The sequence below is a fragment of the Macrotis lagotis genome, chromosome X, assembly GCF_037893015.1.
Source record: "Macrotis lagotis isolate mMagLag1 chromosome X, bilby.v1.9.chrom.fasta, whole genome shotgun sequence".
NCBI lineage: Eukaryota > Metazoa > Chordata > Mammalia > Peramelemorphia > Peramelidae > Macrotis > Macrotis lagotis.
Genome location: NC_133666.1, coordinates 382574482 through 382862839, shown reverse-complemented (window position 1 = coordinate 382862839; position 288358 = coordinate 382574482). Strand labels below are relative to the sequence as shown.

Here is a 288358-nt window from a genome sequence, read left to right as displayed (position 1 = left end):
ATGCCACCAAAAAAATTAAGAATTCCTGCTCATGTTGAAGGCATTGGAAAGCAACGGAAACAGAACATGCCTGGCTCAGTTTGTTGAGCACAAGCCTGGTTGACCTTAGGTCTGCTTACCCTGATGTCTCCAGTTGAAATGATGTCAAGGGCTATGGAATGCAGATCCTCCAATAGCTTGCTGATAGGGAGAAAACTAAGGCCAAACACTGAAAACAGCACAGTAGAAGTGGATTTTAAAATATGTATTGGGTCAAATAGAATTGTTCCACTGAATGTACACAACAAATCCCTCAGGTCCCAAGCAGAGGCAGCCAACAGCTGCTTCTATTTAAAGTTTCAACTTTATCTCCCCCTTTCAACTCACATTGGTGGAAGGGAATGCCGCAATACTTCATTTACAAAAGTTTCTTTTTTCCCAGAAAGAAGGGAGAAACATAAGGAGAATCTTTTTTTATTCACTTGCTATCCCCTCAACTCTACAGACAAGTCAACCTACAAGGTCCCTGAACCCTACTGCTTACCTCAGCTGGCAGGAACGCTGAATCTGGTGAACACTCAAAGAACTTTAGAGTTGTAAGGGAGCTTGGAGGTCATCTCATTCAATCCCCTCATTTTACAGAAAAGCTGAAGTGACTTGCCAAAGGTCACACAAGTTGTCAATGGTAAAACTGGATGTCCCAGAGGAGTCTCATGCTCAGTACATCTAAAACTGAGGTCATTATATTTCCTCAAAGCAAATCTTCTTTGGGATTATATTTCTTTCTTAAGGATCATACCTTAAATCCAAATCACTATGGCTTTCATTGATTGACCAACAATAGGTCCCAGGTTAAGCCCTATTGGTCATTATTTGGATCCTGTTTGACCCAAAATGAATATAAATAGCAATTGTTTCTGTTTTGGCCAGAAACCATGAAGGACTACCCTTTCCAGATTGATTTTTTTTTGACTAGGTAAAAGAAGTCATTTTCTGTCTCATTTCTTACCTAGTCTTAAACATGGGTGCTACTTCGTCATACTGTGACTTTTTAAAGACCTTAACTTAAAAGGACCAAGGGCTCCCATTGCATCCCAGACCCAGATGGCTCTGGAGAAGAAAGTGAGGCAGATGACTTTGCACAATCCTCCCACATTTATATCCAGTTTACTTGGAAATCATGGCATCACCCCCCTGATATGTTATGGTCCTCTTCAAGAACAAAGGACAAGAAGAACAATACCCCTTTTCTAAACTTGCTTCTTTCTGTTGAAGATACCACTATTCTCCTGGTCTTCCAGATTCATAATCTTGGTATTAATCTCCTCTTCTCATTCTTCTGCCCACATAGCCAACCAGGTGCCAAATTGTTTCTGCCTGCGAAATGGGGCTCCCATCTGACTCCTTCTCTCCATTCACATAGCTTCCATCTTGGGTCAGGTCACATTCACCTCTATTCTAGATGATTGCATCAGTTTTGTACCTGGTCTTCCTGACTCATTTCAGTCTATCTTAAACACTGATGCAAAACTAATTTTCCTCTAAGAGCAGATCTGGCTATGTGACTCTACCACATCAACTCCAGTGGCTTCTTTTGCCTCAAGGATAAAACCTAAACTCTTTTTAACTTAAAGCCATACAACTTGTCTTGAACCTACCCATCAGGTTTTGTTAGACATGATTCCCTCTCCTGAACTCTGAGATTCTCCCTCTGCTACCTTCATGCCTTTTTATCAGCTGTCTCCCATGCTTGGAGCACAGTTATTTGCTTCTTCCACCTCTCAGAATTCCTCCTTTCCTTCAAGATTCAACCCATGAACTATTTTCTACAAGAAGCCTTTCCTGATTCCCCCACCTTTTAGTGGCTTCCTTTCTAAACTATCTTGTAAACATATTTTTATTTGTTCATTTTGTATTATGCTGTATATGTTTTTCATGTTCTTCACTCTCCGATTAGAAGGTAAGCACCTTGTGAGCAGGGATTGTTTGATTCTCTGTACTGTATACCCGTTCCTAGTTTAGTTAAATGCTTGTCGATTGACTATTCGATTGACATGGTCCCAGAAGGTATAGCAGGGGAGAGAAGAACCCTAAACAAGGAAAAATAACATAATATATTCTGTGAAAAGATGAGAAATTTTTTTCCTGATTCTTCTTTCACAACATGATTAATATGGAAATGTGTTTAAAATAGTTATACATATAACCTATATTAGATTACTCTCTGACAAGGGGATGAAGGAGGAAGGGAGAAAAAATGTAGAACTCAAAACCTTACAAAAATGATTATTGAAAACTATTTTTATGTGTAGTTGAAAAAAATAAGTAAATTTATTTAAGAAAAAATATGAGATATATATGTATATATATATATATATAAAGTGTTTCAGTATTCAAAGGCAAGATTCAATTTACTCTATCTAATCATTATATCTCTATATCTGTCTATAAAATATATGTTGAACTATAAAAATAATATTTTGCTTCCTGTTACAGGGTGACAGCATGGGGAAAATACATATAAAGATGATATGGGAACAGTTTGTTATATTGAAAAGCTTATTAGTGTGTGATTCAAGAGAGTCAGTTTATTCACTCATTTATTCATTCAACAAACATTGGTGAGGTGTCCACTATGTGTAGAGCAGTATGTTAGGTGCTAAGATATACAAAATTTCTATAAGACACTGTTTCTTCCCTCATGGAACACAGTCTAGTAGGGAAATTGTGAAATAAACTCATACTACGCAATGTTCCATAATAAATGCTTTAAAGAGTTGCAAAACAAAGAATTAAAATTGATTCTACCTATTTAATTTTCCCTCTAATTAGCTGTGTGACTTTGGCAAGTCATTCAGTCTATAAGATCTTTCTATCTCTAAAAGTGTAGTATTATAACTTTGTGGCCTGGTAGAAAGACTAGTGAAAGTTAGGAAACCAGGGTGTTTTGATCATGACTGACACTTAGGTAGTCATATAACCTTGGGTTTGACTGTGTAGGTAGTCATCTCATTGATAAAATGAATGGATTGTATTGGATGACTTCAAAATTCCTTTCTCTCTCTGAAATTCTGTTTCACAATTTTGCACAATCTTTAGATTGCATGCATAATTGAATTCTCCAGTGAATCCTTAACCCCAGTCTCACTTTTCCCTCAATCCTTCTGCCCCATCAGTCATTATCCCTTATCTCTCCTTTCCTTCTCCCCTTCCATAGAAAAGCTTTCAGCATTTTTTAAGACTATTTGATTCCTCTTAACTTTCCTCATTAACTTTCCTCATCACCCACTTTCCCTTGACCCCTTCCACCTCTGCTAATACTGTGATCTCAAAAATCCTCAATAACCCTCAAAAGCACCAATTCCAGTGATCTTTTATGAAAAATACTCATTACCTTCATCTTGTCCAGGCTGAAAGTTCAGGGACGACTAGGGGCCCTAACTGACCATTGACTGGTGGAAGAGTTTTGACCAACTTTGTTCCCTCCTTGGGTTGACCTACTCCTCTTTGAGCAATTTTATGGTTTACCATATTGATACCAAACTTAGTGTGGACATTTGATAGTCTATAACTTATTGAACTCAGAACTACTGAATTCAAAAGACATACCAGCCTCAGTCTTCCTGGTAGCTAGACTGCAGACCAGCACCATTACTCTGCGCCCAATGATCTTTATTCAGATCTTATCCTTCTGGACTATCAACTACTGACTTTTTCTGGCTATTGCCTCATTTCTTGGAGTGGGCTTCAGCAAATAACTGCCTAACCCATTAACTTTATAGAAAAGGATACTGATGCCCATAGAATTTATGTGACTTTGCCATTTGTATCTGAGTCAGTAGCAGAACCCAAAACCCAATTTTTCCCCAATATTTATTGTTCAGTCACTTTTTAGTCATGCTCAACTCTATGACCCCATTTGGGGTTTCTTGGCAATGTAGTTTGCCATTTTCTTCTTCAGTCCATTTTACAGATGAGGAAACTGAGGCAAATAGGTGACTTGCCCAGGGTCCCACAGCTACTAAGTGTCTGAGACTGATTTTGACTCCTAACTCAATACTCTATGCACTGTGCCAACTAACTTCCCCTATCTTTCTAATAATATACAAGGTATTAAAGTTTTCCTTGATACTACAACCTCTTCTTTCTTTTCCTATTCTTTCAAGCTTCCTGAATGTTTTTATTTTTAATCACAATTAATGAAGACATCTGATGAACTCATTCACACCAGAGAAAATATGGTATAATGGAATATATATTGAATGTGGAATCAAGGGATATGAGGAAGAGAGTGCAGGCACTGGAAAGAATACTGGATGTAACCAGAAAGCTTGGGTTTTCTGATTATCTCACTAATACCTGTGCATCCTTGGGTCAGTCATTTTATCTCACTGTCTTTAGTTTCCTTATTTGTAAAATGAATAAAATGAAAGGGTTGGACAAGATGACCTCTCCATTCCCCTTTTAGCTTTAAATCTATGATCATATGGCCCTGATTTGTAGCCTGGCAGCTAGGTGGCCCAGTGGGCCTGAAGTCAGGAAGATGAGTTCAAATCTGGTCTCAGACACTCAGTGGCTGTGAAACCCTGAATGTCACTTAACCTGTCCAGTGGCTGAGGCCAGATTTGAAGTCAAGTCCTCTTGACTTTAAGGCTGGGGCTCTATCTATTGCACCACCTAGTTGCCTGGCTTAATTTTTCTCCAAAAAAATTATAGAAGAGATTCTAACTTCATTCTTAGAGATACTTCCTTACCTGGGAATTACCTATAACAAGGAAATCATGGGTCTAATCTTTATCCATAATAATGAGAACTATAATGGCTAATGTTCATAAAGCCTTTCACACACACACGCACACACACACACACACACACACACACACACACACACATTATCTCATTTGGCACTTAAATGTTTTTTGAGTTGACTTTGCTAAATTATCTGCATTTGAAAATGATCCTTAGCTCCTAAAACTCTTGATACCTGTTATCAGTTGAGCAATATTTTATGCCATTTTTATATTGTAATTATGTTGTTCTTCAGTGGTATTTAACTCTTCATGACTCCATTTAGAATTTTCTTGGTAAAGATACTAGTGTGGTTTGCCATTTCTTTCTCCAGATCATTTTATAGATGAGACTACTGGGGCAAACAGGATTTGACTTGCCCAGGGTTCCATACCTACTAAGGGTCTGAGGCTGGAGTTGAAGTCAGGTCTTCCTGACTCCTGGCCCAGCACTCTATCTACTTTGCCACCTAGTTGCTCTGTATAATTATGTGTAGTCTTTTATTAGAGCATATATATGTCATCTCCCTAGCTATATTATAAATTCCTGGAAAGTAAAGAATCATGAATTATAACTTATTTCCATGTTTAACATTGTACCTTGCACATGGCAAATATTTAATAGATATTTATTGAATGAATCCATTAACATCAAACACTAGTAGTGGACTTTCACATATCAGTGATTCAGATATTTGGGGGCAAAATGTCATCAGAAAACCCTTACCCCAGGATTCTTAGTTTACTTTTTGGCACAGCTGGACTTGCTTCTGACTACAAGATGGTTTTAGTCCTCAGCTAATTAAAATGATAGGTTATTCACTTGCACTAACTTTCAATTTGAATCCACAAATAGAACCCATTGTTTGAGTATATGTTTTTAACATTTAGGTTTCAATTGAACAGTGATGGCTTTAGGTAAATGCAGCATTTTTTTATAAGTTTAAATTAAATATTCTTTTAAACCTAGGGTATTGTCATAGCGCATTCATTCATATTGTAAAAAAATCAATGTGTTTCATTTGTTCAACTAATGAGAGCTGAGCAATTTTCTTCCAGAGCTTTGTAAATTGGTGAATAGAATCTGCAATACTGTCTTAGTAATGCTATGAAGATGTAGAAATTGCATTTCCTTCTTTTTTCACCTTTGACACATGCTGTAATTTTAGACAGTCTGATGATAATTAAAAAACTAATAATTTGAGATAAAATGCTTTATCTCAGGTAAATGGGAACAAAGTGAAATTCCAGTTTCAACGAAATGAAATTTATTCATTATTTAGTACATCACTATCCTGGAAATGTTATGTACTGCTGGATTTTACACATTGATATGGGAAAAAGAAAAGACTTCTTTAAAATACCATTACTTAGAGAACGAATAACAGAATTTATATTAAATACTTCTGAGGAGGGGTGAATTGTTTTCTGTTGAGAAAAATTCAATGAATGTTCCCACAAAATATTACCCTAATAGTACTCCTTCAAATGTTAGGCATTGATCTTGCATAACTTATACTTCTCTGGCAGATTGCCTGGCTCAGGAATTTTGCCTTCTTTATATTTTATATAGAACTTCTTTGATTTTTAGAACAGGTTTCCTTGTCCACTAAAATCCTATCTGAGGCCTCATACACAATGTCATGGAAGTCATCTCAGATTCCTAGAGGCCCAGGTTCTTGCACAACTAGATAGAAAGCTGAGCTTGGAATCAAAAAGATGAGTTAAAATCTTCCTTCAGTCACTTACCAATGTGACACCCTGGGCAAATGACATAACATCTCCATGCCTCAGTTTTCTTCTCTGTAGAAGGAGAATGATAATTCATAGAATTTGTTGTGAGGATCAAAGGGGATAACCTATGCCACATGTTTTGTCATTCTGCCAACTTGGAATAGCTTTGAGAACAGTCCTTTTTACAGACTATGCCTACTGCCAAAGGACTATCCTAGTGAAATGTGAAGAGGTTCATCACCAATAGATTTTCTCTCAGTTCTACAGTCATGGTGATTCTGTTACCACAAAGGAAGCTAAGAATAATACAGCTTTAGACCAAATACAGGTATAATTTTAACTGTCATTGCTCTAACTGTACTGACTTTGACAAAATCTAATCACATTCATGTCAATAAATGTCAAACTATAAAACAAATAAATTGCCAGGGAAATGTCAGGGCGATTTAAAGATTTCCCTAAACAAAGAGGATAAAGGAATTGATAGAGTTGGTTTCATCATGAACTCAAACTCATTGCATTAGACATTTGGTCCTCTTATCCTACAGCGATCATGATGATCAGAATCAGTATAAGGAAGATACTTTAGTATATATACCAGCATCTTTTGCGGAGAACAAAATGGCAAATTCTCCATAGAATTTTTTCTATCATCTTCCAAGTAAATCAACATTTATATTGGTGCTCAATAATTTCAATTCTAATATGAAAACAGAAGAGGACATTAAATGTTTTTTTGTTTGAAAAATATGATTATAATCAAGATAAGGCAGAGGCCAAAGGCTTGTAGACTTTTCAGAAATCTCATACCTACATATTATAAATACTTTTAAAGTACTAGAATGGAAAGCAACAAACAATATTTTAAAATAAAATGAATGCTATCTTAACATGTAGGAAATGACTGACTACATGAGTATTCTGACTCACCATCCCAGAGTTAAGCTGGCTACATCTGCTCCTGAGTGTTTCTAGGTATACTCTGAGGTTGTAGCAATATATCCTCTCAAATGTCATTGGTTTAATCCATCACTGGATGAGTCTAAAAACTAGTGCATCAGTTCTATTTACCCTCTTAATATCAATCATATTTTACAAAGGGACATTTACTTCAAAGACATGGTAGAACAATTCCACTTCAACCCTCAACCCTCAGATCACACTTTCCCTATATCATTATGGTTTCTTAGGAGAGATGATTCAGACTGAGCATAGTTTCTATATAGCACTGGTCCAACAGAATCCATATCCAAATGTGGCATCATTGACAAGTGAGTCCTTGACTCAGTCATAGCTAAAGGTGGAGAAGTTCATCATCCATAGGTTATTTCAGAAATATCCAACAATAAATATTTGATTTTCTTACTCAACAGAAATATGGGGCAGAAAAGTGGTGGGGGAGGAGATCAGAAAACAGGCAGCAGAGCAGCATCTCATAAACCACAGCAGGAGACAGAGCCAGTCTAGTATTCCCTGGGTCAGGGTCCAGTCAAGCACTCAAGAAGCCCAAATCTGAGCCACAGCAGGACCCACCTCAAGAGAAGAGGGACCAGGTGGGTGACATCTAGATAACAAAACACCTGGAATTATGCAAGAAGTCTGCTACTAACATAATTGACAACATCTATAGACAGGAAAATGCAAGGAGACCGAGAAAGGATTGAGACCCAATCCTACATCTGATTACCAGAAGTCATGGACAAAACTTGGGAATTTTTAAAGCACTCCATTCAAGTATGAGAGTAAAGTCTAACCCAAACATGAAGTCCCAATACCAAAAGTGAGGTTGGAGACATAAACAAAAATAATAAAATATTGAACAAATGTTGAACAAAATGAAATGCATTAAATGCATTAAGAAAAGCTGGAAGAAGAGAATAACTAAAAAATAAATTACAAACAGAATCTCAGTGAAGAAAAAGGCTTGTCCACAAGGACTGCAAAAGTACTTATTAGAAACAAAATAGGATATTATAAATGAATTGAAAACTATGGAGGAATGACTTAGAAGAAGAATTAATAAGGGGAAGGAAAGAAAAAAATTTACATGATAATTTTGTTTATTTAAAAGGAATAACAAATTATGTAGATTCATAGTTTCATGTATAGTCATCTTTTTTTATTGTACCATGTTACAGAAATGTTTTTTTAATTACATAAATTAAAAGTAAAATTAAAAAAATCATTGGATTACCTGAAACCCATAAGGAGGTAAAAAATTCTAAGTACTATTATTTCAAGAATAAATTCACAAATTAAAACTTTCCAGATCAATCAGGGATCAAAAGGGAAAATGAAAATATGTAGAACCCTACAATCATCTCATATTGAAAACTCTGTGGAACTTCATAGCCTAAATCTAGAACATACACATAAAATATATTTTAAGCATCCAGAAAGAATTCAAGTATCAAGGAACCATAAGTAGGATCACACAGAATTTAGTAGCTACCACCAAAAAAGGAGAGCTTGGAATATGATATTCCAAAAAATACAAGATAAAGGTTTATAATCAGGATCACCTTGTGCTACAAATATGAATATAATCATATTTGGGGAAATTGCATCTTTAATGGAATAGCATTTTCAGGTATTCCTGATGAAAATGAGGGAACTGATTAGAAACTGTGTAGTATAAACCCAGAAATCGAGAGAATATTAGAAAGGTAAATACATTTGAACAACTGGAAAAGGCTTATACTCTAGATAAAGATGGAGAGATGAAACAAGTGTCCTTTCAAAACCCGGATATTATCAATGGTATAGAGGGAGTTGTATTAATGATCTTAAGAAAAGAAATAAAATGAAGGGAAAATGGAATATGCAAGGGAAGGGAGGATATATGAAGGCATGTGTGAAATTATAGCACATGATTGCAGTGAGTGATATGAAAAGTATATAAATGGAGGAAAAAGTGGAGAAAATGTTCATTATAATTGTAAGTGGAGTAAATTCCCACATAAATGGAAGATGATAGCAAAATGGATGAGAAAGTAGAATCCATCAATAGGATGTTTACAAGAAATACAATTGAAACAAAAGAGTAGAAAGAGTACTGGGGTGTACTCCAGTTGAACTTAAAAACAAAACAAAACAACAACCAACCAGGGAAAGCAATCATGATTTCAGACTAGACAATAATAATTACAAACATGCTAAAAAAAGAGTTAACAGAGATTATGAAAGCAGCATAGATAATGAATCAGTATCAAGACTTTATAGGCACCAAGTGGCAAAATATTTAAAAATTTTGTAAAAATTAATTATAAGGAGAAATAGACAAAAAAGTAATAGTCAAATACCTCAATGAACTTTTTTCAGACTTAGAAAAATCTAAAAAAATAAACAAGAAGTTAAAGATCTGCATAAAATCTTAGAAAGTTAGATATGATTAATCTCTAGAAATTATTTAATGAGATCAGAAAAGAATATACAACCATAACCAGTGATCTTGTGAGACTTAAATGAGATAATTGATGAAAAGTGCTTTGTAAATATGAAAGTGTTTTATAAATGACAGTTATTGTTGTTATTGTTGTTGTTAGCCTTTAGTCACCAGACAAGACCTTCAGTCTGGTAAATACTTCAATCCCCCAACACATTCTTGTTGAGCTGAAACAATGTTTAATAAAGGAATAAAAGAGTGTTCTGTTAAGTGTTTAACAAGTGGACTGTGTGAAAAATATGTACACAAACCCCAATATGAACATTTTATTAGTCTAGACAATCAACAAAACAATAAATCATTCAGATAGTGATTTTTGAGGTGTAAATTCTCACACTAAAAATTTAACAATGGATTCTTAACAGAGATGACTTCAGCAGAATGCTGTATATTATTCAGTGGTACATATTTTTAGAAAACTGAACAGCTATATTAAGGCATAAAATCAAATATAGGAAAGTATAAATATTAAGTACATTCTTTATTATCATATAATAAATTATTATAAATGATAAATTATTATAACAAAGGATCTTTGAAGAATGGATTAAAATTAATTAGTGACAAAATAATTTAAACCTAAAGAATTTATAGGTCAGAGAAGATAGCAGAGAAATAGTATATCTTTTAATAAAGAAAATGACAATGAAATAACATATCAAAAGCTTTGACATTCAGCTAAAGATCCCTTAATTTTATCTATAAATCCTTTAATGAACAAAAAAAAGGACAAATCAGCGAATTGGGTATACATCTTAGAAAAATAGCAGAAAAAATTAATTTCAACTAAACACCTTTAGACATTCTAAGATAAAAGAAGAAATCAACAAAATTAAATGGAAAAGAAATTGAATTGACTAATAGAACTATTTATTTTAAAATTTAATAAAATAGATACATCATTATCTAAGTGATTTTAAAAATCAACCTTAAAAATGAAAGATAAAAATTTACAAAAATTGAAGAAAAACTATCAGAAATGATTTTGCCAAATTATATACCTCAAACTGATTATCTTCTATTCTATTGGATGAAATGAATGAATTTGTAAAACAATATTAAATAGCCAGATCACTAGTGCAATGGAGTATTTAAGTAATTTGATTTCATTAAAAGCAATTGAACGACCTATAAATGAACTACAACTTTCCCTTCTCTCCAGAATCCCTTTAATTCTAACTCTCATCCTCTCTACCAAAAATAATCTTATCACCAGATAGATTTACAGGGGAATTCTATCAATATTCAAAGAACAATTAATTCCAAAATTACATTAACTATTTCTCCATCTATAAAACAAATAAGATGTGGTTACTTAAACCAGGAAGAAAGAAGAAAAAATAAGCATCTGTCACTTTTCCTAACGAACATCAGAGCTAAATATTAATGTAACTAAATTAACTACAACAATGCATTAAAAAGATACACTATAACCAGTTTGGATTTAATTTAGTGTTGTTACAATATAAGAAAAATCATAAAAAACTAAAGTAATTATAACAATGCATTAAAAAGATACAATATAACCAGTTTGGATTTAATTTAGAGTTGGTACAACATAAGAAAAATCACAAGTATAATAAATTATATCAATTACAAAAATATTATTTTAGTAGCTTCTAAAAAAGTTTTGGATAGAATTCAATGATTCTGTTTTAAAATTGACTAAAAAGTGTTAGAATATATGGACCTTTCCTTAATATGATAAATTGAATCTATCTAAATGTTATTAAATGTCATAGAAAGGCTGAATACTTTTCTTATAAGATTAATGGTAAAGCAAAAATGTCCATTATTATTGCTATTATTTGATATAGTTCTAGCAATGGTAACTATAGCAGTTAAGATAAGAAAAATAGGCAGAAGAAATAAAACTTCTTTTTGAAGATATAAATAATCTGTTTAAAACATAAAGATTCAAGCAAAACTTGATTGAAATAACTTCAACAAAGATGCAAGATATAAAATAAATTCATCACAATATAAAAATCCATCATAAACTCATAAAATCATGAGTATTTCTGATGATTTGTTACAAACAAAATGAAATAGGAAAATATAGAAAGAGAAATTTTTTCAAAGCAATCGCAGGAGGTACAAAATATTTGGGAGTTTAATTACTAAGAAATCCAAAAGAACTATATGACTATAACTAAAAATACTCTTTACAGAAATATAGGCAGCCTAAAACAAAGAATATCTAGAGCATATAATAAAAATGACAATATTAACTGTTACTTTAGTTATTCAGTACAATGCCAAACATATTACTGAAATATTAGTTTAAATCATTGGAAAAAATACAAATAATAAATTTCATATGGAGAAATAATTAAGAATTTCAAGGAAAATAATGAAAAATGAGAAGAAACCTAGTATTACTATATCTCAAAGTATACTTAAAAGAAGAAATCATTAACACTACTTGATACTGTTTAAAAAAATTAAAAATCTAGCTGTGGAAAAAATTAGATACATAACATATAGAAGCAAATGAATAGAGTAAGAGAGTGGTAAACTTAAAAATCCTACTATTCTACAAAAAATGGCAACTAAAAAGCAATCAGGTAGCGATTAATTTTAGCAGTATCTCACAGCACATGCTATAGTAAACTCCAAATAAATAAAAGATAAAGATATAAATGTTCATGATATAAACAATATTTAGGTGTTAATTTTTTTTTTAGGTTTTTGCAAGGCAAATTGGATTAAGTGGCTTGCCCAAGGCCACACAGCTAGGTAATTATTAAGTGTCTGAGACCGGATTTGAACCCAGGTACTCTGGACTTCAGGGCCACTGCTTTATCCACTGCGCCACCTAGCCGCCCCTTTTAGGTGTTAATTTGATGAAGATTGTTTTCACAACTATGCATAAGAGTAAAGATTATTCTTCACCAAGCAAGAGATAGAAAGGATAATAAGAGATAAAATTGCAATTTTGTTTATATAAACAAGCTTCTGCACAAACAAAATCAATGTAATAAAAATGAACAAGGAGACAATTGGAGAAAAATCTTTTAGGAAATTTCTCTGATAAAGGTCTGATATCAGAAGTGTGTAGGGAATTGATTTAAGTATACTTGAACAAGAACCATTTCCCTGTAGATAAATTTCAAAGGATATGAAACAGGCAGGTCCAAAGAGACGAAATTTAAGCTATCAACAATTATATGAAAAAATACTTTAAATCACTAATAATTATAGAAATGTCAACTCATAATGGAAAGGGTGACTGACAAAAAAAGCAAAAATGCTAATTGTGAGCGAGGCTGCATGGAAACAGGCACAATGATGTACTGCTGTGAATTGTTCCAGCCTTTCTGGAAGGCAACTTGGAGCTATATCCAAAAAGTTACTAATCTGTACAAATTTATTGACTCACAGTTAAGCTTATACCTCAAAGAGATCAAAGGAAGAGGAAAAGGGCCCATAAATACAAAAATATATGTAGCAGTTCTTGGTGGTGTGATAAACATTGGGTAACAAAAGACATGTACATCCATTAGGAAATGATTGTACAAATTATGACATGTGAATTTGATAGAATATTCTTGTAAGATAAGATGAAAGTGACAGTTTTGAGGAAACCTGGGAAGACCTATATTTATTGACACAGAGTGAAGTGAGAAGAACTGGAGAAAACTTACATGATAACTAAAACATTGTATTAGCAAACAACTTTGAAAGACTTTAAGAACTCCAATCAATGTGATAATCAGTCAAGACTGTACAGAATTTATGATAAATTATATTACCCAACTCCCAATAAAGTGGTGATGGACTCAAAGTACACATTCAAAGTGAGAATTTGTTTTACTTGACTTTGTATATTTATTAGAATTTATATTTATATTTCTTATTCTTTCTCTCTCTCTCTTTGAAGTAATGCAGGAGGTTAAGGAAGGCTAGTAATAACTGCCAAAAGAAAAGAAAAAAGAAAAAGAAAAAATTAAAAAAAGATCATTAAAGCATTTTTAATGCACAAAAAAGAGAATAGAAGGAGTTCTAGAAGGAACTATTGTTTTACTTTGCATATGGAATCACTCATTTTATTTGGTGTCTATTATGTTTGGAATAAAAAACCCAAACAACAGAAACAACAATAACAAAAACAAAAGAATAGATATATTAGGGACTCTCTGAAGGCAATAATACACATTCTACATGATGGGGAAAAATACCCAGTATATATATTGAAAGAAATCTGGAGAATGAATGAATAAGCAAGGGCCTAAAACATGGATAAAACCAGTGTTGAACACATAGTGAACTCATCTAAAAATGGCTGACTGGATTAAAAATTGAAGAAAATGGATATGAAAGAAATACAAATAGAGTTGTTCCCAACAGAGAACATTTCAAAAGTTAGGTGACATGAGACAGAACATGTATGTAGTGTTGAAGTCCTTTCCCATTCATTCAAAGATTGAAGGCAGAAAATATACTCATAGTTCCATAACTGTATTTGGTCATTTTTTTTCCATTCTCTTTGTATACACTTAACTGGTTTTTCTAGATATTGATGTTTTGAACTCTTTTAAAATATTAAGTTTTTTCATAAAAGGGAAATATAGAAATATAGAAAAATAAAATAGTATAAGTTCCCTAATGATTAGAGAAATGAAAATGGGAACAACTGAGATAGCATTTCTTATCTATTAAATTGGCAAAAATGATAAAAGTGAAAAAAAAAACAATGTTGGAAGAGTCATGGGAATGCAGTAAAATGAGTGAGAAGAGTTATACTTCGATTTGTAATGAGGTTAAATTTGTTTTTTGTTTTTGATAAGCTATTCCTAAACTTTGACCAATTATCCCTGGGAATTGGACATTGATTATATTAAGATTTATAGCATTTTCTGTAGATTTGTAATGTTTTCATTTGATCTGCTATATTTGTATTATATTCTGTCATTTTAAAAGTCAACTGTTTGTTTACTATTCAGTATTATTGTTGCTGTTCAGCTGTTTTTAGTTTTGTCCAACTCTTCATGATGTCATTTGGTATTTTCTCAACAAAGATATTGGAATAGTTTGTCATATCTGTCTTTAGCTAATTTTGCAGAAGATGAAACTGAGGTAAACAGGGTTAAGTGATTTGCCCAGGATCACAGAATGTTTAATGGTAGATTTGAATTCAGGATAATGAGTCTCCTGACTCCAGGCCTGGCACTCTATCCACTGTACCATCTAATTGCACATCCAATATTTATAATTCAGTCATCAGATTTCTCTTGAATTATGGGTTATGGATAATGCCATTGCCAGCAACCTCCTTACCTCTATAAATTTTTATTTGAATGATTTACACATACATCAAGGCAATGGATCCTTGTTGGAAACTATGGGGTGAGATCAGGTAGATTTTCACAGATGCCTTTTTACTGTAGACTACAATTCATTGAGAAGTATAAAGGACCCTGAGTAGTCCCAGCTTACTGATCACAAAAAAGAAAGTGATTTCTCAAAGAAAGCTATAGCCTTGAAGACTCTCCTCAAACATAAGTTCTGCTATAATATGTTAAGATCCTAGAAGATTCTTTGACAACATGACAGATGTGATCAGAGACATGACTTTGTTCAGTGATCCGCTAAGCCTCAAAATAAAATGAAGCCTCAAACAGGGAGACATATGCTCACTAAAGATTCTTTGCCAATGTCATGAAGGATATCCTGTACATAATCCAAGCAGAAGTAAGAATTCTCTATTCAGAGAAAAGTTCTACTGATGCTGCTGTTTATGGATGACATCGTGCTGACTACAGCAAACCCTGGAACAACTCAGAAGAAAGAGATATAACAACAACAGAAAAAACATTGTAAAAGTGATAATATTAACTGCCATTTAGAGCACTTTAAGTTTGCAAAATGTTTAACTCATTTGATTATCATTACATCTTTGAGGTATTAGTAGTAGTAGTAGTAGTAGTAGTAGTAGTAGTAGTAGTAGTAGTAGTAGTATTCTCATTTTATAGATAAGGAAACTAAGGCAGACAGAAGTGACTTGACCAGAGTCACACAGTAAGTTGTCTGAGACCAGAATTGAACTCATCTTCATTTTCAGGTCTAGTGCTTTGTCCACGGAACCTAGCAGACTTAAAGGAAAAAGAAGACAAAAAACGCAAACTGCCTAGATAATGGCTGATGAGATGGATCTAGAACTGGATTGAATATGAATAGATAAAACACTGATTAAGTGTTTACTATGTGCAAAGGACTGTGCTGAGCATTGGTGATATAAATACAAATATAAGACATAGCCCTTGTTATCAAGAACAAGAGGTGACATATATGGAATATTTCAGCTTTAAGTCAGATGGAAAGGTCTAATGACTCTTAGCTGCCACAGTAAAGTCATTTCCTTTGATGAAATCCTATAGGGTTTTTTTTTTTAGGTTTTTGCAAGGCAAACGGGGTTAAGTGGCTTGCCCAAGGCCACACAGCTAGGTAATTATTAAGTGTCTGAGACTGGATTTGAACCCAGGTACTCTTGACTCCAAGGCTGGCACTTTATCCACTATGCCACCTAGCTGCCCTCCTATAGGTTTTTAATATTGAAATTTTTGATAGTGTCAAGGACTTTGGTGACCAGAACTTTCTTTTTTAGGTCTTCAGCTTGCAGTAGCAGTTGCTTGGCTACATCTCCACTGGGACTGCTTTGCAGAATAATGATTGGTGATACTAGGCTCAAAACATTTTTTATTTCCAAGACTCTTGAATTCAGGGTCTAAAAATGTCTGCATCAATATCTGAGGGAAGATGGTGTTTGAGATGGTAGTGGTACTCCTGACTCTTCCCAAGGGTGCCTTCACATATTAATGACTTGTCTGCCCTATGGATAGAAGTTGGTTGGTAGCTGATGGGGATGACTGGAAACAGAAACAACACTTTTGGGGGGAAGGGCTGCAACCACCAAAGCTCCTATGTGTATATTACTGTTGGTAGTAATTGGTCTACAGTTGTTGCTGATGGTAATGAAGAAGATGGACTCCCTCTCCTTTCAGACAACTGTGGCAGCTAGGTTGGATGTAGTTCTGATGGTTTGAAAGGGTTCTACTATTCTCAAGATTCTTGGGCTTAGGATCCTTGATATCCCATTTGTGAAACCATCTTGCAATTTTTAATTATGCCTAGATGCTCAATGACATTTTTGAATACCAATATAATCTTAATGATACATGTGTGATTACAAGACATTGAACCCCATGATCTCAGGTAGCCCAACATTCAAAGTAAAGATGAATGAAATGTTTAAGTGTATTTCTAATAATGTCTTTCACATGAGAAGTAGCATAAAAGAGATTGGCAAAGATATGACTTCAAAAGGAGGTGAAATCATATTAAACAGGGTGAGAAATAGATAGTCCAAGTATTGCACTGATACTCATGAAACATTAAAAGAACCAAAGAAAAGACTACAGTGCATTTCATGTATTATTTATAAAGTGTTTACAGAAAAACATAAATGATAATCAAAAAGAATGGGAAAGCAAAGATGTGGAAGGTATTTTAGTCTGTGTCATTTATGGGAAGTGTTTGTATTCACACCAATAAGATCCCAGACATTGGAGTAATTCCCATTGTCCCAGAAGGAAATCAGTATTTCATTGGTATCCCATTTAACTATGAAATTGTTATTTTTTGGGGTAACTTTTTAAATTTAATTAATTAATTTAGTTTGAATTTTACAGTTTTCCCCCTAATCTTGCTTCCCTCCCTCCCCCCATCCCACAGAAGGCAGTCTGTTAGTCTTTACATTTTTTCCATGGTATATATTGACAAATCATAAGGGGAAAAAATAAAGCATAAGAGATAGCAAAGATAAGATAATTTTTTTTTAAATTAAAGGTAATAGTCTTTGGTCTTTGTTCACACTCCACAATTCTTTCTCTGGATACAGAAAGATGCCTCAGATATCTCAAAATTTTGTCTGGTTGTTGCACTAATGGAATGAGTAAGTTCATTAAGGTTGATCATCACCCCTATGTTGCTGTTAGGGTGTACAATGTTCTTCTGGTTCTGCTCATCTCGCTCAGCACCAGTTCATGCAAATCCCTCCAGGCTTCCCTGAATTCCCAACCCTCTTGGTTTCTAATAGAACAATAATGTTCCATAACATTCATATACCACAATTTGTTCAGCCATTCCCCAATTGAAGGACATTCACTCAACTTCCAATTCTTTGCTACCACAAACAGAGCTGCTGTGAATATTTTTGTACAAGTGATGCTTTTACCCTTTTTCATAATCTCTTCAGTGTATAGACCCAGTACTGGTATTGCTGGATCAAAGGGTAATTGCCCTTTGGGTATAATTCCAGATTACTCTCCAGAAAAATTGGATAAGTTCACAGCTTCAATGACAATGTATTAGTGTCCCACATTTCCCACATCCCTTCTAACATGAAATTATTATTTTTTAAAAATTTTATTTTTATTTATGGCAATAGGGTTAAATGATTTACCCAAGGTCATACAAATAGACAGTTATTAAGTGTCTGAGGTCAGATTTGACCTCAGGTCCTCCTGACTCCAGGGCTGGTGCTCTGACCATTGTACCATCTAGTTGCCCTCAACTATGAAATTAAATGTGCTTTGGAGCAGGACAGAATACATCTCAGGACATCAACTAATTTCTGCTCTCTGAATAGACCAAGCAAGAATGAGAAATTAAATAGCAAAGTATTTTATTGAAATAGAATTATAAAATAAATTGTAAATGGCAGGGGAAAATGTAGCATTAAAATAATTTTCAAAGTAAATAAATACAATCTCTATGCATATGGTTGTGGAGAAGTCAACTAACTCCTGAAAACATTTTCCAAGGTGAGGAAGGATTTAAATTTCAGAGCTGAAAATACTCTCTTGCCTGAATTATCAGGATTATTTCCTTTTAATTGAGTCTAGGTGCTGCTGTTGACTCACCTCCCAAATCTCATTGGCAGGATCCTAGGGCTTTCATATTGTTTCTTTTTCCACCTTGCCTCCTCATCAGTTATCCACTCAAATTCTACCTCACTCTGACTGTCATATAGATTTTTAGCAGCCATATTCTGAAGTTCCCTTCAGCTGCTGCTTCTCATCACTGTTGCTGTTGCCTCTGCTGCTTCTTCATGGAAGTGTCTTTGCTCTCTAAAAATGAGACTGACAGGTCTAAATGTCACAGAACTAGTTGACACATTTTCAGTTTTGAGGAAAATTCATTTTAATGCTATATCATTTGATTATTAATATTAATTTGTAATATTCCTTTCTCTGTCCAAAATTCCATTTTTTTTTTCATTTAGCCCACATAGAAAAATTGCTTCTAGGAACTGCCTGAAGAATGTGATCGACATTCCATTTCTTCCTATGGCCTGGTCTGGGTGTCTGTTTATCCCATAAACAAAAGCAAACTTAGCAAGTTCACATTACTTAGAAATAATGTTTGTTTGTGTCTTTGATTTCTAATCAAAGTTGGGGTGACCTAGCTCACAAAGGAGAAAAAAAAGCCAGAGAGGTCAGGGTCAGATGGCTTCCCCTTCCCTGATTGCTGGATGTCACTAAAATCTCATGATTATTCTCAGCAGTAGGGGCTGAGAACTTGTAGCCCACTGCCTCATAAAATTTCTATAATCAAGTTGCTTTTCTCTTGTCAGAGGAAGTCCCAGTAATTGGCTGTTGGAAAGACAGATCTGGATTTATATTGGCCTGATTGGTCCTTTGAGGTCTTCGATCATTCAGAGAGATCACTGACCATCAATATATTGATTATTAGCTGGTTTAATTAGCAAATTGATTTGTTAAAAATTTTTTTGCAAGGCAAAATGGGGTTAAGTGACTTGCCCAAGGTCACACAGCTAGGCAATTAGTAAGTGTCTGAGGTCAGATTTGAACTTAGGACCTCCTGACTCCAGGGCCAGTGTTCTATTCCCTGAGTCACTTAGCTGCCCCTAGCAAATTGATTTTTAATACCTAGAACTTTATCTTTCAGAGTTTTACATGCCATAGTTCTATCTTTAAATCTGTTTCCTGAATCTACCTCATTGGAACAAAAAGCAATTATGCAACTCCCCCCCCCCCCCCGCCACCAGAATAATTACTTTTATTAGAGAGTTCATGAATTCTTTTTCACCTCTTCCCTGTCTCAGGACACAAGTAGTATGTTACTCATACTTTGATTAGGTCTTTCTGAGGTAAGACATAAGCATAGCTACCTATTATTTTTGATTCTTATTCTCCTAGTAGCTAATATGCAGCTGCACAAATTGTCAATAGACTTCTGGAAAGTTGATTGGTTGGTTCTTGTCCTTTGTTATCAAAGAAGATCAAAATGATATCACTATGTTTAGACAAATGACAGTATGTCCAACAGTGATTAATCAGACCAATATGAACTCCGAATGCTCTACCACAGGTTGGGTATGAATAGTCCATGTGAACACCTGGGATAGGTACTCTAAACATGAATGTCATGTTTCCTTTGAGCTACTTCAATTCTGCCTTCCTCATAGAGTGCAGCACCTTGCTGGGTATATGTGTGCCAATGACTCCCATGCTGTACCATCAATTCTAAAGTTCTTAAGAGAGACCTTCAGGGTATCCCAGTGTTGCTTCTTTTGACTCCCTTGTGAATACTTGCTCATGTGAGTTCTCCATAAAATAGTCTTTTTGGCAAGCATACGTCTGACATTCTAACACTGTGTCCATTGTAGTTGTGTTTTCTGTAATAATGTTGAAATGCTAATCAGTTTAGCTTGAGAAAGGATGTCATTGTCTGGTATCTTCTTCCAGGTGATCTTCAGAATCTTCCTAAGACAATTCAAATAGAAATGATTAAGTTTCTTGACATGGTGCTAGTAGATTGTCAGGTTTCACAGGCATAAAGCAATTCGGTCAGCACAACAGTTCTTCATTTTCGTGGTTAGTCTTATATCTCTTCTCTTCCATACTTTCTTTTGGAGCCTCCCAAATACTAGCTCTGGCAATGTGAGTGTCAACCTCATTGTTAATGTATACCTCCCTAGAAAGGACACTGCTAAGGTAAGTGAACCTGTCCACTGTACTCAAAACTTCTCTATTTGCTGTAATTGATGGTTCCACATTTGTATGGTGTGGTGCTGGCTCATGGAACACATATGTTTTCTTGGTGTTAATTATTAGACCAAAATTAGCACAAGCAGCAGAGAATCTATCCACACTTTGTTGCATCTCAGCTTCAAAAGTTGCTTTGAATACAGTCATCTGCAAACAGAAGATCATGCACCAACAATCCCTCAACTTTCATCTTGGCTTGTAGCCTTTTCAAGTTGAAAAATTTGCCATCAGTGCTGTAGCTGACCTTGATGCCATGTTCAAGCTCAGTGAAAGTTTTTGATAACATGGCTGAAAGCATCATGCTAAAAAGCATGGGAGTAAGGACACATCCTTGTTTCCCTCCATTGGTGACCAGGAAATCTTGCAAGCATCATCTACCATCAAGAACCCAGGCAAGCATATTGTCATGAAATTGACACTCAATACTAGGAAAACCAAATTTTGACATAATTGTCCATAAATCTTCATGACTGATGGTATCAAAGACCTTGGTCAGATCTACAGACATTTATGGACATCTGTTCTGTTCCTGGCATTTTTTCCTGGAGTTGTCAGACAATAAACACCATATTGACTGTTTCTCAATCCTTTTGAAGCTACTCTGGCTCTCAGGGAGATGACTATCTTCCAGGTGAAGGATCAGCCTTTTGAGAAGGACTCTGGCAAGAATCTTACCAGAAATGTAATTTGATGAAAATGATGGGGAAATCTAACATCTAACATATGTGCAATTGGTTGACTGTAAGGGACCATAGAGATCATTGGATCAAATTCCTTCATTTTACCAGTGAGGGAAATGAAAACCAGGGAGATTATGGAATTATCTTGCTGAAGATCACATAGGTAATAACTGCTAGAACTGGGATTTAAATCTAGCTCTGCTGACTTTGATTCTAACAATCTTTCCTCTATATAACATATAGTTATTTGTGACACCCACCTATTTAAATTTTAAGATTCTTAAGGAAAGAGATAACCTTGCTCTTCATCCTTGTAACCCCAATACCAGAGGAGTTACTCAATAAATGTAGGAATTATTAAAAAAATAAAAACAGGACAAGAACCACTGGGAGAGACTTTTGAATCTATTCTAAGGAAGATTTCTTTTAAATTAATTTTTTTCAATTAAAAGGCACTTATCTCAAAAACAACCTTCTACCTACCACCCATGTTGAGAAAGAAAAACAATTAGAACAAATATTCATTAACCTTGTCTTAAAATGGTTTCATTCTGTATATTCTTCTACCATTGTCAGGTGGAATATAGTGGCATTCCTCATCATCAGTAAGGAGAGAGTTTTTAGCATGAAAAGATGTGTGGGGGGGCATTGGAAAAGAATGACAAGGGCAGAACAATATGTAGAAAAGAAAATTACTAAGACTATGATTGATTACTACTACTACTACTACTACTACTACCACACAATTTGGGAAACAAGTGATATTATTTTTTTCATTTTACAGATCAAGAAACTGAAGCAGTTGGAAATTAAATGACTTATTCAGAGTCACATGGGAAATAAGAATCTAAAATCTGACTTAAACTCAAATTTTTCTACTCCTGTTCTAACTACCACCTAGTTGCCTCAAATAGTCAAGACACCTTCTGCTCACTCTCTGATGGGTTTTCAGCTCCCAAGAGGGGGTATGTAGTCTCCCTTATTCAGAGTACTTCTCTGGATAGGATTCCTCATGGGGAAAAATATTCAAGGATGCTAGAATATTATTTACCCTAACCAAATCTACCAAAGAAATATTCTCTAGACTAATAGAGTTTCCTCCCTACCCCATCCCTTCACACAATGTCAAAAGAAAGTGTGCCCTTGATCCTCTGAATGTTCATAGAAAATGTAACTCAAATATCAGTAAAGGATAAGGTCTGGTTTTTATATTGCCCAGTCTCCTCTCTATCCCTTTCTCTTACCTATCTTTGATTTCCTGAAGATCTGGTGGATGAAGAATTTAGGAATCATCATTTATCATTAATGTGATGTTAAGCTGACTTTATACTTTGGCAAAGAGTTAATTTTGTCAAAGGTGTGTCCTGGATGAAGTTTGATCTGTCCCAGAAGGCAGAATTAGAAGCAGTGGGTTGATTGAAGGCTTGATGCTTTGTATCAATTAGAATTATTCAATCCTTTGAATATCATAGTTTCCTGATAGTTCTGGTGTGTGTCCAAACATTTGATGAGAATCAGGTCGAATAGAGACATACATGTAAGGTAGTGATACAAACTCTATTACCTTTATTCTTTGATACTCAAGACCTTTATAACAAAACTTATCTGAGACATGACAGGTTAGATGAAACCCTTCTGCATTGCTTCCTGGATATAATCTACAATTTTTATCCTTTGAAGTCTGTAGACTTCCTTATCAGAAAGTTTCCCCATGCACCTCTAGCTCCACAGATATTTAGGTCAGGGTTCACTGGTGAGCCAACACATCCATTTAATGAGCAAGAATACATGCATATCTCTGATGGCCAAGTTCACCAAAAATATGTATATTTTACTCTCAGGAGCTGGCACTTGACATATTTCATAATTTGTTAAGGAAATCTCATTAATGGAAGAACGAAGTCCTCATTGGCTGGGGGTAGTGGGGAGGAGAGGGTCATAGATGTGATACATAATGAGGACTTTATACTTTGTGTAGAGAGACATTGTCAGTGGCAGAACAAAGACCTGAAGAGTGAGGAAATAAAGCTCTAGGACAATGCCTGGCATATTCACTGCAATTAAAAGTGTAGAAATCATTGCTTAGATGAGATATCCTTATACTTTTTCAAACCAATATGTTGTTTTTGTGACTTCTTTTCTCCTTAAATACTGCCCTTGATCATTTTAATCTGATTTCACCTGAATAAAAATGTAGAAGGGTGGACAAGTTCTTGGTCAGACAAGCCCTTAAAGAGAATTCCATTAGGAACAGTTTCTGGTAATGGAAAGAGAGAATAAGGGGTAGAGTTGGGAAAGGTAAAGGGTTAATTTGATGACATTTAGCAGAGTGAAGAATAAGTTTAAAGATTAGGATGTTTTACTTATGAGAGACAAGAGACATGGAAACCCTTAAATATATGAATGAGTAATTGAATATATTATCCCAACCTCTACTCAAAATATAAAGACTAGTGGTTACTTAGTACTCTTGTAAGAAATATTTGGAAAGAAAGATGACAATAATGAGGTGCTCATAGTTTGATTTTCTTTCTCCACTTTTGGAATCACTATCCCATTTCTAATAAGGAAAAATTCAGAGTTCAAATTTCCTTGGTTTTGAACCTCCACGTGCTAATGTGTTGCTTTACTAGGCTTTAGCATCATAGTTCTAATACAGCTGAAAATCATGATAGCAAATGCCACTATTAGGAGGGCAGTAGGAAAAAGAGGGATTCTAGAGGTTTGGGCATTTTTATAGTAATCACTTTCAGCAGGATCAGGCTTATTTATACATCCATCAGCTGAGAGATTGGCTAGCCATACATCCCTACCAGATGCAGACCCTCAGGACTGACCTTTTACAAATGCCCTTGGTTTCATTGCCCTCGTACCTGTAAAATGGATCATGTAAGGAATAAAAAAAATCAGTTATCCAGATGGTTACACCGAGTCCTCAGTTAGTTTTGAGTAATCCATAATTTGTTTCAGCTTGGAGAGCAATGACATGCCTACAAAACACCCACCTAATTCCTCTGATTCATCAGATTTCTTTGGAGGCAGGCTTTTTTTCAGCCAACTCTCAAAAACATTGCTTTATTTTGCAATGTAACCTGTGTTTATTGGACTCCATTTTAATATCAGCTCAACAGTCTCCAAGTATCCAGGAAGTTGATGCTTTATCTCTTTTCTGTTCCATTCTTCATTTCCCACATGAATGTTCCCTGAATGCTAACTTTGAATAGAATGCAAAACAAGAGGTCAAGTGGGCAATTGACTATTCCTTTGAGTGTTTTTCCAATTTAGGAGTCTTTGATCCCTTCTATTTAATAAACAACATACGCATTTTTATCCCCTTGTGGCCACAATCCTTTTTTCCATGCCTACTGCCCCCATTCATGTCCTGTTGAAACAAATCCTTTGAAAATTCAACTTTAGTTCTAAAGTAAAAGAAGGCAAGGCCACAAAGGGGAAATGAATTATGAACATTTGGAAGTGGTTTTGTTTGGAAGCATTATCAGCATTCTTTGCAAGCAAGTTGCTACCATATGTAGCAGTCTGGGCATTGAAGGATTTAATTTTTAATATGATTGATAAAATGTGATGAATAATAGTAATCAGAAAGTTATAGAAGGTGAGATAGGGTGTCTCATTGTTCCTTTCCCTAAAGCCCTTCTTTCCTGTTTCGAGTCACCACACTGAGCTTTGTCTCCATCTCTCCTCATAAGGAATTATTGGTCAAAGGAGGGTGTGTAATTACAAAGGATTCCTTGATTTGGAGCTGTAGCAATCAAGGAGATGGAGGACATCAAAGAATAAACTGTCTAATCCTTCTGGGAGCTACGGCTTTGCCCTGTCTATATATTAATCTGGCAGGAGGGTAACAGTATTGATATTTTTAAATTAACACTCCTTTTCTTGCTAAAGCAAATTACTTCCAACATGTTACAGTTCATCAGCTCAAACTAGTTTTTTTAGAAAAGTCAGCCTAAGACAGAAAATCTATGACAAGTTGATCAGTATGTGATGCCATTTGCTATTTGTGGCCCAGCCCACATTTTAATTTTTCATCATTCCTTTTTCTCTCAACTCAAATGGTACACAAATTAACACTGTTATCAGAAGACAAGGAGATAAATAGTATGTAGGTTGTGGATGACATGCTGGTCAAAGTCAACTTCTGAAGGGCTTTGCTCACTGATATATGTCCCATGTTATCTTTTTTGTTCTAACCCTTACTGTGGCTTCAAAATTTACAAAGGTCTTCCCTAAGACATTCATGACATACTTTATTTTATCCAGGACTTGGTACCCCATCGACAATGGCATTGGTATTCATGCATTCATTTGCAAGTGACACAGTGGAGCAAGCTAACACATTGGTTGACTAAGCAGAATTCCAGTACCTTGACAGACTAGAATTTGGAGTTGAATCAAATAAGATTAAATTTATTAGGGATAAATATAAAGCCTTATATTTGGCAGCATAACTAGATAACTCTAAGTATAGAAATGATCCAGGGCTTTAAGCAAGCTCCTTATGAGTCAATACTATGATATGAGAACCAAGAAAGTAGATAGAGCATAGGACCTGGAGTTAGGAATACCTGAATTCAAATCCATGCTCAAACACTTATTAGCTGTGTGACCTCAGGCAAATCACTTAACCTCTGTTTACCTCAGTTATCTGCCCCACAGTAAAATGGTGACAATAATAGCATCTATCTCTCAGGATTTTTATATGGATAAATGAAATAATTTTTCCTGAAACAAATTGAAAATCTTAAAGTGATATAGGAATGCTCCCTATTATTATTTAATAATCTTTCATTTTTTCCCCAATTACCTATAAAACAATCTTTAACATTCATTTAAAATTTTTTTTTAGTTCCAAAATCTCTCCCTTCCCTCCTCTCTGTGATGGTAAACAATTTGATGTGTTATATATGTGTAGTCATGTAACACATATTTCTATATTAGTCATGTTATGAATGAAAACACAGACAAAAAAGCTCATGGAAAGAAGTGAAAAACAGTATGCTTTGATATGATTCAAACTCCATCAGGCATTTTCCTGGAGGGGATAGCATTTTTTCATCATAAATCCTTTGGAATTGTCTTAGAAAATTGTATTGCTGATAATAGCTAAGCCATTCATGGTTGATCATTATTATAATACTGTTATTACTGTGAACAATGTTCTCTTGGTTATACCCATTTTATTCTGTATCGGTTCATGCAAATCTTTCCAGGTTTTCCTGAAATCATTCTGCTTATAGAGCAGGATAATAAATTCTTATAACATAATGATATTCCATCATAATCATAAACCACAAATTATTCTAGTTATTAAATTATTATTATAGGAATTATCTCATCTAGGAATAATGGAATGATAACCTCATTACAACCTGTCCAATCAAGCTCTTTCTGTAATATTGCTTTCCATTTTGAATGTCACATTGGAAACACCATTGAAAGACTGGAGAGTTCCTAGAAATTGGTGAAACATCTTGCTTTAGTTCATGTCACATGAGGATAAATTAAAGGAATTGGGGTTGTTCAGTCTGGATAAGAGAAGATTTAAGGGAGACCCAACAGTAGTCTTCTAGTATTTGAAGGGCTATAATATATAATTAATCAATAAACACTTTTGAATGTGTCATGGATGAAGTTTGATCTGCCCCAGAAGGCAGAATTAGAAGCAGTGGGTTGATTGAAGGCTTGATGCTTTGTGTCAATTAGAATTATTGAATCCTTTGGCCATCATAGTTTCCTCTACATTGGAGGGCTCCAAGTAATGGTTGAATGGCACTTGTCAGGTGTCATACAGAAGAATATCTTTTTCAGATAAATGTTATCCAAGTTGGCTGCTGAGGGGCACAAATTCCATAATTCAATGAGTTATGGTAGAGTCTTCATGGAAATCTGAATAGAAGTTTATTGACTTTAGGGTTGAGTTTTCCACTAACAAGAAGCTCCTCCATTCTTTCTTTGTTATCTTTCCCATGCCAATTCAACAAATTCAATAAACATGTATTAAATGTCATTAAAATGTGTAAAAGAAGGAAAGATACTACATGCAATCTTCCTTCCTGCAGCTTATAATTACAAAAACATACAACTCTTAATGAACAACATAAGAGAACTCCAAATGAAATGTTAAATGAGGTCAAAGAAAGAAAAGATAATTTCCAATAAGGAAGATCATAGGAGGTGTCTTGAAAGATGGATTATGAAGGTAGGAAAAGTCATATTTATATCCATATATCTATTTAGACAGAGGTTAAGTGACTTGTCCAGTGTCACATAGATAGTCTGAGGTTGGATTTGAATTCAGTTTTATGATGTTATATAGTAATCACATATATTATGCTAAACACTCTAGTTTGGCTGCAGCATAGAAAGTAGTGTTAGAAGAAAGTTATACATCTGTAAATAAAGGTGAAACAGAATCAAATGTAAAAAAAATATTTTTTTAAAAAAAATCCAGAGAGAATCTCTAGACCATTGTGAAAAACACAAACCAATCATGGTACCTCCATAGCCTCAACATAAAACTAATACCTTAACTATAAAAGCTAGTACCAAGTGAAATCTGGAAATGAGTGAAAACATTGAGTTATAAAAACACAGTGAAAATTTCATGGCTATTTCTCCCTGTAATAGGTAGCAAACAAGAGCCTGAGTTGCTATTGGATCCACTTTTAATCCTACATTTTTTAACCTAAAAATTATCAAATGTTCTTATGTCTGCACAAAAATTAAAATGATGATTTTGAGATAGAGGAGAATATTGAGTGCCTTATTTGGCCTATCTCCCTCTTTCCATCATCTTCTAAGATACCAGACTGGCTATGACCCAAGTCCCTGAAGAGACAGCATATGCTTCACTCTAATGATGGTCTTGACTCAACTGGATGATCTGATGCAAAATGAGAGGTGACAGATGAACTGTGTGTGAAGGTTCCCTTAGCAGCAGGGAGTCCCAGAACTTTGGGTATTCCCATGTGAATGGGAATTTTCCTGGGAAGAATTTACTAGGGAAATCTCATTACTAAGGAATGATAAATAATAAGAGTCATTATCATTGTTGTCAACTTCCATTTGGCAAATATCCTGAAGGGAAAAAAATGAAATGCCTGGAGGAGATGAAGCCTGGTTTATTGGAAAACCTAGTGAGAAAGTCACAATTGTCTGGGGTTAAACTTAAAAAAAACGTTCAAAATATTGAAGTCAAAGTTCCCATGGGTGAGTCTGTTGCTACTGTCACCATGCGTTAGACTCTTCTCCCTCCTTCAATTGGTCTTGTTTGGAAATTGCTTTTGAGCAAAAGTGAATCATGGAAAGAAGATCTGGAAAGGATCTCAGAGGCCAGGGTAACTCTTGGCTGAATGGGAATTTCTTGTACAGCATAGTGAATCACAGATCATTCAACCTTCCCACCCACTCCATACTGACTCTGCTCATTAGATTTGTGGACATCTCTAATAGGAACTTTGGTTGTATATTAAGCCAAAATTTGCAACTTCTCAAGATTTCTCTAAGTTTGACAAAGGTAACTTTGAGTACTTTTTGCTGTGAAAATAGTTTTCATAAATGTAAGAAGCATTTTCTGTGATGAGTAGTTAAGATTTGCAAAGCATTTTACAAATATAATTTTATCCTCAAAATAACTCCCGGAGGTAGTTTCTATTATTTCCCCCATTTTACAGATGGAAAACTCTTAGGTACTTGTAGTACTTCACAGTTTTTAAAAGGTTTTGACTACATTACCTTTTTTGATCATTCAATGAGATGGGGCAGAGTAAATAAATTTATTCCCATTTTGCAGATGAGACAATACAAGTGATTTGCCTGAGATCAGATGTTGAGTACAGGGCAGTCAGAAATAGAACTCAGGTCTTTTGTCTCCTAGTCCAAAGACTTTTTCGTCTTTGGAGAAATTTGTCATTATTTTGCTATTAGATCAGTTGTACCATTCAACCACCTCCTTTTGGAAGTTCTTTTTATTTTATGTCTTCCTGATTGCATCATTTTGTTGCTGCCAGGGCCACCAGAGACCACTATTTACCATTGCTCATCACACATTACTTGGAAATCTGGTATGGAAAATTGACAGTGAGATTTGATCCGTGTACATTTAGGGATGGTAGACCTGCACTTTTTTTCAAGCTAAGTGAGATGAGGGTCAAATTATTGAACTGCCTGGTAAGGTCCAGGCCTCATTTCTCTCCTCCATAAGCCTGATAACACCTTCCAATCTTCACAGGCTGAGACTACAGCAACAATACAATTTATTCTCTTTCCTTTTTCTTTTACAGGACTTTCAAACATAATAAAGAACACTGTCTTTCACATGAAGAAAAACATTCTCTTTCCTAGTTTTGGGCATTTTACATTCTTTCCATGTAACTCAGCATTTCTAAACATATGACTTTCTTTTCATTTTAGACAGGAAATAACCCCTATGAAATGCTGAGGATGGGAGAATAATTCCACCAAATCATGGACAGCATAACTCACAACCAATTCATCCCTGCTCAAAACTCAATTGTCTCCTCCATTAGATTGTAGTTTCAAATTTGAAACCAGGTACACCTGGATATTTAAGATCATTTGAATTTTCAAGGAATATCTTTGAGAAGCAACATGGTGTAAAATGTGTAGAGTCGACCTTAGAGTCAGTCCTTGTCCTTGTCACATACAGCTATGTGATCCTGGGCAAATCATAGCCTTTCTTTGCTTTAGACCACTCTCCAAAAATATAAGACAATCAATAAACAGACACTTTTAAAGTGTCCACCATATGCTAGATATGCTTAAGTTCCAGTCCATAACTAACTAGCCAGTATGAGTGTGTATGTGTGTATGTGTATGTTGTGTGTATGAAGGAGAGAGTGTATGTGTGTTGTATGTATGAAAGAGAGAGAGTGTGTATGTTGTGTGTATGAGAGGGTGTGTTGTATATATATATGAGAGTGTGTGTATGTGAATGTGTGTTGTATGTATGAGAGAGTGTGTGTGTGTTGTGTGTGTATGAGAGAGTGTGTCTATGTGTGTATGTGTATATGTGTATGTGTTTGTGAGTGTGTGTTGTATGTAAAAGAAAGACAAAGAGAGAGGAAGAGAGAGAGCTCTTTTTCTTTCTCTCCCTATGTGTCTCTCTTTATATAAAAAAACCTAAAAAAATTTTTCAAGAGTTTAAATTTCACATGTTTACTCATCACCAATTATGTTTCTACATTGATTATGATTGGGGGTAGGGTAGGGGTTAGGCAGAAGTAATAGTAGGTAGAAATCCATTTCTCAAGACATCTTTTGCTTTCCCCAAAGAAATTCAAAAAAACTTAGAAAGATCCGAAGCTCACAAATGGCCCCTATTTTCTTCCCCAATACACAAATATTCCCCCTTGGCATTACCTCTCCTGTCTAGCTGTGTTCCAGAAGGGAGGTGGGGCCTCTCCCAGTAGTGACCCCTGACTGGGTTCTCCAATCCCCACTCTGGCCCTGACAGCCCTCAATGAAGATGAAGGGGCTATACCTGTAAAAACTACACTCCATCCTCCAGGCACTCTTTCTTTCTCACTCTACCTCTCTATGTTCTCCTGTGACATAAGGGGACCTGGGGAGGAGAGAGGAAAGAATGAGAAAGAACAGGAAATAGAAAATAAAGACCACTAACATTTGGAAAGTACTATACACTCAGAATCTCACTAAATATTTTTTTAGAATCAAAGAGAAAGAGTAAGGAAAAGAGCAAATCTGGGACAATAAAAAGTCATGACTGTACTATAGTGGGGGGTGGGGAGGATAAGTTAGGAAATATAAATTCTACTTTTTATTTTTATATGTAAAATCTTAGGTCTGGGAGGAACCTTAAAGATCATTTAATTCCAGAGTCAGGAAGATATGAATTCAAATATGGCTTAATAGCTGTGTAACCTTGGGCAACTTAATCCTCTGTTTGCCTCAGTTGCCTCATTTGTTAAATGGTCCTAATATTAACACTTATCTTACACTGTTGTTATGAAGGTCAAATGAGATGTTATATACATAGCACAAATAAATTATAGTTCCCTCCCCACCCCACATCTTCATTTTACAGATAAGAAAATTGAGCACTTATGTGATTTGCTTGGTCAACTCTTCTATCACATTGATTTCCCCTTTTCCTTTACATGGAGGACATTTAGTATAGATATTTTATAACTAAAGGGCATAATTTATGTGAGTTCACTTTAGAAAATCATTTTTTTTCTAGCCATGGTCATGAATCAGAGTAGCAATCATCATCCATCAATAGCATCATCTCTGAATATGAAGGACTATTATATATTAGTCAAAGAGGAGAAGGTGTCCCTTTTCCTTGGAAGAAATGATCATTTCTTTATCATCACTCTAGAATGTAAACTACATAAGGAATATGGGAAAGGTACTTGTGGAATGATGGGAATTTTTAGTAGAAAATTACATGATCAAAAGTTCTTACAATTCTCTAAAGAATTATAATCTATAAATGGCCGTGTGAAATAATGCTCCAAGTCATAATATCATAAGAGAAATGCAAATCAAAACAATATTGAGGTTATTATCTCATATCCTGCAAACCAGCAAAGATAACAAAGGATGAGAAAATCAAGGCTGGGGGGGTTTGAAAAGATAAGTGCACTAGTGTATTGTTGGTGGAATTGTAAATGGGTTTTGAAGCAATTTGGAATTATGAAGGAAAAAAGTGATTAAAATGTTCATACCCTTTTACTGAGAGATACCATTATTAGGCTTTAATCCCAAGGAGGTTATTGATAGAAAGACACACACTAAAATATTTCTTACAGCACTTTTTTTGGTGATAACAAAAAATTGGAAACAAAGTAAATGTCTTTCAGTTGGGGAATAGCTAAACAAATTATTGTACTGGAATGTAATGGAATATTGCTGAACCATAGGAAAAGCTGAATGTGATGATTACAAAGTATAGAACTGATGCAGACTGAAGTAAGCAGAATCAAAGTAACAATATACACAATGATTGCAATAATGTAAATGGAAAGAACAACCTCCATACACATAATAAAAAGTGAATGTTGTAAAATTATAAAGTCCAAACCTGACTTTAAATAAAAGATGTGGGAAATATCCCCACCTCTTTGCAGAGAGGAGAGAGCCCTTCAAGTATTTTACATTGCACATACTTTCAGACTTTTTTCCATGTATTGATCAGTTATGCTGATTTTTTTCTCTTCCTTTTCTTTTTTTCCTGTCTTTAATAAAATACTATTTGTTATATGAAATTGTTCCCTGGAAGAGAAGGAATACTAGGATAAAATGTAGTGATGTGAATGAAAAAGATAAAATATAATAATAAAAATACAAAATATAAATATTATATAAATGTGTTGATGTAATTATATGCAATATTAAAACATATAAATTTTTTTTTATGTAAAATAAGCCTTCTCAATTCTCAAAACTGCCTCTTAGCTCACAAGACCCTTGTTATATCTCCTAACAGGTCTCTCTAACCTCTAGTATTTCTTCCTTTTAATTCATTTCATGACTAATAAGCCTTCATTGACTTCCTATTACCTACCAGTAAAGTTTTAACTCCTTGGACAACCATCTACTATATCCTCTTTATCTCCTACTATGTTCCTATACACATTATTGTGTCCCTGTCAAACTAGACTATTCTTTTTATGGTTTTTTTTTAGCAAGGCAAATGGGGTTAAGTGGCTTGCCCAAGGCCACACAGCTAGGTAATTATTAAGTGTCTGAGACCGGATTTGAACCCAGGTACTCCTGACTCCAAGGCCGGTGCTTTAGCCACTACACCACCTAGCCACCCCTAGACTATTCTTTTTGTTTGAAAAGGCCCTATGCCTTCTTGCTTTTGATTGATGCCATCCTCTTCATCTGGCCTATTTTCTCACTATCTCTGCTTGTCAAAACTACTCCTCCTTAAATATCCAACTCTCCTGTTGCCTTCTTTCAGAAACTTGTCTTGATTCCCACAAACTCACATAAGCATTCTCTCTCTCTCTCTCTCTCTCTCTCTCTCTCTCTCTCTCTCTCTCTCTCTCTCTCTCTCTCTCACACACACACACACACACACACACACACACACACACACACACCCCTTTAGTGCCTGCTTTTCTCTCTCTTTTTCTCTCTCTTTAGTATCTCTTTTGATGGCATTCCTGGCCCCTCTCATATTAGAGCTGCTTATGTAGTAATATCAACTCTTCTTTCCTTAACTGTCAGTTTCTTGAGAACAGGGAGTGTCTTACCCATCTTTATGCCCCCCATAGTGACTAGCACATAGCAGGCATTAAATACATGCATATTGAATAGAAATGAAAGAGGGGAGGAAGAGAGATGTGAGAGTGGGATAACGAACTTCAATCAAGGAATGAAAGATAGGGAAAACCTACCCTGCTTTTCATTTCTATCCTTACCAATGACAATGCAAATATGAAGGGGAGAAAAATGAATCTTCAGTGAGTTCTTTGACGCTTTTGTTTCAGGCAATTAGATTTTTTCAGATATAAGTCAAAAGGGACTATGAGATTGTTTTGGGGGATCTCCTCTTGGACAGTCCCAAAGCATTTTTCCAAGTTATTTTTAAAAGAATATTTATTTAGCATTTGTGATTATCTCTATTTTCCCAGCATTTTTGGGTACATTTGCAACTATTTTTTTGGTACATGTTCATCTGATAAACATTTATGTTCAAAGCAACAGGCTAGGTGTTGTGGGGGGTTGAAAAGATGAATAATATAGAATTTGTCCATATCTGCAGGTTAGTTAATCAATCAACAAGTATTTGCAAGTGTTTACAATGAGCCAGGTACAGAACTAAACCCTCAGGATTACTCCCCTCTAACTGGGGTGAAGGGAAAAATACAAAAACAGTCTTAGTTTTCAAGGAGCTCCTGGTATAATGGTTGAGTCAACATTCAAACAGCTAAATACAAACAAGTTATATTCAGTATATACTTTGGAGAGAAGCATCAGAGGGAGGTCACTAATATTAAAGGAGATAAGGAGATGTTTCTTATAGAAGGAATTTTAGCTGAAATCTTATGATCAAGTAATAGTTGTTCCACAAGTTGGTATGATGTGCAGTCGGTCTCTAGAAGTGATAGAGACATAAATAACAAATCCTTATTTCATATTTGTTGACTGTTTATACTATTTTCATTTATTTTAATCCTTCAAGGATTCATGGTTTATATCTGCATAAATAATAATTTCCTTTGCCCTCTCAGACAACAATCCTCCATCTTGTTGGAGGAAATAGTGAGCTTCTATGGTCAAACATTTAGTCATTTGGTAGCCAGACTTTTAGGGGCAACTAGATAGCGAAATAGATAAAACATGGAGTAAGGAAGAATGAAGTTCAAATTTGACCTCACACATTTATTAGCTGGGTGATCCTAGACAAGCCACATAACTCTGTTTTACCTCAATTTCTTCATCTGTAAAATGAGCTGGAAAAGGAAATGGAAAACCTCTCCATTATCTTTGCTAAGAAAACCCCAAATGGGGTCACAAAGAGTCAGATATGACTGAAACAAATGAACAACAAGCCAGCCTTTTTGTGATGAGCTTTTCCAAATTTAGCTAGGCTGGCTTTTCAACTATAAACACACAATCTGTCACAGGGACCCATATGTGAAGTTTTTCAAGCTTGGGAGGACATACTAGAGCTTGTCCTTTACTGACAGAATTTTGGAAAACCCAGAGTCAATCACCTCATACCATAATGAGGCATTGGATGACATCTCGTATTTCAGAGTTACTTGATCGGGTATCTAAGAAATCCCATCTAAGATCTTGAGTATCTATAATATGCCCCAAGCCCTCTCCTTTCTTCCTTTCCCTTCTTTTAAATTGAATCTGCCATTTTCAACTGCAGTTACTTTATGAGTCAGAATTAATGGTATTTGAACCTCTGGTTACAGGGAATCTAAATATTCTAAACCATTACTTCAGGCAAATAATGTTGCAATCCAGAAGATATATTAACACATCAGGGTGAGGGGAAAGAGGCGGGAAGGGAAAATTTTACACTATCTGCTGTTTCCTGAGAAAGTATTGTTGAAGGAACAAAAAAAGACTACAGAAATGCAGAATCTCAGAGGTGAAGGTGCCAGTTGGGGTGTCTATTTTTTGAAGCTGAATCACTTAATGGGCACATAAATCATGCACAACACAAGAACCAACCTCTAAATACAAATGAACCCATTTGGGGAAATTTCCTTTTAAAAATGAAAGGAGATTATTGCTGTCTATAATTAAATTACTTCTTATGTCAAGCCCCACAATCAGAGTTTCTCCATCAGTACAGAATTTGACAGGAAAAACAGACTATCAATTTGGGGGCATAGTTCCACATTTTCAGCCCCCAAATAAGATTTCAAGTCAAGTCAGGGTTATAGCAGAGTTGGATAGAGGTCTCAGAAAAGGCAAAACATTTCATCAGGAAGTGCAGATTATCAATTTGAGGGAATGGTTCCTCATTTCTAGTTTCAGGATATGATTTCAAAGTCAAGTCAGGGTTGTGGAAAAGTTGGATAAAAGTCTCAGAAAAAAGGATATGGGTTTAGGCAGCAATGGAGTTAGAAGTTAAATTCATACTTCAATGCAATTTGAATGATCCCAAGGGAGTTCTAGAGAATCAAGAGAGACTAGAATAAAGTGAGCTGTTTTTCTTTGCTCAATTTGATTGGGGAGTAGTACAACAGATGACTAGGTAAATTTGATGGTCTTGCAATCTGGGTCAGCAGTTTTGATTAAGATGAATTCTTCCTGCTTAGTGCTTATTTTTCTATAGGAAGGGTAATTTTCATCTACTATCAGTGCAGCAAGATAGAACAATGACCAGAACACTAGAATGAGGCAGGAAGACCTCCATATCCTGCCTTGGGTAAGATTCATTAATAGTGGGCAGGTCACTTAACCTTTGGAAACCTCAGTTTCCTCATCAGTAAAAATGGGTAAAATGATAGTCCCTATCTCATGGTATTATGATGAGAAAACATGAGAACATGTAAAGTGTTTTGCAAAACCTTTAATCACTGTATTAATACTGGTTATACTAATGCAAAGTCTTCTTGATACCTCAGTAAGAACCTTATAAATATTAGCTATATGAATGCAAACAAATTTAGCACCTCAAATTCAACAGATCAAAACCAGCCTACCCATCTCTCCCCTCAAAAAAACTGTGCTTTTTCATACTCCCCTTTTCTGTTGTTTTTAAACACCACTGTCCTTGAAAACTTTGAACCCTTTGACTTAATCTTCATCTTATCTCCCATCAATTGCTAAATCCTACCCATTTTCTATCCTTAGTGTGTCATATACATTCTTATGATCTCCACTTCCTAGTTGAGTGCCTCAGCATTTATCCTCTGGAATATTGTAATAGGCTCTCAAATGCATCTCCTTATCTTACATTTTCCCAACTGTAATACATCAAAGATCCTAGCTTAATTTTCTTAAGGCATAGTCTTCACCATAGTTAAAATTCCTCAGTGCTCACTTTGACTTCTTGAAAAAAAAGAAAGAAAGATCTTATTTTAAGGTCCTCTAAGATTTGACGCCAACCTATTTTTCATAGAATTTTAACAGTATCTGAGACTAGATTTCAACTCAGATTCTTCTGACTTCAGGGCTAGTGCTCAATCCACTGTGCCACATAGCTTCCCCCTTCCCTTTAATTTTAATTTTTTTACTTTTTTTTTTTCAATCATGATGGCTGCTCTTCTCTGGATGTTTGCCAGTTTAGGAATGCCCTTCCCAAAATGTAGCATCAAGAATAGAACACAATTCTCCAAATATGGTTTGTCCACAGCAGGGGTATAGTGGGATCATCACTTTCTTTTGTCATTACCTCCCCACCTCCACACACAAATTATCAGGATGTGCTGGAGTCAGCTCAAACAAACTCATGAGAGTAGGTTGTTAAATTTTCACTGTGAGCTTTTATACCTCAGAAGTTGTCAAATACTATAAATTATTTGTATGTGTGTGTGTGTGTGTGTAGTGTGTGTGTGTGTGTGTGTGTGTATTAGTGACTGTATATTTATGAAAGTGATGGAGATAATGTTAATAATGCAATTTAAACTTAAAAATGTTCTATGTATAAGTGTTTTTCAGTCAATTGATAACATTTGATGCTTTTCTTTTATTCTCAAAGAAAGCCATGACATCAGGGAGATGATGTATGTTAAATGGATTTGAGTAAAGGGATGCTGTGCTAAGTTACCAGCCTCATTTTCTCTTCCAGAGCCATCTGAGTCTGGTAACCAGCTATGAATAAGGATGACTGGAGATGGCCCTGGATTCTAGGTACTCAGAATTAAGTGACTTGCTCAAGGTCACAATAGCTTAGTAAATAACTGAGGTCAGATTCAAACTGCTTTCTCCTGACTCCAAGGCCAGTGTTCTATCTATTGTAACACTTGGTATACACATATATTTGCTATGTGTATGTGTATATATGTATATAAACACTTGTTTTTTATATACACATGTATATTTTTACTGTGAGCTTTTATACTTCTGAAATGTGTATGTGGGATATGTGTATATATATATACATATAAGTGCATATGGGGGGGATTGTGTGTGAGTGATAAGATAGAAGTAAGGGGAAAATCTGTATCATTTTTGTCTTTCTATCCACAGTTCCTGGTACTTAGTTGATGTTTACTAAATGCATATCATTTGAGGACCAAAAATCACCAGTGTAAAAGTGGACTTGGTTAAAAGACTGGTTAAAGATTGTATTTATTTTTGCTTGTACTTGTATGTCCAGAAGTGCTTGGTACATAGTTAAGTTCTTGATACATGCTTATTTCCTCCCTCCTCCCTTATTTCTTTCTTTACTTCCTTACATCTTCCTTCCTTTTTCTTCCTTCCTTTTTCTTCCTTCCTTCCTTCCTTCCTTCCTTCCTTCCTTCCTTCCTTCCTTCCTTCCTTCCTTCCTTCCTTCCTTCCTTCTTTCCTTCCCTCCCTCCTTTCTTTCTTCTTCCTTGGATTCTCTCACACAATTTCTGGTAGTGCCTAGAATACATTTTTTTAAATCACACCTATGATTTCGTTGGCAGAGATATGAGGGGTTGGAAACTTTCCAGCAATTTATAGACTTAAAGAATTTTCTGATCCACCGATATAGATGTTAATGACTGGCTCAAGCTCATTTGGCCAATATGTATCAGATATCAGAACTCAGGCCTTCCTGACTCCTGACGTAATTCTGACTCTTTATCCACTATTCTGTTTGCCTTTCTATGCTTCCATATTTCTCCAAAAATAAGACTTAATTGGAAAATAAGCCCTAATATGAGTTTTTCAGGATGTTCATAATATAAGCCCTACCCCCAAAATAAGCCCCAGTTAAGATCATCAGCAAGATAGATATATTTACTACGTCCATTGCAACACACGATGGATGTATTAATTATAAAATAATAGTATTAAAATATAATTAAATAATAATTAATAATTTTATTGGCATTAATACAAGTGCCTTTGGACAAGTTGAAAACACCAATGTAAACAGATGACCTCAAACTTATTACCAAATGACTAATCAGAGTACAGATACAACACAAGAATCATAAAAGTTCCTGATAATGACAAGAAAGATAAGATTGAACAAGTTTCAGTCATTTATGTTCTTGAAACTGAAAAAGCCCGATGCACACAAGCAGTTCTAAGAAAGTGGGTAATGCTGTCACTTGTTTTGTGAAGTGACTAAAGAGGTCTGTTAGTCTGGAATTCAGCCAGCACTCTCTGCCCTAAAGACATGAAGAACTTCCTTGCAGGGAGAATAGATCAAATAATGATTCTTATAGGAATGACTCTCTCCAGACATCCCCTGGAAATAAGTTCTAGTGTAACTTTTGAAGCAAAAATTAATATAAGACCTGGTCTTAATTTTGAGGAAATACAGTAAGTGTCTGAGACTGAACTTCTTCTGACTCCAGGGCTAGTGCTCTATCCATTGTGCCACCTAGCTGCACTCCCTCCATTCCATTTTTATTTTTATGTTATTACTATTTTATTACCTTTTTTTTTAAACTGGTTGCTCTTTTCTGGATATTCTCAAAGTTTATGAATGCTCTCCCCAAAATACGGCATCAAGAACAGAGCATAAAGTCTCCAAATGTGATTTGACCAATAGAGGAACAATGAGATCATCACCTTTTTCCTGGAAACTGTTTCTGTTTTAACATAGCCCATTTTTGCATTATTGATTTTTTTAATTATTGACAGGAAGTAATTTTTTTGTTACTGTATTCTAATTTTTATTTTTCTTTAATTTATTTGCATATTATTAAAATATTCTCATTTAAGAGTAAACATAATACTCCCCTCCCCCACAAAAATATAAAACTTCATGAGAAATAAAGTAAAAGAAAGAGAAAAAAAATGTGTTTCAGTCTGTCCTCTGATACCATCAGCTCTGTCTTGGGTTGATCACTTTCTTCATCATAAGTCCATCATAAAAGTTACTTCCACATTTTTCCACAGCTGCTGTTGCTGATTGTATTTCCCTCCATCCATTCCTCCCTACTATCACATTATATTTTCTCTCCTTTGACTCTGTCCCTCTTCAAAAATATACTATGGGGCAGCAAAAAGAGCACTGGCCCTGGGGCCAGGAGGTTCCCAAGCCTACATCCCACCTTAGAGAGACCCAGCAACCACCCAGCCCTGTGGTCTGGACAAACCACACAATCCTAGCATCTTGCAAAAAGTAAAAAAAAGAAAATGTGTTATATCTGACTCCCTCCTATGATCTACCCTCTCCCCTATCACCCACATCCCCCTCTCCTCCCCTTGTCCCCCTTCTCTCCTTTTTCTTCTAGATGTCTATACCCTATTGAGTGTGTATGCTGTTTCTTCTTGAACCATTTCCAATGAGAATGGAGGTTCCCTCATTCCCCCCTCACCTTCCCCCCTTCTATACCATTGCAAAAGCTACATGAAATATCTTTTATATAAAATATCTTAGCCTATTCTACCTCTCCTTTCTCTTACTCCCAGTACATTTCCCTTTCACCCATTGACTCCATTTTTATAATATATCTTCAAATTCAACTCTTTTCTGTACCTTATCTATAAAAGCTCCTTCTACCTGCTCCATTAAATGAGAACGTTCATATGAGTATTATCAGTGTCATCTTTCCATGAAGGAATACATGCAGTTCAAGTCCCTCATAATTTACCCTTCTTGTCTACCCTCTCTATGTTTCACCTGAGTCCTGTACTTGAAGGTCAAACTTTCTGTCCAGCTCTGGTCATTTCAACAGGAACATGTGAAAGTTCCCTGTTTTTTTGAAAGTCGATATTTTCCCCTGGAAGAGGATGTTCAGTTTTGCTGGGTAGTTGATTCTCAATTGCATTCCAAGCTCTTTTGCCTTCTAGAATATTGTATTCCAAGCCCTATGAGCCCTTACTGTAGTTGCTGCCAAGTCCTGTGTGATCCTGACTGCAGCTCCTTGATATTTGAGTTGTGTTCTGGATGTTTGTAATATTTTTTCAATGATTTGGGAGTTATGGAAATTGGCTATAATATTCCTGGGGGGTTGTTTTTTTTGGATCTCTTTCTGGGGGAGATCAGTGGATTCTCTCAATTTCCATTTTACCCTCTGCTTCTAAGATATCAGGACAATTTTCCTGTAGAAATTCTCTAAAAATGAGGTCAAGGCTCTTTCCTGATCATGACATTCAGGGAGCCCAATAATTTTTAAATTATCTTTTCTGGATCTGTTTTCCAGATCAATTTTTTTTCAATGAGATAATTCATATTTTCTTCTAATTTTTCATTCTTTTGGTGTTGAACTATTGTATCTTGATTTCTTGCAAAGTCAGTAGCTTCCTTTAGCTCCATTCTTTGTTTTCCTCAGAGAGCTTTCTTATCTCCTTTTCTATCTGGCCAAATCTGCTTTTTAAAGCATTCTTCTCCCCAATAACTTTTTGAACTGTTCTATCCACTTGACCTAAGCTGTTATTTTCATGTTATTTTCTTCAGCATTTTTTTTACTTGACTTGTCACTGACTTCATTTTCATATTTTTCCTGTATCGCTCTCATTTCTTTCCCCAATTTTTCTTCTATATCCATTACTTGATTTTTTTTGCAAGGCAAATGGGGTTAAGTGGCTTTCCCAAGGCCACAAGGCTAGGTAATTATTAAGTGTCTGAGACCAGATTTGAACCCAGGTACTCCTGACTCCAGGGCCGGTGCTTTATCCTCTACACCACCTAGCTTCCCCTTCTTACTTGATTTTCAAAATCTTTTTTGAACTCTGTCATAGCCTAAGCTCAACTTTTATATTTCTTGAAGTATTTAGATGCAGAAGCTTGAACTTTCTCTTCTTTAGATTGAGTATTTTGGTGCTCCATAGGACAAAAGTAGTTGTCTATGGTCAGGTTCCTTTTTTTTTCTGTTTACTCATATCCCCAGCCTGTGCCTGAGCTTTATTGGGACACCCCCCACAAGGTCCTCAGTATGTGAGGCTCTGACTGCTCTCCTGGTCTGTGAATGACCACAAGAGCACCCCTTTGCCCTGGGACTGTGAGGGGGCCCCTGCTCTACTGGGGGCCTAGACTGCAACCAGGGTCTGAATGTGGTTAAAGCCCCAGAGTCCTGTTCCAGGGACAGAGGACAGACTTTGGCAGTTTCCCTCTACTCCCTTACCTTCAGTAAAGCTGAGCACTCAGGGTGCAGCTGCCTGGAGGCTCCTGCTGGGCAGCTCCACCAGTCTGCTTCTGTTTCCTAGGATCTGGGCTGCTGCAGTGCAGTGGCCATGCTAAGGGCCTGGGCTTCATGCTTGCTCTGGCAGAGGTCTCCCTGCTGATCTTCCAAGTGTGCTTGGTGCTCCCTGGGGTGTATGGAAGCCGGTACTCTCAGTTGGGAGGCTGAAATTCCTTTAATCTGGCCTCCAACCCTGGGGAACAGAGCTTTCCCCCTATTTTCCAGGTTACCTTGGACTGGAGAATTGCCTCACTAGATCTTTCTGTGGATTCTCTCCCTCAAAAATTAAAAGTCATAATTTTAAGGGTTTTGAAATATTTTGGAGAGAGCACCTAAGAGAGGCTCTTCTCTTGCTGCCATCTTGGCTCTGTCCCACTATTATTGATTTTTGACCACCATATCACATTGGTACCCAAGTGAAATGCATTTGGTAAACCCCTCTAAATTCCAGGAACTCTGAATAGAAAGACAAAAATGAAACAGATTCTTCCCTTGAGGGACTTATTTCTTATCAAGGGAAATACCCTACACACACACACACACACTCTCTCTCTCTCTCTCTCTCTCTCTCTCTCTCTCTCTCTTCACACATGCATTTATAGTTATGCTAATATACATACACACACACCTATGTGCTTATAGATGAAAATGTTTAACAATTGACTCTGGAAAACATTTATAATGCACTTTTAAGTTTAATCTGCATTATTAACATTTTCTCTATCATGTTCTTAATATATAATTATACACACGCACATACATGAAAATCAAGTCCTGAATTGTAATATTTGGCAATTTCTGAAGTATAAATGCCCACAGTGAAAATTTAACAACCGACTCTCATGAACCGGTTTAAGGTGATTCCAGTACATCCTGGTAATTTGTGTGTGGAGGCTGGGAGGTAATAACAGTTATAAACACCTAGAAAGACTGCACATAGGTCCCTAGAGCTGAGCTTTGAAGGAGGTTAGTTAAGGGATGCTAAGAAGCAGAGCTGAAGAGACTGTGTATTACTGGACTGAAGGTTAGTCAGTACAAAGATAGAGATGAGAGGTAGAATTTCAAGGTGTGAGAACAGCAGGAAAAGTACTGTTGATTCTTATTGAGCTTGCCGTCCAATAAAGCCCTAAGATATTTTTTTTTGGACAAACTTCTATGTAACTATGGCTTCTCCACCTTGTACTTGCGAAATTGATTTTCTGCACCATGTCTAAGACCATGATTATTTCTATTCAAGTCCATCTTATTAGAATCAACCCAATGTTTTTGCCTGTCAAGGCTGTTTTGGAACCTTATTTTGTCATCCAATGTATTAGCCTCCCAACCTTAAGTCATCTGCAAATTTGTTATGCTTGTCATCTATGCCTTTATCTAATTCATTAATAAAAATATTTTCAACAGCACAAGATGAAGCACCAATCCTGGGGTACTCCTTTGGAGACCTTATTGTGGATAATACACCAATTCTGAAATAGCTAATTGTGCTCCTTTCTAACCTACAAATTTACATATTTTCTATAAGAATAGCAAGAAACTTTATCAGTTGATTTGCTAAAATCTAAGAAAGTTTTAACCTTTCCCATATCTTCTTTTTCAGTGTCACTGTGAAAGAAAAATAAATAAGGCTATCCTGGCATGACCTATTATTGCTTAAATTTTAATGCCTTTTTGGTAGTCATTGATTTCTTTTCTCACAGATTTTGTTCCCTGGCATTCTCTTTACCAACCACTTTTCTACCCAGACTTGAGACCATACCCTGGAAGATTTAACCCTTTCAGCTCCAGAACTTTCACCCAGAATTCTTTCTGTTCTGAGTGGTGACTGTCTGCCTCACAAATGATCCTCTATAACTAGACTGTCTAGTGAGACTTTATTTTACTCTCTAGGCTATATCCTGGCCAACTGCTACCCAACGTACTTTTGACTCCCTCACTGCTCACTTCTAGTTCTGGAACTATAATGAAATTACTGAAATTACTGCCATTACTGTTGGAAAGGGAGGGTGTCTCAGTCTATTCACATATGGTTCCACTCACCATCTCTGGATATAAAATAATCTTCCCTGACTACTCCTCCCCAATATGAGTTGTGTCTCATATTAGCATATGAATTCATTGAAGATATTTAAAATGTTATTCCCAGACCTTAGTACAGAGTAAACACTTATTACTTTTTTGTTCAATCAACAAACATTTATTAAGCGTCTATTTACTTTGTCATTCATTCTAGAAGTTCATCCCATTATCTCTTTTTTTACTATTAATAGTATTTTTCCCAATTACATGTAAAGATAGTTTTAACATTCAGTTTTGTAAGATTTTGAGTTCCAAATTTTTCTCCTTTCCTCATTTCCTTTCCCCTCTCCCATTATCTCTTTAATAATGTTCTATTCTAGACTATTGCTAGGAATTGAAGTCCAGTGCACTGACCTCTTCCCCTCTTTTTTATTTTCCATTTAAAAGTTATCCTCCAGTCCTACAATATTTCACATATTCTGCATGATCTTCCCCATCTGCCATGTGACCACTATTTATCATAGTTGGATAAGTGTTCTCTTATATACTCACTATCGACTTTATATTTATCATTTTTGTTCCAATTCTTTCCAGTCTAACCTTTTTACTTTTGACAGAAAGAAATGGAAACAAAATAAGAATTAAGCAGCATCTGTTTCAATCATCATCATCCCATGCATTCCAAACAGCAGTTGTATCTCCTCTTTGATCCTCTTTTCCCCAATGTGGCTTTAAAAATCCTGTTTTGTTATCTTTCAGCATTCTTACTGGAAGCTTGCTGAATTTAGCTCATTCTGAGCTGTGGCACCCTTGACACTTTTCTAATAGAACCCTACCACACTTTTGTATTCATCCTATGTTACCCACACTTGCTTCCATCTTCTATGTCTTAAAAAAAAATTATACTGAACTTAATCCCCAAATAAAATAAGCATTTCAATCGACATAGAAGAACATAAAGAGGTTTACATATGAAACTTTGAATTGCTTTTCCTTTTAAGTATATCATAAATTTAACGTGTTCATGTCCTTTTAAAATCAAATTGATTGGTGAGTCTTTATGAGTCCATACTGATCTTGTTAGAGAACTACCACATTTCCTCCTTATCAGTTTTGCTACTTTTGTGTGTGTGTGTGTGTTTTCAGAGTTGCATTCTTGAGTTTTCTATCCCTCTTGGACTGTAGAATTTTAGTCGATAAGATCTTCTATAGCCTTCTGAATACTTTGAAATCTGCCCTCATAAAATTCTAGTATACACATCTCACTAGGTCTGATTTTCTTTCTCAAATCTGAAGATGAAGTAGTCACTTCTCAATTATCACATTATTTTCACCTCAGCTATCAGTTCCTTCCTATAGTGAAAAGATCAAGAATAGAATTTCCCCTTCCTCCACATTTTAAAGGGTAAAATGATCATTAAAGCAAGCTGAGAAGTTAAGTCAATGCTCTGTTTATAGAGGAGTGAGAGCTCCAACAGATGACTAGATAGGTTCTTCATCACTACTGTAATTTCTCATTCCTTTGTGCTAGGCTTGTGTTTTGTACCCTGATTTTATCTATTCTTTTCTGCTGTCTAGATTGTCTGTTGTAAACTCTAGTGACAAAATACAGTATGAAACCATAGGCCAGTGAGCAAGATTCAAATTCTTAGCAAAATTCTAGGACATGTTATTAAATAGATGATAGATAAACATCAAAAAATGAATGATATGAATAAATTAATTGCTTTCAGTCCCTTCAATTAGAGGAGTGATCCCTCCTGCCTTTGAGTTACCATAAAATTATTCCTCTTTATTTTTTTTTTTGTATTTTCACATTTTATTTTATGTTTTCACCTGGTAGCTCTACTTCTGGTAATGAGATTGTACAGACATACTTAGGATCCTCTTATCTTCTTTATCAGAATGTAAGTCACATTAGGGCAGGGACTATATATCAGTCATATTTGTAGCTCTCCTTCCTCCCACATATCTAATACAGTACCTGGAGCATAGTAGATATTCTGTGAAAATTTGTTGAATGAATAAAGTGGGTTCATCCTCTATCAAATTATGGTTTGTCTTCTTTGAGCGCCCTTCTTTATCTTTTCCTTGTCCCATACTCTTTATCTTAATATCCTTTTCCTCATCAAAATCAAAATCTCATGTTGGAAAGGATAACAAAGGTCAGTATAAGCCAAAGTACAAATGACCAATAGCAATTTGTACTTTTGCTTTATACTGACCTTTGAATGTGTTATCTTTTCCAGAGACATTTGCTTTTAAACAGAGGATAATCCTTTGATCCAGAAAGATAAATCTCTGATGACAGAATTTATAGGCATTAGGTAAAAGTGACTTCAGGGGTAGAGGAAGAAGAGACCTTTGCTTAGTAATAAAACTTGACTTGGAAAGGAGATGTCCCAGAGGTCTGTTTTAATAGCATTTGAGAATGCAACCTTAGGAATAGGAGCTGGGTTCAATAAGAGGCTCTTGTGGTATTAATTCAGAGATAAGCTGTACATTTGCAACTGTGTCAGTTTTAGGTTAGGGACTTGGAGTGGTTTGGAGTATAGTTTTCCAATTACAAAGCACAGACAGACCTCAGAGATTCTCTCATTGATAGCAAGGCATAGAGGGCAGTATCCTGGACTTGCATCATAGAATAATAGTTTGAAAACTGGATGGAATACAAGGAGTCATTAAATCCAATCTCTTCAATTTATGAATGAAGAAAAACTGACAGTCAGATGTAAAGTGACTTGTCTAAGGTCACATAACTAGTAAATGGCAGAGGTGGGAGTTAGAAAGACCTGGGTTTGAATCCCACCTCAGACATTTATATTACTGAGCAAATCATTTAACCTGATTAGTCTGAGTAGCTTGAGGGCAGGAATTGTTTTTTGCCTTTCTTTGTAACCCTAACATTTAATCCAGTGCTTAGTGAGTATCTAATAAATGTTTATTGACTACGTATTGACAAACAGCCTCTTTCAGCTTCTTTCTCATCTATAAAATGGAAGCACTCATATCAGCTGTTTTTGTTATGAGGATAAAATAAAATAATATTTGTTGAGTGTGTTGAAAATCTTATATCACTGTAAATGTGAGCCTGACTGGTTTAGATTTCAAGAAGCTAGGATCACCTCTAATACTAAAGAGGCACTAGAGGAGAGAGATGTTAGTGGAGGACATGTGTTTGTGTGTGTGTGTGTGTGTGTGTGTGTGTGTGTGTGTGTGTGTGTATGTGTGTTTGCTTTCCAAACACTCAAAAACAATTCAAGAAACTTAGAAACGCCAAACATGGTGAGGTCACTCCATTTTTAGTGACATTTTGTACAGGGAGTCAGTCACCCAATTCTTCTTTGACAAGGCGGAACATAAAAAGTATTGGTCCATGAGTGCAACTGTGATGAGTCTGGGAGGTGTGGGAACATATCTCCAAATCTGAATGGCATTTTATTTCTATCAGTCCCTTTTAGGGCAGAGCTGTCCTTGTAGTCATTTAAAAAAAACAAACACATGGATTTTAGAAAAAACCTCTGTCAAGGTATTTATTATAGCAAATAGAATAAAGTAACTTCCAATATATACTCCATGTATTATGGGGGAATGAATTACCTCAGTGCTATCTTTAGAGATTCAAGTTAAATCTTTTTTTTCTTCAGGGAGGAAAGAAGTTATCCAGTTGCTAAGGCTGACTACTTGGTGATGAGGGGTTGATTCCCAGGAAGCCAATGGAAATGAAATTGCTTTTCCTTGTTTTAGTCTAAATGAGCCTCTTAGAAAGAAATGTTTCTGGTTTTGAGGCTTACAGTTCACAATTTACAAATGGGTTATATTGCAAAAGTTACTTTATAAATTGGTTGTTTATATCTCAGAACCTAACAGAAATACACAAGACTTAGACTCCCAAGTCAACCACAAAAGCCTATTTAACTCATAATGTATTTGTAGTATAGTACTGTACCAAGAATACTAAAGAAGTCAACAGATATTTGATATTCAACAGCTATTTCTAAAGAATCTCAGTAATCTATTGTTTTTGCCTGCTGCCTATATGCCATTCATTTGGCACTTACAACATATTGCCTTGTATTATTAGTCATCTAACAGAGCTCTGTGTGGGGAATTGAGGAAAATAAAGAAGTTTGATGGGAAAATATCCCTGTGCTTAGGAAATTTCCAGTTTACTAGGGGAGGTGGGTAACAAACTAGGGGAGGACAGTGCTTTCCCTTCTCATATAAATTTCTCTTCCTTCTATCTCATTCCCTATTTGATGCCCAGTGAAAAGAAGGCATGGAAATTCCACTGGGGAGAACACAATAGGATTTTATTTACCTGTTTGGCTTCCCCTTCATCCTTAGCCCTAAAAATTTTAGGAGGATCTAGAAGATAATCTGGAATGGAGATATGAATTGGGGTGATGCGAGAAGAGAGATCAGCATGGGATTTTCTCTCCCTTTCCCCTGGCTCCAGGGAGTATAACTACGGCCAATGGGTAGTATGACAATTTATGTAAAACAGAGCTAATAAGCTTGATATGAATCCACATTGTGGCATGGCAGTCCAAAAAGTCAATGAAATTTTTTCTTCTTTTCAAAATATCTTAGACTATTGATAAAAATACGATGTTTATGACCAGACTTGGAGATATAGTAGAAGGAGGACTTGGAATGAAATAGAGGGATTCATGGAGGAGAGGAAGAAGAGGAAAAATACTTGAGAAGGATTGGAGCTTTTGGAAGAAAAGGACTAGGGTTAAAAAGGGAGGGATGTGAACTGGAGACAAAGAAATCAAACTGTAGAAGAGAGATAAGAAGGTAAGCAGAAGACTAATGTATAGGAACCCTGAAGGTAAAAAGGAACTCAGTTGAAACTTGAGTTCAAATACCAACCCAGACACTTAATACTTACTTAGTTGTTTGACGTTGGGCAAGTCACAACCCATTGCCTTGCAAAATGTCAAAAAAAAGTAAAAAAAATAAAAAGCAAAGGAATCAAGATGAAGGAGAGAAGTTAAGGAAGGAGGCAGAGACAGACTTAAGCAGAAGGAGAAAATAAAGACATGAGTGGAGGGAGGAGAGCGAAAGGGATATGAAGGAGAATGAGAAGAAGGACTAAAGGAGAAGGTGGTTGATAAAAGTTAAATTAGAAATGAGAAGAGGGGAGGAAGGAAAGGAAAAGAAGGTTGGTAGTGATTGTGAAGGTGCTATTGAGTTAAGGAAGAGAATGATAACTCCATAGTTTGCATATAGCTGTTGAGTAAGAAAACTTCAAATCAGATTAAGTACCTATTTGAAATAAATATAGAGAATAGGAGAATTTTCCAGTGACTTTTTCTAGAATGTATGGAGTTTATCTTTGTAACTGATATTTTTGCTCAAAGGACAGACCTGCTTCCCTGTTAGAGAAAAATGTAAAAGGTCTCAAAAATGCTTGTCCACTTCTCAGGTTATTAGGGATGTGTGGGATCAGAATTGTGTGTTACAGCACAGAGTTGGTTCTCCTTAAAAACAGAACAATTGAAGACCCGACTGGAGAACAAAAAGTTTAGTTTGCTTCTCTCAAGAAGAGGGCACAACCTCCATGTAACATGAGTTATAGCTCTAGAAGGAGTGCAAAGTGCCAGGGAGTGCAAGCCCCTTTTATCCTAGTCCCTAACAGTACCAACCCTCTGGCCACACCTACTTCTTGGCCTGCTAGCTGGACTCACAGTCTTTCCTCAAGTATCTAGCCAATTGGCACAAAGCATTTTCAAGCCCTATTTGCATAATTATTCAATTCAGTTTTACCCCATTAGAGATAATCCATTTTACCCTATCAGAGAGATAATTCTGTCTCCTTCCATATATGGGGGTCAATTAGCACAGTGCTGTATAATCTTTGCTACTACCTAACCTTGGGGAAGTGGAAACTTTACAACTCCTGCTGACATGGCTTTGGGAAAAAGGAAGACTTATTGAAACCATGAGGGAGGCTTCACTCAGTTATAGTCCCACTCAGGGAGAATGAAATATCCCATGCTTGAAAAATGGAAGCACTCCAAAATGAAATCAAACAATAAAATGGATCTAAAGTTAGAGTCAGAGAGGAATTCTGATCATAGTCAAGAATGTTGGAGAGAAATATATCAACTTGTTTACTAACTCAGGGAGGGGAAGGGGAAGAGAAAATTTTAAAATTGAAAATTTTAAAATAAATGTTAATTTTTTTACACTACTGGGGAAAATAAACTATTACTTAAAAAATGGTAAAAATAAATAATCTGTCTCTTAGGACTAACAATTTTCAACACTGTATTTTCAACACTGTCTGTGATGTGAATTATAGGACAGTGATGTATTTATGTGAAAAAAATAGGCTGGAGGGTAAAAGAATATGATACAGAGCAAAAAAAGGAAAAAGGACCACTGAACTCATGAAGTTAAGAAACAGATGACCTATATCAGATTGCTTGCTGTCTTGAGGAGGGAAGGGAGAAAAATTTGGAACTCAAAATCTTTTAAAAATGAATATTGGATGATTGTATATGTGAAACTTATATTGTTTGCTGCCATGGGGAGTGGGGAGGGAAGGGAAGGTAGTAGAAAAATATGGAACTCAAAAGCTCAAAAGATAAATGTTGAAAACTTCCTTTGCATGTAATTGGAAAAAATAAAATACCATTAAAATAAAACAGACATGAGAATTATCCCAAGGAGGAGGAAGCTGAATATTTTGGAGAGTAAGTGAACTGTTTGTCATGCAAGAAATGATACAGAGAATTCACAGGTGCTATCAGATGAGAGATATTTGAGTTAATGTGGAAAGAAGAGTGACATGTTATGTTGGTTGGTGATATAAGCTACTGAGGAATTTCCAAAAAGTTTTCTGTGTCCTTTAAGTATGGATCTAAGATACAACAGAGAATCTCCAAAGATGGAGTACTGCATACTTTTGATGATTCATGTGGGCACAAATGATTTAGTAGAAGGAATCCAAAAAGTCCTATTAAAGATTATAAAATTGTGGGAAAGAAATGGAAGACATGAGAAACACAGATGGTATCTTTGTCACTGTTCCCTATTGAAGTAAAGGGCTTCAGAAAAGCAAGATCCAATAGGAAAGTGAACAATTTGTAAAAGCATGATACTCTATTTCCTCCGAGAATTTCAATAGAGATTGGAAGAAACCTGGGGTTTTCTTTGAGATTTTGCTTATAGATGATATAACACTATTTTCTTCTTAGTTTCTGATTTGAGAGTCCTTAGTTTCATAATATTTCATTATCTTCAGAGTTTTTTTCTATTTGATCATTTTTTTAGCTTTATTTCCTGAATTGAGACTTTGGGTTATGTTGCATTGTTGGAAGGAATTATGGGATGGGGAGGAGAGCACATTCTTTGGTTCTGATTTTTATATATATATATAATTTTGCATTTGTAAAAAGTGTTAAAAGTGTTATTATCGGACTCCAGGAGTGATTTCAGCAAATATACTGTTCCTAGAGTGGTCTACTTAGGTCACTCTGCTCCAGGGCACACTCTGATCATTGCTTTTGTGGTATAAGACTCATGGGCTCCCAAGCTGAGTTCTAGAATTATCGGAATGCAGCTATAGTTGCTCATCCTTGGTTAGAACCTAGTCTCAGCTTTCATCTTCCTGGATCAGACATGTAGCTTTATGCTCTTGGTTTCTCTTAGTCCTGGTACCTATGCTGGAAGTCTTTAAGACTTGCTTTTGTGCCTCAACCCCTTCCCCAGTGACTTTAAGCTCACTGACAAAATGTGTTTACTATAGTTTCTGTTTGGACATCTTGATCCATTATTGAGTCCGATGCTATTTTTTCATCTTCACTAAAGTAGTTGTGAGAGACTTAGTTTGTTCTGCTTTTTACCATAATAAGAAGAGACCTTAAAAGAGCTTTAAACTGAAAAGTAAAAGAAGAGGAGAAAATTGCAGATAGATAGATAGATATAGATGTATTTATATACAGATATTCATACATACAAATATATTTGAATACATGCATATGGATATATATCCAACATAGAGAGCAGCTAAAGTACAGGAAATTAAACAGAAATAGACAGTCACAAGGTCACAGGAGATAATATCCAAGCAAGATGCCAGTAGTAAAATTCAGTATCCACAAATAAACATGTGAAATATGGTTACAAGGAAGCAAATTTTACCTCATTGATATCATTGACAGGTAGATGAGACTCATGACTGTACAGGCTTGACTTTTTCCAAAGAAACAATAGAGAAAAGGAGTTTGGAGGGAAATGAATAGTAACATATACTAAAAAATGTACATATGTGAGGAAAACCAGGAGTCAGAGAAGGTCAGGGGAAGCATGGTGCACAGCTTTTAGGTAAAGAAACAATATTGTTATCAGAGACAGAGAGGAAATATATGAAAAGTTTTAAAAAATCATAAGCCTGATAGAATATTGATGGGAAACTTTCATTTTCCAGAGATCTGTTAGAATTTACTCTCTAGAAAAAGCAATGCTGGCAAAATTTACTTGATTTGTCTTAAAGATAATTTTCTTTTTCAAAAGAAGAATCAACAAGGAGAAATTCTAATCTGGTTCTAATTCTCACTAAGAAGACCTAATTACTGAAATAGGAATCATGAGACCTTCTGAGGAAAATGACTATTTCAACTTAGGATCTGGAATACAAAACAAGAGGAAAACCATCAGAATTTGATATGCATTCTGGATTTTGTCAGGATACATTTCAAGAGATTCTGAAAAAGGACAAGTAAGATCCTATAGATTCAAATTCTATAGAGATGATTGACCAAGAGAATGGGAGGCCTTTTCAAAATTGAAATACTGCAGACACAAAAAGAAACAATCTCACTGAAAAAGAAAACAGGGAGTTGTCTAACACATCTCATAGGGAACTTATCAACCAAGATTTTAAAGATAGGTATAAGGGATCAAGAGGTGGATAGATAACATCAGATTTAGTTGGGTCTAAGATCTCTTTCCTTCAGTCTTCCTTTCTGCCAGAGAAATGACTCAGGAAAAATCCCGGTGGTAAGGAGAGGAAGGATTTTACTCAGACACTGAGACCATAGTTACTACATTCCAGGGGCCACATCAAGTCCCAAACCTAACAAAATGCTAAGCTTTCTTATATCTACCATTTTTCCTGGTCCTCGGGGACCACTCTTATTCTCTACCTAGCCCCCAAATTCAAAAACTAATGAAGCTGGGGGGCACCTGCATCCCTCGATGCTGATTCTCACTCATCTACCTCTGAGGATGAGCTATCTTTAGCTGAAAGCATGTACTTTATATTATTAAAATGGTTATTTGGCAAATGTATAAAAAAGGAAATGGTACAGCATAGTTTCTGCAAGGACAGATTAATCTCATTAGCTTTTTTAGGCAAGGTTACAACCTGTTAAATCAGGAGAATGCTACATATAGAGTAGATTGATATTTTCACAAAGCATTTAATAAAGGCTCTCATGCTATTATTGTAGAAAAGATGGGGTAATGAGAGAAATGATTTCTCTCATGTTAATAACCAATTATCAAATTAGTATCAAGGTTTTCCACCCTACTATTTCCTCTTTCCCTATAGTCTATTCAGTCAACCTTTGATGGATAAGGATTAAAAAGAGATGAAATCACAGGCAGACACACCCCACTGGGAAAACTCACCTCTGTTCAAAAGGTAAAGAAATTTTAATTTAGGTGAATTGATGAATTCGTGCCTATTGTATTTTTGTCTGACTGGTTTGGATAAAAGTAGATTCCCTTTTTGTTTAGATTACCCTCAACAAGGTGGTGTGATAAATCTCTTTGACCAAGACTAAGTGATCAGCATCAAATCCCCCAGACCCTCATTAGAATAAGCCCACCTCACATTATAAGAGGAAACTATGGAACTGGAAAATTAAATTACTTGTCCAAGGTAGAATTTGTACCTTAGGTCCTCTGATATCAGAGATACTTATTTCTACTGAAACATGTTTCTTCTCCTTTTAAAAATACTGGGAAGCATATGACATCTCAAAAAAAAGTTATCTATCTATAAATTATAGATGCCTAAAAAAGGGAATAGGTTGCCTCATGAGTTCAAGTAATTCAAATTAGCAAATATTTATCAAGCATCTTATGGCACAAAATGACACTTTGATAGACACTGAGATCATCTAAATGTCATAAGACCATATCTCAGTTCTTGGAGATTATATTAAAATAAAAACAAGTAGATGAGACAGCCTTGTGCTATCAGTTCAGGACTTTATAGTACACATGACTTCACTAGATTACTAAACTCTTGAAAACAAGTGGAAGATTATATGAAGATATACCTTGCCAGTGGTTGGACAGATATTACCTGGAATCCAGAGCAGGAGGGGAAAGTGGCTGCTGGCCAAGTCTAGACTAGAACCAAGAGTATTGTAACTGAGGAATGTGCACAAGAAGGGTATCAAGCTAGAATTGTATCTATTACTGCCTCTCAAATATTTAGAGTCTAAGGATGGTCTCTAAAGTGTTCAGAACAAAAGCTACTTCTCTGATAGATCTCCAGGGAGAGGGAGGCCTTCAGCTCATACTGGTCAGTTTAGCTCCTTCCAACCACATGCTGATTAGAAAAACAGGCCATCAAGAATAGCAAACCAACCCATTTATCCTGGCAAAACTGTAAACAAAAGTCAGGGAAATTCTGCAGACTGGAATCAGCCAAAGAAAACACAAAAGTAAAATAGCTTTTTGGTTGGGAGGCTGGTGTCTGATGATTCAGGAACTCCCATTAATAATAACAACAATAATAATAGCAATCATTTATATAACATTTTTCTATTTGGGAAGTGCTTTATAAGAATTGCCTCATTCCTGCCTCATGACAACCCTAGGAGGTAGGTGCTATTGTCCTCTTTATTTTTTAGATGAGGAAACTGAAACTGGGAAGAAGTTATTTGCTCAGGGTCACTTAGCTAGTAAGGGTCTGAGGTAGTATTTGAACTCAGGTCTTTCTGGCTGCAACTCTAACATTTTGTTCACTGTATCCCCTAGCTACAATTATCTGTTCAGAACTTCCCACTTTTGTTTCATCTCTTAACCCATCTCTCTCTTGAGGTCATCTCTCAAATTGTGCAACAAACTCACAAAAATATGAGGAAGAATGATGCCTCAGCATTCTTTCAGCTAATCAGGAATCACAATTCTCTCTTCCCACTCAGTATTCAGATCACAGGGCAGTCCCTTAGAAAAAACTGGGTAGAAGCAGGGTTGTTCAAGATTCCTTTCAGTTATCAAATGGACAATTGATTTTTTTTTTTGTCAATCACCATCTCTAGAAATGCTGAAGCCAAGCTACTTGACAACCATCTGTCAGGGATGTTGAAGAGGGTATTTCTGCATGGGATAGCAGATTGGACTAGGTTGACCCCAAAAACTCTTTTTAAAAGTAAAATTCTAAAGTTCTTATTGTCCACCTGTCCTGCCACTAACTAGTGCTGAGGCAAGCTAAGAAGGGTGGACAGAGGAAGAGAGGTGAAGACTAGCTAATAAGATCGATGGTGTTGGCATGACAGGATCCTAGCAGGACTGATGAACCAATTAAGAAATGAAAAGAAAGAAAAATCCTCAGCAGAGCAAGGAAGGAATAGGAATTGCTATGGAAACCATGTCTAATATTTACAGGGGAAAGCAGAAGGTTCATCAGCAGCTGGGGAGATCAAGCAATAGCAATAAGAACATATCTATCTACATTTACCTGCAGTCACTTAGAGTCTATTACCCAAGAGAATAACATGGGTTGCAAGGATAGATCTCCATCTGATGGAAATTTCAAGGAAGATGGAAGTCAGGGTCGGTTATGAACATACTCAGCCATAGACCAACAGAGATCAGAGTCCCACAAATTAGAAGAACTCTTTGTCAAGCTTAATAGCTTGTTGCTTACTTGTCAATTATCTATTAAATTCTACTGATCTGAAGCCTGGCCTTGAAGAAACAGTGCTGTCCTGATGTCTCCTTGTAGTTTGGAAGTGACCTGAGATTCTTGAAGGCTATGAGAGTAGATTACAGTATCAATCACTGTATATTCACAATAAGAGATTCACCTAGGAACCAATCTGGCTAAATATGAAGAGGCCTCTCGCCAGAAACCTGTCACCTAGCAGATTTAAAAATGGCAACCCACCTAGAGTCTCTATCTATTAAGCCCTAGGGGCAGCTGGTGATATAGTGGATAGAGCACTAACCTTGGAGTCAGGAGGAGAGGGGTTCAAATCCAGCCTCAGACACCTTACACTGTGAGCTTGGACAAGTCACTTAACCCTGATTGTCTTATATCCTGGGTGATCTCCAGTTGTCTTGATTCATATCTAGTCACTGGATCCAGATGGCTCTGGAAAAGAAAGTGAAGCTGCTGACTTAGTATAACATTCCCTCACTCATATCCAATTCACGTCCTTGTCATGGCATCATCACCTCCCTGACCTCATGGTCTTCTTCAAGAATGAAAGACAAACATCATCACTAAGGCCCAGAAGAACAGAATAAAATAGAATCCCAAATAAAATTATGATCACTTAAAATTTTTAGCCACAGGAAGTTTTTTCATTGTAGTTACTATCCCACTATATATATATATATATATATATATATATATATATATATATATATATATGTATGTATATATATATATATATGTTTGTGTATATGCATACATTCATAAATGTGTATATATATACATACAGACATGCACACACACAGCTTCATCTTCCCTCTGTGTTCTTTTGGGGTGTTTCGTTACCCTTAACACTAAAAGAAGTATGGATTGCCTTGCCAGTAGCTATATCCAAAGCTGATGATGATGCCTTGTCCATTGTTCTCAAAGAAGATCATGACATTAGGGAGGTGATGCCATGACAAGCAAGTGGATTGGATTTGAATGTGGAGGTGCTGTTCTTAGTCACCAGCCTTTCTTTCTCCTCCAGAGTCATCTGGGTCCAGTAATCAGATATGGATCAGGACAACTGGAGATAGCCCTGGATGTGAGGTAGTCAGGGTTTAAGTGATTTGTCCAAGGTTACACAGCTAGTCAGTATCTAGTGTCTGAGGCTGGATTTGAACTCAAGTCTTCCTTACTCCAAGGCTGGTGATCTATCCACTGTATCACTTAACTGCCTAAACCTGTGCTACCTTCTCGTGATGGTGGCCTCTATTACTCTCTTTCCCATGTGTGTTTACATCCTATTCAGAGTTAGGCCACTGACTTTAAGAATTGTCAAGTCAATGTTCTCTGGGAGTACAGAATTCACTCTGATTCAGGATTCATATTTTTTGGGTTATAGACTTTTTTTGGCAGCCTAGGGGCACCCATGGACCCCTCAGAATAATGTTCTTAATTGCATAGAATAAAATACATAGGATCACAAAGGAAACTATAGGTTAGACAAAATAAAAATGAAATATATTCTTGGATACTCTGGGGGTCCATGAAGCCATGTTAAGAACCCTTTCTCTATAATCTTTTATCTATCATGTGCAAGCAATTGATGCAGCCCATGGGAGAGCAGACCAGTTGGCAAAGGTATCTGTGGTGATAATACTGGTCTCTGACATGAACAGTAAAATTCTAGAAACAGTGGCTCCTGACTGCAGCCACTCCCCAAACCCAAGTGGAGACTAAGGAGTGGTTCCATTAGCACCTATATGGTTCACTGTGAAACCATAGTTAGAGTGTTCAATATATTATGTCTAATATTTTTATGTGTGAATTAAGGAAAACGGGGGAAAAACTGTCCAGATCTAGAGGAAGGCAGCTTAGAAATATGCAGTGGATAGGGATTTGGGTAGTGAGGGAGGAACATTTACATGATGTATCTGACTCATTTGATAAATGTGGAGTCTTCTACTCAGAAGATAAGGAATGAATATCATTAGCCCTAGGTGGCATCAAGAACATATTTCCCAATTCAAGTGTCTAAGGAACTTGGCTTTCTTCCTTCACTTTTCTTTCAATTATTTTCTCCAGAAAAAGAAAGACCTTTTAACATGACAAACTTCTATGATTTTGTGAAAAATTCAATTGAAATGCTGTAAACCTTTCTTTCTCTTCTTGAGCTTTCTCTCAGAGTTATAAAATTTAGATAAGTTTGCAGAAAATGTCAAATGCCTTTTGATTATAGAATGTGGTATTGAATTAACCATTTCCTTACTTTAAGAAGCCCTTATTTTATTGCTTTGGTGACTCCTTCCTACTAATGTAAGAACCTCATGCTTGAAGAAATAGTCTTTATGAGTTGCTATAACCCAATAACAATAATAATTTCATAGCAGACAATATTCTAATGCTGAACCTTTCTGAGCTTAACTAGAGTAGGTTCCTAGACAACACATATAGAAGGATATTAGAATGCAATGGCAATCATCCCATTGGAAGAAAATACATATGATCATGCAAATATATGAAGTCTTTGGAGCTTGGAAAAACTTTTTAAAGTTTATACTCTGCTGGCAGAGCCACCAAGGCACCAAGGTTACTTTCATGACATCCTAGACTTTCACATATAGAATATGTCAATATGGCAATTAGGTGGCATAGTAGATAGAGCACTGAAGTCAGGAAGACTAAAATTCAAATTCAGCTTCATATGCTTTACTAGTTGTGTGACCCTGAGCAAGTCACTGAACATCCCTCTCAGTTTTTGCATCTGTAAAATGGAATAATAATAGCCACATTATATATATGTATATATATATACACATATATATGTGTGTATGTATATATGTATCATAAATACACATATATATGTATCACATAAAATTATCCAAATTAAAGTTATTTTGAAGTATTTATTAATATTGCAAACTTTAAAGAAACTCTATGGAAATGCAAGCTACCATTACTATAGAACATATAAGGAGGATAACACACTGAATGTAGTCAAATTGTCTGACAAAAACACAAGTTTAGGTGAAACAATGTTTCAGACAACAGTCTCTCAGCAAAAATTTAGAAATAGGAGATGTTCCTTGGCATCAATAATTCAAAATCTATAAACTAAAAAGCTGTTCTTCAGAGACTGATGCACTAATAAAACTTGAATGATTTGAATGAGGCTTCTGGAATGGGATAGTAGACTTAAAATGTGAATTCCTAATAGACCAACTTAAAATATGAATTCTCAATAGACCAACTTGTCAGGAAGAACTCTGAAACTGGCTTAAGGATCTCCTACAAAGGATCCTTAATTTTGCAGGGGTGTGAGTACTTCTCTCCACTCATGTAAATTGCAAACCCTCTAAAAGAAAGATTTTCCTGAGTTATAGAGACCAGAAAAATTGATCACCCTTTCATGATCTACTGAAAATGGAGGTTAGAAACAAAAAAATCCAATAATTTTCTGGAATCCAGATAAGAAAGGAGACTTATTCTTCCTCAGAAATTCCCTTATCTCTACTTTATAATCCAGCTAATGACACATCAAACAAACAAAAACTGTCTTGTAAAACCTCACATCTGGGGGTGTGAGGGAACCAGGTCTCCAGAAGAAAAAAAAGTAAAAGAAACTCTGAGCTACCATTCAGTGTATGGGAAGGTAGATCAAAAACTGAATCTGAAGATTTTAAGACTCAATTATTACTACCTCTTTTATTCAAGTGACACTAATAGTAATCAATATAACAATAATTTTCAATTTACAGAAGTTAAGGTAAGAGTTGAAAATTTTCAAGATTTTGTCTTTCTTCTTGTTATAAAAGCAATTTGGTGGAATGATTAAATTGATCCCTCTTTTTTGTGAATTGGTATTTTTCCAATAAGGGAAGGGTGCTTATAAATAAATTGTTTTACATAGCTTTTAACATTCCCTGTGATATTTAGAACCCAAGTAAAAAACAGAAATACCCAAACTTGGTATCATGGCTAAGCTGTCCTAGATTGGACATTACAGTACTACTTTTAGTGTTGGGCTTAGAGATATTAACAAAAATTTCAAAATAATTTTAGCTTAGATAACTTTATATGGTATATGCCTATGTATAACTGCATATGGCAAATATGTGATAATTTTATGCTACAGTATCTCAATTGGCTAAGGTCCATCAATTACTTAATAGATATTGCCTATTTTGACACTTCTGTTCCCAACCTATGGGTTTATTATATAATAGTCCTCATTAGAGATTGTTAGCAGATCAAAAACTGTTCATAAAAAAAGTACCCTTGGCATTGGGAACAAAGGAACTTGAAAAAATACAGTTGATTATTTTTCAGCTTTTACAAACAGTCCACAATCAAGACATCACTCCTCAGAAAAAATAAACAAAACATTATGTGGAAGACTGAAGCATCAACACAGGAACAATCTATTAATTGTCTGCCATTGGTGGGAATGAGTTGACAGAGAGACTCCCACTGGGATTTAATTCTTTTCTTATGGATGCTTCACCCATTTGGAACTTGGCACAAAATTTGCCTTATGTGAACCCCAAAATCTTTCCATGGAATTTGCAATAGTAATGACTCATCTTTCTCTAGCATTTGGAGAAACATGAAGCACCTTTTCCCCTCACAATAACGTTCTGAGGTAAGTAGTATGACTGTTAATAGCTTTAGTTTATAGATGAGGAAAGTGAGAAGAGAAATTAAGTGACTGTCCAAGATCACATGAAAGCAAGTGGTAGATCTGGACAGGAGGTCTTTGCACTATGCCTTTACTTCATGGAATTCTTCTCTTCCTTTACCTGTATGATGGAGAAAGGCTCCAGAAATAATATTTGAGGGAGTTGATGATGACCTACTCTACTCAAAGTACCATGGAGAGACTGATTAAAATCTCTCTGATGGCCACTCTGGAGGCTGCTTTATTTCTTTAATATTATCCTGGAGATTAGAACTTTTAAATGTCTTAACAGGCTAGTACACTATTTGTAGCCAATTCTTCACCAGATATATAAATGTATCACATTAAAATAAATGATTAACATTTATATAATGTTTTAAGGTTTGCAAAGCAGTTTATAAATATTATTTCATTTTATCCTTTCTACAACCCTGGAAAGTACTTGCTATTATTATACTCATTTTCCAAATAAGGAAACTAAGGCAGACAGAAATTAAAAGACTTGTTCAGGGTCACAATCCTATAAATATACAAAAAAGCTTATCAATAGATTTTGATATTCACAAAATAAATTGCATATAATGATGGAGGAAAATGTGTATGAGGCTAGCTAGATTTGAACTGAATCCAGTGTTCTAACTGCTATGTCATCTAGTTACCCAAGAGATGTAAAGCATATTTGTGATCTAATCCTACCTTCTTACTTAATAGCTGGGACAAAGGGAAGGAGCTCCAGGGAATTTAAATGGCTTGCCCAAGCAACAGGGACATGATTTGAAAGGTTTTTCCACAGTACCACACCAGTTAGTCAACTAGCATGTCTTAAGTGTCCAGGGCAGCTAAGTGGTATAGTGACTACAGGACCAGCCCTGAAGTGAGGAGGATCTGAGTTCAAATCCAGCCTTGAATACTTTACACTTACTAGTTGTATGACCTTGGACAGTCACTTAACCTTGATTGCCTCATATCGAGGGTCATCTCCAGTCATCCAGATTCATATCTGGCCACTGGACCCAGATGACTCCAGAGGAGAAAGTGAGACAGGTGAGACAGGTGATTTTTTTCACAGCCCTCCCTCCCTCAAATCCAATTCACTTGCATGTCATGGCATCACTTCCCTGATATCATGGACTTCTCTGAGAATGAAGGACAAACAACAATAATATGTGTCCATTCTGTACCAGACTCATTCCAATGTAGTTGAGATAGAAAGATAAGAAACAATACCTGCTCTCAAGGAGTTCAGAATCTATTGGTAGAAACACCATGCAAACACCTCTGGACAAAAAAAAGATATATACATAATAAATTGGAGCTAATTAATAGGCAGAAGCCTCTGAGATTAAACAAGACTGGAAAAGATTTTTTGTTGAAGGTAGAACTTTAATTCATACTTGAAGGAAGCCAAGATGAAGATGAGGAGAGAGAGCATATCAGGCATGGGGGACAGTCAAGAAAATGCCCAGTCCTTCATGAGGGAAAAATACCTTCCACATCCAGAGAAAGAAGTGTTGGAACCTGAAGGCAGATCAAAGTATACTATTTTCACTTTATTTATATGTGGTTTTTTTCCTATTGATGTTTCATCTCTTACAACATGACTAATATGCAAATGTTTAACACTATTGCACATACATAACCTACTGTATTTCCCCATGTATAAGATGCACCCTTTTCTGAAAAATTTGGGATCTAAAAACTGGGAACATCTTATACAGTGGTTGTAGATTTTTTTACTTGCATTTTCTGCTTTTTCCATGCTTGTTGTCTTTGCATTCATTATTTCTCATTTGTTATCAGTTTATTAGGTTCTGTTTTGCCATGTTCTGCTCAGAAATGACTCAGAAAAGATTTTGAATTCATATACTGAATTCAAGTTAAAAGTGATCCAATTTAGGGAGCGGCTAGGTGCCACAGTGGATAGAATACTGGCCCTGGAGTCAAGAGTACCTGAGTTCAAATCTGGCCTCAGACACTTAATAATTACCTAGCTGTGTAGCCTTGGGCAAGCCACTTAACCCCATTGCCTTACAAAAAAAAAAAATGATCCAATTTGCAAAAGTGAATGGGAATTGTGCTACTGAACATCAGTTTGGTTCTTCTCCAACTGAGAAAATAACTTGAGACTGTCTATGGGAAGAAAAAACCCTACTGAAAATGCCCTGGCAGAAGAAGGCCATGAGAGGCAAGTCAGCAAAGTGGTCTGATTTAGGGAGGGAATTGAAGATATGGACTGAAGAGCAAATGGTCATTGGAATTCCTGTATCCACAAATTTGGTTCAGCATGAGGCAAGAAGAATTACTGATGGAAAAACTGACCAATTTCAAAGGAAGACATGACTGGTGCTTCAGGTTCATGAAATGGAATGGACTAAGCATGTGTCCATATTCCAGACTTTCCCAGGGAGTACTGGTGGTCAACCACAGACTAGAGCACAGGTAGGAGAGCTGTCAGAGCCTCTCCTGAGTCAGTGATTCATTATCAAACACAGATGAGGACCAGCTAATGGATGGGAGTTTTGACAGTGATGAGAGGTTGTATGAATTTTATGATGAATAAAACTTTATGTAATACATTTTTTTTCAAATTTCAGGCCCCCAAATTAAGGTGCATCTTATACATGGGGAAATATGGTATATTAAATTGCTTACCATCTTGGGGGAGAGAAAGAGAGAAAAATTTGAATATTAGATTTAAAAATGAATGTTAAAAATTATCTTTATGTAAAATTGGAAAAAATAAAATGCTAAGTAAGAAAAAGAAAAAAAAAAGGCCAAGTCCCACCTATGGGAGAGCCTCTCTGGGGTTATGGAATTCTTTTCCTCATCCTTCAGGAAATCCTTCATAGAGAACTCATCCATTGTATAGAAGGTATTCAGCTAACTCTTCTATAGTCCATGGATATTAACCAGAGCAATACCTGAACTGACTAGCTGTTTTCTGCACTTCTACTCCATAACCAACCCATCTCCTGCCATGGGCATAAATTTCCTTGATGATGTCATTTATACCATTTCTCCAGCATCACTTCTCATGTGGAAGTTTTTTTTTAATTTAAGGAAATAGGGTTAAGTGATTTGCCCAAGGTCACACAGCTAGGCAATTATTAAGTGTCTGAGGCTGGATTTGAACTCAGGTCCTCTTGACTTCAGTGCTGGTACTCCATCCACTGTGCCACCTAGCTGCCCAGCATTGCTTATCTTGGACAATAAAGTTCAGCCTTACTGATAGTACAACTTCTTCTTTTCTCTTTGAGTCTGGGTTCTTTCTTAACTTTGGGGGCTTCTTTAAGGGCTCTGAATTAGAAATATGTCAGAAGTGATTATTTTTAGGTCATATAAGAAATAGCCAACACATCTTTAAAAACATAATTACTCTGATTATGGGCAAGAAGAACATTTCACAGTACTGGAATGGGGTTGCAGGCATTGCATCTGATTTAATCGCTGATTACTCTGATGTGATTTCACTGGTGACTCAGATCTCAGATGATGCTAAATCAGACCAGGACTCCCATTTAAATGTAGCCATCTTAAGTGTCCTAGTCTCCTTGGCATTCAGGCTGTCTCTCTCTCTTTGATACATGAACAGAAGAATGTCTCAAAACAAAGTGGAGGGGTAAACTGAAAAAGGGAAAAGCAATAACAAACATCTTTTTTCCCCAGATAATTAATAATTTTATTAATCATACTGGCAATAATTAATAAAAGAAGTTAGTGGTGCTCTTAAATACCAAAGACCCCTCCTAAAACCAGTCAATGCTTAAATGCTCTTGGGAGAATAGGTTGCCTTGAAAGATGTTTTCAAAAAATTGTTGCTGCCTCCTTATTCCTCCTGATTACAGAGTATTTTATATGCTATAAGATACAGTAGTTTTGTTGGTTTTTTAAAATTGCTTTTCTTTGTTGCAATGGAAGATTTGATGGGGGTGGGCATTTATTGGAAAATGATCGAATTTAAAAACAAAAGGCACAACTTTTTAAAAAGTTGTTGAATTTGCTTTGATCTTGCAGATTTTCCTATATCACAGAGGGTCGGTGCTCTGTACTCTCACTGTCCTTATGCTACAAAGGATTGTGATTTCAACAGATTGATTTTTTCTAGATATCTAGTGCTCTGCTAGACAGTAGACAACTGGTTTGTACCTCTTTCTCTATTTATCTTCTTTGCACTGATAATTAAAGAACAACCATGCAAGTTATGTTTCTAGATGTCTCCCTTACTTCAGAGAAAACTGGTTTGCTCTTCTTTAGGTACTTTTTAAAATGGAAAATAAAATTAAAGGAATCATTCCAGTCTTGGGAACAGGTGGTTGGTCATTAATATACCTGAAAATTTCCTTCAAAGGGAAAATAAATACCCCAAAGAATAAAGAACACAGACAACTAGATTATTTCTTTGCTTACATTTTCTTGAAATCCTTTTTTGATATCCTGTTCTCCCTCTGAAAGACTATCTTAGGATTCAAATAGGTCTAAACTGATATTCTTTTATGAAAATGTCTAGCCTAATAATACTCAGTGTAACCTGCAGAACTCATCTCCTATTGTCTGTTTAAACCACCAGTTGTTTTAGATTCTGTATTTCTCCTAAGGGAAGAAGAAACCAAAGCATTAGACAACTTTTAGATAGCTTTCTAAATGTTTCAGAGAGAAATTCCACAGGGTTCCGCTGGGCAGAGCAATGACTGTGTCTCCATTTAGTGTTCTCCATTTAGTACTCCATTTTGGTTGCATCTGCTACACACAGGAGTTTCTAGTTAATTGTTCTGTTATAGTCTTCCTCTTGCCTTTGTTCTTTCCTGGAAAAGCCAGTTTCCCTGGTCTTATCTTCTGATTCACAATCCACTTCTTTCAAACCTTTCATAAAATCTCTCAGAAACAGGCTCACAAGAATGAATAGCATCTAATTTCAGAACAAAAGAAAAATATAGAAGAGAAAAAATGAGGGGAATCTTCCAGAAGAGAGAGAGAGAAGAGGAAGGGGAAAAGAAAGCAGGAAAGCAGTCTTCCAGACATCCTCTCCAATCCTCCTGCTCTTAGACCTTATTAACTTCACATCCGATCCTGTTACCTTCCTTTACAATTCTACATTTTACATATTAGCCAGGTCCCTAAGGAACTGACCTCTAAATTTTGTCAAATGTACTATCAAACAATACAAATCAAAATAAAATAAATAATTCTAATAACAATAGGAATAGAAAAATGACATTGGTAAAGTCACCTTGTGAGTCAGGAATGGATCTGGGAAAAGATCCCAAGGAGCATTACCTCTTGGGCTCTTCTAAATTCTGTTGATATCTTTCCATGTCCCTGAAACTCCTGACAAAATTGAAGATGAATCTGAATCTGGGTGATGTCATCATAATTGTAGGAAGAAATGCACAGCAGAGCCTTGAACATAGGTCACAGATCTTTATGTCTTCAGATTCTATAGCATAATGGACCAGCTAGTTCTAGATGGAAAACTGATGATTTGTCTTCCTGACACATCCCTCCCCTTTGTAGAAGTGGATGGTCTAGGAGAGTATTACATTGCACATATTTTCTCTGATTTATAATTAGTTTTTCTGATTTTTTTCTCTTTAAAAATATTATTTGTTATAGAGGATAGCTATTTGGAGGAGTTACTGGGGAAAATTTTGGTAATGTAACAAAGTCAAAATAAATTAAAAAACCAAAATAAAATAAAAATAATTCCCTTTCCAAGATTTTTATTCCCCTCCCTTCTCAAATTCCACACTTGCCTTTCCTATCCTTCCCTCCTTTTCCTTCCTTTACTTTTCATTTCTTTTTTCCTCCCTTCCCTTTCCTTTTACTGTTTTTTCTTTTCCCCTTCTCCCCCTTCCTCTCATCTCATTCTCCTTCTTCTTCCCTTCTTTTTAGCTCTCTCCCTCCTTTCTCTTTTCATCCTTTCCTCTCTCCCTCCCTTTTCTGGTTCTTCCTTTGCTCTTCTCCTCTCTCTCCTTCACTCTTCTAAAGATTTAATATCAGTCAATTATAATTTAAAGTGAATTCACATAGGGTTAGGGTTTGAAGCCTATGTCTACTTTCTCTACTTTTATGAATTGAGACAAATATTTTCACCCCTCTGACCTAGAATTTCCTCATGAGGAGATTGTACTAATTTGGTCTCTAAGGTTCCTTCTAGCTCTAACAATGTATGATTCTGTAAACATGTCACATAAATATCATCGGCTTGTATTTTTCCATTTTTTTTTCATATCCAGAAAACTGAAATCTATTCATCAATACAAGTCCATAGCTTCTGAATATGCTTTGTGTTCAGTATAGATGTGAACACTAACTTGATAAACTATATGTGATCTTCCTCTTCAGGAAGGGTGCAAGCCAGAGAAATGACCTTCAGATAATTTGGAAGCAGTTTCCAGTAATAGGTAGCTTGGCGGCCCAGTGGATAGAGTCCTGGACTGTTTACATAATTTTCAAGTTTATGTTTTAGTTATAAGTAGGAAATAGAGACTTTGAACCATGGAAAAATAAAGTAGAAATACATGAATTTGAGAGATTAACAAATCCAAATTAAACTGAAATTAAATAGTCATGGTGTTTGGCAGTATCACTAGACTGGGGTGAGAAGGTGGGCACAACATTTGAAACTGTAGTAGATAGTTCACAAAAAGGATAGAAATGATTAAATCTTAGCATTTGCTTTGACTCAATGAAATTAATGTATAGTCAGTTGGAAAGGAAAAGGACCTAGTTTTAACTCCCTCACTTAACAAGTCATGAAACTATTCTAGGGAGGAGAAGGAAATTGTTCAATACCATGCAAGTTGTCAATGGTAGAGACCCCACTGGTTTTTATCTTTGTACACCCACCTAAAAGTTTTCAACTCACTTAGTATCTAACCTGCTCACCACTCTCATTTGGACCTTCTTCACCTCTTGCCTGGAATACTACAATAATCTTCCTGCAATTTGTTTTGGGGCTTCCATTTCTAATCCAACCTGCTTCACTTCGGCTGTGATATTCCTAAAACACAGAGCTGACTATGTGGCTCCCTAATGCTTTCAGGATTAAACCAGACCCCTCCATTTTACATTTAAAGCACTTACCAGTCAGATCCAACCTACCATTGCAGAATCATCATGTATTCCTCCATGTATTCTATGAAGAAGTTAATCTGGCCTTCTGTCTGTTCCTTTATAAGGACTGAACTTCCTCAAGCCAGCAATTCATTTCCTCCTCACTTGGGACTCAGAATTTCTCCCTTCTTTCAGATGCAGCTCAAGCACCACCCACTACAGAAAACAATCACCTGGTCCTGTCATTGCTAGTATTTCCTCCTCCTCACCTTTTCCAGAAAGTATCTTATTTCAATATCTTTTGTACTTTTATAAACATATGTCTCTTCCTTTATAATGTACCCTCCTTGAGGGCAGAAAATTTGTTTTTTTGGCCTTTTCCTTGTTTTCCTCTGAGCTTGGAAATGGTAATTAAAGCTTATTGATTCTATTGCCTTCTGCCAGAGAAAATGGTCATTTTTTCCCTCACTAGGAAAAGACTGCAAAGACATAGTGGGGAGACAAAGTTGAAAATGCAGGGGGACAGGAATTGGGTTAGATGTTCTGACTGATCATTGCCTGCTAGACTGGCTTCATTTGTTTCAAACCCTTCATTTTAGGAGCCCGTTGAGCTCTGGACTACTGAGGAAGGCCAGCCCTCTTGTCATGTACAGCTTCTACAACCCTCCAAAAGCTAACAAATGTTCCAAACCCAAGTCAGGGTAGATGCCATTTCCCAGTTTGTTTATCTCCACTGCAAACCTGGGGGATCACAAATTCTTCTATAACACACTGTTATTGTTGTCAGTTGATCCTCGGTCTGTTTGTAGTTGTGAGCTGCCCTAATCTGCATGACTTACAAACTCAATTGTCCCTTATACCTTTTTGCCAGGATGTAATTTCATGCAAATAAATGAAAGCCTGGGTCTTTGGCATGAAGAGATATCAGTTTTCTGAGTAAGGAAGAAAAGAAATTTTTAGGCCTTACCAAAAAAGAAAAAGTATAGAAGTGTGTTGCTGGCTTTATATCACAGGCACATGTGGTAGAGTTGCTTTGCAGTCGCATCTTCATGACTCCTTGTGAAGTTTCTTGTCAAAGATGCTGAAGTGGTTTGTTATTTCCTTCTCTAGCTCATTTTACAGATCAAGAAATTGAGGCAGATAAAGTTAAGTAACTTGACCAGGGTCACACAGCTAATAAGGGTCCAGGACTCTATCCACTGGGCCACCAAGCTACCTATTACAGGAAATTGCTTCCAATCAAAGATCTTTTTCAATGGCTAACCAAAAATATCAGGGACCCTCCCAATATTTCCTTGTCAAAATTTTTTTCCACCTTCTTTGTCATGTTCCTTTGATGAATTGTCCTTTTTAATTTGAATTAATGCATATTACAGTTTTTTCTTATTTTGAAAACCAACAAACAAATAAAAATTTTCCCCTTGTCAATTTACTGATTTCAATTTAGAGTACAGGCCCTATCTTTTTGGGAAATCACCTCTGGGGTTGATGCCAAAATCCTGTGTGACTTTGTAGTCAAGTTAGAACTAGACTGATCCCAGACATTAAAACACTTTTCCCTAATTGTTGGTACATTCCAGAGCCCCCAGGCAAGTTGAGGAATTATTTGGAATTTGATCATAATGAATGTACCCAATGATATTGCCAAAAATGAAGTGATCATGAATTTAATTATTCCAGGACACAAACATTTCAAAATCAGGCCCCAGTTTTCTGACTAGGATAAGATAAAGAAAATAGGAAACACAAGCAGTTTTAAGTCCGAATATCATAATACGTTTTTAGAGGAAAATTTGAGAAGTGACCCACTCAGTTGTAATGGATCACTAGATTACTCTTAGGGAGCTGGTCTAATGCCATCCATCAGATGCTGCTAGAGTCTGGGTTTGTTTAGGGGAAAGGGAGTGTATGTGTTTGTATGTAGGTGGAGGGTAGGAAGGAGATTACTGGATCAAGTTCCCAAGATTCTTTTTTGTGAATATGGAAGAAAGCAAAAGTCTTTAAAGATGGTTTTGCTTACAGCAGGGAAGATTAACTCCATGAGCCCTTATTCTCTGGCATGAACACACCTATAAGATGGAAGGTGATTTATTATCATTTTGCTTCTCATACTCAGCTTGTAGAATAGGTTGACTGATATTACCTCTTGCCTAGATGCTTCCCCTCCCCTGCCCACCCCTTCACACACAATTACTCCCCAAACACACTGTCATTCAGTGAGGGGGAGGCTTATACCTTTGAGTTCACTATGGAGCTCTCCCTGAGGTTTATCTTTCTTTATCTTTAATCATAGATATTTGTCAATTACTTTGCAAACCTTAAAGCACTATTTAAATCTAGATATTATTCAAACAATTAATCAAGAAGCAGTTATTAAACTTTCATCCCTTGACAATTTTGGTGCCCTTGCTTTGAATAAAGGGAAGGTAAGTAATGGAACACATAAGCTCCTTGGATACAGAAAAGGGGGGTGAAGACCTTAAATAATTGAAAAATATTCCCTACTTCATAATATCTTTCTAAGGTAGGGCCAGCTTCCTTCTGCACTAAGGATGTTGATATCTTAGGTCACTCTTCAAGGATGGAGGTAAAAAACTTCATTCGTACCTTCCTGGCTCCAGTCTTCCCTTGGTCTTGACCTTGAGCCCCTGACCAATGATATTTGCTGTGATGGGTCATTGGCCTCCTTGTCCCATGGTTACTTCTGTATGAAAAAGAATAAGAAAAAAAATAATTAGGAGCATAAAATGACTTGTCAACATTTCAGATTTCAAAGGCAAATGATCTTTTATTTCTCTTGAATTGAACTTTTACTTTTTAGTAAAGTTAGGAATAGCATGTCATGAGTCCCTTCCTTTAGTTAAAGGATATAGAGTTATTTTTAAGGCTATTTCTTTTCCCACAGTCTATATTTATATCTGTAATTGTTAGGATAGCACAAAGAACTGAAATTAACTATCTTTAGTATAACCCCCACCTATTATTAGGACTTTCTGTCATTGTCTCTCTGCAATTCCCATTTGGGCTAAGGGCATAGGAGTTAGGAAAGTAGTGTTGCAGGCAAGACAATGTAAGAGTGGATGATTTGGACCAGAAATTCATTGAACCCATTACCCTAAGAATACCTAAGCCTATAACTTATTTTCAAAATGTTATTTTGCTGGAGCTTTTCCATATCTTTGGAAGCAGGCCAGGGGCATCCCCCCCCCCTCCCACAAAGTTCAGAAAACTGATTTGAAATAGTGCAATTGTATCACTTTGGGCTCTTTTGGCAAAACCACTTGAAAAATGTAAGTACTTGAAGATTTCAGACTATTGGCAGTAACAGAATCTTCTGTTTCCAGGAACACTGTCAGGAATTCAGTCTTGCTCCTCTGCTCAGATTATATATACTAGCTACCAGCAATTATTTCCAAGACTGCATTCCCTAAAGGGGTGCTTGGAAATCCTTAGTACTGGTAGGGAGAAGGGTATAGTCAGCCATAGCATATAGAGGTATTCTTAGGGGAAGAAGAAGATGCCACAAGCAGAGGAATAAGGGACTATGAGGAAAGAAACTTTGGGGAAAAGAATTTGGATTATTTGTCAGAGAAAGAATTGCCAAGGCTGCAGGCTATTGAGGAGACAGGGAAGAAAGAGACTTGGTCTAGAATTTTAAGAGAGTAATGAACATTGACAGGGGACAAAGAAAAGGAAACTTCATTATATTTAAAATAAAAGAGGTCCCAGAAAATGTAATTAGTTGTCTAGTCCTTGAAAACAAAATTGAAAAACATGCTAACTACTCCCAGACCTGGCAGTCTGACTTCAGGTACATTTGACTCTCAGGGTACAGTTGTCTTTTCTAAAATATTGCTTCCTGATACATAGTAAGGACTTTGTCGCTCCTTCAAATATCCTTTCTAATATTGTCTGCATTTTGTTCACTTAACTTTATTGTACCACCTCAAATTACACTAACTAGAAATTCATTCATGTTAACTTTGCCAAGAATCTGTGATTTCATCTCTCCTTTTACATCAAGGTAGGAAGTCTGAATTGTCCTGGGGTTGTCTCAGGCTGGTCTCATGGTTTAGGTTTAGGTCTGAAATTGGAATGAGATGAGATGCTAGTAATCCACCTAACCTTCAGCAAAATGAAGTTTGCTTGCCAATAGCAGGGAAAGGATATTCAGAGCAAAGAACTAGTATTGAGCACTATTAATTTAATTGAGCAAAGTATTCCAATATTGTTCTCACTGTTGGTCCATGATCTGAAGCCTCAAAGTGTCCTAACTCTTTCTGGACCAGGAGACCAGAAGCTTTGAGAATGGTGCAAGCCTTAGTCCTTGAACCAATCAAATCTCAAGGACAGTTCCAATATGTTTTAAGGAAAAATAGACTAATTTCTATGGAGAATGGGGGGGTTGAATGGGATAGTGTTCGTTCCTATCATATAGCACTCAGCATTATTGTCATTGGGGGGTAGGGGTGAGGAGATATTTAAGGAATTCTATGGTGATTTTTTTTTAATCTGTTAATAAAACTTCTTGGTAATCAATAGTCTTCCAATAACAGCTATAATCCTTTGATTGGCTAGTGCTAAGCCTCTCTAGTTTAGTAGGAACTGCCAAATGTTATATTTCACATGAGAATACAAGGTTTATGTCTTGATCAGGATGAGGCATTGGAAGGAGTCTTCATTAAAATAGGACCTTCAAATACCTTCTTTTAAAAATAGAAGTACTTTTGGACAAATTAAAGGGACATGATTTAACCATAAAGAATGTGACTCTTCTATTTAACCAGCTCTTAAATGACTTCCTATTTCCTTTAGGACAATTCTCATCATTGTCATCACTGTTTAGAAAACATTTTAAGGTTTTCAAAGCAATTTTACATTTGTGATCCCATTTGGCTCTCACAAATGAGGTGAGGTTGGTACTATTTTTGTCCTCAAGGTACAGATGAGGAAAATGAGGCTGAGGCTAAGTGACTTGTTTAGCATCACATGGCTAGTGAGCATCTGAAGGTCTAATTCAAATGCAGGTCTTCTTAAATCAGGTCCAGAGTTCTGTTCACTGTGCTACCTAGATGGTCAGTAATAAAATATAAAATATCATCTCCCCTGTTTAGCTTTTAGAATCCACCACAATCTGGCTAGGGGAAAAAACTCCATCCCCCTCATCCCACTCCTGTCCTTTCATTCAACCAAGTTGACCTTTCTCTCCTTTCCTCAGACACAATACAATATCCCCATCTCTGTGACCTTGCACTGCCCATTCATAGCAGGTCCAATTCTCTTTACCTTTACCTCCTGGAATTTCTCCCTTTAAGAGGCTTCCCAGGTCCCATCTTCTGGCTGAAATCCTTCCTGGTTTTCCACTGTTAGTGGTCTCCCTCCCCAACTACCTTGTTTGGGTATGTTTTTATCTATTCATTTTATAGTTATGGTATAAATATGTATTTTATGTGACCTTGTCTCCTCCATTAGAATGTAAACTCATTGCTAATAGGGATTAAGTGGATAGAGCATTGGGCTTGGAAACAAAAAGTTCAAATCTGGCCTCAGATACTTACTAACTGTGTGATCCTGGGTAAGTCACTTCATCTTATTTACTTCAGTTTCTTCATCTATAAAATGAACCAGAAAAAGAAATGACAAATCACTTCAGTATCTTTGCCAAGAAAATCCCAAATGGGGTCATGAAGAGTCAGAGATGACTGAATCCAGTAAATGCTTGCTGATCCACTGATTATAAAATAAATTTGGAATCACAAGGATCTTGGTATAAATGCTGACTACTATTTTATTTTATATAATTTTCTTTCTCTGAATCAATTTTTCCAGTGAAAAGAAGAGGTTGCTCTAGAATACTAGTTCTCAAACTTGAGACACTTTCAGGAGGTCCATGAGGTCAAAACTATTTTCATAATAATACTAAGAAGTTTTAATATCAATGGCATAGTAGATAGAATGCTAGATCAGGAGCCAGGAAGAACTGAGTTCAAATCAGATCTTAGATAGTTACAAGTTGTATGTCACTGGGTGGGCAAGCCACTTAATTTCTATCTCCCTGTTTCTTCACCTTTAAAAAGGAGATAACAATATTATCTACCTTCCAGGGTTTTGTGAGGATATAATGAGATAATATTTTAAAAAGAATTTTGCAAGCTTTAGAGTGCTAAATAAGTGCTAGTCTTATTGATATCACATATATATATATGATTTGAATAAACACATACATATATGATTTGAATAACCCACATAAATGAAAGTTCTTTGGAGAGTTCTCAATAATTTTTAAGAGTGTAAAGTGGTCATGAGAAGATCTCTAAGGGAACTTCCAAATCTAACTAAGTCTATGTTCCTATGATTAATATTTAACACATCAATGCATATTAATTCTTCTCTACTGAGGGAATAAATGGTTTGATGGAGGCAAGGAGGAAGCAGGTTGGGAACATGGAACATTTTTCAGGGATGGCAAGCCTTTGTGAGTTGTTAACATGGATAGGAAAGCTTATGGAAGGCTGGGGATACTAGGCACTTGGCAAGTAGGGACAAAGAGCAGTAAAAAATAGTTCAGAAAGGAAGGTGGAAAGCAGTTCCCAGTTTATAAATGGTTTATTTTCCAAAAGTTAACTGATTTTATATGAACTTAATAGGCTGGTTGTCCAAACCATTAAAAATCAGGTCAGTCCACAAAAACCAATTGAATTCAAAATGTAGTTGAATTTAGTCCGAATAGATTGCTATCTAGAACTGTGATTTAATCCCTTTGGGAATCTTCTAATACAGAAACTCCCTCTGCCAATGCAAATCAACAACTGTTCTACAGTTAATGAGTTTAGAAATTTGCTTTGGGGCCCTAAGAGGTTGTGACTTGTCCAGAATTTCTGATCAAGTATGCGTCAGAGGTCCAACAAAAATCTTCTGGCTCTGAAACTGGGGGTCAGGGAGGACTAGATCAGAAAAGGTGTGCCCAAGTCTCAAAACATTCTTAGAGCCAAACTTTACCACCCATTCAAAACTTCTACTCCTTTGTCTACATAATCTCAGCTTCAGGCAATACAGTTAACCTAAGTCAGTATAAATGATTCTTTTTTAAAAAAATTATTTATTTAAGGTAATGGGGTTAAGTGACTCGCCCAAGGTCACACAGCTAGGCAATTATTAAGTGTCTGTGATCAAATTTGAACTCAGGTCCTCTTGACTCCAGGGCCAGTGCTCTATCTACTGCCATACCTGGCTGCCCCTAAATGATTCTAACCTTCTAAAAGTCTTATTAATTTTAAGAGATATTCGAATAAAGATTCAATTTGGTAGAATTTCAGGTAGTATAACATTGTATAGGAAGGTATTTTGAAAGGAAGGTGTGACAATTAATGTTATAGGAGATTAAATCCTACCTGGGAGTCCTTTAGGTCAGCTAACTTAATTATTCCCACTTTTCACAGATTCTTTCATATCTTTACCCACAAATTCTCTAAAAGCTCCATTTTTCTTTTCTTTAATAGAAGCAATGGCCAAGCATCAAGATTCAAGTCCTGATTTTCTCCACTCAATAAAAGTATGACCTTGTCAAAGCACTTTAGCCCTCTGATCCTCAATTTGTTCATCTGTAATTATAAAACTAATAATACTTGTACCACCTACCTATCAGTTTGGAGGCTACTTCTTAGTTCCAATAGGAAGAAAGCAAGAAAATAGATGTCTGAGAGACACATCTAGAAAAGACCTGACCTGAGAGTGATTAAATGGAATATAGGGGTGAGAGTGAGGAGAGGGTTTGAGGAAAAGGAAGATAGCAAAGTTCTGAGGTTAGATGACTGGAAAAATGGTGGTATCATAGAAGATAATTATTCTGATATAAGAATTATAGGCCAATGCCACTGTTTGACCAGTTATTCATTCACTCCATCTGGGTTTACTGGGCCAGAAAAACCACTAGCACTAATGTCTTTCTCTCTTTCCCTTCCTTGTTGCTTTACCCAACCCAAAGGCCTTCAGTTTTTTCTGGAAAGGAAGATTAATATGACTATAAACACCACTTAGATGAGCTGGGAGCAACCAATTATAAGTCTTTTAGTGATATGGGGGGAACATACCCATAAATCCTTCCATCCTTGCTGTTACTAAGTCCTATAGATACCAAGTACTATTAGAACTACTAATGGTAACTTAAGGATCCCTAGACCTTCTTATTCCTCTTGTTCCCCACTGTACCTTTAAAATTTCAAGACCTTTCCATCCCTGTCCTCTCCCATTTGTGTAACCTACCTACCACCCATGTCAATTAGGGTATAAGCTCCTTGAAATCAATAATTGTCTCATTTTTTTCTATTTGTATCTTAGCACATGGTGCTCAATAAATGTTTTTTAATTCATTCGTTCATTAAAAAATACAGAATGCATTCCAAATGCACACCTTTTTGTCAGACATTTCATGGACAGAGATCATAATGTAGGAGAGGATATTTTAGGATATTAGAAAAAGTTGGTTATTTAAAAATCATTAGATATTAATGAAAATGACCTGGAAAATGTAAACCACATAATTGTAGGTCTTGGGGAAGAAAGAAAAGGTGTTTGACATAAGGCTAGGGAAGGTAGAAAGAATAGGAGTTTGATCTATGATTAAGGATAGAATTTTAGGGAAGAAGATCTGAAGTGAGACAACTTTGATCAGGTTGCATATATAGCTTTTTAAAAATTTCATGATACTGTAAATTTTGGGGTTTTTTTGGGGGGTTGTTATTTAATAATTTTCAGTCATATTTGACCCTTTGTGAGCCCCTTGGAGGGCCCATTTGATGTAAAAAACTTGTGTTGTCCAGTCCTTTCAGTCATATCTGATTCTCTATGATCCCTTTTGGAGTGTTCTTGGCAAAAACACTGGAAAACTTCTGTCATTTTTTTCTTCACTTCATTTGAAAGATGAGGAAATTTAGGTAAACAAAGTTAAGTGACTTGCCCAGGATCCCTCAGATAATAATTGTGTGAGGTCAGATTTGAACTTCAGTTTTCCTGACTCCAGGTCCAATACTTTATTCACAGTACCACTTAACTTTATTTCATAGGGGGGGAAAGCATATTCCCAAGGGATTTAATAATTGAGGTGTCTTTGTATGTTACTTCTGTCTTCTCAGCTAGATTCTAAACTTCCTGAGAGAATAAATATTGTCTAATAATTCTTTTCTCTTATTCATAGTGGTCACAATAGCACTTGCAAAATTTGGGAGTGATGCAATGTACCAAGACTGAACTCTGCCTCTTACTACCTGTGTGACTTTGGGCAACGTCAATTAGTTCTCCTGGGCTTCAGTTTCCTCCTTTGAAAAGTGAGCTATTTAGACTAGATGACTGCTAAGATTCCTTCAAACTGTGTTCCAGATCTAAGATCCTGTAAACAAATGTAATTTTTATTCACCAATTAAATTTTCTAGATTATTTCTCTGGAACAAGTAAATATGGATTATATCTCATTGGCTTACAGGGGAGTGACACCCATGAACTTCTGTGAATAACTGATTCTATGTATCAGTAGTGATTCAAAAGTGATAGAAATTGGGACACCTTAGGGATCTAATCTTGAACAACTTCTTGTCTCTTTTTATTACGGTTCTCAAATTGATTTAGCTACACCTCATTTGTGAAAAAATGATAGTATTTTTTTTTTGACAAATCAAATCCCAAAGGTTAGAGTGTAGTATACTAATGATCATTTGGCCAAGATATATGCTGCAGGTTAGAAAGAAAAAAATATCATGGAAATTCTTCACTACAATGAGAGAGAAGAAATGAAATGAGTCTCAGGGGAGCATAGATTTTAAAGAAATGTTTTTATACTTGCAAATAAATGTCAGAAGCTTTTTTCCATCTTAAAAAACTTCTAATTTCAAGTCTTCTCCCCTCTGTTGGATGCAGGTGCTGATGATTCAGAGGTGCATGAATTAAAAATCCTCTCTGCTCTATCCATCCCATATCTGCAGGATGGTTCTCATCAGTAGATTTCTGGTTAAGGGTTGGGAAAATCCCAGTAGGATCTGAGAAGATGCAAATTAAGTTCTTTTGCCATGTATTAACTTTGCCCTAGGTTATAAGCAGTCTACATTCTGATTTTAATAAGTTCAAAGATTGGTATTTCTTGGTAATGAACAGACTTTAAAGGAAATGTTAACCAAGCCATGAGTTTTAGTTCATTTATTGTGAAGAACAAAATGGCTGATTAGCGATTGGAATAGCAGCAGGTAATGTCTTGGAACACACTGGTAAGTTAAAAAATATTTTGGAGTCATTATTTCCTTTGCTTGCTTTTTAGCAGACAATCAGATAGCACTTGTTATTTACATAATGAACCAGTCCACTGATGCACACAAATATACAATGTTCAACAAACACTTACTAGGTCCCTACTATGTGTAAGCTAGGTGAGCTAGGTAAGGTAAGTCAAATCTGGCCTCAGACACTTATAAACTCTGAGACCCTGGGTATGTCACTTAACCTTCAGGCATGACTGAAAATGCTGAGCAATAAGAGTATGTGTAAAATTCCCATTCTGATTAGTTGTATGACCTTGTGAAAAATCATTCAACTTCTCTGAATTTCAACTTCCTTGTCTGGAAATTGGAAATAATTATGTTTATGTTACTGACCTCACAAGGTTGCTGTGAAAAAAATTCTCTGTAAACCTTGAAGTACAATAATAATAATACAACAAATGAGAATATTTAAAATTTGGAATATTTAAAAAGGAAAAAATATTGTTGGGGGTGATTGAGAAATGGAAGCTCAAGTGCTCAGTCTACAACCTGTGCATCATGACTGCTTTTTTTTTTTTGGTGGAAATTGTAGTACATGAATATAATGGAATTTTACTGTGATGTAAAAAAAGAATGAAAGGGATGATTACAGGGAGTCCTGGGAAGACTTATCTGAACTCAAATAGACTGAAGTGATTAGAATCAGGAAGATACTATACTGTGTACAATTTTGTAAATGGAAAAACAAAGAAAAAAAATTCAAACTAAGCATTGTGTAATTATAATGAAAAAGCGTTGCCCAAAGGATTGATGAGAAAAGGGATCTTTTTTTTTCCTTTTTTTGGGAAGTAATGAAGGGCTCTACAGAGGCTGAACATTAAATATTTTGTTAAACTAGTTTGATGCCTTGGCAGGTTTTGCTGAACTATTTTTTCCCCTTTTTTCTTTTTTTTTTTTTTATTCTTTGTTACAGAGGATGACTCTCTTAGTTTCTGTTGTTATTTTGTCTTTTTCAGTAGGATACAACTCTTTGTGAACCTTTTTAGAGTCTTCTTGGCAAAGATACTGGAATGATTTTTCATTTCCTTCTCAAGCTCATTTTAAAACCCTGAGGCAAATAGGGTTAAGGGACTTGCCCAAGATCACTCAGCTAAGCAAGTATCTGAAGTCAGATTTTAATTTGAATCTTCCTAACTCTAGACCTGGCACTCTATCCACTGTTCCATCCAGCTGTCCTGACTCTCTAAGTAGGAAAAGGATATACCTGGAAATGAAGTTGTTGCAAAAAGAAAAAGTATAAATAAAAAATTTAAATTTAACTAAAGAGTCTAAAGGTGCCAGGCATGAGAGATCTCAAACAAAATCAACAAGAAATAATATTGAATGTATTATTTTTAAAAAAGCAACTGTTATTAATTTCTGAATTCTCTGTCTTTAGTCAGACCATCAACTAGTAAGAGTAAAGGTATAAACAAATATTATAAGGATAGAGATGAGTGATTATTATTTCTGAACATTAAAAATGGGAAATGGAAAGGAGAAAAGACACTGATATTGATAATCATCACTTCTTATATAGCTGGGTGTCCTAGCCTCCTTATGAGTATTATTTAGTTCTCAACTAACTTCATCTCCCTAATTTGCTTTCTGAGATTCATAGAACAGGAGGGATGGGAGAAAGAGGAGGATGATGTTGAATTGGAACAGAGAGGGACCATTCTAGTCCCTCTGACTCTGTGGATGACAGACTTACAGCAGTACATAAACAAATACAACATAAAAACATTGAAAACTAAGTTGATTAGACAAGGTTTTATCTGATTTGAGCCATGAAGGATAACAAGAGTTAGGACTGAAAGTGTTCATTCTAGGCCTTGGGTGAGTTCTGTGAGAATGTAAAGGAGCTAGAAATGTAGAGTTTAGTTTAGAGAAAGATTAGTTTTTTTCTTTAAAAATAAACATTTGTTAAAAAACAACAAAATAACAAAAATAATAAAATCACAAAAGAGGAGAGGTAAGCAGATTGCAGAGGACCTTAAAAGTCAAACTGAAGAATTTATATTTTATCCTAGAGGTGATAAAATGACTGCCATTGAAGGACTTTGAACAAGGAAATTACCTAGTGAGACTTGGGTAATTATATAGATTATGGATTAGAGAGGGGAGAGAATGGAAACAGAAAGATCAATTAGGAGACTAATGCAATAGTCAAGTAAAGAAACAATGAGAACTTAAATTAGAGGGGCAAGTATGTGAGTAGAGAGAAGGGAGTAAAATATAAGAGAATGTGGAGTAAGACTTAATAAAACTTGGCAGGTGATAGAATGTGACAATTGCTGAGAATGACATTCAGTTACAAACCTGGATAAATGAGAAGATTGTGAATGGAAATGTGGAAATTTGTAGGAGGGATATGTGTACTGAGGAAGACCATGAGTTCCAAATTATATTGATTTTGACAGGTGATGAATCACTCAGATCATCCATAGAAATCTGGTTATATGGGACTGCAAAACAACTGGGCCTAGACAGTACTTAATAAATATATTAAAAACTATAAAAGTCACATCTGAGGGTTGAGGGGAAAGATTGACTAGAGCTTGGGAAGGCTGTCTGGAGGAGGTGGCATTTGTTTTGAATTCTAAAGAATTCTAAAGTAATTCAATATGCAAAGGAATGAAAGAAGAATAGAAGTATAATGTGAGCAAGGCATGGAGATAACTTTTTTTCAGAGAAATTAAAATGCTGCAATTTGGCTAAAATATAGAATTCATAAAAGAGAATTCTATGAAAAAAAGATTGACAAAAGATAGAGTGCCAACAAATTTTGTAAGGCTTTAATCAACAAACAGAGGAGTTTGAACTTTACCAAGAAGACAATAGCATGCCATTGAATATTTTTGAGCACAGGAATGATATGATCAGATCTATTTATTATTTTAGTGAAGTTAGGTATCACAGTGGATAGAAGGTCAGAACTGGAGTTAGGAAGCCTCAACTTTCTGAGTTCCAGTCTGGCCTCAAATACTTATGAGCTGTGTGACCCTGGGAAAATCACTCAACCGTGTTTAACTCTGTTTACTAAAATGTAAAATGAGTTGGAGAAGGAAATGACAAACTACCCTTCTATTCTTGCCAAAAAAATCCAAATTAGGTCACAAAGAGTGAGGCGCAATTGAAATAGCTAAAGAACAACAGTGTTCATTATTCAGACAATGTTGAGAAGGTAGGGGGCAGGGTGGGAAAAAAGTGGAGACACGGAAACTTTTGAAGAAAATATTACAAAGATGAAGATGATGTTTGTCCTTTGTTCTCAAAGAAGACCACGACATCAAGGAGATGATGTCATGACAAGCACACGAACTGAATTTTAGTGAGAGGTACTGTGCTAAGACACCAACATCACTTTCTCCTCCAGAGTCATCTGGGTCCAGTTGCCAGATATGAATCAAGATGACTTGGAGATGACCACGGATGACACTCAATCAGGGATAAGTGACTTGCCCAAAATCATATAATTAGTAAAGGTCAAGTATCTGAGATACATAGGATATGAACCCTGTTCCCAAATCAAAGTTGTAGAATATTAACTGATGAAGAAAAAGTCTGATGAGATTTATAAATAAGGAAATTGTTGAGACAAATGACATCACAGAATATTTGTTAAATGCCTTCTTCATTAGCAAGACTTTGGCATATCTAAATACACTGGGAATAACACTGAGCCTGGACACAATATTTATATATTAATACTAATGTCTGCATTTTTGCACATATGTATGGAGGTATGTGGGAGTTCAAAAGATATGCCATAAAGTCAAAATATCTTGTCAAGTCTCTGTGAACACAAGGGGTCTTGAATTTGGACACTGATGACTCGAGTTCAAATTTGAATTCAGATCCTTAGTGACCGGGGCAAGTGACTTAATCTCTCAGAGCTTCCCTTTTCTCTCTAGTAAAATGGAAATAATAATACTTGTAGCACTGTATAAATCTGTACAAATTCCTTAATGTTACTGTGTTCCCTTTCTCATCTGTCAGATGGGGATAATAATAATAATAATAATAATAATAATAATAATAATAATAATCAGGTAAATTATGAGAATTAAATGAGATGTTTGTAATGTACTTCACAAACCCTAAAATATGATATAAATGTGAGTTATTCTTATTGTTGTGCCCATTATATTTCAACAAGCTCTGCTTTGCCACCATTCAAGCTGTGTTCTCTTTTATTCAATTAAAGCCATCGATGTAAGTGATGAACACACTTTGGGCAATAAGGAAATAGCATCTGTAATGTTCTAGTTTCACAGAAGAATTTAGAAGCACACATTCTTTCCTTAATTCTTTGTAAGCAATGTGTATGAAATCATTGGTAATAGGATTGATTAAAGGTTGTTAAAATTTTACTTAGCTGCTTCAGTGTATGACATGTTCTTTGAGGCCTCCAGGAGCATTGGCATTTTGAGTCCTTACTAAGATGACAACTCCTCTGAGAATCAATGAAGCGAGAGTCTCCAGAATTTCTGGGCATGTTCTGAAAATAGGTTTACTTATAGCTTTGTAAATGATTGATATAAAAGCTGTTGGCATGAAACTAAACTACCCATTTATTCAGTAAATATATTTATCTAATACCTACTATGTAGGGCAATGCCAGAGATTAAAATAGGAAAGAGAAAACTTCTGTGCCCTCAGGGAGCTTACACTCTAATGGAGGAAAATCATGTCATGAGTACCACTATCTTCGAGACAATGTATTGTAGCAGAAGTCTTGGAAAGTAAACTTGAGATTTAGGTTCAAATTGTTATACTATGAAAATCATTTAACTTCTCTGAAATAAAGTTTTTTAATTAATAAAATCAGGATATTATTATTTGTCCTTCTTAGCTTATATGATTGTTATGAGGGAACTGCTTCCCAAATCTTGAAATTTTATATAAATTAAAGACTTAGTTGGTGTAGTGGTAGAATAAGAGGGAAGATCTGAACTCAAATCTAACCTCATATACTTATTAGCTCTGTGAACCTGATCAAGTCATTTAACCTCTGTCTTCATTTTCCTCAACTGTAAAGTGGGAATAATAACAGCACCAATCTCACAAGGTTGATGCAATAATAGACATAAAATATGTTGCAACATCCAAAGGACATATGTAGCTATTAAATTTGAATTGCTATTATTATCATAATACAAGAAGGAATATAATAGCTTATATCAAAGGTGCCAAACATAGCCCAAGTGTCTCCTGACAAGATTAAAATTCACTTGGGAAAATTTAACAGAATAAATGAAAATACAATAGAACATAGATAATGTTAATATATGCTTTCCTAAATCAATATACACTCCTCAGGGATCATTATGTATAGATTAATAACTCCATTTCTATTTAAGTTTGATAGCATGGGTACATAGGACAGATGTAAATAAAAGTTCCAGAATTCTGTGATGTAAGAAATCGCTTCTGACTTGGAGAATCAGGGCAGTCATCATGGATAAGATAGCATTTAAATAGAAATTTGAAGAATAGGGAAGATTTCAACAAGCACATATGGATGGTTATTCTAGGTATAGGTAGTGTCAAAGTGAAAAGTATGAAGGTTGGTCAGAGAATGAGTAAGTAATCTAATTTTGTTGAGTCAAGTGTTTCATTGAAAGGAAGATATGTGAGATAAGGCAGAAAAGCTAGGCTGAAACCAGATTGTAGAGGGCCCTGAATGTCTGGCTAAAGAATCTGAAATTTTTCCACTAGGCAAAGGACAGTCATTGAAAGTGAAAGAGTAAGGAGTGATGTGATGATGATGATGATGATGATGATGATGATGATGATGATGATAACAGCTCACATTTTTATAGCATTTTAAGAGTTACAAAACACTTCCTCACAATTATCCTGCAAGTTAGTGTTACTATCCCCATCTTTTAGATGAGGAAATTTAGGCATGAAGAGGTTAAGTGATCTGTGCATGAGACTATGGCAGTGCATTCAAAAAAAAAAGTTAAAAATGCAGTGTAGTACAGTTGATTAAGGAATGGATTATAAATTCCAACCTCACTTTCTAATGTCCTTTCTCAGACACTAGGTTGTTGCATACTCATGGGCAAGTTACTGAATCTTCGTTTAATTTGTTCATCTATAAGATGGGGATCATAGAATATTCTCCAACCTCTCAGGGTTACTGCAAAAACTAATGAATGATTCTATTTAGAAAGTACTTTGTAAATAGAAAAATCCTATATAAATGCTAAATAATAACAACATAATGGACTGAAACCGTGTATTGAATTAATAAGGAGGCAGAAACTTGTAACACCCAAATGAATTTAAATAGAGAACATTTTTCTTATATTTTCTTTTTTGTTTGGGCTTTAATTTAAACCTGAGACTTTAATGAGAGAGAATACCTGACAGAGCATAGACAAGGAAAATTTTCAGAGAGAAATAAAAAAATAAATTTGAGAATTATCCCTGTGTCCTGACTGTACAATCTGGTAAGCAGAATCTGGTCTCTTTGGTGCAAGAAAAGAGAGCAAAAGTCACAGGATGATGTTCATATATAGTACAGAGGCAGAAATAACAAAATGATAATCACAATATTCAAAATTTCAGATTATTGCAAAAGGAGTTACAAATTTATTGAAAATGGACAGGAAAAAATATAACCCTATTTAAAATGTTTACTGTAATAAAATTACCTATAGATCTTACCTCAATAACAAAGTGTTACCACATATTAGCAAAGTAAATCTTCTAATTGTCCCTATTTTCTGTCTCATGCTTTATTATTCTCATACCTAAAAGCTACTACCAACATCATTGCTTCTCTGCCCTGATGAGTATACAGACTGAAACTCAATAACAGAAAACCCAAATCAGATTTGGGAGCATGAGTCACTAGATTCACAGGAAGGAGAAAGAGGGAGATGAGCACGCGGCTGTACAACATGCTCCAAATATTCTTTGAGATCTTCAGCCTGAGAACATGGCTTAAGGGTTTTTCATTTCAAGTCAGCTTCAAGTCAAATCACATTCAGTGAATCATAGAGCACAAATGAGTACACAAATCTGGTGATTAACAAAGAAAATTGAATTGAGCAAAACAGACAGCAAAGTAGGTGGGGATATTCCCCTGAGATACTGCAGAGATTCCTAAAAGCTAGGTGAGAAGAAGGTTAAGCCACCAAGACTTGCATGGTAAAATTATCAAGTTGTATAGCCAGGCTACCACAAGCCAAATCATCAGTCAACCAATCAACAGATATTTATTGAGTACTTACTAAATGCCAGACTCTGTATTAATCCCCGAAGATACAAAGACAGGAAATAATAGACTAATGATGGACCCAGCATGTAATAAACAATAAATATATACAAATATAAGTTATAAACAGAGTAGATGAGAGGAACCTTAGAGAGGAAGATGCTAGCAGCCAGGGAACTGGGAAAGGCCATTGGTACAAGGTGGCATTAAAGCAGGATCTTGAAGTAGGCTATGCATTTTGAGAGAAGAAGGGCCTGGGAGAAAGCCTTTGTAAAAGCAAGGTGATTGTGTGAGTAAAGTGGAATTCTAGTAGTTCAAAAGAAATGAGAGATGCACAAATTCAGTAAAGTTACCTCAAATGTTCACATGGACTATTTGTGCCCAACTTGAGGTAGAGGATCCTGAGAACATCTTGGGTTGCTTGGCCACAGTTGGACACAGTGTAGCTTAACTCTAACATAGGGATGACATTTTTGTTCTCTTTAAGATCTTCCAACACTGTGGTAAGTTCATTGTCTAAGTAGGTTCTTTATGTGCAATTTTATCTAGCCTCTCTGTTCAGTCATTTCAATCTTGTCTGATTCTCTCTGACCCTATTTTAGAGTTTTCATAGCAAAGATCCTGGAGTGTTTGCTATTTCCTTCTCCAAATCATTTTCTAGATGAGAATCTGAAGCAAACTTGTCTAGGGTCACATTGCTAGTAAATATTTAAGGTCAGATTTGAACTCATGAAGATAAATATTCCTGCACCTACCCTCACCATCTAGCTGCCCGGAATCAGAGGACCTGTCTTCAAATTCTGCCTCTGAACCAGTACCTATGTGACCTGAGGTAAGTTTCTTAACATCTTTGGGCCTCAGTTTTCTCATCTGTAAAATGAGGGATTTGGAAGAGAAGTCCCTTCAAGATTTTGATTTGTTGCAAGAGATTATGGCTTCAATTTTATTCAGAAAGTTGGTGGCAACATATCTCAATATAATACAGTAGTTGCAAATGAAAAATTCAAATGGAATTATTGTCTCCTTGATGTGGATATTCCCTCCAATAATGCAGAAGACCACCCCATACATACCTTTTCTTTCTGTATACTTTAAAGAAAAATGTGCTTTTGTTTCAAGGAATAGGTTGGGATCATTGAAGAACTTTGAAATTTCCTAAAGGCAACCAGTTCATACACTTCCTCCCATTCAATTATGGGCTCTTCATTATATTCAGTATTATTCATATATTAATATAGGAACTCTATAAGTTGCTCATCTAATTGAATATCATAGTCTGGACAATAGACATTTTTCATCCACTTGGTTTTTCTTGTGTCAATAGTTTAGCAAATTATCTTGAAAGATTATAAATCTAATTTATGAGACTTTGACTAGTTCTAGGTCTCAGTGAAGCTCTACAATATCACAAATGGAAACACCTAGAAGATGTCTTCATCTTTAGGGAATCTGGTTAAATTGGACTTTGTGATGAATTCTCACCTTTAGTGAGTATACATTTACCTTTTCTGGTTTGTCCATTAGTAGTGATCAGATGGACATCAAATAAGATTATCTCTCATTTTTCAAAGAATTTTGATTAACTTTTATATCCTTTTGGAGGAAATACTTTAAATCAAATACTTTTTAAAAAGTCAACAAAAAAAAAATAAACACAATAGATTCTTGTATTTGCAAAGGCAATCATGAACACCAGTAATTGCAACATTCAACTTATCATCCATATTTACAAATCATACTCAACTTACATTCTATTGACATGGAAACACAAATCCATGTGTACAAAAATACAGCAACTCTTTTTGTGGTCTCAAAGAATTAAAAACCGAGATGATACTTATAAAACTGGAGAATGACTGAACAAGTTATAGTATATAGTTGTGATGGAGTTCTATTATGCTTTAAGAAGGGATGATAGTTTCAGAAAAATATGGGGAAAGTTATATGAGCTGCTGCAAAGTGAAGTGAAAAAACTAGAACATCCTACACAGTAATAGCAATATTGTAATAATAATCAATTGTGAAAGACATAGCTGCTCTACTCTAATCATTATAGTGCCCCATGACAATTCCAAAGGACTCATGATAAAAAATACTATCAATTTCCAGAGAGAGGGGGAGAGAACTGATGTGAAAATATTTTTCACTTCAGGTTTTGCATGACAGTATATATATAATATATATAATATATATAATATATATTTATATACATATTTAATTTTTTGTCTTCTCAGTGTATGGGAGAGGGAACAGAAAATAAAAAAAAACTTTTAAAAGGGAAACATAACTGTTATATACAATATTACATGGTAACTGCATTATAAAATTGCAAGATACAGTACTATTTAAGATTATGAAATGATAGGTCAGTGTTTACCAGAAAGATCAGAGAAAGTTTCATGGAGGTGTTGACAATGAATTTGGTAAAGCATACCTTTATCCAAATTACCCACTGAAATACTGAGATCTAAAGGGCAATATATATATATATATATATATATATATATATATATATATATATATATATATACCTTCAAAGAAAAGCTTCCCTTAATCAATGCAAGGGGAGGAAAGAATAAGAGAGAACAAAGACTTCTTGAAATGGATTTCCACCACTAGAAATCAGTTTCCAAAGTGTATGTACCATTAAAATAGCCAGTTGACAAGGATGTTCTCTGAGGAAATGGGAGCTGATGTCATTCCTTCAGAGTCCAGCCATTACACCAATTCACTTAAAAGCTAGACATGTACCTTTTACAAGAAGGACGGACCTTGTGCAGTGAATCAAATGAGATGTCCTCAAATTAGTTACATGTACCCTGAGGGCTATACTAATGATGTAGTGATGCCTAATGATCAGTTGAGGCTGCTGGAGACTACAAATGTATTTAAAGCACTTAAGGAGCCCCTATATCCAGCCTTTAGTCAATCAACTCCTTTTGGATCTTGCTGAAGGGGGGGGGCGGTCCCAGGAAGGAGGGTCTTTATAAAACTTGACCTTGCCAAAGTTTATCAACTGTCAATGTTATGGCAGGTACATAAATAAGCATTAGTTATCAAGGGGAATTCCTAATTAATGCTTCAGAATTTCTGTTGCCTCTGGAATTTTCCAGTGTGATATGGAGACCCTGCTTTCTAGGACTTCAGGGTGGCAGTCACGTATTCAATGATGTACTGACCATGCAATCAGCAAAGAAGGGACAGGCAAAAATGGTCACAGAAAGTATTTTTTCTTCCATTAAATGTTGCTTTGATGAGATAAAAGTCCTTCATAATGGACAATCTGTTAAATCAAAATTAAAGTACAGAAGTAGCTAATCAACTAATTCATTGGGTAAAAGGATCATTTTCATAAATCAAGTTCACTCCCTTTGCAGATTCCAAAGTCAGTGTATAAACATTTGCATTGGCCCTATACATTTATTTTTTTAAATTTTGAACTTGACAAGCATGAACATTTCCATATATTAAAGAAACAGGAAAAAATAATTGTATATGAAATCATGACTGTTATGTAGTTTTTAGAAAGTCTATATTTAACATGATAATAACAACACTGCTTAGCTTATTGTCTCTGAACTTCTTTTTGCTACCTTTTTTATATTTTTAAATGTTTCATCAATGCTACCTTTCTTTTTTACTATTATTATGTACTACTAATGTAGGAAGTCAAATAAAATAAATTCCTACATTAGTTATATATGAAAAATATGTGTCTAGTCTGTTATATACCTATACACTGAGTATTCAAATGATAGAAGAGAAATGTGAATTTGGAAACTAGTTCATTTGCGTAGGTCATGGCATCAATACTGTCAGCATTCACTTCACCTGAGTTAATAATGCACACACATTTCATGATGGATTGGTCCCTGAAACAGCAGGACCTTCAAAGCTTCCTGTCCCTACTCAATTTCATGTTTTCCTTTCTCAAAAATCAACCATTGCTGAACCCACTTTTTTGTTGCTTCCTGGAAAAAGACATCTGGTGTCACTAGATATATTTGGAATGTCCAACAGTTTTTGACTTCTTGTTCTACATTCCTCCATTATGATAAAAGTAATCCTTTGCTTGTCCCCTCCTCTGCTTTCCTTTGTAGGATGGAGGCTGTGTAGTTGCAGAATGCCAGATGGTGGTAAGGCACCTTTTGTTAAATACAGTATTAGCTTCAGAATAGAGATGGACAGGGATGTCCCTTCTGGATTCCAGAGGCTAATGGTGACAGTAGAGGTGGACAGCACCTTTTAAAAATTTTTTTATTTATTTCAGGCATTGGGGTTAAGTGACTTGCCCAAGGTCACACAGCTAGGTCATTATTAAGTGTCTGAGGCCGCATTCAAACTCAGGTCCTCCTAACTCCAGGACCAGTGCTTTATTCTCTATGTGCCACTTAGCTGACCCTGGACAGCACCTTTTAAGAAAAGAATAATAAAACTGTGTCAATAGTTATATGGGTATCAGTGTCTTCCTTTAGCTTGCTGATAACATAACCCCAAGTGAGCTGTTTGGACTGTGACTTTCACAGCCCATAATGAGACATCATGGAGAGACAATATAGTAGAGTAGAAAGAACAATAGCTCTGGGGTCAGAGGTATTGAGTTTGACTTCTGCCTCTGACACTAGTAACTGTGACCTTGGGAAATCACATTTAACTTTACTGGTCCCCTATTTCCTTTTTAATAAGATAAGGTTGAATTACATGATTTGAGGGTATTTCTGATTTTAGCTATGATCTTATAAAATAGGACTGAGAGGCAGTATGGAGTAGTGAACAGATTATGGAATCTCAGGACAGAAAGATTTACTTGAGAGTCTTATTAGCCAGATGAGCCTGGCAAGTCACTTGACCTATATGAGTCTCAGTCTCTTAATGGGGGGAAAATAAGAGCACCTGTCTCAAAAAAGATTATTTGAAGAATCAGATGAGATAATGGGTGGATTGGAAAACTTAAATGCCAGTTAGTATCATCTAGTCCTTTTTATTCCTGAAATATTTTGCAGCAAGGAGGGGAATAGTTGAAGAGATAATGATGTGTGCAGACTGGATGGGATATGTGACTCAGATCTTTGGGAAGCAGGGATCCAACTGAAAATGAAAAGGGGGTTCAGCCAGTCAATAAACATTTATTAAGTACCTACTATGGCCAGGCACTCTAGGGATGCAAAGAATGGTGAGAGAAAGTCCCTGCTCCCTTATGCAGATAGGCAGATAGCGATGGACAAACAACTATGTCCAGGAATTAATCAGCAGAAGGAAGACCCTGGCATTAAGAGGGATAGGGAAAGGCTTCTGGTAGAAGGTGAGATTTTAGCTGGGACTTGAAGGAAGCCAGGCTACCAAAGCTGAGATAAGGGTCCAGGTCAGTAGTAAGTCAAAAGCAATCATAAAACAGTGTCCAGGACATCAGGGCAGGAGGCTCAGAAACAATTGATGCTGATGACCCCAGGCAGCTCTGCAGGCCTGACCCTTCTGACTCTTAATTAGGCTTAGCCAGGCTTCTGATACCAGCTGGGCCCTGATATTCTTGCTGTTATCACCAGCCAAAGAGTTCCATGGTGACCTCGAGGGTCAAAGCTTGTTCTGATCACAAAGTTCCTCAAGAGAACTGAAATAAAAAAAATGCTGATATCTTTAATTATGTAACCATAAAGGGACATTTTGTTCTATGCTCTTCTTCAGGCTGCAAGTCTACAACCTAGCAGTACTGGCTTCTGTTGTCTTCAGCTGGTGTTCTGACATGGTGGGACCTAGTTTGGGTTGGGTTCTCACCAGAGACATCCCCGAGCCAGCATCATACAGTTAAATGTCCAAGATCTCCATGTTGTTCATTGTAATTCTCAGTGTAAAACATCAGTATCGTGTGCCCTTGACTAAGTCCACACTCATATCTGGGTGGGTCCTTGGGGACTTATAGGGAGGGGCAAGACCAGGGGACTGTGTTGTGACTCAACCTTTAAAAGTATCAGGTTTGTATGTGGGAGGGGGTCTCATTATGGTGGTGAACCAGATAAGTGATTTATATAAATAAGATATTACACATTTATCTTTTCCTGGTTGTCTGTAATAGGGAATCTTAATGTAGGAGCATAAATGCTCTATTCCAGGATCCAGAAACATTGAAGACATAAAAAAAATGGACCAGGAATGCTGCCCATTGTGAATATGCCCCCTGAAATAAATCTTGCTTACTTGCATTGCTGTTTAATCATTTTACAGCTGTATCCAGCTCTTCATGACCTCTTGGGGGGGGATTATTGGCAAAGATGCTGGAATTGTTGTTTAGTCCTTTCAATTTTGTCTATTTGTGTCCCCATTTTGGGGAGTTTTCTTGGCAAAGATACTGGAATTTTTGTTGTTCTTCAGTCCTTTCAGTCTAGTCTATTTTTGTGTCCCCATTTTGGGGGAATTTTCCTGGAGTTTTCCTCTAGATCATTTTACAGATGAGGAAACTGAGGCAAACTGGATTAAGTGACTTGCTGTCATTCAGCTAATAAATTTCTGAGGTCAGACTTGAACCCAGAAAAACTCTAAGTCTGGCACTCTATCCACTCTTCTACCCAGCTGTCCCTCTAGGTTGGTCTCTTTGTCTCATTTCAATCAATCAGTAAGTATTAAGCATCTGTTTTGTGCCAGGGATTCTGTTAGATTACAGGGTACAAGTAAAAGATTCTGTTAGATTATGGGGTACAAGTAAAAACAATCTCTACTCAAAAGGAACTTATATCTAGTAGGAGAGAGAAGCAAGTGCATATATAATTATATACATGTATGTTTATATATACACATATGTGAGTGTATATTTATATAAGTAGAGGTGCCTTGGTATCACAATGAATTGAGTTAAAATCTGACCTCTGAAACTTCCTGACTGTGTGATTCTAGGGCAAATCAGTTTCCTCAACTGTTAAATGAGAATACTAACAGCACTTACTTTCCAGTTTTGTTGTGAGAATAAAATGAGATAATATTTGTAAGATAAAGGGGAAGTAGCTGGAATAGAGGATTCTCAGAAGGTTGCAGTGGTGTAGGTGTCTAGGGTCTTTCCTTTTGTTTCCCTGGTGTGGTATTTGTAGTTCTGCATGCTGCACTTCTGGAGACAAGAAGTCTGTGACAAGAGCTCTTGTCACATATTTGTCTTTTCCTGTTTGCTATAATAGGGTCCTCCACTGCTTGAGAATCAAGACGCACATAGGATGCATCCAAGAGGGGATAGTCAGGGATGAGTACATGTCCTACAGATTTAGCCTCTGAGGCATATTATCTGATTCTTTACCACTGAGCTCATTTCCCCATAACCTGGGAGGGTTGCCCAGAGATGGGCATCTTAATGATAAACCACAACAAACATGTACCTCCACATTTAATAACAGGAGTTTCTATTGAATTACCAATGGGATGATGCCTCAAGACATGTTTAAACCCTCTATCCAATTAAATTGATGAGAACACTTGCAAATAAAAGGAGGCTATTGTTTAAACACAGTGTCTGATACATAGTAGGTTTGCAATGAATGTTTATGGATTAATAGGTTATATTCTGGATGCTACTTTGTACCTGTCTTTCCCTATTTTGTACTATAAAATCTAATCTTTGTTAAAAAAAAATGAAGCTTAACCAAGGTGGATTTCTGCCAGTAGAACTAAAGTTATAGGGATGATATCATCCAAGACCCAAATGGGCTTGTGTAGCACGGCTATATCAATTAATATTTTTTTAAAAGTACCTCCTAGAATGATTCAACAAATACAGAACTTTAAACATCCTTTCCTTCAGTTATTTGGTATTGACATTTTTGTCTTGTTCAATTGTGTCCAACTCTTTGTGACCCCATAGACCATAGCACACCAATATAGTCTATGGTTTGGTTTTTTTTGGTTGGTTTTTTTTTGGCAAAGATACTGGAGTGGTTTACCTTTTCCTTCTTCCACTGATTACAGCAAACAGAGATTGAGTAACCTGCCTAGAGTTACAGGACCAGTAAGTTTCTGGGACCAGTAAGTTTCTGGGATCAGATTTGAACTCAGGTCTTTCTGAGGCCAGGTCTACCATTCTATTACTGAGTCCTCTAGTTGTCCATGACTTTTCTGCTAGACCTTTGGAATACTCAGCAGAGATACCAGAAAGCAATTCTTCTCTGAGCACTGTAGCTACTGATACAGTCATCTGATATCTCCATATTCATTAATATAACATAGACTCAGTTTTGCAAAAGAATTAATCTAGTAGTGAGCAAAGAGTATATGTGGGTTAATGGACAGAGGGGAACAAAGGATGTAACCTTATTTAGGTGTTATAAGGACACACTCATATAAAACCTTCTATCCTCTATTCGAGGTGTCCCAAAACTCTTAGTGTATTTTCAAGTTTCACTTGCTTCTCTGTTTTATTATATGTGTATGTATACTTTCTATATATACTATATATATGTTTTCTATAGGTAAATATATTCATTTGCTCAGACAGGTCTTACTTTTTAATCCTTTGCTAGGTTAATCCTTTGGCAAGACTGCCTTTCAGTAAGTATGCATGTGTCTGTACCAGGAAGACTGTGAATAAGGTAATCTTTAATTGCCTTTGGGTTCTCCCTGGACTTTTGCTCATTTTGGGCTTGCTCCCATATGTGCTGCAGTGATTTTTAGAGTAGGGTTAGGCTGGAGCAGTTTTACAGGAATAAAAGATTACTCATGCCCATCGGTTTCCTCCTTTTCCATATAGTCTTTATTTCACTTCCTCCCCCCCCCCGCCCCCACCAATTTTATCTAACATAGGTAGAAAGTCTTTTTTGAGTAGCAGATTTTCTCCATCAGGTGGTTATTTTGTTTTTTTTTACTGAGGCCAAAATTAAGTCTAAATCAGAGCAGGTGTTACAAGATGGGAATTCTCCTCCTACCTTGCAAATCAATTGTAATACTTGGTGTAAAATGCATGACGAACTGATATGAATGCTATCCCAGGTTATCACAGGGCAGTAATGTACCACACTCCCTCACTAAATAAAGAGTCTTTATTGTTACATAAAGCTTTTATTGTGTGTGCGTCCCCTCCTGTCTATTTGCTATTTGCATTTAATGCCAATCCATAAGAAAGTGGCCTTCTGTTTCAAAGGAACCCAGTACAAGTGATGTAGGTGCAGCTCTGGAAAGAAACGCCATCATTAGAATTCTGGTGACAGAGGTCAGTGTCATATGAGCCTGCATCGAGAAGGTAAACAGATTCAATAAAGTCCACTCTTCCAGCATCATTTCTAGGGAAGGTGTTTGTTTTCACAGGACTTTGCTATTGTTGATCAATGACATTAAACTTTCAGAGTTGTGAAAACATTACTTTTACAATAAACAGCAGCGTTCTAAAAGGACATTCTGGTGTCTAATTTTCATGAATTTCATAAAGGTGAGACTAGAACTCCTCAAAAGAATACCAACCAATCAAAATTGTATATTTTGATCTCTTTACCTTAAAAACAATCCAGAGAATAAGAGGTCTTATGCACTAAATGGATTGGGTACCTCATCTAGTGGATATGTAAAAAAACCAAGAAGGCTTACCAGGGGCAATTGAAAGGGCAGTGGATAGAGTATTAGGATAAGGAAGATTCAAGTTCAAAATTAGCCTCTATGTGACCCAGGACAAATCATTTTATTTATTTTTTCTTCAGTTTCTTCATCTTTAAAAATGGGCCTAATAGCACCTATTTCCCAGGGTGAGGTTCAAATGCAGTAATATTTGTAAAGGCCTTAATACAGCCTGAGAAATAGCAAGTGCTATATAAATGTTATTTTTAAAGTAGTTATTATAAGCAGAAAATATAGAACTCTGGGATACTAAGCAAAAATGTTGTACCAAAATTACTTGATCTGCAAAACATATCTCTTTGAGAGGACTTTCCTTTATTATTTTCCTTTTCGTCACTGATGGTCAACTAGGGTCAAATTTATGCTTGCAGAGAAAGAAAAAGGAAGCAAACTCTCTTTGAATGGACTAACTTACCTGCTCTGATTTTAACAAGGCCACTTTACCTTTTTTATATTCTTTCTGCAGACCAGAGCTCAGAGGTCACTTAGTTCAACAATCTCATTTTCCAAGTTAGAAAAACCAAGGCCCATGGCGGTTAAGAGCCTTGCCCAAGGTCACACAAATAAGTCAACATCTGAGGTGGGATTTGAACACAAGGAGTCTGCTTCCAGAGCCAGTACTCTTTCCAGGAGTAACAGCACTAGCCTCTTCTCTAACTTTTTCTGGAATCCTTAATAAGCCATCTTTTGACTTTTGGCTTTATTTTCTTTACTTGCAAAAATGAGGAGGTTGGATTAGAAGAACTTTCAAATTTTTTCAGCTTCAACAATCTATGATTTTGCCTCCCTTTAAGTGATAGAGAAAATTCCTAAACAGTTGCAAGTGCTTAGAAAATTGAGCCAATGATCTTGAGCAAATCTTTAATTCCTGCAGGTTTACAGAAATTAGCCAAATTATGTGTTGTGACAAATTTTATAGAGCCTTAGAGAGACCCTGAGGGCCAGAATCCTAAACTCTGGATCTGTAAAGACTAATTTAAATATTGGTAATGATCTTACAAAAGTCATAACTCTTTGGCTTATTTGGCTTTACAAAGAGTCCTCTTTGATAACTCTTAGAATTTAATTCTTTTTTAGGCTTGGATAGATATGGATAAAGGGAAACACCAAATCCCATGCAAGCATTCAAGTTAGCAATGCATTTCAGACAGACAGCTTTTATTTCACACAAACAGAATGCAAAAAAAAATATGCATTCATAGTCATTCATACAATTGAAATAATTTGACTCATCTTTTTTGTCCCTTGCACTCTAACTCTCCCTAAGAAAGGAAACAAACTTGGGATTGCCAGAGAAGCCAATTCCCTAACATTTGAGTGAGTTACAATTTCTACCCCACAGACCTTCATTCTTACTGAATTCACCTATAAGTTTGAAATCTACTTAGGAAGAAAATGAACTTGGGGATATTATAAAGGTACCTCCTAACTTCTTAAGTCAACCAAGAGACATGTATAACCTCCAAATGAAAAGTACTTCCTTAAGGGGGTTGGGTTCATCTAGAAGGAAATGAACTTGGGAATTCTAGAGAGCCAATGATCTTCTCACTACCTCTATTAATATCTTGTCCTTCATTTTCAAAGAAGACCACAACATCAGGGAGGTGATGTCATGACAAGCACGTGAACTGAATTTGAGTGAGGAGGTGTTGTGCTAAGTCACCAGCCTCACTTTTTCCTCCAGAGTCATCTGGGTCCAGTGGACTGGATATGAATCAGGATGACTGGAAATGGCCCTGGATTTGAGGCAATTGGATTAAGTAACTTGCCCAAGGTCATACAGCTAGTAAGAGTCAAAGTCTGGATTTGAACTCCTCTCCTCCTGAATCCAAGGCCAGTACTCTATCCATTGTGCCATCTAGCTGACCCACTACATCTATCCTATTCAAATAGCTCTCACTAGCAAAGTTCATAGCTCAGGTTTTGTCCTCTTCACAATGGTTCAGTCCAATGCACTCATTTAACCCTGGGTTCATATGTCTGATACTTGACTTGTTCATTATTCCAGAAGTGAAGGGTTCATGAATTCTCAGCACTTGCTCTTATAGTTACTCACTTCCTGGCTACCAAGGTTTACTACTTGGGATTTACAGGTTAGCATTCTTTTAAACCTAAATTGTTCTGACTCTCACTGATTGGTCACTAATAGGTCCCAACCTAAGTTTATCTTGTTTGGATTGCTGATGACCCAAAATAAGTGTAAATAGCAATTATTTCTGTGATGATCAGAAACCCTGAAGGTCTCTTCCCCCCCCCCCCCATATTGACTTTTTTAAACTAGGTAATAGAGACCATTTTTTGCTTCATTTCTTACCTAGCCTTAATGGTCATTGCCTCAAACAGATCTGGAAAAGACCTCAACCTAAAAAGTCAATGCTACCCATAGCATCCAGGACCATCTCTTGCCATCCTGATCTATATCCTGCTACTGGACCTCTATGGTTTATGAGGAAAGAGTGAGGCTGGTGACTTTACATAGCTCTGCCTCACTCAATTCACTTTCAAGTCACGACATCACCTTATATCATGGTCCTCCTCTAGATGAAGAATAAGCTACAACTACAACTACAACCAGGTTGTAGAAGCAGCTAGATGGTGCAGGGGATAGATTGATAGAACATACTTCTTAGCTGTGTGACCCTATCTTCTTAAGTTTCATCAGCTGTCAAATGAGGATAATAGTAGCACCCACCTCATAGGGTTGTTATGAGGATCAAATTTGTAAAGCATCTGGTATATAGTAGGTATTTAAGAACTTATTCCCTCACCCTCTCTCCTATACCATTACTTGGATTATACCACTTCTATACCATTTCTGGAGCCAGAAACTTAGAGTTCAGTGACTCTTTCCTGGAGCCACAAGATTGAAATCAGTCACATCTCTAGTATGCCTCTGCTTAGTGGAACCATGACTAGCTCCTGGCAGGAAACCTGTGATTATGCATTATCTTCTTTCTATAAACTTAGGGCCCAGTCTTAACTCTACTACTTTCTTGTGTGATGAATGAAACGTCAAAAAGACACAATTTTGGCTACTTAACAATAATTGTATAATTTATAGGTAGGAAATAATAAAAGGTGGCCATTTGACTTTCTCTCATAAACCAAAGACCCTTCCTAGAGAATATTGATTGTTTAATAAGCCTTTGGAAAAGGGTATATCCCTGAGGAAGAAAATCAACTCTAATTGGTTAATCAATGACAGGGTGGACATATTAATGAGGAAATGAACAAAAAAAGTCCTTTAGCTATCTAATCATGCGATTCATCTACTTCAGCAATCTGGACATAAGATCCATCTCTGCCTAGGCAACTCTGATTGGTTTTCCCCTTCATAAAGTGGCTTATGATAAGTTCTAATGAAAAGTACCTAGGATACATGGGAGTTTTTTCCCCTTAAGGGAAAGATCTTGCCTAGACTAGATTCTATTTGTAAGGTTTTTCTAGTTGAGAAGATTCCCACCCAAATTGAAAAGCATGTATCCTAGGGATTTGGGCAATCTCATTTATTGGCAATATCCTTTAGAGAGTGGCTGAATATTTTACAGGGTTTATTTCTGAATGAAGAAATGGAAAGGGAAAATCTTAATCTCACTTAATAATGGTTAAGTAAGGGGAGGCTAGGTGGCACAGTGGATAGAGCACCAGCCCTGGAGTCAGGAGTATTTGGGTTCAAATCCGGTCTCAGACACTTAATAATTACCTAGCTGTGTGGCCTTGGGCAAGCCACATAACCCCATTTGCATTGCAAAAACCTAAAAAAAATAATGGTTAAGTAAGTAATAATTAAATAAGAGGGAAATAATCATTTCTCTCACTGTTCTATATTCATGTCTTTTGTGATCTCACTGGAAAGTCAACCACAGGTTGCCCCCCCCCATTTTTTTTTTTGCAAGGCAATGGGTTTAAGTAACTTGCCCAAGGTCGCAATAGCTAGGTAATTATTAAGTGTCTGAGGCTGGATTTGAATTCGAGTCCTCCTGACTCCAGGGTAGTGCTCTATGCACTGCATCACCTAGTTGCCAGCTGTGTTGGCCCTTTTTCTAGGCCCCCCACAAAGATGGGTCCAACTCATAACAACCACATAATTTATCCCTGATAAGATTTAAAAGGTCAACAAATGAACATCTCCAAAAGAAAATAGCCACTCTACCCCAAAAACAACAAAGGAAAACTCAAAAAAGATAGCTTCACTTAGCCAGACCAATGCCAGAAAACCTCAAAGCTTATCATTGTTGAATACTCTTCTCTTTCTTTGACTAGAGACCGACTTGAATCAGGGATAAACCAAAACAATGGTAGAGATACGGAGTGTATGACATCCTTTGAAAAGTTGAAAACAGTTTCCTCAGGTAGATGGAGTAGATCATTCTTCTTCTGAATATCTGGAGGTCTGAAAGTTGTCTAAGTGCTTGGCTTATGATGAAATGGAGAAGAGCATGGGCAAAGGCAGTCATTGGGTAGCAACAGGGCATAGCATCAGTACAGGTCTTTCTAGACCTCTCCTGGAGCCTTAATTCCTATGATCTAATTTGTTTTAAATCTACCTCTGACTCACTCTCTAGGGTAGCTAGGTAGCACAGTGGATAGAATGCCAGACCTGAAATCAGGAAGACTCATCTTCATGAATTCAAATCTAATCTCAGATATGATGACCTTGGGCAAGTCACTTAACTCTATTTGCCTCAGCTCCTCATCTGTAAAATGAGTCAGAGAAGAAAATTGCTAACAACTTTTCCAAGAAAATCTAAATGGTTAGACAAGAATGAAAAACAATCAAACAACCAAACAACTCACTGGATCATAGAACATACCCATGTAGGAGCAAAGCTTTAGGAGTAAATGTGTTGTCCTCTGAGTCCAACTAGCCCTAAACCTAGTTGCCTTAGAGAAATAGGAGATGTGAGAGGAGGGATTCCTTCCTTTTGTACCTGTGGCAATTTATGCCCTTCTGGGTGTGGCAGAAGTAACAAAACTTATTGAGGAGGTCCACATCCTTGGACCTGACCTTGACAGTGTCTCTTCTGAGCTGTCATTTAGAATATTTCTGAAGCATTTTCCTCCTGCCTTTGTGGTCTGTTGGAACAAGCATTTCTGCTCTGCAATATTTTCATTGTGTTACTGAAATTACTTTTATCTTTTACATTGTTTTAATGACAAATAGCTTTCAAGATTATAAATCTCAGGAAGCAGTAATGCCCAGGCGATGGTAAAGTAAGATTCATAAGTTATGTCTTCATTTACTTAGCCAGTGTAGATAGGGACATAAAGAGGGACCTCATTACTATCCCTTTTTTATCTCCATCACCATCACTACCATTTCTTTTTTTTTCCTTTTTAACATTTTCAAGGGCAGCTAATTGAAGTTAGTTAATTGACTTTTGTGGAGAATTAAATGTGTACAAAGCCACACTAGGAATGAGAAAAGACAAGTTCCTGTCCTGAAGTGCTTAATAACAAGCAAGAAGCAACTTAAAAAATTAGAATGCAGCAAGTTCTGGGCAAAATAGGGTAATAGAAGTCAAATAATACACTAACACTGAAAGGACAAAGAGAAAAGGAATAATCAGGGAAGAGGGGGGCTTAGTCAGGATCAGGGTGGGATTAATCTGGGGATGTGGGGCAAGCATGTTGATTTGAAGCATGTTTTGCAGAAGGGAGAGATAAAAGGGAGGGATCTAGCGAACAGGGTGAAGAATAAATTTCTAAGATAAATGACAGGAAGGGCAACAACTAATTAAGAAACAACATGTTTTAAATGGAGCAAATTATTACAAAGATCATTGAACATTTATCTGAACCTGCAGTCCGCCATCAAATGAGGAAAAATGCATTAACTGTTAAAAGACTAATTTGAGATATTAATTGCAAAAGAGAAAGATAAGGAATGGTAATGCTATGGTCAAATCCATTTGATCCTTTGCCTTGATTATCAGGTGTGATATCTTTGGCTTTGATTGACTGATGTGTTGTTTTCTGATAGTGGAAATGACAAAAATCATCCAAGAAAAGACCAATTCAATTTTCTAAGAGGAAACAGGATGGGGGGAGGGAATAGAGGTAGGAGGGGGTGACGGTGGAGAGAAGAAAAAAGAAACTTAGCAGCATCTTTTAAAAGGGGACCATATGCAGTCCTCATCCATGCCTAGGGCTTAATGCACCAGAATTCAGGGACCAGTTTTAAGAATATAAGGAAGAAATGGAATCTGAGAACTCCTTACTTATTTCAAGAAATTGATAACTTGCTAAATTTAGTTTGGGAAAGGTAAAATTATTATACAAAAGATTTGTGACCTTCTTTGTCCTGTGGCAGCCTGAGCAGTTTGTAATTAGGGTTATCAGGTGGAATTTTGTTGCTTAAGTGAAGAAAAAATATTGGAAAATGTCTCAGAATAGGGTTGATATGCATTCTTTTGGGGAGTGAGGGGTTTGTGAAGGAAGAAGGAAGGGAAGGCGCAGCAAAGTCTTCACAACTATATCCCACTTCTCTTATGGTTTCATTCTGTGAAGAAAATCAGAAGAATAAGAAAATTCCCAGCATGTTTCCTCAGGATTTTCCTGCCTAGAGCAAGTCCTGTAAACTGCAAATTCTTGCTTGAAGAAAAAGAGGAAGGAACTCAAATTGACACCACCTGGTTGCTTCCTAATTTAACTAATTATTCTAACTAGGTGCTGAGCTCTTTTATTCCTATACTGCTAAAGCCATGCAAGTACACCATTTAAATTGCATACTCTGGGACAAAACCCTGTTGTCTTACCCTAGTTAGTCATTCCACCAAAGTATCTACACAAACTTGTAAGGTGCTAAAACATAAAATATAAGCCTATTTATAGTGCCAATAATCATGTCAGCACTTTATTGACCAAGTATAATTGGAATAAAATTAAAGAGAAAATTTTGTTGCTATTTCTGCAAGTAGTTCTAATGATAGAGAGCATTCTTATAGGTATAGATGATGGAACAATTGAATAGCAAAAAAAAAACAAGTGCAGGAATCATCTCTATTATTATCTTTCTGTTCAAGCTACTAGTTCCTTTATTGAGATCTAAGGTTTATCCAAAAGTTGGGACCATTATTGAGAGCCATTTTACTGTAGCATTTTTCTTTTGGATATAATAGATATTCCTTGAGGATGGATCTTATTTTTGGATAAATCTTTTGGAAACAAATCTAGTGAAAAAATAGGTGGTAAAACTAAGCAATATACCTTGGCTGTTAAGGACAAATGTGACTATAAACTAACAATACCAAAATAATACTAACAGTCTTGTGTGTTTCTAAAGGCTCTTTCAAAAGTAGAATTCCACAAACATTATGACCAATCCTACTGGGAAAACACTACATTTCAAGGTTACTGATTTTAAGGAATCAGGACTCATTTGGATGTTTCAGTTCTACACTGTTAAAATCCATAACTAAACTTTGAACAGAATACTGCATTATATATTTTGGAGGAGTTTAAAAGCAATAGATGGCCCTGGGAGAGATTTAGTAATGATGATCTTCAACAGTATTGAGCAAAAGGGATGAAAACAGTAAAGGAAAGTCAGTGATCTCTGCCTGCTCTCTACCCCTATCTTATTCCTCATGGGGTACAATGTGCAAGTCTCTAATAATACCCCTTCTGTGAGCATTGCCTGTCCCTTTCTAACCTCAGTGCAGAGTAAGACTTTCCACAGTTAGATGACCCTGGGATTAGTCTATCTTGTACACTCTGTTCCATTACAAACACTATCTTCATTGCTCTGTCTCCCACATTGACACACCCAGGTCAATAGAACAACTTCTCCTCCACTAATTATACGAGGTGCCAGGAAGTCCCAGTCTTTAACTTTGACTCTCTTTCCTTGCTCACCATAGTAAGCCATGCTATCATCTTTTCTAGCAGACTATGGAGAGTGCATACTGAGAATTTTTATCAGGTAAAGCAATACCACAGACAAACATTGTTGGTTAGTGGATCATAAGCCCTATGTCAGCATCTTGAAGCTTAGTGCATCAAAATTACAGTGAGAATTTTACCGATAAGTTTTGAAGAGTAATCCTAGATGGAGGACCACGGCATCCACAAGACCTCTGGGGTCTATGGTATTGCTATGATTAGCAATAACAGCAACAATGGACACTGAAAGGGAACAGCAAGGCAGCCTAAGTGAAGCAGCATGGAGTCCTGAGGAAGAGGCAGGAGGTAGAATGTACTGGAAGGTCACACTACTGCCACCATTTTGACCATGACCTCCCTCTGGATCTCAGTGGAAAAAACTCAGAATCCAAACAGCCCAGGAGTCCAGGAATTATAGTGTCCTCTAAATCAGTGGTGTCAAACTTAAAAAGAAATGAGGGTCACTAAACTGTACATAAGGATCATATTGACTTTAGAAATCCACATGTTTATATTATGTTTGTCTTATATTTTTATCTACTTTTGTTAGATATTTATCAATTACATTTTAATCTGCTTTGAGCTACACTTAGTGTTTTGGGCCACATTCAATCTCAGTCTTTATATTTGACATCTCTTTACTACACCACATTCTCTGTTTCCAACTTAGCTGCCCATAAGCCAGAGGAGAGGAGGCAAATCTAAAAGAGAAGTCCTCCATTCCTTCTCTTCCCTGTCCCCACACTTCCAACTGAACAGGTAATAATACTATGAGCTCCAGGAAGAGCAGTGTCTTGCCTATCCCAAGCACCAAATATTCTCTGAATCTGACTCACTGTTGTTATTACTATTATTATTATTATTATTCATACTATTTATACTATTATTATTATTTAAGACAGCAAACTTTGTGAAGATACATGTGGTTAATTGCCTCTGCAGGTGTTATAGCCTACCTCCTCAGGAGCCCCAAACAATTGAAGGTCCACAAAATAAAGTCCTTTTTTAAAAATACTATTTTATTTTTTCCAGTACATGTAAAGATAGTTTTCAACATTCATTTGTCTAAGTTTTGGTTTTTTTTGGTTTTTGCAAGGCAGTGGGGTTAAATGACTTACCCAAGGTCACACAGGTAATTATTGTCTGAGGCTGGATTTGAACTCAGGTCCTCCTGACTCCAGTGCCAGTACTCTATCACTGTGCCATCTAACTGCCCCTTGTCTAAGATTTTGAGTCCCAAATTTTTGTCCCTTCCTCCCATCCTGCTTTCTCTCCACAAGATGACAGCAATCTGACATAGGTTATATATGTACAATCATATTAAATAGATTTCCACATTAGTCAAGTTATGAAAGAAGAAACAGAATAAAGGGGGAATAATAAAACAAGTGAAAATAGTATGCTTTGATTTGCATTCAGATTTCATAATTCTTTCTCTGGATGTGGATACAGTTTTCCATCATGAGTCTTTTAGAATTGTCTTGGATCATTGTATTACTGAGAAGAGCTAAGTCTATCATAGCTGATCATCACACAATATTGTTGTTTCTGTATGCAATGTTCTCCTAGTTTTGCTCAGCATCAGTTCATGTAAGTCTTTCTAGGTTCAGAAAAGAAGGTTCTTGACACCAAAGTCCTTGGTGCTTTCAAATTATTCAACATCAAAACATGGTTATAGTTTTTATCAGTAGAAATTACATTAAAGAAAATAATGACCATTTCCTTTGCTACTGACTTTGCATCTGATTTTCTAGTGAAGCCTTCTATGTATGTTGTCTCCCTATATGGTTCTTAAAACTTTTTTTTATCACAGACCCCTTTGACAGTATGGTGAAATTAATGCACATCTTAGAATAATGATTTGTTGCCTATATTCATAATAGAAGGAAACGCTAAATTTCAGTTAGGAGATAGTGACAATGGAGATTTATTTTCCCTTACAAGATTACATATCCTTGGAGATCTAACTATAGACCCCCACCCCCCACCTCCATCAGGGTCCATGGATCTGTTCTTTCAGAATATGAGAAGTGGGATTATCTTTGTTTTTCTATTTGTTTCTCCTATATTCAGTCCATGATTAATCAGGACTCTAGAAAAACCATTGAGGAAATATGCTTTCCACTCCTTGGCAGAAGGACAATGGATTAGAGATGTGGAATTAAACATCTATTTATAGACAGAACCAATGTGTTAATTTGTTTGCTTGACTCTAGAGTTTGTTTTTTCAGAAGTAAAATAAAATTGATGAGCAGTGATAATAATGCAAAAAAAGTACCAATGAAACATTTTTAAAAATACAAAGAAGAGAGCATAGAATAGATCTCAGAATGGAATTTAGAAAGGAACAAAGATAAGTAGGACAATTTTGTGACTACTTTATTACATTAAATGTTTACTAATACATATATATATATATATATACAGAAGTTCAAAGTTTTATATAAAATCTTCTTTTCTGTCTGTTAGATATTGAAATACTCGTATTTGTGGATGTTTCTCAAGTTCACAACAACAATAAAAAAAAAATCCAGTAACTTCCAAACAAACTGGGTAGTCTGTGACATAAGAATTATTTTCCATTAATAAGCTGGACTTCTTTTTATTGCAAGAGAATCTTTCCCATACCAGACAGACTTTGATACTATCTATTTGTAGCTGGCAGGAATGATTCATGATTATAAAATGAAAATATATTGTTACTGATTGAGAAAACACATGACAGGTTTTTTCTGTTCTTGCTTTGACTCACAGAGTGATTATAGTCATTTTTCCTATTTCTTGTAGCTCAGTTTACCTATCCATAAATTGCATAGATAATTTGGAGCTTAATAACTATGGGATAGTCTTTGAGATCCTGTTAAATGACCCATGTAAAGTACTAAAGATGATTCTTTAAAGCTTATTATGTAATAGCTCTAGAAAGATGCAAGGAATCTTAGAAATCTCTTATATATTCCTTTCATTTTAAAAGTCCTAGATTTTATAAACATACCATTCACTCCTAGACAAGAAATGAAAAGATGACAGAGAAAATTTTAATCTCAGAGATATAAGAGAGATGAAAAGTGAAAAGACATATGAAATATTGTGATGGATGGACTTATTTGATATTTTAATTTTCCTTGCTCTGATCCCACTGAGAGAGCTGACAGGATGGACTTTTAAAGAAAGGTTCTCCCATCAGCCTTTCCTCATTTCTTTCTCCAGAATAAGGAGACGTAAAGGTTTCACTTCATGAAGAGCAGGGGCAAGGTCCAGAAATTTTTTTTAAAAAAATTTGAGTAGTTTAATGTCAGCAATTTACATTTTTCCCATTTTCCCCATTCTGTATGCTAGACTTAATATTTGAAGAACTGAGATTGTTTTTCTTCTCTTATTTTGTTTTGTTAAAAGGCAACTTATTAGTTCATCTCTTCCTCTGCACCTTGGGCCCATGTTGCAAGCAAGATGAGGTCCTTTAGGTAATTTTAGAAATGCATCTGTTTGAGGGGTAAGCCTTCTCCCCAAAGCTTTATTCAACTGCACTCTATTTTACCAAAGTTCTAATGTATTTGCTGACAATCACTTCTCCACTTTAAGGAAATGAGTTTCCAAGAAGGAATTCATATGATAATATGAAGTAAACTCCTTTGCACCTTCCAGTAACTAGCATATTGTAATCAAAGGCATTTAAGTTTTATATGTCATATGATGGGAACAACCCACTTTTATCACCTTTTAAAATCATGTAACATAAGCAAAAACAATTTATATGGCACTACTCTGTACACAGAAAGTTACTAAATTCCTATCATTCTTTTAAAAGAAAAAAAATTCATTGATGCCTTTTATTTTTACATCACAATTTCTAGATAAAATTTCTATCCTTAGAACGGAATCTTCCCCAGAAAATTAAGCAAAAACAACTAATACAATGTCTTTGTTGACCATGTATATCATGTATTACCCTTTCTTTCTGGCTAAGGAAATCGCTATTTTTCTTAAAGAGGCAGTATGGTATGTTGAAATAGATTCAGAAGCAAGGGTTCAGTTGTTGACATTTTCACTTACTATTCATCTTTGTGAGACTGGGCAAGTTGTTTAACTCCTCAGTACCTCAGTTTCCTTCAGGGTAAAATAGAAATAATATTTCACTGCTACCTCACAGAGACTATAGGATCAAAGATAATAGATTTGGAAAGCCTTCAAAGATCATCTAGTTCAACCCTTTTATGTTGATGATGATTAAAACAGAGGAACAGAAGACTTGACTGGTTTGTCCAGTAATAGAGATGAGATTCAAACCTATATCTCAAATCCTGTACTCTTTTATTTATTTGTTTGTTTATCTATCTATTTATTTATTTTTAGGTTTTTTTTTCAAGGCAAATGGGGTTAAGTGGCTTGCCCAAGGTCACACAGCTAGGTAATTATTAAGTGTCTGAGTCCGGATTTGAACCCAGGTACTCCTGACTCCAGGGCCCGTGCTTTATCCACTGCGCCACCTAGCTGCCCCTAAATCCTGTACTCTTTACACAACTCCAAGCACATTTCTCTTTCCACAAATATCCCTGCCTCTAAGGTTATCATGAAGAGAGAACTTTGTAAACTTTCTCATCATTCAGCCATTTCAGTCATGTCCAACTTTTCATGACCTCTTGTAGGACTTTCTCAGCAAAGATCCTGAACGGGTTTGCTTTTTCTTTCTCTAGTTCGTTATATAAATGAGAAAACTGAGGCATATAGGGTTAAGTGACTTGTCTAGGGACACACAGCTTTTAATTGTTTGAGGCCAGATTTGAACTCAGGGATGAGTTTTTCCTAACTCCAGGCCTGGCACTCTATCCATAGTATCCTCTAGGTGTGGCTTGTTTTAATTCATTCAGAGTTACTCTTAATTTGGACTGAATGTAAGTTGGCCTGAGATTTGGGAGTCAGCAGAGCACTAGTTTTTTTGATTCAGATGAACCATTGTGAAACAAACTGAGTTTTTGGAAAAATAAATTTGGCTTCTGTGGAATTTCATTCTTAAAGTGTCCATTATGAAGACACATAGAGGAAAAAATGGAAAGAACTTTATCTGGATATTAGAATTCAAGGTTCTGGGAGCAAAATTTATCCAGTTTAGAATCAATTGTTGAAATTCAAAAGCTGAAATTCTCATAATGTCCTGTTTATCTTGAGAAGTTTTATCACCAGGTAAACATAAATTTATTTTGTAATTAATTATAATAAGAATGATCACAATGAGAGCCACACCTTAATTGTCTCAGGGGTTTTAAATGATGCAGAAAATTTCAAACAATGTTTCAGAAGGATATCTATTGTTTCTTTTCATTATATTTCATTCTCCCACAATTGTGGTATAAATGCCAGTAACTATAGAGGAGATATCCTGAGGCTGCTAGGGGTTAGAAATGGAGTCTGCCCTTAAATATGGGAATACCTAAAGAATGATGTCAGTAAAAAGAATCCTTTCTCTTCCAGCAGCTTTTTCTTCATCTCTATATGTCTGAACAAGTAAGAGAAAAATAATTCTCTGGCAAGTAGCAACTTGCAACTGTAGCTGTTTCCCTTACTTAAAAAACAAAAAACAAAACACATACAGACATAGACACAGACACACACAGACACAGACACACATGGACACACACACACACACACACACACACACACACACACACACACACACCACAAAATACAGACTACCTCTACCACAAGAAGAGGTTGACTGCAGTCAGTAGTAAACTGAGCAAGAAAGAGTTAAGACAAATTTCCTACTGAACATGATATTTGTTTGATATTTCCCCACAGTTGCCTGGCATGATTCTGGAACCCTTATTCTACAACAGAGATGCTTCCTGAATAAAACAAAACCTGCCCATGGTCAAGGAGGTGTGACCTCTAACATCACTGTAAGCTCTATACTTAAGACATTGAGAGTCTGAAGGTATTTTCCTGTATAGAAGCCAGTTCAAATTTATTACATCCAGCAGTTATGAAAGAATCTTTTGAGGTGACGGATTGGGAGAAGTCAGAGGAAAAGTTAATTCAAATAACATGAGTACAGAAATAATGGAAAATTATATTTTATAAACCTCAGGGTAGGTTTTAGACTAGGCTCATTAATGGAGGTTAAGTTCTGTAGGACAGGACGACTGCCAGATTTATAATGAATGGTATTTTATAGTATGTTGTGTTGGGTAAGGTGGGACAACCTGAGAAGAATTCTAAAACAATTATGCTCTTTGACTAGAGAGTCCGTAGATAGGCATATAACCCACAAAGGTTGATGACCAAAAAGCCATATATATCACATACACAAAAAATATTTATAGTAGCACTTTTTGTAAACAAAGTAGAGGCTCATTGGGAAATGGCTAAACACATTCTGGTACATGAATATAATAGAATCAATGAATATGAGGAGAAATATATGAAGACTTGCATGAATTGACACATAGAGAAGTAATCAGAATTGGGAAAACATTATATGCAATGGTTAAATCAATGTAAATAGAAGGAACCACAAAAACAACAATAAAAATCCCAAGTACTATATAAATATCATAACTACTAAGCTTGGCTTCTGAAGGAAAAATGAAAAGATACAACTCATTTGTTTATATAGAAATTGGAGACTATGGCTGTGCAACACCACATATACTGTCATACTGAGTTGTGTTTGTTAGTTTTACAATGCTTCATTTTCTTTCTTTTTCTTTTTTTTTAAATAGGGGATAGCTCTTTGGGTTGGGGAAAAGGAAGGTATATGTATGAAAAATGAAGTGATATGTAAACAAAAGAAATCAGTGCAAAAATATTTTACAATTTCCAATAGATTTGTAGCTTTAAGGAATGAGAAGCATTCAGGTTATATGTGAATGACAAGAAAAAAATTAGATCTTTTTTTTTTAGCCCAAAGCAGTTTCTTTTAAAAAATGGGACAAAGTCAATAGGTTATGAATTTTCTTTCACTTTCTTTGCCTTAAGCTGTCTATGCCTTTATTGAGAATATAACACTGGGTTAAACAATGCCATCCTCTTCAGAAATATCAAGCCTGGGCTAGAAAGGAATCAGTCTCTATTCTTTCTTCAGCTTTTTTAAGGGACTAAAATCTTTCTTTTCCCTTTCTGTTCTTACTCTTCAGGATCAGGTCAGCAAATGACCTTATTGGAGTCTTTTATCCCTAGACAATGTTACTTGAGAACTACATGGAGCCTACTAAACCTAAGACTTGTTAATGGTATGTTTTTTTCTTCTATGTTTTCTTCTGCCCTTATTTAATGAATAGACTTATCTGTTTAATAATGTAACAGACTTTTTTCCAGTTTAATTTCTTTCAACCAAAAATTTGGAGACTAAAATACAAAAAGTAATGTTCTTACTTTTGTAACCTGTCCACTAACCACCATCTATTTCTAGCCTTATTTAACTTAACTAGATGCATTTTGTGAAGTGGAAAAAAAAGAAATTTGTGTCCAAGAAAAGAGTCTTCTTTCTTAACTCCAGATTACACAGGAAAATCCCCAAGCAAAAAAAAAAAAATTAAGCCACAATAGGCAGATATGAATTGTCAGTTCTCTATAGAAGTTACCCTGTTTATTTCTTGTTCCATGCCTTCATTGATCTCTTCCTTTAGATGATAATGATCTTGGATATTATCTACTTACACATTCTGTGTGGTGGTTGACATGCTGATGGTATTCTATAAATATTTTATTAATAACAATTGTAATAACATTCTTCTGAATGATTTTTAATCTATGTAATATTGCCCTAAGGGCTAGCAGAAAGCTCATGATTGTGAGAGTTCAATAAATACTTGTACAAATATTCATTGAATGAGCCTCATAAGGAAAAAAGTTTAACATTAAAAAAGAAAAATTAAAATTGAATACTTAAAAATTATATAAAATATTACCTTGATTATTCAGAAATAATATGAAATTAACCTACAGGTAATCTCTTGGCTAAGAAAGCACATGGGTATACAGACAAAAAGTTGTATTCTATTAAGAATATTTTATAGTTCAAAAGGGATCTTAACTTTCTGTGAAAAACTGCTACTCTCATTTTTACTCTCCCCATTATCGATTGATGGAGCAATCGAGGGATTTTTGATTTTTTTCCCCTTTGCTGGGAAAGTTGTGAGGTTACTTTACAAGGAAGCTGCTACATTAGGGATAATACCTTTCCACCAAAAGCAGATTGCAACCTGTGTATGAGTTATACCCTCAGAGAGTTCATTGAGGCTCAGAGAAATTAAATGGTTTGTCTGCTGTTAAACAGCTACTAAATGTCAAAGGCAATATTTGATTCAGGATTTCTTGACTCCAAGATCAGAATGTGATCTATTTGCCCATGTCATTTCTTAATAGTGGAATAGAGATTGGACCTGTGAGTTCATTGATGTAGAAAATCAATATTCCTTTTACTAATGTAGAATGGTACCTTCTCTGCAACCTTAAGAGATTTGCTTAGACTAGAGACCTGGGAAGTTAAATTACTTTCTCAGGGTCAGTTATCTGATAAATGTCAGAGACTGGACTTGACAGGCAGCACAAATATGGTGGATAAAAAGCTGGTCCCAAAGCCAGAAGACCTCAGTTCAGGGCCATCTCTCAATAGTGATTTGTAATTTATATTTATGAAGCCCCTTTCTTTATCTCCAGAGAGTTAGAAGGAGCTTCAATATAGACTCATAGTCTAGGGCTCTTGGTCTAGGGATTTCCCTTTGCCCTTCTCTAATTATTTTTCACTCATGTATAGCAAACACTCATCATTAAAAATCAGTTTATCCTTTGGTGGAAACAAAATATTGTAAAAGAAAAGACACTAAGTAGGCAATATTTAAGGAGATTAGTAAACTCTTGTGTAAAAATGATGACAGTTCATCAGGCAATTGAGAATCAGAGGAGTGAAAAGTGAAAAGGGTTGAAAGTTCACCAGGCATGTTTTCATTTTGTCCAAGGAAGTCACTCATTAAGTGGGTCAATGAGCAAGAAAAGAATTTAACTATTCAAGGTCATATTTAGTTTAGTGTAGTGGCACCTTTCTCTTGTAATTGGCTGGCTCCTAGCCTGGCACTATTTATAGTCCAGGACATCAAGGGATCTCAGATGTGCCTTCGACCTCCTACAAGTCAAGTCTTTCCATTCAGCTGGGTAAGAGCCTATGTTTCTATAAAGTTTTACTGTTATAAACCCCCATAACTGGAAGAGAATTCTAAACTTGAAACCATTGGAAAGAATGATGAACTTGGAATCAAGAGACCTAAATTCAAGTTCTGACTCTACCATTTACTGGATCTCCAAACAGGTCCTCTTCCCTTCTCTTTTCAATATCTCATGATGTTCCATCAGCTTCCCTAATTTAATTATCAAATTTATGGAGGTGATTCTCTGATGTCTCAGATATATTCTACCTATAGCTCTAACCTCTCTCCCAACCTCCAGTTGCCTATCTAAAACTATTGCACTTCTCAAACTAGATGTTTCATAGAGATCTTAAATTTAACATGTTCAAAACTAAATTAATTACTTTCTTCCTCCCCCAACCCTCTCCTGCTCATAGCTTTCCTATTACTGTTAAGAGCATAATAATCCACCCAGTCACCTGGGCTCTCAGCCTGTGTATCATAGCCTGTTCCCCAATCTTTCTTATCCCTGTATCCAATCTGTTATGAAGTCTTGTTGATTGAGCTTTAACTTCATGGTATCTCTATCAAATTCCCCCTTTTTCTTCTCTAACACTATTACTACCCTAAAAGAAGTCTTTTTCACTTCATGTTACTATTATTCTAGCCTGCTGGTTGACCCAGGCTGACGTCTCTTCCCACCGTTCACTTTACTTATTGAACTGAGCATGCCACCCTTCTATTCAGTTAACTCTAGTGATTCCCTCCTATCTTCAAGATCAAATATAAAAATTCTATGTTATTTGTAAAGCCCATTGTAGCATGAAAACTTAAGCTAATCACAAAATATGTAAACTATATTATTCTGTGAATTAGTTTTCCTTGAATGTCTGATGAGTTATTGAAAATTAAATATGATTATCTTTTCTGAATCATACCCTCCAAAAGGAATCTAGTTAACACATCTTTGTGACTGTCTCAAGTTCCCATACAAAGTTCACCATCTGTGTGACCTTAATGAATCCCTTTCAAGCCTAGAAAAATCTAACAAAAAAACAATAATAAAAGAAAGAAGTCAAGGACCTGAATAGAATTTTTTAAAAGTTAAATATGATGGTTAGGAAACTGGAAAATATCTTACAGAAACTTGATATAGATCAGTATCTTGCCAAATTTATCAAGATCAAGTCAAAGTGGATTCATGACATATAAAGGGAGGTATCATAAGCAACTTATGAGAATGTAGAATATGTTACTTATCAGATTTATGAATGGGAAAAGAATTTATGAATAAATAGAACTAAAGAGCCTTATGGAACATAAAACCAATAATTTAGATTTCATTAAATTAAAGAGGTTTTATACAAACAAAACCGGTGTAGAAGGAAAGCACAAAATTGGAGAAAAAAATTTAGACAGTTTCTCAGATAAAAGTTTTATATAGAGAGAACTGAGGCAAATGTTTAAGCATATGAGCCATTCTCCACTTGAGAAATGGTTAAAGGATATGAACAGGCAGGTTTTCGAAGAAATAAAAGTTATATTTGGTTGTTGTTCAGTCACTTTCTTGTTATGTTCAATTCTTCATGACCTTATTTGGGGTTTTCTTGGCAAAGATACTGAAGTGGTTTACCATTTCCCACTCCAATTCATTTTACATATGGGGAAACTGAAGTAAACAGGGTTAAATAACTTATGGAGGTTCACACAGTAAGTGGCTGAAGCCAGATTTGAACTTGGATCCTCCAAGTTTTAAACTAAGAAATCTGTCCACTGTACCTGGTTGCCCTAGAAACCTGCATATAGTTATCTGGAAATAAGACTCTAAAATAAACTATTATTAGTTAGGGATATGCGAATTAAAATGACCCTGAAGTACCATCTCAAACCTATCAAATTGTCTAAAATGAAAAGAGAGGGAAATGACAAATTTTGGAGGGGATGTGGAAAAATTGGGACACCAATACATTGTTGGTGGAATTGTAAAGTGATCTAAGATTTTGGTGAGTAGGGGTGGCTAGGTGGTGCAGTGGATAAAGCACTGGCCCTGGAGTCAGGTGTACCTGAGTTCAAATCTGACCTCAGACACTTAATAATTACCTAGCTGTGTGGCCTTGGGCAAGCCACTTAACCCCATTTGTCTTGGAAAAAACCTAAACAAACAAATAAAAAAGATTTTGGTGAGTAGTCTGAATTTATGTCCCCAAAATTATAAAATTGAATATACCATTTGACCCTGCAATACTACTATTAAGTCTGTTTCCCAGGATGATCACAGCTAAAGGAAAAGAACTTACATGCTCTAAAATATTTATAGCAACTCTTTGTGGTGGCAAAGGCCTAGAAAGTGAAGGGATGCCTGTCAATTAAGGAATAGCAGAATAAGTTGTAGCATATGAGAGTAATGAATACTACTATGCTATAAGAAATGATGAGCAGGTTGATTCTAGAAAAACATGAAAAAACTTACATCAAATAATTCCGAGTGAAATAAACAATACTGAAAGAAGAACAGCAAAAGGAATGCTTTACAATAAAAGCAATATTGTTTGAAGAGTAACTGTGAATTATTCAACTATTCTAAGTAATATGAATATTCAAATTAACTATAAAGAAGGAAATTCTCCCTACCTCCAGAAAAAGAAATGATATATAGAAATATGTATAGTATGATTCCACATATATATATATTCATATCATATATTGATTTTCTCTAATACTGGTTTGGGAGGGAGAGAGGGAGACAAGTTAAAACTCAAAATGTAATAAAAATAAATATATTTTTTAAATAAAAGAAAGATTTCATTTATTTTGAGTTTTACAATTTTTCCCCTACGCTTGCTTCCCTCCCCCCACCCCCACAGAAGGCAGTCTGTTAGTCTTTACACTGTTTTTATGGTATACATTGATCTAAATTGAATGTGATGAGAGAGAAATCATGTCCTTAAGGAAGATAAATTATAAGTATGGCAAAGAATTGGAAATTAAGTGAATGTCCTTCAATTGGGGTATGGCTTAACAAACTGTGGTATATGTAAGTCAGGGAACAGCATTGTTCTATTAGGAATCAGGAGGGATGGGAATTCAGGGAAGCCTGAAAGGATTTGCATGAACTGATGCTGAGTGAGATAAGCAGAACCAGAACACCCTAAGAGCAACATGGGGGTGATCATGAATCTTAATGGGCTTACTCATTTCATCAGTACAATAAACAGGCACAATTTTGGGGTATCTGAGATGGAGGATAGCATCTGTATCCAGAGAAAGAATTGTAAATATATATTTTTTAAAATTAGATATGATAGATCTCTAGAGATTATTAAATGAGAATAGATAAGTATATATATATATATATATATATATATATATAAAACAGTTGTACATGGCAACCTAACAAAGATTAGGATATTTAACATCTCACAAATAAATTTAGAAAACAATAAATGATCATTAGATCTTTAATTTTAAATTTAACTTTTCCAATTACATGTAAGGAGAGTTTTCAACATGTATCCCCTTTGGGAAACTTTAAATTTTCTTCTACTACCTTCTCTTCTCTCTTTGCCCTTTCCATGGCAGTGAGCAATCCATTATAGGCTATACATGTACAATTATGGGTAAACACATCTGTAACCAATATAATAAAATCAATTTCAATATTCTTTTAATAAATAATTAAAAATTAATTGAAGAGTAAATAAGTCAAAACTAAAGAATGGGTGGGTGAGTCAAAAATTATGAATTTAGTATATAATTAAAGATAATGATAACAATGGAATAATATACCAAAGTTTTGCAGATGTAACCAAAAGAGAACTTGGGAGAAATTCTATATTTCTAAACACTTTCATCAACAAAAGTAAAAAGGAATGGGTAAACAAATTGGACAAGCAACTAAAAAAATTCAAGTTAGAAAACCAACAAATTAAAAATCATAATTAAACGCTGAAATAAAAATTCTGAAAATAAAAGAACAAAATAGAAAGGAAAAAAGACATGGAATTAATAAGTAGATCTAGGAGCCAAACTTTGGTGGTGGTGGTGGTGGTGGGGTTAACATAGACAAACATCAATTTGATTTAAAAATAAAGGAGAGAGCCAATCACTACTATAAAAATCAAAGAGTATAATTCATTACAAACTAAGAACAAATAAATGAAATTATCAAAAATTATTTTGACAAATAGACTGACAATATAAAATTGATGGATAAATATTTATCAAAATGCAAAATGCTCAGATTAACTGAATAATATTTAAATAACCCATTCTTAAAAAAGATTTAACAAGCCATAAATAATTTCCAAAGAAAAATCATAAGAATAGATATATTTATAAGTAATTTCTATCTAACATTAAAAAACATTAATGCCAACATCATATAAATGATTGCAAAAAGAAAGGGAGTCTCCCAAATTCTTTCCATGATCTAACTATGCTGTTTCTACCTTAAACCATAGAAGATTAAAATGGAGAAAGAAAATTATAGAATAATATACTCTTCAAAACACAAATGTGAAAATTTATAACAAAATATTAGTAAGGAGATTATTATAATATCTCACAAAATATAACCAGTTTAGATTTATACCAGAAATATGTCATTGGTTCAATGTTGGGAAAATTATCAACATAATTGACCATATTGATTTAAAAAAGCAACAAAATATTATTATTATTATTATTATTATTATTATCACAGATGATATGCAACTACTTTCCATAAAAACAAAAAACTAGGAATAAATGAATCTCTTTAATATGTTTAGTAGTATCTATCTAAAACAGAGAGCAAGTATTATTTATAATGGGGATAAATTATAGGTTTTTCCAATAAGATATGGGTAAAATAAAGATGTCCTTTTTTTACTATTATTTGACATAATTTCGGCAAGGATAGCAATAGAAATAAAACAAAAAGAGACTGAGGAAATAAGCATAAACAAAAAGAAAGAAAAAGTATTTGGGGGGGGGTTAGTTTTTTTTTTTTTGCGAGGCAAATGGGGTTAAGTGGCTTGCCCAAGGCCACAAAGATAGGTAATTATTAAGTGTCTGAGACCAGATTTGAACCCAGGTACTCCTGACTCCAGGGCCAGTGTTTTATCCACTGCACCACCTAGCTGCCCTGAAAAAGTATTTGTTTTGGCAGATGATACCATTGTGTTTGCTTAGAAAACTCTAGAAAGTCAACTAAAATTAATTGAAACAATTTAACAATTTTGACAAAGTTGCAGGATACAAAAGAAATCCATATAAATTATTGGTTTTTCTGCATATTGCTAACGAAATCTAATATGAAGAGATAGAATGAAAAAAATCAATTTAAAATAACTATAGAATAGTACCCTCTAGAGTGACTTATTACACAAATAAAGACAGACCTACATAATTAAAGAAATATAAATTGTTCATCCAAAATAAGAAAATGATAATACTACCTAAATGATTTTTTCTTATTTAATGTCATAAGTATCAAAATACTAAAGATAACTTTTAATAACTTGAAGAAATATAATGAAATTCATCTGAAGGAATAAAAGGTGAAGACTCTCAAGGGAAATATGAAGGGAAAAGTGAGGATGATAGCTTTGCAATGCCAAATCTCTAACCAAAAAAATTGATATTAATTAAGAAATAACTTAATCAAGTTATTCAAATAACTTGAACTGACATATGCTTGGTTTATAAACTACAGAAGCAAATAAACTTAGTTGCTTAGTATTTGATAAATACACAAAGACCCTACTTATTGGGTTACTGTCTTACTATTTGACAAAACTTCTGGAAAAACTGAAAAGTAGGCTAGTTAGAAACTAGGTCTAGAACAGCATCTCACCACAAGCCAAGACAAAATCCAAGTGATTACATGGCTTCAATATAAAGGATGACAACATAAGCAAAATAGAGGAGCTAGGAAGATAATCCTCTCAGAGTTATGGACAGGGGAAGAGTCCATGATTAAAAAAAAACTTCAACACAAAAACCAAGAGGGAATTGGAAAAGATAAAAATAGCCCATTTTGGTAACAAAATTAATTAGGTTTGGCCTAAATTAAATTAAACTAGTGTTCAGAAATAGTTAACTAAGAAAATAATTTTGCAGCACATTTCTAAGACAAAGATCTCATTCTATTTATGAAGGGAACTGTTTCAAATTTATAAGACTAAGAGTCATTTCCCAATTGATAAATATTCAAAGAATATGAATGGACAATTTTCAGAGGAAGAAATCCAAGCTCTCAATAACTTTATGAAAAAAAAAATCTCCTAGTGATTAATATTTAGACAAATGCACATTAAAGCATTCAGGGGTTCTACTTTATCCACATCAGCTTGGTAAAGGTGATCCAAAAAGTTAAATGACAAATTTTGGAGGGGCTGCAGGAAAATGGGTACAATGAATATTCTATTTCAGGAAATGTGAAGGGGTCTAATCATTCTGTAGAATAAAATTTGGTACTATGTCCAAATGTTACTAAATTGTGGATGCCCAGATTCAATGATAGCACTGTTCAGTCTCTACTCCAAAGAGAGTCAATAAAGAGGAAAAAATTATTTACAGCAAATTTTTGTGATGGCAAAGAATTGGAAACCAGGGTAATGACCATCAATTAAAGAATAAGTGAACAAATTATGGTTTATGAATAAAATGAAATACTATATGCTATAAATTCTATAAATACTAAATGCTATAAGAAATGCTGAAAAACAAGGTTTTGGAGAAACTTGGGAAGCCATGTAAACTGAAAGAAAGCGGCAAGAATCAGGAAAAAACAACAGCAACATGACAAAAGACTTAAAATCTCCAATCTTAAACTGCCTAGAAGAAGTCAGGTAGGTAGGAGGCTCAACTGCTAGAATTGTGATTAGGAAGATCTGTGTTCAAATTTGACCTTAGATATTTAACAAGTCATTTAACTTCTTTCTGCCTCAGTTTCCTCAACAATTATTCCCATTTTATAATATTTACCTCCCAGAGTTGTTGTGATGTTCAAATGAGATAATATATGCTCAAATGAGATACATACAAACATACATACACACAATATACATACATATAATATATATATATATGAACATATATATACTGAGAGAGAGAGAGAGAATAGGCAATGCTTTTTTATTTTCTTTTTTTTAAATGGGAAAGAGGGAGTTGAAGGGAAAGAAAAAATATTTTTGTTAATTAGAAAAATTAAACTATTTAGCTGCCCATACAGAGTAGAGGGAAGGTAATCTCAGAGAGGGAGACACTAGCCTCTTGTTAAACTGTGGATTTTGAGCTGAGTCTTAATCCAGGGAAGCTATAAATCAGGTCTTGCAAGGCCTGTTTGTCTATATTCAGTGGCATGACCTAGCCAAGTTGGGAACAGCCCATATTGGGAGATGCCTAAAGTTTGACCAGGCAGTGATTACATTTTCTGACCCCAGAAACTCCTGAAAGACTATTTTTTAAGGTATGGAAGGTAGCAATCTGCTTTAGTAGGTGAAATATCTACCTCAAGAAAACTCCAGTCCCTGAAACTAATTAGGGAGTTAGTGAAAATACTTCAAAAGCAAATTCTTTTTAACTCTCAGTTCAGTGTTTGTCTGAATGCCTAATATAGTAGGTGCCCAACAAACAGCTAGTTTTTTTTTTTATACAGAGTTTTAAGAATTGAAAAGTGCTTTACAAATCTTACCTCATTTTATCTTCACAACAACCAGGAGAGATAGGTGTTATTATTTCCATTTTACAGATGCCCAGATTATACAGCTAATAAGTTTTTGAATCCATATTTGAAATCTGGTCTTCCTGGATCCAGGTCCACAATGCCACCTGGATGTCGCAACAAATATTTATTGATTTTTTACTTAGTTTAATCAATTAACAACAAAACCTACTATACAGGTGGTGTGATGGACAGAGTTTCAGACCTGGAATCAGGAAGATGACCTCAGACATTTACTAACTTTGTGATCCTGGGCAAGTCACCTAACTCTGCCTCAGTTTGCTAACTGGTGAAGGAAATGGCAAACCACTCCAATACTCTGCCAAGAAAACCTAGATGGGGTGATGAAGAATCAGACATGACTGAAAACATTCAGACTGTTTTAAGGTCTGAGGAAACAGAAAAAGCAAAGATAAGCCCTCCAAGAGCTTTACATTCTAATGGGGGAGTCAATTTATACATCAATCAATTCATATAAGGTATATAGTACATAGTAGACAGAATGTTGCCTTTGAGGGAGGAAACTATAATTTATTATCAAACATTTTTCTCCTAATATAAATTTTAGCTCAGCTCAAATAATATGAAATATTATAAAATAGAAAAAAAATCCACTGGAAAGGAGTCCTAAGCCCTTAGCTCTTAATCACTGTTCTGGAGCTAACTAGCTATGTTGACCTTGGCAAGACTTAGATTTTCTGATGTCCAGTTTCCTCGCCTACAAAACGACAAAATCAGACAGTCTCTCTAAGGTCCCCTTTTTCTCTATAATTCCATGGTTTCCTGAATCATCTTAAACTGCAAAGTACAATAGGTGAATCTGGATTAATGGGAACCTGAGATATCTAAAGAAAATAATAGTGTAGGGGCAGCTAGGTGGCCCAGTGGATAGAGTACCCGCTCTGGAGTCAGAAGTGCCTGAGTTCAAATCCAGCCTCAAACACTTAATAATTACCTAGCTGTGAGGCCTTGGGCAAGCCAACTTAACCCCATTTGCCTTGCAAAAAACCTAAAAAAAAATAGTGTTGTGAACCCTGGATTTGGAGTCAGAAGACCTGAGTTCAAACTGCATTATTTCTGTTACTATCCATGAGACTTTAAGTCCCAGCTGACTTCTCTATGGAACTCAGTTTCCTCAATTATGAAATGCGAATGTGGAATTAGATCTGTAGGTTCCCTTTGGGTTTTAAATCCTTTAATCCTATGTATCATTTCCATCCTTCCTCAGCTATTACTGTCTCTCACTACATTTTTAGTAATTCTCCAATAATTTCTTAATAATCTTTAGAGATTTATGGAAGGTTATCTCATTTAACTATGATTCAGTCATCCTCTGCCTTTTGTTTTTAAAAACAATACAAAGTCACAGGTTCAGGATATATAACATTTCAACAAATCACAAAGAATACAGAAAAATCTGAATAAACTACATATATTCTGCATTCTTTTCAAATATTTGCAAGACTAAATATTGGCATCCTGTGAGAAAAATGCTGGCACAGATTATTCACTGTATTGGACCCCTAGATTCTCTTCCTGTGAAGCCAAGAGGAAGCAAAAATACCTTAGTCTCACACTGTACTTTATAAAGAAAAATATTTGCTTCATACCTATGAGGCAAATGGCCATGTTTTATGCCCTGGAAAACTTTCCTCTAACCCCCCCCCCCCCCAATTTCTCTTGGGAGCTCTATTGTTAAATAACTTAAATCCTAATGCTGCTGGAATGTTTGTGGTTGCAATTTTTATCATGAATGACATCACTATTCAGGAATTATCCATCAAGACCTCATTCTTGGTGATGTTTGTACTGTATACACCATTTTAAAACTCCACCACAATTAAAGGTCTTATTTTCCTGCTTATATGCATTAAACAACAATGAGCAATTTTCAGTTTGACCATGCAAAACCTGAAAAAAAACCCAAATCTTGTTACGTAAATAATTCTACCTACACTATTTTATATACAAACTTTCCTGAAGTATGGGGTTTAGTTAGTAAGACTGTATGTAAAAATATGATTTAAAAGCAGTCTAAACAACAGCTCAAGCTTTTACCTGAGTGACTTAAAAACCTTGAAATACATGAACTGGATCTCATAATTTCTCTGGTTCTCTAAAACCCATTTTACTGGTACAGTGAAATGAGGCAGAAAAGTGGTTATAAAACTTGTCTAAATATATAAAATTTATCATCCAAGAACAGAACATACAATTTCTCAGTCCCATTTCCTTGCCTCTTTCAATTCTCTCCCATCATCCAAATGCATTAAATATCTTAATATCTCTGTTTAAAGGCAATTAAATACCTATATATGCATTTTTTTGCATTGATTTTTTTTTGCAAGGTAGTAGGGTTAAGCGACTTGTTCAAGGTCACACAGGTAATTATTAAGTGTCTGAGGTCAGATTTAAACTCAGAACCAGTGCTCTATCAGCTATGCTACCTAGCTGCCCCAATTCCTATATATTCTTAAAGAATAATAAATTCAGGGGGCGTCTAGGTGGCATAGTGGATAAAGCACTGGCCCTGGAGTCAGGAGTACCTGGGTTCAAATCTGGTCTCAGACATTTAATAATTACCTAGCTGTGTGGCCTTGGGCAAGCCACTTAACCCCATTTGCCTTGCAAAAAGACCTAAAAAAAAGAATAATAAGTTCAGCTTTATTAATGTATACTTATGTGAGAGACAAGCTCATTTGAGACTTAAATTATAATTATCTTTAAAATTGTTTTCTTTTTATTTTCATATTCATGAACAGCAAGAACAGCATAACAATAAATAATAAGCAGTTTCATGTACCCAGCTAGATGACTCAGTGGATATAGCACTGAGGCTACAGTCAGAAAGACCTGAGTTCAAATTCAGTCTCTAACTGTGTGAATCTAGGCAAATCACTTAATCTCTGTTTTTCTAATCCACTGGAGAAAGAAATGGCACACCATTCCAATATCTTTGCCAAGAAAACTCAGCTGAACAACATATACCCAACAGAGTTGAAAAGATTATACATGTAACTGCAGATCTCAGTTGTATAGAATTTTTTTCTTTTCGAGGATACCATAATTGATTTTAAGGATATAATTTAAGGATAAATAAATTGCACATTATTATTTTTAAATAAAGTTTTGTAACTTTCAAATACATACAGTATTTGGAAATAGACCAACTGTAAATCCAGATCCTCCAGGACTTTTGAAAATGAATAGATAATAATGACTGTAATCAGCATTGTCATTGTTTATATGTAAATGATCTTTCTAAAGTACTAAAGGGTACTTCCAAACAGTTTGTTCTTTTAAGTATTTTAAAACATTCCCTTTTAAAGTGTTATTTAGATTATGAATTTATCTTTCCAGAAAGCTTCACAACAGCAAACTTTTATCTGGACCATGTTCAATTAACACAGATTCTACTTTAGTGCTTTCTGATTAATGGAATTTTATGGCACCTCGAAATAAGTGGGAGGTTCTTTAAATTTTATTTCCTGATTGCTGCATGATGCTGAAATTCAAGGTTGGCACTAGAGTAAAAAAAAATAAATCATAGAAAATTCATAATTTCAGTAAAGAAAATGACAACAAAGAGACAATATATCAAAATTGATGGGATACAGTAAAAGCAAAAGGGGAAAATTTATCTCTGTAATTGCTTATATCATTAACATAGAGAAAAGGCAGATCAATGAATTGGGAATGCAACTAAAAAAAAGTAGAAAAAGAACAAATTAAAAGTCCTCAAAAAATGCCAAATTGGAAATCTGTTGAGTCCCTTTTCTGGACATCATATGTTGAGTCCATTTCTGGACTCCCTTATCTTTCCCCAGGTGAGTGTTGAAGGGGCAGGAGACAAGGAAGACAAGTTCTCCATTTGTACACCAAGGTCTCCATTTATTTACCAGAATACAAGTGCTTAAATATCCTTCCCAGTCTCTAATCCAGTCTCTAAACTCCTGTGGCACTTAGTAAAATAAGGTTCTGGTACTCAAGGACACCAGGTGATGATAGTTTACAGTGCTTTCACACACAGCAGTCCCTAACAAAAATCCTAAAAATCAGAGGAGAGATTAATAAAACTGAAAGTAAGAAAATTATTGAATTAATAAATAAAGCCAGAAATCGGTTTTTATGAAAAAACCCAATTAGATAGATAAACCATTGGTTAATTTGATCAAAAAAAGGAAAGAAGAAAACCAACTTACTAGTATCAAAAATAAAAGAGGTAAATTCACCGCCAATAAAGAAGAAATTAAGACAATTGTTAGGAACTGTTTTCCTCAATTATATGGCAACCAATTTGACAATCTAAATAAAATTTATCAATATCTTCAAAAATATAAATTATCCAAAATAACAGAAGAAATAAAATACTTAAATAGTCCAGTCTTAGGAAAAAAAGTGAACAAGCCATCAATGAACTTCCTATGAAAAAATTCCCAAGACCAGATGGATTCACAAACAAATTCTATCAAACACTTAAAGAACAATTAATCCCAAATACTTTTAAATTACTTGGAAAAATAGACAATGAAGGAGCCCTACCAAATTCCTTTTATATCACAAATATGATACTGAAATCCAAACCAGGAAAAGCCAAAACAGAGAAAGAAAATTTTAGACCAATTTCCCTAATGAATATTTATGCAAAAATTTTAAATAAAATACTAGCAAAGACATTACAGCAATATATTGCTAGGATTATCTATTATGACCAGATAGGTTTCTTGACATATAGGGCTGTTTCAATAGTAGGAAAACTATTGACATAATTGACCATATCAATAACAAAACCAACAGAAATCATATAATTATCTCAATAGAAGAGGAAAAAGCCTTTGACAAAATATAGTGTCCATTTCTATTAAAAATATAGAACATAGGAATAAATAGCACTTACCTCAAAATGATAAGTAATATTGATCTAAAATCAACAGAAAGAATTATTTGTAATGAATAGATAAACTAGAAGCCTTCCCAATATAATCAGGGGTGGAGCAAAGAAGCCCATTATTACCACTATTATTTAATATGATGCTTATATGTTAGTTATAGCAGCAATAGATGGGTATCTAGGTGGCACAGTGGGTAGGGCATGAACCCTGAAGTCAGGAGGATATGAGTTCAATTCTAACTTCAGATATTACTAGCTGTGTGATCTTGGACAAGTCACCATCCTCAGTTGTTCTGATTCATATCTGGCAAATCAACCTAGAAGGCTCTGGAGGAGAAAGTAAGGCTGGTGACTTAGCACAGCACCCCCTCTCTCAAATCCAATTCATGTGCATTCCATGGCATCACATCCCTGATGTCATGATCTTTTTTGAAAATAAGGGCAAGCATTATCAACAATAATAGAAGGAAAAGTAATTAAAGGAATTAGCATAGGCAGTGAGGAAACAAAACTTTCACTTTTTACAGGTGATATGATGCTATACTTAGAAAATTCTAGAGAATCAACTAAAAAGCTATTTGAAATGACCAACTTTAGCAAAGTTGCAGTATACAAAATAAACCCATATAAATCAATATATATATGTATATATATATAAAAAACCAATAAAGTCTAGCAACAAGAAATAGAGAAGAAATAACTGTAGACTAGGGGCAGTTAGATTGACATAGTGGACAGAACACTGACTGGAGTCAGGAGGACTTGAGTACAAATTCGGCCTCAGACACTTAATACTAACTTAGCTGTGTGACATTGGGCAAGTCACTTAACCCCATTGCCTTACAAATATTAAAAAAAAAACCCTGTAGACTATTTAAAATACTTGGGAATCTACTGACCAAGAAAACGAATATGAACACAACTATAAAACACTTCACACAAATAAACAATTGGAAAAATATCAATTGTTCTTGGGTAGGCTGTCAATATGAAAAAAATGACAATTCCACCTAAATTAATCTATTTATTTCTCGCTATTTATTTCGTGCTATCAAACGACCCAAAATTATTTTATAGAGCTGGAAAAATATAATAACAAAATTCATCTGGAACAAAAAAAAAGTTCCAGGTTATCAAGGGAATCAGTGGGAAAAAATGTGAAGAAAGGCGGTCTTAGTTGTACCAAATTTCAAATTGGATTATAAAACAATTGTTATCAAAACAATCTGGTACTGGTTAAGAAATAGAGTAGTGGGGGCAGCTAGGTGATGCAGAGGATAGAGCACTGGCCCTGGAGTCAGGAGTACCTGAGTTCAAATCTGGCCTTAGACATTTAATAATTACCTAGCTGTGTGACCTTGGGAAAGTCATTTAACCCCATTGCCCTGCAAAAACAAACAAACAAATAGAGTAGTGGATCACTGAAATGTATAATAAGTACAAATTAGAGAGGGAGTGCTGTGCTAGGTCACCAGCCTTACTTTCTCCTCCAGAGCCTTCTAGTTTTATTTGCCAGGACAACAGGGGAAGGTCTTGGATGCAAGGCAATCAGGCTTAAGTGACTAGCCCAAGATCACACAGTTAGTAATGTCTGAAGTTAGATTTGAACTCAGGTCCTCCTGAGGTAGGGTTCATGCCCTACCCATTGTGCTACCTGGATACCCCTCTATCATTGTTATAGCTAACATAAAAGCATAATTTTAAATAATAGTGGTAATAATGGGCATTTTTACTTCACCCCTGATTATACTGGGAAGGCTTCTAGCTTATTCTCATTACAGTAATCTAGTTATGATAAATCCAAAGGTCCAAACATTTAAAACAAAAACTCATTATTTGACAAAAATTTTTAGGAAGACAGAAAAAATAGTATGATAGAAGCTAGGTGTAGATGAACATCTCACACTTAGTACAAAGATATGGTCAAAATGGGTATATGATTTAAACATAAAGGGTGATACCATAAACAAATTAAGAGATCATGGTTTATCTCTCAGATTTATGGATAAGGGAAGAATATGGGTCCAAAGGAGACACAAAGATCATTACAAAATAGACCATTTTGATTATATAAAATTAAAAAGGTTTTGCACAAACCAATGCAGCCAAAATTATAAGGAAAAGAGAAAACTGGAAGAAAATTTTGGACTTTCTCTGATAAACGCCTCATTTATCAAATATATAGAGAAATATCAAAATTTATATAAAAAACCCCCAACAAAACATCCCCCAAATAATAAATGATCAAAAGGATATGAATAGGTAGTTTTCAGAGAAGAAAATCAAAACTATCTACAGTCAGTGCTCTGGGGTAGTTTGATGGCACAGTGGATAGAGAATCAGTCCTGGAGTCAGGAGGATCTGAGTTCAAATTTGACCTCTGCCACTTAATTACCTAGCTGTGTGTTTGGGCTAGTCACTTAATCCCACTGCTTTGCAAAAAGAAAAAGAAAAAGAAAAAAATCTAATCACTATTGATCAAAGAAATACAAACTAAAACAACTCTTAGATATCAGCTCACATCTCTCAGACTAGATAATATGACAAAAAAGAAAAATATTGGATGTTGAAGGAGATGCACCAACAGTGCAATGGGACACTATGCATATTGGTGGATTTATGAATTAATCCAATCATTCTGGTGAGCAGTTTGGAACTATGCCCAAAGGGCTATAAAACTGGGTATATACTTTGACTCAAGACTATCACTGCTAGGTTTATATCCAAAATTCAACCAAAAAAAAAAAAAAGAGAGAGAAGGACCTATTTTTAAATATATTTATTTATTTTTGAATTTTACAGTTTTTCCCCAAATCTCACTTCCCTCCCCACCCCAGAAGGCAGCCTGTTAGTCTTTACATTGTTTCCATGCTATACATTGATCTAAATTGAATGTGTTGAGAAAGAAATCAGATCCTTAAGAAAAAAAAAATAAAAGAGAGAGCAAGATTACATTATAAGGTAACTTTTAAAAAAAATTAAAGGTAATAAATAGTCTTTGGTCTTTGTTCAATCTCCACAATTCTTTCTCTGGATACAGATGGTATTCTCCATCACAGATACCCCAAAATTGTCCCTGATTGTTGCACTTATGAAGTGAGCAAGTCCATCAAGGTTGATCATCACCCCCATGTTGCTGTTATGGTGTACAATATTCTTCTGGTTTTGCTTATCTTGCTCAGCATCAGTTCATGCAAATCCATCTAGGCTTCTCTGAATTCCCATCCCTCCTGGTTTCTAATAGAACAATAGTGTTCCATAACATTCATAAACCACAATTTGTTCAGCCATTCCCCAGTTGATGGACATTTCCTCAATTTCCAATTCTTTGCTACCACAAATAGAGCTGGTATGAATATTTTTGTACCAGTGATGTTTTTACCCTTTTTCATGATCTTATCAGGGTATAGACCCAGTCATGGTATTTTTGGATCAAAGGCATGCACATTTTTGTTGCTCTTTGGGCGTAATTCCAAATTGTTCTCCAGAAAGGTTTGGATGAGTTCACAGCTCCACCAACAATACATTTGTGTCCCAGATTTCCCACATCTCTTCCAACACTGATCATTGTGAAAAGGATCTATTTATACAAAAATATAACAGTTCTTTTTGCAGTGGCTAAAAAGTGGAAAGCAAGGGTATGTCCATCACCTGGAAAATGGCTAAACAAGCTGTAGTGCATGATTGTAATGGAATGCTACTGTGTTATAAGAAATGACAAGCATGATGATTTCAGAAAAACCTTGGAAGATTTAAGTATACTGATGCTGAGTGAAGTAAACAGAACTAGGAGAACACTATACACAGTAACAGCAATACTGTTTGATGATGAGTTGTGAATGACTTAGCTATTCTCAGCAATTCAATGAACCAATAGAATCCCAAAGGACTAATGATGAAGCATACTAGAGAAATAATTGAAATTGATTGTATACAGACTGCAGCATTCTATTTTTGACTATTTCTTTCATTTTTTCTTTTATTCAAATCTTCTTATACAAAATGACTAATATGGAATTACGTTTTGCATAACTGCACAGTATAACATATCTGATTGCTTGTCCTCTCAGGGAGGGCAGAGGGGATGGAGGGAGGGAGAGACAGAATTTGGAACTCAAAACTTTAAATAAAAATGTTTTAAAAACTGGTAGGATCTCAGAGATGTACAGTTTAGTTTTCTCATTTTACAAATGAGGAAACAGACTCAGAGAGATCAGCTGACTTGCTTAAGAGCCTAAAAAGGAATTTGAACCCAGGCCCTATGATTTATTGCTTTTCTTTTTCTTTCTTCTTCCTTTAGCCATTTTATCATGCTAATTTACAGAGGGTTCATGATAATCCTGATAAAATAATTTATAAACTGAATTGAAATCCTGTAATAAGTAAATGATCATAAGGTATAATCAGCTTGTCTTCAAAGGAAGAAATCCAAGTTATCCATAGTCATATGAAAAAATCATTTAAATCACTAATAATAAGTGAAATTCAAATGGAAATAACCATTTTCATTTCATGTTCATTAGATGGACAAAGATGACATAAAAAGAAAATGACCATTGATGAAAAGAATGTTGAAGCTGTGCACACTAAAGTACTCTTGGTAGAACTGTGGACCGACATAACCATACTGTAAAGCAATTAAGAACTATATTCATAATGTCACTAAACTGAGCATAAATTTTGACCCAGTGAAGCATTAAGAAGTTCTTTACTCCAAAGAGATAAAAGAGAAAAAGAAAAATATTAATAGCAGTGATTTTTTTTTAAGCAAAGAACTAGAAACCACCAATTAGGGAGTGACTGAACAAATAATAGTATATGAATAAAATGAAATATTATCATAGTGTAAGAAATATAAAAAGGATGATTTCCAAAAAATCTAATATCTGTATGACTTCATGTAAGGTAAAAAGTGGGCAGAACCAGAAGTAATTATATAATAAGATTTTATTCAATAATTTATATAACATCAACATTATAAAGAAAAAAATTTTAAAGTCTTAATATCAGTGTAATGACTAATGAGACCCTAGAGAGATGATGAAGCTTGGCTGAGCATTTGAGTGCACTTATATATTATAAGGACTTTCTTTTCACCTTTTTTTTCTTTTCAGTTTTGTGGAAGTATTTAAGAGGAGGGTCAGGGTAGGAAGAATGTTGCCAAAAGAAAGAGAAGGGTGTCATTGAAATATTAAAAATGTACTACAGAGAACAAAAGGAATAACCAACAGCTAGGACAACTTTGAAAATTCCATGATGATTGTATTATATTTTAAATGAGCAAATCACTCAGAATAGAACTGTGTTTCATATACATTTGTCTCTGTACTGCCTTGTATATGGAAATATTCATTTTTATACGTTTATCAAATTCAAAATTTAAACATTAAATTATAGACTTTAAGAGAAAATGATCCTGGAATATTACAAAATGTATTTTATAATAGTAGAAGTACTGAACTTATTTTATACCTAAGTAGGTAGGGTTTCTTTGGTTTTTACTTCAAACATTTAAACATTTCATAGAATATCAGATTTAGCTGGAAGTGACTTTAGAATTTGTATGGTCTAATTTCTTCAATTCACAGATGAAGAAATAGGAGTCCTAGGAGATGATTTGACTTTCCTAACATCATTCACTTAGACAATGATATGAAAAAGAGATCAGATTTGCTCTTCTTGGCCCTAGATGTTAGAATCCAGAGCTCTTTGTGGAAGTTGCAGTAAAGCTATAATATAATATGATGATAATGTAAAGGGAAAAATTTCCCAACAATTAAAACTATCCAAAAGTAAAATGAGCAGCTTTAGGAGGTGGAGAAATTCTACTTGTAAAAGGCAGGATTGATGCTGGTATGAAAAGAGTTTCTCTTGGGTTATTGAAGAGTTAGATAATAAATAGGGGTTCACTTAGCTCTAAAAAAGCAAGACTAGGCAACAAAGATATAGTGGCACTTGCATTTAGTAGAATGTCTTCCTACCTTGGAAGACAGCATGCTACAGTAGAAAGATACTGTCTCTGTAGTCAGAAGACTTGACCTGCTCTGTTCAGACCGCACCTCTACTACTTCCCAACTCTGTGATCTTGGATGAGAAAGTTCCTTACCTTCCTTGGGTCTCAATTTGCTCATTTGTAAAGTGGGGTTTTTTTTTGCATTAGATACCTTCTGAATTCCTTTTGGGCAGGGGGGGGGTTTGGAGTCAGAAAGACTTGAGTTCAAATCTTGCCCAGATACCTAGTGGCTGTGTGACCCTGGGCAAGTCACTGTAACCTTGTTACAATATTCTGTAAAATAAGCTGCAGAAGAAAATGGGAACTACTTCATGATCTTTGCCAAGAATATCCCAAATGATGTTATGAAGGGATATGGCTGAACATCATCAACAACAGACTTTCTTGCTTCAGAAGATGCTTGATCTTCTGAACGCTTGTCATAAGGCAGTGGCTCTCAAAGTGTGATCCAAGAATTCCCATGGTCTCCAAAATGCTTTGGTCCAAAATATTAAAACTATTTTCATAATAATATTGACATTATTTACCTATTAATATAATTTTCTTTTTTCTAATAACATATCTATATTAACAACCTATCTCAAAAAACTGAATGAAGAAGATAAGAGGATGCACCTGTCTTCTATGAAGCTAGACATTAAAGAGATTTGCAAAAATATGTAAAATAGCAAAATGCTTCTCCAAAATTATTTTCAGTTTGTAAAATGTTATTTTGTTAAAATATTTATATAATTTAATGGGTTATTAATATTTTTGATGGATTTTTAAATATTTTAAAACTTTATCAGTTTTAAATTTCAAATACAATAAATATTGACACCTCTAATAAACACAAACAAAAGTTCTTTGTAGTCCTCAATGATTTTTAAGAGTGAAAATGAATGCTGGGACCATAAAGGTTGAGAACTCTTGTCATAGGAAATATTTTCTGATACTTCTCTATTCTCTTCTATACCCTGCTCTTCCTTCATTTACTACTATTACAGATATATGGTTGAGATAAGGATCTGAGCACCATTTCTTTTGCCATGCAGTCAGCAAAATCATTTAGTCTTGTACCACCATGGCAACCAACCATAGATGGGACTCAAAATTCAATAAATCTTGAAGCTTTTTAGGAGTTAATTAAAATGAAATGTTTGACCAAATATAGAAGACTACTTTTTTTTTTTAGGTTTTTGCAAGGCAGTAGCGTTAAGTGGCTTGCCCAAGGCCACACAGCTAGCTAATTATTAAGTGTCTGCGGCTGGATTTGAACTCAGGTACTCCTGACTCCAGGGCTGGTGCTCTGCCCACTGCAGCACCTAGCAGCCCCAAGAAGACTAATTTTAAAAAAAATATTTTATTTATTTTTCCAACATCATGAAATAATACTTTTCAACAATCATTTTTGCAAAGTTTTGAGTTGCACATTTTTCTCTCTCCTTCTCCTCCCCCCAATAGAAATGTATCTAATATAGGCTATACATAGATAACCTTGCTAAACATGAATTCATATTAATTATGTTGTGAAAGAAGGATCAAATTGAAATAGGAAAGAATTTTAGAGAAAAAAATACCTAAAACTGCTTTTTAAAATTGAAGATAGGGGCAGTTAGGTGGTGCAGCGGATAAAGAATCAGCCCTGGAGTCAGGAGTACCTGAGTTCAAATCCTGCCTCAGACACTTAATAATTAGCTAGCTGTGTGGCCTTGGGTAAGCCACTTAACCCCATTGCCTTGCAAAAAACTAAAAAAATTGATGATAATAAGCTTTGGTCTACTTAAACTTCAATTCCTTCTTTGGCTATGGATGGTATTTTTCATCACAAGTTTTTAGAATTATCTTTGATTATTTTGCTGCTGAAATGAACAAGTCCATCAAAGCTGATCATCATCTAATATTGCTCTTAGTGTATACAATGTTCCTCTGATTTTGCTCACTTCACTCAGCATCAATTTATGCAAGTTTTTACAGGCTTTTCTGAATTCCTATCTCTTATGATTTCTTATAGAACAAGTGTCCCATCACATTTATATACACCACAATTTGTTTCACCATTCCCCAGTTGATGAACATATCCTCAGTTTCCAATTCTTTGCCACTATGAAAAAAACTGCTATAAATATTTTTGTACATGTGAGTTTTTTTAATCCCTTTTTGTGATCTCTTTGGGATACAGACCTAGAAATGATGTTGCTGGATCAAAGAATATGCACAGTTTTATTGCCCTTTGGGCATAACTCCAAGTTGCTCTCCAGAATGATTGCATCAATTCACAATTCCACCAACAATGCATTAGTGTCCCAGATTTCCCACATCCCATCCAATATTGATCATTTTCCTTTTTTAGTCATATTGGCAAGTCTGAGAGGTGTGAGGTGGTACCACAGAGTTATTTTAATTTGTATTTCTCTAATCAATAATGATTTAGAGCATTTTTTCATATGACTGTAGCTTTAATTTCTTCATTTGAAAATTGCCTTTTCATATCCTTTGGCTGTTTATTAATTGGGGAATGTCTTGTATTCTTTTAAATTTGACACAGCTAATAAAATAACTAACACTAATAAAATAACTATCAGTCACAGACTTATTTTTAAGTTGATTAACTGTGTATGGCCCATGAATGATGCTATAAATATCCAAATGATCCTTTAGCAGAAAAAAGATTCCCCACTCCAGACCTAGAGGGTCAGTAGTTTTGCCACAAAGTGTGAGATAGTCACCAGCCATCCTCACTGATTTTCTCTTCTCTCTAGTCTGAGACTGATTCAGAGTATGTAATGAAGCAGGGGCCAGGGCACAGGACAGGGGAAGAGGGCAGAGGGGAAAGGTAGCTTGATCAGGCTCAACTTAGAGCTATAGAAATACTTTTTGGACTCCTCACTTGACTAATTCTTAGCTTCACAGATAGGATCCAAACAATCCCTGAGCCTGACTACAAAATTTTTCCAATGTTCTTTCCCCAATTATTCTGTACTGCAGTGATGATGAATCTTATTATGAGAATCCCAGAAGCCTGAAATAGTATAGTGGGATTGCCATAGGTCACATTTTCAATTTTCTTTGACATTTTACCCCTGGCTCACTTTCTTTTAGGTTTTTAGGTAGATGAGCCCCTGGCTTGGTGGTCAGAGTATAAATAGCCTTATTGTAAAGTCAGATTATATAGGGCATTTGCTTGAACTCTACATGTGAACTAACACATTTTTCCAGCTTGTAAATTGCCTTTTGTTTATTTAATTTGGCCTTTCATGGACTATATATTCAGCATATGCCTCTGGTGGCTCCTACATATAAACAATTCAAAAACCACTGACCCATAATTATAATAAAAACTCCCATTATATTGTCAATTTGCCCATAATACTGAATCCTCCTTCATCAGTTGGGCAGAAGTCATTGTGAACAGATAGACTTGCCTCAAGAATACTTATGGAGTAAGTGGAGAATGTAAATTTTACTGGTGCGAGTGATTTTTATTATTGATGGTGGTATTGTTATAACCATCCAATTGCAAAGCATTCTAAAATCTTTTTTATTGGTTCTTCCAACTACCCATCCTTGGAATGGCTATTGTCAGGATTATTGTTGCCCTTCCTTCCTTCTTTCTTTATTTTTTTAAACCAATGAGAATGAAAACAACTTTTACAGAAAGTAAACTGTTTCTAGTGCCTCAATAGGTTAAAGAAAGATTTTGAAAGAAATCTTTTTAGCCTCAAAAAAACAAAATGAAAGGTAAACTTTCAAGATATTCAGGGTTGTACCTGACCAACTGATGGACTCTGGCCCTACTCTCTTGGGGCCAAGATGCTTATATTTTCACCTTCCCTTTTCTTAGGGTTCTCTGGTACCCTGAAGGGATTGGGGAATATTCTTCCACTATTAAGGACTCTGGGAAGAGCACCCCAGTTCCATTTAATAGCAACATTGAATTCACTTTCAGAAATGGATATTTATGTTTAAGATAATATAAGATAAGAACCTACAAACATTTCATCTACCCCCCCCACCCCCAATTAATTCTCCAATCCCCTACTCCTGCCATTTTTGGCCTTAGTCTCCAAGGAGGGAAGGGAGATAAAGTTTATAATTTCCCTTGGTTCCTATATAGTATTAATCTACCATGAACAATTCTAGACTTGCTTGTGGATTGAATTTTAAGTTTGAACACTTGGGGCAGCTAGGTGGTGTAGCGGATAAAGCATTGGCCCTAGAGTCAGTAGTACCTAGGTTCAAATCTGGTCTCAGACACTTAATAATTACCTAGCTGTGTGGCCTTGGGCAAGCCACTTAACCCGTTTGCCTTGCAAAACCTAAAAAAAAAATGTTTGAACACTCTTCTTTTTGTGCCTAGAATTGAAAAGGATAATGAAAAGGCAGACCAAAACCCAATGCCTGTTTAATGGGGCCATGTGGCCTAAAAGAAGGGACAGGAGAAGACCTCTTGAGCGTCCTTCCCCTGTTAATGTGTAGTATTACCTATGATTTAAAGAGTCCTTTACCCTCAGATTTTTATGCAGGAAAAAAATCTCAAGCTGTTTTAGACTATTTATTGTAGTTTAATTATTTTTCAGTCTTGTTTGATACTTTGTGACTTAATCTGGGATTTTCTTGGCAAAGATACTGGAGTTATTTCTCATTTCCTTTTCTAGCTCATTTTTCAAATGAGGAAACTAAATCAAATGGTATTAAGTGACTTCTCCAGGATCACTCAGCTAGTAAGTGTTTGAGGCTGGATTTGAAGTCATGAAGAGTCTTCCTGACTTCATGTATAATGCTCTTTCCACTTGGTCACCTCTTTGGCCAATTTTATGCTAAATAGGCACTTTTAAAGTTTCAGACAGTTCTGGCTATGTTAACCAATGGGAAAAAGCTGCTGCAACTATATTATAGGGAATGTAGAGTATTCATACATTGGCCTCCAACCTTCCACATGGGTGAAGATTTCTTAGGTGATTGCGTTTGAACTAAATTCCTATAACATTTGAATAGCAAATTGCCTAAGAATATTATAGTATCACCTCTTCCCTGTGTGAAGGAAATGAATAAAACCTGTGTGTGCAGGTTAAAGAAAAGGAACCTGCAGGTTTGTGTAAATAGAGACAAGTCTATATTCTGTCTGTATTCTCTTCTGTTTCATCTCAATCCATAATCTTGATCTCTTCTAGACATTCGTGAGGAGAGTAGAGACTTTATCTTGGGTGATACCAAAGTTAACATTCCCCCCAAATCATTTGACACCCTGTCCTCTCAATCTCCCACATAAGGACAATGGCTGAATACCCTTACTTAAAACTTTGTTCTACCTGATAACTGCTCCTCAACTGATCTGTATTAAACTTATCTTTTAGCTCTAAATCTTGATTTATTGACCTCCAGTCAAAGGGACCTAGTTAGGAAAAATATCTGCAGGAGGATTTTAGGAAAATCCAGGTTGAGGAATTCTCCAACACTGGTCTGTCCATTGTAACTACTACCTGACTGGAATATCAGATTCAGCTTCTCCATTCTCCAATATATTCTCCATATCAAAATCATATTTTTCCTGGGCTCAAGAATCTTTAATAGCTGTCTACTTCTTTTAAGATATAAAATAAACTCAGAGTCCTAGATCTAGAACTGAAAACATCTCAGAGTCTATGTAGTACAATGTCTCATTTTATAGATTAGAAGCTGTGACCCTTTAGGATGGTTCTATGATTTACCCAAGGTAATACAGACAGTATGCATCAGAAGCAGAATTTGAGTCCAAGTCGGCTGACTCCAAAGACAGCTGATTCCTCAGTTTGGTATTTAAAGACCTTCATAATCTCACTCCAGTTGAATTTTCTCATCCCACTTCATATTAATTGCTTTTCATACACTGTGTTTACTAGTCAAACTGACTTACTTATTTGTTTTTTCTGAAATTTTCAGCACCCCCCACTTTGTTGTACCTATTAGAATTTCTACTTCATCTAAAGCTTAGATTGCTCAATCATTTTTCAGTCATGCCCAACTCTTCATGAACCCATTTGTTTTTTTGGGGGGCAGAGATACTGAAGAAGTTTGCCATTTCATTCTCTAGCTCATTTTATAGGTGAAGAAACTGAGACAAACAGGGTTAGGTGACCAGGCCAGGGTTACACAGTAAGTCTGAGAATGGATTTGAACTTGGTTCTTCCTGTTGTAGGCCTAGTGCTCTATCCACATAAATGTTTGCTGGGTTAGATTAGATTGCTTTAAAAAATTGGATATGATATATTGTTGAAAATATAAAAAAAGAAAAATATATTATATTGCTTCTAAACAAAGATTCTATATTTTGAAACCCAATAACCTTGGCTAGTTGAAAATTTTATTTAAAAAAATTCTTTAGAGAAAAATTACAGTATGTACATGAAGGGATTTTTATTCCTTAGGAAGTTAATGGAAAAAAAGAGACTTATTTTAACAACTAGATATATTTCAGTGCAGAGTTAAAGGTGAATGAAATTACTTTTAAAATAACAAAATTTGGATTCCATCTACACATGGCCACTGAATCAAACTTCTAGAGTTTGTTTGTTTTTCCAAATGTAATAAAGATTGATTGTGGCATAGTCAGCTGGCTTGCCATGTTGTCAGGCTCACTGTGATTAGTAATGAGTGTTCCATGGCACTGTGGTTTGGGTCATTTTTAGGACAAATACAATCCAACCCAGGTGTATTTTAGAATAGAGACTTTGTTATTTCTACAAGCAGATAATAGATAACCAAAATATATATGCTTTAACAGCTGGTGATTTAGATTGGCTAGAAAGGGACACTTCTCAGTCATTGGTCTTCACTAACATCTGATTTCAGGTACAACTTTAAAGAGGAGTAAATTTATATAGAATTATAGGAGTAAGATTATATTGAATAGTCAAGTACAGTTGCATAAAATGATTTCAGTTCATTTCTTTGAACAACTATTTCTTTTTCCTTTAACCATCTCCACCTCCAGCCTTTGCATTTTAAAGATCTGAGAAATCTCAATTTATTGGGTTTATGGGTGGTTTTTTAGTGTGTATGGTAAAAGGATCCTGATTTATATATACTGGCTAAGTGTTGTTCAGTTAAAAGCATTTTCAATCAATTTGCATATGATTTCAAACAAATTGTATGTCTCCTCTCAGCAAAAGTACTGAAAAAATAGTGAATTTTCAAATGGATGATCTGAATCACTAGGGAAGGCAAGTTCAGAGTTTTGATTATTCCTATTTTGTGTTGGTTTCTTTGTTCTGTTTTCCTTTTCAATTTGGAAAAAAAATCAGGCTTTTTGAGTAATTTAAAATAGAATGCACAACTTAATTAAATTAGTTGATGACTGAAAGAATTTTAAAGACTAAAAGTATTTTATAAAGTTAAAAAGTATAATTATTTATTATTAAAATTTAATAAATGCTTGATTTATGCATTGTTGTTCCAATTTCACACATATTTTAAGGTTTTTTTTTGTTTTTGGCAAGGCAATGGGGTTAAGTAACTTGCCCAAGGTCACACAGCTAGGTAATTATTAAGTGTCTGAGGCCAAATTTGAACTCAGGTCCTCCTGACTCCAGGGCCAGTGCTCTATACATTGTGTCACCTAGCTGCCCCTCACATATTTTAAAAATATACCGAGTGATATTTTTGAAAATATTAATTTTGAAGAGAGTACAAAACAGTATCTTCTTTTTTGGAAAGGTATTTCTTGTGTCCAATGAAAGTATAGAGTCTTGGGACTGGGTGCTGGATTTTTTCCTTAGAGCCTAGAAACAACACAGAAACCAATGGTGGCAGATTGAGTTTCCCCTTCCCCATTATTCTTTGTCCTTGAAGCTGAAAGGTTGGTTGAGGTTTCCTCAGTTTCCACGTTGAGATGATCTTTGAGTCCCTAAGTTTAATATAAAGATGCCAAGTGTGATGGATATGTATTTCCTGTTGCAAATCAGTTTTTTCCACTTTCCCATAACTTCGGTTTGTTTACTGTGTGGCTGCTCATGAATCTTAAACAGCTGGCATTAGTTATTATTTGAGGATAAAGTTTGCAAGAAATAGACACTAACAGTTGCAGATGTTTTCTAAACTTTGGTATTTGTCTGTCGAAGTTTCAATCTGGAAACTTTGGTAATAACCCTTTTATAAGGACCAGCAAAGGTTTAAAAAAATTAATAACCAAGATTATCTTAAAATACAAGACAATCACTAATAATTATCTTGATAAAATATAATTCCTTGAAGGCAGGGATTGTTTTATTTTTTCCTTTGTATTCTCAATCTCTAAAATAGTTTTGTCTTTATATCCCCAATGCCTAGCATGCAGTAGGAGGTTAATAAATGTTAGTTGTTAAACTGATTAATTGCTTAATCTTGTGGTTCTATAAAGAGTTAGGAAAAAAGGTTCCCTGAATTATGGAGGCAAGGACCACAGATTTAAAGAAGGGAGAAAAAACTGAACTCCTCTTAATTTCTCAACTACAAAGAAACAAATTTTGCAGCCTGTGAAAAGCTTCCCAGAACTAAATCAGTCAACAAAGAAGCAAAAGGTAAAGACTTAAAAAAAAAACAGTTTGGAAGCCAGGCAAATTGGATTTAACTGTTAGGGGAGAAATGAATTAAATGAATGAGTTTAATATGTAGGTAGAGAAAACAAAAGGAAAGTAGAAGTTTTGTTATATGTTATTAAGGCCTATTGAGAACCACAGAAGCAGCTCCTTCAAGTTTTAAAACTAAAAAATGATTTGGTAAAGTGAGTTATGTACTGCCCCTCTGTTTCTATAAAGATTTTCATAGTACCCTAATCATATTTTTTTTAAGCAGGATGAACAAGAATATAAATTATATGACTTCCCATCCCTTCCACCCCCAACCTAGGAGGAATTACTAATTCACCAAAATATAATATCTAATGTGTAATTCATAGACTTTGGGGTGTAATTTTAAAAAGAAATTTTAACTCAGAAATTCAATTTGTTCATCTCTCCAACTACCATGTTTTCAGTTTATTTCCAACTTTCTGCTTCCCTTATCCCTGTTGTTGTTCAGTTGATTTTCAGTCATATCTGACTCTCCCTATGGTTTTTATTTTGGCAAAGATACTAAAGAGTTTTGCTATTTCCTTCTCCAGCTATAGTACATGTAAGGAAACTGAGGCACATTGGGTTATGTGACTTGCCCATAGTCACATTTGGACTTGGGAAGAAGAGTCTTTTTTGACTCCAAGACCTAGCACTCCATCCACCACCTAACACACAAATAATAGCTAGTGTTTATATAATGCTTAACTTTTGATGCTCTTCAAGTTCCTATAAGGTAGGTAATATTATTGTCTCCACATTAAAGATGAGGAAACTGAAGTTAAGAGACCTGCACAGGCATATAGCTAAGAAGCATCCTGAAACAGGACCTGAACTTCAGTCTTCCTGTCTCCAAGTCCACCACTTCATTCATTGTATACTAGCCTTCCTTGGCTAGAAACATCTTTAATCCTTTTCTATCTGGCTCAAAATTTACCCCACTCAAGGTCTACTTTTTTGCAATAAGGTCCTTTAGCATTTTCCTTCTTTGCATGAATTAGCCTCCCCTATCCCATAACCATCACTGGACATTAATTTCCTTACAACTCCCTCCAGGGGAGGCTAATCTTTCTCAGTTCAACAAACAAAATAATCACTGCACTTAAGTTTACAGTCTATTTGGAAAATATAGCATATAAAGATTAGTTATAAGAAATATTTTCGAGAGACTGAGCACTATGTACTTAGGAGGATGAAGTTTAAGATTAAGAAAGGTACTATATAGGAAGGAAAACCTAATTGATGATTGAAGGAAACTAGAAATTCAAAGAGGTGAAAGGAAGGAGGTAGTGCACTCCAGACATGGGATGCAAAAGCCCAGAGGGGGAAGATGAACTGTTGTATATGGAGAATTGCTAGCTAGTGTATGGAGAATTGACTAAAACAGAATGGAGGACACAGAACAAGATTTTTTTTCTGTTTTTTACTAAGCAATGGGGTTAGGTGACTTGCTCAAGGGCACACAGGTAGGTAATTATTAAGTGTCTGAGGTCAAATTTGAACTCAGGTACTCCTGACTCCAAGGTCAGTGCTCTATCTACTGCACCACCTAGCTTACTCCCAGAGCAAGATTTAAAAAAATGTTTGATGCCCCTACCCAACATGATTGTTATTTTTTAATGCTCAAAGAGAAACAGTATAACATAATATAGAGTTCTCTTCAGGGTCAGGAAAATCATATCCTGGGTTCAAATCATATCCCTAAAATATACTAGCCATATTACTATAAACCAGCCATTCAATCTTTCAATATCCTAGACAACTCTCTGAGAATGAAAATTGCAAAAAGAGTCAGACTTACATTGGTATGGGGATTCTCACCAAAGATCCAGATTCCCTGAAGAATTATTTCCTGTATGATTTTCTCAGTTTAATTTTTTTAGGCTTTTTTTTTTTTGCTAGGCAATGGGGTTATAAGTGGCTTGCCCAAGGCCACACAGCTAGGTAATTATTAAGTGTCTGAGGCCGGATTTGAACCCAGGTACTCCTGACTCCAGGGCCGGTGCTTTATCCCCTATGCCACCTAGCCGCCCCTCAGTTTACTTCTTTTGTAAGAAATAAAAACAGTAAAATATCACAACAATCTAACAATTAAAAAACATTCCATAATCTCCTGCCTGGAACTTCGCTATGCATTATAGATACACAGAAGGAAACAATCTCTACTCTCAGGAAGCTTACATTGATGATGTTTGCCATGATATATGCCTCATTCTAGACATTCTAGTGGACAACTATGTCTTAACAAAAAGGTTTGTTTCATCATCAATCCTTTAGAGCCCCTCAAGATTGTTGAGTAGAGGTAGATCTTTGTTTTATGAATTTCAGTTTCACATCTAGGTGGGGAATGGATTGAAGAGAGTGCAAATAGAAGACCTGCAATAATTCAAGTGAGAGGTAATGAACTAAACTATTATAGAGTCTATGGGGTTGTAGAGAAGAGGACAAATGAAATGATATTCATAAAATATTTCATAAACCTTAAAAAAAGCTATATAAGTGAGATAGAGTTGCTCAAAGTCTTCAGTCTCACTCTCTCCTTCAGTCTTCAAAATCTAGTGGCAAGACAAAACGTCAGAAAGATTGGTGATACCCAGGAATTCAGTGGATGACCTTGACCGCTTCTATGCCTGACCAAACTCTCAGTGTTCTACAGCACCTGCTTCAGCTGTTGTAGAGGCTATTGAAGCAAATGGTTCTCACCTATCTATTCTGGGGAAGTCTTCACGTACCTGAGGGTAAACAGCCTAATACATCCAAGGGCTTGAGACCCCTCAGTCATCCTTCATGTGGTTTAGGTCTTTAACTACCAAAATGATTTACTGGGATGTGGTTGTTGTGCATGCTATAGCTTCTTGGAATCACAGGTAAGAGTTAGATGAATCAGATGGGTATCAAAAGCACAAAGTAGCTCTGAAAAGGACTCATCAGTCCTCTCATCAGAGGTACTAGTCTTCCCTGACCACCCTACATGCCACAGTATAGGAGGGCATATATATAGCAATGGGTCTATTGGACTAGAGATAGTCAGTTTGACAGACTGATGGATCCTGGATCCTAAATAAAGGTATCAGGCTCTTTTTCATTGTTTCTGGTTTGTCATGTCCCCATCTGGAAACCTAAGTAAAACCATTTACATTTAGTTCAAGTCTGGGATCTCTTCAAAAGGGATTTGAAAGGTCCTTGATGTGGAAAGAAGATCTGGTAGCTATTTGCTCCACTCTAATCAAATGCTTAAAACAAAACTCATAACGTAGGTGCATTGAAGAAGACATAAGCATGAAGTGACAAACTGAAACTCCTTTTAAACTCTTGTGAGAGGTCAAATCCATAAAACATCAAAGCAGGAAACATTTTGTGGGATTTCTGAATTAACTTTCATTTTAGCTCTACACTATACTGGGTAGCTTCAAGTTTCCTATTTTCTGGCAAACTAGAGTATGGCTTGAACTTATTCTATATTCTGTGGTCATCATTTCCTCTCTAACTTGTCCACGATAAAAGCATGAGAGATTCTGTTAAGTGAAAAGGTAAAATTGTGTTAAACATATATATATATATGTGTGTGTGTGTGTGTGTGTGTTTGTATAGAAATATATATAAAGGCATATGAATATTATTTATATTTAATATACATATTCCCATACATATGGGCATATATAGTGATATACATATATATAATACATACATATATATATATATATATATATATATATATATATATATATATATATATAAAACACCTACTCTACAAAAATGACAATTGTTAAGATCTGAAATAAGATTAGGCTAGCATTATCTATTCTTTTTTTTTTTTTAGGTTTTTGCAAGGCAAACAGGGTTAAGTGGCTTGCCCAAGGCCACACAACTAGGTATTTATTAAGTGTCTGAGACCGGATTTGACCCCAGGTACTCCTGACTCCAGGGCTGGTGCTTTATCCACTACACCACCTAGCTGCCCCAAAAATACTTTTGGGAGGGGGTTCTTTGCAAAGCAATGGGTTAAGTGATGTGCTCAAGGTCACACAACTAGATAAGTATTAAAGGACTGAGCCTGGATTTGAACTCAGGTTCTCCTGACTCCAGGGCCAGTGCTCTATCTATTGTTCCGCCTAGCTACCCTTTTAAAAAAAGTTTGCAAGACATTTGGTTTAAGTGACTTACCCAAAGTCACACAGCTAGTTAATTATTAAGTGTCTGAGGTCAAATTTGAACTCAGGTTCTCATGAATCCAGGGCTGGTGCTTTACCACTAGCACATCTTAGTTGCCCCCCAAACATTACCTATTCTTTATAAATAAATGTTGACTCCTTAGGACTGCCAATTTCTCTTTTAGATATTCCCTAATGATCACTTTAATATGTTTCAGGAACATATTTTGAAAGGAATTAAAGTAAATTTCCTTGTCTATAGTTTGCAGGAGCTAGTCTTTTCCAATAAAAAAAAAATCAGGAAATACATCATCTTCCAGTCAATCCCATGGTACCTCTCACCCATTCCTCATGGGAAAATATAACTGACAATAGTTAGTTTTCCAATCCTCTTACCTATTTTCCATGGGAAAATGTAACTGACAATAGCTCAGCAGTAATCATAGCCATTTCTTTCAGTTCTTCAAGGATATATTGGTATCAGGTGATTTAAATTCATTGCAAGAAACTAAGTGTTCCTTTACAACTTCCATATTTATCTTAAGTATAAACTCTACAACAATTCTTGTATGTCCTTATTTTAGTCCAAAGATCATTGTTCTTGGCAGGAAAAACAAAAGTAAAATGAGTTTAACAACAGTTCCTTCTCTCAATTGTTGGTTATCAGCATCTTAGCCACACCTTTCAGCAGCCCTATTCATTCTTTGAGCCTCCTCTTTCCCTCTGAACAGGTAGGAAAAAAAGCAACCAATCTCCCTCTCCCTCTCCCTGTCTGAGGATGAATTTGAACTCAGGTCCTCTGGACTCCAGGACTGGTGCTCTATCCACTGCACTACCTAGCTGCCCCCCAAACTCTCTTTTGTTCTTTAACTTTTGTTAACATCCTGAGCTCATTTTGAATTGTAGTATTTCTCATACAATTTTTTTCTGGCCAAAGCCATAGTTTTGAATTCATTCTCTGCTTGCTTCTAACTTCTCTAAACATTTTCTCGAAAAAATTAATTGTTGAATTCCTTATGCATCAATATCTATTCCTCTCTAGAGTCTAGCCAATGATTTCTATTCTTCCTCTAGAAATTTCTCACTGGATCTTCTGAGTTTCATTCTTGATAGTTTTCCACCCCTCCTGGGCTGATTTCACCTGTACAATGTTAGGCTTTGTTGGGGCAAGTAGGTGGTACAGTAGATAGAGCACCAGGCCTGGAGTCAGGAGGACCTGAGTTCAAAAATGGTATCAGACTTATGAATTGTGTGACCTTGAGCAATCACTTAATTTTGATTGTATTAATTCCAGGGCCATCTTCAATAGATGTAACTAATATATGACCACTGGACCTAGATCCTCTGGAGGAGAAAGGGAAGCTGGTGATTTAGCACAACACACCTTCACTCAAATCCAATTTACTTGCTTGTAGAATCACCTCCCTGATATCATGGTCTCTTTGAGAACAAAGGCTAAACATCATCATCATCATCATTAGGCTAAGGCATTCTATTTGTCCTTTTTTCTGAATAGAAGGGAAAAATAGACCTATTTTTTTCCTGGTATGAGAACCTCCAAGGTGAGGAAATTCCCTACACCAGTTCAGGTTGGCACATTCTGGACAACTTAGAATCCTAGTTGCCCAGATCATTAAAACATTAAAGTGACTTTTTTAAAACATTAAAGTGACTTTTCCAAGGTACATGCCAGACAATGAACTTGAATCCAGTTCTTTCTGATTTCTCTCTCCATTACACCATGCAGCTTCTTGAACTTACACCATCTTGTCTCTGAAGTTGTAAAAATCTGCTCTCCAGAAATTGAGAACGCATGTCCATCTTTCCTCTCCTATTCTATCATAAAATTTCAGATAAATACCCTTCTCCTCCAAAGTTTCTATAATTTTTATCCCTATATCATTTCTTCTATGTTGATCAAAGTAAGATTCAGAATGGAATTTAGTTCAACAAATATTTATTGTCTTATGTTCAAGGCACTTTTCTAGGCATTGAGTATAAAAAGACAAAAATGAAAAACAGTCCCATTTTTAAAAGGACTTCTTATGGCAGGTACAAATGCCCATAGATGAACAACTATACAATAATCAGATGAAAGAGAGAATACTAAAAACTTTCAAGATCAGAAAACTTTTCATATGGTAACTGATGTTTGTTAAATGGTGAGAACTGGGGCAGCTAGTTGGCACAGTAGCTAGAGCCCTGGCCTGGAATCAAGAGGATCTAAGTTCAAAACTAGCCTCAGACACTAAATAATTGCCTAACTGTGTGACCTTGGGCAACACTTGACCCCATTGCCTTAAATGAATAAATTTTTTTAAAAAAACCTGCTTAAAATGGTGAGAATCTAGAGTTCAGGAGAGAGATTTGAACTGAATTCATAAATCTGGGTGTCATCTGCATTGAGATGAGAAATCAATGGATACATCACCTAAGGGGAAGGTGGAGAGAAACAAGAAAGCCTGTGATGGAACCTTTAGTCATCCCTAGGAGAAGGAAGGTGATCCACTAAAGGTCACTGAAGAAACTGTACTAGAATCACTAATTCAATCCTTAAACACTATTAAGGTATGTCCAATTAGTGTACCAAGAAGTCAATTAGTTATTAAGCCGCTACTGTGCTAATTGCCAGGAATACAAAGATAGACCAAAAATTTAGTTCTGTTCTCAAGGAGTTCCTAGTCTAATGGGAAAACAACATAAAATAACTATGTACAAATAAACTATAGAAAGGATTAATTGGAGATATAATCACAAGGGAGAAGATGAAGGAAGTCTAGGAAAGACTTCCTGTAGACAGTAACTTTAAGGAAACTGGGAGACAGAGAGGAGAAAGGAGAGACCCAGGGAAAAGACAGTGAAAATACCTAGAGTTTAGAGATAGGGCATTCTGTGGGAAGAACAGCAAGGAGTTCACTGGATTATAGAATACACAGAGGGAGAAAAAGTATAAGAAGACTAGAAAGGTAGAAGGGAGTCAGGTTATGAAGGCCTTTAAAAATCCGACAGGAGATTTAAAATTTGATCCTAAAGGAGGTAATGGGGAGACACTGGAGTTTATTCAATGTGTGTGTGTGTGTGTGTGTGTGTGTGAGAGAGAGAGAGAGAGAGAGAGAGAGAGAGAGAGAGAGAGAGAGAGAGAGATATGGTTAGACCAACACTTAAGGAAGATCTGAGTAGAGTATAGGAGTATGGATCGTAATGGAGAAAGATTTGAGGCAGAGAGAGACCCATCAGTAGGCTAAGGGAGCAGTCTAGACTGGAGGTGATGAGGGTGGTTTCACTGTCAGAGAAGAGAGGGAGAATATAAGAGAGATGTTTTGAAAGTAGACAAGAAAAGACCTGGCAACAGATTGGATATGGAGGTTGAGCGAGTGAAGAGTCAAGGATGATGCCTAAGTTGTAAGACTGAGTTATTAGGAAGATGGTGATAACTATTTGTCCATATTTAATTTTTTTTAGGTTTTTGTAAGGCAAATGGGGTTAAGTGGCTTGCCCAAGGACACACAGCTAGGTAATTATTAAGTGTCTGAGACTGGATTTGAACCCAGGTACTCCTGACTCCAGGGCCAGTGCTTTATCTACTGTACCACCTAGCTGCCCCCCCATCTTTAATTTTCTTTTTTTTTGTGGTTTTTTTTTTAGGTTTTTGCAAGGCAAATGGGGTTAAGTGGCTTGCCCAAGGCCACACAGCTAGGTAATTATTAAATGTCTGAGACCGGATTTGAACCCAGGTACTCCTGACTCCAAGGCCAGTGCTTTATCCACCACACCACCTAGCCCTCCCCCATCTTTAATTTTCAAAGAGGACAAATGACATCACAGGATGATATCTTGATTCATGTTTGGGTTGGATTACATGAAGCAGAGTTACACAAAGTCATCAGCCTCTCTCTTCCAGAGTCTCTACAATCCACTGGCAAGACAAAAGTAAGGATGATGGGTGATGGCCTAGAATGCAGTGGATGTCCTTGGCATCTTCAGTGTCTGATCAGGCTCTAAGTACTCTATAAGTGCCTACTTCATCTATCTTCATGGAAAAAAAATTGATCTCATCTTGGGGTAGAAACTCCCCTAACTCACCAGCAGATCTGAAGTCTATTTGTTACCCTCAACCTGGTTCATAAAGCCCATCTGCCAAGATGGTTTCCTGGGAGGTGAATGCTCTGTTTGCAACAGCTTCTTTGAGCTACAGATGAGATTTGGGTGAATCAGGTGGACACCAAAGGTGAATGAGCAGACCTGAAAAGAACTCAGCAATCCTTTACATTAAAGGTGCCAATCCTGTTGGATACTCCATATACCCTATGACACCCCTAAAAGTAATAGGGAAATCAAAAAGAGAGAGTTTCAAGAAGAAAGTTAATGAGTTAAGTTTTAGATATGCTGAATTTAAAATGTCTATATGACATTCAGTATAAAATGTCTGATAGAAAGTTGTAAATGGAGGATGGGAGGTCAGGGGAGAGGTTAAGCAGTCTTTTCTTTTCTCTCTGTATCATTTTACTTAGAGATCTCATCAGTTCTCTTGGGTTCAATTATTCTCTCTATGAAACTGCTTCTCAGACAGTCCAGGACAAAGCTTTAGGGGACACCCGCTATTAGTAACTGCGGCCCAGATGAATATCTAGCAAAGGAGCCTAGAAGAGAACCAGAGAGAGCATTACCATGAAAATCTAGAGAAGAGATATACCAAGAAAAAGAGAGTGATCAAGAGGATCACATGGTTGCAGAGAGGTTAAGAAGGATAAATATTGAAAAACCCCAATAGATTTGTTAATTAAGAAATCATTAGTCACTTTGGAAAGAGAAAAAGTGGCAATGGGAAGCCACTGGAAATTATTGAGTAGGGCAGTGTCATGGTTAGACCTGGACTTGAGGAAGAACACCTTTGAAAGGCATTTGGAAGATGGATTAGAAAGGGGAGTGATTTAAAGCAGGGAGACTGATTAGGAGGGTATTGAAGTGGTCCAAGCAAGAAGTCATAAGGGCCAGAATAAGGTGATGATGGCCTTGTGAGGGGATAAATGGGAACATATGTAAGAAATATTTTGTTTGTAGATAAGATAGGATTTGGCAGTTGATTGTATATTTGGCTTAAGGGAGAGTGAAATTTGTTTATTCAAATGACTGGAAGGATGGTTGTACCTTTGACAGATATAGGGAAATTTAGGGAAAGGACAGGTTTTGGGGAAAGATAATGAGTTCTGTCTTGGGATGTATTGCATTTGAGACATCTTATAGATATCCAGTTTGAAATATATTATAGACAATGATGATGCAGAACATCTGTTCAATTCTATAAGTGGTTAGATATACAGATATGAGTCATCTTTATAGAGGGGGATCATGAGATTTATGAGATCTGATGAAGTCACCCAATAAAAGAGTGGATTGTAGAGAAAAAAAGAGGAGGGTCCAAGAAAGAGTCTTAGGGATTTGGTGAGTTTAATGATCCATGAAATGATAATATAAAGGTTATACAGGTAAAAAGAGGAAACCATGGGAATATTGCCACAAAAATACAGGAAGATATTATAAAGGAAAGGTTGGTCAATAGTAACAAATACTGCAGAGGAGTAAAGAATGATGAATTTAGAAAATTTCATCAAATTTAGTAGTTGAGAGAGCACTGGTAACTTTGTAGAGATTCAGTTGAGTGATATATTTGGAAAGCAGACTGCAAGAGGTTGAAAAACAAGACAAGAGGAAACGGAAGCAGTGAATATTGATGAAATTTTTCTTTTTCTACTTTTTTTTTTTTTTGAGATTTCATCCAGGCTGGAGGTACAGCATCTATTCATGGTCCTGATCCTAATTCCGATCAGCATGGAAGCTTTAACTTGCACTGTTTTTCTAACTAGGGCTAGTTCTTTAGGCAGTTAGTTGACTTTGGGGGGTTCACCATATTGGTACAGTTTTAGTGTGGGTACTTGATGAGTTTGGTTCTACTGTACCTCATAAATCCTGAACTGAAATGATTTATCAGCCTCAGCCTATCCCATGGGGAATGATAGACCCATGCCACTACACATAGCTTAGGTAGCCATTTCTAAGAGTTTGAGTAAGAAAAGGAAAAGAGAACCAGAAGAGAGTTTTTTTCACAAGAGATAAAGTAATACAAAAGTTAATACAAGAAAGATAAAGACTGAGGAAAGACCACCAGATTCATCTTTTAAGATTTAAGAGGGAAGAACATTCCAGGAATAAGAGACAATAAGAGAAGATGGATGTCCAGAGCAGAAAAATGGAGTGTCTTCTTCCTGGGACAGCCTAGAAGCCAGAATCACCAAGCAATTTCTGCCTGAATTCTACTCCCCTGTCACAACATCTCACATAACAAAATCCGTTTCAGGCAGAATCATGTTTATCTTTTAAAACCTAGATTAAGTCTTAAAAAGTGCCTCCATCACACCTCCTTCTTTTTCTTCTAGACTTAAGGATATAATCTCCAATTCTTTTGACTCTTCCTCTTTATTCTCCTTCCATGTACCTAACCCTTAAACTCCTCCCCATTCCTCACAGAGGCACTGGTTTTAGAACCGAAAGATCATGCTCATTCAATGCTTGGTGAACTTTATTCTGACACTTAGAATGTATGTAAAATCTTAGGAAAATCATTCAGTATCTCCGAGTTTCAATTTCCATATTAGCAAAACAAGGAGAATAAAATCTGCACTGACTACCTCATAGAATTATTGTTAGGAAAACATTTTCTCAGCCTTATTGTCCTTCATAAAAATGGACAGTTTATGTGAATTAATGCAGATTGAAGCAAAAAAACCCATGAACATAATAAACAGAATAACTATTACTAATTAAGTGGAAAGCACAATAAATACCCCCCCCAAATCAAAACCAGATGTTATAATTATAATTACCTAGCTTTACCATGACAAAGGAACATTTAAATGTCCTTCCCTTCTTCCTTTGCATAGGTAGGGGTTTAAGAATTTAGATCATTCCATATCTTACTGGACTATTTGGGTTTGCTGTTTGGGTTAATTTTACTGAGTGTTTTCCTTCTCTTTCTTTTTTTTTTTTAATTCTCTGAATGGTGAGAGGGAAAGCATATTTGGGGAAATGAAGGTGAAGGAAAATAAAAGATATCAATAACATTTTAAAAAGTCATATAAACTAATATTTTTGTATCTCTCTTAGACAATTTAATATGTTTGTACTGCCTCTTATCCAAAAGTTATATAGGTTTTATAAGCATCTCAGTCCCATTCATCTTTTTACTCTACATATGTGCTCATTTGCCAAATCTTGACATTTATACTTTCACAACATCTCTTTTTCTTAAATGTAGATCTGATCATGGGACTTTCCCACTTAATCAACTTATGCCCCCCCTATTGCTTCTAGAATCAAATTTGAATTCTTGTTTAGCTTTTAAAGTTCTATACAACCTTATTTCAACTTATTTTTTCTAACCCCAAAGGACTTTCATCTCCCTTCCACATGCTATAATGCAGCCAAATTCACCTTCTGTTCCTCATTCACTATATTCTCTCTCATTTTTCTGTACCTGTCCTCTGGCTATACCCCATATCTGGAATGCATCCCCATCTCAGCTCCACCTTGTAGTGTCCTTCTCTTTCTTTAAGGTGCAGCCCAAGCATCAAACTTTTTCCAAAACCTCCTGCACTATTACCAATTACTAGTGTTTTACCTCTCAAACTACCTTGAATTGAACTACTTTGATTGTATATTTGTGTGTGTTATTAACTTTATATTTATGCCATATATATGTATGTGTAAACATCTATGCACATATATTTATATGTACTTTTTTGTTTTTTTCACAGACTATGAACTCATTGGAGTAGGGATTATTTCATTTTTCATGTATGATCTCTAGTGCCTGGCACTTAGTAGGCATTTAATAAATGCTTGTTGATTGATCTTTATCTCCCTTAGCAACTATCATTGTGCCTTTTGTTTAATTGGTATTCAATAAATTCAATAAATATTGTTAAACAAATTCATAAAAGTAATGTCATCCTTAGATTGTTGTTTTGTTTGTCCTTCATTTTTTGAAGTGGAGCAGTGACATCACTGGATGATGTCTAGACTTGCCTATGAATTGAATTTAAGTGGGGCAAGATTGCACAGTCAGCCATGAACTCTCTTTCAGAGTCTTTAAAGTCCAGACTATTGGAAAAAGCATGGAATCCAGAGACTATGGTGTCTTCAATGTTTGATCAAGATCTCAGTGTTCTACCATCCCTTCTTCAGTCAACTTCACAGCCACTGGAACAACAAGTTTGAAGCCTGTTGACTACCCTCAATCTGGTTTAGCCTGTCTGCCCAGAAAGTTTACCAGGGAGTGGGCACTGTGCATGCTATAGCGTTTTAGAGCCACAGGTGAGACTTACATTAATTAGGTAGACACAAAAGGAGAATAAGCAGCCCTGAAAAGGGTTCAGCAAGCCCTCACACCAGAGGTGCTAGTCTTCCCTGAACATCTCATAGTGGGATATGTGACCTATTTTAAATTCTTGAGTTTGTAAAGTAATATAAAAGTTTCTATTGATATTGAATCTGAAAGCTGCTCATTTCATATAATAATTGGAAAGCACAAGGACACTTGTGAGAGAGAGAACAATTCTCCTTTCATCATTCCCATTTTTTGGTATTTTTTCATTATTTTTCTTAGGTTAAATGAGCAGGATAAATCATGAATTTCTTCACCTAAGCATCAGCTAATGTAAGGAATCTGCAAGTTCCACTGTCTAGTAATCTGCTCTGGGTGACTGTAGGTAATCCAAACTGGAAATTATCGAGATCTCTAGACAGAGGATAAATTCTCATGTCAGTGTGAAGAAAAAATAAAACAAAATAAAATAAACTGAAAATATAGCTCCTTGTGTATCTGGGAGTCATCTCAAATCCCAGTCTCTCTGGGACTGTATTCATTAAACTGTAAGTATTTGAGAGGCTAATAACATTCATCAGTGAAATAAGAGCTGAAGTTAGCTTTGGAGGACCTTGATTCAGATCCTGTCTATTTCTTTTACTACACCAGTGACTTTGAACGAATCATTGCTTTTCTCTAGACCTCATTATCTTTCTCTGTAAAATGAGGATTAAATGACCTCTAATATCTCTTTCAGCTCTAAATCTCTGATCCTCTTAACCTAAGAGGCTCTGACCTGAAGATGGGGAAACAAAAAGGAACGTTCCTCTAATGGGAAAGGCAATTGTGACCCAGAACAGTTAGGCCTCATAAGTTCATGAGATTTTAGGAAGATGTATGGAGAGGAATGAGTGTTTGTTACTGCAGTTTATAGAGAGGCACCTAGTTGATAAGTCAATGAGTTGACAAATATTTCATGTTGAGAACAGGTACAACTCAGAAGATGAAAGCAGAATGTGGTTTTTCCAGAAAAACAATGATTAATTCAAGAAAATTCTTGGGATAGAAAATGGAAATCTCACTGAGTTCCTAAGGTCATTGGGAAGACAACAATTTTAGGATGAAACTTAGAGAAGACCAAAGAAAAATATTGTGAGAGTCTGAAACCCTTTTTACACACACACACACACACACACACACACACACACACACACACACACACACACAGCACCTTTGATGACTGAAAAGAAAAGGAGTATGTGGTATGTGTGTCTGTGTGTGTTAACAGTGGGGAGAGTGGGATGATGGGCCAGGTCAAAGAAATAACTGTAGTAAAAAAGGAAAGTTATTGTATGATTAGTGCAATATTCTTGCGGAACTTCCCCCCTTTCTTCTCTTTCCCCGTTCTGTCAGTTCCAAAATAATTTTTCTTAGCCCTAGATCAAAAACCTTTAATGGTTTCATGTTTACCCTCCTTCCAAGCCAGCATCTTCTAACATTATTATTTCTGTCCATGGTGTTCTGTCTCACCTATAGAACCTGTGAATTCTTTAACCCTTACCCTGTCCCTCAATGCTTATGTTCACTCAGCTGCCAACTCCTGTGGACTCCATCTCTGTGACATCTATATTTCCTTCTTACCTCAGTCTCTTAGAATCTTTAACTTTCTTTAAAGCTCATTCCAAGGCTGTTTCCTACAAAAAACCTTTTGTTGTCTGCCTAGAATTGAGTTCCTTCTCCACCTTACAATCCATTATTTTTTCTTGTAGATGTTTCTATATATTCATATATTAATGTAATCTGGTTGATGGAATGGATTATTTCATTTTTGACTATCTATCCCTAATATGTAGCATAAGAGTAAGCTTTCAATATATGTTTATTGATAGATTTATTGAAAGGTCTATCCCATTTGATTTCTCTATTCCCACTTTAGCATTATTTCCAGGTCTCTGGACTATCATAACAGCTTGTTAACAGGTTTATCATCAATCCAGGCTTCATGTTCTTATTATAATATTTTTATAGAAGGGGCAGAGTCAAGGTAGTGGAGAAAAGACGGGGGGGAAGTGGCAGAATCCACAAAAGAGTGAGACAAAACAATTTTCCAATTTAAGACAACTTAGAGGGTAGACAGATAAGATCTGTTACGTTGGAATCAGAGTGGAGTGAAATCTGGCAGAAGCTACCCCCGCCCCAGCAACTGAATCAGTAGTGACAGTGGTGAATTCCAGATATTTCAGATTTCAGCCCATAGATGGCAAGTGGGTCAGATAACTATTTGGAATTAGATTATAGGGATCCCTTTGTTGGTAGTGGGGGCAAGATTGTGCTATATTGCCCAATCTTGGATCTAGTTCTCAGTCCTGGATCTCAGTCCCAGGACAAGGATGAACACTTGAGCTTGAGGCTGCAAGGGAGCTAGGATTCTGGTCATAATTCCAGGGTGAAATAGAGTCCTTGTGATCACTCACAAATTAGAGTTTAGTTTAGGAGATAGTGAACACATCTCTCCCTAGTTCATACCATCTTAGAAGAACTGAAAACATACAAATCTCTGGGATTATACTTTAATAAAGTTTCCCCAAAAGCCTGAAACTTGAGACAGTACCCCTCTCTATTCTGGAAGTAGAGTTCCATTTTAGCATACTGTTAAAAGTCAAGAAGTAGGCTAAAAAATGAGCAAACAAGAGAAAAAGATACTGACTGTAGAAAGTTGCAATGGAACAATAAGGAAATTGCAGTCATATTTTAAGCCCTTATAAGGTCCCAAACACTGTGCTAAGTGCTTGGAATGAAAAGGAAGGCAAAAGACAGTTCCTGCTCTCAAAGACCTTACAAATTAATGAGAAAGATGACATGCAAACAATTATGGACAAACAAAATATATTCGGGCTAAATTGGAGATAATCTCAGAGGGAAGGCACTGATGATAAAAGGGACCATGAAAGACTTCTGGAAGTAGCCTGGAGTTTAGCTGAGACTTGAAGGGAACCAGAGAAGCCAAGAGATAGAGATAAAGAGGAAGCAAATTACAGGCATGGGGACAGCTAGTGGAAATGTCAAATTTGGGAGATAAAGTTTCCTTTGTCAGATATTTCATAGAGACTTGTATCTCTGTATCACAGAGTAAGTGGAGGTGAATAAGATTTAAGAAGACTAAAAAAGGAAGAAAGGGTCAAGATAGTGATAGATTTTAAATGCCAATAGAGGAGTTTATATTTGATCCTGGAAGTAATAAAGTCATTCTATTGTAGGAATAGGAGGGGGATACAGTTAGATCTGCACTTCAGAAAAAATACTTAGAATATTCTGGAGTAGAGAGATATTTGAGGAAGGGAAGTCACCCCAAAAACTGTTGCAATGATCCAAGTGTGAGGGGATGAAGACCTGAAGCAGGATGGTTGCAGCATTGGAGGGAAAAAGTGGGAGTATATTTAATGAAGTAAAATAGAAGTACTTGGTGAGAGACTGGATATGCGAAGGGGTATGCACAAGAGAGAACCACAAGTCAAGGATTTAAATTTGTGAACCTGGGTGACTAGGAGGATGATGGTACCTTTCAAAGAAATAGGAAAGTTAGGAAGGATGAAAGCATTTGAGGGTGTGGTGAGGAATATAATGACTTAAGGTTTTATACTTTTGTCTGTGGAATTCTAGTTCAAAAATTTTCAATAGTCCCTTTTTGGGGGGGACTAAAGGTCAGATGAGCAGGTAGAGCTGCATAAATAAATATAAACATCATCTTCATAGATATGATTTTTTTAAAAATAAGATTTGTTGATATTTTCTGATTTTTAAATCACTATGGTATCCCATACATCCCTTTCTTTCTGCTTTCCAAAGAACATCCCATATATCAAGCAATATTTTTTTAGAGAGGAAAAAAAGTCTCCAGAACTGATTGATATATTTTAAAAGTCAGAAAACACATGCAATTTGTAACAACTGTGGATCTTCCATCTCTATCAAAGGGTGGTTTGGAAGTATCTTTTCATATCTCTTCATTCCAGTCTTAAAATTTTGTTATGTGTACATTTGAATTTCTTGTTGTGTTATCTTTCCATATACATTGTTGAGTTATTTTGTATATTTTTACCTCTGCTGACTTCATTCTGCATCTATTCATATAGATCTTGCCATTCTTCTTTATATTCATCACAGTCATCATTTGTCACAGTACAATTCCATTACAGAGTAATATTCTACAATTTATTAGCTATTCCCCAATTGATTTCAATCTACTCTTCCGCCCCTCCCCAATTTTTAGTTACTGCGATAATTGTAACATAAATATTTTGGAGTATATGAAAAATATTTATACTATATTATGTTATATTATATTAATTGTATTGTATTATTATATTATATTATATAATAAATATATTATATTAATTTTTCTTGTTTATTAAAATCTAGGTTATTGAGTTTCATAGTTTTTTTATTCTCTGTTATTTAGTCTGTTTCAGGATGCACCTTTTTTTTTTTTAACTAAGTATCAGATGGTTTGATGACTGCCAATATATATAGAATAGTTTGAGGTCTGGAAGTCCTATTTCCCCTTTGTTCTTAAAACTTTATATCATTTCCCTTGATATTTCAGATCTTTTGGTTTTCCAAAAGAATCTTATTATTTTATCAAATTCTATTAAATGTCCTTTTGATAATTTGATTAACATAACAGTTAAACTATGAGTAATTTTAGTAATATAATAATTTTTATTATATTAGTACAGCACAATCATCAGCACTGAAATTCTACTAGCTAATTAAATTATTCTTTATTTCTTTAAGTAACATTTTCTAACTGAATCTATTTGAACCTTTTTTTCTGCTTCAGTTGGTTCTTCCCCATTCAAATACTTTGTGCATTTTGCAGTTAGTGAAAATAGAATCTCTTTCTATTATTGCTTCTTGGACTTTGCTATTATTATATAATTTTTTTATTAAAGTTGTTTTTTAGGATTTTGAATTTTTGAATCCTGCAACTTTGCTGAAGGCTTTATAATATTTTTGTAGTATTCCTGGGATTTTAAGTAACCATATTACTATCAGCAAATGATAGCTTCATTTTCTTTTCATCAAACTGTACACCTTAATTTCTTTCTCTCACCTTATTGCTATTGCTTACATTTCCAGAATTATATCAAATATTAGTGTAGAAAGAGAGCATATTTGTTTTATTCCTGTATTTATTAGGAAAACTTTTGGTATGCCCATTGTTTATCATGCTTACTTTTGGTTTAAATCTAAAATTTTAAATACCAAAATGTCTTTGACTATACTTTTTAGTGTTTGGTTGTTTTTTATTTTTTGTAGAAATGACTATTGTACCTTTTAAAGACTCCCCCCCCATCTTTTTGAGATAATCATGCAGATTTAATTTTTTTAATGTGATTATGTTGAATGTTCTCTTAAAGTTGAAACCTTTTTATATCCCTGTTATAAATCCAACTTGGTAATAATTAATGATTTCTTGGATGAAAGGGTGGTCTATTTGACAAGATTTTATTAAATATGTTTGAGTGTATATTCATTAATGAATCTATAGTTCTACATTTTTTCATCTCTGCTTTAGATATCAGGATCTTAAACAGAATCTGATAGAATGCTTTTTTCTCAAGTTATGAGAATAATTTATTCATTAATGGCTTGTGATTGCAAATATGTCTCTTCAGATTCACTTGATACGTAGTAACTATTCATGAAAAGTTCGATAGAGGGGCGGTGAGGTGGCGCAGTGGATAGAGCACCGGCCCTGGAGTCAGGCGTACCTGAGTTCAAATCCGGACTCAGACACTTAATAATTATCTAGCTGTGTGGCCTTGGGCAAGCCACTTAACCCCATTGACTTTCAAAATCCTAAAACAAAGAAAAAGAAAGTTTGATAGAATGTGCTAGCTTTTTCTTCTTTATCTCTGATAATTCCTTCATAGCTAGTTTATTTCATTTTCTAAAATTGGACTATTTAAAATTTCAATTTGGTGTTTTTCTAGTTTAGGTATTCTATATTTTTGGAAGTATTCCTCTATTTCCTTGTTTTCTCCATTTTGTTAGCATATAACTGCATAATTCTTTTTTTAATTTCACCTGATCTTCTTGTGATTTTATCTTATTCCTTTATTATTTTGTTTATTTGACTTTCTGTCCTCTTCTTTTTAATAAAATAGGATAAAGGTTTATTAATTTCATTATTTTTCAATAAACTGGCTTTAATTTTATCATTTTTATGATTTATATTACTTTCAGTATGACTATTTTCCTTTTGATTTTAATACTTTTTTGTATTTATTTTGTTTTTCTTGTCTTTGTAATTTTAAAAATCCACTCAATTCATTTATCTTTCATTTTTCTGTTTTATTAATATGTGATTGTAGAAATATGATCCCCCCCCCCGAAAACTGCTTTAGATGCATCCCAGAAATTTGGTATGTATGTTGCTTCATTATTGTAATTTTCTTTCCATAATTAATTTTTTTTAGGTTTTTGCAAGGCAAATGGGGTTAAGTGGCTTGCCCAAGGCCATACTGCTAGGTAATTATTAAGTGTCTGATGCTGGATTTAAACTTAGATACTCCTGACTCCAGGGTTGGTGCTCTATCCACTGTGCCACCTAGTTGCCCTTCTTTTCATAATTATTGATTATTTCTATGATTTGTCCTTTGTTTTTATTCAGTATTTTATTGTTATATCTTTCTTGGGGGGGGGTCTGTCATTTTTTTAGCTTCATGAACTCTTGTTAACCCCTCCTCACCTTTTTTTTGCATTATATTCTGTAAAAGATATCTTTAACATTTTTGATATTTTAAAGTTTCTTCATAATATCTCTGTGCTCTAAAATATTCTCTATCTTTATAAAAGTTCCATGTGGAAAATAGAAATACATATTCTTTAGTCTTTTTTTATAAGAAGCCATAGGTTTTTTTTTTAATTCTGGGTTTTCCAGAAGTTTGTTCAATTCTATATTTTCTCTTTTGTTAACCTTTTTGTTTTGTTTGATAACATGATTATAACTTGCCTTTTTTGGATTCACCTGATGCATTAGTAAATATTTTTCAGTTCCTTAGTTTTTGATCTGTATATGTCTTTGGTTTTTAGATGGTATTTTTTTATAAGCAACTGATAGTAGGGTTTTGTTTTTCTATTTAACAGGACATTTTTAAAAATTTTATTGGCTTATTTAATCTATTCACTTTTAAAATTCTGAAAGTCAGGTTTATATTTCACTTCATTGGTCTCTAATGCTATTTTATCCTAATGAGAACTTTTAACCCTTTTTCACTGTAAACACAGTATTTTTTCTTTTCAGTTATTTTAGTTTAATTTACTATAAGGAAATTTTATTCTTGTTGGTTCTCTTCCCTCAACATCAAATTATACCACTCCTCTTTGGGATACCTTTCCTTAGTTTAGAAATTTAATTTATTAGATATTTTCTTTTCTTCTTTTTTAAAAAAAATCTAGTTATTTAATTCCTCCCCTTTCCATCTCTTTTTCTGTAATCAAGAAAAATCTTTCTCACTTTTCTTTCATTTTTTATTTTTAGTTTTCAAAATTTTCATTGCCTGAAAGTTTAAAATTTTTCCTTCTTTCTGTTTATTAAGTCTGTCTGTTTTAGACTTATTCTTTGATTCATGGTCTTTATACTTATTTTATTCTTTAGTCTCTATATTCCTCATGAGATTAACACTTCTAGGATGCCAAATTTGAGTTCCCTTATCTAAACAATTTCTCTGTTATTGTCTTGTTGATTGTTCCCAGATGACTTTCTTACTCTCGGGAAGATCAATTTTTGAAGGTAACAGAAAGGATATTGTCCCGTGGTAGGAATTTTCCAATGTCCCAATAGGACTGTTCATTATTAACTCCTGCCTTCCCCATGGTCATTTCCCCATCATTTCCAATGAAATCTCTTCTCTGGGTCCATGTCTTTCTACTTTTCTGAGTGTCAGTTGCCCCTAGGAGTTCTGAATTCCTTTTTCCATGGCAAGTTAATTGGTCTCTATAAGCACCAAATGGTGGGATTTTAATCTCCCTTTATAAAAATACCTCTGTTCCCCCCTAATAGAAGTTCATCAGTGGTACCTCTTCCTACCAATGAAATAAGATTTCTGTTCCTTTTAACTCTTCCTCCCCAATTTCAGTACACCCCTCTTTTTAATCTCCTGTATGTTTTCTTCAGAGACTACAGGTGGTACCTTCCCTTCATTATTAACTTTGGACTTTATTAGGGTATATCACACATTTCACACTATGTCTTTTCTCCCCTTTTGCCTTTCATGTGCCTTCTGTAATTTAGCCACAAATACATTCAGCTGTAAGAGGAGGATTTTTCAGGTTTCTCTATCATCACTTCTATTTGACTTTTGCTTTCACTGTGCAAAAAGGATCTTGACATCTAAGCAAATTACTGGAGGGAATTTTGAACCTGGGGTCAGGAAGACCTGAGTTAGAATCTAGACTCAGACACTTATGGTCTGTGGGTCTGGGGTGGGGGGGGGGCATGTCACTCAACCTCTACCTCCTCAGTGGGAATAATAGCACCTATCTTACAGATTTGTTGTGAGGATCAAATGAAATAATATTTATATAGAGCTAAGCACTTCTGGACTTCTGCATTCTCTGGGTTTAGCTTCTTTAGAAAATGTGGCAACTCAAAAATAGGAGTTCAGGGGACCTTTGGTAATCCTTAACAGTAAGCATAAATAAATGAATGAATGAATAAATAAATAAATACTTGTTTCCTTCCATTCTTGTATGTTTTTGAAGAAATCTCTTAATGATCCTTTTGTTTGTTATTTTGCTGTTGTCCTTGGTTGTTAAATCAGTTTACCTTTCTTGTACTTCTATTGTCTAAAGTATTTAAATAGTAGTAAATAATGTGTTTAGACCTGGTTTTCTTTCTAGGGCTGTTTTGAATGCTTCTTTTTTAATGAACATTTCCATTCTTTCATTAATGGTTAGGGAAAGGAAAAGAGGAAAAAGCATTTAGACAGCACCTTCCAGATTCCAGATACTGTGCCTTAACAATATGTTATACAAATATTTTACAAATATGATTCCTATAATAACCAGGTGACAGAGGTGCTGTTATTACTACCATTCTATAGTTGAGAAAACTGAGATTCACACAACTAGTAAGTGTTTGAGGCTATATCTGAACCTAGGTCTTCCTGACTCCAAATCCAGTGTCCTATCCACTCTACCACCTGCCAGTTTAGGTTAGGGTCAAATTTGGAAAGTATTTCATTGTGTGCTGCATCTTTAGCTACTTTGCTTTTCAGATCACAATATTCTATTCTCTCCTGTAATTTATGGTGGGTGCAAAAGTTTTATATTGTTTGATTTTCCTTGCTTTTATATTTGAAGGTCTTTCTCCTTGTTGCTTACAGAATTTGTCATTGAAATTGTAAAATTTAAGCACTATTTGTTTTAGATTTTTACAGAATAGATTTTTTTCCCCCTGAGATAAATCTATAGATCCTTTCAATTGACACTTTGCTTTTTGTGTTCAGGAATTCTGGGTAATTTTCTTGTATTATTTCTTGCATTATAGTATACAGGTTTTTCTATCTACCGTGTTGTTTTAAAAGATCTATAATTTTTATACTAACTCTATACATCCTGACTTCAAGAGTAATATATTATGCTGATATGAAAATCATGCTCTCTTTTAATATTATATTTTTAATATATTATTTTGATATTATTATTATTTTTGTTTTACTTCTGTGCATTTGCATTCCCATTAAGTTATCTCTTTTTTTCCCATTGGTGAGATTTGCCAATGTAGATTTAAGTTTTTCTAATCTGCAAGTTATTTCTGTTGTACAAACCATAAATTCTGCTTTCACATTCTTATTGCTGTGGTTCCATACCTTTTTGTGGAATCCACATGGTCCTCTGTCTCATCAGGCATTGATTTCATTTTCTCTTATCTTGTCTTTCATTATTTATTCATGTATGTCTATTTTGGAGCTGATTAGGAGGCCATATCCTTTTTATTGTTAATTTCTTCCCTATGTATCTGCTTATATTCAAGTTCTTTAACTGAGCTTTAATCTTCCTAGAATATTTGGTAATGGCAATCTTTCCCCCTTTTATATATTCTTATATTATTCACTTTCTGACTCCTTCCCTATGATAACAGTTCGTGGTGGAGGACAGAGGGGAGAGACTGTACTTGAAAGCCATCTCAACTTTGTTGAGTAATGCATATTTCAACAGTGTGAGTCTCTGCACCAAGCGACTTTTGGGCAAACAGTACTGGTCTTTGATTGATACTGGGCTTAGTCAAATGCTGTATACCTGTGTCTTGCCCTATAGTTTTCTAGTTGAGCTCTATCACTGCACAGAATATTGTCATAATGCTGTCTCAACCAGAGAAAGTTTCTGACCTTTGGTTTTCAAGAGGTAGAATTGACTTTTACTGCAATCCAGTGTGTAGACTAGTCCCGCCCAAACATGATGGAGTTGGGATGGTGAATGAGCAGTTTTTGGTTAGGGATTAGTCTTCTCTGTTATTAGTTTATTTAATTGTTAACTTATTAGTGTTCTTGATATAATGGATTATAGAGGCAATTGAAATTGCTTGATTCTTTTTTTCAGAATTCCTATTTTAAAGTTTGAATGGTCATGAAGACTGGAAAACATGTCTAGTCCTTCCTTTTATTCAATAGGCATCTTGTACATATTTAGTTTACATGTTTTTTTCCCCCAGTAGAATATATTTTCCTTGCAGACAGGAGCTGTTTTTGCCTTTCTTTGTATTCCTAGTGCTTGGTCCAGTGTCTGGTATAATATACTCTTTAATATATTCTCTTTGATTTATTTTAGAACAGGAACTAATAAAATACCATTAGGCAGTGGGGTGCAGGAGTCAACACAGTGGCCCTCTGTGGGCAACCAGATTTATTCCTGAGGGGCTACTTATTAGTATTTCTGTATCCAATTGTATTCTCATGGATACTTATTTGAGACTGGGAGATGGGAGTAGAGGTTAAGCCTGTTTTTTTCCTGCTTCCATTCCTAGTTTTTCTGTTGCTTAAAGCAGCCCCTTTGCTTGATGCAAAAATAAGAGATGTTGCCAACTACTCTAGTTGGGGATTGATTTTCTTTGGGGAGCCTTACTGTTCCCTGGATCCTAAACCAACTGCAACTTTCAAGATTGTTAGTTGAGAGGCAGCTTTCTAGGTTCTCTGTGTGTACCAAGTCAGACTCTAGGGACCATAATACATCCCTGTGTGCTCATCTCTTAAAGTGCTTATTTTTTCTCTGTATCACCCTGATGTATTTTGGAAATAGGAAAGTACTTCCCTTAGTGTGCTTCAAGCATATGAGAGCGTTTTGTAGACATTTTAAACTCCTAAGACTAATTCATCTTTATCTCCCTCAGAGACTATAGCTGTGTCTTGCACACAATTTTGTTGTTGTTCATTTGTTTTAGTCATGTCTGACTCTTTGTGACCCCATTTGCAGTTTTCCAGGCAAAGATATTGGAGTCTTTTGCCATTTTCCTTCTCTAGCTCATTTTACAGATGAGGAACTGAGGCAAACACAATTAAGTGCCATGCTCAAGTGTCTGAGGCCAGATCTGAAGTCAAGAGGATGGCTTCCAAGCTTCAGCTCCAGTACTTTATACAATGTGAACCTAACTGCCCATTGCACATAATAGCTGCTCACTGAATACTTGTTAAATGAATTCAAGAAAGTAGTATTATCATTATTTGGTGGACTAAGTAACCTCTTTCAAATATTTTAAAATTTTTTTCTTAATTATATTTTTCTATTGCCATGGAACCTGAAAATTGCTCCTTTAAAAAATAATAATGGGATTATCATGGACATCCTCTTGAATGCATCAATTAGTGATTCCATCTTCCAATAGTAATGAATCACCCCCCAAAAATGGGAGTTGAGATTAAGATCCTCTAAAAACCAGCCTATGTCATTTGACTATATTACCAAGAATCCTGCAGGAAGGTACCGTAGTACCTTCCTAGGTTCTCATAAATTTTATGAACTTTCATAAATCTTGCTCCAGCTGATGTCTCTGCATCCTTTGGGTTACAATGACCAATATATAAAAATATTGAATGAACAAGTTCCTGCTTCAAAATATCAGAAAGTCAAACAAATTTATTAAATTTAAATATTTTGCTATTTACCAACAGATACCAATACTTTATGAAATCAGATCTTAATTTAAACCAGCAAATACATAGAATCAACAACTATAAACAAGATCTTCATTAGTCAATCAATAAACATTATATTAAGGGTTAGGCACCATGCTGAGTTAGCAAAGAGGATACAAAGAAAAGGAACAGGGAATGGTCCCTGACTTTATGGAACTCATATTTTAATGAGAAAAATAATGTGGATAACTGTGCATACAAGATGCATAGAAATTAGATGGGGAGTAATTTCAGAGGGGGAAGTACTGGTTCCTGAGAAAGAATTTTTGAAGAAAGTGAGATTTCAGCTGAGTTTTAGTCAGGGGAAATAAGAAAGAAATGAAGAGGGAGGAAAGAATAGATATGGAGAACAGTCAATACAAAGACATGGACATGGCAGAAAACATTTTTTTTCCTGAAAAAACAAACAAACAAACAAACAAACAAAGAAGGGCAGAATAGCTGGATTATTGGATTCATGCAAGGAAGAACCCCAGAAAGGTAGCAAGGGGTTAGTTTGAGAAGAACTATAAATGTCAAGCAGAAGACTTTATCTTTGATCACAGAGGTAATGGAGAGTCAATGGAGTTTATTAAGTGAGGAGATGATAAGGTCAGACCTACATTTGCTGAAAAATCACTTTGATAGCTGAGTCAAGAATGGATTAGAGTGAGGAGAGAGATTAAAGACAGAGACCCAATCAGAAGGTTATTGCAATAGTACAGGTGAGAGCAGTTGAGGATCTAAGATAGGATAGTGGCTGAGTAGAGTGCAGGAGATTCTGTATAGGTAAAAATAACAAGATTTGGCATTGAAATTTTGAGTTGGGTGACTGGGGGTGGGTGGGGATGGATATCCAACTCCTCACAGGGGAGTTTGGAAAAGAAGTATTTGGTTTTTGTTTTTCTTCATCTCTTTGCTCTGGGCATTTTCACTGGCTATTCTCTCTTCCTAGAATTCTGTCTTTGTTTCTTCTTGGTTTCTTTCAAGGTTCCTTTCCTTTCCATTTTCCTTTTCTCCCCTCCCCTCCCCTCCCCTCCTTTTTCTTTCCTCTCCTCTTTTTCCTTTCCTCTCCTTTCTTCTTTCTCCTTTCCCCTCCCCTCCCTTTTTTCCTTTCCTTCTGATTTTGTTTCTACAAACCTTTTCAATTGATATAAGCAAAACTGTCCATTTTCTCTTTACATTCTTTATCTGACTCTTCTTCTATCTATATTTATGAAAGGTATTTTCTTCTTTAAGCCTCTAATTTGTTCATGATATGATCTTTTCTAATAGATCATTATCAATTTGGAACTTGTTTTGGTATAGGGTGTGAAATCTTGATCTAAACCAAATTTCTGTCAGACTGTTTTGTAGTTTCTCAGTTGTTGCTTTTTTTTTCTTCAGACAGTAAGGTCTTATCCCTGCAGATAAGGATCTTTGGTATTACATTCATGTCATTTTGCATGATTATGTACCTAACATGGAACATATTTAAATGTTTCTACTTTTTAAAATCAAGCATCAAATAGTTTTGATGATTCAACTGCTTTGCAGAATAAATATAGTTTGAGATCTGATATTGCTAGGCCTCTTCCTGCTTTTTTCAATTATTTCCCTTGAGAACCTGACCTTTGGTTCTTTTCTCCTGATGCATTTTATTATTGGTTTAGTTCTCTAAAGCAAAAGGTGGATAGAGTGGTAGATTTGGAATTAGGAAAACTAAGTTCAAATCTGGCCTTAGAAACTTACTGGTGGTGTGATCCTGGACAAGTAATTTAGCTTTGTTTGCCTCAATTGCATATCTGTAAAATGAGTTGGAGAAGGAAATGGAAAACTACTTCCAAGAAAACCTCAAATGGATACAACTGAACTAAAAGTAAAATAGTTTGATTACTGTGGCACTTAAATTAATTTAGTATTGTAATTTTTATTATATTGATGCATCATAGCTGTGAGCAATGAATACCTTTCCATATATTTAAGTCCATCTTTATTTTTGCAGTGTTTTGTAGTTATATTCATGTAATTTTCATATATTTTCTATGTGTCAGTTGGTAGATTTCTAAATATTTTGTAATTCTGTAGTAAAAATTTCATAAATTCTAATTATATGTACAAAGTTTTTTTTAAAAGCAAATTTACACAATTGTTCATCACACGGAAAGATAACATTGTTGCTGCTACAATATTTTTAGACATCTGTATCAGCACTGCAAAATGAGTCAACTGAATTTTCAAATTAGTGTTTTCGGTTCAATATGGCTACTCTTCTAGACATGTGTTCTCCATTTGAAGCATGTGGTATGATTTGATTTAGAAGTGAAAAATGTTTCTGTTTCAGAGATTTATCTCTAACTTGCTGAAGTTCATGCAAAGAAACTTTTCAGTTGACAAAGTCTATTAAATTGATGTAATGCTATGTAAGTTAGAAGACCATTAGAATTTAACTAAGTATCAGCATGAAAAACCATATTCAGTGTTAAGATGAATGATTAAATATGTTAGGAGATTATGTAGGAAAACAGTGACAAGTGGTAATTACTTGTAATTATTTTCCTGTTCAATAATAATAATCAAATTCTTAAAAATTTATATTTTTCATAACTATTAGATGTAGCTCCTAGAAACATAACCTGGAGCTAAAAACCCAATTACCCTAATCTATACTGCAGCTTCCAAATTTTTTATGGAAAATCCTTTCTTCTTTAAAGAACTTATTTTCTTGCTGAAAGTTGAAAACATGTTCTTGGAACAGTGCTGTCAAACAGTGTTGGCTCTCTTTTATTGTTAGGTTTACATGCACAATTTCAACATGTGCATTTCCTTTCCTGGAGGTAAAGGGAAGGAAGGACATAAAGGATTAAATTAAGGACGAACAAAGAGCATTGTTACAATAGAGAGGTTTCAAGGGATACATAGACAAAGGGAAGTACAATTAAGAGGGTTAGAATTCTTTGTATCTCATGGAGACAGATTTTCATTATAAGGATAGTATGTAGTTTCTGAAACAATCAACCATTATATTTGCCAGACAGGGCAAGAAGGCAAAACTGAGGCCTTTGGATATAACTATTAGTAAGATTTTTATAATTACTCAAGTTGGTCACTGGGTTTCATCTTGTTTTGTTTTTGTTTGTTTTGTTTTTGTTTGTTTTTTTTTTCTCTGCATTCTGGCCGATATTAGAGATCATGGAAGGCTTCAAATTCTTTATTTTGTAACCTGAAGTAACATCACAGTCTCCTTCAACTCCATTCCAAGCAGCCTATAGAAGACTTGAAGACTTTGGTGTTTGAAAGAGACCCAAAATAGAGACATGTTATGGAGGGTAATTTACTAACGTGATATTGTGTGTTTATAAAGAAATCTTGCTAAAAGCTAGGGAAACGGCATCTGCCTAGTTCTTCCTTTAGTCTTTAGTCAAAGACCATTTAAATAGCTCCTCCATGGACGATGGACAGATTTTGTAGGTAACCAAAGGTTAGGGTGGAGGTGGGGATAAGTTCTTAAGTTTTCCTTGGGAGATAAAACACTCTAGCTGTGTCACCTGTGCAGAGTGTAGATTCATAATGACATAGATTTACAAGGGAACGAGGTGGGAGTAAGCAATGGAGATGTCTTACCGTGGCCATCCTCCGAAATTAAATGTGTTCATGTACCCCCTGACATGGAACATTGGGGGGCTTCACTCAGACAGAAGCAATCTCTATCTTTTAGGATCTCTCGGTAGCATTTATCGGTCCCCAAAGGGCCCCTCTGCCCCCAATCCTCCTGAGAGAAATTTTTGGGGGTGACCAAAACGGAGTAGACTCGGAGAGGCTCCAGGTCAGTTTCTGGGAACGTGATAAGCCGAGCTCCTCCTCCTCCTCCTCCCGCCCCCCAAGTCTCTTCCAGCTCCTCCCCCTCCACTTCAAACCCCCCGGGCTCCGCCCTCCTCTCCGCGGAGCAGCCCCGGCTTTCTGCTCTTCACACCTGACTCCCTCCTGGGTCCGGCTCCAGCTGGGGCTCCAGTTCGAAGGCGGTGGAGGGAAAACCCCCAGCGCTGGGGATGAGGTCGGGCCACTGGGGGAGAAAGGACGAGAGAATTGGGGGGGGGGGGGGCATTCACCGTGTTCACAGCTCTCTCCTGCCGGGGGGGGGGGGGTTCTGTTTCCTGGACAGTCGTACTGTTAGACTGACCGACCCACGGACATTGCAGGGAGGGGGGCAAGAAGCGGGAGGGAGGCGGAGCCCAGGGTGGGGGCGGTGCCCGGGGAGGAGGAGGAGGAGGAGAGCTCCTGCCACCGCTGTCTGCTCTTGCTGAGTGTCTGTGTGTCTCGGGGTGTGCGTGTGCCACAGAAGCAGAGAGGAGCCGCGGCGTGGGTAGGGGCCAGGCAGGCAGTGGCGGGGTCGAAGGACATTGCTGGGAGGACCCGGGCGGCGCAGGAGCCCTGGACCTGGCTCCGGCTGAGCCCGCGGCTTCGCCAGCCTGCTGCCCGGCCGGCCCCGCCGCTCTCCGCGGCTCGTTCGTGGGGAGTCCCGGTGTGTTGCTGGCGCGCTCGCGCGTGGGTCTGAGTGCGTGTGAGTGTGTGTGTTTGTGCGCGCGCGTGTGCGTGTCAGGGAGAGAGGGAGACTGAGCGAGCGGCGGCCCCGGGACGAACTGGGACACCTAGGGATGCTGCCGCCGCCGCCGCCGCCGCCGCCGCTTGTTTAGGGCAGACCCCCACAACGCTAACACAAAGGTCAGTGAGTTTCGTTTTGTCTTCCCGCTTCCTTCCACCTTTCTCTCTTCGCAGGCCCCCTGGACTCGTAGAAGTATGGGTGGGTGGCGAGTGGGGGTGGTGTCTGATTTTCAACAAAAACAGAGAAGTCCAAAAAGCTAGCCGCGCTTTCACTGGCTGCTGCAGATGTGTTTATTTATTTGGAGAGGCACAGACACAGAGAGAGACAGAGTGAGTTTCTTTCATTTGCGGGTACTGGGTACCCCGCTGCCTGGCCCACTGGTAGAGGACGAGGGTGCAAGGGGCTGAAGAGACCCTGGCTGTGGGAAGCATTCACGGGGGAGGGGGGTGGGTGAATGGGGTGGTCTGCTGGGAGTTGAGGCTTTTCATAAATGTTAACTGGATTGAATTTTAGAATGATGATGACTGAGGTGTTGGAGGGGGGGCGATGCCGAATGTCGATGTCTGTGGACCTGGAGTCCTCGGATGCCCCCTGGAGCTCTGGTCAAACTGAGGATGTGTCTCTCTCTCTCTCTCTCTCTCTCTGTCTCTCTCTCTGTGTGTGTGTGTGTGTGTGTGTGTGTGTGTGTGTGTGTGTGTGTGTGTGTGTGTCGTGGGGGGGGTAGTGCAGCTACTGCTGTTGGGCTGAGAGAAAGGCAACGCCCCCTCCTGACCAATCCCACATTTCTTTTCCCTTCTCCCCCAGGGCAAATAAAAACAACCAAAAAAAAAAAGAAGTTAGCCAGCTGTGTACCTAGATCTAGGTCTTCTCTTCTCTTCTTTCTCCAGATCAGGGGCAGAAGGGACAGATGTTTCCAAGGCTTTCTTGTGGCCAATCCCGCTTGACTAGGGTGAGTGGTTTCTTCTGAAAGGGCAAGTAGCAGGACAAAGAGCAAGCGAGGGCTTGTGGCAAACATTGCAGTTCACTAAGGAGGCTTTGCCTGATTCCTGCCCGGGGGCAATGGTACAGTGTTTCCAAAGACTTGGCAGTCTAGAAATTAAATCCAAAATCCCAAATAAAGAAACAAAGAGGTGACTGGAAGGAATGGGGATGGGGATAGGGAGGTGGAGAGGACCGTCTCAGGGGCTAAGAAGAGAAAAAAAAAACTGTGCCTAGAAATGCAGCGCTTAGTTTATGTGCTTCTATGTGGGTGGCATGGATTTTAGTCTATTCACAAGTGAAGGTATTTAACTAGGTTTAGGTCTTCAGTATCTATTAATCTCCGGGTAGCAGTCACTTACCCTACCCTTGTTTCCCCACCTTTTGTTGTTGTTTGGAGCACTATACTTCCTTAAAAGACCAAAGGGAGAATTTGGGGGCCAGGGAAACTGCAGAGATGATATGAGATGGTGGTTATTTTTTCTTTAACAGTAGCAGCTAAAAAATTTAAAATCCTTGTCACTCTCCTCACTTCAAATATCAACCACTCTCCAATATACCCTTCAGAACCATATCTGATAGAATGGTTTGAAAGGATGCTTTCTTTGATTTCTTTTCTTGTGTGCTACCAGTGTCTCCTAACCCTTACTGCATGTAATTCACTGCAGGCAGAACAAAGCTCTGTCACAATTGTGCTTCCTGCTTGTCAACCTCTTCCCAGCAAAATACCAAATGTAAAAGGGACACAATGACAGATTCAGGTAACCCCACAGACTCTTGGTAACCACATGGATATCTCTGAATCCTTGTGGGACATAGAGATTACACAGATCTGGGCTGTATTTCTAACTGCATCAAATATTTTCTGCCTAAGTGAAGGAATGGTATGGGTGTTGGAGAGTGGGGAGATAACTATTCTAGTAGGAAAATGTTAGTGACTTTTTACATCTCTTTTGAAATGTTAATTCCAGACTGAGTGACTTTTGATTTACCTGATTTTTGATTTACCTGACTTTTAATTTACCTGATTTTCAGTAAGCCCCCTTTGGGATTCTCATATAATCTATCCATAAATAGTTTATCAAAAGATAGGAATTCAACTTATGATAAGCTTAGTTATCCATCTGCAATAACAAATTTTGGTTTTGTCTTCTGGAACCAACATTTGAAAAGGTGTCATTCCAAGAGTCTATTTAGAAATTCTCCACTCACAAGTGACCCCCCCCTTCCCCTTCCAGTTGTAGGGATCTCTACTGAAATCATTCTCTTCACCTCCCACCTTGTTGTGACTGCTCATAATGTCATAGATGTGTATGCAATAAGTTGCTGAGGTTGTAGAGGAGAGAGCTGTCTTATAGTAGAACAAAGAAATCTAGCTTTAATAAAGTTTCTATTTATACAGCTATGAACCAGTGTACTCTTTGATTCTGCATTTTTTTCTGTAGGTCACTGGTTCTTCAGAAATTTGACTCATGATTTCTTCTCTTCACTCCTTTTTCTTTCCAAGAATAATTGTGATCCACTTGCAATTTAACTAGATTTGTGGGTTAACTTGAGAGATATCAAAGGGGGAAAAATGTAACCTTCAACCTTCTCAAGAAGGTTGATTCTTTCTGAGACCATGGTTCTGTGTGTAGTAATACATGTACACTAGAGGTTGAATGATTACTTGTGATATTTTAATTGTATTAAAAATATTTTTTCTTGTATGACTGAAAGCATTCTCCTGATATTTTTCTCTATCCTATTACAATATGATCATCACATGTATCTGTTGCTCATTTTCTTTGACTCTTTAAAGAACAAAGTTTACATCATGTATAAAAGCTTATGCTATTTACCATAGTATATCTGTTTTACTTGCTTTCTTTTGTTGAGGAAATACATCCTATTGTTGTTTATCTCTTATTCAAGGTGCTTAAAATTAATATGGAAATGAATAAGTTATCTAGTCAATTCCTGAAAGAAAGACCAAGGTTTTGAAATTATGTGACTGGTAGAAAGAATTCTAGGACAATGATGTTAATGTCAGCAATGTTACTGGGTGTGGACTATCTCAAAGAAAAAGAACCCAACAGAATAATGGGGAGGGTCATATTGTAATAGAAGCACAGGGTGTGGTTTAAAAAAACTTTGAAAAAATTCAGCACAAACAAAAATCCACATGGGGAAAAAGCTATTCACATATTAAAGTTCATGTCCAAGTACATAGATATATACAGGATAATTTGAAGTTTTAAATTTGGGGCAGTAATTAAATGGGATGATATGTTATATATTCATGATTGAGATTTTTTAAAAAGAACATTATGTAATGTTTGTTATTTTGTATTCTTTGTGTAGCTGACTGTGGTTCAGCATAGGTTCATGGACACAATGTTGGAAGGAATCTCAGAGACATTTAGTCCCAATTTCCACCCCCCCCCCCCATCTATAATGTGGTTATTCAGACTCTACTTGAATACACTTCCTTTAACAGGGAGCTCACTCTGTTTTAGAAGTAACTTTTTCTCTGTTGGAAAACTTTAATTAGAAAGTGTTCTTTTCCTTGTCCTTGAATTATTCGTTGGAAACTTGGGTTGAATTAGGTTCAAATCAACAAACAATTTATTAAGTGCCTACCATGTGCAAGGATGTTACTGTAGTGGCTATAGAGATGATTCTATGGAACTCTGCTGGGGTCTTACAGTTTAATTGGAAAACTAAGACATGTACAACTAATGATGATACAAATTAGAATTGGGTCAAATAATTGAAAACTGGAAAGAACTTTAAGGATTATCTAGTATCAACCATGACATTCTTCAGAGGAGTGTAAGGAGTGAATATAAAGCATCACAAGAAATTGGTTCATCCGTGTCTACATGGATTCCTCATGTTCCAAGCCAAGGGTTTCCTTTTTCTATTATACATTATTCCCTACCATTTTACAGAGCTGTTGGAACCAGTCTATCCTGTTGGCACCATTTTCTCATAGTATTGTCCTGTTCCTGTTAGTATTGAGTTTGATTAAAGGAGTGGAAACCTTTGAAACTAAAGGCCTGTTGTATAATCTGGCAAAGTAAACAGAGTGTGGAGGTTGGGGGTAGGTAGGAACATTTGTAACTCTTGTGTCTCTTAAAGTTAATTTAAAATATAATTCCAAACCACACCAAGGAAATAGCATTTTCTGCTAAGGTTACTAAGAACTTAGTAAGACTCATGTTCTTTTCTGAGGGATCTTTGTTATTAGAAAACACAAAATCTACTCTCTAGAGATTTGGGTATATCACCTCTGCTGGTACTGCTATGAGATGTCAAGTGTTTCTAACTTTTCACTTTCCATTGGTTACATCAGAACCAGCCAGTGTTGTTTTTTTTTTTTTAATAGGAGCGTAGATTAAAAAGAGCCCTCTTTGCTTTTGGGCCAAACCATCCAGATTACCTGGGTTCTGGTTTTGAAGGATAGGTCCCTTCATCAAGTCTCAATTTCTCACTCATTTTTTTTCTGTAAAATGAGGTTTTTGGATCAGATGACCTCTTAAGATCCCTTGCTGTTTCTAGATATTCCAAATTCATAATTTTGTGATTTGAAGGGGGAGAATATAATCTTAGAAATAACACATGAAGTTAAAAGTCATTAAGAAAGACTTAAATCTTTATTAAAGTTTTGGAACCTCATGTTCAATTTTCTCTTAGCCAAGTGGTTTGGTCTCTAGGAATTCTACAGCAGGCTACATGGACTCCAGTTCCCCCTTTGTCTCCAACCTGGAAAATGATTGCCCAGGCCCATTTCTGCCCACATCTGTGATAGATACTAAGAGAATATCTTTAGATTTACTTATAAGTCCCAAATAATCAATACAGTGAATAACCTGGTATTCTTTCTCTGTCCAGATTATAAAGAATACATCTTTTAAATTAGGTTCTTAATAATCATTAATTCAGAGGTATGAAGATCATGGTCTGTGTGGATTGCAGGCAAAACTCTCTAATGTAATTGAAAAATATTTAACAAAATAAATTACAATACAACACAGGTAATGCAAATTTGTCATTTTCCAAGTCATTATGTAGGTAGCAGGGATCCATTTTTATTCTGTATTTGACTCCACAAACTATCACCCTGTACCTTCTTCCACCTAAGGGCAAGATAAGATATTGTTGCACAGAGACAATTCAGAAACTCCGGAGTCCTATACCTCAAAAGTATTCGGTCTTTTTAGTCTTTAGCCACACAGTTGCCTTTGCAATGTTAGACCAGACAGCTAGATGGCGAAGTGAATAGAGTGCTGGATCTAAAATCAGGCTGACCTGAGTTCAATTATGACTTAGTAGCAGTGTGACCCTGGACAAATCACTTAACCTCTGTTTGCCTCAGCTTCCTCATCTGTAAAATATCGATAATTAAAAACACCTCCCTCCCAGGGTTGCTGTGAAGATCAAATTAGAAAGCTGTTTAAGCACTTAGAGAAGTTCCTATATAAACATTAGCTATCATCATTATCATCATCATCATCATCATCTAGACCAACCAAACAGGTTTGGAATACATATAGCATCAGATCCAGGTATCCTTAATCTTAACTGTTAGAGAATCAGTAATAAATTCTCCTTCTTTGAGTCTCCTTTTGATAGTCGTGTAAATAGATGGACCATTATCCTGTTACCCTGGACAAGTTAAGGTGAATTAGATCACAGTTTAATTTATCTTAGATACTTTTTTCTATGAGATTTGAAAAACTCCTTGGTTTTCTCAGCAATATATTATTTTTTCTTGTTCAATTTGTGCACTGCTTTTGTATAAGGCAATATATGTTTAGGGTTTGCATGTTCATAACACTGATTATGGGATAGCTAGGTGGTGAAATGGATAGAGAGCTGGTCCTGAAGGACTTGAGTTGAAATCTAGCTTCCAGCCGCTTATTAGCTGTCACCTGGACAAGTCACTTGACCCTCTTTTCTCATGTATAAAATGAACTAGAGAAGAAAATAGCAAACCACTCCAGTATCTTTGCCAAGAAAACCCCCAAATAGGGGTAAGCAAGAATCAAACATAAGTGAAATGACTCAACAACACTGATTATAATGGGTTAAAACTCTTTTGTACTAGTTTATGAATCTAAACTGCTTTTATTGTGGGGGAGGAAGGTTTCTGGGTTCTAAAATATCTTTTGATCTAACTTTTGGAATCTATTTGTGGATATATGATTAAATCTCTCCATTTCAGGAGAGACCTCAGAGAACACCTGGGCATATATGAAGAATTCCTTATCCTAGGTTAACCCGTGGTGTCAAACACAATAAATAGCCATTGAGAGTTAAGACCACATATGCAAATGAACAGGAGTGTTACTATTTTCCAAAGCCTATAATATTTTTGGTAACTCAAATTTCTAGAAAGTTCTTTATTACCCCAAATGTAAATTTATCTTTTAAAACTTCTACCCATTGTTTCTAATTTTGTCCTTTGGAGTCCAGCAGATCTAGTGTGATCCCATTTCTGCACAGATGGATTAAAAATCCAGGAAATATGACAGATATATTAGTCCTTTGCTTTCCAAAGGCTTACATGCAGAGGCTACTGTATATAACGTAGAATTAGAAAGGAGTGGGGGATACACTTTCCCATAGGGCATGATATGAAGATGATTAGGAAGTAGAATGGACAACTGGTTTCCAAACACAACAAACAGTGGCATACTTGAAAAAAAATTATGATTTCCCAACTTTCTTCTCACCCTATAGTCCTTATCTTTTTCTAGATCAACATCCCTAGTTTTTTCATCTAATCTTAATGTGGTATAAATCTGAAGCCTTTTAATCATTCTGCTTGCTTGCTCTTATTAATTATAATTATATTAATTTATATAACATTTAATTTTATTTTTCCTATTATATAAAATATTATATGAATGATAATTATAATAAATTAATTTACTTCTTCAAATGTGTTAGAAACTGAAAACAGTTCTTTAGAGGTGATCTGATCTGGGTAGGGCAGAGTCCAGTGGGATCATGCAACTCCTTGTTTCTTGAAGCTAACTCTCTAGGGTACTCTAAGAGCACTGGCAATTTCCTGGCTACCATGTTACACAGTTGATTCGCCTTGATCTTGTAGTCCACTAAAATTTCCAGATCTTTTTCAGAAAAACTGCATTTAGCCTTTCCAATTTGTATTTGTGAAGTTATATTTTTAGACTAAGTTTATAAAGCTTGAAATTATCTCTATTAAATTTCATTTTATCAATTTTGGTCCCATATTGTAGTCTGTGAAGTTTTTTTGGACTATTTTTTGAGACTATTGCCTTGTATTAGTCATTCCTTCCAGCTTTCTATTATCTTCAGATTTGATAAATATACTGGCCATCTATGACAGACTGGAGATTCAGGAGATTCCTGAAGTCAGGAAAACTGGAGTTCAAATTTGATCTGAGACTTTGGACAAGTCTTATTTTAGTTCTTAACCTCTGTTTGCTTGTTTCTTCCATTTTAAAATGGGGATAATAACAGTCCTTACCTCACAGAGCTATTATCAGGATCAGATGAGATAATATTTATAAAAATATCTTAGCACATTGCCTTTTCATCTGTGCTTTAAAAGTGTGAAATAACCTAGGTCCATGAGGAATTCCACTAAAAGTTGATCCATTAATGATTATTTTTTTATTAAGTCATTTAACCAGTTCTAAATCCATCTAATTATACTTGCTGAATTGTCTTAACAACTCTCACCATCATTTCCACAAGGATAGCATTAACTACTTTCAAATGTTTGCTAAAATACAATGTAAATTATATTAACACACTTCTTCCTCCACCATTTTAGTAACCCTGTCAAAAAAAAAAAGGAAATAAGGCCACTCTGATATGACCTGTTTTTTAATGAGGTAGGATGGCTCATTGTGGTCTCATTTCTTTTTTGGATATTCACTTTTTAATAATATACAATATAGTTTGCTTAATTTGTACTATATGGAAGTAGTAATAAATAGTAGTAATAAATCTGACTTAGAAAATATTTTTAGAGAAATGAGTTTCATCATTTTCAAGTATATGCCATAATTTAAACTGTTATATTAAAGTGTTACATACATTCTTATCAAGAACCTGCTTTAATGCATAGAGAAGAGTGATTGATAATGAATAGATCTGTTTCTTACATGTAGATAAAATTTTCACAAATGATATTCTTCTGTTTGGTACTTAGTTTTTCCTAGTCTGGCTACTGCTTATATTTCTATTTTGATTATTTATTACTCTCTCTCCCCTACTCTTCTGTTCCAACCATGCCAATCTATTTTCTTATCCCCTTAGCTAATTTGCCATCTCTGTCCCTTGCCCTCTTCATAGTTTCTTCCCCCAGTTTCTTTTTATAAAGGCAATGGGGTTAAGTGACTTGCCCAAAGTCACACAGTTAGGCAATTATTAAGTCCATCTGCAATGGGATTTGAACTCAGGTCCTCCTGGCTCCAGGGCTGGTGCTCTATCCACTGTGCCACTTAACTGCCCCCTTCCCCCATTTTAAATGCTTTCCTTTTTCATCTTTTTGCCTTAGATGTCCTAGCTATTTTAGAGGGTAAGAGCATCCCCAGGTCCATTTGTTAGGGGACCCTTAATTACCCTAGAAATTACCTCCCTCCCTCCCACCCTTCTACCCTCCCTGACACCCTCACACCCTCCCTTCCTCTCACCCTTCCACCCTCCTTCCCTCCCTCCTTCCTTCCTTCCTTCCTTCCTTCCTTCCTTCCTTCCTTCCTTCCTTCCTTCCCTCAGGGTGTTATCTTATTTGTCTAAGTAATCCCAGTGTCTACCACATTTTCTTTGGCACACAGAAGATGCTTAATATATAAAGAATGAATGAAATATTTAAAGGGTCCTAAAGAGAATTTGTTCTAAGTCTAGAAAGTTCTATACACTATTCAAATTATTTTGGGGGGAAAAAGATACAGCTGAATGAAGAAGGAAATGCCACTATAAGCCCTGACCCAATTGTTATTAATAGAAAAATAATGAATTTCACATTTAGTTTCATGTGAAAAACCTTGGGTTTTTGTGAAATTTGAGCACAGTATGAGTCAATATTGTGACAACTGTCAAAAATGCTGCTATCTTGTCCAGACCTGTGTTCTCATTGGAACTCCCCAATTAGGGAATTCCGCTATCAGTACACATACATCCTTATTCTTCTTGAGAGTTGCCTAGGACATTGAGAGATTAAATGGCTTGCTTAGGGACACATACCAGGATATGTCAGAGGTAAGACTTAAACCCTCTTTGGTTCTATCTCCAGCACACACTTGAGCAACTGTACTCATAATATTTATCTCTTAGGTTGAATTTATAGAGCATAGGCAACTAGATAGCTCAGTGGATAGTCAGGAAGACCTGAGGTTTACATCTGACCCTCATACATTTACAAGCTGTGTGACTATGGGCAAGTCTCTTAACATTGTCTCAGTTTCGTCATTTGTAAAATGAGTTGGAGAAGAAGATGGAAAACAACTCTGGTATCTTTGTCAAGAAAATTCCATGCACAGTGTGGGCCCTGGGGTCCTGAAGATTTGGACATAACTGAATGCTGAACAACAACAAGTTGACAGAATAGGAAAGAATAGGCCCATTTTGCCTTGCTTAGTAGAATATCTTTTAAGTTCTTGGTGGCATATTTTAAGAGGCAAATGGACATCCTTCAATCACTGGACAAAGAGCAAGAAGTGTGATTGGGGTAGGGAAAGAAACAGAAACTCACATGGAGAGCGATTGAAGAATCTGTGGATGTTTAGTCTGGAGAAGAGAAACCTTGGGCTGGTAGATTTGATCATTATTTCAAGTTATGTGAAAGGCTATCAATGAGGAGAAGGAATTAAATTTATTTTACACAAAATGGCTGATCCAGGACCAATGGATAGAATTGATAGGGATGAAGATTTTGTCTTGAGTTGAGGGAAGAACTTCTTAACAATTAGAACTGTCAAAAAATTTAATGGGTTAGTATTTAATTAGTGGAATTGCTGTGTGTGGTGTGTGTGTGTGTGTGGGGGGGGTGTTTTGAATATGATAGTTGTTTTGGCAATAGCAGAGAGGGAATTTAGGCTTTTTGGTAAAAGTTGACCAACATGAAGTAGGTGGTCCCTTCCATTTCTGAGAGTCTATTACTGTACTTTATTTTTAATTTGTACTAAGTAACTTTTCACTAGAATATTTCCCATGATAGTAACTTGGTAGTAAAATGAAAGAAATTACATTTATTCTGGGTAGAAAGATCAGTGTCTATTTACTAGGCTATATCAGATGAGAGATACTCTGCAATAGGTATGAGTCTGTCTATAGGAGAAGCATCTGATAGGTATTCTTACTTCTAGAGTTAATGCATTCCCATGGGACATGAAATCATCTGAGAGAAGTCTTCCTCATAATATCTGGGTCTTCAAGGTAGGCATTTAATGTTCATATTAGGTGATGCAACCAAAGCTAATGCAGCTAGGTGGCACAGCAGAGAGAACTCTGGGCTGAGAGTCAGGAAGACCCGAATTCAAATTCAGCCTCAGACATTCACTGGACATGTAAACCTGGGCAAGTCACCTATCCTCTATTTTTCTCAGGTTAATAATTGTAAAATACTTAGAGCAGTTTGTGATACATAGTAAGTGCTATATAAATACTTATTCCCTCCTTCCCCCCAAAGCCATGCTAAAATATATTTGTTGAATTCAGATTCAACCTCAGGCATTCATTGGACATGTGAACCTGAGCAAGTCACTTAAACCTCTATTTTTCTCAGTTTAATAATTGTAGAATACTTAGCACAGTTTGTGATACATAGTAGGTACTACATAAATTCTTATTCCTTCCCTCCCCCTAAACCATGCTAAAACATATTTGTTCATTTTGAGATGTAGAATTGCATGAATTGGAATTTTGAATGGTTTCATATACAAAAAATGTAGGATCACTTTTGAACTCAGAGTATTGTTTGTTTGCTTTTGACCTGATTTAACATGCATAACAAAATTCACCCAAAAGTGACTGTCAACTCGGAGATGAGACCCCTTTAAAATAATGGGCTGTGTTGGGGCAGCTAGGTGGCACAGTGCATAGAGCATCGGCCTTGGAGTCAGGAGTACCTGGGTTCAAATCCTACCTCAGACACTTGAAAATTACCTAGCCGTGTGGCCTTGAGCAAGCCACTTAACCCCATTGCCTTGAAAAATCTAAAAAAAAATAATAATGGGCTGTGAAATCTAGATGAGGAATTGACTACATGGGCAGAAAAATCTAGATAAAGACTTAAGTACATCCTCTATTCCCAAGTGCAGGAAACAGGGCACCAACCTTAGAACCAAGGTCTTAGCACAATGACAAAAGGAAAGGAAGATTTTTAAGGTCAATTCCAGTAGTATTCTTGGTAAAACTGAGAGACAGATGATTATAGGGATAATCAACTCAAGGACCACTGTGGTCCAATAGAAAGGATACTGACTGAGGAGTCGTAGGACTTGGGTTTGATTTCTGTCTATGCTACTAACTACCTGTATTTCCCACACATCTCCCCCAATAGAATGTTAGCTCTTCAAGGATCCTGGTTTTAGCTTCGTCCTTGTATCCCAGAACAATTCAATCCCTAGCCTGATGCTTGACCCTCGGAGGTACCTGATAAAATGCTATTGTTTGATTTTTGAGGGTGAATGCACATGTATCTCTCTGGGCTCAGTTTCTTCATCCATAAAATGAAGGGAATGGGATGGACTTCTCTCTCTAAGATTCCTTCATGCTTTCAACAAATAGTTAGGACAGGTGAAGTGTAAAAGACAAAAATGGAAATATCCCTGCCCATAGAACAATACATACAAAAGAAAAATGTATAAAGTAATTTCTGTGATGAAGTTATTAGTAACTGAGGAGACCAAGATAGACTTCCTTTGGGAATTAAAACTTTGAAAAAAATCCAGGGTAGAGGTAAGAAGAGGACACAAGAGCTAATGAGAGTAGTATTCTGGAAAAGGGGGAGCCTCATTGACTTTATGGAAATAAATCCATTTCATCCTTGGGTGTGATGGTAGTGAAGAATAACCTGGAGTTTTTTTCCATGAAGGAGCAAGGATGTGGCACTCTGTTTTGCCACCTTATGAGCCAGTTGCTTAATTGAAGACAAGTCAAGTGAAGCAATTCTCATCCTATAGTATCCAGCATCCTCATCTAGAAATGTTTCAAGTTTTCATAGGGGACCTTAATGGGACAGATACCAAAGGAAACAAACTTTGGTATAAGATCCTCTCAAGAGTGGAGTAAAAGTCAAATTAAGACAAATAGAAGAGGAATTCTTGATGACTGTGACCTTGTGACAATCTAAAGACTTCTGGGGTCTTTTGTTTCAGATCACTTCTGGCTTTTGTGCCCTAGAGAAGACACATTAGGTAATCAATCCTGAAGTAAAATTTGAGGAAATTTTAATAAAAAGTTTTCTGCTGTTGTCTTTTCCTTGGCCTTCACTGTGATTTCCCAAGGGATTCAATTCAATAAGCACTTATTAATGGTGTATGTGTAAGACCACATGCAGAAACTGGGGTTACAAAATGGTAAAAGAACTTGTCTCTCTCCTTTCTCTTATAGGAGTTTAAAATCTATTAGAATCAATTTGATAAATATTTATTGAAGGATTCTGTGTTTATAGTGGGCTGGGATACTGTACTAGATCTTGGGAGAAGTAAAAATATGCATAATGTGAGTCCCTTCCCTTATGAAATTTACATTTGGTAAGATATTAATGAAACAGTTATACTACCTGTTGACAGCCCATTGGAAAGATACAAATAAAGTTTTGTGTGCTTTAGATTGTTTTTGTTGTATTTGACTCTGTTACCACATTTAGAATTTTCTTGGCAAAGATATTGGAGTGGTTTACCATTTTCTTTTCCAGTTCATTTTATAGATGAGGAAACTAAGGTAAACAAGATTAAATAACTTGCACAGGGTCACACAACTGGAGGCTGGATTTGATAAGGTTTTCCTGACTACAGTGCTGGAACTTTATCCATTGTAACACCTAACTTCCCTATGTGACTTAGATATGATATCTTTATTGTTTGCTTTATTTAATTTTGCAGGTGACACATAGCACTAGACTTGACTATTAGAGTCAGGAAGACCTGAGTGTAAAATGTCACCTAAACTTTGTCCACCTCAATCTCCTCATCTGTAAAATGTAAAAATTATATAAGTACTATGTTATATAAATATATAATTATATATTTTTGAAAGTAGGCACACAAAAGTTTCTTGATATTTATATATGTCATTTATGACATTAGGGTGAACCTCATTTCTCATGTGCTCCAGATATCCCATTGAAGGAGGTGTGTTAGTGATGTCTCAGTGTAGTGTGACCTGACATCTATAAAGACTATATCTTTCCTCCCTGACTGCTCCAAGTTTTCTCTTCTTTTTCTACCTCATTCTTACCTACTGAAGTACTTTAATGTTTTTGGCTCAATTCCTATCTATAAATCTGTATAACAGTATTTGCTGCAGAACTCACAGGGATACTGTGAGAATTAATGAGAGAGTTGATGAAAAGTTCAGTAAAAGTATGTTGTATTATTAATGTTTTGAATCCTTTGACAGCTCTCTCACATCTGTCCTTTCATTTCTGTTCCCATTGCCATCATCCTGGGTCAGGTCCTTATCATTTTGCACCTGGACTATTTGGCCTTCTTGCTTGGTCTGTCCTGCCAAGCATTGTTGGATCATCTTCTGAAAATAATACTTTCTAACTTTAAAAATGTTCAATAGCTATATGTCATGTAAAGGGATAACAAAAAATCAAATTTAATTAGCCTGACATTCAAGACCTCACACAGTGAGGCTTCTACCTATCTTTCTAAACCTGTGTCTTGTTATTCTCCAGTTGAACTCTTCATTTCAACCAGTATTCTCATTCTGACTCTTCCTCCAAGCTGTTTTGTGCAAATTTATTTTTTTTTAAATTTTAGAAACTCTGGAATTTCCTTCCTTGTAGTCTCACTTGTCGGAACCCTAGTCCATTCTCCAAGGCTTAGATCAAATACCATCTTTTCTTGGAAGCCTTTCTACATAATCTCAGCCAGTATCAATCCCTTACTGCCCAGATCCTGTGACATTCATCTATACCATTCATTAGATGCTTATTTTTGTGACTACTTTTGCTTCTGTGTGTTCTGCATTTATATGTTTTTTTCTAGTATAATGTAAGTTCCTTGAGGACAGGGACCAGATTTTCTCACCTGTTTATTTGTATTCTTCATAACCTCTAGCATAGAGACTTACATACATGGTAGGCCAACTAAACCTCTGGATGCCCAACCTTTTGCCATTCATGTAATTTTCTAAACTCTTTGAGGGTAGGAGCTGTTTTTCATTTCTGCCTTTTTTATTGATTCCTACTACGGTATCTGGTCCATAGTAGGTCCACCCAATGCTTGTTGAATTGCATTCATTAAAGTTGAACAGAAAAATAATGATAAATTAGTAATAAAAAGACTTTTGATTTGTATTCTGATTGAAAATTATGTTAAATAGATATATCAATGAAAATTACACTTGGATATCTGGATACCTTTAATATTTTTATAAATGTTTTATAAATGATAAAGCAAATTCTGTAGGACCCAAATAGGTTGTGCTGTTTTTCCCTGGAAGCACAGGAAGAGAAAAATAGTATTTCTTTCTAGAGAACATAACTTGAATAGAATTGGCTTTTTTTCAGCATATTTCCCAATTGTCATTAATTGGTTGTGTGAAAACAAGATATTAGGCAGAAAAAGAAATAAATAGTTCTGTAGAAACCATCTTACAAATGGGATAGTCATCAGGCTGATAACTTTGGAATGAATAATGCCTTTTTTTTAGGTTTTTTTTTTTTTGCAAGGCAAATGGGGTTAAGTGGCTTGCCCAAGGCCACACAGCTAGGTAATTATTAAGTGTCTGAGACCGGATTTGAACCCAGGTATTCCTGACTCCAGGACGGGTGCTTTATCCACTACACCACCTAGCCACCCGTTCTGAATAATGCCTTTTGCTAGCTTGCATTGCCTCTGAATTAACCAGTTGCTATTGCTAGTGATTGATCAAATCAAATTATATTTGAATTTCACAATATTTCGGAGTTTAGTTGTAGTGAGAGCTTTATGCACTGGAAAACATTCCAATGCTTACTTCTTCCCATGGTACCAACAGTATAACACTTCCAGCCTTGGTCCTAGATAGGGCAAAGGTTATGGTTTCCCTAATCCTCTTTTCGCTTTTTCATCCCTGTGATTTACAACTCATGGTGCTTGCCAATTGCTCTACCTAGCCTACATCTTCCTGTCTTAGAGCAAGGTAAAGGTAGATGAAAAATTTTAAGAGTGTGTGTGTTTGTGTGTCTTTATGTGTATGTGGTATATGTTGTGTATGTGTTTTAAAGCAGTCCTTTGCTAATATACCAACCAATGTTATAATGCATTAATGATGCTACTGTGAAATATTGTTGGTGTTGGTATGTGGGGGGGTGTTGAATGTACTGAAATTTTCTGCATTTTCTTAACACCTTTCACTCTCTGGCTTTTAAATTCTACTTGACAGCCACTTCAGAAAAAAGAACACCTGCTCTCTGTGACACACATTGATATAAACATGCTATAACCTTCCACCTCACCAGACTGGTCACAATCTCTACTGGGGGAATGCTGATTTTCATTTGTGTATGTTGGGATTTTGTAACTATAGTCTGTAATTGGCCAATATACTCCCTCTGCAATTAGCCCTGCTGCTGAAACTCTCTTTGTGGCAGACATCTGCTTTACCTTACCTCCCTTGATTTGAGTATCCTCATTCACATTATAACAACCCTCTTTGTGACTCTCAGAACTCCTGATCATTATGGATACTGTTATTATGAAAGAGCAAAATGTGCTCAGCTGCTGGGAGAAAATGGCCAGGAATACATTAACATTAAAATAACATTCTCATTTTGACTGATAGTGAATGAAGCTAAGATAATAGTTTCAAAAACAATAACATATTTGGTGTGATATTCTTTTGCAGTTGTGTGCTTTGGGGTAGGTTTGAAAATTGCTACTTTGAAGGTTGATATTACATTAAATGTTATTGGGAGGCACATTGATAAGTCTCTCTACTCTGGAGAACTTACCTGTTTTTGCATATAATCTATGAACTCCTCTTATAATTTTATGTGAAAAATAACCAAATCAGCCACAGATAGAGGCTCACCATTAATTTACCCTTAATGCCATGCTAGATGTCCCTGCCCCATCTCAATGACACTTGAGAACTGTATAGTGGAGTTAGTGCTAATCACAATATAGTGCTATTTTTACCTGCTGCATTCCTGTACAGTTCTGTTGTTAAAGGGATTATTTTAAGATGACACACCACTGACTTAAACTATCTTGTCCTTTAATGTTGGGAGCAGTAGGAAGAAGGAGACAAAGTATATTTGACACTCATCTCTGAGTTCATAGTGTCCCATGTATCTATCTCACTTGGTCCCAGTTAATGGGTGAATTTTAATGAAGGCAAAGCTCAAGTACTATTTACAAAGGGGTGGGGGGGAGAGATGCTTTCTGTGGTCACCTCAGTCATTATTGTAGGAACATAGAGTGAGATCTAGAAGAGATTAGAATACTGTCCAATACAACTAGATGTTTTATTAAGGAAGCAAACTCTAAAGGTTTAATTAAGTATCTAAGGTCACCTTTCCCCCCCCTCAAGTTACCTGGTATTTACATGTTGTATCTCTTAGTAGAAAATAAAAGTTCTTTTAAGGCTTGACCCTTTTTATTTGTCTTGTTAATCTTGTAGTTAGGTTTTAGTAAATGCATATTTAAATGACAGCAGAGAAGGGACACAAGGAAGCCTTATTCTTCCTCTTCCTTTCTCAGTGACATAAAAGCTCTTTAATTTGAACTAACTATAGGAAATGACATGGATAGATGCAAAGTCAGTATGAATTGCCATCTAGTTAGGCATATATAATTACCAAAATTTTGAATAATATAATGTAGCATATAACTAAGGAGTAAAATTGTGTAGTGAAGAAACTTAGTTTATGGCAGTTACCAAGGTTGCACAGAAGACAATAGAGTTACAGAATTTAAAGCTGGAAGGAACCTTCAAGATCATCTAACCCAATGCTCTTTCTTTCACTTTATTGAAGATATGAGATGACTTCCCCAATGTTACACAGAAGTAGTCCCTAGGGAAAGCAAAAAGTAAATCCTAGTTACTCTAGCTTCTAAATCCAAGCTCTCTCCACTGTGCTAATGATCTGTCAGAGATCATTCCTGTTTGGAGAGATGGAAAAGGCATTACTGGTTGGGGTTGAGAAGAGGCATATGTGTGACCAGGAGGTACTTCTCAGGAGATTAGTTTTTGTATTCCTTAGTGGGGGAAAACAGTGGCCATTAGTGGTCTCCTTTCTCTTCCCATCCATCTCAACTTAATATGTACTTTAGCAAGCCCAGTGGTTACAGAAGACTTCAAGGAAATCAGAATAGCAGCCAGTGTTAGCTATCATTTGTATACTTTTCTTATGTTATTTCATTCAACACTGCAGATAGTAGAGAAGATCTTGAGGACTAAAAGTCTAATGGATTCACTTCAATCTCCCCTCTCCTTTTTTATTCTTGCTACTCCAGGAAAATCACCCTTCACCCCTAGTTGCATTAAAGCTCTAAATTTTAAACTGGTATGATATTGGGAATGCCATTCTGAAAAAATAAACTTCAGTTTTAGAATTTTTAGACTAATAAATTATCGATATAGAAAAACTCAACTGACCTATATTCATGAATAAATCAGAAATATATACAAAAACCCTAAATCTACTAAAATGGACATTTTTTGTATTGTCTAAAATATTTTTGTTCCCTTAACTAGTTTAAATTTTTTTCCCTCTGTGACCTTATTTATGTTAATAATGTAAACTTAGGGAGATAGCTTGGTAGTGGACAGAGCACCAGTCCTGGAGTCAGGAGAACCTGAGTTCAACTCCACCTCAAACACTTAATAATTACCTAGCTCTGTGACCTTGGGCAAGTCTCTTAACCCCAATTGCCTTGAAGAAGCAAAAAAAAAATGCACTTAGGAACTAATTTTTTCATGGATAGGATAAAGGTAAACTTTACCTTATTTTCCTTAAATTTCCTTATTTTACCTTAAATTCTGGAATGGTAGAACCTGATTCAATAAGATGTTAGCTTCCATAGCATGATTTCTTTTTAGAATATTAAATAACTTTTAAAAATGGCATATTGGAGTCACATATCACTTATAAGATAGTATAATTATAATTATATAAAAGTTGAGATTATAATCAAAGCCTTTTATAAACTAGTTATAGTTTCAAACAATCACCATAGATTTAAAGCTAGAAGGGACCTTCCTTAGGTTGTCTAGTTAAACCTCATTTACATACAGCAAGACTAAGACCTAAAAATGTTCAAGCTACTTGTTCAGGATCCCATAGCAAGTAAATTATAGAATTGGATTTTGAAAAATCCAATGGTCTTTCTACTAAGAAGGATAATAAGCTTATGTCAGAATAAAATTAGTTGAGACTATACCATTTCTAGATCTTGATATTTATAGAATGATTGTATCTCTCTAGTTAACTGAAACTCATCAAAACAGAGAAACTTCAGAGTGTTCATCAAAGGTAACTTGTGGGGGGCAGCTAGGTGGTGCAGTGATAGTATACCATCCCTGGAATCAGAAGGATCTGAATTCAAATCCAGTCTTAGACACTTGATACTTACTAGCTATGTGACTGTAAGCCATTTTACTGCATTGCCTCATCAAAAATAGAAGAAAGGTAACTTGTCACTATACAGGTAGCCCGAAACTTAAGACTGGGATCAGTGCTTAAAGGCCTTCAGTGTAGGTTTAGTACAGTGGCATGGGGCCCAAGGGTGGGATAAAGTAATCTTGTAAGTCCAAAGGCACCTGATTATAGCCACCACTTCAGTTTTTGCCCAAATGAAGTTAGACCCCTCAGACTATGCCTCACTTTAGTATGGTGAAAGAGCATACAGCTCTTATTGGGCAATAACCTGTTTTGGCCTCATGTCCTCTTAACTATAAAATGAAAGATTTGGATTAGTTGATTTCAGATAACATTTTTATCTCTAAGGATCAATGATTTTTGATCTCCTTGATTTTTGATTTTCTCAGGCTTGTATTGGAACAAATAGGAACCCACAACGTAGACTTAAATTGGTCTGAATTTCAGAAGGGACCTTGTTATACTGTGGAAGCCAAGTATACCCTGATATAGTTGGGGCATTCTGAAGGAGAGGTTTTAGCATTTTATATAGACAGAGATGCCATGATATCCACAGTTTATCTTGAAGAAAATGCAGCCAATCATTACCTTTATGATGGGACCAATTTCTAGCATGCACTACTTTTCATCAAAGAACCTTCAGAATTGAGACATATGTTCCTATGATAGTTTCATCATTTCTTTCTCAAAAGACATCTGTGCAGACTTACAGGCCTATGACCTTCACTGGGCTACAGCTCTTTATTTTGGGGTAGAGCAGCATGTGATGTTTACAGAGTGGTTGCCCTTGTCTTTTTAAAATAGCCTTCTCCTATCTTATGTTTCAGCAATGAGGCCCTAGAAAATGTCCCATTTTAATGGGGGGGATTGAAACATAACTGTAGTGTATGTTGTGATAAGGTTTATGTACCTATATCCCTGCATTGAAGAATACCAAAAAGATTTATGGGACAGTCTATTAGATAAACTGGAGCTGTGCTGGGGTGGAGAGAGAATACAGGAAAAAATATATATTCATACATACATACATACATACACATACACACATATATAAAATATTGAGTGAGAGGAGAGGAAGAGAGGGAGAGACACACAGAGAGAAATTTGAGTCTCAGGGAACTGAGGGCAATGGAAGGAAATTCTCAATCCTGAATTCTAATTGACTCCACTGCTTTGAATTACAAATATTGAAGCCAAGGGTAGTTGGGAATAGAACAGATGGAAGTTCGATATTGTCTTTGGAAAGTATCACAAATGACAAAGCCCTTTGTTCTTTTCTTTTCAACATATTCTCTTTCTCTCCCCCCTGGAATGCTGCTGTTTACAATGTAGTGATATTAAGTTGGTTCTTGCAATGTTTACAACGAATCACCCAGTGCTGTATTTATTTTGCTGATTGTATCAGTTCTGCAAATCCCATGCAAATAGTGTGTGTGTGGGTGGGGTAGAAGGAGTCCACATGGGCAGAGAGGAGTGTCCCCATATCTACTATCTCTACATGTCAGGGTTTGATCTGTAGTAATCCCTAATGGAAGGAGAGTTTACTTTTAAAACAGTAAACATTCACCAGATAGGCTAATATTTCCTTTTTTGTGTTTACCTTAGTGTTCCTGATCAGACCAACTGTTTTATGTTTGATAGTTTCCTCAAGAAGAAAAAAAGGAGGTCCATGGCTTATTTTCTTGTAAGCTTTTAGGCCGGTTGTATCCTCTTAACTGAGTGCCTTTTTTTTTCAGTATCTAGAATGCACTCTCAGGATCAGCACATCTCAACCAGAGTGCTAAGCACTTTTCCTTTTATCTTTGCATCTGAGCTACTCAGACTGGTACCTTTCCATAATAGACCCTTGCTATTTGATTATTGAATTGAAGTGATTTACTCTCTTCTCATCAGTAGACTCAGAGCCCATGAGAAAAGTTTATGCATTTTAAAAGAATGGTAAAGGAAAAAAAGATCTTGGAAAATGTTTTCTTAAGTAAATAATGTATCTCCAGTGGGAAGATTTTTTAGTTGACTTTCAGAGAAAATAAGTTTTACCATTGAGTTACAAATCTGTAGTAAGAGGGACTGAAATAAATAGTAACTTTGAAAATAAAACAGCAACTCTATAACCTTGTTACTAGGGATTTTACTGCAATCAGAAGAAAAAGATAACATATGTAGCATTTCTTCTCAGTATGAAACCTTATACATACTCTTCTGATTTTATATAGTGCAAAAAAAAAAAAACCTGTCTGGAGAATTACAAAGGAACCTGGATTTGCTAACAGGTTGCCTGAGTTTTCTGAGTTTGGTACTTCAGCCAGGAGACTTGGGCAAGTCACTTTTCTAAGTCCTACATTTCCTTACCTGGAAATATTACTTAAGGCTCCCTCTCACATATGGGTATATTCCTCTAGAAAACTACTGAAGGCTAAAGGTGCTTTGTGAAGGTATATTGAAAAACCATAGGTCAATTACAATCCTTCCCTTAAGTTTTTATTTTTACTAAAAATGTAGCTTCCTGTTTACCATACCATTGTGAAATAAGCTAGCTTTACCCTACTGTCTGGAGATTATAAAATTAGATTATAAAATTATAAAATTTCCATACTGAACTGCTGGCATTAACTGTAATGTTGTGATGTCTTTATGACAGGGGAAAGACCTTCATCTAAAAGGCCATAGTCTTCCATTGTATCCAGATGGACACCAAAAGTCCTATTTCCTATTCTATCAGGCCACTGGGTCAGGTGGTTCTGGAAGAGGGAGTAAGAAGATTGTCTTTACACTACATTCCCCTCACTTTAATCAACATAATGTGCATGTCCTTGTCATCATTTACTTGATGTTATTGTCTTCTTTGATTACAAAGGGCAACAATCAATCAATCAATTTTTAATTAGGCCAACCAGAAGATACTGACATATAATCAATCATAGAAAAATAGGTAACTATGATTTCTTTTGCATGGAGGTACTCTCCCTCTATTTGTACTGAGACATGGGGTTTGGAGAGGAGGAGGGAGGAGGAGAGGAATGTCTTCAGGGAATGTGGATGACCAGAGAACATATATGAAGTGGAACAAACATGTGACTAGGGAGCAACACATGTCCTGCTTATGTACTATGTCTAGTGAGTGCCCATAATAGGGCACACAATAATTCCTAAATAAATGCTTATTGCTTAGCTGCTTGCCTTTGACAGATCACTTAACCTGCCTGGGTTTCAGTTTCCTTATTAGTAAAATGGGGAAGTGGATTAAATCCTAAATCCTTGTGTGCTATTCTCTGCTGAGCTGCTTCTGCTGCTCTCTCCCATCAGCTGGTCATCTGCATGGAATGGCATGGTACAGCTTCTTTATTTTTTAAAAAAAATATTTTCCCTCAGTTATATATAAAGACAATTTTTAACATTTATCTTAAAAAATTTTTGAATTCCAAAATTACTCTGCCCCTCTTTCACCTTCCCCCTACTCTGCCTGGAGGAGTTGGTAAGCATACCTCTTAAAAGCCCCATTTGTATTGTAAAAGCCAGACACAAACAAGAGAAATCTTTGTGGATTTTTAAGATATTTTCTTTTACTGGATCTGGGAATCTTATTGGAATCTAATTGGAGTTTAGGTTTAAATTTTATCTAAAATCTCATAATCTGTGGATTACTATTCACAAAAGAAACAATGGAAGGAAAGAAGGAAAAAATAAAGAGACAAAAGAGATGGAATAAGGACTTCTTCATAACTCCTTAATGCCCTTGTTTTCAACCAGCTCAAGAGTAAGAAAAGTCAACAAGCCTTTCATTAAGTGTTCACTATATAACCTTTCCTTTACTTTGCTAAGAGAAAGTCTATGCCCTCAAGAAGTTTATATTCTAATGTGAGACCACAAAAAATGGAGCTGAAGAGTGGTTGGGGGGGGGGCACAGCTAGGTGGTGCAGTGGATAGAGCACTGGCCCTGGAGTCAGGAGTACCTTAATTCAAATTTGTCCTCAGACACTTAATAATTACCTAGCTGTGTGGTCTTGGGCAAACCTCTTAACTCCTTTTGCCTTGCAAAAAAACAAAACAAAACAAAAGAATGGTTGGGGGTGTGTGTTGTGTGAGAAGGTTAAGACTGAAAAGGAATTCTTAAAGCTGGTGGAACTCAACCCTTTGCTCTTCCTTCCCGTAGCAAGGAAAATATTGTTTTATATGTATAAACTGAGGATGAAGATAATCATGCCACCTATCTCTCAGGCTTGTTGTGAGAGGAGTACTTTAAACTATCTAAATAGGATTTATCCCCTAAAATATAGTTGTCTAGCGTATAGAGAGTTGTTCAGTATGAATTGGAAAAGGAAAGAGGAAACTTAAAATTTATGTAGAATAGCTAATGTAAAGTTCAGTCTTTGTTTTCTAAACCATATTCCTCATTCAAGTGTCTATTTGAACAAAACTGAGGATGACACTCATGTCACAAATCTTTCAATGTTCTTGTGAGGAGAGTACTTTGGAAATTATAAAGTTCCATATAATTAGGTTATATTCCTAAAATAACAGTTGTCTAGTATCTAGTGAATTGTCCAGTCTGAGAAAAGGATTCTTAAGAAGATTTATATATAATAAATGAATTGAGATTCAATGTTTACTTCATATTGCCTGATTCAGATTCATTCTAATCTCTAAATTTTAGTATCTATTTAACTACTCTGGAGAACTATTCTTCATGGGCCTAGCTCAAATCTAGTTTTGCCTTCAAACTCAACTGCTTGATTTAGAAAAGAGTTTAAAGAGGTCCCATTTAACCTGAATGAACAAAGGAATGAATGAAAAGAAAAAAGTGCCTCAATGATGAATCCTTCATTTGGATAATTCACTACCTCCTAGGCCACTAGCTGATGTTAATGCTGCCCACCCAAACTGCAGAACAAAATGGTATCTTCCTTCCTTTCCCTCCTTCTTTCTCCTCTCTCTCTCTCTCTCTCTCTCTCTCTCTCTCTCTCTCTCTCTCTCTCTCTCTCTCTCTCTCTTTCTCTTTTTTCTTTTTTGTCTCTTTCCCTTCCCTCCTTTTTTCTTTCTTTCCTTTCTTCCTTTATTTTTTAAAGGCAGGCATGGTTTTGCTTGGAACTAAATCATTGGTATTGAAGATCCTTAAATATTTCTTTGCAATGCATATTTTATTTAACACTTCAGAAAGAAGAAATGTAAGCTGTTACCTTGAGTACTATTGGTACAGTCTTTTGGGATGACCTAGGTCCTTTTCCCATATGATTTTTTCCTCTGCAAAATGAATTCAATTACAAACATTTTGCAACTACTATCTGAGTGCTGGAGATACAAGGATAGAACATAGATTCTGCCATCAGGGATCTTAAAAACTCTAATAAAGGATGAAATGTGTCAACAAAAAATGTGCAAAAATAGCTGATATAAAGAACAATATTAATATAGAGGAAGTGTCCTCTATCAGGGGATTGGGGATCAGAGATGACTTTAGGGAGAGGAGTGACAAGTAGGGCATTGAAGGAAGGTAGGAGGTAGATGGAGTGCAAAAGAAGCATTCCATTTCCTTCTGTTGTTGGTGGTGGTGGTGGTTTAGGGGTGCAAGGAGTATATGATCAAAGCTGCAGTATCAGGAGGAATCAGAATGAAAACATGGATGGAATTGCCCAGTATGTCTGGAAATGGGGTATGTGAAAGGAAAATTTAAAGACTAAGACTTGAAATATGAATTGAAAGAGATTATGGAAATCTTTGAATACTAAGATCTGGAGTTCAATCTTGAGAAATTTATTTTCTTCTTTGAGCAGTATAAAAAGATTTAATATATTATGTTTTCAAAAACTGACCATAGTAAAAATTAAAATAAAGTTATAGGGAAGTAAAAAATGTTTTTTTTTTCCTTGAAAGGGGGCAGTAGTAGTTCAAGGTAAACTTAGGAAAGAATGAAAGGAATGAAAACACAGAGAAAGATACATATTCTATAGTAGACAATTTCATGTCCAATTACATAATTTAAATCATGGATAATAGTTTGTGTAGTGATTTAGAAATTTCAAATAAATGGTATTTTCTATTATAATGTTAACACATCAAATAATTTACAAAACTTGGTCACATAATTTTCTTACCGAAACAGTATCTTATATCTAGAAGTTTTTCCTCCTTTGTTGTAAAGATTGTCTTGGAGAATTTTTACTTGAAATAAAAGCCAACCACAACTTCCTCTGAATAAAAGAAAAAAGAGCAAATTTATCAAAGCACAACTTAGCAAGAGGTGTTTTAATTGCAAGGTTCTTTTTTTGTTATCTCAAGGTAGATAATTTTGCTAGCTATATGTATCTGAGTAGCTTTGATGTTGACTTTAAGATAGGTATGCATGAGATTGTTTGCAGGACATTTACAGTGTGATTATAATAAAGTTACTTGAGTTAGGAATGGGAACTTCGCCACTTGCTAATGTATTTTTCTGTAGTATACTGATAGTAATTGTTCCTTAAAAGGTACCATCTGACCTGAAGGATTGTATTATTAGCGGAAGCTTTGTGTTCATAATTTTTGTCAAAGACTATTAGAAGATTGTAATCAATCAAGGAGCATTTGAGCTTGACTTATGAGGTACTTAACTAGTAACAAATACAGTAAAGCTTCTTTCCATTCAGCCATGGGAGAAAATAACAGCGCTGTTCATGATGCCTTTCATATTAGATAGGAAGAGGAGACTTGCAGATAGGAAATTCAAGTGTTAAAGAAAATGAAAACAAAAAATTTGGTGAAATTTTTGACTGATGACATTAGTAGCTTTAGTTTCTTAGAAAATACACTTGTATGGTTCAGTGAAAAGTTTTCTAAATTTGCAGTTAGTATATGAATTTAAATTAGGGTTTTCCTGCTTCTTTCCTTAGTGACCCAAGGAAATTCATTTCTTCTCATTGAGCCCTTGGTTCACTCATCAGTCAAATGAATGTTTACAGTAGAAGACTCTGCTGAGGTTCTTTCCAACTCTAAATATATGTTCTAAGATTGGAGACTGGGGGCACTAATCTTAAAGAATGATCATAGTTTGATTTTTTTTTTCTCCTGAAAATTTATCTCTATTGTTCTTGGTAATTACACATTCATTTTATAACTGGATAATGAGACAGCGTGATGCAGTTGACAAATTTCCAGCTTTGTTTGGTGTTTGAAAAAAAATCTGGGTTCAGGTCCTACCTCTGACAAATTTTAAGTATTTGTGTGGCCAAGGGCAAGTTACTTAATCACTCAGTTCCTGGAGGATATTTGAAGATTCTAAGGTGCAGAGAAATTTTTGTCCTGTGTTTTTGGAGCAAATATTAGAGATTCCTTATACTAACAAAAAAAAAGTCACAGATCAGAAGTAAAAAGCAACATATAAACAAACAAATTAATAAAGAGGTACCTTTAACAATTTCTCTTCTCTTCCAACTTTTGCCAGTCAATGTAGTGTATAGCAATCAAGGTATTTTGATTAATAATTTTTAAAGTTATTAAAATACCAAATGGATTGGTAATTATTTCCCTGTACATAATACTTTAATATTTCATCTGGTCTCAATCACTTCAAGCTTTAGCACTCAGTTTAATTAGCTGTCATAGCAAAAATTTAAAAAAAATTAGCTGTGACCTGTTTTCTGAGAAACTGTTAAGGCTGGTTTTTGAGTGATAGCCATGCAATCTGTCACCAGTCCCAGTTCTCAAAGCTTTTCCAGCTTGGTAGGACCTGCCTGGAACTTGTGCTCATTTGGCCAGCATCACCTTGGAGAATCCAGGTGCCATGAGGAGGCATTGAAAGACTTTGGTGAAGGATATTATATAATATCAGAACATAATGTGTGGTAAATCATTTATGACATGGATTTTTAAAAGTACTTGTGGTAATTTATGTTAAATGTATCATAATTTGTTTTGAAAAGGGGACAGATGTTGATGTGGTGCAGTCACAGCTGTTTACCATACCATTATTAAATCACTATATTGTATGACAGTGTTGGGAGCAAACTTCTTTGTCCTTAGCCAAGTTGACTACTGTGGATTAAAGTCTTTAAAATGTTGAAAGTTAAAGTCTTTGAAAATGTTTTGGGGCTCTTTTTGGTGGTTGGGGGTGGGGGTTGGAGTTTAAGTTTCATACCTGGTCTGGATTACTTTGCAATAGTTAATTGCATTCATGTCTGTATCTATACAGAACCCTATTGAAAAAATACACTGGAAAAAATTTTTCTTTTTGGAACTTGTCTAGATGGTAGGAACATAGTTTACTTCAGAATAAAAAAAAAGATTTTTTAAAATAAATGTGGTTAAAACCTTCTATAATTGAAATCATTTGATTTTTTTAGCTTTTCTGAATAAGTTGTGACTTTCAAGAGACTAGTTTAATTTATGCATCATTAATTTACATTAACATCAATTCCTTTTAAAAAGAACTGCCCCCAGTAAGTTTGTTATACCTGTCAAACACTTCAAGACAGTACCTCATGGTCTGAGATACATCATTTCAATGAATGAGTACTATGCTTTTAGATATTTTGAGTATTCTCATAACCATTTACTCTTGATTCTATTTTTGATTAATTTTATTGAGTAATTTTTTGACTTTGCTTATTTCTATGTAATCTTGCCTATCTTCTGTGCATTCTTATTGTTTTAAATATGCTCTCTACATGTATGACTTCTCACATATATTTTTCCAAGCTCTTATTTTCCTGTGCTTGATTGTGTGTTGTATATCTTCATTTATATTTCCCCAATTTCTCTCTAAAAAACTTAGTATATCATCATGTCCTCCCCAAACTGGATCTCTTGCCTGGGCTAAATATCTCTTATTTAAATCATGTGGGTTAAACACCTAAGTCATCATTAATATCTCTTATCCAGTCATTGTTATCTAGGTTTTTTTTTCTTTTTATCACTTGCAGAAAATTTCAAAACCAGAACTCACCCTTCCTACCCCCACTATCACTATCCTAGCATAAAGTATTGCTACCTTGCTCCTGGAACATTAAAAATTATATCCCACTTGATTTCATATCCACTTGTTTTTCCCCATCTGTTCTATCATCAATAACATTTGTGTATTTTTCTTCTTGAAATGCCACTCTCTTGCTCAGAAACTTTCAATAGTTTTCAATTGCCAACCTCAAAGGCTCAAGGCTCCTTTACCTTCCACAAGATGGAAGTCACCTGTCTGACCTTATTTCTTAAACTTTCATACAAAAATACTTCAGTCTTTTGGTAGCTTGTCCAAATAAGGGTACTGAATCTGGAATCAGAGTATCTCTCTCCTCCAACTATGAGGAGGAAAGAGAAGGTGGAGCAGGAGGAGAAGAAACTTGTTGCAACAGTAGGCTGGGAATCACCTAAATCTCTTTGGGGACTGAATTATGTTATTCATGTACCACTCTGGCTAACAATCTCTTACCTCCTGCTTTCTTCCTCTTTATCCCTCCTTTAATCACAATAACTGGCTTTGGAGGAAGAAACTATTCCACCTTCACCAGTAGATTGCAAACAATATCTCTCCTATGGTTCACCTACTGATTCATTCCTTACAGCTTTCAAATATATCCAAATCTCTCCTATTCTTTAAAAAGCAAAAACAAAACAACTTCCCTCAAGCTATCCTCTCTTATAACTCAGCCGTTTGCAATCTGACTTCCTTTCTCCTCACTTAATGAAACTGTTCTCTCATAAATTACCAATGGGCTCTTAATTGTTAGTACTTGACACAGTGATGACCATCTTTTCTTTCTGGATACTCTTTCCTGTCAGGATTTTCATGACACTTTCTCCTGGTGCTCCTCCTGATTGTGTCTTCCTCCATCCTCTGTTTGACTGACTTAGCATTTTTATCAAGTCCCCCAAGTATTCTCAAGATTCTGTTCTGTCTTCTCTTCCCCCCCCATTCATATTAATTGTTTCTGTTTCCCTTTCTCTCTCTCTCTCTCTCTCTCCCCCTTCCCCTCCTTACCCACAATAATTCCCATGAATTTAACCTCTCTATTCAGATTCTTCACTAAAGTATCAATATATCTGTATCTATATCATCTCCAATATTCCTCTTCCCTGAGCATCAGTCCCATATTAATTGCCTATTGGACACTTGAAACTAGATGTTCTAAGGAGACATCAAAAACTCAATATGTCCGAAAATGAACATATTATTTTCCCCTGAAACACTCCTTTCTTCCAAATTTCCTGTTTTACTTTGAAGGTACTATCATTTTTCCAATCTCCCACGTTTGTAAACTTGTCATTACCTTTGACTTCTTATATTCATCCCACATATTCATTCAGTTGCCAAAACTTGCCTTTTCTGTTTTTACATCTCTTGCATCATCTTACCCTCCTTCCCCCTGACTCAAATAGATATTTAACTCAGGCCCTTACTGCAAGAACTTTCTAATTGGTCATTCTGCCTCAATCCTCTTCTCACTCCAGTTCATTGTCCACACTACCATCCAAGTGATTTTTTTTAGGTTTTTTTTTTTTCAAGGCAAACTGGGTTAAGTGGCTTGCCTAAGGCCACACAGCTAGGTAATTATTAAGTGTCTGAGACTGGATTTGAACCCAGGTACTCCTGACTCCAAGGCAGATGCTTTATCCACTATGCCACCTAGCCGCCCAGTGATTTTCTTTAAGGGCTCATCTGACCATGTCATTTTTCCATGTAATCAATTTTGGTGGTTTCTGTTTAGCTTTTAAAACCCTTTACATCTGTCTGAAGTCAATTCTAGCCTCACTCCCCCATCTGAATACTGTGTCCTGGTCATACTGGTCTTTCTGTACTGCAAATATAGTACTTTATATTTTGTCTCTCTGCCTTTGTACTCATGAAGGCCTCTTTACCTCTTTCTCATAGAATCCTTCTTTTCTTTCAAATGCAGCTTGAGTACCACCTTCTACCTGAATTTTTTTCCCAAACCATCCCTCATCCCCAGCTGCTAGTGTTTTCCTTCTACATTATATTTATTTTGTGCTTATTTGTATTATTATTCTCTTTATAATTATTTTTACATACTTATATATACACCTGTCTTCTCCTTTAGGATTTAAGTTCCTATTTATAGCACAATGTTCAGCATATTATTGATGCTATTAAATGTTTGTTGATTGATTAACTTTACAGTCTCTATTGTCACAAGAACCTGTTGTGAGATTCAAGTGGAAGGTTGTGTGTATTTTAAGGGTTGACCAGGTATAGCTATTGATTATACTGTGTTCCCCACCCGGGTATCTTCATTAGCACCAAAGAATTGGTAGGGGAGAGAAGATAAAATTTATTTAATAGATAAAGATAAACCTGTTAGGAACTGCTGTTCTATTGCCTTGGAATGGCCTTGCACAATGTCTAATCCTATCCAAGTCCCTACTTTATCCTTCATATGAGAAATTCTTTTAAGTTAGAAGAGACAAAATATCTAGTTTAAACTCCTAAGATATAGCACCTTCTTCAATATTTCTGTTGGATGGAAAGCCAGCAATTGTTCAAACACTTTATTTAAAAAAAAATTATTTAAAGCAATGGGGTTAAGTGACTTGCCCAGGGTCACGCAGTTAGGCAATTAAGTGTCTGAGGTTGGATTTGAACTCAGGTCCTCCTGACTCCAAGGCCAGTGCTCCATCCACGTGCCACCTAGGTACCCCCAAACACTGTCATTAATAAAGCATTTAATATGCTGACAATACTATGTATCAGAGACTGTGCTAAGTGGTGGGAATAGTAATGAAGTCCCTTCTTTCAAACAAATGATATCCTAATTGGGGGAAAGTGTGGTATAGTGGAAAAAGTATTAGCTTGGGAATCAGGAGACCTGGGTGGGGGAGACAGAGAGAGAGAGAGAGAGAGAGAGAGAGAGAGAGAGAGAGCAATTCATGTAAATGGCTAGGAAGTGACTTGTTCACCTGGTTCCTGATAAGAAAAGGCCATGGTCTCTTTCCCAGGTACCCAGTATCAAGGTCAAAATGATTCTTTATGTAGTCTTATTTATAAGGATGACAATTCTAACTTTAATTTTTCTTATATTGCACTAAAAGGCATCTCTCTATATATACTTTGAACTCTCTTCCGGATTTTTCCCCCCTCTTTACTATTTTTTTTATTTTAGATTTTGTTTGCAAGGCAAATGGTGTTAAGTGGCTTGTCCAAGGCCACACAGCTAGTCAATTTTTAAGTGTCTGAGGCTGGAGTTGAACTCAGGTACTCCTGACTCCAGGGCTGGTGCTCTATCCACTGTGCCACCTTGATGCCCCACTCTGTACTATTTTAAAAAAACTTTAATTTTAAAGTTTTATTGATTTGTTTTATTTTCATATTAGAAACATTTAGTTATTCTTACTTTGTGAAAGGTCTCTTGTTACAAAATGAAAAGTTGCAAAATAAAACAAATTATGGTATGACTTACTTCAACTGCATGTTATGCATGGAGCATTTCATATTTGTAATACTCTACCTCCATTTATTTACATTAACAGAAATTTATTATCTCCCTCCCATAACCCTGAATTGGAATTGGAAAAACAGGGAAAAGCTTCTTGCAATGAATATAATTAATCAAACAAAATATATTCCTTTAGGATATAGACAAAAACATGTCTCATTTTACACCAATGGTATCAAACTGAATTGGAAACAGAAGTCACTAATCCATACATAAAGATCCCTGAGAGCCACATATTGACTTATTTTTAAAATGTAATAATATCTTTTTTATTATAGTTCCATTTATTTGTTAAATATTTCCCAATTACATTTTAATTTCATTTGGTTAGAAGTATTATGAGCTACCATTCTAGTGCAAGCCCTTATCACCTCATGCCTAGATTATTGCAAGAGCTTGCTGGCAGCCACAACTTTTTCCCCAATCCAATCCATTTTCCATTCAGCCTCTAAAGTGATTTTCCTAAAATGCAAATTTCATCAGGTCACATTGCTTTGTGAAGCATCTTAACTTTAAAATACTGTACAAATGCTACCCTTTTTTCAGTACTAGTTAAACCTTTCATTGGATTATACTGTCTCCCTTCCCCAAACCTGTACAGAATCACAGGCTAGGAGCTTAATAAGACTAGGTAGGGTGATAAAGAATTGTGTTATTAGTTACAGTATCTTTTCTTTTTATGTTAGTGTTGTCTCAGAAATAACTGATGAATCTGGGACAGAAGTTGGAAGCAGCATCAAGTCAGAAATTGAGATAGTAATCATTACTTTGAATTTTCTTCTACTTGAAGAAAAGTGTGGTACAGTGAAAAGAGCACTGGCTTGGGAGTCAGGAGACCTAGGTTCTAGTCCTCATTCTGCTGCTAGGTAGCTATGTCCATGTGCTTTTAGATGAATTAATTAACTTCAGTTTTCATCTCAAAGTGAAGAAGCATTACATGGTCAAATGAATGTTGGGTTTTGAGTAGGAAGCTGTGTAGGCAAATGTTATTTCTTCCCATTTCTCCTCTATGACCCTGGGCAAGTCATTTCAACTTTTATAATCTTTCATTTTACTCTTTGGCAAAATGAGGAAATTGCAATAGGTGACCCAAAATTCTTTATGTAATAGTGATTCTATGGGGATTAGCCCAGCTATTTAATTTTTGACAAGTTTATTTCTAAAGACTCTCTTTTGAAGAGCTAATGTTTTCTGTGGTTTTGATATCCATCTATAATCAGATGGACTATCTCTCTAATCTAGGACTTATGATGTCTGGACTCTTGATTTGATTGTGCTTAGTAGTGTTACTAAAAGAGTTGACTGGGGCAATTTGCAAATGGATTAGTTTCTGTCTCTATTTAAAATTTTGGCTAGGAACTTACTCTTGGATTTATAACGAACAGGGTCAATTCAGTTCCAGAAGAGGTTAAAAAAAAAAGTTGATGTCTGCAGTTAGTTTTCCTATTACTAAGATTTAATTAATTATACAAAATAAACTTAATATAACATGAAGAATGATCACCAATAAACAAAATTAAATTACACTTATTAAGATAAATGAGGGAAATACATTTGGGAAAGCAAAAGCTTTAATTTTCTTTTGATAAGGTTTGTTTACTTGCTAAATCACAGTTCCATCAGCTGCAAAGCTCCCAGTAATTAGTATGAATTAGTTAGGAACTGCTATACTAGTCTCCCAATTGATTCATTTTCTTCTTTCAAAACAAATTGATATTATTCTAGCTATGAAGAAATTGTTTTTGCTCACCCAATGAAAATAATAGATAAGTGATTTTTAAATTTACTTTTGCATAACTAGGGTATCACATTACTGATCCAGAAACAAATAAAAAATCACTGGCATTTATATGACATGTTGAAGTTTCTCATTTGATTCTCAGAACCCTATGAGGTAAATATTTTTGTTTTTCCCATTTTACAGATGTGGAAACAGAGGCTGAAACAAATTAAATGACGCTTGATCATACTATTAGTCATGGGCAGGGCTACCTGTCCAACACACTTTTCATCATACCACATAGATAATCTTCCTAAAGTGTTAAAAGAAACGATATATTAAAATGTTTCATTTTACTGGATTTTATGGGTTGGCAAACTTTTACTAGCATGTAGACATTAAATGATATTTGAACTGTAGTGCCTGTTCTACTGTTTCCCTCAAGTTTTAGATTTAAGTGTTTCAAAAGACTCTTCTTGAGAAAAAAAGTAGAAAAGTTTTTTGAAAGGTTTTCATATTAAGGTTTATAAATACTTCATTTCTCAATTTTGTAACCCAGCAGGTGGTTTGGCTTTTGAAAAGCATTATAATAATACTAATAATGTAAATTAGAATATCATAGTTTAGTCTTTCTAAATACCATATTAGCATTTATTGGATAGAACTTAGAAATGTTTTAACCATTAATATTCTTTGCCTGAGTTTTGCATACTATAAGAGAAGGTATTAGAATACAAATAAAAATGGAGAAAGGGGAGGAGTTCTTGAATGTCAGCTGCTCCTGCTCACAGAGCTAACAGCAATGGTGCCAAAATAGGCATTTGCCAAGGGTGCAGGATGCAGGAGTCCAGATCATAATGGTCTCTGGGTGTTTATTTTATGATAAGGAAGGAAATAAGCATTTGTTAAGTGCCAATTATGCTCCAGACCCTAGGCTAAGTGTTTTATAAAAATTGTCATCTTTGATCCTCACAACAACCCTGAGAGGAATTATATTATAACCCCCATTTAACAGTTGAGGAAACTGAGGCAAAGTCATTTAATGGCCTGCCTAGAGTCACACAGTAAAGTGTGAATGGTCTGAAGATTCACAGTCTCAAGTGAATAACATTAACACATTCAAAAATCTTGAAATGTAAGAGGCGCAAGTTTTCCTTTCGCTTTTAATATCTCTCATCTCATCTCATCCTTACAACATACTTACAGCAATGTTATTCTTACTTTACAGATGGCAAAGTGGAGTCAGAAAAACATTTAATGACTTGACCCTGAGACCAGACCCCAGCAAAGTTCTTAACTCCTGATTTAATGTTATTTAAACCATATATATTTTTTGGGGGGGACTGCATCTTTCTTCAATTTAAGGTAAAGTAAACATGGGGAGTTTGGGGACTAAGCATGCATTTGAGTGACTCTGTAGTGTTGCATTCTAATTATTACATAAAGTAGGGTCATAAGTGTGCATTCCTATCTATCTATCTATCTATATTATAATATATGTATATATTTAAACAAGCTCCTGATAATCTGCACAAAACCAATGTATTTGGATGTGTACCTTAAAACAAAATTTTCAGCTTCTCAGAGTAGCTGTGGTACAAAAATTCTTGGGTTGACAGGTCAGATTACTGAGGCCTTAGTCGATAACTATAATTAACTTAGAGTTATTGGAAGACTGATCATTGCCATTGTGATTTTTTACATTTTCATATTATTGTTTATGGGAATTGAATTTTTGTGTCCTTTTTTGGAGGTGTAACATATCCCTTTTCTGTAAATCTTCATATCATATTCAACTACAATTATAATTTATATGGGAAATAATACCTATCTATTCTAACATTTTTGAAGGATCAGACTGTCTAATTGGACTGTGTCAGTGGGAGTTCCTTTTAAAACTCCTGCCAGGGTGAGATCTGACCTTTTCTAGTATTAGAGTAATGGGTCTTTGTAGTCCATATTTGGGTTGAATATAAGGAGCTGACTTTCAATCAGTGGCAGAAGGCACCATCTTCGCTAGAAACTTTTCTTCTCACTAATAGATGTTCAGAGATTTTCTTAGAAGGAAAATAAGAACTTTTGCTTGAACCAAGATATTGCTCTTAAAATTGATTGGTTAAATTTGAGTGCATCAAATTTTATTTATTCAGTCTCCAAATAGCTCTCCCTAATTCAAGCATCTTATGTACCCCAGTTATCTTTCACAGAGGTGCCAAAGTGACAACTTAAGTGAAGATTTTACTGTATTGTTTCCCTACTCAATAAGCTCCAATGACTCCCTCTTACTCTACAATAAAATATAAACTCTTCTGGTTGACTTCTAAAACCCTTCTCAAGCTGACCTCTTCTTATCTCTTCAACCCCTTTGGACATTACTTCTTTTTTCCGTGGTCTACCCAAATTGCATTCTCCCTGTTCCCTATGGATGGCATTCCATCTTCATTTCCCATCTCCATGCATTTATTTTTACTGGTCATTGACCATGCCTGGAATGCACTTTTTTTAGGTTTGTTTTTTTTTTTTGCAAGGCAGTGGGGTTAAGTGGCTTGCCCAAGGCCACACAGCTAGGTATAATTATTAACTGTCTGAGGTCGGATTTGAACTCAGGTATTCCTGACTCCAGGGCTGGTGCTCTATCCACTACACCACCTAGCTGCCTGACTATGCCACCTAGCCACTACTGGAATGCACTTCTTTTCCACAACAACCCTGTCTTCCCCACCCCCACAAGAGGCAAGGCAAAAGACTGTCCTCTAGAAACTTAAATCTAATGGGGGAGACAACATGCAAATTATATACAAAGCAAACCATATGCAGGATAAATTGGAAATAATTAAGAGGAAAAGCACCACCGCAATTAAGAGAGATTAAAGAATGCTTCCTGTAGGAGTAGAATTTTAGTGGAGATTTAAAGGAAGTCAAAGAGCTTAGTGGTCAGTGCAGAGAAAGGAGAATATTCCTGATATGGGAGACAGCCAGAGAAAAATGCCCATAACTGAAAGATGTAGTATCTTGTAGGTCTGAAAAGGTAGATAGGTGCTAGATATGAGGGAAGGAGAAACAAAAGAGGGATGATGCTGAGAACATGCAAGAATCAGAAGATAGTAGCTAAGAGAGCTCACTTTGAGTTGGCTAAGTCTTAGTGAATATTAAATTACATGAGAGATTTTGCTAGAAATATTAATAGTGTAAAAGCAGTTTTGTTATGTTTTCAATTCAACTGAAGTATTTAGGAATTGTTCACACTTAATTTTACATGTCTGATTGAATATTATAACTTAAATAAAGAAGGATTCTCACCAGTTAAGTATGTAAGTATGAAGTGCCTTGATATTTGTTAATAAAGTATATGGACTCAATTAGACAAATATGGTGTAGTGGAGAGAATACTGAATTTTGAAGCAGGAGAACTAGGTTCAAATTTCTGTGACTCTAACTTAGCAATATAATAATAATCATTATTTGCATCTGAGACCTAAGTTCATTCATCTTAAAATGGAGATAATAATACTCCTTCCCCATTGGAATTGGTTGAATAGGGTCATGTCATGGTCAACTCTGTGCTTAAGGAAACTCACTTTGATAGGTATATGGGAGGATGGATTGGGGTGAGAAGAGACTTGAAGTAGTAACAACAATTTTGAAATCAAATAAGTAGACATTCATTGCATTTAGGTTCCAACTATCAATTATAAGAGCAGTGTCTTGACTTAAAGTGACATTTACTTTCTTCTAAAAGAAATTGATTTGTAAACTTTATGACACAAAAATGTATATATGAATTATAATAATATTACTATTGTTATTTTTGGTTAACTTTCTGTGGTTTGATAATTTTTGTAGTTGAATAAACATTTTTGTAGTTGAATAAACTGAGGGAATGTAAAGGGGTGAAAGTCAGAAATGTTGGGTCAGTCTTTGAAAAATACTTTTCAGTGGAAGAAACACTATCTGCTCATCAGCATCCACAGATATGTATTGAGCATGGCTCCAAAGTCAAAGGAATATTTATTTTAGGAAACTATGTCAGTAGAAAAAAATGATAAAATCAGTTCAAACATCCCTGAACAACTTTTAGGGGATATTTGGTTGATCCAAATCATCTTCCAAAAGCCTTTTTAATTACTAAGAAGATAGACAAAAACTATGCATAATTAAAGGGTTTTTTAAATAATTAATATAACTTTTAGGATTAATTAATAGTGCATTAAAGTTTTCAAAATATGCTATCAATGCAATTTGTGGTACTTTGGTGCCCTTCTAATCTGTTGTACAAACTATGGGCATTTTAGAGGACCTGAAATATAATTTTATTATTTTAAGTAGTTATAGAAATAATAGGTGTTATATCTTTTTGTTTTTCTTATTTATGAATTTATTTAATGGAAATTCTTTCCTCAGGAAGATATTCCCAGTTATAGCATTATTATACTAGGGAAATGCAGTCTACTTTATGGTGAATTATTTTTAACATTATGTCCTGGCATAAAATTTGGTAAAAAGTAGGGATTAACTCTATTTTTAATGTAAATTCTTTGTTGATTCAGACTTTTTATGCTGAAATTCAGTTTGCTCAATTCAATGAACTTTTACTATATCGAGTCATTTTTTTCATATTTGCTTTCAGATTTGCTTATTTGATTTGTGAATTGTCCATAATCTTTTTTAGTCCTAAAATAACTTTACCCACCAGCTGCTATGTGCTTTCTTCTTTCTTTCCTTTTTTTTTTGCAAAGCAACAGGGTTAAGTGGCTTCCCCAAGTTCATACAGCTGGGTAATTATTACATGTTTGAGGTCAAATTTGAACTCAGGTCCTTACTCCAGTGTCTATCCACTGCTCCACCTAGTTACCCCCATGCTTTCTTCTTACCTTGTTATTTTTTTAAACAATTTTTAAAACAATTTTTAAACAATTTTTAAAAGGAGTTCTATACCATGATAACATTTTACCTGCTTCATTTCTTGCCTTTTAGACACTGTACATAATTCAGTCTATTTTTGGGTAAGAGAGGAGGTTGTCAAATTATCAGCAATATCAGATAGTTAAATAAAAGATAAAATAAATAAAATAAATAAAAGTATCAATGTTTTATGTGTGAACAAATTTTGAGTGATTAGGATATTTGCTTTTAAAGGGATCTTGCTTACTTGAATTAGAAACAAGTATTAATAGTTTTATATCTAAATAGGCATTTTTTGTGTGTTCCAAAATATCAATGGAGTATGACCCTCTTCATGGTAATGGCACTTTAGGGTGCTAATATCAGCAATAGAGTGTTATGTTTTGAGGGAGAGATTATTTAGGATTATAATTTAGGGAATTCATAAAAGAATTCTGAGAAGCACATGAGGTCTTACAGGGAAAAATGTGTTGCTTTTTGTGTTGATCATATTATGTCATAAATTAGTAATATATCTAGAAATTGCCTTGTCCCTATTTAGAGTTCAATATTTGCTTTTTGTCCTATGAGGATTTTTAAAATTTTTAAAATATTCTAGATTATTAAAAATGAGAAATTGAGTACTGGTTAATTCAATTTGAAAATCTACATGTTGGAATCTGAGAGGGAAAATTTTAATTTAATTTTATAAAACAGATAAAATAAATGTCATCTTTAATTATTACTGTAATATATTGTATATATGTATGATTAGGTGTGGTTTAGGTAAGGTACTTTTATATTGAAAAAGTTTTTGTTTATATTGAGGAAGTGCCTATGCTACAAGTATTGGGATAATAAATGATTTAAGTGCAAGAATTATGTTACACTGGGTGGGATGTAAATGCTATTCAAAGAAGGATAGGTAAGACATATCTAAAAGGTTTATGAATTTACGAATAAGTTTGATGCAGGCCAAATATCATCTTCAGAGTTTTCTACTTATATTTTTCATAACACTTCCCTCTGTTGATTCCCTCCATAGGATGGTTAGATGGTGCAGTGGGTAGAGCACCAGTCCTGAAGTCAAGAAGACCTGAGTTCAAATTCAGCCTCAGGACACTTACAAGCTGTGTGACTTTGAACAAATCATTTAACCCTGATTGCCTCACAGCCAGGCCATCTCCAGTCATCCTGATTCTTATCTGATCACTGGACCCAGATAATGCTGGAGGAGAAAGTGAGGCTAGTGACTTTGCACAGCCCCTACTCACTCAAAGAGAAACAGCTCAAATTCAGCCTCAAATTCTATTTTTAGTGGGGAGGAGAGCAATCTCCCCTTTCTCTGTCTCTGTCTCTGTCTCTGTCTCTGTCTCTGTCTCTCTCTCTCTCTCTCTCTCTCTCTCTCTCTCTGTTTCTCTCTCTCTCTCTCTCTCTCTCTCTCTCTCCCCCTCCCTCCCCCTCTCCCTCTCCCTGTCTCTCTCTCTTTCTGTCTCTTGTCTGTCACTGTCTATTGTTATCTTTCTACCTATTTATAAATCTAGTTCATCTATACATCCTGCCCTGGGGTTGGAATGAAAAGTCTCTAGAGTAGAATAAAGAATATTCATCTCCTATCTCCTTTGGTCCTCTCTATTCTGTGAAAATATCCCAAAATCGTATCCCACACAATTCTCATATATATTGTGTTAGTAGAATTCTCAAGCAGGACTCTGGAGCAATTTATAGTTTGAATTTTAACCAAAACAATTCTTTCATGCTCTGCTGACTGTTTCAGTGGTGTCAGCTAAGTCTGAAACCAAGACTCCTTGATAGTACCAGTGGGAAACTCCAAAAGCAGTTGCAGTTTTATTTGAAACAGTCAATTTTATTAGAAGTACTGAGGGGGGAATTTGAGTAACTGTATACTCTGAGACATTCTAAAAGGTTGAGTGAGTACATCTTAGCTTCTTAATGGTAAATACATAGTATGGGTGACTAGCACCATTGGATAATCCTACAGTTCCCCTCCTTTGTCACACTGGAGAGAAGTACAACTGGAAGAAAGCCTTGTGCAGGATTAGCTATTAATTAAATAAGTTAACGCAAATTCTACAGTTGGCTGAAATCATTACTAACCAGTACAGTCCATGAGTGTTAGCATCCTAGTCCAATATGTACTTTATAGTAGTTATACCAGACTGGGTTTAAGAAAGTGTGGATTTATTTCCAGTCTTACTTTGTGGACTTTGAAAAATTTCTTGATACCTTCTTATCTCTGTTTTTCCACAGAAAAATAAATTTTATCCTATGATCATGCCTGCAAAATGACTTAAATAACTATCCATGTATTCCTCTGACAATTTTCAAATCTCTTAAGTGAAAGAAGGGTTACAGATTTCATCTTTCTTAAGAACAGAAAAAAAGAAATTTAATTTTACATAGAGAGATTATAGATCTTTTGAATCCATGGGTTTAGAACTTGAAGAGACCCCAGAGATGATCTAGTCTAGTTCTTTTACTTTACAGTAAAGGCCCAAATAAGTGGCAAACCTTATAATGCTTTTTTTTTTTTTTTTTTTTTTGCAAGGGGTTAAGTGGCTTGCCCAAGGCCACACAGCTAGGTAACTATTAAGTGTCGGAGGTCAGATTTGAACTCGGGTCCTCCTGACTCCAGGGCCGGTTCTCTATCCACTGCGCCCCTAAAGCTTATAATGCTTTAAAAAAGTTAGCAATAGTTTTATTAATTTCATTCCTGTTCTTTTAAAAGTCTTCTAGAAGTAAAATTTTCAAGTATTTTTTTTTTTCCCAATTCTATTAGGAAAATTTCTTTCATGGATATACGTATGATTTAAGGCAGAACAACTAAGTACAAAGATTTATATACTAACTTCATATATCTTAGTCTCTTAAATGACTCATACTGGTCAGAATAGAGAGTTTTAAGATGTAATACCAGTGATAGGGCAGCCAGGTGGCGCAGTGGATAGAGCACCGGCCCTGGAGTCAGGAGGACCCGAATTCAAATCTGGCCTCAGACACTTAATAGTTACCTAGCTGTGTGGCCTTGGGCAAGCCACGTAATTCCATTTGCCTTGCAAAAACCTAAAAAAAAAAAAGATGTAATACCCAGTGGAGAAACATTGATACTCTTTTTTTTTTCCCAGCAAAATTTGTGGAAAATATAGTCTGACATTCAAGAAATATTTGCTAATTTTATATCCTGTTATGTTCAGTGTGTAGTAAACATATTTGTTTTATAAAATAAAATCATAGCAGTAGGTTACAGGGAAAATTATCTAATCACAGCGTGTTATGAGGAAATTTTCTACCTGACTCCATTATGGAAAAACCAAAATAGGGTCTTTAAGGATTAGTTTTGAGATGTTTATTTGGTAGCTGTTTTTAGTAATTGATTTTTCCATTACAGAAAGCAGAATATTCTGCGACTACAAGTCTTAAAAATTAACCCCAAAAGAATCATTAGAATTTTACAGATTAAAATCATTTTTTTGTATTTCCTTTGAATTTCAGTATATGATGAAAATGTGGTAGAGTGGAAGGTATACTTGAGAACAAGTGCCAAGAGACCTAGGTTCTTGTTCAATGGGCAGTTGTAAGATTGAACTATGATTGGACTAATGTCTTTATCTGTGAACTTAGTTTCATTGGCTCAAGTGAGCAAGTGTTTGAGGAAAAATGCAATTCAGATAGAAGTAAACTTCTTGAGTGAACCTCTACTTCCTATTTTGTATAACAGTTATATTTGCAGATCTGAAATAATAATTCTCTTTCCCATAATATAACAGCATTTTTAAAGGCTATCCAGGGATAAGTTGTAGTAATTGATTTTCGCTGTAAGAAATTTTTAACTAACTTGAAATTGAATGGTACTCTTTTTTTGGGTTTGTTTTGTTTTTTTTGCAAGGCGATGGTGTTAAGTGGGTTGCCCAAGGCCACACAGCTAGGTAATTATTAAGTGTCTGAGGTTGGATTTGAACTCACGGTGCTCTATTCACTGTGCCACCTAGCCACCCTGAACGGTACTCTTGTAGGGGTTCTGAGGCTCATATTCTATCCCCCAGATCTATAGACAAATATCATGACTGGAAATTGATGCAAGACCTTTAAGTGAAATTGTAACAATAAGGCTATTGCAATAGATGTATAAAAATGTATGTGTATGTTACAAAATGGTGTTTCATATATATGTATATATGTTCATTGTAGTCGAGCTAAATTTATACTACAATAGGAAAAGCATGATCATATTAAAAATAAAAACAACTAAAACCTTATGATGATGAGAAGTGATGGAGAAAAAACCTCTAACAAAATATAAGTCCATTTATGCTATTGATAACAACAACAACCAAAAACCAAACCCATACCCATTAGGCATAATTTTTAACATGATTAAAAATGTCATCTAAAATAAAAAAAAAATAACATTATTTGCAATGGAGAAATACTAAAAGTTTTCCAATAAGTAACAGGGATAAAACAATGAAACAGTTATTTGACTTTCTACAAATGCTAGCAGTAGGAATAAGAATAGAGAAATATTAGAAGACATTAAAATTGACAAAGAGAATTATCCCATTGTCAGGTGACATGATTTATCTTTGAAAATCCTGGAGAATCTGCATAGAAACTAATTGAGACTAGTACTTCTAGTAAAATAGTAAGAAACAAAATAAATCTGGTGTTCTTTCCTCTACATCAGAGTCTCTATGGTTTTCTTGGTTTTTTAAATTTTGTATTATCTAGTCATATTTGAATTTTATAAATATGTAGATTTAGAGAGTGATCTTCAGGTTATATTATGATGCAAGTGATGGTTTCCTGGTCAGAGTACTTTCTTTTTCAATTAGGCAGCTTCTTAGTAAGAAAGTGATACAATTCAAATGCAGTGAAACTTTGATTAACTAGGATGCCTAAGGAACTAAGTGACCTGATTAATTGAATTTCTTATTTAATTGATGAGTAACTAGAAAACGTTGTATTTTAATTTTGTCCCTGTGACTAACTTTATAAAAAGCATTACTATACTTCTCTGTCTTCAGTGATTAGAGGATCTTGTGCCCCCAAACCCCTCCGTGTCAATATTTGTTGCTTAGAAGCTAAGCAAGCACTGATTCCTTCACCCTGCCAGGGAATCCTGTGAAAGTTTGTTTTTTTTATTAAATTCATGATATTTTCTTATTTCTTTGTCATTTATATCCTCTTGATAAAGGTTATATCATAGTACATCTTTAATCTTCTTGTTTTTGATGAAGTTAGATCGTATTTCTTATATGAAGTTACTTTATTTCATAAATTTTTAATCTTTTGGAACCAGATTGAACATAGGGATACAGGCAGAGTTTAGACCCAAGAGTTAAATTAAATTAGTTAAATAATTATATGGTTTGTTTTTTTTTGTTGGTCTAAGAAATAGGATAATTCATGATTCAAGCATGGGTTTGTTGAATCTCATGGCATAAAGGGTTCTTCAATTGTGTTATTTGAATTTCCTATATCAGATGTAATCACTACCTTCATACTGTTCCTAATATTTTCTTTTTTACTATTTGCAAATTTTTAGCATTTGTTTTAAAAAGATTTTTGTTTCAAATTCTCTTCTTTCTTCCCTCTCCTTCCCCTTGGTGAGATGGCAAGCAATTTGATATAGGTTATACATGTGCAATCATGCAAACATATGGGAATATATAGTCATATTGTGAAAGTACAGACCAAAGAACAAATCATGAAAAAAATAAAAGTGCAAAATACTCTGTTTCAGTATTTTATAAGTTCTTTCTCTGGAGGCAGACAACATTTTTCATCAATGAATCCTTCAAATTATCTTGGATTATTGTATTGCTGTATTGTATTGCCATGCATTTCACAGTTGGTCATCATTATACTATTCCTGTTCCTATGTGTAATATTCCCTTAGGCTCACTTCACTTTGTATGATCAGTTCATATAAATCTTCCCAGGCTTTTCTGAACACGTCCTGCTCATCTTTTCTTAAAGCACCATAATGTTCCATCATTTATCACAACTTGTTCAGCCATTTCCCAGTTGATGGGCACCACCTCGATGCCCTATTTTTTTGCCACCACTAGGAGATCTGTAGATACTTTTCTTTTTTTAATCTCTTTGGAATAAAGACCTAGAAATGGTAATGCTAGATCAAGGGAATGCACAGTTTTATTTCCTTTGGGGCATAGTTTCAAATTGCTATCCAGAATGGTTGGATTGTTTTACATTTCCACCAACAATACATTATTGTTCCAATTTTCCTACATCCCCTCCAACATTTGCGATTTTGCTTTTTTTGTCACCCTTAGTCATCTGATAGGTGTGAGAGGTGAACCTCAAAGTTTTCTTAAATTTGCTTTTCTCTAATCAATAGTGATTTAGAGTATTTTCAGCATTTTTCATGTGACTATAGATTGGCTTGATTTCTTCATCTGAAAACTGCCTGTTCATATGCTTTGAATTTATCAATTGGGGCATGACTTGCATTCTTTCCCCTCCTTACCCCATCTACCTCTGCCCCACCCCAACTTTCTGCTTTCCTTTTAATCTTGACTGCATTGGCTTTGTTTGTGTAAAACATTTTAAATTTAATGTAATCACAGTTATCCATTTTACGTCTCATAATGCTCTCTTGTCTCCAGTTTGTTTAAAAATTCTTCCCTTATTCATATTTTGACAGGTAAATTATTCTATGATTCCCTAATGTGTCCATGGTATCACCCTTTATGATCTTCAGTCAATTTTAACTAGATATATTCTAAAGCAGAGAAGTATCACCAGGATCCTTAGCTTCCACATCCCACATTTTTCATTCTAATTATGCAAACAATGTGGGCAAGCAAAAATGGCAGAAATGAAATTGAGAATATACGACACTAGATAGATTATGAGCATCACTTCTTGAATTTTCCTTTGAAATTATATTGGTGTTTGTCAGTCTCTTTGCAGATATGAGTTATTCTGCACTTTTAATTTGAGCTCATTTTATTTTCCTATGTATCCTCTTTTTGGCTATGTTACCAGTCTATCCAATGTGATATCATAGTGTATGTAACAATTGGATACCATGGTGTGCTATCAGGGAAGTTGCCTGGTTTGAACTGGATTTATGATTATCAGTTTTAAAACTGGGAGTTTGACACTGATTATGGGGTAAGTAAAAAATAAACATTGGAACTGAATTGAATTATCATAATATTTTAAGCTACAGCATAAGGAAAGAGTGAAACCTTTTCTTAAAAAATTCTCTATCTTATTAGTTTATTTACAGTAGATTTTCTTTTTCAAATGGGTTGCTTTGTTAAGATTTGTTTTAAGGAAGCACAGTAAAATTATAAATAAGATTTTCTTATGAGAACAATAGATTGTCTGAAAATTCAGAGCCATTTTAATTGAATAATATTTAGTTAGCTGAGAAGCTTTTCATGGTTATCAGCACCTGTAATTTAGCTTTCTGGTGAGCACTCAGGTTATTAATTTGGAAAATGTGCCCTAACATGCTGTTAATCTCAAAGGTATTTAAGCATTTGCAAGATAAGATTATAAATCAGTTCTTTTTAAGGAATTCTAAGAGCCACATTTTCCTTAAAAGAGTTATCTGAAAATTGGGCATTTAATTAATTCTCATGTCATCAGACATTTGTACATGTAGTTTTTTAGTTGGAGTAAAGAAAAAATGAATTTCAGTTAACTAGAACTCTTGGGCACACTACTGGGTAATAAATTGGTATGTTGTTATGACCTTAAAAGATTTTCAATAAGCAAATTTAAGTTTTCATTGTACAAAAGAAGTAAAAGCGATAGAGATGCATAAACAAAAATAGGAAGGAATTAAATACTTCAATATAGAGTTTTTCTTTAAGGAATGTAACTCTTTGAGAATTTAAAATATTCCATGTACTCACATACAATAATTTTCCTTCCACTCTCCACTTTTGAGGAGAAAGTTTAAAAAAAAAAATTTAAATTCCTGCTTTGAAACAACTACTGCCACTAACTTTAAGCAGGGAAAGTTATCATTTATTATTTCTTTCTTTAGTGTAAGTTCCCCATTCAGGTACATTGAGTACATACAATACATTGCAAGAGTTAGTACAAATTGAAAATTTCATAGATTTGGTCCCAGGATTCCTTGGTTCCAGTCTCATGATGATAATGATGATGATGTTTTTCCTTCATTCTTGAAGATGACATGACATTAGGGAGGTGATGTCATTTAAGTGAGGAGTTGCTGTCTAAGTCACCAGCTTCACTTTCTTCTAGTCTAGGGTCATCTAACTCCAATGGCCAGATAAGAATTAGGGTGAATAGAGATGGCCCTGATTGTGAACCAATCAGGATTAAGTGATTTACCCAAAATCATACAGCTAGTAAGTGTCAAATATCAGAGGCTGGATTTGATCTCAGGTTCTCCCGTCCCCAAGGTCAGTGCTCTATCTAGCTGCCCCAATCTGCCCCAGCTGATCTCATGGTACAAAAGGGACTCCCCTATTCTTTTATCAAGATTACTTCAGTTTGTTTTTGGTTTTGGCTCTAATACTATTAATTACACGACCTTAGACAAATTACTGAAATTTTCTGCTTCTTCTGTGAAATGGGATTAATATTTGCCAACCCAAGGTTGTTGTAAGGACTCAGGGTCATCTCTTTAGGTTTAGGAAGCATAGTGCATGTGTACACTTAAATTAGAAATCAACAAAGTACATTAATTTATTTTCTCTTTTCATTGCAATCTCATTGAAGTAGGTATTCCTTTCACTAGTGCAAATTACAGTCCCTTCTTATACGAGGTAATTCTAGTTCATGGTATCATCATTTGCATAAGATCTACAAAACTAAATTTATCTTCTGTTCATTTTATGTTTTGTGAAAACCAGTACAGGATTCTTCATCAAAAGTTCCTTGAAGTATTTTGTCTAGATCTCTTCTTTGCCTTATCACATTTAATCTGTATAACTAGTTTATATTTTGTAAGCTTCTCAAAAGCAAGAGTGATATCATTTTTTAAATGGATTTGTAGGTAATTGGAACATTAGAACATCTGAGTTCAAATCCTATCTCTGACTCATACAAGACAATGGGCAATTAATTTCTCTGAAGCTTACTTTCCATATCTATAAAATGGAGATAATAATTCTTGCTTAGCCTACCTCAGAGAGTAGTTATGGGAAAATTACTTTGTAATGGTAAATTTCAAGGAGGTATATAAATATGAGCCACTATTATATTTATCCCCAACACCATAGCTAGCACTTAAACTAATTGTTTTCTTTCTCTGCTATAATGCTGTATTTCAACATATACATACATTGGTGCTCTTTCAAATATCCTAACCTCCCAGTTTTGAATTCTTTTAGACTCCCCTGACTTCCTCTTTCATCTCCTCCTCAGTCACATGTAGAGATGGTCATACCTTTCATTTCTCTGTCACCCCAAATATCTATTATCATCATGAACAAGAACATTGGAATTCCTCTATTTTATCATTCCATCACTCTCAGTGCTTCATTCCTTTTAAATCTGTCCTTCATTCTCATAATGACCTCCATTCACTCTATTCCTGGATTCTCCCTGGTCTTCTTCCCTTCCAACTTCATTTACATCAATCCCAATCTTGACCAGCTTCAATATTAATACTGATATCTACCCTCAAACCCCTTTCTGCAACTCTCTACCTTTTTTTTGGCTTTGATTGATATTTAACCAAACTCTGTTCTTTCTTTTACCATCTTCCTTTTCTCCTTTTCACATGTTTTTGGACATACACAATCATGCTTACTCAGTCAATACAACTTTTTTTAAACTAATTTGAAATTGTCTTGTACTGTTATGTGGTATTGCTTTTGATCCTCATTCTTCTTTAATTGCTTCTTTACATTAGTGCCCATAACACCTGTTCCATACTTTTCCCTTCTCTACTCAAATCTCCCAACCTACCTTCATTCACTTTCAGCAAAAGACCTTGCTTCTTTATTGAGAAAAGTGGCAACCATTCATTCCAAGTTACCTCTTCTCCTGTACTCTCTATCTTAAAATGCCTTGACATCACCTCCCTGCTGCCCTTCTTTCTGATTTTAGTATCTGATGAAGAGGTATCCGTTCTCTTAACCAAGGCCAACAGTTCCATTGGATTTCTTAATTCCCATCCCTTCCTATCTGTCCCATAATTATTCTCTTTCTAATTTTCCATTTATATCAATAGGCTAATTCTCTTTGTCTATAAATACACCCAGATTTCCGCTATCTGACTCTCCTCATAATCCTCTTGAGATATCAGCCCATATCATTCCTTTTTAAACAAAATAAAACTCATAGAAAAACTATTACTTCCAATTCTTTCATTGTTTTCTAAATCCCTAGCAATCTGGCATCTAATCTCATCACTCAGCTGAAAATTTTCTCTCTCTAATGTTACCCATAATCTCAATGACAAAATTCAATCTTTTTTATTCCTATTTTTCTTAACCTCTCTACATTTGACAACATATACTATCCCTTCTTCCTAGGCATTGGCTATCTCTCTTCTCTCTGAGAGAGAGAGAGAGAGAGAGAGAGAGAGAGAGAGAGAGAGAGAGAGAGAGAGAGACTGACTCTTTTCTCTTTTAGTTCTCTGTCTGACAGCTTTTTCCCAGGCTCCTTTCTCACATAATTCCTAACTAATCCCCGATCTGTGATTGAGTCCCAGGGTTCTTTTTTTTTGGATCCTTTTTCCTTATTCTTCCTATTCTCTTTGGCTTCCTATTAATTATCATCTCTAGAGGCAGCTAGGTGGTACAGTGGATAGAGCACCAGCCCTGGAGTCAGGAGGATCTGAATTCAAATCCAGTCACAGACACTTAATAATTACCTAGCTATGTGGCCTTGGGCAAGTCACTTAACCCCATTGCCTTAAATAAAAATTTTTTAAAAATTAAAATGGGGCAGCTAGTTGGCGCAGTGGATAAAGCGCCGGCCCTGGAGTCAGGAGTACCTGGGTTCAAATCCAGTCTCAGACACTTAATAATTACCTAGCTGTGTGGCTTTGGGCAAGCCACTTAACCCCATTTGCCTTGCAAAAACCTAAAAAAAAAACCTAAAAAAACCCCTAAAAATTAAAATAAATAAAATAAAATAATTATCTCTATATGATGATTTAATATATATATATATATATATATATATATTTCTATATAGGTATATGTATTCAATACTAATATTATAGCCTCTCCCACTATAAATCCTATTATGATATCTTTAAGAAGTAATGGAATCTTGGAACAGGTGTAGTTTTATTGAGACTATCTCCACAGCATGTCTTTCTACTTGTGTCTGCTTTGCTTACATGTCCACCACCAAGGTGAGGCACTTAATTGTGATCAGATCTTACCATAGCTTCCAACTTAGCTTCACTGTAGTAATCTCTTCCATACTCTCATCCTTTTTCCACTCAGCTACCATAATGATACTCCTAAAGCACATGTCTAACTATGTCACTCTCAGACTCTGTAAAATCCAGTGATTCCCTGTTAACTCAAATGTACCTATCTAGGATTATTGTGTATCACTTAATTATTTTTTATAATTGATCCAAAATGGTCATTTTTCTGCTTCTTAAAAAAGACTTCCATATCTCCTTTGCACCTGTTTTCTTCCATATCTGAGATGTACTCCTTTCTTACCTCTGCCTCTTAGAATGAAGGATCACAGAATTAAACATTTTGACAATTGGAAGCAACCTCATCTAGTTCAACTCATACACAAAGGAATTTCTAATGCTTAATGAGTGATTGAGTAGCTTTTGCTCAAAGGCCTCTAAGGAAAGAGAAACACCACCTCTTGGGAGACATCAATGCCACTTTTGGAAAGCTCTTATTGTTAGGAAATATTTCCTGACATCAAGCCAAAATTTGCTTTTTTGCAATTTCCATTCATTATTTCTGATTCCGATCTCTTGGACTAAATGAAACAAGCTCAATTCTCACTCCCCATGACAAGCCTTTCCAATACCTGGACATAACCCTCATGTCTGTTCTACTCCCAGTCTTCTTTTCTCCAGGCTAAACATGCCAGTTCCCTTCAGCCATTGCCTATCCGTTATGAACTCAAGGCCCTTTAGTTAGTCAGTCAGTAATCATTTGTTAATCATATCCATGTGACAGGCACTCGGGATACAAAGAAAGGCAAAGGATAATCTCTGCTCTCATGGAGTCCACATTCTAATGGGAGAAATAATATCAAACAGCCATGTGCAACTAAACTATATACAGGATAAATTAGAAATAATTAATAGGAGAAAGGTACTAGTATTAAGAGAGATCAGAAAAGATGAGATTATATCGAAATTTGAAGGAAGCCATAGAAGGTTGGAAAAGGGAGAGAGTTCCAGACATGATGAATAGCCAGTGAAAATGCACTGGAGGAACAGCAAGGAGGCTACACCAGAGAATACCCTGAGGTGTGTATATTATAAGAAGGCAGGAGGAGCCTAGGTTATGAAATGCTTTGAATGTCAAATAGATAATTTTTATATTTGATCCTGAAGCTGATAAATAGGGAGGGAGTCTTTGAATTTTATTAAATGTGGTGGGTTATGATTTAAGCTTTAGGGAGATTAATATGGCAGTTGAGTGAAAGATGGACTGAATTGGAGGAGAGAAGTCAGAGGAACCAATCAGCAAGCTAATGTAATGGTCCAGATATGAGGTGATAAAGCCTGAAGCAAGGTGGTAGCAATTTCAGACTAAAGAAGGGGGATGTAAAAGGTTTTATGAAGGTAAAATCAACAGGCCTTAGTAAGACAATAGATAAGTGGTAAGAGTGGTGAGAGTGAGGAATCAAGGATGATACCTAGATTGGGAGCTTAGATGGCTCACCAGAACTATGAATGTTTAGAAAGGATAATTAGGGAGAAGATAAGAGTTCCAGTTTGGACTTGTTGAATTTAAACTATCTAATTCAAGATGACCAATAGAAAATTGAAGATGCTGGTATGGTGAGTGGTAGAGAGAGAGATGTAGACAGAAGAAATAGATTTGAGAATCAGCAGCAGAGAGATGATAATTGAATCCATGGTAGCTGATGAGATCACCAAATGAAAAAGTATGGAGGAAAAAGAGAAAAAGAGGCCCATGAAAGATTTCGGGGGGGGTGGGGCTGTCTGTTGAAAGCAGAGTAGTGATAGAATCATGGAAACCTAGAAAATTCTAAGAGGGTATCTAGAAGAAGACAGTGACTAGGAGTATCACAAGAGAATTCAAAAAGGATGAGAACTGACAGAAAGTCATTAGATTTGCCAATTAAGAAATCACTAGCAATTTTGTAGAGAGGAGTTTCAGTTGAAGAATAAGATTGGAAGTCAGAATGCAGAGCATTAAGAAATGAAAGGAAAGGAAAGGAAATTGAAACATTAATTTTCAAGGACTTGAAAAATGGAAGATTTTGGCAAAATAAATATCAGAGATGGATAGATGAAATATAAAGTTTTTGAGGAAAATGGATACAAAGGTATTTTTTGAGTAGTAGGTGAAGCAGGCAGTAGAAAGGGAGGAACTGAAGATAGTGAGAATGGGAATTATAGAGGGGGAAGTCTACTGGAAAAGACAGGATATAATGAGATTACTTGTTGCAGGTAGAGGATTTTGTTTTGGTTAGAAAAGGGCTCCTCTTCCTGTCAGATGGGTGAAGAAGGAGTTGGTGGTAGAAAGCACTGGAATGATGTGACATGAGCAGAAATAGAGGAGAGAGGTCTTGGTTAATGGCCTTAATTTTTTTTCAGTGAAATATAAGGCAAGTTCTCAGCAGAGTTAGTGGTCAAAGAAGAAACCATGGGAGGTTTCAGGAGGTATAACAAAGTTGGAAAATTACTCTTTGTTTTTCTCTGACATTCTTCATCTTTCCATCTTCTTTCTTTAATTGTAGTGCCCATAACTGAATACAATACTCTAGATGAAATCTGACAAAGTGGGAGTAGAGTGGGATTATCACTTCCTCATTCCTACAGGGAATGATCTTCCTTTTGCAGTCAATTTTGCATTAGTTTTTTGGCTCCCATATCAAACTCATAATTCATTTAGTTCATCTTCCACTGATACTCTCAAATCCCTCTCAGAATAATTGCTGTCTATCCATGTCAATTGATTTTTTGTAACCAAGTAAAAGATTTATACTTATTCCTTTTAAATTTCATCTTTTTTAGAGTTTCCCATGTCCAATTTTAATTTACTTCAAAGCTTAAAAAGAATTTTTTAATGTAAGTTCTTTCCTGATTCCCTTCATGTGCTAATGGTTTATCTGCACCCCTAAATTATCTCATGTTTGTTTTGGAAATAGTTATGTATACATTTATATGTACAACATGTATACCTCCTTTAGTAGACTATAAGCTCCTTGGAATGAGGAACATTTTAATTTTTTTTGTGTTCCTAAATTCCTTGAACAAGTTCTCATATACAATATACATAAAATGCTTAATAATTATTGTTCAGCTCATTTCCTCTTTCCCCTCTTCCCCCCATTTTTAATTTTTTTGTAGGAATTAATATCAGATTTAAATGAAAGATAAGCTCAGGAAATACAGTTACTTCCCTCATTGTCCTGCTGTCCAGAGCACCTACTTCTTCCTATTTCCCCATTCCTAAAAACTGTATTATATCATGATATAATATCTGGACAGGTTTCTCAAGTTATTGGTTTAAAACAATCAGCTATCGGTGACTGAAAGTTTCTTATCTACAAAGTCTATTCAACTTTGAGATATTTGTCCATAAATATCCATATGGAGAGTATGGACATTTCCTTCCCAAATAGTTGATGGTGATATTCATTCCCCATTTTGTAAATGCAGGTGTGTTTGTAACAAATTGCCAAGATGAAAAAGGTAATAACTTGTTGCTAAATTCCATTAGTTTAGTATCAGTAAAAATGATTCATATTATCTGTTTAGCATTGGATTAAGGTACCTGCGATTCTCATGCAATATTGGAACTTGTAAAAATCTTTCTTCAACTCCCAAAATGAGGTAAGTATTCTGTGTGCCCCAGAAGATAATTTCTATTCACCTACTTATTTTTAGGGTGGTGATCAGGGACAAATCTATATACTGGTTTGGCTTTGTGCCCTTTTCCTAGAAAGTGATCAAAATGAAGTACACTTTTTCTAAGATCCCCTCAGTATGAATTTCCTGTCAGTCAGCCAAGACTCAGGATGTTTTGACTGCTATCAGCTATCTAGAATCTGTCTCTCAGTTACTCAGGTTTTCTCTGTGTTAAGAAATATTAATCAAGTTGTATGATAATCATAAACCAATTATGGAATTTAGAACTCATTTGTTTGTATTTTGAGTGAGTTATTGCTTTTTAGAATAGAGAATAATTTTAGAGAAAGCTCAAGAAAGAAATTTTGTTATTTTTTTTCTGTAAGTCTCAAATGAAGCTGCATGTATAATACAAAGTATATTGTAGTCTAGTTTTATATCCTGTATGAGATAATACCCTGAGAAGTCTCATAGACTTACATAACATATGAGTTATACAGCTAACCCTTTTCATCCTTGCCAGAATTTTCCTCTAGATTTTGAAAAAATAATTTATAAGAATTGTTATCTATTTTGCTGATGGAGTGATCAAATCATAGACTGTGGAAGGCATAATCAATGTTAGTTACATAGACTAGAGGGTTTTATTTGGATTCAGTAAGTCTTGAGTTCAAATCTAATATCTCATACATATTTTGGTACCACAAGCAACTTCACTTAACCACTTGAAGGTTTGGTTTACTCATTTGTAAAGCAGGATGGTAATAATAACTATAGTTAGTAATTCACATTATTGTGAGTCAAGTGAGAATAATATAAATACTTTGCAAACTTTAAAGAGCTAGATAAAATGTTGTTTGTCTTTCATTGATGATTTATTTCCATTCAGGGTCTGTAGTAGAAACTGATAATTCTAAAAGGAGCTTTAAAGCTTGGTCGAAGTTTTTAATATTTTTATAACTAATATTTAGAGCAAAATGGGTATATTTAAAGAAGGAAATAATAAGCATTATCATTTAGTACATGTAGGGTTCATTTTGTTATAACTGTGGGATTTTTAATTTTCAGGAAGGAAAGAGTGGACAACTAATTTTATCTTATGCTATACTTAAAATCAGTAAATTAAGAAATTTTGTATTTGGAATACATCAATTTTTACTGATGAAGTGCAACATGATAGCCCAGCACCATTAGATAGTTTTAAGTACAAAAAATAACCAAGGTGGTCACCTAAGTTCTGGGACACATGAGTATAGATAGAGATCTGTAGAAATGGGAGGGAAAAAATTCCCTGCTTTTTTGGTGCCTGACCAAAGGTGACATCTAGAATGAGGAAAGTGAAACAGAGAAAAGTGATGCAAAGGAAAATTGAATTGGTAGTGAATTATAAGTCCCAGAAGAGACCTTAAAATAATCCTTATATATTCCAATCATGTTTCAGAAATGATCATTTGTCTTTACCTCTCCTTTTAATTCAGGTTTTGGGTTTGTTTTTCTTTCTCCTGTGGGAACATGTTTGAATTTATAATGGAAGTCAGTGAGATAATATAATTCATTTTGTAAGTATTTGGGTTGGAAAGAGAGAAATAGTTATGGTAGGAAATGTTCATACTGATGTTTTTCCTATTTTTGTCACTTTCAGGAAATAAAGAAAAATGATCATTTTTATAGTAGAGGAGTTTTAAAGTAGGAAATTCCTATGGCATAGTGAGGTAATGATAATTTCTTTATTGTAGCACAGTTCTAATTTTTGCTCCATAGTGACACTTAGAAACCCAAAGACTTTAATTCTTTTTTTTTTTTTTTTAGATTTTTTACAAGGCAAATTAGGTTAAGTGGCTTGCCCAAGGCCATACAGCTAGGTCATTATTAAGCATCTGAGGCTAGATTTGAACTCGGGTACTCTTGACTCTAGGGCTGGTGTGCTATCCACTGCGCCACCTAGTTGCCCCCAACTTTAATTCTTTAATTGCTAGAAAGTAACATGAGTATTATTCTGTTAAACTCGCAACAGCTCTGTGGTAGTATTATTTAATTTTACTATTTTTCCTTATTTCCCAATGAGAAAGTATGAACATAATTGATAACCAATGTTTGTATTTTATATTTTGAAAGTTATTTCCTATTTAATATAATGAAAATATTTCCCCATTTTGTCTTTTACATACTTTTATTATTATATAACTTTTTTGAGGGGAGTTGTTTTTTATTTTTATTTTTTTCTTTTAACTTTTTTTTGTTTTTTTGCAAGACAGTGGGGTTAAGTGACTTGTTGAAGGTCACACAGCTAGGTAGTTATTAAGCATCTGAGGCCAGATTTGAATTTAGGTCCTCCTGACTTCAGGGCCGGTGCTCTATCCATTGCACCACCTAGCTGCCCCAGGAGTTGTTTTTTTTATTTAAAATTCTTTGATAATTTATGTAAGAAACATGTCATTTGATATAGCATATTGGATTTAAACCTGTGTGATGTGGCTAACAATGTCCAGAAAATGATGTCTTCTAATTACCCCAAGAACTTAATTAAAATGTTTTTGTTTTTTTTTGGATAGGATAGGTTTTCTTTTCTTTCTGCCATTGATTTAAATCACAACTTCTCTAGGTAGATGGTCTTCAACTTTCACTGAGTTTGAAAAAAAGATAATTATTTTGTGACCAGTCATTAGCCCTGAAGTTTCAACTCAGGATTTGGAGTTATAGAGACTATATATTTGTCTTTGTCATTTATTCTGTGTGGTTGATGGCATGTTGAACTTGGAGTCACATTTGGAAAATAAGGACTTTGGGTTAGATGATCCCAAAGGTTCCTTCTAGTTCTTAAAACTATGACCTTGTGATATCACTCCCCAAACTTAACTAGGTAGTCCTTTTGAAGAGGCAACATTTAATCTTTTATGGATCTTGCTCTTGATTCCCCTCCATCTTTGGTTAACTTCATACTAGGAAAAAGATCTTACTTATTGGTTGCTCAGCTAATTGCTGTTGATGTTTCATGGATAACATTTTTATTATATCACTAGTTGTTAGCTTAGAAACCTTTGATATTGGTGTAGTTTATTTTTTTAAATACATGTTAGCTCTTTATTATCTTTTTTTCTTTTTTAGTCACATTGACATGTTGGGAACAATCGTTAAAGTAATCCTAGAGTAGTCTTCAGAGTCTGAAATAACTTCAACTGTTTTCTTTCTTTGCATAGACATATTGTGTCCTATTTTGGGGGTTAATGTTCACCTTTTTATGCAAAAGCTTTTTGAATTTTGTATTAGTAATGTGGAGAGTGAACTTTCATACAGAATTCTCAATGCCAGAACTTCATTGATTCAAAACTTTCATGGCATGGCTTAAGTACAGTTGTGGGAATTTTGGCTATGCTCAGAATACTGGACTCTATGTTTTATCATCCCTGAATTTAATTATGGTTTAATTACAATTAATTTGCCTTTTCTCATTCATAAAACTACATTGAGCATGTCAGAGTCTAACCCAGAAAACCAGACTGGGTGCAAATTGATCATGTATTTGAGATGGCATGTTTAGTTTCATAGAATTTTGGGCCAAGAAATAAACCTTAGCAATTACTTGCTAATAAGTTCCAATTCCTTATTTTATTCTTATTACTTTTATAATACATTTCATTTCTACAACAAAATAGAAGCTTTTGGAGAAAAAGGAACTGATTTAAGTTTAGAAACGTAGTTTAAGGATGGCCTGGCTGGAACTCTGAATGCCCTAACTTCTAATTCATTTGTCTATTTTCACTATACTATACAGTTACTTTCTGTATTTGATACAGAGTTGGGGTTCATTGTTTTATAATTTTACCTCCCTTCTAGAGAGTTGGTAGGTAATATCTCATTTTCCTTCCTCTTTTATCTATACCTTTCTCTCAAGAACCTATTTCTTTTTTTAATATTTTATTTTTCCAATTGCATGTAAGAACCATTTTTAACATTCATTTAAAATTTTTTGAGTTCCAAATTCTCTACCTCTCCTAACAAGCAATTTGATATGCTTTTTACAGGTACAGTTATGCAAAACAAATTTCCACATTAGTTATGCTGTAAAAGAAAACAGACAAAAACACACACATACAATAAAAAACTGCTTTGATCTTCATTTAGACTCTTATCAGATCTTTCTTTGGATATGATAGCAGTTTTCATAAGCCTTAAGAATTGTCTTGAATCTTTGTATTCCTGAGAATGGCCAGGTCATTCATAGGTCATCTACATATAGTTCAATTCTGTACAGTGTTTTACAGTATTGTATAGGTACTGTTTTCCTGGTTCTGCTCTCTTCAGTTTGCATCAGTTCACATAAGTCTTTCCAGTTTTTTGGAAAGCATCCTGCTCATCATTTCTTATAGCACAAATGTATTCCATTGCAATAATATACTAAATATTGTTCAGCTATTTCCCAATTGATAGACATTCTCTCAATTTCCAATTCTTTGCCATTACAAAAAGAGCTGCTGTAAATATTTTTCTATTTCTTAAGTTTTACATCTAAACTTGGAGCTCTTTGGATCTTTTGCTGCTCAGATTCTCCCATCAGCACAGTTGGAAGCTAAGAACAAGTCAAGCTCTTTTGTCTTCCATAGGTTCACAAACCTCATACCTTTGATTTATGCCACTGTCTTCTCACTGTAGGGGAATGAAGAGGGGTTCAATCTGACTGTAGAGCATCAAAGAAAGAAATAAAATGAAGACTTGTCTCAAACAAAACAAGATGGAGTAAGAAATATGAGAGGCAAAAGAGGAAGGATCCTCATAATTCTAATATTTTCTTTTCCCATTGAAGTATTTGAATCTCTCTCATATGCTCAGTCTAGGGGTTTAGAAGAATGCCAAAAGAATTAGATTTATTTTGCACTTTTCTATTCTTGAGTCAATTATAGTTGCATTTGGAAAACATAAGACTAAAACCCCTGAAAAAAAGATTAGAATTGCTCTAAAATAATATAACAGTAAGTACCAAAACATGCGAAGAAAAATTCTTTGTTTTCCTTCTTTCATCCTCAGTTATACTCAATGACTTTTAAAGTCTTGTGTAACTTTAAAGTCTAGGATTCCAGGATTTCTGTACTAAAGAAGCTCTAGAAATAGTTGGTATATAATGATGTTGAATGATTAATTGGAAAGGAATGGAGCTCTGATTACCCTCAGTGTAGACATTCCTAAATGGACATGAACCCCCCACCCATAAATGTCCTAATGGGTCACAGTTTCCTGATCTATAAGATAAGGAGGTAGTGAAATACATGTGAGATTTCTTTTAGTTTTATGATCATAATACAACTATTTTAATCAGTTCTTATTTTAATGGAAAAGATACTGATTTGGAACCTAAGTTTGAATCCTGAATTTCTTAACTTGTGGTCTTGTGTAAATCTTTCTACCTTACTTAAGAAATAAGGGGAGCAGTCCATCAATTGGGGAATGACCAAACAAGCTGTGTTATATGATTGTGAGGGAATATTATTGCGCTATCAGAAATGATAAGCAGGATGATTTCAGAAAAACCTGGAAAGACTTACATGAACTGAGACAAAGTGAAGTATACAGAACCAGCAGAATATTATTCACAGTGACATCAGTGTTATTTGATGAAGAACTATGAATGATTTACTTATTCTCAACAATTCAATCATCCAATTCAATCCTAAAGGAATAATGATGAAGCATATGATCTGTCTCCAGAGAAAGAACTGACATTGCTTGAATAAAGATTCTCATTAAATTTAAAATTTTTGATAATCAGAGCAGTTCAGAAGAATGTTTTTTGCATGGAAGGATGGATGGAGAGAAGAGAACTAGGGAGGATACAAGAGAGGGGGGGTGTGGAGAACATAACACATTGCAGTGACTGGCTTAAGAATTATAAATTGTGCAGTGACTGAATGTTTTCTAAATGTATTTTCTGTCAAATTTATCAAATAGAAACTGTGACTGAGAACAAGATTTTAATTGGAAGAATTTCCAGCTTGATTGAATCTGCCACTGGGAAGTATGTCCCTTGGTGAATGGGGAGGATGTGTGCAGTAGAGGGTGGTAATCTATAGCCTCAATTTGATTAAGTGTCGGTAGAGAAATATTGACTCTGGGTCCATGCACCAAAAAAATTGTATGTTTGTGTATAATTAACCCTGAACCAAAAAAGAAAAAAAAGTACAGTTACTATTGGTCAAAAAGAAAAAGACAAAATTCTTTATAATCTGCTTCTAAGGAAAAAAATCTTTTAAACTAGAATTCAACTAATTATAAGGGTGAAAAAATATTTCTTTGGAATAAAATAAATACAATTGACATGATGGCTCTAAAATGATGGCTTTTTAAAAAAAACAGTATTATTCAGGAAGTCACAAAGTATTATAAACTTCTTGAAGTATGATAATTGTCTGGCAAGATTTTGCAAAGAATTTCACTCATCTATTTTTTTTCTTTTTAGTGCATCAAAACATTTTAGTTTTAGTTATTTTAGTTATTTCCCTCCTCCAATTGTATTGCTCTTTTTTTCATTGCACACAGAAAAAAAAATACAAAAGAAAATAGGAAACCTATATTTTTACCCTGCTATTCTTCCTTTCTATCTACCTAATTATCTGGGAGATTATGGGAATTAAAAAATAAATAAATATTTCTTCTTTTATTCCTACAATATAAATAGCTTACTACCTTGTACAAGTGGGTGAATGCCTTTTTTAAGGTCAGTGTGAAAATATAAAGTTCATTTTGGCCCTTAAAATCTAGTTAAAATGTTTCCTGCTTATTATCTATTGAATTTATTGGTAAAGTATCTCATTATTCTTATTCTGGACACAAGTATTTGATATTTTCATTTTTTTGAAAACAAATAATTGGAATAACATGTTAAAAATTAAAGATGTGTTACTGGCACAATCATATTTCTGATTTAGTGAAAGGGAGTTTACCTTGTCTTTCAGAAATACTTCTTTGGGTCCCTATTTTACTGAACATGTTTCTTATAGAAATGGCAAAGATATTTTAAGCTTCTCATTCATGGAAAAATGTTTATTTTGCCAGGGGGAATAATATTTTTTAATATTTTTCCCTACTTCTGTGCCCTATACTGAAATGGTTAGTAAACTTTATTATGGTTTTGAATTTTATAAAGGAAGCTAACATACCAAATTTTGTTTTGATCTATAGCATGTGTTTTCACATAGTTTCATTTGTATCCACTCTTGTTTTTTTTTTTTTATATTTTCTTGCTAGCTAGGTAATATAGATATTTATTAAATAGAAAGTAAAAAAAAAGCTTTGAATCACAGAATTAATTGCTACAGCACAGGATACACCAGCCATTTTTTTTTTAGGGTTTTTTTTTTTTTTTTTGCAAGGCAGTGGGGTTAAGTGGCTTGCCCAAGGCCACACAGTTAGGTAATTATTAAGTGTCTGAGGTCAGATTTGAACTCAGGTACTCCTGACTCCAGGGCTGGTGCTCTATCCACTGCGCCACCTAGCCACCTCAACACCAGGCATTTTAACACATTTTACACTTCAAATGTAGGCTGCAAAGGAGGTAGGAGTGAGCTCAATCACAGCTGATTTTGTTCCTCTTTGAGGGTTAGTAGCATCTACAAGGTTTAATATTCAAATGTTTATCTCTTGCCATCTTTGATTAAAATTATATTAGCTGGGAACTTGCTTTAATTTCCTAAGTAACAACTCTCCAGGAAAATATAGCCCTGGACATGTTAGGACTGGATTAAAGAATTGACAATTGGTATCTAAAAGTAAAAACAAGTCATTGAGGAAAAAAACAAAAAATAGAAAACAAGTAATTCATGCTATTTTTCATGTACTGTTTGGTTGATTGTTAATAGAACTATATCAAGAATTAGAAAAATACATAACAAAGTATCTTTCTGGAAATGTTTACAGTATGGAATTGTTCTGGCTTTCCTAGTGTTGGCAAGAAAATGAAACAATGGCTCATTCATAGCAAATGATCAGCAGGAATAATGTAATCTCTGGAATCACAGGGTAAAAAGAGTACCAGTGTGAGTTTGATTAACTTGTGGTGAAATAAATCACAGTTGTTTGGCTATATGATTTAATATAGAATAGATGCTATCATACCCATGTGATTTAAAATCAATAACATTCCAGAAAACAGAATTAATAAACTCCTTGTATTCCAAATGACCATGTATTTTAAATGGATGTGACAGAGAGATCTAACCCTGCTAATAGTGGAGAAAGTCAAACTGAATTCATTTTCTTTGCAGAGTGATGTTCACTTAGACCAGGAAAAGAAAGTTTTGATATACTTCTAGAGTGTGACTGTTTGAAACAACTACTAATAAAAATGGGACTAGGATTAAATAAATGCCCTATTTGTTAATAACTTCTTTAAGGGAAAAAAATGAAGTGATAGGCAAAAATGTAGTTATGGAATCATTTCCTCAAATCCCCAAATTACTGCTTCTTAATCAGCTAATATCAAGAGCCTGTCATGTCTATAATTCTTTAGATTCATAAAGGAGATTGAAGTGATTGTCACACTCAAGAAGATTATAATCTAATGGACAAAAAAGAAGACAAAATATCCAATTTAAGAATCCTCATAGAGGGTAACTATTGTACTTTTCCCCCACCCACCTTTTTCTGAGACTTCTTTCCTGGAATCATCACTGGCACAATCCTTTCCCCAAATGTCACCTCTTTTCCCTTGGGGACAATGAGAATTTCTGGGTTATTCAGATGGACTAATGTGGAAGAGAAGATAGATGGAAAAGCTCAAACTTGTGAAACAACCTGAAACTTTTAAAGAAGCTTAAAAGTAAAAGGAAGGATTTACACAGATGATCAGAAAGACAGATGTCCAGTTTAGGATTACATTACCTATATTGTAACCGAAAAAATAATCTGTCTACATGGTGGAAAAAATATTTTTATTCCATGTTGAAATCTGACTTGCATGGGATCACACTTTGTGAGCACTGAATGCAGCGTGTAGCCCCCCAAGTTGTCTAGATCCTTCCCTTTATGCCCCTTTCCTCCTTCTATATAGCAATACCTAGCCTTGAGGTATTTGGTAGATTGTCACAGTCCTTTCTAAATCAAAGTTCAGGAACCTCGATTATGGCAGTTTACTTTTTGCCAAACAACAAACAGATTATAACAAAAACTATTACTTCGATTAAATAATACTAGCTAAAATATCAGTATATCTTATTAAAATATTTATTTTTAATATTTAACAAAATTTGGGTTCAAACTTTTCTCTCTCTAGCCTCTCCCCCCACCCACTGAGGAGGAAAACTATACAATCTCTGTTATTCATATGAAATCATGTAAGGCATATTTACATAATAGTCATGATGTAAAAAAAGGTTAGAAAAATAAAGTGGAAAAATATGCTTCATTCTGAACTTGTAGTTCATTGACTTTTTCTCTGGAGGTCTTGAGATTCACCTTAAGACTGAAACAGTTTTCATCATGTCTTTTGGACTTGTCTTGGATCATTGTGTTGCTGTAAAAAGCTATGTTTCACAGTTGATCTTTGTTAAATATTGCTGTTAGGGTTCTTCTTGCTTTACTTTTATATCGATTCATATATGTTTTTCTTTTTTTCTTTTCAAAAATTTTTTGCTTATTTAAGGCAATGGAATTAAGTGACTTGCTGAAGGTCACACAGCTAGGCAATTATTAAGTGTCTGAGGCTGCATTTGAACTCAGGTCCTCCTGACTACAGGGCTGGTACTCTATCCACTGTGCCACCTAGATGCTCCATTTCATATCTCACACATAAATATATCTTAAAGGTTTGTAAAACACTTTACACATATTATTCCCTGTGCTATTCTTGTCCCCATCTTTGCAAAGGAAGAGTTGAGACACAGAGAGGTTAATTGACTTGCCCAGAGCCCAAAGTATCTGAAGCAGAATTCAAACTCAGACCTTCCTGAATTTAAATCTACATCCCCTTTCCCCACTTGTGTTGCTTCTAAATGGAGCAATATAAATAAAGCAATATTATGACATTACCCCCATATAAAACACATTTTTTCCCACAAATACAAATTTAGTGGGTAAAAGTTTAGCTTTGAAGGAATCATGTTGGAGATATCTGCATGCAAAGGGATGTCCATTTAAAGAATAGGACCAAAGAAAATGTACTAAGAGGAAACTCATAACTGATCCACAAAATTATCAATGTATTCTGTTGTTGCCATCAGACTTTTGTTTGTTTGTTGGATCTATTCTTTACCATGTAGTGCTCTCTGTTTCTTTGTCCAGTTGTCAACTTTTTTTGGTTACTTCCTAACTCAGATGGTTCTAACTAGGGATGCTGATGAAATAACCCTTTCACTTTCTCTTTTAGCCACCTCTGGAATCCCCTGGGGATGGGATGGGGGGGTGATTAATAAGCCTCTGCCTCACAGAGCAAAGTCTACTTCTTTGTCTTTCCTGTCAACCACCACCTCCTCTGCTTTTTCACTGTATCTAAGGAGAATTGTTTTCAAAGTCATCTGAAATTCAGTGCTCTCTCAATCTCCTGAAAGTGCTAAGCTTTAATAAGTCCTTTCCCTTGGAGGAATGGTAATTCTTTTAGCATTCTCAGTCAATAACTGTGAAGCTTGCTTCAGTCTTTTTTTTTTTCCTAGGTTTTTTGCAAGGCAATAGGGTTAAGTGGCTTGCCCAAGGCCACACAGCTAGGTAATTATTAAGTGTCTGAGGCCAAATTTGAACTCAGGTTTTCCTGACTCCAGGGCCAGTGCTCTGTCCACTGCACCACCTAGCCGCCCCCACTGCGCCACCTAGCTGTCCCATTGCTTCAGTGTTAATAGGATTTTCCTCTGGATGAGGAAGAGGTGATAAGGGCTTTGCGGAGGTGGCCCCACATGCCACTGGGAGATGCCAGGGTCTTATTACCAAACCAATCATTTCAGAGGAGTGATGTTAGGTGAATCTCAAGACTTCATTTATGAGACCCCCACAATAAGTGCTTAGACTCCCATCACTAATATGGTGTATGCATTTAAACACCCCTAAAGGCTACACCCTCTAAATAAGGGGTGGGGAATCTTTTTTTTAAGGACCCTTTGAATATTTATAATATCATTTGCTTGCTATGTTGGTCAAACATTTAATTAATTCATCCCTAAAAACCTCTTAGGCTTATTGAATTTCTAGTCCTTCTTGCAGTTGCCATGGCAGCACCAGACCAAATAGTCCATGGGGGATGGATATGCCCTGCCCATGCACTAAAGTTTAGCTGGCTAAAATCATATATAATTGATATTAAACATAGAGATGTGTAATGGTAATGTGGGATGTAGACAATATATATAATGATAAAAGATTATGATCAAATAGAAGAAGTTCAGCATTCATAAACATGGAAGTAAAACCTTTATAGGTGATGGCAAGATCAAGGATATCTCTTGGTGGAGCCAAAGTAGAGTGGAGGAAATTTTAGTAATTGAATAGATGGAAGAACTAGAATTGAGGAAGTTAAGGTATTTTGGGGAATATCATGATACATGTCTAAGTCCCTTATTGTGAGACATGAAATAGGATAGAGAGAGAAACTGTGAGCTAGTTTCACTCATTGAGAATAATGACTAGGAGACTAAGCCCTTGTGGAATGAATGAAGAAACCTTGCCAGGTACTCAGCCTAAATATAACCTTCTCAGTAGTATTAAGGATCTGTTGGCGGGCATTGTATAATCCAGCCATCTGTGGAACTTTAGGAAAGTCACCTTCCTTTGCCAGATTTATAACTACATTGCCGAGAACAGTTATATTCCACATCCTTCCATAACCCCTGTCCAAGTCTAATGGGAGAGACAATATATGAATAGCTATGTACAGTCAAGTTATTTCAAGAATAAAGAGGACATAATCAACTGAGGGAAAGCACTTGAACCAAGAGGGATTGGGAAATGGTACAGTAGAAGGTGGAATTTTAACTGTGACTTGAAGGAAGCCAAAGAAGCTAGGAGGCAAAGAAAGCTTCCTTTATCTTATTCCTTTGCTGGGTGATTATTCACATTCCTGTAGCTTAAATATAGGCATATTCCATCTCTATTCTAGGCTTTCATTAATTCTTTCTCTATACCCTCTTATTGGTAACTTTTTTAGCTCTTATGGATTCAGTGATCTGAAGAGATAACTCCCAAACCTACACACACACACAGACACACACACAGACACACACACAGACACACACACACACACACACACACACACACACACACACACACACACACACCTTGTCTCTCTAAAGTTCTGCATCATCAGTTACCTATTAGACAATGCAAATGGAATGTCCCATAAACTCAACATCTCTGAGGTATAATTAATTATCTTTCTCTCTAATCCTATTCAATTTACGAACTTCCACATTTCTATTGAGGGTTCAACTATTCTTCTCCTTCTCTTTGTCTGCAACTTTAGTGTCTCTCTCTTTCACTCTTTTTGTCCCTTATCTCACATATTCAATCAATTGCCATTTTTCTAGTTCCCATGTGCAGTTATCCCTGTTTTACTACTCACACAATTACAACCTTAAGTCAGACCCTTATCACTTCTTTTCTGGACTATTGCAATAGTCTCCTAATTGATTTTCCAGTCTTGTCTTTCCTCACTCCTGAATCCAATGCTATCTTCAGTCATCCTAACTGATATCTTACCACTGGATCCCAATGACTCAGGAGGAGAAAGTGAGGCTGATGATTTTGCACAGCCTCACCTCACATAAACCCAATACCTCCCTGATGTCATGATGTCATGTCTAGAACAAAGGCTAAATAACAATTTATGTGAGTAATTGAAGTTAAAATTTATCGGCCTTCCTTCCTGCTTTTTTCCTTCCTCTTTCCTTCCTCCTTCCTTCCTCCTGCTCTCCCCTCCAATCCCTATCCCTCCTCTCTCTTCCCCTCCCCTCCCTTTCCATTCCCTTCTCTTCCCTTCCTTCCATATAATATGGCAACTCACCTTTCTTTACTTCTGCTCTGCCCAAAGAGATGTAAATTTTGAACACTGAAACCTAGCAAAATATCTTTGGGATTGTCACCTACATTTCTTTCTTTCAAGGATTATGCCTTGAGCCCAAATTACTCTGGCTCTCTTTGGCTGACCAACTATATGTCCTGATCATTCTCCACTAGGTCATCATTTCAACCCTTTTGGCTCAGTGTGAATGTAAATAGCAATTATTTCTGTTTTGACCAGAGACCCTGAGGGTCTTCCCCTCCTGTATTGACCCTTCTGGAGACGATGCCTAGGAAGAACTAATTTTCTCTCCCAGCATTCCTTGTTTCCATGTAATCTTTTCTTTGCCTGTTTTCACCTCATATGTGTGTGCCTTTCCACACATTTCTATATCTTGCTCTGAGAACTGTAATCAGATCACCACTACCATTGCCTCCATTTCTTTTGTTTTTAGTTTTAAGGATTTTTTTTGCTAGGCAATGGGGTTAAGAAGCTTGCCCAAGGTCACACAGCTATGTAATTATTAAGTGACTGAGGTCAAATTTAAACTCAGGTCTTCCTGACTCCAGGACCTATGCTTTATCCACCGCGTCATCTAGCTACCCCACTACCATTGCCTCTGGAAAGGGTATGCCAATTAACTGTCTTTTTGTTCCACCTCCATTTTTGATAACATGAATTAGAATATTAAAAATTTATAGGGGACTGTTCAATTTACCCTGCAGGTGAGGAGAAGGATAATTAGTAATACAAAATTGGTACATGATGGTGAATGAAGACTTCACTATCTTTGTGCATTCCTGGATGACAACAATCTTTCTAGGCAATTATTTTTCTATCTGCTAGTCAATCAACACACATTCATTTGTTAAGTACTAAATAATGGGAATATAAAAAGAAGAAAATGACATTCTCTGCTATCAAGTAGTTTACAATCTAATTGGAGATGATGATGTTTTATCCTTCATTCTTGAAGAAGACCATGACATTAGGGAAGTGAGGACAAGATACAATAAGCAAAATAAGATGTGTAAGCAAACTTATACAGGATAAAAAAGGAAGTAATTGAAAGGAAAGAGACTAGAATTAGGAGGGATTGGGGAAAGGCTTCCTGAAGAAGACAAGATTTTATTTGAGATTTAAAGGAAACCAGGGAAGTCAATAGCTGGAGATGAAAAGGCAGAGAGTTTGAGGTATGGAGGATAACCAGAAAAAATGTCCATAGCTGAGAGATATGGGTTTCTTGATCATGGAATTTTTTTTTCAGGGTATCAATGGTTTAACTTTTTCTAAATGTATCACCAGAGCTTGAGTGAGTGCTTGGCATATTGTAAATGCTTCAGAAGATGCTTTTCTTTCATTTATTCACTCATTACCCTGAATCAGTTTGAGTCCTTGAAAGCCCATATCAATACCAAAATAGTCAAAGTGGACAAGTGCTCTTTTGAGAAAAGGAATAGTTTTGGCAAGACACCTAATAGACTGGAAGGAGTTGTTTGTCCTTCATTTTTGAAGAAGATGGCATCAGGGTAGAGATGCCATGACATGCATAAGTCACCAGCCTTACTTTCTTCTCCAGAGTCTTCTGGGTCCAATGGACAGATATGAATCAGGATGACTAGATATTGTCCTGGATACAAGGCAATCAAGGTTAAATGACTTGCTCAAGTACACACAGATAGCAATGTCTGAAACTGGATTTGAACTTCATTCCTCTTTATCCCAGGGCCAGCATTCTATGTACTACACTACCCAGCTACATGAGAGTAAGAAGCCTATAGGGGGGAAAAAATTAATGAGACTAGTTAGTGAGCTCTTGAGGGCAGCCAGTGCCTGGCTCATAGTAGGTGCCTAAGAAGTGTTTGATTGATTAATTGATATATACACACATGGTAGAAGCTGTATTGAATTGAGGGACTCCCGCCTTTATGAAAGAGCAACTGGTATTTCTCCTTTTCACTGGGTCTTAGTTCCTCCTCACTCAACCCAGACTGTCAATTGGGTTCAGTTGGCAAAATAGTTTCATAAGTTTAAAATAGTTTAAAATCCCACATACTACACAATACTAGTACATACCAGTTGTGAAGTAGCAACTGAGATTTCATTTTCTATGTGTATTTGTGTGTATATCATATCTCTCCAAATATTGACTCATCATTATTATAATTACATTCATAATAAACATTCTAAATAGAAATTTATTTAGCTTGACAAGAATCTCCTTTTAAATATGCAAATACAGGGTTAAATGAGGGTTAAATTGTCTCTTTTACACCTCAGTACAAATTAGTCTAATAAAGGGGTTTCCTCTTAATCCTCAGCTGAGCATTTGGATGGAAGGATTTTGAGTTCTGATTGGAATGTGAAGGAAGGTGGGTATATACTTTTGGATCATGGGACTATATGATTAAGGTATCTAGGGAAGCTTGAGGATATAGAGGAATCCCAAATGATAGTATATCTCTGAAGTAGGACAAAGATCAATAAAGGGAAGTATAAGTATTCCAGAGAAAAATGTCATATTTGGAAGTATTCAACAAAAGGAGCGAAAAATAACTTCTTCCACTTTTCTCTGGCATGACATGTTTTCCTCTTTCCAGTAATCAAAACTTAAATTGATACTCAAGGTTATGAGTTGGCTTCCCATTAGAGGACCAGTCTTTAATGTTGAAGAATTAGAGTTAAGTTTGACTGATACAAACTAATGGACAGCTTTCATCATCTTCCTGTTCTCCTCTAGATGTGATTTATGTTGTTTGTGAAATGTGGAACAGCATAAGCCACAATTCCACACAAGCAACACACAAATATAAAAGCACCCTAATCACCACAGAGATGACAGACAAGGCAAGGAGAGATATAGCATCAAACTGTGAGGGCAATGGACTTCTTCACTTTTTTTCCAGATTGAATTAGTTTCTCTCCTGCACACCAATTCATCCTCATTCTCATATTTACTACTACCTCTAAGCTTCTACAATCTAAAGTATGCCATTCCATTTCTCACTATCTGGCTCCCTTAAATGCCTGCACAGGATTTCCAGTGATGACTCTCAATATGGCTTCTTGTAAGTCATAAATGACTCTAGGACAGTGCAAAGCATTGTTTATTCTTTAGAAGCCATGTGCCTCTATTCTTCCTACACAATGAAAAAAAACAAACAAAAAATATAGTTTTAGTATACTTTTGGACTGTTGGGTACCTATCATCATTTCCTTGAGAAAATAAATTCCAAATTCTACAACTGTGGTTTTTTTTAGAAAGAATTTTTGAAGCTCCAAATCATTTTTGAGTTGGGGCTTGGCTTTTGTAAGCAATTTAACACAAGTGACAATATGCAAACATAAACAATGAAAATAGCTGAGCAAAGATAAACACATGAATTGAGTTTTCAGCTGGGGATACTAGTATGATTTGGAAATGACCTTCCTGATGATTAAAAAATACATATTATGGTACCCACAGGGTTCAGGTTTTGTAGGACACAATAAAGAATAGATAGATGCTGACTAGGGGCAATCAGTCATTCATTAGGAACAGGTGTTCTGCAGAATCCCACAAGTAATGATTTGTAGACTTTTCCCCTTTTATTTAGATGTTTTTGCCTTGATATTTTATTTCAGTATGTTTTAAAAAAAACTTTAATTCATTTAACAATCGCTAATGATTTCTCCTAAGTGTTAAAAAGAAAGCCACTACATTGGCAATTTTGAAAAATGTTGACAGAATTAGTATTTAACTGAGTATCTACTATATGCATAGCAATTTAAAAGTGTTTCTAATTATATTGTATCTATTTCTGGTTATCACATCATCATCTAGAATTAACTTCTTAACTTATTTTGTTTTATAATTTATTTTTAAACATCACCTGTATCTTAGTTCTGGCTAAATGTCATTATGAAAACCAAAATGAATCTCTCAGTTATCTCATACTCTAGAACCATTTCATGTATTCACTGTGAATCTAGCCTTTTATCTCTTGACTCCCTCAAGGCCATTCTCTCCCTTTTGCCTCAACTGAGGAGGTGTTACCTCTAACAACATTCCTTCCCTACATCTCCTCCAGCAAGAAGTAATTGGTAACTCTGTTTTTGAATCATCCAGGGTGCTTTATTTGACCTTTCCAATTCGCTGAGTCATTTCTATCATATATTATAGTAATTTTTTGTATGTCTTTCACCCTACCTTTGAATCCAGTGGTTATCTTTTTAAAAATAATATTTGGATCCCTAGAACCTATTAATAACTTGTATCTAGTATATACAAATTAAGTGCTTGCTATTTTGAATTTAATAGACCTTAATCAACATATATCAGAAATGGTTTAAAGCTAAGAGCTGGGTTCAAGTTTGCAAAATGTGTTTGTGTTCATTCTGATTCTGGGTTACTTTCTTCCAAATATCAGTTTAAAAACAATGATCTTTAAGCTTTTCTAATTTTAGAATACCTAGTTGTTAACTAGTTAATTCTAGTATATTTAGGTGCGTTGAACTTTGGGAATATTTAAGAATTGACAGAAAAATTCAGTTGGAGGTTTTTCAAGCTCTTATTTTCTTCCTTGGGGACACAAAAGTTAAGATCCAATTAAATATTAAACACTTAACAAGGTATTCAGGAAAGTGAAGACAAGAATAAGTATGTAAATAGAAAGAGTGCTAAACATAAAATTACTTTGAAGGATTTTGTAATATACAACAAAAAATTAAATAATAACATGAAGGCTGTTCTTCTTAACTAAACTTTGTACTATAGCCATAACCTAGTAGAGTGTTCTTTTTTCAGACATCGTCCTGAACACTATAATGTCCAAATTTCAATGGATCTCATAAGTATTTTGAATTGTGTCTGGCCAGCATGAAATTTAGTGAGATTATTGGTGCATTATGCTTCTATTAAAATGGGTGAAAACTATATTATCTTTTTCAGGTGGCCCCAGAGATAAAGCAATTATAATGTTCTAGGTACTCTGCTAATCACTAGGAATACCCAATGGAGGAATACAATACCTAAAATGCATATGGAAAGGGGGAGAGGTACCTATCTAAGATGGAAAAGCAATCTGGAGAGCCCTTAACTGAGCTGAGTTTGAAGTGAACATGGTTGGCACAGGTACTTGCTTAAATAGAGGTTTTGAAAGGGTATATTAAATTTTTTACTCATACAAAGTTTAGAATTTACTAAAAACTAGTTCACCTTCATTCTGGTTTTGGGTAGCTGATGTTTTGACTCATGTAAATCTTTACACTTCTCTCCAATATGTTTATCCTATTTGGCCCATCATTCCTGATCATTAAGATTTTTAAAAATCCAGATTCTGTCATCAAGTATATTAACTATAGTTTCCAGTTTTGTGTCTTCCAGAGATTTTCTAGAAAACTTTCCATCTTGTGTCTTCTTATGTTGATGAAAATATGGATCATAAGGAATTCTTTATTGAATGAACTTAATTAATTTGATATTCCTTAGGAACATCTGGTTTGAAATATCCAATAGGAAGTTGATGTCTGTGACTTGGAGCTTGAGAGAGAAACTAGGATTTGTCTATTTAAATCTGAGAGTTATCTACCCAAAGATTATAATTAAACCTATGGGAGATCATGAGGTCTCTAAGGGAAAGTGGTGAGAAGAGAAGTTGACTCAATACAGATCCTGGAATTCATCAACCTTTACAGACATGATATAGATGAAAAACCACCAAAGGAACCTGAGAAGGTGTGGTAAAATGGAGCTAAAATCCAGAGAAGAGATTATTCAGGTAGTTCACAGTGGCATGTTGCAGAGAGATCAAGAAGGATAAAGACTGAGAGAAGACCATTGGGATTTGGCAGTTGAGATCACTGATAATTTTGGAGAGGGCATTTTCAGTTGACTGATAATCAGAATATAGATTGTAAAAGGTTTGTAAAAAAGGGTGAAGAGATAGGCAATGAGGCTCTTGACTAGGATTTTGGAATTAAAAAGAGCTCTAACATGATAGCTTGAGATAGGGGAGAGAAGATAGAGGTGTGGGTGTATATGTGTGTGTGTGTGTGTGTGTGTGTGTGTGTGTGTGTGTGTGTGTGTGTGTGTGTGTTTGGGGGGTAATCTACTGTAGGAGATAGGAGATAATGGGATCATGGATACAAATAAAATAGTTTTGGTGGGGAGGACTACCTTTTCACTGGAGACTGGAGTACAAGAGGACTGAAAGGAGAATTTTGTATTGAAATATAGATTAAGAGGAAAAGAAAGCTCATGGTGAATGGCCTCTAATTTTTTCAAAACATGAAGTGAAATCCTCCACATGACAGGGAAGAAGACTTGAACAGGGAAAGTTTGGAACATCTGCTTAGGGAGGAATAATAGAGGAATAATTAGGGAAGGAGGAAAGGATTGCATTGAAGTACTGAAGGCCTGATGAAAATTAGAGGACCTTCTCAATCCAATAGGTTCATGACTTTGTCCCACACCTTGCAGTAGAGTAGTCTGAGCACAGTAGCTATAGGGTAAAAGTAATTCAGGTATTGATGTTAAAGCAATAGATAAGTGAGCAGGGAATTTGAGAATTGAGAACAATGTAATGTCAAGGCTGGGAAAAGGGAAAGTTAGATTAGGTCTGGAGCTGATGGTTTTGGAGAGTACTGAGAGACTAGAGGTTTTGGTGACACATAGGAATAGATTCAGGAGAACTGAGGCATTCAGGATAGATGGGATGGAAGTTAAGGTCAGATAAAGGAATTTAGAATCCTTGATTATAGGAAGTGCATCACTTGTCTGGTATCATGAATGGTTAAGGATGTTAACCAATTTACTGAGATGGAGTAAAAAGTCATTGGTGTTGAGATTGAGGAACCAAGAGACCAGGATGCCTGGGGGAACAGAAAAGAATATAAGAAAATCTCCTTAGGTAAAGACAGGGGTAGACTGAGATAGATAGAAATGAGAGAACAGAAAGTTATGACTAGTAATTGTTAACCATAATTTCCTTAAATTAAAAAATGAAAACAAAGTTAGTTTTATAAATAAAGTTTAATTCTCTAGGATCTTAACCAAAACCCATGGGTAGACGCCATTCTTGTGAATACCAACAACAAAACTAAATGAATAATATTTGTAGAATTTTAAGAAAGGATCATAAAATTTTGGCAGCCCACCAATCAGTTTATACATTTGTACATAAAGGTGTCATTGATTACTTTATGATTCTCTAGCCCATCCATAAGATATATTCTATGTCAGAACTGAAAAAGATACAATTAGCCCCAGGGCTGCTGCCTTCTGACATAATATTTTACGTTGTTATTAGATATGATATAGATATGTAAAAATTGAAAATTCTCCCTTTCCAAAATGTCATAAGTACAAGAATTTATTCAGTCTCTTATTTAGATAACCAAAGTAGGTTCCTGACTTCTCAGGATGGTCTTTAATTGATTATTTATACTGCTTTTGCAGTAAAACTTGCAGATGCAATTAGAGGAGGACTAAGTTGTTTCACATAGACAGAGCCTGCCTTCAGATTTATAACTAGACCTTGTGCAGCATGAAAGTGAACATTCCAGACTTACAAAACTCAATTAGGGCTGATAGGACAACTTTTGATCAGAAATATTTAATTCTAAATTAAAGTTTACCAGATTAGATGGAATACAGTAGTATTAAGAAAAATGAGGAGTAGGAAAGGTAGAAGCAAGTGACAGGAGCAGGATGGTCATGAAACTTCAGATGGAAACAGTTGGAGAAAGGGAGGTATGTGCTTAATAAACTATACTGTTAGGCTTTCTTTTTGGGGTTTTCCAGTACTGGCATTTTATTTTTTGACATTGCCTTCTAAGTTAAAAAAATCCCAGTCCTGAATCCAAATTCTGTCATTTACTTGCAGTCAGAAATGTTAATGGTAAGTAGAAATTCTGTTTATACAACAGATGAATATTGGGCATGCCTGGGCTAAAGTTAGATTGCCAAGAAAAGCAATGGGATTACTGCTGTTTACCCTGGAGAGGGAGATTCTCTTATGCAAAGTATGCAAATACTTTGTTTAATTTTGGTCCTGTGGAATATACTTTATACTTTGAATCTTACTGCTTATATGATCATATTGAGAGATGAACATATAACTAACACACACAAGTGAAATTTTTGAATATCATATTTTTCCTCTCTGGATCTTTGAACTTTTTTCGCCCCTTGGAAATTCTTTTTGATTCTCCCATTAATTTGCCAAGTCTTGTTGATTAAACTCTTGCTTCATATCTAAACTCTATCCTCTTTTCTTATCACACTTTTCAATGGTTTAAGGGCAAAAAAGAATGGATTTGGAGTCAGAAAATCAGGGTTTGATTTCCAAATTGCTTCATCTTTCTGGACCTCAAGTTCCTCTTTTATTAATTAGACTCATAGTTTCTCATTTATTCTAGTATCCCTCTCCACTCTAAATTCTACTAACCCTGAGTGATAATAGCTAACATTTATAAAGCTTAACAGATACTGTGTTTAAGCAGTTTACAAACCATTTACTCATTTGATCCTTTCTAAAATTCTGGGACATAAATACTATTATCATTCCCATTTTACAGATGAAGAAGAGGAGGCATCTTTTTTCAGGTCATTCTTTTTTCAGGCACTCATTTCTTCTCCATTAGTCTTTTGAAATGGTATCTCAAACTTCAAAGGCTTCCCATTACTTACTGAATGACATAATACTAGCCTAATACACAATCTCATCTGAATTTATCTTTCCAGAGTCAGAGTGTCATTTTGTGCTAAACTTGATTCTAGAAAACCTGCTTTCAAATCCTTCCTCTGACATTTACTAGCTCTGTGTCCATGGAAACTTTCAATCTTTGAACCTCAGTCTTATGATTTAGTAATAGGGAATGATAACATTTATAGTAGCTGCCTTAGAGAGTGTAAAACTCAAATGAGATAATGTTATTAAAATGCTTTACAAACTTTAAACCATTGTCTAAGCTTGTTATCTCATACTTTCCCTCTTCACATATTATACATTGTACATTCTAACCAAACTGGATTACTCCCTGAAACTCTTGTTCAACATGCCTAGAATGGACTTATAGTACACTCTTCTTCTGTGGAAATTTCTTCTTTCGAAACCCAACTTGGCATCTCCTTGAGCTCTAGGTGATACACATTTCTCTTTGCCAGGATCTCTTCTTTGTGTTTCCATTATTTTCTCTTATATTCCAGTTTCTTGGTGGCATGTCTTACCCCTCGAGGCTTTCTTGATAGCAGTGACTTGTTTCTTATCTGTCTTTTTTCCACATACACATTTTATTTGCTTAATAATTACTTGCTGAATGAATTGGAATTTTTATCATTTTAACATTTAGGCTAATGACCAGAGGGAGTGAAGCCATTTTTTTATTAGCTCTGTTCTTTATTAATTGTAATTCAGCATAGGAAAAAATCCCCCCAAATTCTTTGATCAAAGTAAGCATGGATAACTCAGACTTTCAGATTCTGAGTCTGTAGTGCAGAACATTGATCAATTGTCACACTAAATCCCTGCTCAGCTGTCTCCTCCTCCCTGATGATCTTCTTTTCTTGAAGAGTTCCAACAGGTGACTTTTTTAAAAACAGGTTAAGAAGTTCAATATAGAAAGATCTGCTTGAGGACTCAGACTTTTTCAAGATTGTAATCAAAAGAAATGAGAGAGAGGTAACATGGTATAGCATATGGATTGATAACCTTGATCCAAGTCAGGAAAACTTGAGTGCAAGTTTTGCCTTTAACATATACTGGTTGTGTGATCTGTAGGAAAGTAACTTTTAACTTCACAGTGCTCTAGGTAAGAGATACCAAACACAGTAGGTTGCACAAGAGTAAAAACTCTCCCAAGTACAGTCTAAGCCAGATAAAAATGAAATTGGAAAATATTTTTTCTATTTTCAAAAAGTATTTTCCCCAATTATATACAAAAACAATTTTTAACATTCTTTTTAAAAATTGAGTTTCAAATTCTTTCCTTTCCTCTCCTCCTTTACTGAAAAGGCAAACAATTTGTTATAGGTTATACACATGCAGGCATGCGAAACATAAATCCATTTTAGTTATGTTGTAATAGATAGACCAAAAAAATCCTATTGAGAAAAATTTAACAAAATAAATGAATAAAAAGGAAATAAATAAACATGTGTGGTTTTTCTAAATCAATATGTGGCCTACAGGGATCCTTATTATGGTTTAGTGAGTCAGTTTCTATTTGAGTTTGATTTCACTGCTTTAGGTAACTCTCAAAAGTAGGTGTGAATCTGTTTTATAGAAGGAGTTGTTTCCCCTAGGATTGCTATTATCATTGAAATCATAGACTGTCAAGTTTAGTGATGTCAGACTCAAATTAAAATAGATCCATGAAGGGCATATAATAACTCTGAAAACCACAAATTAACATTATCTGTATTCTTTTGATATGATAGTTCTCATACATAATAGTATTCTATCCATCATACTAGAAAAAAATGTTGTGAAGCTCTTATTTTTCCAGTAGCCATAAAAGATTTGTGATAATCCATGCAAATTCTCTTGATTTTCCCCCTCCTAACAAATTCCATAGATTTGCTTTAGGTGGCTGAATAAAAAAAATGGAATGAAACTAAAGTATCCCAGATTCAAATCAAGATAGGAAAGTTCAAAGTTATTTCTTCAATAAAAAGGTACGTTACATTCTCCTTTTTAATGACCTTAGTACAAGACTATAAACTTTATGAGACCAAACAGGGGCTATACATTATCTAAACACTGTGTACCAACCAGGATCTAGAAAAATATGCTGCACAAAAAAATCTTAATAAGCATTTGACAATTTAAAAAAAACCTTTTATATAGCTATTCACATCTAAAAATATGCTTTCCATTTCCTTGGCAGTTTAAAAACTATTTCTATTTTAAAATTTGATATAGATAATTCAGAAAATAATAATGTTTTTATTGTTTTACCTTTAAGACTAAATAGAAATGTGTGAAATCATTGAGAAGTGAACCTATTTCAAGTAGACAGGATCATTCAAAGACATTTGGATGAATATTTTTTTTTGGTTATATTGTAAGGAGAAGGGTAAGGGTCATTGAAACAAAATGTGATTTTGTTGATATTATTTTTTTCTGTTTGTTCATAAATTGGAAAAAGAACATTTCCCCATTTCTTCAGATCCTAAATGACTTTTCTATTGCCACACAGAGAGAAAATAATTCTACCTCTATAGAATAAGCTTCTTCTGATAAGGTTATGATTTTAATATTTTTTGGTCCATTTAGGTATTTAAATGACTCCTTCCAGTTAATCAATCAACAGATCTTTACCAAATGCTTACTAAGTGCTGTGCTAAACTCTGGCATTACAAATTCAAGCAAAAAGAAAGGCATTCCCTGTCCTTAAGGAACTTACATTCTCATGAGGATAGCAGCACATAAAAAGGAAATAAAAGGAGAATGGGAGAGTAGATGACTGACTGGTCACAGGAGCATATTAGAGAAATCCAGAGGAGGGAAATCTGGTGGGAAATGAAGAGATAGCATGACTGGTTCCCTCCTAATATGGAAGTTCTGAGAGGAATCCCTCACCCTTCAATCAGAGGGAGGAGAAGAAGATATGAATCTAGAGATCATTTAGCCCACAGGTTGATGGCACCAAAAAAGATTAGGAAGTGTTGGAATTCTGGGAAAGCTACATGAAGCCCCTTCTTAGAATAATGTCTTGAAATTAGCAAAGTAAAATTCATAGAATCATAAAAGAAACCAATTATATTGCATTTATTAAATGAATAGATTATATGGTTTTATCATTTAATAAATAAATTATATATAAATAAATTAAAATATTTATATTAATCAGTTATCAGAATATTTCTAAAAAAAATAACTCCTAGATGTTTTAACCCAGATTAAGAACCCCTGGATTAGTCTAATCACCAGTGTCATCCACACATTTTATAAATGAGGAGACTGACATTCAAGTGGATGAAGTATTTGTCAAGTTCTCAGAGGAGTAGCTGAGATTCCAAAAGAAGTTACTTTTTCTGAGAAAAGACTGCAGGAAAACATGAAGCAACATGGCAATTAGGGGCAAAGCAATGTAATTAGAGTTAGGAAAACCTGATTCTTTTTAGCTTTGTGAAATCTGTCTAATTCTTATTTTTCTTATCTATAAAATAGGAGTAATAAGAGCACCTATCTCACAGGGTTGTAAGGATCTAAGGAGATGGCATGAAGTATTTTCTAAACTTTAAAATGCTAAGTAAGTAACGTCTACTTAAGTTTAAAAAAAATGAATGGACCCATGCTTGAACTTAAAATTCCTATATAAAGATACCTTTGAGCTAATAACGTGATAATCACTTTTTGATTTTCGTTTATATGGTGCTTTTATGTGGTGCTTTATAGCTAGCATTTATATGATGCTTTAAGGTTTGCAGAATGCTTTACAAATATGATCTCATTTTATCATCAAAACAACACTGGGTGTAGGGAATTTATTACTCACTTTATAAGATGATAAAATTGAGGCAAATAGAGGTAAAGTGACTTGTTTAGGTCACACACCTACTAAGTATCTGAGGCAGCATTTGAAGTCATATCTTCCTGATTCCACCCAGCTGCCCAGATTTTTGGTACTTAAATTGTCTGTAGTTTTTTAAAATATAAAAATGATCTTTTCTGGTGATAGTAGAACAGTGAATATAATTAATGAAAGGAGGGATAGAACAATGTATCAGCATATTTCTTCTTGATTTAAATCTAAAAAATTTAAAAACAAGAACTTTATACACAGTAGTTTTTAGATTTCCTAATAGTTATTGTATAACTCTTTAAATAAAAATAAGGCAAGTTTTGAAGGTGTGCATGTGGGAGTGGGATCGGGAGGGGAAGTGACTAGAACAGTTTATAAACATGTTAAACAGAGAAAGATGACTAAAACATAGGATTTCCTTGTTTTGATTTTGTAGCTGGTTTTCAATATTTGGACACAGAAGCAGGTAGTACTACCTCTTCTATATTAATGAACACCAATAAGTTATGTGGCATTCTTAGAGTTATATATAGTTGTAGAATTGCTTACAAGTATTTTTCTTTAAATTTTATTTCAGTGACCTCTTTGCCCTCTAATCTGAGCAATTGAGCATTGTTCATGGTGTGTAGAGTGTGTCTTTTTAATAACCTTGAAAATTTGTGACTAGCTAGAGTTTTTTTTTTTTCCTGCAAGCTCTATTAACGGAAACATCTGGCCCTCCCAAGTTTAAGAACTGTTGTTTCATTGAGCTTTAATATCCTCTTGCTGAAAGCTACCTCCATATAAATCAAATTATAAGGCAATGACAAAAGAGTGTTCCAACATTTATCTAAATTTAAAATTGCAGTTCAAGTAATAGCCTCCAACATTAAGAGAGTCAGAGAATAATCTCTAAGATAACTTTTTAGTTAATTTCATCATAACAGCAAGCATCTTCTTAAAATCATTACTACAATTATTGAGGGCTTGCTTGAGTGTTGATTCTTTAAAGCTTTGACCAAGAGTAGTCACCCAGGCAGTGAGTAGACTCTGAAACTTCTTTGATTCTATAGTGCTCAATAGTTAGTCAGCAGGACTTGTGTTCAAATCAGTCAGATACTCTGATTGTTATTGATCAGCTGTGTTTCTGGGAAAATCAGATAACTTATCTTTGTCTTGGTTTTATCCATCAAATGAGGATAATAATAGCACCAACCTCACAAGTTTATTTTGAGGATCAAATGAGATGATAGATGTAAAGCGTTTTTCTCAAAGCTTAAAATACAATATGAAAATTATTCTCATTATATACTCTTATCTCCAGACCATTGCTTCACTAAACATATAAGAAAAACACAAATATTTTTCTTGATATTTTAGTACCTCCAATTGTCATACACTCACACCTAACATGGGAAAACTATGCAGTAAGATAGAAGTAAAAGTAAAAAGTAAAAGATATAAGTAAAAAGACAATTAAGGTACCATTATTAACTATAGTACTTTTAATGTGTGACTCTAGCAAGACTATTGAAGCTAAAGGTCAATCAGGTCTTTGCTCATCATAATTATAATTTTATATTTTTGTGATAATTTATGGCTTTTTCACATACTTTATTTCACTTAATTTTCAAAATAGGTCTGTGAAGTAGGTAGGGTATTAATTATCCTCATTTTGGGAGACAATAATGCTGAGACTCAGGGAAGTGGCATGAGTTGACTAAGAGCTTATAGTAAAATTAAGTGTTCTTCACAGAATGTTTGTTCTTTCTATTCTATTGTAAGAACCTATATTTTTGGTTCTTTTGCAATGATGATATTTTGCTATGATGGGAAAAGCTTCCTATTGTCTTTGGTCATAGAAATTCACATGAATTTTTTTTAAAGTGTTTTTTTATGGAATAAGGAATCTATAAAAGTATCTTACAAACTAAAGGAAAAAGTTTTCTAATTTCTCTTTCATTCCAGAGGGGAAAAATTCAGAATAATAACCTCCCAGACATTAAATTGTTAGGGAAAGTTCTAAATTATGAATGATTTGGTCTTTTCTATTTCTCCCATATAACTTGTATATGTCCAAATCGAAAAATCAACACGAGTTACAATACTATGGTGAAAGTAAAAAGTAAGAGTAAAGTGATAACCAGATTGACAGCTGTTTTTTTAGTGCCCATGCCTTTTAAGAATCACTTTGAAATGTTCTTAAAGATGAGCCCTAACTTTTGAGAAGATTCATCTGGAGTTCACAGAGAATAGGCTAAATCAAGCAACAGATACTGCATTGATCAAAGGAAATAGGTCATAGAAATGACCTTTATATAAATAATTTGAAAGATATCAGAAAACCACCAAGTTCTCTATTTGTTGCAGTTATTGCTGAGTTTATAATAAGTAGCTAAATAAGGATCCATGGTGTATGTTACTATACAAAAAATAAGGAAATTAGATGCTTCCCTACTCTCAGGAAGCTTATGTTCTAATAGAGAGGTGCTCAAAAGGGAGAGAATGAAGGATTCTCACATGAATGGAAAGTGGTTAGTGTGAAGGTAGAGCAATAACAATTTTTATGCAGTTAATTGAAGTTAATTTCAAAAGATGTTTCCTCTTGTTGTGCTTGTAATGAATTTTGCTTTTCTTACTCTCTAAATGGGGAGAGATTGGAGAGAGACAATTCAGACCTGAAAATTAAATTAAATTAAATTAAATTAAAATTTTTTTAAGCCATTAGTTTCCGATTGAAGAAAGTCTTTCCCTCTCCATAACTCCTCTCTACCCTTAGGGTACTTCAAATTAATTCAAGGTTCTTCATTAGTGATTTTATATACTTTTTTAGAACTTTCAAAGAATGCTTAATATATTTAGGGACTTGATACATTTTGCCTTCCTTAATAAAGGAGAAATCCTATAAAATTTTGCTCTATGACCTTGAATGCTTTATGCTCAAAACATACTGTTGAATTGAATCAGTGTTATCATTCAAGGATCTGTGGTTTTATTCAAGTCGGTACTCTTTATCTGCCATTGAGGACCATACCCACAGTTCATGAATTATTATAGCTGAAGAAATTCATCACGAGTAGCCAGTGATGATGAGCCCCTTGTAATTTTTGAAGATGCCAGTCCTCAAAAGACAGATGTCATTCATTAGTAGGGTCATATTTTAAAAAAAAAGATCCCCCAAACTCTAGCCTAGTCCCTTACATGAGGATGGTAGGAGAGCTCATAGGTGATAAAAACAGAACAACAGAGAAGAAAAAACCCATAGATTGCATTCTCCAGTGAGAGCTGATATATGAGAACAGCTCTTGAGCAGCCTCATAGACCTTCATTCTTCTAGACAATTTGGAGTACTTTCAGCATTTGACCATCTATGAATTTTGGTAGTGGGAATTTATTCAGGAAGGATATGGACTGAAAATAACAAAGATAGCTTCTTTTTTTTTTTTTTGAATGTGGAATGGAACAGCTGCATCCTTAAGAGTAATACTTTCATTCTAAGCACAGCAACATGGTGCTCACTTGCCTTCTATTTCTGAAAAACAGTAATTGTTATTTTACATCTTGAGGATGAGAGCATTTCTAAAAGGGAAGTTTTCTACTTGAGGCATATGAGCTGAACAAGGGACGTTTCTCATCTTCCTCATAGCTTGTTTTCCTTTTGATAGATTTACAAAGAAACCCTGGAACTATTAAGAAATGTTTTTCTACTCTGAAAATATCCCACCTGTAAATCATAGGGTAGGTGTTCTATTGTTCTCATTCAGACTTTTTGGTGGTCTTCCGGGGTTTCTCCATTGAGGTGTGGTAGAAGGGATGCTGAGCAGGAAATCTGGAGATCTTTGTTCTAGTTCTTTTCTTGTTAACTAGCTATGTGACTTGGAACAAATCACTTAACCTCTTTGGTCTTATCCTAATGGAAAAATGAGCTGGTTGAATTATATATAATCCCTAAGATTCTGATATTGCCTTATGGTATGTACATTGTTTCTTCCAAATTGAAGAGGGCAATCCTCTGTTGCTTTTTCCATTGAGTTACTTCACCACCTGTTTAATGTTTGAGGTTTTTTAATTTGCCCTGGCAGATACTCACAATCTGAAAAGTTTTTTTAAAACAAAAAAAAAGTTGTTGCTTTACTTATGTTAGTTTTAGCTTCTCCAGTGCCTTCAGCTTTATTCAAAGTTCTGCTAGTCTAGGAAATTAATCAATGTTCCAATGGCACTAGTCTGTCCACTTGATTGCATCTTTCATTACCTTCTTTCCTCAGAGAACCTTGGGATCCCTGGCAGTCTTTTAAAGCTAGCTACTCCCTGCTTTTCTGACTGTCATCAACTTTTCTTTTTGACTGTCACTGGGTAATCAGAACAAACTAAAAATAAAACAATGTCCCTGATTAATGTCAAAGCCAACATTGCCCTCCTGTCAAAAGCAGGCAGCTTTTTCAGCCTCATAGACCTTCATTCTTCAAGACAATCTGTAGTACTTTTCGGCATTTGACCATCTATGTATTTTGGTAGTAGGGATTGATTCAGGAAGGATAAGGACTGAAAACACTAAGATAGCTTCTTTTTTCTTTCCTTTTTTAAAAGTAGAATGTAAATATAAAATGAAAATTTTAGGAGCTTTAGAAATCTTCCTAGTCCAATCATTTCCTTTTATAGATGAGGATGATTTTTTTGGTCCTTTTCAAAGATCATGACATCAGGGATTGCATAACAAGCGAGTTGGATTTGAGTGAGGGGGTGCTCTGTTAAGTCATCAGCTTCACTTTCTTCTCTGGAACCATCTGGGTTCAGTGACCAGATATGAACCAGGATGACTGGAGATAATCCTAGATTTGAGGCAATCAGTGTTAAGTTATTTGCCCAAGCTCGTACAGTTAATAAATATCAAATGGGCAGATTTGAATTCTGGTTTTCCTGACTCCAGGACTGGTGCTCTATCCACTATACCACTTGGTGCTCCAAATGAGGAAAAGGAAGTTCACATAAGTTTATTGGCTTATTATTATTATTATTCAAGGTCACTGAGGAAACAGGTGGAATTTCCAAAGAGAAAGATTTCTTTGCATTAAAAAAAAAACACTTCTTAAAAATTAAAGCTATTTTCAAAGTAGAAAAGGTGACTTGGGAAAGAGTAGATACTTGTTGGATATTCTAGTTCAGATATAGGACTTTGTGTGGCCCCTTCCAGCATTTAGATTCAGAAATTTTGTGAAATAGCAAAGTCAGGATATGAACTCACATCCTCTTGACTCTTAAGTTCCATACTCTTTCAGCTGATGCAACTTTATCTGTTAATTCTTGCTTGTCACATATATTAAGCCACAAGCAATTATGAAGGAAGATTTCTGCCTTAGTGACCCAGGGACTCTTTGTCTGAAACAGAATTCATCCTCTTTTACCCAAAACCCTCCCCTTCCCCAACTTTTCTATTTTTGTTGAGGGTTATCAATCAGGTTTGAAAGCTTTTCTCTCCCCAATTACCTCCATTCACTTACTCCATAATATCTCTGAAATCTGTCTCCCTTTTTCCTGATCCATATGGCTACCATGCTAATTCAGACCTTCATCATCTCTCTCCTGGCTTCCCAGATGCCAGTCTAAGATTTCTATTCCATTCTTTGCACACTTACCATAAGAGCTTCCCAAAGACACAAGTTGGACTCGAACTTTTTACATTTGACACATCTTCCATCCTGTCAACATAAAATACAACATCCATTTCATGGCATTTAAGACCCTCCAGAGTTTTCCCTCTAAATTACTAATCCAGTTTTATTTCATATCACTAATGTAAATAGTGAATTTATGTGTGTGTGTATAAATATATATATATATATATATATATTATATATATTTATATATATATATTTCTATAGCACAAGTGACTGGAAATTCACCTTTCATAACAGAAGTATAAGTTTTATATACATATATATTATACATACATATACATGTACCTACATAGGTATATACATATATATGAATATATACACATATGTATATACATATACACACACACATATATGCACACACACACATATTGCTCACACTCTCCATCATGGATTAAATTCTAGCTATACTTTTAGTAGTTCTCTAACTCCACAAGCTATTTTCTGTTTCTAAGAATTTGCATCTTCCCTCTTCCTGAAGATGCATTTCTTCTTCAATTCTGCCTTTCAAGAAGCCTTATTTTTTTGAAGACTTACCTTTGGTTCCATCTCAATTCAACCTGCTTGAGAAAATGTCATTACTCCCTCCAAATGTTTATAAGTCTCTTTGCCTGCATCTCTCCTCATTTGTTTCCATGATTTCCTAGGTTGTATTCTGTTTACCTGCAGGTGTACTGTACTATGTTCTCTCATCCCTATTCCAGAATGTAATTCTTTTCAAGGTAGGGATTGCAATTCTTCTTTGTCTTTATAACTCCTAATGCGGCATCAGTATTTCACACTATTTTTGCTCTCTATTGACTATTTTGCATGAAAACACGCATTTATAGAATTTGAGAGAAAAGATTCAGAAGCCATTTTGTACAATCTATACCTAACAGAAATTCTTCACCTCCAAAAGGTGAAATCAGCCATTCCATTTTTGAGAACTTCCCTTTTGGGGGAATTTTTCTTTCCTTCAAACTGAAATTTATTGCTTCTACTTAGTTATTTCCCTCTGAGGCCAACTCAGAACTTGTTTCATCTGTCTTCCATGAGAAAGTCATTCAGATACCTGAAAATATACTAAGGGAGTAAAGAACATAAATAATTTGGCTATCCTATTTAAGAAATATCCATGAGGAATTCTCAGTGGGGTTTTAACTTTATTGATCATGAGGACCACTATTTTCCAGTGAGACAAATCTAAATAATATTGGACTATAAAAGAAGTCAACATAAACTGTCAAAAATTGAGTTTAGTAGCAGCTTTTTCTAGATTTAGATTCTTGTATGGATAAGATAACAGAACAGCCATTAGAATATATGATACCACTCAGTTCATGAATATTGGTATTCCTAATTGAGATACAATATGTTGCCTAAGATCTAATATAATTAAATGGTTTTTATTTACTGAAATAGTAAAGTAAATAGAATTATAATTACTTGAAGTAATTATACTGATATATTTATAATATTTTTTAAAGAATTTAATATGGCCAATCATAAAATTCAAGAGGAAAAAAAAGAAATAGTATGGTCTCTGGCTTTCTCCACAGATACAATAAGCTAGAATTAACTCAGTCATTAAATTGCATCATACTGAACCATATATTAAAATAGTTGATGATCATTAAGATGTAATCAATATGAAATGACAAAATCAATTTGAGATCAATAGTATAATTGCCATTACTGTAGATTAGAATATATATGAGGTTTCCTGAGAATTTAAGCATGGAATCATAATTTCATAAAATTTAGAGCTGCAGGTGACTATCTAGGCTAGCCTGCTCATTTTTAGGATTACTTATCCTATCTCTAGCAGATGTTCTCAAAACTGAATTTTTAAAAAAAACTTATTGGGAATTATAAATTTCAAGTAGGGTACATTTATTCTATCACCATTGACAAGTTTCATGAAAAGTGTTATACAATTTCTGCCTGAATATGCTTAAAATTATGTTATTTATTAATATACTCAGAAGAAATTTTCCGCATTGGAAAAATAAAATTTAAAAACTGAAATGTTCATTAGAAGTTCCATAAAATTTTTTTCCTAGTCCCTGGCTAGTCTTTATTTGTGTAGCAATGTTTTTCAAACTCACAAAAAAAAGTTCTCCTTCGTTAAATAAATAAAATCAGATTTAAATAATTGGAGTAGCCTTTATTGTTCAGGGGTAGGTAAAGTCAATAAAATAAAAAATGATAATTTTATCTAATCGTTTTATTCAGTGCTATCCCAATTTAAATGCTAAAAAATTATCTGAGGAAAAATAATAGCAAAGTTCTTTTGGAAGAACAAAAGGTCAGAAATTTCAAAGAAATCACAGGAAAAACATGTTAAGGAAGGAGATTCCAGTATTAGACTTTAAAGTATATTATAAGGTGAGAATATTGTTGAAGTGTAAAATGGAGAGTTTTCATTATTTAAAATTAAAATTTTCTTGTATAAATAAAACCAATGCAGCAAGAATAAAAAGAATGCTGAAAATTGGGGGGAAAGTTACATGACCAGTTTCTCAGACAGTATATGACTGTTAGAATATTGCCATGGTATAGGAAATGATGAACTGATTGATTCAGAAGAACATGGAAAAATTTGGACCTTAGAGGGAAGAATCTACCTTCAGAGAAGTCCATGACAAGTAGAAATGTGCATAGTGTGATCTTAGTAAACATGTGCATATATGTATATATTTCTATGTTTAATTTTAGTCATCTTTATGGTGGTGAGGGGAGGGAAGAAAAAATAAAGTAAAAAGTACATAGCAGAAAACAAAAGAAAACATATAAGGCAGCAAAGAAAAACTGGGTAACTTTGAAAACAATATATAGCATTTATTATATAACTTTTTATGAATTAAAATTTGTTTTATATTTAATTCTCTCTTATGTTCTACTGTAAACAGAGAAACGCTGTATTTTTCTTCTTTTGTTTTTTATTTCAGTTTAAAATGAATAAAATTTATAATCAAGGTATACATTCATTTTGATTATTCATCTTTTGACATTGCTTCAAGTCTTCATTGGTTATAATTATCATTACAATAGCATTTATATAATGCTTTAAGGTTTACAAAATACTTTGCATATATTTTGCTCACTTACCTTCATTTTATCCTTTCAATTTGGGAGATAGATATGAGGTAAATAGCAGTTAAAGTGACTTGCCTAGGATCACATAACCGATTAGTGACTGAGACCAGATTTGCACATAGGTCTTTCTGAACTCCAAGTCCAAGACTATCTATTGTCACTCAGCTTCCTAGATAAAGATGAGACCTAGCATTTATACAGTACTCAAAGGTCTAAAAAGTGATATATATATACACGCACATATATGTGTATATATATGGAGGGATCTATGTGAACACATTTATGTAATAAATTGATGTAATAAACATGAAATTTCAATCTATAAGTATGAAATTGAGTACTATGAGAATGTTAAAAAATACTCATTTCTATTTATTCAGGATTTAAATACCACATCCTCTCACATATTAGTAAAATAAAACCCAAATTGGTTTCTCAAAGCAAATTACAACTCACAAAAATTTCCATTCCTGTGCCACAATCTTCTAACCTTTTTAGATGCTTCTTTCCTTTCCTTTCTTTCTACTAAATTCCCTCAGGATTTTCTAGTTTATGATGAAAGGGGGAAAGAATGATTCATCATTAGACTTGGTCTGTAGCCTCATAAATTTCCTTCTCTTTACCTAACTAATCATCATCATCACTAATTATGCCCTAGAAAATAACTGGAATGCAGTGCAGCATGGTTTAATATAGAATGAAATGATTTATAAATTAGAAATATTGCTGTCAAAATACCTTAAGTGATTAAGTTCTAAAATATGAACTGCACTAACTTTTCTATGATCTTAAAAGAGGGTATGGATACTATTCATTATGTTAGCGCTGGGTAAAATGGATGGAGGTAGAAGTAATAAAATTAAATTTTAAATTTGGAACATGTTATGGAACAGGTTATGAACTAAGTGAAGTTTCCTCTCTGGAAAAATAGTAGTGGTGGAAGATAATTTTATGCATGGCTGCTACTCCAAGGCTGCTCAAATGTTTCCTGCCCTTTGTGATCTCATTTGGATTTTTTTTTTTGGCAAAGATATTGGAGTGATTTGCTATTTTCTCCAGTTCATTTTACAGACGAGGCAACTGAGGCAAGCAGGGTTGCCCAGGATCACATAGCTAGTGTCTAAGAATGGTTTTGAACCTAGGTCTTTCTGATTCTGAGCCTAGTGTTATATCCACAGTGCCACCTAATTATCCCATTATATCACTATGCCATAATTTATTCTGCCATTCCTCAAATGATGCTGCCCCATTTAGTTTCTAGTTCTAGTACAAAAAGATCTGCTATAAATAGCTTTTGAACATATAGCTACTTATCTTTTGCTCTCCAGTTTCTTTAAAAACCCAGGCTGGTTGCAGAAATAAAGCAATTTCTGCTGGGAAAAAAAGTCCTTCTTCCTATATCCATAAAATATGTACCTACCATTTTACCTCTGCTGCTTCATGTAAATGGATCTTTCCCTACTGTATTACCTGACAATGTACTGTGTTTTAGCCAGTGAAATTCAACAGATATGATATTGGCAGGACAAAAGTTCCTAATTAGGACATTTGCCAATAAACTGAACACCTAATCACTTCAACAATTTAGAAAATACTTATTAAGAGCTGCTAGGTACTGTACCTGTGATTTCATTGGAATGGGGTATTTATATTGTGAGAAAATTTTGCCTGAGGCTCTGAGAATCTTAGTGATGGGTTCATAGTTAGCATAAATTTAAAAAGTATTGGATCATAGATTCAAATCCAGGCTCCAGGTCCAATATTCTTTTAATTATATTACTACACTCACTTGAACCAAAGTGATTTTCAAGATAATTTTACCATAGATGTCAGATGACAATGGAATTTTCTTAAATAGAAATTAGGTCAAACTTGTAAGAATGTTTTGTTAATAAAAATATAGCCACATTTTCACTTTATAATAGTTGATAATAATCAGAGTTAATGATACTTGACAAAAGTTTTCCTCTTGCATCTAGGGAAGAATTGACTAAAGCTTAGGTTTATAATGTCAAATAACATTTTAAGCTTGTTTATATCTTCTTTCTATGTACCAGTGTTTAATTATTAAAAACTTTAGTTGTTCAGGTCTATCTTTGTTTCCTAAAGGACATGAAGTCAGGAAGAGTAATGGCATAGAAGGGAAAGATGATCCCTTTAGATTGTTTTTTATCATTAGAACATTTCAAAACCAAATTTTAGTTTTGTTTTAATCAATGAAAATCCACATTCTCTCCCTTCCACCTTGCCCTCCACCTTCCCATTGAGAAAAAAAGAAAAACAAACTGTCACAAACATGTATTTTTCAAGCAAAATACATTTCTGTAATTACCATATTCAGAAAAAAAAAAAGGAAAGCATGTCTCGATTCTTTACCCTGGTCAATCATTTCTCTGTCAGAAGTAGATAACATATTTCATCTTGAGTTCTCAAGAATCATAATTATTATAAGGAATTTTTAAGCTACTTGTATAAGAAATGCACATGTGCTGTATGTGTAGTAAAATTACAAAGTTATCAGAATCTATTAGAAACCTTTATGTGGGGAAAGTCAGCAACACTGTGTCCTTTTTACATCTTTTAAACACATCTCCTTATCTTCCTCGCTATCTCTCTTCCTAATTTTCCATATTTTTGAGAGAAGTGCCCCCATATTAATAGTCACTAAAGTATACATCCTCAAAGTCTTCTAGTCATCTTGCTAGGCAATCTTGGAATTATACTTGGTTCCTCACTATCCTCACTATCCCTTACCCCTCAAATTCAACTGGTTGAAAAGTCATGTTGACTGTACCTCTATCCATTCCCTTCTTTCTAACCAGTCATGTAGTTGAGGCCATCATTACCTCTAGCTTAAACTATTTTTTGTTCTCTCTGCCTCAAGTCTCTCCCTCCTACAATTTATTTTCCATTCAGTCATATTCTGAAAGCATAAATCTGCCCATGTCATTATCCACAGTCATTGCTGGGAAGTGGAGACTTGCTCAGGATCACACAGGTAGAAAGCATCAGAATCAGGATTTGGATATAAGTCCTTTTGACTCCAAAACCAGCATTCTTTCCACTGGCTTAGTACAAAAGTCTTTAAGAAATGTTTATGGTTTGCTTACTGGATTTTAACATTTTCTGTTCATTTTCACTCTTCACCTTTCATTTCCTCTCAAGTCCTTTGTTCAAGTTATTTTCTATTGTATCCTTGAGTGTAATTCTCCTATCTTTTATAACTCCCTCCCCATTCCCAGCTTCTAGACTTCCTCCACCTCATTTTCCTTTATATTTACATTTTTATGTTTATATATATATATATATATTACTTATATATATATATTGTTTTAATAGAATGTAAGCTTCTTGAGAGTAGAATTTAGTTTTGTTAGCTGACACATAGGCTCTTAATAAATACTTGTAGGATGAAACCAGTCTTGGTGTGACAGTCACAAAGGTCAGAGAAAAATTGTCTCTTAGAGGAGTCTTTGCACACCTATCCCCTGACACTTGTGCACTTAATGTGGGAGAATAAAAAAAGTCACCCTCATCTGTAAAATGGGGATAGTAATGCAAATAGTTCCTTCTTCAAGATTGTTGTGAGGCTCAAATAAGATATATGTAAAGTGTTTTGCAAACTTCTTAGTTGTCAATAACTGTTATTGTTAAAGACAAAAGGGGCAAGGAAAACAAAAATTGATTTTAAGAAAAAAAGATGAATTTATCCAGTAAAGGAATTAAGGAAACGTTTAAAAAATTATTTACTGTCTCAAGAGCTTGTCCTAGCAAGAAAGGGAACACAGATTCCTCTAAAAAATATAGAAATATCAAAAATAAAAAGTTAATTCCCTGGGGAAGCTACTGGATCTAATGGAGCTTACTGAAGTATTTATTTCTTTGAAAATGAATCTCATTCTCTTTAGGAACCCATTTGAAGCATAGAATTTGTCTTTGTGCATACATGCAGCTTCTATTCATATCACCTTTCATACATTATAGGTAGTTCATAGTCTGATGGGCAGAAACACTTTTAGAATTCTTACTTGTCAAGATTTAATATAGATTTATGCTTTTGAAGGTTTGGGGACGAAAAGGTTAAGATTGAAAGCAGTGATTTTTCTGAGAGTGGAAAGTGTCTGATTGCTATAAATCTATCATTTTATATTTCTGGATGAAAAAAGGAATTCTCAGGTGATTTAAAATAGTGCCTGTATAAACAGACACAGACTCCCATTCTTTTCCTAAATTAGGGCGGACTCCTTCAATTAACTTATTTGTGTTCTGTATTTCCTTCAGGCATGACCAAATGTGATAGATGCCTATGAACTTCCTGGTCACTTTCCTGCATTGGAAGGACACCAAGAAAAAGAGTGTATCCTGAGCAGAGCCCCACCTTTCTTTAGATTGTGGACTAAACCTCAAGGTCCGGAACCTGCCCCTCCCTGCCCTGAGGTGATGATGGAGACCCTTTCCCAAGATTCGTTGCTGGAATGTCAGATTTGTTTCAATTATTACAGCCCCCGAAGGAGGCCCAAGTTGTTAGATTGCAAGCACACCTGCTGTTCAGTTTGCCTCCAGCAAATGAGGACAAGCCAGAAGGATTTGAGGTGCCCCTGGTGCCGAGGTATCACCAAGCTTCCCCCAGGGTTCTCTGTCTCCCAACTCCCCGACGATCCCGAGGTGCTTGCAGTGATCGCAATCCCTCACACTTCGGAGCACACTCCCGTCTTCATCAAACTTCCTAGCAATGGATGCTACATGCTACCCTTACCCATCTCCAAGGAGCGAGCGCTATTGCCTGGAGACATTGGCTGCCGCCTGTTGCCAGGGAACCAGCAAAAATCTGTCACAGTGGTGACAATCCCAACAGAACAGCAGCCTCTGCAGGGGGCGATTCCCCAAGATGCAGTGATGGAGGAGGAGCAAGACAGGAGGGGCGTGGTGAAAAGCTCCACCTGGTCAGGTGTGTGCACTGTCATCTTGGTGGCCTGCGTCCTGGTTTTCCTGCTTGGCATCGTTCTCCACAACATGTCTTGCATTTCTAAGCGCTTCACTGTGATCTCCTGTGGCTGAGGAAAGCCACAGAGTGAAATTCCATGTGTGTGCCAACTTAGGGGTTGAGAGAAGGTATTGGTGATGGGATCACAGTGAGGTGTACACGGCAACACTGACCAATTGGTGCAGGGCACTGGGCACTGGGGTAAGCCACTTAATTATCTGAAGATAGAATGGAAAGGCAGAATGCAGGATCTCTCAACGAGATATGGGGGAAATTGGACTGAATGATGGTCACAGCTTGGAAGGAGATTGCATGTATCACCATAATAATTTATTAAATGAACTGTAATTTATGATTTTTATCATGTTAAAACATATTCTACCTAGATGTTATACTGTACAAGTATATATGATGTGATCTCTAAATGCAGTAGACTAAAATCAAAATGCTTTGTATAGAAATAGAATTAAACATGAGAATCGATGTAACAGGTATGCAATGCTGGTTTTCTTTTTTTTATCAAGATGGAAACTGTTGTAAAACAAGAAATCAATCTTGATTTAGTTGATAAGGCATTTTTATACCTTCGGAACTGCACCTAAATTAAAATAAGTTAAATGGACTATAGTTTTTCAGAGCAAATATTGGGGGGGGGTGTTTCATGTGTGATGTGTTTGTCATGTGCTATCCTTTTGTCTTTACCTGTAGTTAAAGTTATATGTCTGTTAAAGTGCAGAGCCCTACAGGGAAGCAATAAAACAAATAGCAAGGAAGGAAGGATTTATTACTGCAGAAAATGTGCATATTTGTTTTTTCTCTCAAGCCATTTTACAAAACAATTAGAAGTGTAAATATGTGTGTTGCACATGCACACACCTGTGTGTTTTATTTACCTCAGGTTTTAAAATCCTTTCAGGAAGTGTTTGAGATGTTAGACCTTTATGGACATGAGGGAAGTTTTTCAAGAAGTTATGTCGTGGGAAAACAGAATCCTTTCTGTGAAGAAATGCATATATCACCTTGATCCTCATCTCTGGTATTTGGGGTTGGTAGTATGGCAAAAACTGGAGATGGTAGTTTCATTTTTTCTCTGAATCATTCAGTTGATGATAGATCTGGGCTTCTGGATAAAGGCACATTATAGGACTGTTCTTTGGAAGATGATGTTGACAGGGCAACAAAGCCCTTTGGATTCCTTTTTTGTAATTGTTGGCACAAAAATAGAGTGTCAGTACAAAAGAAAGCATCTGCACATTGAGAAAAGTATCAAGCCTAATTTAGCTTCATACATTCCTGTTTGAAAGAAAAAAAATTTACCGAGTATTATCTCATATGGTCCCATGAAGAGGGCCTAATATTGTGATAGATCTCTATTGTCATTTTTTTCTTATTAAAAAAATTGTGAGCCTGACAATTCTAATTTTATGTGAAATTGGTTAATCAAATAACATATGAAGAGGACTTGTGACTATTTCTCTTCAGGTTCCATTGAACCAAGGAAAAGGAGGAGAAGTAGAAACTGACAGATACGTCCCTAATAACTTACATTTGGAAATGTATTTTGTAAATCTGCTAAATAATTTAATATTTTTTGCATTTAATCATTTAAATATTATCTCTCAACACAGTAAAACTATATAAAAATGAGATGGAGTGCATCTAAGGCATTGGGATAACTCAAAGAGGATAATACTAGGGAAAATTGGTGTGATTATTTTAGTATTGTTGTCTGCTTAAGAGTGCAGTGTTGGGATCGCTGAATCTGTCCAATTTTTTTTTTCTTGAGATATTGAGGAAATTCATTTGGAAAGACAAACAAGAAATTAGGTTAAAATATTATATTATGTAACTCATTGGACATTATACAACAAATAATCTGGGGAATTTTTGGTATTAATAATTTAAGTATCATATTAGCTGAATACTATCCTATATTATGTAACACAATATACTATTGGGTTAGTGTCAGTTTCTCATATATTCCCAGGATGCTGTAATGCATGTCTGACCTAAATTTCTAACCTAGACATTTGCTTGTTTCTATTGCGTAAGCAAATTGGGAAATGCATTTTTCTTTTTCTTAAAAATGTTATATTTCAAAATATCCTTGCACTTCTTATTTTAAACTATGCTCCATTTTTGTAAATTTTGGAAACTAAATATGTTTGTGTATAGTGTGTAGAAATGGACTACCCTGTAGTATAACAAATGATCTAGTACTTCCCATGTTCGAAGTAGGTTGTTTTAGACTTTAACCTACAATAAGATGTTCTGTGTTTCTTAGTATGAGACCCTGCAATAAAAATTTTTCAGGAAAGTTATACTTAACAATCTAGTTTTGACTGCACTTAAACAATGAGGAACTAATTCAGTACATGATAGATTGTTGGTCTTGCTACTTTATTCAACATTGAAAAATTAAGATTAAAAAGAATTCTTAATACTCTTGAATTTTTAAAAAATGGATTCTGCCTGAAGTTATTAGTGTACCATATTCATTTTCCTTTGTGAATAGTCAGGTGCTTTAAAAAAGTTAAGGGGCCTATAGAAATTCATTTTAGCCTCCTGTATTCATATTAACTTTGCTATAATATTGACCAGTGCAGCTGCATCTTTACTTCCCATATCATCTGACTAAAAGACAAGATTTATATACAACAGAGATCTTTACACACCAATACAGTTTCTCATTTTTCAATTACAAATTTGAATGGATTTAAAAGAATTGAATGTTAGGATTAGTAGGGATCATAGAAATAATTTATTCCCAACTCCTTATTTTACAACTGGAAAAACTGAGACTCAGAGAGGTATGAAATCATTTCACACAGAGCCAGGAAGAAAACTCAGGTCTGACTCTTTTTTACTCATTCCATTGCACAATGAAAGAGAAGCAGAGAGTACTTATTTTTATAATCACCTACCTATTTTTCCATAGGTGGACTCTCTTGAATTTCTGTTGGCAACATCTTGATTTCAGGGGTAATGCATATCATTTACTCAGAACCAGCTGTCTCTTTGGTTAAGGTGGATTTGTGTGTTTATTTTTGTCTTATGTCTCCCTGGGAGACAGAGGAGGGTTTATTTGGTGATATATATATATATATATATATATATATATATATATATATATATATATATATATATATATATATATATGTATAAGTGAAAGACAACTCAATGACGTGATTCTGAAATGCAGGGTTTTTAAATTTCATCCTAGTCATTTTTATAATGTTTAAATGATACGTAAAGGACTGTAGGTGTTTTGTAAATATTCAGCAATCAAGAGCATGAAGTTTGTGGGTTTTTTTTTTAATCAGTGAACCTCACTCAGTATGAATACAGTATTAGCAAAAGAACAACCTAAGAGTAAAATTTTCAACCAAAAAATCCACAGTATATTTTTTTGATAATAGTAGATACAGCTAATTATAGAAGGCCTGAGTGGTGATGATAAAGTTTTTGGTGTCAAAACACTAATATCTGGTTACTAGAGAACTAAAAGATATTTAGCTTTCTATAAAAAAAATTTAAAAAACCACAAAATTAAACTTAAGGTTGACAGGAGCTGTAATCATGTGCTGGTTAATCATGTAGGCATTATTTATGCAGTTGCACTTTTGAGACTGAGCTATGAGGCCTTAGTCTTTGTTAAAAATTGGATAATATATGGTTGAAAATCCCACTTATTTTCCTCTTGGGGCTTCAATGGATTTAAAAATAAGTATTTAAAGTATTTAAGGGTGAAGGTCCACTGATGTCCTCTCTTGTGGTTATTAGTTAGTTTGTATCAACAAATTATATAAATTAAGCTTTGAATGTCTATCATGCCTCTACACGTGGGATTTTTGAGCCACAGTGTGATAAAAGGCTTATTAAACAAATGTGTGTTAGCTCTCTTTGCTAAATCTATTGTTACTAAGCAATAGCTTTAAAATGTTTTGGCCTACAAGCTGTGCATGGAATATGATGTAAAATTGTTTCAGAATTTTGTGGTCCCAAATGAATGTCTAATGGATGAGTAAGATAATTTACTCTTCTCACTTTTCTCTTATCTCCCCACTTCTAGGTGCATTGAAGTTTTAATAAGATGCATTTAACTCTAGTTAGTATGAGAGTTCATGAGTTAGCATTTTCTGAGTGTTTTAATAGAAGCGATCTTTAGTTGTGTTGATTATCCTTGAAGACCTACCAGCTAGATATGATTGTGCTGGGGTTTCCTGTGTATATTTGTATGTAAATGTATATGTATACATAAATTTTCAGATGCCAAACTGAAACAGAAAAATACTATTTTGCATTTTAAAGAGAGGACTAAGTAGGGGACTTTTACAGGTTTATAATTTCATTTCTCTCTGAAAGAATTTTGGATTTGTTAATAATTTTGGTTTATTAATAAATTCCTTCCTTTATTTTCATAATTTATTTGATTCATCTTAAGTTGTCTGATTTACAAAAACAAAGCAAATGCTTATGTGACTAACAAAATCAGTCATATTTAATTCCTCCCTATATGAAGACCAATCTCCCCCTCCCAAGGCTATCTTGTATGATAATTCTAGGATTCAAGTATCTTAAAAATATTTTTTTCCATTTACTTTGCAGTGTTTAAAATGTTTAATGTTTTTATTACCTTAAGTATATTGAAAATTCTAGGCATTTTATTGAAATTTTTTCCCTTTGAATTAAGTTGATTTTTGTCTATAACTTGTTTTTCAAAAGAGAAGGACAAGATTCTTGTCTGTGTCATTTTAGTAGGAATTTACTTTCTTTTTTGGCTTCCTTCTGAACTGTGCAGAACCGGTACTCATTTTGTTAATATTTAAGAGGGGCATTAGCTTCACAAAAGTATATTAAGTAATGATATATAAATAATAGTTTCAGGACCTTAAAGAATATCCATTCCAACCTCAACCAAGTCAATTTACAAGGCGTAACTGAAGATTCAGATAAGTCAAGTCACTTACTTTAAAGTCACTTAGTTTTTTAATGTTAGGAACTCAATATCTTATTTCTTGTTTCACCTGAATAGTTTATTTAAACAAACACTTGGTACTTCTAAGGTACAATGATATTTAGAAGTACATTTCTGAGAATAACATATAAATGCCACCTCCACCCTCTTCATTAAATATTAATTTTGTTTTTGTTACATTCAGCTTATTTTCATTTGGGATATTTTCTATCTTTTATTAGTAACAATACAAGAACAATTAGTTGTCACTTGTTCATTAAAAAGTCATCACTCCTTTCTCATTCCCTTCATCTATGTCTCCTCCAATCTTACCTTAAGTTTCTTACCAAGTTCTTTCTTTCTGATGGTAAATTTTTCTTGGCCTGAAACTTACACTACTTTGAATATTGAAATTCAAAAGCAGTTTTTGTTTAGCATCTATTGTGTTCAAGATGCTATGCTTGTTGCCAAGAGCACAGTCCTTATCCTCTAGAATTCTAATGGGGTGATAATATGAAAATAAATAAAGCAGGTGAAATGTGTAAATAGATAAAACAAACCAGTTGATCTTTGATTCTTGAACAAAGAGGACCATCACTTGATAGGTTACCTGTTTGCAATAGAGTTACTGGTTACCCTTTTCATCAGTACCCTTAATCTAAGCAAGATTTCCCACTTGAAAAACAAAAAGGAATGAGACATTATTTAGTTTAAAAAGTAACTAAAATGTGTATATTTAAGGATAAATACTGGCATTCCTACTCATGCTTTTTTTTTAATCTCAAAATATTTTTGAGTATTGTGTTAGTGGAAATTAAATAGATTTTTATACATAACTAAGCATCAGAATGTATATTTATGCTTTATTTCCATATACTGTAAAAGCTATAAATTACATCTACATAAAATTTTTAGTTGTTTTCAGTCATGTTCTGCCTATTATGTGTAAAATCATTATGGAAATGTGGCACTAATCAGATTGTGATTATACGTACTCCAATGAATTTGAATGTTTAGATAATTTATTAATCAGTTATATCATGGTCTGTATTGTTGTCTCTAAAAACTGCAGGGAGTGGGTGTATGAAAAACACATCTATTACATGTTTGAGGAGAATTTGATCATGCTGTATAAATTTTCAGCACAACAGACATTGATCAATGCAGAGTCTTTCTTTTGAGATTTAATCCATTGCCTCCCAAGTGACTTGTTATTTCGGAGGTTCTTCAATGAAAATAACAGCATATGACTTGAATTCCTGAAGTGTGACTGATTTTTAAAAGTTTACCTCATGTATAGAGGCCATCATTTTATAAAAGTTACTTTCAGAGTTTGCCCGGCTGTATGTCTTCCTTTTAAAAATATGATAAGTAAAATGGGTCCTGAGCTCTCTTGATAATACTGCATTCTTGAAATCAAGGTATTGTTAATGTTATTAATTATTTTATCTTACAGGCAATCACTTTTTTGGCACAATAGGCAAAATATTCAAGAACTCTTAAAGTTTGCCACAGTGTGACATTTTTCTTCTTCATATTCTTAAGGATGTTATGAATTTAGGCCCCTTTTGACAAACCTCTCTCATTTAAGTCATTACCTTGAAACATATCATGATAAAACTATAGAAATATCAATCCCAGTAATCCTAATATCCATTAATTTGTAGCCCATTCCCAGGCATATAGGTTATTGTGTCCTAGACTGTTTCTAAAGGGGCTCTCACTTTTTAGTTTGAAGTTTATAGTCAGATGATATGTAAGTATCAGCAGTAGATAACATTAATGGGGAAAAAAGTAGAATGGAGAGGAAAAAAAGATCAACAAGACAGGGGCCTTTTAAATAAGATTTATTTGGTTTATAGCCATCCATTCTATTTTTTACTAGCAACAATTAGCATGTTGATACTATTCTAATGTTTTTCTTTAAATATTCTTTGTGAGATTTTTCTGAAACTTATCTTGACTATTGAATATTATTTGCCAAATGCCAATCTTGAGAAGATTTAAGAACTAAAAATTCTTAAAATTAATAAGGTCCACTTATAGATGTTAGATTCTAAAATGACTAGCAAAATTCAGTTGTGGAGGGGCAGCTAGGTGATGCAGTGGATAGAGCACCGGCCCTGGAGTCAGGAATACCTGAGTTCAAATCCAGCCTCAGACATTTGATGATTGCCTAGCTGTGTGGCCTTGGGCAAGCTACTTAACCCCATTTGCCTTGCAAAAACCTAAAAACAAAAACAAAAGCAAAAAAAAAAATTCAGTTATGGAAATAGAAAAACTAGTAATGAACTAGACAGGACACAAACTTCTTTTCAACAATCTTCTTGTTTCAACCAGGATCTTAAATGACTTAAAAATGAACAGCATGTTCAGAATGTACTAACTATTGTGAGACTGAGAGGATTTGAATTATAGGGAAGCTGAGAGGATTTGACTTATTTTAGCAATCAAAAAAAAAACCCAACTCAAATCAGGACCTTTCTGTACATATTTTTTATCCCTTGGTTTCTAATACCCTTTTCAGACACATGACCTGGGCAAATTATACCGAAAAATAAAAACAAATCCCTGCATCCTTGGATGTCTTATTACATGTTCCTTTGGATACATAAAACTGTCTTAAAGAGATAGTTGCAATTGAATTTGGGGAAACATTATTTTTTTACTTCTGGAAATTCTGTTTTCTTCTTTTTTTCCATTTTTTCACATATTTTCTACTAGTAGTATATATTATGCTCATTTGACATATCCAGGTGTGAATCTGGTTCCAGTTCAGGGTCATACAAACTTCCACCCTTGTCGCAGACTCACTCACTGCTCCATTTGTAGGTTTCCTAGTCTTTTCTAGCTTTCTCCAGTTGATAATATTCCAGTCAAATAGCTTAGATTAATACTGCTCTGAGGCTGTTAACTCAAGTCTGTGACATGTTTCATTTGCAATAATGTGGATAATTTATTTTAGAAGCTTTTCTTTAAAGGGCTAAGTAGCCCTACAGATATATGAGCTGCCGGGCTGTGTAGAAATATCGTCCAAATGTTGCCAAATATTGACTTTGTAAAGGGGATATGAAGCTGCTGTTTATAAATCTGAATGTCTTAAAAGCATTCTTTGCTTGCTCTTTCTGTCATAGATGGTGTCTTAGAAAGTCTTGTGTTTTTTTTTTCCCCACTGATCCCTATTTTAATATATGGTATTTTTGTATGCCAGACTGATGTCTTGTCCTTTGTATATGTGGTAATGTTGATTTTATGACAACTGTTAAAACATTTGTTATGATTAAAATTCCTAAAATGATTTCAAATAGACTGGTAGTTTTTTTTCAAAAGAAGAAACATTGACTGTAATTTTTATCCATCAGTTATGCTAAAAACTTTAATAGACTTGGGTAGAAATAAAGCAAAATGGAATTTATCAGTCAAGGTTTTTGAGAATGGAGATGACTTTCAAGTGGCCCCCAGAAAGGCCAAAGAAAGCATTCTTTTTTTAAAGTCCAGATGCAAAACATGCTGCTGAGACTTGAATTTTTGTAGTATGACATGCCCTGACTGATGTTTTTAGAAATGATGCAAAAGATCTTCTGCTGTAGTTCTGGGTGAGAGCCTTAGTGAGGGCACCTTCCATGTGAGAGCCTCAGTATATTCTGGCAGTGAGCTAGCCATGGTAGAATGCTAAGTTCAAAGGGCAAATGTTTTAAAGAAAAGGACCTTTGGTAATATGGACTCTTTCATAAGGTCACTTGGGAAGAAGATGGAGATTCAATGATTATCCAGCCTCCTCATTATGTAGATGAGGACCAAGTGAATCTAAAAGACCTGCCCAATAGGAAGAACCAGAAAAAGAGTCAAACCCAGATCCTCTATGAATAATGTGACAGTTATGTGTTAAAGGAATTAAATAATGACTATTTTTGGCAAATAAGAAATTCCTACAGATTTAACAGTTGAGGATACAACTGTAAAGGATGTCTTAAATCATTCCATACCCCAAGATAGTATTCTCAATATGTGTTACTACTTTTCTTGAACCAGTTTAATGATCATTTTGCACATATATTAAAATTTCTAGGCGATCTGACTGCAAATGTAATCCTTTCCACTGTATTCACTGTTGTCCCAACGTAATAATTATAACACTTCAGGCATAGCTTTGCCTGCCTCAAGGTAGCTAAATGTGAAATTGTTTCATTTTAGAGATCAGGAAACCAAGTCCTGAAGAGAATAAATGACACAGGTACCCAAAGTGACCCCAAAGTAACACCTACAGAAGTAGGATGTGAACCCATATCCTCTTATTCCATATTATACTATCCTACCTTTTTAGTGATAGAGAATGGGGAAGAAAGAAATCTGTATGTTTTAAGACAGAAAATCTGTTAGCATCCCTAAGTACAATTAATCTCTAAAAATGAAGAGTGGTTAAAACAGAACCAGCTTTGTATAGTAAGATGACTAGTGTTAAACTTCGTAGTCAGAAAGTCTTGAATTCATTTCACCACTTGTTAACTATGTGATTCTGTATAAGTTACTTAAACCATTCTGAGCTTCAATTTTCTCCGTTGTAAAAATAGGAATAATAATATACACAGTATTAATCTTAAACTCATTCAGAGGTTTAAAAGAGATTTGAACCTGTCCAGGTGAGAAAACTTTCTACAACTGCAAACCAGCAAATAATTTTCAATTTATAATCTTAGTGTTTTTCCTGTAACACTGACAAGTTTAGTGACTTCCTCAGGACCCACAGCTATTGTGTCAGATCTTGAACCTACATCTTCCTCACTTGGGGGCTATCCACTACATCAATTCTTTTTATAATATATCTAAAACACTTAACAAATTTAAAAGCAATTATTATTATTCAATGCCGTACCAAGCCTCTTCACTTTTTATAGCTACTTTTTCTTAGATTGTTGTCAATTGTATCTGATGGAGTTTTCAAACAAAGAGACTAGAATGGGTTGCCATATTCTCCTTCTGTGGATTAAGACAGACAGAAGTTAAATAACTTGCCTAGAATTACACAAGTAGATCACAAAGGTAGTAAGTGTCTAAAGCTAGATTTGAATTCAGTCTTTCTGACTCTAGACCCAGTACTAAAATATCCTTTATGTATTAACATAGAACCATAGGATAAAAAGGAATTTTTGAGAACAAAACTATCATTTTACAGATAAAAAAAAAGACCTAAAGAAGTTATGTAATTTGATTAAGGTAATTCATCTAACTGGTGGCAGAGCTGGACTAGAACCTGAGTCTGTCCAGAGCTTATTCTCTATAATACTGAAGCATACATGATATTTTCCATGGGTGATAATGGGTTAATCAAATAAACTAACTCCTATTATTATTTAGCTAGCTAATTGATCACCTCCCCCAGCAAACATCAGAACTGGGAATTTCAGGCATTAAAGGCAGGCTAATTGGAGACATATCTTTTGTTAGGAATATTTAATCTTTTAGATAGGTATGTCTCAAATTATACCAAGTTTTTCCTGAGCTTGAGAGAGAAATGTGAGCTGAATCCAGTTCTCCTGGTGCCTCACCTAGTCTTTTTACATTTTATTATCTTGCTTCCCTCTACACTATTATGGTTAGAAAAGGCCAGTCATTTGAACCCCACATGTCCCATTTGAGAACTTCCTATTGAAAATCATAGGAGACAACCAATCATCAGATTTAGCTCTTCTCATTTGTTGAAAGGGCAGATGTCAGAATAGTCTATGTTGAACTGAAAAGTAGTAAAGAGTTATTTTGACAGAAAAAAATGGATGATGATATGCTGAGAATCAGTTTAAAGGGATTTTGGGAGTGGAGTATGTAGAAGCAAAATTAAGGATAAATAGATCATAGGATCCTAGCTATAGAACTGAAAGGTCACTTAGAGATCAACTGTTCCATCTTATTTAACAGATGAAGAAACTGAGGCTCTGAAAACCCAAGTAAAGTGACTTGCTCAAAGTCATATGGATAGTAAGTAGCAGAGCTATCTTTGGTATCCAGGTCCTAAGTCTCCAAAACCATTCTCAAACATAAACAAGGAGTATTTATTCCTAGACAATGTCTCATTGATATAACCATTTTCTTTTCCAGTAGGTGGCATTCATTGCTATGTGTGGCAATGTTGCATTGAGTGATATTGTGCTATTATTTTTTCATCATCACTTCTTTGTTTTGATGACCTCTGGGATATGCCCAAAATTAAAAATGAAACATTTTGAAAAGATAGCTTTTAGCTTAATTTCCAAATTTGTCAGTGTTTATGTGTGAAAGGAAATTGGTTCTGATGATATGCAAAACTATAGCATTATTATTACACAGACATCTAGGTATTTCCCTTTTCCTGTCATGTATAATAAAATAGAAAGTATAATCATAGGATCTTGAGAGTATTCATTTCAGGATAGCTCTAATTATTAGAAAGTTGTTTTTTTTTTTACATCAAGCAAGTTTAATTCTGTACAACTTCATCCACTGCTCATAGTTCTGCCCCTTAGGGTCAAGTAGAACTGATGATGATGATGATGATGATAATTTAGTACTTAAGTTTTATAAACTGCTTTACAGATATTATCCCACTTCATTCTCACAACAACTCTGTGAGGTAGATGTTGTTATCACCCCCATTTTACAGATAAAGAAACTGAGACAGAGGTTAAGGGTCACACAGTTAATAAATGTCTAAGACTTGTTTTGAACTCAGATTTCTACTATTCAACACTCTACCCCTAGGCCGTCTAGCTGCCTAATTCTTCTTTTGCATCACAGTTCTTTAAATATTTGCCCACAATCATCCTATCATCTAGCATTTTTTTCTTTTTCAGGTTATTCATACCAGGTTCTTTCAATCAAGTCTGAAATGGCATGATCTTGAGATTATCCACCTTCCTGGTGGATGTCCAAGATGGTCACTTGCTTATCAATGCCCTGAAAATGTGGCACCTAGAACTGGACAGAGAAAGTTTGACTAGGGCAAAGTACAAGATGAACACTTTCCATGGTTCTGATAAACAAGACTTTAAAAATGCACCCTAAGAGTGCATTTGCTTTTCTGGTTCATGAAACCTCAGCCTAGAATCCAGGCAGGATTAGAGTACCATTGGATCTCAGAAGTGTTGTAAAGAGCATTGAATTGGGAGCTACAAGATATAGGACCTGAGCTTGATTCCTACTAGCCATTAACCTAATTTTCCTAGTCTTGATTTCTTGATCCATGAAGGGAAAATAATGCACAGTCTCCTTTATGAAGTTATTGCAAGAAAAAAAATGATTTATAAATGATAGAAAAATGAGCCCTTTCATCTGGTGCAACTTACTTGTATTTTACAAATGAAAAAATAAACTCAAAAGTGATCTGATATGTTCAAGTTCATCTTGGAACTGGTTCTAGAATATCCTCACTCACAGTCTGGTGTACATTGTACTACACTCCACTGCCTTCCCATGACTTTCTCTGATCATTTTTCACCAGCTAAAAATGTATTGTAAACACATGAACTTCCCTGGCATTAGTCAGGATTCTTGATGCACCTGTTTACAGCCCGTGATTCTTTCCCAAATGGACCGCTACTGGTAATCTTTTTCTTGGCTGTCTTATTATAAAGCAAGCCTTTGCTTGTCAACAAACATCCCCTCCTCTCCCCTCTGGTGAAAGACATTTTGAGTTCAAATTATGACTCTTATCACTGACTAACAGATTTTGATCTCCTCAGGGCCTCAGATTCTGGATCTGTAAACCATCATCAACATTGCCTTTATATAACACATCATGAATATTATCTCATTTGATCCTCACAACAACCCTGGGAGGCAGATGCTATTCTAATTTCTACTTTATAGTTGAGAAAACTTTTTCTTGATCTATAAAACGGGGATCAGAATATCTGGTCTTTCAAGTTCCCTTCCAGCTGAAAACACTATCAATGATATCATCCCCCCATTAAAAATGTTGTTGTACAATGGTTCAGATATTGTTTTAAAAACTCAATAAATTTTTAAAAAGAGCAAAATTAGAAATGCTGGGAGATACTTCCCAGAAGAGGTCGATTTTTTTTTTACGTTTTTTAACTTTTGTTATTAATTAATTTTTTTTTTTACTCCGGCTACTTGCAAAAGCAAGTTTCAACATTTACTTTCCAATTTTGAGTTTCAAATTCTCTCCCTTCCTCCCACCAAACTCCTCCCATTGAGAAACAAGTTACTTAATGTAGTTTAAAAGTGTATAGCTATGGGGCAGCTAGGTGGCACAGTGGATAGAGCACTGGCCCTGGAGTCAGGAGTACCTGAATTCAAATCTGACCTCAGACACTTAATAATTACCTAGCTGTGTGGCCTTGGGCAAGCCACTTAAACCCATTTGCTTTGCAATGAAACTATGAATGAATGAAACAGCTATGAAACACATTATTACAAATCATGTTTTAAATTAAACATAATCTTTCTTCCCCCTACTAAGAAAGAAACCTCAAGAAAAATATAGTGAGGATAAAAGTGTGCTTCAGTCTATATTCAGCCACCATCAGCTCATTTTTAGATGGATAGCATTCTGTATCATAAGTTCATCAGAGAAATTGCTTCAATAGTTTTTTTCACCACAGTTGCTAATGCTAGTTGCATTTCCCTTCATCCTATTCCCTCTATTTTCTCTCTCTCTCTCTCTCTCTCTCTCTCTCTCTCTCTCTCTCTCTCTCTCTCTCTCTCTCTCTCTCTCTCTCCTTTTACCCTGTCCCTCCTCAAAAGTGTGTTGCATTTGACTAACCTCTCCCTCAGTCTTTCTTCTCTTCTATCACCTATACCCCCTTTCCCCCCCTTTCCCCCATCCCTTTCCTCTTCTATTTTCCTCTAGGCTAAGATAGATTTCTATACCCAATTAAGTATACATGTTATTTCCTCTCTGAATCACTTTTTTAACACTTTTTTTTAAATTTAAGGAAATGGGGTTAAGTGACTTGCCCAAGGTCACATAGCTAGGCAATTATTAAGTGTCTGAGGTCAGATTTGAACTCAGGTCCTCCTGACTCCAGGGCCAGTGCTCTATTCACTGCACCACCTAGCTGCCTCCTGAATCACTTTTGATGAGAATAAAGGCTCACTGGCTCCCCTCCCTCACCTTCTCTCTTCCACTCCATTGCAAAAGCTTTTCCTTGCCTTTTTTATGTGAAATAACCTACCCCATTCTACTTCTCCTTTCCCTATCTCCAAGTACATTCCTTTCTCACCCATTAACTCCATCTTTTTAATATATTATACCTTCAAATTCAACTCCCTTCTATATATGTTCCTTCTAACTACCCTAATAAATGAGTTTAAATGAGGTATCAGAACCATCCTCCCAAAGAGTTCATCATCATTAAGTCCTTCATAGTTTGCCTTTTCTATTCACCCTCTCTGTTTCATCTGAGTCCTATACTTGAAGACCAAATTTTCTGGTCATTTCAACAGGAAAGTTTGATTTCATTGAATATTTCCATATGTGATTTCATTTTATAGTTCATTGAATATTCATCTTTTCCCCTGAAAGAGTATGTTCAGTTTTGATGGATATTTGATTCTTGGTTGTCATCCAAGCTCTTTTGTCTTCTGGAATATCATATTCCAAGATATATGAGCCCTTAATGTATCAAATTGTATTAATGTAGGATTGTAATATAGAAGCTGTTAAATTTTGTATTATACTGACTGTAGCTCAACAATCTTTGAATTGTTTCTTTCTGATTGCTTGCAATATTTTTTCCTTGATTTGGGAATTCTGACATTTGGCTATAATATTTCTGACGGTTTTCATTTTGAGATCTCTTTCAGAAGGTGATCAGTAGATTCCCTCAATTTCTATTTCACCCTCTACTTCTAAGCTTTCAGGTCAATGAGAAATGAAGTCTAAGGTCTTTTTTTTTGGTCATGACTTTCAAGTAGTCCAATCATTTTAAAATTTCCTCTTCTGGATCTGTTTTCCAGGTCAATTGTTTTTCTTTCTTTCTTTCTTTCTTTCTTTCTTTCTTTCTTTCTTTCTTTCTTTCTTTCTTTCTTGCAAGGCAATGGAGTTAAGTAGCTTGTCCAAGGCCACACAGCTAGGTAATTATTAAGTGTCTGAGGCTGGATTTGAACTCAGGTACTCCTGACTCCAGGGCCAGTGCTCTATCCACTGCAGTACCTAACTTTCCCCTCAATTGTTTTTCTAAAGAGATATTTCACATTTTCTTCTGGTTTTTTATTCTTTTGGTTTTGTTTTATTGTTTCTTGATATCTCACAAAGACATCAGCTTTTCTTAGCTCCATTCTACATTTGAAGGAATTCTTTTTTTTTCAGAGAGCTTTGATGTCTTCTTTTCCATTTGGCCAATTCTGCTTTTTAAGGTATTCTTTGCTTCATTAGTCTTTTGGACTGCTTTTTCCATTTGACCCAACTTGTTTTTAAGATGCTATTTTCTTCAGTATTGTTTTTTTTTGGTAATTCCTTCACCAAGCTGCTGACTTGGTTTTCATGATTTTCCTGCATCATTCTTATTTCTCTTCCCAATTATTCCTCAATTTCCCTTACTTGATTTTCAAAAATCCTTTTTGAGTTCTTCCAAGCCTGAGACCAATTCATATTTTTCTTGCAGGCTTTGGATACAGAAGTTTTGACCTTGTTAACTTCTGAGTGTATAATTTGATCCTCCAAAGGAAGAAAGTAATTGTCTATGGTTGGATTTTTTTTCTTCTGTTTGCTCATTTCCCCAACCTGCCTTTACTTCACCATCTTGGTTCTGCACAGAAGAGGGCAATTTTGAGACTTATCTTTGTTATTTATAGTTGATTTTAATTCTCTGTTAAGGTATGACTCTGCTTCCAGGGTTGAGGATGCACTGTCTCAAACTTTTGAGTTTTTGCAGCTGTTTTCATGGACACCTCCCTTCTGCCTCCTCTCTTCTCCTCCCCCCCCCCCCCCCCGTCCCCTGTCCCAGAATTCAATTCCTTCAAGATCTTATGAGAGGCTAAGACTACTCTGCTTGCTTGTTTTCTGGTCTGTGAATAACCACAAATATTCTCTTCTGCCGTGTAACTGTGAGGAGAGGAGAGCCCCTACTCCACTATGGCAGTAAAACTCCTTTTCCTGAGACTGGTCTGGGGTCTGAATAGATCTGGAATATGGGCAAAGCAACAGAGTCCTGACTCAGGGATAGATGGCAAAAAGACCTCTGCAATCTCTCCCCACCCCCTTACTGTACAAGGGCTGAGCACTCTGGAAGCAGTTGCTGGATGGCTCCCTGCCTGTGACTCCCAGGCTTGCTCCTGGTTCTCAGGGACTGGGTCTGCTTGTGCTGGACTGGCCTCTGCTCTTACTGTGGTGTGACAGAGTTTTCCTACTGGGCTTCCCAAATGTCCTTGGTAATCCCTGACTTGAGAGGTCTGGAAACCACCACTGCTGCCACAGACTCAGGCACCCATAGGTATCGAGGTGCTCTGTGGACTGTTTCTCAATGGCTGGAGCTGATTTTCTCTGACTTGGGCCCAGGCTGTGCTGCAAGCCCTTTCAACCCTGGTTTAACCGAACTTTCCCATAGAACTTCCAATTTGCCTTAGGCTGAAAAATTGTTTCACTCAGTATTTTTTATGGCTCTGTCACTCTAGAATTTGGTTAGAGTCATTATTTTAAAGATATTGGAGTGGTCTGGGGGAGAGCTTGTGAGAATTCTTGCCTTTACTCTGCCGTTCTGGTTTTGCCCAAGGAAGGTCAATTTTGAGACTTGTCTTGACTATCTATAGTTGCTTTTTTGAGTTTCTTCTCCCTGCCAATATGATTTGATTGTAGTTGCATTTTTTTTCAAATATTGGGGAGAGCAAAAAGTCAGTTCTCCTTTTCCATCTTCTTATTTTCTGTATTCAAATTCTTGCTAAGAGAATGAAGAGCAATGTTGTTTTGTTTCCTGCCCATCAGGCTCCTTTTAATGAGCTATTCCCAAATGACTCTTTTCCTGCAGTGCAGTCATTTCTGAATCTGCCTCAAAGATTGTTCTCATAAGGCTATTTACTATTAATTCCCTCTCCTCCCTTAATCCACATCTCAAAATTCCTTTACATTTCACTATCCTCTCCCTTATTGACTCCATTATTGAGAGAAAAGGTAGTCCTTTTCTTTGCCAAAGGTGACCCATTTATTTTTTCCCTTGTTCCCCTCCTCTTCTTTCTACTTGAGATTTTGCCCCATTTACCATTCATTCTTTCTCCCTTCTTCAGTCTCTCCCAAAGTCCTTTGCTACCTCTAAACTTGCTCAGACCTCCACCATTCTTAAAAAGAAACAAACAAAAAAACCCCAAATTTTCACTTATGAAGTTCTCTTTTATCTTTCAGATTTCTATAAGAACTCTGTCAACTCTTTTCCTATTTTGACCTTTGGTATAACCTACTCTCAGAAAGTGATATATATTTTAACTATTGAATTTTATGACCTTTTTAATCAGCCTTCATCTTCCTTTCTGAAGTTTTTGACCTTGTGAACCATTCTCTTTGTTATGGAAACTCTCCCCTCCTTTGAGTTCTACGACATTGTTCTTTCTTGGCTCTCTCCAGCTCTAGTCTACTCTTATCCACTTTCCTGGATCATCCCCGGTCTTCTTAAACTTGTTACCCCTGACCCCAGAAGGCAAAACCAAGGATGTTGGCCATAATGTTGAATTAAAGGAATATCTAATAATCTAAAGGGAATGATATTACTATCTTAAGGTGTAGCTTGGAACAAAAGGATGGTCTTAAATTCCAGGTTAAGTTTTATCTTGGAATTTAGGAATTAGCAAGTATGTGCTTTTTTGTTAGTAGTTGATTGACCTGATTAAATCTTAGGAAGATTGTTTTGACAAATATGAGGAGGATGAATTGAAGAGGGTTAGTCAATGCAGTCAATGAGACCAATTACTAATCACAGTCTAGGCAAGAGATGGTGAAGGTTTCAACCAGCATGGTGGCCTTATAGTGTAGAGAAGGAGATAACTGTGAAATATTAGGTAGAATTGATAATACTTGTCAATTAAGTAGATTTAGAGAAACAAAAGTGTCAAAAGTAATTAATTTATTACCTGGGTGAATGGAAGGATGTTGGTGCACAAAGAGAAATAGGGAGATTAATGAGTTCAGTTTGGGACATGTTAAGTTTGAGATATAACAGGCACCAAGAAATGTGGGACTAGGGTTCAGGAGAAAGAATAGAGTTTGATATTTTGATCAAACAGTCATCCATGCAGAGATAGAAACTTCATAGGAGAAATATTTCTGAAGGAAATGGACAGGATGGAAGATAGAATCATGAAATCATATAAAAACAGATTTTGAAAGTTGGAAGGGATACTAATGGCCATATAGTTAAACCTGGGGTATGATACAGTTGACAGAAAATGGGGTTTGAAATCAGGAAGGCTCATCCTCCTGAGTTGAAATTTGACCTCAGACACTTGCTAGCTGTGTGACTATGGACAAGTTATTAACCTTACTTGCCTCAGTTTCTCAACTGTAAAATGATCTGGAAAAGGAAATGGCAAACTACTTTGGTATCTTTGCTAGGAAAATCCCAAGTGGGTCACAAGCATAACTGAAAAATGATTAAACTGAAGAGTTCAGCCCACTATATTCTATCCCCACTCTATCCCCCTGGACAAGTACTCATACCTTTAAAACTTTTCAGACCTCTTACACAATGCTTCATCTCCTGTCTCTCTGAATTGGTCGTCTTATGTGCCTAGAATGCTCTTCCTATCCTCTGCCTCTAATGATAACTGGCTTCTTTTAATTCTAAACTCAGGGGCTAAGTTCTATATGCAAATGTTTCTTGGTTTCCCCCAACTTTTAAGGTCTTTTCCTCTGAGACTACTTTTGTACACATTATGTATATATCTTGAGTGTAGCAATATACGTATATATTATCTATCCTAATAGCTTGTAAGCTTCTTGAGGGAAGAGACAGTTTTTGCTTCTTTTTAAAATCCATAGTGCTTATTAGCACAGTTCCTGGCACAAAACAAGTACTTAATAAATATTGGTTGATTGATTGATTAAAGCTTATTATCCTTGATACCTCTTTTGAGATACACAATGACTTCTCTTTTTTGCCATTTCCATTTGATCAACTAGGAATTATGTGGAATTTGAATGGCATTAACTATAGTCATTTCTTTTTTTTTAATTAATTAATTAATTTTGAATTTTACAATTTTCCACTAATCTTGTTTCCCTCCCCCACCCCCACCCCCCACAGAAGGCATTCTGTTAGTTTTTACATTGTTTCCATGGTATACATTGATCTATGTTGAATGTGATAAGAGAGAACTCATATTTTTAAGGAAAAAAAAAGTATGAGATAGCAAAATTACATAATAAGATAATGTTTTTTTTTTAATTAAAGGTTTAATTAAAGGTAATTCTTTCTCTGGATACAGATGGTATTCTCCATTGCAGATACCCCAAAATTGTGCTGATTGTTGCACTGATGGAAAGAGCAAATCCATTTAGGTTGATCACCACTCCCATTTTGCTGTTAGGGTGTACGTTCTTATGGTTCTGCTCATCTTGCTGAGCATCAGTTCATGCAAATCTTTCCAGGCTTCCCTGAATTTCCATCCTTTCTGATTTCTAAGAGAACAATAATGTTCCATCACATGCATATACCACAGTTTATTAAGCCATTCCCTAGTTGATGGACATTCCCTCAGTTTCCAATTCTTTGCCACCACAAATAGGGCTGCTATGAACATTTTTGTACAAGTGATATTTTTACCCTTTTTCATGATCTCTTCAGGGTATAGAGCCAGGAGTGGTATTGCTGGATCAAAGGCTATGCACATTTTTGTTGCCCTTTGGAAGTAATTCCAAATTGCACCCCAGAAAGGTTGGATGAGTTCACAGCTCCACCAACAATGTATTTGTGTCCCAGATTTTCCATATCCCTTCCAACATTGATCATTGTCTTTTCTGGCCATGTTGGCCAGTCTGAGAGCTGTGAGATGGTACCTCAGAGATGCTTTGATTTGCATTTCTCTAATAAGTAGTGATTTAGAGCAATTTTTCATATGACTATAGATAGCTTTGATTTCCTCATCTGTAAATTTCCTTTGCATATCCTTTGACCATTTGTCAATTGGGGAATGGAACTATAGCCATTTCTAACAAAGTCTGTACCCAAAGATAAGTGGTAGGTTCAACAAGTCATGGATATATTGAGTTTTATGGGATGATAGCTAGAATATAAAGATTCAAATTTTAACTAGAGAAATATGGCCCTCAACTTTTGTAAACATGACTTCATTTACTCATTGCTTTTCATATAATTTTTCTTTTCCATTTAATTGAGTATTTTCTTTTTAGTACAAATAGAAAGTCTGGTTCTCGTTTTACTGGATCCTCTACTTCATCCTTTGCTTTTCAGATTGGAGTGACTTTAGATATATCTAATTCAGCTGAATTTACAACAGGATCTCTGGAACAAATTTTTTATTCCATTTCTTTTCATAACATGACAATTATCCAAAGATATCTGGATACAGATAAAAGATCAGAACACCAAAAGAATACTGGCAGAAGACAGCAAGAACTCCTCAAAACCCCAGGGCCAACAGGAATCTTTCCATCAGGAAATGCCAGACCAAACAGGTTTGTCTTGCCATTTTTTTAAAATCTAAATGTTTCTGGTTCCCATTACTTCCCTTACATATTTGATATGCATGAGAGATTGAGAGGGAATATGGCCACAACAGGTGGAGAAGAAAGGGGAAAACCTTGGGGCTAAGTGCTAAGCAAAGTTGTTTCTCCTTCCTTCTTAAAGAGGACCATAACACTAGGGAGGTGATGCTTTGACACGTAAGTGAATTGGATTTAAGTGAGGGAGGGTTATGTACAGTCACTAGCCTCAGTTTCTCCTCTGTAGCCATATAGGTCCAGTGATCAGATGTGGATTGGGATGACTAGAGATGGCCCAGCAGGCAGTGGGAAAACTTATCCTTTTTAAGAAAAGGTTTTTGTGAAATCTCAATCCTTGATTAAAGCAGGCAAGTAAGAAATGAAGCGGGGGCAACTAGGTGGCATAGTGGATAGAGTGCTGACCCTGGAGTCAGGAGGACCTGACTTCAAATCCAGCCTCAGACATTTGGTACTTACTTGCATGTGACTCTGGGAAAGTCACTTAACCCCCTTGCCCCACTTCCAACCCCCCCAAAAGAAAGAAATGAAGCAAAGAATTGTCTCTTTTGTATATTAAAAAAAAAAGGTTTCTGACCAAAACAGAAATAATTGCTTTTTACATTCACTCTGAATCAGTTAGGGGTCAAAACAATGACACAGAGGGATTTTTGACCAACAGTGAGAGTCAGAGTGATTTAGGACTGGAAAACCTGAAGATATCTTGCTAGGTTTCAGCAAATAGAAGGAATGAAAAAGAAAGGAAGGACAGAGGGAAGGAAAGAAAAGAAAGAAAGAGAGCCCTGTTTCCCAACTGGCCAATTGCTGTTCTGACTACTCACATAAATTTTTTATCTTTCATTCTTGAAGAGGACCATGTAACATCAGGGAGGTGATACCATGATACATATATATATATATATATATATATATATATACACACACATATGATCTGGGTCCAGTGGCCAGATATAGATTAAGACAACTGGAGATGGCCCTGAAGTGCTGAGTGAAACAAGTATTGAGCAAAAGGAGTCGATTTGGCCTTCTAGCAAGATGGCTTGTGAAGGCCTGGGGTCTCTGCTTCCAGTGATCATTGAATTGTAGAACATCAGAGTGAAAAAAAAGGCCTCAAAGTTTATCTAGTCAAACCTCCTTTTCCCTCCCTGTTTTCTAAATGAGGATTGTCAAAGATCACACACTGAGTTAGAGTTCTAGTACCTACCTCCCTAGGGCTTATTTTGTGATGCTGAGGTTCCTCTAATATAATAATAATCTCTTATAGAGGGGAAGTTGTAAACATGAGCAGAATCAGGCTTGGCTTATGCCAACTCTTTATGGAACAGGCCAAGTTGTCTGCTTCCAGAAAGGCAAGAAGATGAAGGACCTTGTACATAGATTCTGTAACTGATTTTAGTCTGCCAACAGCCTGATGAAGGAGAACCTTTTTGCTGGAACTGAGGTGAAAGTATAATCTAAAACAAATCCTAAACCATCAAGTCTGTCTGATATATGTTTCTTGAAGACAGAGATGGTTTATTTTCTTCTTCTTTTGTCCTTGTATCTCCAATGACAATCAAGAATCTCTTGCAGGTAACAGGTGCTAAATTAATATATGGAGAATTGAATTGGAATTCATTCAAAGTCATTCATTTAATTGACAATTTAAAATATACCATAGTAGCATGAGAAAAGACACAGATATGTGACATAGGAATTCTGTCCTTAAGGAATTTATAATCTAGTTACTAGTAGATGTGCCCAACCACTTTTATCAACAAAGCATTTTTTTCTGGTATAAATCCATAAATATCAATACTAATGATGATGATGATGATGATGATGATGATGATAATCATAGACTTTCCTATAGCTAGCAATATTGTTAGAATAAGGCTCAGTTCTAAAGGGTTGTTGATTTAAAAATAGATCCCATCAACACAATGTAGCTTTAAATGGGCTTCTTTGAATCAAGTGTTCTCTAAATGGAAAACATTACCAGAGGGTTAGTTTCTTTCTATAGCAATAGCATACAGATACAGACAAAGAAATATATTAGGTGACTCTGCCTCCTTGGAATCTGAATAGAAAATGATTTTTTGGACATCTCTGTTGGAGAACAGCTGATAAATTATATGCTCAATAGAGTGATGAGGGTAAGGCCTCATCTTATTTAAGTGGATAATGTGTGTGCATTTGTGATGGGGGAGGGTGAAAGGTTAGGATGTCGGTAATGGAGATACTAAACAATAATAGTGCATATTCATGATCTGACCTGCTACTAACCTTTCAGAGTCCACAGATGGTGGATAAGCCTAAAAGCAAAATAAGCCTAAACGTGTCACCAAATGCTATTTGGCTCTCTTTAGTGATTGAGACAAATCTTCTTAGACTATTGAGCCATTCTCTTAGCTAAGAGATTGTCCATGGGCTGCAGCTTTGGGGCAGAGTTATCCTGTCAGGAAGCATGCATCTTCCTTTCCCAGGACTGCATAGATATGTGTGATTCTAGGTAGATTCATGTACAGTTTTGAAAATGAAGCAGAAGCATCATTGGGATACTTTTTCTCTGATCAGTCATTTATGTGGAGATAGAGGCCAAAGACCTGGAATAAAATCTAAGCAGTTTAGAGTAAGGTTTTTTTGGTTAGGACTAGGTTCTATGGGCTATAGGATTTTTTTTTTTGTTTTTTTAGTTTTTGCAAGGCAATGGGGTTAAGTGGCTTGCCCAAGGCCACATGGCTAGGTAATTATTAAGTGTCTGAGATTGGATTTGAACTCAGGTACTCCTGACTCCAGGACTGGTGCTCTATCCACTGAGCCACCTAGCTGCCCGTGCTATAGGATTTTATAGCTGAAAGTAGCCATTTCATCCAAACCCATCATTTATACAAGAAGAAACTGAGTTTTAAAATAATTTGACCAAGGTCATCCAGGTAGTTAAGTGAATGAGACTGGATTTGAATCCAGTTTCTCTTAGGACACAAAAGAAAACTGGACTGAAATTCAGAGGATCTATCTTTGAATCTCAGTTCTATTAATTCTACCTGTGTGGCATTGGATAGATTATTTAACTTTTCTAAATCTCAGTTGCAATATTTGTAAAATGAGGGAAGGTTTAAGGTTTACTAAAGGCTTTTAATATAAGAGCTATGTCAGATATAAGTATTATTGTTTCCTTTTGTAGGTGAAAACACTGAGTCTTCTTAGACAGTCTAAGAAGACTCACTGTTCTCACCTACTAAAGGAGACAGTATATATAAAGGAGCAGGATTTGAACTCAAGGTCCCTAAATTCAATGCCAGGGCTTTTTTTCCTATTATACCTAGTAGCCTCTCAAATGCCTATATGTATAAGAATGGTAATATTTAATCAGAATTATCATCTGGAAAGGACTTTAGAGGCCATATATTATAACTAATTTTATTTTTTATTTTGAATTTAACAAATCTATATAAAATGAGCATCTCCATATATAAATAAAAGATGTATGAATGTATGTGCATGCATTTTATCCACTTAAGTTATATAGATTCAAATCAATTTGTCTAAATGTGACTTGAAAGGAGTATGGCTCACTCTTCTCTAAAGAAGACTTTTGATTCCTTTTGGTGAGGGATCATGAGATCAGTACAGTTGGGTCCTAATTTGGATCCTGTTCTCTTCTCCTCAAAAAGAGGGGTAAAATAATTTAGAATTATCTATGTACCCACTGTATTGCTGCTGGTCTAAGCCAGAGATAAATTTTAGATTCTAGCTTGCTAGAACTATCTTTTTAATGAGAATACAAATCCTAAGAACATATGTATACACACATATATATATATATACATGCACATACATATATATAACTCATTAAAATATATATGTATTTTGTGTGTATGTGTGTATTTCTAAGGAGGTATATCCTTCTGTGCTTTATAACTTCTCTATCAGGAAGTGTGCTGCATGCTTCATCAATTATGGTGGCTCATTATGTTGATCAAGTCTTTTAAAATTGTTTTGTCTTTACAGTGTTGTAATTGTATAAATCATTTTCTAAGGTTCTGCTCCCTTCACTTTGTATCAGTTCCCATAATGCTTTCCAGGTTTCTCTGAAACCATCCTCTTCATTATTTCTTATGGAACTATAGTATCTTTCTTCGTGTTCCATAAATTGTTCAATCATTCTCCAGTTGATAGGCATCCGCTTTTTTCCACTTCTTTGGTAGTTCAAAAAGAGCTGTAGTAAATTTTTTGCACATATGGATCTTTTTTTCTTTCTTTGATCAAATTGGAGTTGACATTCAAAAAGAGCAAGTCATAGAATATTAAAACTGGATGAAGCCTTAGAAGTGATCTAGTCCTACTCCCTTATTTTACAGGTGAGAAAACATGTGGAGAGAGAAATAGTAGCTCTCCAAAGTCTAGAAAGTTTATAATTGAGATAAGATTAAAACTCAGGGATACTTTCTTCTATGCTAGTGTCATTACACTGGGAACATTATGAACTGCTGAATGTTAAGAATAAAAAAAAATCATAAAAATGCTTTCTAACTTGACCATTTTCTATCTGTCAAAAACTCATTTCCTACCCATAGATTTTTCTTTCCTGCTTGTCTAATTTGTTTATGATGTTATCTTTTATATTTCAATATGTCTCAGCTTATCTTCTGTGAGATGTTGGTCTAAACCTACTTTCTGCTAGATTGCTTTCCAAGTTTTTCTTAGATGTTTTTCTCAAATCACAAATCCTTACCCAAATAGATGAGGTTTGGGGTTTATCAGACACTAAGCTACTGTATTCATGTGCTTCTTCTTTCTTTCTTCTTCTTCGTCTTCTTCTTCTTCTTTTATTTTGCAAGGCAATGGGATTAAGTGACTTGCCCAAGGTCACACAGCCAGGTAATTATTAAGTGTTTGAGGCCATATTTGAATTCAGGTCCTCCTGACTCCAAGACTAGTGCTCTATCCACTATGCTACCTAGCTGTCCCTTCATGTGCGTCTCTATATCTATTTTTTAAACCAGTATCAAATAGTTTTGATGAATAATGTTTTGTAGTATAGTTTGAGATCTGATTCTTCTAGGCCTGCTTCCTTCCTTCTCAATTTTCTTCACTATTTCCCTGAAAATTCTTGACCTTTTGTTCCTCTAAATTTAGTTTTTTCTGTCTTTATAATAAATCAGTTCTTTGGTAGCTTGATTGTTATGACATTAAATAAGTAAAATAATTTAGTACTGTCATTTTAATTATATTGACCTATCCTTACAAGAAACTATTATGCCCTTTATTATTTAAGATCTGTCTTCATTTATGGAAGGAATATTTATAATTGTTTGCCAATTAAGAAATTTGAGTCTCAGAGAAGATGACTTGTCTATGGTTATGTAGCTGGGAAGTTTTGGAGGCAAGATTTCAATCCAGGTCTTTCTGACTCCAAAGCCAACATTTTGTCCAGAAAAGGAGAGGTGCCAAACAAGCTGCTCCTGAAAAAAAATTGCATCCTGTAACACTCCTGAGTGAGGGGAACCAGATTAAAATGTAATTGAGAAGTGCTTAACAAAAATAAAATTACAATAGAACATAGTTAATGTTAAAGAGGTTTTCTAAGTCAATGTGCAGCTGGTAGGGATGCATATGGATGGTTTAGTGTTTGATGGCACTGTACTACATCTGCTGCCTCTCACAATTTTATCACTCATTACACTTTAGTGAGAATGAGCTTATCAAGTATTTTCATTATCATAGTTTTTGACCAGGAAATGAGAGGCAGCATAAGGACAGTAAATGAAAGGGAAAATAGGGAAAGAAAGCAGAATTTGAGGGTGAAAATAAATGAACCTCATTCTAGACAATTTGGCACAGGATCAACTCTAGGTATGTGAAATAAAGTCTGAAAGTGACAGATGGAGGGCAAGGCTCTGTGAATGTGGTAGTAGGCTGAACATAGAACTTGACAATTCCTTTCTCCCCCCAACCTGTGATCTGGTTTTGAATTTCACTTCTGACACAATAGGAGAAAAAAAAAAACCCTGCCTTTGAAACAACAAATTATTTTTTTTTAAATCAGTTCTAAGTAGAGATGAGAAAGTGAAACTTCTCTCCTCACTCCTCTCCTTTCCCACCTTGCCTTGCTCTGGGTGGGGAATATTGCATAATATATATACTATTAAATTCTGTTGGTGTGCTGATTATCTATCTCAATTTTTTTCTTCTCTTTTACAGTGTTTAAGGGAATGGCTCTCTGGCTGGGTTTGGGGTGGACCATATCTGGATGTGAATGTAATGGAAAAAAAAAAAGAAAAGATACCCAAAATATTTTTTGAAGGTTTCAAGATGGAATTCTATGAAGGCAAAAGAAAGGGAATCACTCTCTTCCCCTACTCCCTTTACCCATCATAAGAGAGGTCATTGCTTTGTTAATCTCATTGGATGATCTCCAAGGGCCTTTCTAAAACTAAATCCTAAAATAGGGTACAGTTTTATATCCTCTCTATTGGGGCAATATCAGCCAGAGTTTTTGAAGTCTGTGTGGAAGTGAACTTTCCATAGAAGGTAGCTTACTATTCTTTTCATTTGTTTCCTTGCCTTGCCTTTTTTTTAACATCTGGGGATTTATTCTATTACTTAATCTCAGGTTTAGGGTTTGTTTTTTGTTTGGGAATATGTTGCTATCGCAGAGCCATCTGCTCTGACAAACTGCTCTATCCTGTAGGTCTAGGCAATACATGGGAGTACTTTGCCCTGCTGAGATTGCTTCTCTAGAAGCATTTATTTATTTAAAATTTGGATTGTATTTGATTGTTTTTGGATTGTATTTGATCATTATTTAAAATTTATTCCTCTCTTTCAGTCAGTTTTTGCCCTTCTTCTAGCCCAGAAGCAGTGTGTAACCTAGAGTGAATGTTGACAAGTGCAGTAACTTCCTGTAGCATATAAAAATAATTCTAGTGTCTTGGTCTGAACCAGCGTCTTTTGGGGATATATTGTAGATGCATATCAATAATCTTGACTTTGTGGGAGCTTCATTCCTAGCTCCATGAGAAGTTCTCAAAGGCTAGCTTCAGTACCAGGTGCTTCTTATTGCTACCTCAGAGTCACATCCATGCACCATGACCCATCTGGATGTTGGGGGCATCATCCTTGTC

The 288358-nt window shown here is 35.3% G+C and overlaps 1 protein-coding gene across 15 annotated transcripts; it reads left to right on the top strand.

Moving 5' to 3' along the window:
- The first annotated feature begins 141735 nt into the window (after positions 1-141735).
- Positions 141736-263750, top strand: RNF152 (ring finger protein 152). 15 transcript variants are annotated; one of them, XM_074202558.1, is made up of 4 exons: positions 167998-168078; positions 169515-169576; positions 202767-202903; positions 259929-263750. In XM_074202558.1, the coding sequence occupies exon 4, from the start codon at positions 260088-260090 to the stop codon at positions 260703-260705; it is 618 nt and encodes a 205-aa protein (XP_074058659.1). In that variant the 5' UTR covers positions 167998-168078; positions 169515-169576; positions 202767-202903; positions 259929-260087; the 3' UTR covers positions 260706-263750. The 15 variants fall into 15 exon arrangements, 14 of the variants coding, with proteins under 14 accessions (XP_074058661.1, XP_074058660.1, XP_074058669.1 ...); XM_074202563.1 differs by lacking the exons at positions 167998-168078; positions 169515-169576 and adding exons at positions 168339-168746; positions 246561-246642; XM_074202557.1 differs by lacking the exon at positions 167998-168078 and adding an exon at positions 168339-168746.
- Positions 263751-288358: the final 24608 nt, after the last annotated feature.

What these genes read in the sequence shown, in the direction of transcription:
- RNF152 (XM_074202560.1), top strand. Translation starts at nt 260,088, where the DNA reads ATGATGGAGACCCTTTCCCAAGATTCGTTGCTGGAATGTCAGATTTGT.